General features: G+C 42.6%; 1 protein-coding gene, 1 long non-coding RNA gene and 1 other non-coding gene across 4 annotated transcripts; 1 reads left to right on the top strand and 2 right to left on the bottom strand.

Moving 5' to 3' along the window:
* Nucleotides 1–106,757: 106,757 nt before the first annotated feature.
* On the bottom strand, nt 106,758–205,898 carry CD82 (CD82 molecule). 2 transcript variants are annotated; one of them, XM_061610828.1, is made up of 9 exons: nt 204,416–204,784; nt 153,145–153,225; nt 139,415–139,487; nt 136,160–136,284; nt 134,994–135,068; nt 122,885–122,992; nt 113,454–113,642; nt 111,769–111,852; nt 106,758–109,963 (listed from the first exon to the last, which is right to left on the bottom strand). In XM_061610828.1, exons 2-9 carry the CDS (start codon nt 153,205–153,207, stop codon nt 109,886–109,888), a joined length of 795 nt encoding a protein of 264 aa, XP_061466812.1. In that variant the 5' UTR covers nt 153,208–153,225; nt 204,416–204,784; the 3' UTR covers nt 106,758–109,885. The 2 variants fall into 2 exon arrangements, with proteins under 2 accessions (XP_061466812.1, XP_061466811.1); XM_061610827.1 differs by lacking the exon at nt 204,416–204,784 and adding an exon at nt 205,776–205,898 and having other exon boundaries at nt 106,759–109,963.
* Nucleotides 203,566–203,634, bottom strand: TRNAT-UGU (transfer RNA threonine (anticodon UGU)). The gene has a single exon. It is a non-coding gene; the product is annotated as a tRNA-Thr (tRNA).
* A 214-nt stretch (nt 205,899–206,112) lies between the features above and the next one.
* On the top strand, nt 206,113–231,419 carry LOC133377231 (uncharacterized). Its single transcript, XR_009760655.1, has 3 exons — nt 206,113–206,387; nt 223,876–223,945; nt 229,476–231,419. It is a non-coding gene; the product is annotated as an uncharacterized LOC133377231 (long non-coding RNA).
* The last annotated feature ends 56,939 nt before the right edge of the window (nt 231,420–288,358 follow it).

Here is a 288,358-nt window from a genome sequence, read left to right as displayed (position 1 = left end):
TGCTGTACAGCACATTCTTTTAATGTGCTGGCCTGTGCAGCCATAGCTGGCTTATGCTGTAGAAAAAGAAGCACTATTCAGGGTTGGATTAACCATCATGCTAAGCACTCTGCAACACAGGACATGCCTAGGCCCCTGCTTTGTTTTAATTGTCTGGAATGTTTGCAGGTGAAACAAAATAAAACAATGTGCCTAGTATGACTGCTGGTGTGAGTTTCCTTTACAATCCACTGCAGCTCAGAATATTGTAGCTGTTCTGTCTATATGACAGGGAAGTGTGTGAGAGAGCTTGCACACATGCGTGCACAAAATTCACATTTGATTAACTGCAGCTCCTCAACAATTCATAGAGGAATTTGAAAATCTACCCATTCAGAGTAATGGTAGGGATAATTGCCTCACTCTGCAGCTTACCAGATGGGAAGGGAACAAACAGATCCAGTAGCATTTCAAGGGAAATGAAAATGGTGGGCATGGCTAAAACTTTGTGGCACAAAGTACAGTCACCTGACCTCTTAAAAAAAAGAACAAAAAGGGGTATTATGGTGATTGGCATGGTATTCCCATTCTGAGTAAGGGCAGCAGATCCATTTGCCTCTGGTGGTGGTTTGGAACCAAGCAGATTGTGTCTCCTGGATGTAGCTTCCAAAATCTGCCCTTAACAGTGTCATTGTTGTCATGCAGGCAAATCTGATTGACTGCATGATCATGTGACATCAAGACCTTGCCAATATAATTCCTGAATGGCTGTGATAACCCTGATTATTGTTGTTGTTGTTATTGGCATCAAAGTTGCCGATGAAGGAAAGAAGCAGTTGACAGACAAATAGTCAAGAGCGCACAAATGAGATCATCAGTCCGCACCTGGGGGTTTACCCTTTCCCTTTTGATCCCAGTTTTTCTTATTAGAACTTTAACTGGGAGACTTTAAAGATCTAAATTAGAAAGAAAGGTCAAGGGTACCTAATTTTAGAGAGAAAGAAAAAAGTTGTTTTCTGGCAATGTCCACTGTTTTCACTTTCTGTTACTATTGATATAGCACAGTGGGTCAGGTTCTCCAACGTAGATAGATCTATTGAAGTATATGACACAGCAGCAGCTAGGCCATATTGCATGGTTCTCCAAGGTTCACAGGGTCTAGTGGTTAACAGTTTTGTTTGGCTCTGATCTTCCAGAGATTGATTGAATAGAATTCCTTGGAGGGGGGGTCTTGTAAAGCATTTTGACAGCAATGGTTCTATCCCTCATAGTGTTCTTGCTGAATGCATCCCAATCAACTTTCACCAAGTAACATTTTCTTACTCAGAATGCATGCACTGTAGAGATTTCTTTGAGTATCCTATCATTCCCAAAGTAGCAGAAGTGAAGAGTTACTAGCCTGGGATCAAAAAGGCCATAAAATACTGAAGTGCCTTTTTTCACATTTTCCTGTATTTTGGGAGAGGAAAATGCAGAAGAGGGAAGACGGAAAGTGCCTTTGATGATGGGTTGTGCTGATAACAGACCATCTGGGCTCACTTTGAGGACAGGTGGTAAGGGAGAGCAATGTTGACCTCGCTCAAGGCTCTTTGATCTCTCAGCCTATCCAACAATGATAGATTAGCTAAGGGACCAAAGTGTAGAGGCCAGAGGTCACCAATTAACCTAAAAATATTGAAGTGATATTTGGCAAATGGTTGGGATGTTACACAGTACAACTAAATTATGTTGTTATGTATACCAATTTGGACAATTATATTTCTATATACTCTCTGGAAAAGGTTATATTTCTTTAATTCTACTGTAAAAAGACAGTCTTTCTGGTAGTAGATGACTTCATGCCATTCCTTTTTGAACTTTTTAGGGAAGCAGCAGGACAGCAAAAGATGGTTGTAGCTATTTCAGACATAGGATCACCTTATGATTTAAGGTCTAGTTTCCATCTTAGATCTCTTAACTCAGTAACACAATTATTGGACCAGCTCCATTGTCTGGTAAAAATGAGGGGGGGGGCAAATTCAGTAAAGTTGTGAGATTACAACATTGTCCTAATTAACTAGCAATATTACCTTATATTAATATAATTAAGAGTGTGTGCACATGAACTTTACTATAGGTCTAAGCAGTGGTTGATCTAGTCACAAAGGAATCAAAGTATCACATCTCTAGTACCTGTGTGGTAAATATACGTTTTGTGATAAAGCTGCTCACTATAGCTGTAGTGACCAAGAATTTGAGACCAAATAATTTTTATTAAACGTAGGTGGTGTTACACTGCATGACAGAATCTTTGGACCGAACTACACACAACATTAAATGCATGCATGCATTTAACAAGCCTGATTTTTGTTCTTGAAATAGTAGCCAGATTGTCTTGGGGAGAACATCAGGACTGGAACTGGGATGTGTGTGGAAGGTGGCTTCAACCCCTTCTTTAAAAACCCTTCCTTTTCTTTTTTCTTTTTAAAATCCTCCAGTTCATATTAAAAAAGCCCCACCAGCTGCTAATGGCACCAATGGAATCCTCCCTCACAGCAGCTCAAAGAAGCTTCAGGGGGTTATCTCCATCAAAGCAGAGGCATGGGGCGGAAATGATTAAGCCCTCTTTTCCAGCACACTGTGCTTCCATTCCCCCTTCCTGTTATGTTGTTTAAAGAACAAACATTAGACATGTTAAAGACTTATGCACATTTAACATCACATCTAGGGCTTATCCACATGGGAACATTTCTTCATAGCAAATACACTGCTTTTACCATCATAATAGATTTGCAAGGTCCACACTTGCCCAATGGTAGCTTCAAAACCATTGTTTTCCATTCACACAAGTAGGCGTGGGAAGGATTAGTGTTGCTGTTTCCTTGTGGCCCCGCCCTTTAATTTTACATTTTCACTCCTTCCAGTTGCTGAGTTACTGGGCATGCTCAAATATTTTTGACCTGCACAGTATTAACTGTCTCCACTGCCCCTTGCTTTTTCTGAGTTAATTTTTCACCAATGGAAAAACAAATATATAAATATTTTAAAGAAAATATCAGTATATCAATATTTTAAGAAAATATAAATATCAATATTGATATTTTTCAAACTATCAATATAGATACTGATATTTTGAGAAAATATAAATATTAGTATTGATATTTGAGAAAATATAAATATTGGTATTATTTGAGAAAATATAAATATTGATACAGATATTTTCTTTAAGATATTGATATTAATATCAATATTTATGAGGCAACATTTTTTAAAAATCCACTTAAATGTTTTAGAGGAAAATATTGGAAACCAGGCGTGGAGAGATGTTACTTCAAAATTCTCTGCGTAAAGATTGAGAATGTGAGAAAGAATGATAAAATCCAATGGCAATTCCCGTTGCTAGTTACAAGGAGTGAAGGAAGTTTACTCAGTGAGAAAGAGAGGAGAGGAAAGAAGGGAGGGCTGCAGCAAAGTGTGAAGGGGGAGGACAGAGCAGTCAGAAGTTGTTAGATAAACCACCAGAAACAAAATGGAATTCATGAGAGAGTAAAGGGCTTATCCACACGGCAATTTACTGTGTGTCTGATGCTACTTGCATCCCCTTGTAATTCGCATGATTCACATGATGTTGCAGGTAAGCAGAAGCTATCATGCAGTTTTCCCTTTTAAATCCATATTAACCCAATCTGCTGATAATGCAAAAAGGTAAGAAAAAAACATCTCAGCTGTGCTGCACTCCACCTTGTAGGTGCTTTGCTTTGATATTTTTTTAGCAGGCAGGTGAATCCTCACTTTCAGCAGTTTCCATTTCTCTGCCCACTAACTGTCCCGTGAGTTCCCTTCCTCCCTTGAAGATATGTACCCTCTCTTATGCCATTGCCTGCTCCCTCTCTCTTCTCAGGTCCCTTCCTCAGACTCAGGAGCTGCTCAGTGATGAAGGCACACACACTGTCCCCACTGTTCTGTAAAGTGCCCCTGTGAAGGAGCGCCACCACCACCACTGCCAAAGGGTGCCTTCCAAGTGGAGTGCCCAAGTCCTTGCTGTGGACTTGTGGATTAAGGAACAGCAACTCGTGTCTCCAACCTTTCTGACCCAATCCCACCCTTGTGAGAGACTCCCCATTGGAACAGAAATAGTTTCCATCAGAGTTTCTCTCCTCTCGCCCCCACCCCCTTTTTAGACTTTTCTCTCCCCTTGTTCAACTGAAGAGGCTGCCGCCTACTTGTGTGAATGGAAACCAGTGGATTAGAATCTACCACTGAGCAAGAAGTGTGGACCTTGAAAATCTATTACGATGGTAAAAGCAGCATCTTTAGTACGAAGTTAGGCGCATGTGTGGATAAGCCCTCACCACTTAGAAAGTCTGCATTTTGACATCAGACAACACAGTGTTTTCAGACAGTTTCAGAAATCTCATTCCTCAAATGCTGTAATGTTCAGAGCTCTGTATAGGTGATGAAAATTGTTCATTCTGGCACTGGAGCAAGAAACGTGGTATTCTACAAGCCCACATAATACATTTGGAGAACATGCTTCAGTATTAAGTACACATTTAGTAATAAACATACATACTGAATAGATTAAACTAGAGAGGATTACAGGACACTTGTCCTACTATCATGCTACAGTTTCTTTAAAAAGTTGCTAGTGCTGATTTTCTTGTTTCCCCCAACCCCACAGCACCAAAAGTTATAAATCTATTTGGAATCCCATAATAATTTGTCTGGGTCATGTAATCACAGGCAAAGAAACTAAATAGCAAACTATGAATTTCTGATCAGGTAGGCAGAACTAATTGGTTCCTCTTGTGGGACCATATTCTAACTCTGCTTTAGAAGCATATCCCATTCCCTTATGTACAGTGTTAAGTGCTGACATAAGCAAGTCTGCCAAATGCAGCCAGAACTGGGGATGGGAGAATTTCTACCTAATCAACACTTCCCAAAACAATACACAGACCAAAACCCAGCTATCCTGTGAAAATTGCACTTTGACTGTTGTGATGCAGTTCTCCAACCAAAATATATGTACAAAAAGGCATATATTAGGGGGAAATGTGCATAAAAATACATATACTAGGGAATGAGAGAAAACTGCATACAAAAACTATATCAGAGGAATTTGTTGACAAAGTTTTGTGAGTTTTTTTAAAATACAAACTGATACGGAAATGTGGCAAATCGAATTTAAGACTGAAAAAAATGAGAAACAAAAACAGTTAGCTTTGTCCATCCCTGGTAGATTTTTGCCCCCTTTCTAGAAGTGTGCTTAGCACAGGAAACACTCTTAGTCCATGGGAATTTTCATGTGTTTAAAATAGTCACTGAACATTTTCTAAAATTAGGGTGGATAACAACTAGCACTAGATGAGCAATATCTTACAATCCTTCAATACTGAAAAACTAGTTTATAAAAAGCAATAGAAGGAACTGAACTGATTAATTATACAGAACTTGGAAGACTACTTTTAAAAAGTAATAAATTACAGTTACAGTTACATGGCCCCAAAAAGTAGTAATTACCGTTACAATTACAATTGCTCTGAAAGCAACTGATTACTTTTCCTCCAAAGTAATCACTCCAATTACATTTCAGTTACTTTTTTAAAAAATGCCTACAAGGTGCTGGCCTTGGCTGCTGCACATCTAAGTAGCCTAAAACAACATTAAAAATAAACAGGTAGTAGAATAATTATTTTTATTCATAAGATAGCCATGGTGGTCTCTCCGCTGGTAAGGGTGGTGGGGAGGGAGGCTGAGGCCACTACTCACATCTTTGCATGCCAAACCAAGTGCAACCCCCCCACTCAGACAGACAGCATAATCTCTCTCACTTAACCATCTCCCAGACCCTGCCTGCCACCAACTAAGGGACACTCATTCAAGCAAACATTTTCATTCATGCAAAAAGGTTAAAATACTGCAAATGCAGCACAGTAGGCAGAGGGTGGTGGAGGCCGCTTTGTGTGCCAAGTGCAAACACAGAATTCTCTCTCTCTCTCTCTCTCTCTCTCACACACACACACACACACACACACACATACACACACACACACACACGCGCGCGCGCGTCATCTTTCACCGCCACAGTTCTTTATCTCCATTCGGCTGCTGCCTCCTTCTCCTCCTTTATCCATGTTCTTGACCTCTGGATCTTTTTTCCCTCCACTCCATTCTTCACCACCACTATCCATTTTTTTAAATAATTGTTTTCTCCGCTCCACCCCATCTCACTCTCTGCCTCCTCCCTCGTCACCTCCTACCCATCCACAGAGCATGAGGAAAGAGTGACAGAAGCCCAGTTTGAGGCACATGATTTTCATCCACAAATCAGAGGAGCAGAAGACTTCCCCTGCTCCCCCTCCCCAAGTAATGCCCAAAAGTAATTCTGGAAACATTACAATTACTCCACAAAAGTAGTAAAATTACTCCTAGTTCTATTACAATCAAAATGTAAAGGAATTACCCACTCATTCCTCAAAAAAATGAATTACAAGTAATTCGTTACTTGTAATTAGTTACTTCCAAGCTCTGTAATTATACCTATAGGGCATGCACTTTGTTTTTTTGGGGGGGGTGTCCAGGTGTACTGAAGGCAAGGACTAGAAGAGCTGTGGGATGAAAGAAATATTTGGTTTGAATTGTGGTTCATAAAACTGACTGTCTTTCCTGTTGCAAGGGAAGGGCAGAGATTTTTCTCAACCTGGACCTCTGGATTCTTAAATGAGGGGAAAGACAGATAAGTGGTTGCTATGGTGACTAGGCCTTGGTCAGGCTGTTCCACAAGGGACCATAGTGAAGAAGGTACAGAGTTGGATCCTTTTAGTGGTGCTAGGTCCAGAGCACACCCTTATAAGACTCTAGGAGTACGTCAGTTGCTCCAAGTCAAAGGAAAGCTGTTTCTGGAAGTAAAGATGAACTTTCTGCCCTGTGACCTGTCATTTACCACTAGAGGAAACAAATTTTAGTTGTGAGAAAGGAAGACTTAAAGAAACCAATATGCAAACTTTACCAGCAGTTTTACATGAGCAGGGTTTTTTTCTGATGTCTTTTTGTGCTGTACCGTCTCTAGAACATGCAGAGAAGAAAACTTGGCTTTACAATTCCATTTTTGCTGCTTGTTTTCCATATAAGTTTTGTACAGCTTTGTCACTTCTCCCTTATCCGAACTACTTTTTCCCTGAGCTTTGGCCTATGGACAGCTTTGAAGAGATTTAATTTTTATAGATTATTTTGTTCCTGGGAGAGGCTCAGACTTCACCAATTTATTTTATTTTTTTAATCCTTTAATTTCTACCTGGATACCAGATTGATATATACTCAGAGCTTGGAAAAGTTACTTTTTTGAACTACAACTCCCATCAGCCCAATCCAGTGGCCATGCTGGCTGGGGCTGATGGGAGTTGTAGTTTAAAAATACTGTATCTAAGACCACAGAATGGATATCTAGGATTTCTAGAATGTTTCCTAGAATTCCACTCGGGATTGATAGCTATATTCTTCTCTTAAACTAAAAAGCCATGCTTGGAATGTAGTAAGCTGGGAATGTAGTTAGCTTCAACTAGAGGGCTGGTGGAATTTTTAGGTTTTGTTTTGGAGGAGGGGCAGTGTAGGGTTCAGCAATAGGTAAGTTGTAGTTAATTTGAATCTTGCATATTATAATCCTTGCATGTAATAGCCACTTTAACTGATGTTTTAATACACTTTATTTTTCCATGTAATCATATCCATCCCCAGCATCCAATTTAAACACACTTTTGATTTTCCTTTGATATTATTTATATCTTTAATAAACTGAAATTCATTCACTGCTCTTTTGCTATATAAATTTTCCAAACTGATTTCAGCCTCTGGTTACCATCCTTCTTGCCTACTGGATCAAATCAAGGACAACACTTGCATTGCCCACTTGCATTGCATAATCCTATATACAACAACCTTATATATCAGTAATGGGGAACCTGCAGGCCATAGCCCTCCAAATGTTATTGGACTCTCCCATCAGCTCCAGACAGCATGGACAATGAGCAGGGTTGATGGGAGCTGTATTCCAACAACATCTGGAGAGCCACAGTTTCCCCAACCCTCCTATTTATTATTATGGGAAAGTGAATTTGACTAAACTGTCAGGGTTCCTTCCAGTTCTGTGACTGTCAATGCAAAAGAGACTGCTAGAGAGGGTCAACAAGGGTGGAAAAGCTTAGCCTGGCAGACCACCAATGTTAGGGGAATTATAAGCTGATGGCTGTTAATGGTTCTCCTTCTCAGTTGCCAGCAAAGATCTGAATGGGATGCCTCTTTTTCCTCTCTCCACCAAGCTAGGTGTGTATAAGCAGAAAGCAAAAGGACAGCCTGGGAGTTTTGGAGATAGGCACATTATTAAACATCTCGGCTTCCACCCTTATCAATAAAATGAACTGCCTTCAAGTTGATTCCAACTTATGGTGACCCTAAGAATAGGGTTTTCATGAGGCTGAGAGGCAGTGACTGGCCCAAGGTCACCCAGTTAACTTCATGGCTATGTGGGTATTCGAACTCTGGTCTTCCAGGTTGTAGTACAAAACCTTAACCACTATACCACAACATAGGTGGAATTCAAACTAGGCCTTGCAGGCCAAGGTAAGTCAGAATGCACAGGATGATGATTCTCATGTGTTATGTTAGATCAAGAGAAATTTTTAAAAAGATTTTAAAAATAGGTGAAAGGTTCTCCTCAAATTATAGCCATGGGGTGTTCTGATGTTCAATTTGTATGTCCAGAAGTTTTATCTTTCTTCCAGTGTCTTAGGATTCTTTCTTTTGTTCTTTTCGAAAATATTTTCAAGTTTGAAAAGTTTTGCTCAAATCTCAGTTAAAATGGTTTAAAACAAATTGTTCAAGCCTTCTGATGACTGCTAACTTGTGGTTTCTGAAATGTGAACAGAAGCCTGCAGTAGTTTTCCCAGCTACCGCATGTGGCATCCAAGACATTTGCAATCTATGACATATATTGCTTTGCTGAACTTCCAGGGGAGATCCTGTTTAAAGCAGTGGTTCTCAAATTCTGAGGTATGTCCTCTTGGACACCTGAAGGTGGTGTGTGAAGTTCCACGAAGAAATAGGATTTTGAGACAGACGGTGGAGCCACCTTCTCCCACTAAGACCTAGGTGGGTTGAATGCCCCCTGGCAAGAGATCCTCACCAATTCAGATTAGAATTGAAGGGATAGCTATATCCTCACAACACCATAATCCTAAATTGTTGTTGTTTTAACTGACTTTTAAAGATATCACTTATACTCAAGTCAGCAGGACTTCCTTTCCCAAATCTTAAATTACATCAGACATGACCATGAAAGAAAATGCTAATCTAATTTGTATCCTTTCATACTATAAAATGTAAATTTGATTTGAGAATAAGGAAACACAGAAAGAGCTGCTGCTTTGTACAAAGCTTTCTTTGTGTGGTTTTAGGACAAAGGTGGGGAACCTATGGTCCTCCTGTGCTCTGGATCCCATCAGCCCCAAACAACATGACCAGGGCTGGTGCCAGGCATGACTGGGCCCTTGGGCATCAGCCTGCCCTTAGCATACAGCTCCTGCCTGTTCCATCTACTTCTCTCCTGTGTTCTGCTGCTGCGTGCACTGCATGCACAGGGCTGCCATCAACCAAGATGATGGCGGAAGCTTCTCTAAGGGGCTGATGCCCCCACCGCCATCTTGATTGGTGGCATGCATGTGCAGTATGCTACATGTGTGCACATGCCTGCCATCAACCAAGATGGAGGTAGGGGCATCGGCCCCTTAAAGAAGCCTCTGCCACCAACTTGATCAATGGCAGCCCTGCATGCACAGTGCGTGCAGCAGCAGAACAAAGGAGAGAGGTAGGTGGAGCGAGTGAATGGACGGATGGCCTGGAAGCTCCCTCCCTGTGATCCACGGCAGGGACTCTGCTGCAGATCGCAGAAAGGGTGGGAGAGTAGCCCTCCCCAACGAGGGGCCCTTCAGGGACCCCTCCGGGCTGCAGAGGCCCTCGGCCAGAGCTCGACCTGGCTGCCCTTTGGCGCCAGCCCTGGACATGACCAATGATCATGAGTTATAGTAACATGTGGAGGGCCACAGGCTCCCTAACACTGTTGTAGGAAGAGGTTAGAGATGTCCTTTTTCTCTTCTAATGTCACTGGTGAAAAAGGAATCCAATCCACAATCTTAAAATACTGCAGCAGGAGGAAGCTGCATGAACTGTGACTAAACTCTGGAGGAAATAATAGAACATTAAAAAGAGTTTGTTGAGAACTAAAAAATAAGCAGTTTTGAGTTGTTTGGACCAATTCAGGTTCAAAGTTAGTTTTTAAGTTCCATTAATGGCCACTTATTTTTTGCACAAATTTTATAATATAATCCAATTAAAGTAAACAATTATACTCTTACAAGCATCTATGGAGTACTAGGGCAGAGTTGAGCACTGTCTGGGAAGGAAGGTTCAAGTGAAAGCTAGCACCTAGGGTTTGAATGTCTCCTGATGGAATACAGCTGAGTCTCCAACCTTCACTCCATGTACAACCTGCCTGAACCCAGACTTGCACTTTTATGCTGAAAAAGCATAAAGCCTTAATAATAACTGTGTATCTTCCTTAGTCAACACTGAAACTCTGAGCAGATCCATGGTACTTTATAAAATGTTCAGTTGCAGCTGATTCTGCTCCCACTGGGAGTGTCACTGCAGTCAGCATCTTGCTGAGCTATAATGGAGTCATAAAATTAACACAATTTCAATTAGTCATGTACGTTATAACATGCTCAAATGGGTGAGAGCAGGCAATACCAGTTACAGTTATTGGAGTCTTGCCTCTGTTCTGTAATTGTGGAAACTTCAATTTCTTGGGGGATTCAGCACTACTCAAGCTTGAACAGCTTTTGGAAGAACACAGATGACTGGGGAGAGAAAAATTGGGTGGATGGAGGAAAGAGAGTAGACCTGGACAGAGGAGATGAAGAGAGAAGGTAAATATGTGAGTCCCTGCCTAGGGTATGCAAGTACCAGCTAGGGGCTGGCTCTGATGACACTTTAGGACGGGGGTGAAGAAACTTTTTCAGGCTCAGGGCCACATTCCCTTCTGGCCAATCTTCCAAGGGCCACATGCCAGCAGTGTGTGGGACCAGAGGCAAAAGTGGGCAGACCAGTGAATGTAATTGTCACCTTTGTATAGTAGGCTAGTTTCTACATACACACATATACACCTTGATCCTCCATCTAGACAATCCAGAGGCATTATCAAAGTTCAAGGACACATTCCAGCCAGACAAAAACATTCAGGGTGAGAAGCAGGGCCAGTGAGATGTGTGGCCTGGGGAGAGTTCTGAGGGCCAGACAGAGAGACCTGGGGGACAACATTCAGCCCCCAAGCCTGAGGTTCCCTACCCCTGCTTTAGAGTATAGGATGTCCCCAGATGGATAATAGGCAGTCATCTTTCTGCAGGTTCAATTCTTCTGTCTTGGGACAACCAACAAGTGTGTGTAACTCTGTGCCTAGATTAGATTTCAAATACCAAATTGAACTTAAAAGCCAGTATCCCATTGTATACATTACCCCATAAAACCCATCATGCAGCAGCATTACTGCTGCTGGGTTAAAATGAATTATGGTTGAAATAAAATTGATTTCGGTTTATTTGCCCCTAACCTGACCCCCATCCCAGGAAGCTTTGCAGGAAAATTTTTGGTCCAGAATGTAAACTGAATTCAGCTTTTCATATGCTCGTTGAGCTTTAACAGATAGGTGTCAAAGGATGGAAGCCTTTGTTCCCCACATGAATGTGTTTTGCATTTGTTTATACTCTGTCTCTGTTTTAGTGTTCTCTTCCTGGTTGTTTCAGCTCTCTGGCTCCAGCCTTTATCTCAAGGCTGTACACAGTCTGCAAATTCTGATTTACAAAGGGGCAGCATGCCCCGGGCAATTTCGCTCATCTCCCCCTGCTCTCTCCCCCTCTTGTCATGAACTTTATGCCACCGTGTAAATTCTTTATGTTTTATGGAGTTCATCCCCCTGGCCTGTAGTCCCTCCTCGAGGGTACATATTCTGAACCCCTTTCAATAAACAGGGTTCCCATTTCTGGAAGGCACCTTGCTGGACAGGCTGGGTCCCCTTTGTCAAAGGTTCTTGTTGTTGTTATTTCCTGGGTCTCTGGCAGTGGGTTCATGTGACTCAGCTCCGCACTCTTCCCGGGGTGAACGTGAGGTGAGTAAGGCTTAAAGGACAGCTCAGAATTTTAGTTTTGACCTAACAATTTGGGGGCTCATCCAGGATCTCCTGTGCACCCCTCTTGCTGGCAGCACCCTCTCTCTGATTCAGGCAACAGGCGCCACGAGAGATTTCTCTCAGTTGCTCTGGACGGAGACTTGTGCTGCCAGCCTGCAGGATAAGCAGAAGACGAGGAACCCCTGCCAGACGCCATGGGACAAAAAGGGAAGAAAAGGATGATTGAGTTATGCGTGGAACAGTGGACACGCTTCACTGCAGTGTTGGCCCCGGTGCAGAGGTGGCCAAGAGGTGGTTCCTTTGAAGCTGCCGCTTTGAGAGGAGTAAGGGGGCAGATTGAGGTTAACCACCCAGAATAAATGGATTTCTGGTTCCTGTGGCAGGCAGGAGCACAGAAATGGAAAGGAATAAGAATAATGGCTGTCAGATCTTTGACCAGTGAGGACTCCTCTCCTAGTTATTTCACCGATGATTCAGTGGGAAGGCGCGTCCAGAGTCGCAGCCTAATACCTTCCGCCCCACCTTTGCCTCCCAACCCCGGAGCCAAAATTGCTCAGGCGAGGGCAGAAGGGACTCCCCGACCTCTGAGGAGGAATGAGAAGATGGAGAAATGGAGGGGGGCTCAGGGGGAGTGGTCATGCGCTTGCAAGAAAAAGAGAAAATTAGAAAGAAAAAAGAGAAAGAGGAAATGGAGAAAAAAATGGCAGCAAGTTATGAATTCCCACTGATTTTGCACAACTAGCCTTATGTGGACAACGCAGGAACCCTGCACCACACGATGGTGGTTGAGCACAAGACGTGGCTGGAATGGGATCTTAAGGAATGGAGTCAGTTGTCAGGCTCCTTTGGGGGACAACCGAGGAAAGCATTGGATTTGTTGAATAGATTGTTCGTAAGTCATAATCCCACTTACAATGATGTGAACCACTTACTGAATGGAGTGTTGACGGGAGAGGAACGAAGTAGATTGTGGGCACTGGAAGCGGCTTGGGCAGCCGAAGGCAGATTGAGAATAGCTGCAGGTGGATAGGGAGAGGCTTTGGGGGCATCTTCAACAAATGTCACAGAAGCCTCCTAACCAGGGCAAATTTCTGGCTATAAAACGAAAAGCCAATTAGTCCCCGAGGCAGTTTTGGACTTGCCTGCTTGAAGAGGCCCATAGTTTTACTAATTTGGACCCTGAGAGGGCAACAGACCACCCCTCCTTAATTTCTTCTTTTGTTCATCAGTCTCAGCCAGCAATTCGAGACTATTTCCTAAATTATAGACCTGGTTGAGGCGGGGAGTCTGTGGCAGTTGTTCTGGATGTGGCTGATTTTACTTGGGAGAAGGAAAAGGAACGTTGCAAGAAAAGAGATAAAAGGAGGATTTTCAGATGTTGGCTATGGCTTTCAGAGGTGGCCAGATGGGCCGTGGGCTTCGTGGGCAGAGGAGGGGACAAGGAAGAGGTTTTCATGAAGGGGGGCAGCCCGGGAGGGGGCAGGCACACCAGTCATGGGGGGGTGAAAGGGCTTGTTTCAGATGTGGGGATTTGTCACATTTCAAAAGGGACTGCCCATGGAATGCAGGGGGCTACCATCAAAATGAGTCTTTTGGCTATAATAATGATGGATGTTCAGATTTCTCAGGTGCGCCCGCAAATTTTCCTCCACCACCTCCTCCTGCGCAGCAACAGCAGACTCCTGCCACATGGGCACAGCTGGGCGCCCGCCTGCACAACGCACCCCAATGACTGAGCCCCGGGGACGAAGGCCTGCTGAACACAGGACTTGCAAGTCTAATGTCTTTAGCCAGCACCTTTCTCTCTCTCTCTCTCTTCCCCCAAAGTGGAACCGAGTCTCTCTCTTACTATTCAGGGAACCAGATTTTCTTTTCTCATAGACACAGGAGCTGTAGAATGTGATCTATTGATGTGGCTTAGAGCCCCTCAGAAAGTTTACTCCAGTGAGGAACTCTCATTGTTGGCTCTTTACTGGCATGAATCAAGTTGAACTTGAGCAGTATTAAAAGACCTTGCCCTCCTCCCACCCTCACTGGTTTCCTGCTAATTCTCCCTGTCATTCAGCTTGATACAGTTTTCTCCCTTTATGGCTATCTGTCAAGATTCCCCTCTTAGGCATTCTACGCTCATCCAAATGGAGCATAGTCTTGAATCATACTCAGACTAAGAACTGCAGTGCTGCCATGCTCTATCAGTGCACTTGACAAGTGCTTTTGAATACAGTTGTGGTTTGTACAGTTTACGATATGACAATGCAACTGAGAAAACTAGAGTCATGTTGATCACGTTTGGGAAGGTATACAAATAATATTTTCTACCCAGATATTTCTTTGTGCATGCACGCACCTACACCCTGCCCTGTATCTTCCTCCTACATTGGCTTGCATCATGGGTGCCAACAGGACTTCCTGGGCTCAGTATACTGCATGTAGATTGGGCGCCCTATATTCCTACCCCACCACCTCCCAGCAATCTGTTGGCAAGAACTGTTGCTTAGATACATATATTACCAATATGAACAGTTATTTTGAATCCCAACAGACAAGATATGCTCAAAGTACGTACAGTTTCACAACATTGGTGATGGAACCACCTCTCAGGTCAACCTACCTCATAGGGTTGTTGCAAAGATAAAAAGGGAGAGAGGACCCAGGAAGAAAAATGAAGTGCAAATATATAGTGTTATATTCACAAGCCATGCAGTGAGGGGGAGAAGCACGCACAAAGGCAGCCCCCCATTGCTTTAACTGCAACATTCCATAGTTGTGATATTTTACACCAAATTACAAAAAAGCTTGCAAACACACACATACTCTAGGCATGTGCAGCTTGACTGAACCAACTCTCAGCCTAACCTATATTCATAGGGTTGTTGCAAAGATAAAAGGGGGAGGGAAGATCCAGGAAGAAAATAATGTTTTGTTTTAATATGTTTAAAGCCTTTTGTTTTTAAGATGTTTTAGAGTGCTTTACTATTTTTGTTCATCGCCCTGGGCTCCTTCTAGGAAGAAGGGCGGAATATAAATTTAATAAATAAATAAATAAAATAAGAAAAGTGATGTGCAAATATATCATGTCATATTCAAAAAACATACAGTGAGGGGTGGGGGAAACATGCACAAAGTCCTATTGAATTCAGTGGAGTTTAATCCCATGTATGTGGGATTTGCATTGCAGCTTTATTCCTAGAAAAGTTTATATAGGATTAAAGTCCCATGTTGGGAAGGTTTTCAAAACAGGCTATGAATTAGACAAATAAACTGACCTGTTGAGCAGCCAGGAAAATTTAAATTAAATTTGTATGACTCCTTACATTTAGAAAACTATAAAACATTGTAATGGCATCATAAGCTGCATGTGCACATTTTAATTTCTGTTCAAAAATTATTAGAAAATAAAAATATAACTAGATAGATAAAATGTACAATATGCTATTTTTTTGCAAATAATTTTTTTAAACCCTGCATGTACACTTTCATTATCATCATCACTGAAATTGTTTACTGTGCATGCCTACCAACATCCTGCTGTGCTGTGTGTGCTTCTTTGATCTTCCATTCCGAACCCCATGCTGGATATGCACAGAGACAGAAAAGCAAGCACATGTGCTGCTGCTGAAACCAATAAGCTTACTCAACTCACATGATGTGCACACACACACACTATTAACCAATATACAGAGACAAGCAGGAAAAGACAGCTCTTTTCAAGATTTGGGCTGCATTCACACCATAGCTTATTCCCAGTAGAAATGGATCCTTTCTATCATCTGTCGGCAGCCCTGGCTTGCATGCCTAATAGATTTGTGTAAATTTCAAATGCATCTACCAGATACGAATACCAGAGCTTTTCACTGGAAACACCTTCTCCTGGATTTATCCAAAGACGGGAATTTGACCCATGAGAGTCTCTGAAATGAGTTATGTAAAAACAAAGTCAGAATTACAGAAGTAATCCAGTTTTGATGAGGCATATTATTACTGCAATTACCATTTTATTTTCTAATTGTTACAGGCTATGCTTACAATAATAATATTAGGTACTATGTTGCAGAAAACGTTTGGAACATTCCTATATATTTATATATTATTTTAATTTATTATGTGCCCTTCACCCTGAGGTCCCAGTTTAGTTTACAACAGTTTTAAATATATCCTTAAAAACAATTAAAAACAACTTAAAATCACAGTATCACAAAAAATAGGATAGGTCTTAAAAATCAGGTGTCAGAGGCTAGGGTAAAAAAGTATGTCTTCAGCATTTGTTGAAAAATGTAGAGTGAATTTGCCAGACACACCTCTGTGGGGAATGAGTTCCACAAGTTAGGGGCTGCCACAGAGAATGCCCTCTCTTGAGTCACATATGCACACATGTGCTTCTGAGGGCAGAGGAACTACCAAGATGGCCCCTTCTATTGATCTCAGCACCCAAGAGGGTCTGTGGGGAAGGAGGTGGTCTTTCAGATATTTGGGGCCTAAGTCATTTAGGGCTTTAAACACTAGCGTGAGCATCTTTAATTGAACCAAGAAACAAACTAGCAACCAATGCAGCTGTTTTAAAACAGCGGTTATATGAATTCTAAAGGGAACCCCAGCTAGTAATCTGGTTGCTGCATGTGGACCAGTTGAAGTTTCCAAGTTGTCTTCAAGGGCAGCCTTGGAACCTGTAACCGAGTCTGAGGTCGCCATAGCAACCCCTAGTGTGCCTGGAGTGAATGAAACTTTGTTACGAATGTTTTCTACTGCAGAAACACAACAGTTCAGGGATGATTTGGGAAAGGATAGCAGTTTGAATCCAATAAAGGAACAAGCCCTTACACAAAGAATCCCATTTACAGAGACCCTGAAGGATCAAACTGTGTGGGAGAATGGTACTGTATAGACTGTGGTTACCTAAAGAGAGAGAGAACTGCTGTGAACCAGTTAAACAATTGATTGTGCCTAGCAAATTCAGACCCAGATTGCTAGACATGGCACATGATATTCCTTGTTCAAGGCATCTTGGAATAAAAAAGACAAAAAAAAGGCTGACTGCTCATTATTACTGGCTAAACATTTCCAAAGATGTCAAACAGTACTGTTCCTCTTGTATGATATGCCAAAAAGTGGGGAAAAGTGGGGTAAAAACAAAAGCTCCATTGAAGCCCCTTCCTATTATAGGACAACCATTTTATAGAGTGGGAATAGACTTGGTGGGTCCTTTTTCTAAACCCACAAGGCATGGCAGGAAATATATATTAGTGGTGGTGGATTTTGCAATGAGGTACCCAGATGCTCAGGCCCTGAGGTCAGTGGTGTTGGATGTTGTATCTGGCGCAAGCAGATGCCCAGGATGCAGAACAGTATAGTGACAGGCTAGATGCCAGTTGAAGCAATGAGCCAGACAAGTAATAAGTTTTAAGAGTCACTTTACTGACAATAGAATATATCACAAGCTCTCTCTCTGTACAAACTCCTCGACCCCCACACTCACAAGTGTCTGCTGGCCCTCTATATAGATAAGGCCAGCTGCCCGAGCCTAGGTTGCATAGCAACATGTCCTTGAAGATGGCTCGAGCTCTGCCAACTTTCGCTTCTAATCCACGTAGCTCACTTGTGGAAATTTAACCTCTGCTTCCTCGGTTTAATAGCCAACAATCCCCCACCTTAAATTTCCACATTCTGCCAGTTACATTTCTTTTCCATTTACATGTGTTACATTTCATATTTACATTTGCATCATCTGGTTTTACAGCCATTACATTTCATTAGAATCTTAGCATCATTTTTATTACATACATTTATTACAGCAATTATTTATTACTCTTCATGATTTCCATCATGCCACTTTTTCCAGTTACTGAAGTCTATATGTTTAATGGAATTTATTTTAAATCTAACAGGTGGAATACCTTTGGTTGTTCTCTCTGATCTGCGTGGTTGTATTTCTGCCTTAGTGTCTGTGTCTGTGTCAGGCGATTCCTCTGTTTCTCTCTCAGAGCTAGAACTTGATTCACTACTGCTGCCTGTTTCTTCTTGTTTTATTGGTACTGTGTCTGCCTGTTCTTGTTCATTACTAACTTCACTGTTTCCCAACTCCACATATGTTTTCTCTTCCCAATCCTGCTCTATTGCTTGCACGCTTCTGCTTAACACCACAGACCTTTGTTTTGGCATCCAAATTCTGTAATACGTGTTTTCAAATCCCAGCATGTACCCTTTGTCTGCTCTCCTTTGCAGCTTCCCTGTCCTTTTATTTTTGGGAACATGTACCCAGCATTCTGCTCCAAACCTAATCAAATGTTTTAATCTGGGTTTTCTGTCATACAATTTCTGATAAGGAGACATTCCAGTGGCCTTATGGAATATTCTGTTTTGAATGTAAGCTGAATACAGAACACACTCCCCCCAGAAACCTTGTGTTAAAGAGGAGTCACACAGCATTGATCTTATTGAGTCCTGAAGCAACCTGTTCCAGCGTTCAGCTAACCTGTTCTGATGAGGACTATAAGGGGCTGTTAACTCCTGTTTTATCCCTCTTTTATCCAAGTATTCAGTAAAAGAGTGTCCTGAGAACTCTCCTCCTTGATCTGATCTTATTCTCTGTATTTTGACACCAAACTGCACTTCAATTTTTGTAACAAATCTTTTCAGTTTCTCTGCAGCTTCACTTTTAGCTTTTAGTAAATAAACAGTGCAGAATTTTGAAAAATCATCAACTATTGTCAGGAAATATCTTGCACCCCCCTGAGTAGGTTGAAATGGCCCCACTAAATCCACGTGTATTAACTGATAAGGTGCATCAGTACTAGGCATGGCTTCTTTGTTCTTTGCAGCCACAACTGCCTTAGTTTGTTTACACACATGGCAGTCTACATATTTACCACAGTTTCTCAATGTAATATCATTACTGTTCTCAGTTGTTTTCACCACATTTTCATATCCTATATTGCCTAGTTTTCTGTGCCATAAATGTACACAATCATTATGGGGTTTCTCATTAGCACACATGAGTACATGATTTGTTTGTTTCAAGTATAAGAAGAACGATGAGTTCCTCACTATTCCTTTCATGAATATTTTTCCTCCTCTCATTACATGCACTGAACCCCTTTTGAACATTACTGTGAACCCCATTTCATTGAGTTTCGACACAGCCATAATGTTACATTCGATATCAGGAACAAACAGCACATCTGTCATAATGGTATTGAAACCTGCTAATTTCACTGTACCCCTACTTTTGATCAGTTTCTTAGTCCCATCAGCCATTATTACATGATCCTCTACGTCACAAAATGTATGAAACATGGATTTATCTTTGATTACACTATTTGTTGCCCCACTGTCAATTGCCCATAAATCTTTACAGTTATTTCCCTGCTCATTGTTAATACATTGCTTATTCTTACTAGCATAGATCACCTGTACACATGGTTTTCTTCCTCTTTCTCTTCTTCTTGCTTCACAATTCCTTTGAAGATGTTGCTTGGAACCACAAAAATAACATGCCTTTTGTCCATACAGTCTCTCTTGTGCAGCTTTGTTGTTCAGCTTTCCTAAGTTGTGTTTAGACTCAGTCCTTTCTTGCTTTGCCATTTCTTGCCTTCTTTGAAATTCTTGTAAAAGTTTGCCTTCTATATAATCCATATTGAGATTTGCATCGTCCATTGCTTCCAAAGAGCTCACCAGACTATCATAACTTGAATCTAGTGAAGCTAATGTGATATACACTTTTTTGCGTTTGAGAATGTTCAATTTCACGTTCTGACAACTCAGTAAACAGTCTGTTTATTTCCAACAAATGCTCTGACATGGTTGTATCTCCAGATAAGCGCATCTGATACAATCTTCTGGCAAGATATATTTTAGAACTGGCAGTCTTTTTCACATGAATATTTCTTAAAGTTTCCCAGGTTTCCTTTGCCGTTACTGCATCACGCACGTGCAGTAATTGAGAATCATCAATAGCAAGAACAATTAACGCCTTTGCCCTCTCATCCAGCCTTCTCCAATCTGCTGGAATAGGCACCCCGGCGGGTGGGTCTTCTGCGATAGCTTTCCACAGGTCTTCTTTCACTAGAAAAGCCTGCATTCTCTGTTTCCAAGTGCCATAATTTTTCCCTGTCAGCCTTCCCAAGGGAATCCCGGCCGATAACGTAATAGACATACTTTCACTTTTCACAGTTCACCACCTTTGTAATTAGAGCTTCTCACCTCTGTCCTTCGGTTAGTTTTTTTTTCTTTCCCACGGCTCTCTCACAGCTTTCAGCTCAGCTTTCGGTTTCTCCGTCTCTCTGCTGTTTTACTCGCTGGTCTGCTGTTCTGGCTTTTCTCTGCCGCTTTTCTGCAATCCTCCGCTCCAGGTAATCCTCAGCACCAGGTAATCATCAGCACCAGGTAACCATCAGCTCCAGGTAACCATCCTCTGCTACCACTTGTTGGATGTTGTATCTGGTGCAAGCAGATGCCCAGGATGCAGAACAGTATAGTGACAGGCTAGATGCCAGTTGAAGCAATGAGCCAGACAAGTAATAAGTTTTAAGAGTCACTTTACTGACAATAGAATATATCACAAGCTCTCTCTCTGTACAAACTCCTCGACCCCCACACTCACAAGTGTCTGCTGGCCCTCTATATAGATAAGGCCAGCTGCCCGAGCCTAGGTTGCATAGCAACGTGTCCTTGAAGATGGCTCGAGCTCTGCCAACTTTCGCTTCTAATCCACGTAGCTCACTTGTGGAAATTTAACCTCTGCTTCGTCGGTTTAATAGCCAACAAGTGGAAGCCCCTGTAGTGGCAGAGGCATTGCTGAAAATTTTTATGAGGCTGGGTTTTCCACATGAGGTTTTGACTGATCAAGGCAGTGTATTTATGGGAGAAGTGATGCAATGTATGTGTAAGTGTTGTGGATTGAAGCATTTGAAAACCACCACATACCATCCAGCAACTAATGGGTTAACTGAAAGGTTTAATGGGGTGCTTAAAGGAATGATAAAAAGTTATGTTCAAGATCACCCACAGGATTGGGATGAACGTTTGGGGTGTTTCTTATTTGCCTACCGAGAAGTACCTCAAGAATCAACAGGGTTCTTGCCCTTTGAGTTAATGTTTGCGAAGAAAGTGAGGGGACCTTTGGAGTTATTAAGAAATTTGTGGGAAGGGTCCCTGGAGGAGTATAAAACATCAGTAGTTGATTATATACTAGACTTTCACAACAAGCTGGAATCTATGATGGAAGCAGTACAAAAGAATTTGAGTCAAGCTCAGCAGAAACAAAGTTACTGGTATGACAGAACAGCAAGAGAGCGTGTGTATGAAGTGGGAGATATGGTTATGGCATTCATCCCCAGAAAACATGATAAATTACAAGCCAGTTGGGAGGGACCATACATTATTAGAGAAAAACTTGACACATTGACATATGTAATAACAGCAGACAAATTAAAAAAACATAAGGTAGTACATGTGCATATGTTAAAACCTTATCACACCAGGGATGCAAAGGTTTTGCAAGTTACCTTGTTCCCTGAAGGAAGTGGTCCTGATTTACCAGACTTAGTACAAGAAAGCAAGGCAGAAGGTGGGTTAGATCAGTTGGAATGGTCAGAGGAGGTAGATGGAAAAGTCCAGGAAGAAATTATGAGTGTTTTGCACAAATATAAGAAACTTTTCAACAATAGACCTGGTAGAACCAGTGTAGCAAAACATATTATTGACACTGGAAATCATTCCCCAATTAGATCTACCCCTTATAGAGTGAATGGAAGAGTGTTAAATGAAATCAGAAAGGAAGTAAGAGATATGCTAGAGCTGGGTGTGATTCGGGAATCAATTAGTCCCTGGTCCTCTAGTATAGTGCTGGTACCAAAGAAAGATGGGACAATCAGATTTTGTATTGATTATAGAGCTATAAATAAAATCACAGTTCCAGATGCGTACCCTATGCCTAGGGTAGACACCATGTTAGAACTGTTTGGGGCAGCAACAATCATCTCCACAATAGATCTATGCAAAGGGTTTTGGCACATGGAGTTGGAAGAGCAATCCAGGGCTAAAACTGCTTTTAACACACCTGATGGGTTGTATGAATTTACAACATTACCTATGGGGCTTAGGAACTCACCAAGTTCCTTTCAAAGATTAATTAATACTATTTTAAGAGGCATGTCAGATTTTGCTGTGGCATACATAGACGACATAGCTATATTCAGCAAGTCGGTACCTGAACATGTTCAACATTTAACAGCGGTGTTGGAGGCACTTAAAAAGGCTGGTTTAATCATCAAAGTAAAAAAATGCCAGTTTGGGTTACACAAAGTTACTTACCTAGGGCATAAGGAGGGGAGTGGAAAGATCACCCCCTTATGGGATAAAGTAGAGGCTATCCAATCTTGGCCTGTTCCCATAAACAAGAAACAAGTGAGAGCATTTCTAGGTATGGCTGGATTTTATAGAAAGTTTATAAAGGGCTTTGGAGAAATAGCAACCCCACTGCATGAGTTAACGCAGAAAAAGTGTGCTGAGTGCATGAGATGGGATGAAAGGTGTCAAAAAGCTTTTGACCAACTGAAGCAAGCATTGTGCCAGAGTCCTGTGTTGATAGCTCCGGACTTTGAGCAGCCTTTTATTGTGGCAACAGATGTGTCTGATTTGGCTCTTGGAGTTGTGCTGATGCAAGAGAGGGAAGGCATCAAGCATCCCATTGCATATCTGAGTCGAAAACTGTCAGCAAGAGAACGGAACTACTCATTGGTTCAGAAAGAGTGTTTGGCAGTCATGTGGGGCCTGGGAAAGCTGTGTCCCTATGTGTGGGGAAGGAAGTGCATGGTCATCATGGATCATCGCGCGCTGCTGTGACTGGACACTATGAAAAACAGCAACACCATGCTGCAAAGGTGGTCCTGGGCACTGCAGGAATATCACGTAGACTTTGTTTTCATCAAGGGAAAGGACAACATGCTGGCGGACGGACGTTCAAGGCAGATTGCTGATACTGCAATCAAGTGATCAAGATGTGAGACTAAAAGGACACTCTACCCCTGAATGACGGACACTTGTATATAACACGTCGTATTATTCCTGGGTACAGGAGTAATACTTTGCTTTTATTTAAAGGGGGGGGAAATGTGATGTCCCTGTATTTTAATATCTGTAAATATGGTAAGTGTGGGTTTATTAAGTGATATATGGTAAGTGACTGAGTAAGAGGCGGGAGTACATGGGCTAGAATGCTGGAGAATGTTGAATTTTGATTGGCTGAGTGTTTGAATGGCTGAAGGTATAAATGAGAGGATGACTGTTGAGTCGGGGGGAGTTTTTGAGGAGGTCGGTTGATTGATGAGAGGGATTTTGGAGGAGTTGGTTGGCAGAGTTCTGAGGGAGGCTTGGATTGTATTTGGCTGATATTTAGGCTATATATATGAACAGAAACATAAAGAGTGACACTACAGTAGGGTCCCGCTTTACGGCACTTTGCTTTACAGTGATTCGCTAATGCGGCGGCTTTCAATTAGGGAAAGTCCCCACATTAAGGCGCTTGTTCCTTTTTTATGGTGGGTTTTTTCCGTCGCGCGTCATTTTGACATCATTTTTGCGTGACGCGTCCCATTATTGTAAATGGTTTCACTTTATGGCGATTTCCGCTTTATGGCAGGGGTCCGGAACAGAACCCGCCATATGAGCAGGGCCCTACTGTATATGAAACCATATGCTTGTTAAACATACCTTACATAATCTTGTTATTTCCTGGTGTTTATAAATAAATATTCTATTGGTTTACCAAAAGCCTGATCCTTGGCTGGGGCTTTCACAGACCAGAAGGGTGGGCAGGGTATTTACCAAGGTGGAGAAACAGTATCAAATGGTGGCAGCAGTGAAGAGATAGTGTATCATCAAGTATCCAGGGCAACCCAGGGCTGTATGCTTTATTGGCACAAAGATACAGGGGGGTTGTGGCCTGCAAGTGCATCCAGACACAAAGTAACAATAAGCCAGAAGGGAGACTAAGGCAAAGTTTCTAGCAGTATTGTTTACAGGGAGTGACTGGTGGTGCTGCCTAGCAGTGGGATCTTGTGAGATCTGTGCTAGGGTGAGCTAAAGAAAAAGAAAAACTATGTTTCTCCCTGCTGGTAGCCACGGGTGGGAGCCTGACAGGTGGTGCCAGGGGGAGGAACATTACACAGCCCACAAAGAGCGCATTGCAATAATCCAGTCTGGAAGTTACCAGAGCATGGAGTATAGTGGCCAGTGCATTTTTGTCCAAAAAGGGCCACAGCTGGCAAACCAGATGGAGCTGGAAAAAAGCACTCTTAGCCACTGAGGCCATCTGAGCTGCCAATGACAATGTTGGAAAATTAGTCTTTCCCAATATGATTTTGAACATCATCCTGTCACAGCTATTTCCACTAAAGGTGTGCCTTACATTATCTCTCCCTGCCCCCCCCCACTTGTCATCCCCTGTGAAAGTGGGATGGAGGGATATTCAGTGACTTTTGAGAGGCATGCAGAAACAATGGGGAGGAATACCTCTAAAGAAGAGATGGCCAAGGGGTTTTCTTTTCTGAAACAACGCCTTGCCACTGCTTCAGGTGGTGGCTTGGTTGCTCTTAGCAGCCTAGTCATGTTCCTAGGACAGAATGCCACTGGATTTTTTTCTTTTTCTTTTCTTTTCTTTCTTCTTCTTTTTTTGCATATGACAATCAAAATGTAAATGTACTGCCTTCAAGTCAATTCTGACTTATGGCAACCCTATGAATACGGTTTTCATGAGGCTGAGAGGCAGTGAGTGGCCCAAGGTCACCCAGAGAGTTTCATGGCTGTGTTGGGATTCAAACCGTGTTCTCCCAAGTCATAGTCCAACACCTTAACCACTAAGCCACACTGGCTCTCATATGACAATCAGCCAGAGTTAAATAAGCTATGACTTACTAGAAATGAGCAAGAGTGCTGTTTTATGCTGCCCAAATTGTGCCTGCCCCCTTCTTCCTTTGCTATGCTGAGAGGAAAAAAACAGAGTGTTAGCTTAGCATTACATGTGAACCAGTGCTCGTGATTTGTTTCTCTCAAACAAACCATAAGAACAAACCAGAAATAAACTGCAGGCTGATCTGGGCTTATTCTTGTGCTTTGTTTGGATAGAAACAAGCCATAAACTTTGGCTTGCAGAGAAAGCTAAGCCAGGGTGCTGTTTTTTTCCCTCCTGGCACGGCAGAGGGAAGAGGAGGAGAAGGTGTGATTTGAGCAGAATGCACCAGAGCACTTGCTTATTCCACGTAAGCCATACTTTGTTTAACTTTGGCTTACTACTACGTGTGAACCAGGCCACTGAGAACAATGCTGTGACATTTTGTACGCATAGAAACATCCATGGACAGGGTAATATTCCTGCCATTGCTTGATATTCAAAAGAGAATGTCCCTTTTTAGAGTGGTATTGACAAGAGCTCTCTCCATGTTCATTAAATACATTAAATCTGAATGAGAATGCAATCCATTTTTATACATCTCCAAATCCATATAGTCAATGCAGCCAATATGATAGCAGAGAGTCTAAGACAGAAAACTGTTTTTTATAAACAGAAAGCATGAAGAACTCTCTCTAATTATTGCGCCCACTGATCTCATATTAGAGAGTGACCCCAACAAGTAGAGAAGATATAGTAGCTTCTTGAATAGTGCGGCCACCAGATCAATAATGGTGAGATTAGCAAAGGGCACCATTTCCCCCCACTAGTACTAAGAATGCTGTTCATAAGAACATAAGGTGACCCCTGCTGAATTTGGCCAATGGCCCATCTAGTCCATCATCCTGTTCTCATGGTGGCCAACCAGATGCCCATGGGGAGTCCTCAAGCAGAACCTGAATGCAATAGCACTCTCCCCACCTGGGATTCCCAGCAACTGGTATTCAGAGGCATACTGCTTCTGACAGTGAAGGTAAAACAAGAACATTATAACTAGTAACCACTGATAGCCTTATCTTCCATAAATTTGCCTAATCCTCTTTTAAAGCTATCCAGGTTGGTGGCCATCACTCTTGCGGGAGTGAATTCCATAGTTTAACTACGCACTGTATGAAGTACTTTATTTTGTCTCACCTGACCCTTCTAACATTCAGCTTCATTGGATAGCACTGGATTCTAATGTTATGAGAGAGGAAGAAAACCTTCACTTTTTCTCCACCATCTTAAACACTTCTATTAAATCCCCCTTACTTAGCTTTTTTTTCTAAACTAAAAAGCCCCAAATGTTGTAACCTTTTCTCACAGGGAAGTTATTCCAACCCCTTCACAATTTTAGTTGCTTTTTTGTGAACCTTCAGTAACTAGCAACTTGTTTCTTAATGGTTGTTAATATGATGAACAAAGAGAAGGGAATTGTTTTACATTAATATGGTTAATAGAATTTCCAATGGGGGAAACTGATTAATGCGAGAAAATAAAAAATGTTCAGAGCTCAGGGCCCAGTCCTGGAAAATTCTGGCTCTTGATGCATCAGTCTTTACATTTGGTTAAAATGTAGAACATCACATTTCACAAATACCCATAATAATAAAATTATCTGAATGGAGAAAGAGTGGCTCAATTCAGACAAGTATCCCAGAAGCATGGAGCTGCCACAGGACTTGCAGCTTAGCACCATTTATGTGGAGACACTAGCTGTAGGTAGGACTAAGAAATTAAGGTTGATATAGTTATGAGAATACTCAGTGTAAATTTAATAAAACACATAAAAAATACAATAAAAAGGAATATAAAAGGTATAACATACAAAAGTCAAACAATGACAAACATGATACTATGATTTTCAAAAGTAGGTGACTAAAACAGTATACATCATGAAGGATGTATCTGACATGTACAAATTTTGTTCAAATGGTCCATTTCTTTTATAGAGAAAAGAGAAATATATTTTTTGTTAAAAAAGTCCAGCCAGACGCGTTTCAACAGTTGTCTTTTTCAATGGCCTGAAATTAAACAAATACATAATACAATATATTTTTATGTCTTTTTTATAAAAATATAAAATGTTTTTTTGAAAGATGGAAATATAATATAAAATATACATACTACTGATACGACTTTCAACAGAAATTGAATATAATGCAATAACCAAAGGAATTGCTAATATGACTTCAACAAAAATTGAATATAACAATATCCAAAGAAATCTGTAAAATATATACACATATCAAGAATAAACAGATGCAAGAATACAGAAATATCAAACAATAAAGATACATAAGAAGAAAAATATTTTTTAACAAAAAACTCACATGACATTCACTTCTTTAAACACTGTAGCTTGATACTAGTCTTCATGAAAAAGTTAACTGAGCCAATGCTCTTTTAGTACAAAATTAGGGCCCAAAAGCTGTGAGGCTTTTGTAAATTAGTGAACTTCAAAACATCTGTGTTATGTATTCTTAAAGGCATATAACACTGAGTGATACTACAAACTAAACTAATTGAAAAGAACCAAGAAAAGTGCTGGATATGTTGCACTCAACAAATATATTGCTACTTAGCAACTAAGTCAGAGGAATATATTGCTTTTTAACATAAAAAATATATATAAAATTTTTATAAAATGGGTAGCCAACTAATTTCTTCATTAAGACCATGGGGACTTAAGGTTTTTAAGGTGTGGATCCAAAATAACTCCCTCTTTAACAAAAAATTATTCAGAATTTTGCCTCTTCCTTTACCTTTTTCTATTATCCAAAATTTTAATTCTGATTCAGTATGGCCCTGGTCAATGAAATGATTGATTAAAGGGGCACTGCGTCTCATATTTCTGATACAGCTTTTATGTTCACATATCCTAATCCTGATTTTCCTAGTGGTCATACCAACATAGAAAAGGTTACATGGACATGTGATACCATAAATGACTCCTTGAGTATTGCAGTTAAAGAATTCTTTAACATAGAATGTTCTATTTTTAAGCATATTAGAAAAATGTGTATTCTTGTTGTTATTATTACATACACTACAGTGGCCACAAGGAAAATTGCCTACTGGTGGATGTTGTTCAGTAAAGCAAGTTATGAGACTCACAGACAGGGTTTTTAGTAGAGAGAAGGAAACCTGAAACAAAAGAGTTAAGCAGAGCAGAACAGAGTGCCAGGTTTGTCAAGGTCAGCATAACTCTACAAGAGAGGAGGTAGTGATCTTAGGTATCATCTGAGTATTGGAATGAACCAGAATATCCTTTAAATTTGGTGCACGTTTGAAAACAAATCTGGATTTTTTCTTACATTTAGGTATGTTATCCAAGAGGTACCAATGTTTTAAGATGATGTTCTGTATCTTCCCATTAAAGCCATCATAGGTTAATGGTATAAGTAATCTGTTATCCTTTTTCTCTATATTTTCTTTATTATGTCTATAGTTGATTTTGGTTGGTAATAACTCTTTTCTGTCCCGGATTTTTGCTCTATATTTGGCCTTTTTCAGTAGCTTTTTAGGATAACCCCTCTTTTGTAGTTGCTGTATGAGAGAATTGGCCTGATCATCAAAATCCTTTAAATTTATTCCCTCATTATTCCCTCATGATCAGAATTCGAAGGAACTGTACTAATTTAAAGGATTTTGATGATCAGGCCAATATTTCTAATATGCTTAAAAATAGAACATTCTATGTTAAAGAATTCTTTAACTGCAATACTCAAGGAGTCATTTATGGTATCACATGTCCATGTAACCTTTTCTATGTTGGTATGACCACTAGGAAAATCAGGATTAGGATATGTGAACATAAAAGCTGTATCAGAAATATGAGACACAGTGCCCCTTTAGTCAATCATTTCATTGACCAGGGCCATACTGAATCAGAATTAAAATTTTGGATAATAGAAAAAGGTAAAGGAAGAGGCAAAATTCTGAATAATTTTTTGTTAAAGAGGGAGTTATTTTGGATCCACATCTTAAAAACCTTAAGTCCCCATGGTCTTAATGAAGAAATTAGTTGGCTACCCATTTTATAAAAATTTTATATATATTTTTTATGTTAAAAAGCAATATATTCCTCTGACTTAGTTGCTAAGTAGCAATATATTTGTTGAGTGCAACATATCCAGCACTTTTCTTGGTTCTTTTCAATTAGTTTAGTTTGTAGTATCACTCAGTGTTATATGCCTTTAAGAATACATAACACAGATGTTTTGAAGTTCACTAATTTACAAAAGCCTCACAGCTTTTGGGCCCTAATTTTGTACTAAAAGAGCATTGGCTCAATTAACCTTTTCATGAAGACTAGTATCAAGCTACAGTGTTTAAAGAAGTGAATGTCATGTGAGTTTTTTGTTAAAAAATATTTTTCTTCTTATGTATCTTTATTGTTTGATAATTCTGTATTCTTGCATCTGTTTATTCTTGATATGTGTATATATTTTACAGATTTCTTTGGATATTGTTATATTCAATTTTTGTTGAAGTCATATTAGCAATTCCTTTGGTTATTGCATTATATTCAATTTCTGTTGAAAGTCGTATCAGTAGTATGTATATTTTATATTATATTTCCATCTTTCAAAAAAACATTTTATATTTTTATAAAAAAGACATAAAAATATATTGTATTATGTATTTGTTTAATTTCAGGCCATTGAAAAAGACAACTGTTGAAACGCGTCTGGCTGGACTTTTTTAACAAAAAATATATTTCTCTTTTCTCTATAAAAGAAATGGACCATTTGAACAAAATTTGTACATGTCAGATACATTCTTCATGATGTATACTGTTTTAGTCACCTACTTTTGAAAATCATAGTATCATGTTTGTCATTGTTTGACTTTTGTATGTTATACCTTTTATATTCCTTTTTATTGTATTTTTATATGTTTTATTAAATTTACACTGAGTATTCTCATAACTATATCAACCTTAATTTCTTAGTCCTACCTCCAGTATCGGTTAAGATTCCATTAGACTTGTCTTGATCCCAGAGACACTAGCTGTGTCATGTCTCGGCTTGACTGAGATTTGAATAAACGTTTTGCCCACGCATGTAGGGCATGAACAATCAAACCAGGAAGCCTCTAATTAACTGTTTTCTCATATCACCCTAACTAGGAAAATATGGTTATCAACTTCAGAACAAGCCAAGACATTAAACCAAACTGAATCTGTGGTTTAATATCCTGGTTATCCCAAGCTGGTAACCATAGAGTTGTATTCAATATAGTTCCACAGAGAACATTCCATTGTGGAAAGATTTTGCCTTGGGCAACAGAACATTCTCCCCCTAATCTCCCCTCCCTGTACCCCTTAAATTTTCCTTAACCCTCTGGAGCAAATTTGAGATGGTGTAGGGCATGCAGGAGGAGGAGAGAGACTTCCACTTGTGCAGTTATTCAGTTGACTACCACCCGTAGTTTCCCATTTTTGATAAACTGGGGTAACTGTGGTTAAACTTCCTGCTTTGATTGCTCATGGTGGGAAGGGAGGAGCAAATGGGCTGTGTGTGTAGGAAGGTTAATTCATATCTCAGCTTATTAAGATATGATTATTCATAGCAGGTCACTGTTTGTAAGAAGCTGCTGGCTTCACATAGGGCCTGTTCTCATAGTTGCTGTGATTTGCACAATTACAGACCTCAGAAAAGGGCCACAATTGCACAAACACACACTTGAATAAACCACAGTAGTCACAGAGGTAGCCCTCATGCGGTGGTACTAGTTATCACAAATGGTGTCTCTGTACAAAGACGCTGATGGGCCATGAAACGGTGGCAGTCCTGAACAATTGTGAGATGCTTATGTACAAAACACCATCTCCTGAACCAAGACAGAGAGCAGAGGCAAAGCTGTATCGCTGTCGGGCTCTGCAAGCAACATCTAGGAATAGGAAGAGAGTATGCATGTGCCTGATGTAAAATTCCTCTAGCTCCAAACCTCTCTGTATCTAACCTCAAACATTTTGTAGGCTATTAATTTAACTCCCACCCTCAGGTCTCACCCAATTAACCTCAAGGCCCAAGGAGGGCTGAGGTTGTCACCTCATTTCCGAAGCAGCTTGTGGAGAAAAACAGCTGGATATATCCAGCTGGTCTTAAAAATGAAGGAAAAGGCCAATTAAAAGGAAAATTTTTGTTTAAAAAATGACAGAGAGAAAAAAGAAAAGTAAACAAGGGATGAGACAGTGAGAGGTTAACAGAGAAAGGAAAAGAATCTTTTGGAGGAAGTGTCTTTAAATAAATGTTTGCTTTGTGGGAGTTAGAGTAAGCAAACTTGGTGAGGGAGAGGCTGTCCATCAGGAAAGGAGGTGGGGGAAGGTACTTGGGAAGTTAATCAAGGAAAGATAGTAGGGCCTGTGCAGACTGTGATCACATATGGGACATAGCAAAGCTTGTGACAGGCTGCCCATTAAAGTGGCAAAAATATGTATCAGATCAGCAGCCAAGAGTGGCTGTCTTGTTGGTCTGGAAAGCTATGAATAAGCTGCATGCAGAACAAGTGCAGCATCTACCACAGAAGAGGTTTAGAACTTGTGACCTGCTTGGTGGTATTGTTAAAGCCAGGGGTGGGGATATGAAGCCATTTCTGTCCACTTGGCCCTCTCACCGAGTGCAGCCACTAGCTCCCTCTTCTCTGTCTTGGATATCTCTGTGGACTTTTTATACACCAGCCAAGACACATTTAGGAAAATATATTTCACAGTTAACATGAATGTAGGGGCAATGGGGGTAATGCATTTGCAAGGAAAGATTGGTAGATATGACTTTGCACATATGCATGGCACACCAGCAGTTCTCCCCTTCAAAAGCACTTCTGGCCATTTCCCCTCACAGCCAGGCTTCTTCCAGCCTTGGGGTCTAGATGGGAGAAGAGAATCAGTGAGGGGGAAAAGAGTTAAAGCATCCCTTTCTGCCTGCTGGTTCCCTCTTGCAAATGTGCCCCTGCACTCGTATTACAAAGGAAACATGGGGTTGGAACCCCCAGTGTTTATTAAGGTGCACTTCCATCTTGTAACACTCAAATTTCAGTTCACGAAGCTAAAATGGCCTTGGAGCCTCTTGGGCCGGTTGTATGCATGTACAAACATTGTTAATGTGAAATAAAAACCCACATGTTTCAAAGGGAAAATTATCCAATATAGGTTTCACATTTAAAATACATATGTGGCCCTAGCACAGTGAGTGTTCTGACTGAGCATCAGTATTGCACTCCCGAAGCCACACAAGTGTGGGCCAGATGATATTACCTCAATGTGCTGCAGATTCATATGAACCACATCAGATATCCTGGTCCTAAACCATTTAGGGCTTTTAAGAATCAATACCTTGACTTTGGGCTGGAAGCAAATTAGGATTTAGTGTAACTGATGTAATTTCTGCATGTAATTAGGGATGGTGGAATCTGTCAATTTAATTTTAGCTCAGTTTATCATTTTTCCAATCTTCAGGTTGCAACATTTTCATATCAGTTTGTGATTACTGAAGAAAAAAAGCTTTATGAAAATTTGTTAGCATTTAATGCATGTTTTTCCTAACATACACATTTTTGTAAGCAATTTTCCCCAGTATATTTATTTTTGCAAGCAATTGCCCCCATGTTATGCATTTTTGTATGTTATTTTCACTATGTGCATAACAATGCACATTTCCCTGTACTATGCATTTTTAAAACAGTTCTGTTGTTGAGAACTTCCTCACAAATTTTGGTGAAGTACAGATTTCAAAGGATAGCTGCATTTTGGTTTGCATATGTTTCAGGAAGTGCAAGGTAGATTTGCATTAAAAAGCAAACTGAACCTAATTTCTCCCTATCCCTAGATACAGGCTGCGGACACACTTGCGGTTATATTAGCTTCATTGCTTCTCCACCTCTGTTTTTTGAATCCAGGTACACACACCATTTGTCATACTCCACTCATTTTTACTCCAAAATCTGGGATTTGTGAGATTGGATGCATTTTCCCTTCTAACCAGCTTCACACTGACTTGAATACTGTTTGATCTATCAACCCATTGTGACTCCACAGTGTGTCCAATGGAAACACTTTGTAGTGAGCTGTCCTAAAATCTGAAAAATCAGCAGTGGTGCTGGGTGTATTCCATCAAACAATACAGATGTGTGTACAGCCTGGTGCAGATTTGCTTCAAACCTCACTCAGACAAAAGGTCTCGCTGTTCTTAAAGCAACTAGCGTGCATGTAGCCATGATATAACTGTCATAAGTGTTGCATTTTGTACCAGTTGCAGTTTTGGGACACTTTTGAAGGATAGGCTTCTACTGAATGCATTACAGTAGTCTAATCTGGATGTAATCAGAACAAGGAAGTAACCAGGAAAGGCTATAGCTGAGACAAATTGCTCCTAGCCACAGCTGCCACGTGCCTATCCAGGAACAAAGCTAGTTTAGGAGCACTCTCCGAGCACTACACACCTGCTCTGCTAAGGGGAGTGCAACCTCATCCAGAGTAGATTGCACGCTTGTTCCTAGGTCAGCAAACCAACAAACCTTGTCGGGATAAAACTTCCATTTATTAATCCACATCCAGTGTTCTACTGATCTCAGACATTGATTCAGAATTTACACAGCTTTCCTGGAATCAGCAGAAAAGAGAAACAGAACAAACTAAAACTTCAGACAACCTATCCTAGCAGTTTCATGCAGATGTGAAAAAACACGGGGATAAATTGGACCCTTATAGAATTTCATAAGCCAAAGGCCATGGGGCCCAACAGCAGTTCCTCAATACCACCTTCCCTCTAGGTACCACTGGACACACTGTAAAATGGTGCCTTCAATACCTTCCCCTTTCAGGCAGCTCAGAAACATGTCATGGTCAATGGCACTGAAAGCCACGGAGAGATGCATTCCTGTCTAGTTGCTGGTATTTATTTATTTAATTTATTTATTGGGTTTATATCCTGCCCTTGCTCCCGGTAGGAGCCCAGGGCAGCATGGTACAGATCATGCACTGAGGAGACCAAAGCTGTTTATGTTTCCAAATCCAGGTCACAAAACAGACTAACAACAAATGATTATAGGTATGGTATATCTGGTTCTACACAAGCAGGACATGACTCTTTGCTTATTAATCTTTTTGTTGGCTTTACTCTCTCCATTTTAGCTACATATGACAGGAGTACGGAACAGATGGCCCTCCAGATATTTTTGGACAACAACTTCCATTATCCCTTGGAATTGCTTTTTATGATGTTTTAAAGGGGTTTTTTAATTAAAGCTGTTTTTTGGATGTTTTGTTTTAATATGTTTTTAAAGATGGTTTGTTTCAATATATTTTAAAGTCTTGTTTTAAATTGCTTTTAGTGTTTTTATTTGCCGTCCTGGGCTCCTTCTGGGAGGAAGGGCAGGATATACATTTAATAAGGGCCGAGTTGGGAGTTGGAGACCAACAACTTCCGGAGGGCCACAGGTTCTGCACCCCAATGTATGGGATAGTCGTGTGTGGAGCAAACAGTCTGTATCCACCACACGTCAGAACTAGAAGGCATAATAAAATAAAATATCCAAAAACTCAAAAAGCAGGGGTGGAAGCAGACAGTGAGAAAACTTGATTCTCATCTCTGAAGGCCTGGGTTCAAGTTTTGCATCACAGCAAAATAAATAATGACTCATTGTTTGTGCACGACCCTGGATTACCCTTTACAACAAGAAAATAACTTCAGTTGGAATAATTTTACCATAAGGGTTAGCATTGCAAACCCTGCTTATTTTCTCCCCGCAGTTGTGTACACTGTAACTGTTTTAGGATAAACTAAAGTCCTCCTTGAGCATTACAGATTGTGGAAAGTAAACATGGGAAGTGGAGGGCACAGGAAGGACAAGTGTGCCAGGCCTGCCCCCCTCCCCCACCATTTTTGTGCCTTCCAACTCTGACAGAAGGTGGCTGTATGAAGCAGGGAGTCTTTTGCATCCGATGTTCTCATGCATATTAGAACCCTGCTTTTCCAGAGTTCTAAAATGCATGGGGAGTCTCATAAGACTTTTCTCTATTCAGTTTCTCCATGTGATGCTTAATTGTCTCCACTTTTATGATGTCACCTCTTACTCACCTTTTCTCTAAAGTAAAAAGCCCCAAATGTTGTAATCTTTCCTCATAGAGTTGTTCCATCCTCTTGATCATTTTGATTCCCCTTGATCATTTTGAGCATTTTTGTGTCCATTGGGTCTCCATTGATAAAAAAAACCCTCCCTGCTCTCAGACAGTCACCTTCCATGAGTTGGAAGGCGATGAAAATGCTGTGCTTGTCCCTACTGCTCCCCTCACATGTTTACTTTCCACAATTTGCAGCTCCTAAAGAGGACAAGTACATCCCTTTACATTTCTCTTCAAAAGTGAATGGCAGCCATTCACATATAATGGAGGAAGTAAATGGAGAGCAAAAACTCCTTCCACTGCTGCGATTGGATGGTCTGGTTTACTTAGACATAGATCCCGCAGGAAGGTGCATCCCTCTGAACAATCATTCATATCTACAATATAACAGTCCTTCTCTCCACATACATGTTGCCTGCCAGAAAAAATGGATATTAACTTGGTATGCATTTTTGCTGAGTTTAACTTCATTTAGAAGAAGAAGCATTGACAGAAAACTGTCAGGTGATACCCAGGTGAAGGTTCCATTTAGTATTGAAAAGAGGAGCCATCTTTCAATGTGCTTAGACATTTTCTTTCCTGACAGCTGCTGATTTGAAGGGGAAAAAAGAACCCAGCACTCTCAGCAAGTATTTACCTCCAATGTAGGTAAAATATTCTGGAATGACCGAACTGAAAATCCCAGTTATAACAAAGTGGAAATGATCCCTTTGGGTAAGACAGGCCAGCCGTGTCATTATCAGGCCTGGGCTGAACCCTCAGAAATACCATTATACCATCAGTTGAGCAATTACAAGGGCTCTAACTCCACATGCCATAATCACACTAGGCCTTGGTCTGCCTAGGAGTCTGAGTTGTAACCATGACAAACTGCTTTGCGAACAAATGCCTGCCAACTTGCAACAATGGGAAATAGCTATTCGTGCATCATTTTACATTTTCAGTTCTTACCTTCTATGAGCAAAGGGTTCATAGAACGATGACAGTAAGCAAACGACTTCTGTGAAGCCTGGCTGTGTGCTCCACAATTTTATGTATGTATGTATGTATGCATTCATGTAATATTATGTTCTTCACAATATGTTTGGTAGGTATACTTTTTATTTTTAATGTGGCACAAAATGGCCAAAACAGTGAACCTTTCAAATTATTTATTTATTTATTGAATTTGTATACTGCCCCATAGCCGAAGCTCTCTGGTGGTTTACAACAATTGTCAGTATACTAATTTATTAGAAAGAGTTTGAAGATGTGGCAAACTAAACAGACACAGTTGGGAACCTACCTCCAGAATTAAGCAAATTTGGTGCGCACTGGCAACAAGCAAAGACTATTGCACCTATTTAAAAGTCCTTTCCCCTTGTTGTTTGCCGACCTTCTAAATGTACCTCTTTAAATACTAGGTAAGTAAGTTCATTTTTCTGCTTTCTGCCCAAGGGTAAAAAGGGAACTGCATGCCCCCAAATGACTAGCACCTTTTGTTGTTGCAACAGAACAGAACCCCATAAAGTAACATTGTGAAATTTCTTGAGATACAGCATGATGTTGTCAGACTCTCTTAGATGCAGCTTAGTCATCTATCTCACTGTCAGCTGCTTGACTATTTAATTCTGTGTGCACCTGTTTTCTCTTAGCAAATGTTGGCCCGCTTGCCAACATAGTCAAGGGAAACGTGGTGCTGCATTTAGATCTGGATTCAAAGAATCACTGGGTGGCCTTCAGCAAGTCATATATATTATTAATATTGTTAATCAAATTTAAAATTCTAGAGCATTTCTAGAGTGTGACATGGTTGTCAATCCTTACTTTTCTCAGTTTTATAACAACTCTGCTAGGCAGGTCATTGTTATTTTTATTAAAAAAATGAAATTATACTGTATATTAAAACGCAAGAAGATTCATTAATAGGCAAAAAAACCCTTATGGTTTAAGAACATACCTATAGTCAACAGATATTTCTATCAAACCTTAAAAAGCAGGGAAATTGGGCAGCTGTAGGGGATCAGGAGACCTGACCTCCTCTCTGAGATATTGTACTGCCCTACAAATTTGTAAAAATGCAAACACAATTTGAGTTGGTCTTACACAGTCCAACTTCCTGTGTAATTTGGATGAATTTGGTAACACGTGCCTCTGAACAAAGAGGGGGAGAGGGAAGGGAGAGGAGGGGCAGGAGGGAGGGGATAGAACAGAGGAGAAGGAGGGCAGAGTTGATCATTTATATGCTTATTGAGTTCAATGGGATTTACTCCTGTGCAGTCATGCTTAGAATAGGTGAAACTGACCTGGGGGGGAGCAGGAAGGGGACAGGAGGGGGAAGGGGTAGAAGGCAGAGGGAAGAGGGAAGGTGGGGTAGGAAGGAAGGTGTAGCGGAGGAAGGTGGAGGGGAGGGGATTGGATGGGCAGGCACTGAGAACGGGGAAAGCCCCTTTCCATTTCAAAAGGAAAACATTGTGAACAATACTGTTATTTTTCAGGGTTTCCCCTACCTTTTTATCCTACAGCAGGCACATGGGAGTCTTCCACCCAAATTTAAAACAAAGCTGTCCCTGGCCACATCCACACCAGAAATGATGTATTCCACTTTAAACAATTATGGCTTCCCACAAAGAATCCTGGGAAGGGTAGTTTGTGAAGGGTGGTGAAAGTTGTTAGGAGATGCCCTATTCTCCTCACAGAGCTACAATTCCCAGAATTCTCTGGGAAGAGAAGCTGAGTGTTAAAGCACTCTGGCCATTGGAGCTCTCTCAGGGGAACAGGAATCTCCTAACAATTCTCAGTTCCCTTCACAAATTACACTTCCAGGATTCTTTGGGGAAGCCATGACTGTTTAAAATGGAATTAATGCGTGGCATGAGTGTGGCCCCCTGATTAGCCAAGCCAAACGCCTATATCTGGGTTTTAGAACACTGACAGTTGGTTCTTACTGAGCATGCCAGTGCTATCATAGACTTCATTAATTTTCTTAAATTAATTAAAAATCAGCCATGCATTTTTAAAATATTTAAACTGCAGAATATGATCAGAGTATAGGGCAAGTTCACTAATAGGATTACATGTACTCTGTGAACATGGCTGATTTTTAATTACACCAGTGTGGTGTAGCGGTCAGAGTGCTGGACTAGGACCCGAGAGATCAGGGTTCAAATCCCCACTCTGCCAGGAAGCTTGCTGGGTGACCTTGGGCCAGTCACAGCCTTTCAGCCTAACCTACCTCACCAGATTGTTGTGAGGATAAAATGGAGAGGGGGGGAGAACCATATGCGCCACCTTGAGCTCCTTGGAGGAAAGGTGGGATATAAATGTAATACATAAATAAATAAATAATAATTAATCTCAACAAATTATGAGACCACTGTCAGAAAAAGTCCAACGGGGTTGGATTATTTTACCCTTGTTTTAGACTTTGAACTCTGGATTATTTCTGAGTGTTTTGTGTATTGCCATGAAAACCGAGAGGGTTGTTAAAGAAGCGTTTCTGAGTTCAGGACTATAGGATTTATAATATTTTGTTTTGGAATATGCTTATGAGAAGCAGCAGAATGCCATGGGGGGTATTTTCAATTTAACATGGCAGAATGTGAAAAATCCATGCTGGCTATACAGCCACTCATGTGGCTGTATAATATCATTGTAATAAATAGGGTATTGCATCCAGTGCTGCCACTGAGCAAGCAGAAGATACTTCCATTCTCCTAATGGGGCTTCCTCTTCCTCTCCTCTCCCCTGCAGCTCCCTGTTCCCCCTCAAAATCTGCCCCAGAGGGTTGGGGACTCCCTGGATGAATTTTGGGGGCACAGAGTAGGAATGGCCAATTGGTTTTCTCTCAGTTTCTCATTTTTCAAGTCTTAAACTCAGTTCTCCACATTTCAACATCAGTCCTCATAAAAATTCATCAGCATTTAGTGTGAATTTCTCCTCCTATAAAGTTTTTGTGTTGCTTCCAATGTGATGCTAAGTCAGGGTTCCATCAGCAACAAAGACATACATAATAAAGTAAGTTCTGAACTTATGAAAATTACTAAAAACTTAAAACCCATCAAATACAAAAAACAATAACTGAGATGTCACATATAAAGGGCCAAAGCCCTGGGTGAACAGGAATTAATTTGCCTGACGCCTAAAGATGGATAAAGTTGGTAGCAGGCTTGTTTCCCTGGGGAGAGCATTCCACAGCTAGGGGCCACCACTGAAAAGTTCCATTTTTGTGTTGCTACCCTCTGAGCCTTCCATGGAGAGGGCACATGAAAAAGGGTCTCTGATGACGAACACAGGGTCTGGGTCAGTTCACACAGAGAGGCAGTCCTTGAGGTACTGGGGTCCTGAGCTGCATATCTGTTCTTTCAGAGGGAGTTTAACCGCATCCAGAGTGGGCAACAACCCGTCCATCTGGTCTAGGCAGCCACCCACTAACAATACTTCAGTCTTGTCTGGAGTAAGGTTCAGTATGGAGTAAGGCTCTAATCAAGTCCATTACCGAGGCAAGACACCGATTTAGCGCGTCCACTGCCACACGTGCAGATGTAAAGGAGATATAAAGCTGTGTGTCATCAGCATATTGCTGACAACATATTGAAAAACTCTGGTTTCATGTAGGTATTAAATAGTATGGGGGTAGAATCAAACCCTGTGGAACCCCACATTGAAGGTTCCACTGGGCTGAACAGCATTCCCCAAGCACCACCCTTTGTAAAGGGCCATCCAAGTACAACTCAGACAGCTGGTTGTTGGTATTGAAACCAGCTGAGAGATCAAGGAGAATTAACAGGGGCACACTCCCCCTATCCTTCTCCCGACATAGGTCTTCCACCAAGGCAGTTTCCATGCCAAACTGGGCCTAAACTCTGATTGAAATAGTTCCAGAAAACTGGTTTCATCCAAGAGAACCTGGATCTGCTCCACAACCACGTGCTCAGGGTGTAATCTGAAGTTTCAGAGTTTGAACTTCCTCCCTCAGGTTTGCAAGGAAAGGAGTAACTCTGAGGGAAGCCAGGAGGCAAGCTATTTTCCACAGGGCCCATCCCGAGTCTTTTCTCCATTCTAATGTTAAACCAATGCATGTTCTTCCTGCACATTCCTCCTGTCTCTCTCTCTCTCTGCCTCTCTTTAAATGGGGGGATGCACTTGAGAGGAAGACACAAACATATATATATAGGAAACACCCAGGAAAGAGGAAAATAATCCATGAAATACAAGAAATAATACATGAAATCAGTTTTAAAAGCCTCCAGATCTCCTGAGTCCAAAAGGTTACAGATGCTGTGCCTTTGAGCCACGTCCTCCAAATCTCAGGGTCTGAGACTCAGAAGCCGTGGAATCCTTAGGTACAGCAGATGCTATTCTTTGTGCAGTTGTGCCAATCTGCCACTGGGTCTGACCTACCTGTGCCACTTCATTATGCTGGGAATGTGGGTAGCAAACATGTTGCACAGAAATGCTGCTGAAATGTACTCATCTAATAATAAAAGAGAGACTTTTATAAACTTTGCATTTCTCTGAAAGATTCCCCAATACAGACAGGAAGAGAGGAGGAAATCATAGTAAAGACAAGCTCAGGGAGTGCCTTTTTTGGCAGAGACCAGCTCTGAAATAAACAACTCTCTTTTAATGCATCAGCAGTTAAGGAAAATATAAGCCCTATGAGCCAGGACCACAGCAGTAACCTAATTGTCCCTCCAGGGCAATAGTTTCCCCTTGTATATTTTGTGCCCTCTGAAGAGGGCCCTTATCTCCCCAACTCCCCATCTCATCTACAAACATTGCTTTCCTTCCGCCCCAGCTGGTGTGCAGGTTCCCTCCTGCCATGCAATATGGCAGCATTGTGGTGGCTGATGTTTTGGAATTGTTCTGTTTGGTTTGGCATGAAGGAGGCTGCTGCCATGCAAGCAGGGGGAGGGGAAAGGAGCTGTTGATTCACGGCAGCTGTTTAAACAATCCACTCCTCTCCTCCTCTCCTTTCCTTCCGAAAGACCAAGTCAGCCATTCAAGGCTGGACCTCCACTTGCGTTCTTTGCATCTGAGTTCAGCATCATCAGCTATAGTGCACTGTTCTGCAGTCTCTTTCCAACCAATATACTTTTATCGCAAACCATCTGTTACGAGCAGTGCAGAGTTCAGGAACAGCAGAGGCCCTTTTTGTCCTTCAACACCAATGCGATGGACCCCCCAAGCGAGTTTAGGCCTTGAACCTTTTCAAAGGTGCCTTTCAATTGGGTGATCAAATGAAACATGCTATCTAACAAATATGGATACAAACCAACAGAAGTTTTATAACAGCCAGGGCTGAAACAGACAGTGAAGCTCATAAAATCCCTGTCTCCTAACAGAAAAGGCTACACAGTCCTCCTGATGCTCTCGCTTGACAATTCAGAGGTGCTAAAATCCATTGTCATTGTCAAGTTTTTTGTTTACTGGTATGTTCCAAGGTAGAATGTTTCAAACTCCATTTCCCCCCCCCCTCCCCTTGGTCCCTTGTGGAGTTTTAATATTTGTATTATGGAATTTCTAACTATAGTTTGCTGCTGGAGGTTGCTGCAGTTAAGAACCAAATCACTGGATATACCTGGAGTGCTACTAAACGCAAATGCTATAGGCAGAGGTGCATTTCAAGTAACTACTACACCATATCTGATTCCGTCCATTGTTCTATGTAATTAACAGAAACCCATTTGGTTTCTTGCAGTCACACTGGCATGATATACTTGTCCAAAAACATACTATATATCAGCATCTCATGAACAAATACCCTGCTATTGTGATAAACCACAAGAGATCAAACTAAAACCACAGGAATGGTTCATGGACCAAAACAGATTCCATAACCATTCTGCTGCATCTGCAATTACAGGTGAGGAGGAAAATATGCCACCCTTTAGATGGCTTAGCCAAGGATATAAGCTATTAAGACTTATTCCATTGAGATCTTAAAACAGGAAAGACAGTGCCCAGAGGGGATGCATTAGTTGGGACTCCAGGGATTGATCACATTATGCAAAGGACATCACTAATTTTGTTGCCTTTCTTTAAGTGATACTTTGGCAGAGTCTGGCCTTTCTATCCTGGGAGAAAAAGAAGGGAAAAAGTGCCATCAAAATGAGGAAGAGGCCTCACTGTCTCCACTATCAATAATGGAAGGAAGGTTTGATTGCCAAGGGATCACTTCAGAACTTGCAAACTCTGACCCTGAGCCAAATCCCCTGGCAAGAGATAGAGAATTTATGGCTCAAATAATGCAGACAAAACATATATATTTGAATGGTCAAGCTACTTAGAAGCTTGCTTACTTCATTGTGTTCTGAAGAAGTTTCCTCTTTGGGACTGAGCATGGGAAAATCAGTTCTGCTCATTTGCAGCAGAGGTAGGCTGTACAATTGACTGGCTCCTGTTTTGTGAAAAACCCATCCCTCCCCCAAATCTTGGAACAACTCTTGTAAAACTGCTTTTAAATCAATTTGTTGTTTTAATCTAAGGTGGTGAAAAACTGTTCAAATGAGTCAACATTCAAACAGTGTTTAAAACATTTGCTAAAAAGTTGGACACCCTACCTGAAACACTGGGGAAGTGTGTGAGAGATGCAAGTCACATAGCTTCAATTATTTATTTATTGTTTATTACATTTATATCCCATCTTTCCTCCATGGATCTCAAGGTGACATACATAATTCCCCTCTCCATTTTATTATCACAACAACCCTGTGTGGTAGGTTAGGCTAAGAGACTGTGCCTGGCTCAAGGTCATTCAGTGAACTTAATGGCTGAATGGAAATTTTAACCCTGGTCTCCCAAGTCCTAGTCTAACACTCTAACTCTAACTCACTTATCGAACCACTTCAGCTATAAAAAGCTGAAGTGGACTATACATTGTTTGACAAGCTTAGGTGTTCAGAAGAGAAATCCAAAACCAAATAATAAATAAGGAATGTTAAATCACTCACTGTCTCATGTGCTCTTTAGAACAGAGCAAAGCAGCAAGTTAGGAGCATTATTTCAGAAATGGTGGCAAAAGATTAAGTAACCAGAGCCCATAGGCTGTTTGTTAGGACCAAACAACACGTGATGTTAGTCATGTAGCTTCACCCTTAACAACAGGGTGGCTGTTCCAAATAAAAAGGTACAGATGGTGGTCAAAGAACAATTGGTAGTAGAGGAAAAAGAGGGTTTTGCTGTAAAACCATAAATATCATACACCAAAAATAATGAACGTTGTTGTATTTTCTTTTCTTTTATTTCTTTCTTCATAAAAAAACTTTTTCTTCATAAAACTGCCCTTCTTTTTATGAAGAAAAGGTTTTTTTATGAAGAAAGAAATAAAAGAAAAGAAAATACAACAACGTTCATTATTTTTGGTGTATGATATTTATGGTTTTACAGCAAAACCCTCTTTTGGCTATTCCTTTTTTTTTTTTCAATAATTTTTATTCAGATTTTCATAAAACATACAAGACAAAATCATAAAACATTCAAAGACAAAAAACAAAATCAAAAATAGTTAAACAAAAAGAAAAAAAGAAAAAAAAAACAAAAATAAAAAATAAAGAGTAAAATATTGACTTCCCATTTGTCAAAGATCAAATCAGTTATAAGTCTATAATATATAACAATCCTGTCTCTTAAGTCATATTATAAAATCACTTTCCTCCAGTAGTTATCTTACTTAATCATCAAATCTCATAAACATTACTTTATTCTTTCCACAAAAAGTCAAAGAGAGGTTTCAATTCTTTAAGAAATATATCTATCAATTTTTTTTTCCAGATAAGCATATCGATTAATCCATCTCATTACTAATTATGATAATCTTATTGTCATAACCATAGTCAAAATAAACATTTCAATTAATCCATCACATCAGAATCTGTTAGGTTCAATAATTTCAGTAGCCATTGTTCTATTATCTCTATTAGTTCCATTTTCCATCTTCCATCTTCAGTAGTCTTGTTAAGTCCAGTAATTTCAATATCCAATCTTCCATTATCAGTATTCCATAATAATCTTGCTGTCAAAGCCATAGTCATATAGTAAGAGTCTGATGGGGATTACCTCTATCCCAAATATTTTCTTGCCATCCATTCTGAATAGGTTGCTGAAATACTGCTGTAAAATCATATCTCTGTTCTTTTTTTCAAAATACACTGGGTCATCTCTTAAAAGTTTTTCCATTGTCACATGGCTGCAGATAATTCCATAGATTTTCTCTATATTGGGCTCCATCACATCATTCCAGTCCAGAAGATTATCCATGCCATTGATAACTTTATCTCTAGAATCTTCATTCATTTCTTCAGAGATAACATTGAGTTCCAAACAATAGATTTTATTTCTAAAGTCCATAGACTCCAAATCTTGTTCCTGTTCCACATTGGTTCCAATCTCCGGGATCTCCTCTCTCACAGGGACCCCTATTCCAGTCTCCAGGGTCGCCTCTCTCACAGGGACCCCTGTTCCAATCTCCGGGGTCTCCTCTCTCACAGGGACCCCTTCCAGGGTCACCTCTCTCACAGGGACCCTTATATCTTTAATCTCCTGCTTCATTTTACTCAATTCAATTTTCATTATCTCAATCTCATCCATTATTTTCTGAAACATAGTTATTTCCAGATTTTCAGCCACTTTCTTAATTGCCATTTTAAAAGAAAAATATAGGAAAACCACTTCTTATTTCAGCAACAATTGGGTTAATACTCCAAACTTGGTGACATCACAGTATAAACAGAGCAGACAGCCTTATCTCTCCAATAGTTAAGTAAACAAAATGCAGTTCCCAGGATCGAAACAATTAATGGCAATCGTCAAGAAACAGATTCGTCAAAATAAAATAGACCAAAAAGAGAGTAGTCTCAAAACAGTATAATATTTTTCAAAATAAAAATCTGGAATAGAAATCCCTCTTCTGTGTATATCTTTAGAATGCAAATCCAGGACAGCTTTTTGCAACAAAAACAGAGATAAGCTATTAATTAGTGCGTAGCAGAGAGAAGTTATGGCTCCCCAGTGAGATGTCAAAAACTGATCAATCTGGCAAATCTCTTTTAAACAGCAACAATTTAAGTCAAGTAAAAGAAAAATATAGAAAGAAGGGTGCTTGCCTGTTAGTGCGTTCTCTCTTAGAAGATAAGGTGAACGTTCGCTTTATCAGATAGAGCTTGCTGTTAAAAATCCGTCCCACTTTCGTCGGCTGGACCTCGTCCCATAAATTAATGAGATCTGGTCGTCCCAACAAAAATAGGCTTTGAGGTTAATCTCTTCGTTTCTCCCTACCCGGGAGAAGTTTAATCAGTCAAAAAAAAAAGAAAAAACTGACTGATATATCTGAATAAGCTTCTTTTGAGGCAGGAGCCCGTCTCAAAAGCAGGCACAGGCTAAGTCACCCTTCCCGGAAGTCCTCTTTTGGCTATTCCAAATAGCCAGCGTGGAGAACTGATCCTGACCGGGGTCTTAGCTTGATGGATAGGGCGCTTTAATTCTTTACCTCACATAATGGATCAACCCCCCCCCCCGAAGCAGCAATTTACTTTGGTCAAAAATATCTCATTGTAAGAATAAACATGTAACTAGCAACATATGACAGGTTTCTATAAGTTATTTTGAGCCACTTTTGTGAAAAAGTATAATACTAATACTATTAGTGCTGCTGCTGCTGCTGCTGCTGCAGTACAAGTGTTCTTTTCCCCCACTGCAAGTCCATGGATTAGGGCAGGGGTCACCAACACAGAGTCTGTGGGTGCACATGCTCCCATAGAGATTTACTATCTACCCCTTTTATCCATAAAACACAGATATCAGTGATTCTTGAAGACAACTTTGCTAATCACAACTAGACATATTCTCAGCCTAAATTCTTTCTACCTATTTTTTTTGCTCCTCCTCCTTCCCAGCTCCTCCCCCAACTATCGGGACCTGCTCAGAACAAACTTCTTAACCACAAACTTATGGTTAACAGTATACAAAGGGCTTTTCCTGGCACCCGCAGGGTCCCTTCCCCCGTGTTTCCCCTCCAAATGAATTTAGGCTTGGAAGAAGCATTCTGTTGTAGGCAATAGAATAGGTGGCGGTGTATGGTTAGTTGTTGTTGTTGTTGTTGGTAGTGGTGTTGGTGTTGGTGGTGTGTGTGTGTGGGTGTGTGTGTGTGTGTGTGTGTGAGAGAGAGAGAGAGAGAGAGAGAGAGAGAGAGAGATGCCCTTGGCACTGCATCTCTGGAATACACTCTGTTAAAGGAAACTTTTAGCCCTTGGTAGTCCAAAGTACCTGTCTGGGAATGCTATTTGCTAAAGTAAAGTATAATGCCTTAAGATTGTGCAAAGTCCTAATGATTTAAGGAATTTTACTCAAGATGTTTGCTAAATATCTGTCTCCTGTTTGCCTTGTAAAGCTGGTAATGCATAACCACAAGATGTGTACAAGAAATAGAAACAGCATGATCAGCAAGGCAAAGGGTCAGATACTGCTTATATTTGTTTGTTTGTTTAAAAACTTAAGGCATGGTCAGCAGACTGTGACTCACTGTTTAAATTTGCATTTGCAAAAGTAAGGATTAAACCGTTGAACCCTTGGGGAAAGATTAATTAGACTACTGATTAAGCAGAGCATAACAAACATGGGTGTAAAATTAACCAGCTTGTTTTGTAGAGGGTACAAAAATCCCTGGTTTTGGGGGCTCGGGGTTCTCTCATGCCTCACCCCTTGTGTCAAGTGTATGGCTTGCCTTTATTGCAATAAATCATAGTGCCTTGGACTTGATATACCCATGTCAAGTGGTTATTGTCTCCGCCTGGAAGGATCATAAGTCATTCTTATGACACACTCCCTAGTGAGGAATTCCTGGCACCTTCATTGACATCTTTTCGGCACCAGGTAAAACTTTTTCCCCAGGCATTTGATAGATGTGCTGCCAAAGCTTTCTGTGGCTGAATAGGGGTAGTTGTTTTATTATTTTGTTCTATGATATGATATATTTACTTTTGTTGTTAATGATGTTGTGTGTTGCTTGGAGACCTTTTGGATAGCAAGTGACTAATACATATAAATAAATAAATAATAGACAGTTTCTCCAGCTTGCAAATGTGCCCACAGGGCAGGCCCAAAAAGATTGATGACTCCTGGATCAGACCGTTGGATCCCTGTCTCTCAACTTCCTGTGCACACACTTGCATCACACTGCCTGTGTTACAATATACCTATCTCATCTTTCCTACTTGGATAAATTGTAATGCTGAAAACAGCCTGATGATCACTGGATTACAAACAGTATGCTGTAGGAATCAGGGTATAAAGCACCATTCCTCCCCTGAAAAAACAAAGTGGCAAAAAACAACAGAGCAATTTAACACAAAACATGTTGGTCCTAGCCTATTAGGCTACAGCTTAATACATGCAAAAGCTAGACACTTACTAGCTTACAACGCTTCTTAGAACACAGTGGGACTAATTTTGAATAAACCTTCATAAGATCATGCTAGAAATGTGCTGAATCAATCCACTAAAGCACACTTAACTCCTTTGGATGTGTTCTAAGACATTTTTATAGTCTCCAGTATCATTTGGGTCCCCAAAGACTCTAGTAAAGTGGAAAATAGAAATGACAAGTGGTTACTTTTCCAAAGCTGCAGGAATAAAATTTTTTTGGGGGGGGGAATTGCTTGATAATGTAAAGACTCGAATCGGATCCAGATTCCTAAACAGTTGGTAGTTCCATCTCTCAAAGTATGCAGAGCCCCTGTGCGCCTCACACATCTGGCCTTCTTCTCTTCCTTATGCTGCAGAATTCCCCTTATGCAAAGCAACATTTGGCATCCTTCAGATCAATAAACAAAGCTAAAAAGCAGGATAACTATGAATGCAAAATGCTAACACAGATCCAAATAAGGTCCACTTCTTTACTAAATAGAAAAATAAAACAGTTGCATATGTAAAACATAATTTATAGAACCAATTCTATAAATAGCTGAGGTATTTTCAGTCAGTTTTCTTTGCCTAATGTCCTGGTCACCAAATGAAAATTTGTTTGAGCTTTCTGGAGAACCTACTGAAGTTGTGGGACTGCAATTTATAATGGATGATTGCATTCCTTTGTTTGTTAATATCCAATTGCAGCCTGTGTTACAATGTTGTTGATTCTGATATTTATTTATTTATTTATTTATTTATTTAGTTTAATTTATATACCGCCCTAACCCCGAAGGCTCTCTGGGCGGTGTACAAAAAGATAAAAACAAGCACAATATATAAATACAATAAATACAATAAATAATAAATAAAAAACAAAAAACAAACAAACAATAACGAACCAAACAACATCCAAAATACGGAAATGCTGTTTAAAATACACTTTAAAATGCCTGGGAGCATAAAAAGGTTTTCACCTGGTGCCGAAAAGATAGTAGCGTCGGCCCCAGGCGCACCTCATCAGGGAGACTGTTCCACAGTTCGGGGGGCACTACTGAAAAGGCCCTGGTTCTAGTCATCACCCTCCGAGCCTCTAGATGGGATGGTACTCGGAGGAGGGCCTTAGATTTTGAGCTTAGTGTACGGGTAGGTTCATATTGGGAGAGGCGTTCCACCAGGTATTGCGGTCCCATGCCATGTAGGGCTTTATAGGTCAAAACCAGCACTTTGAATCTAGCCCGGAAACAAATAGGAAGCCAGTGCAGACGGGCCAGAACAGGTGTTATATGAGCGGACCTTCTGGTCTGCGTCAACAATCTGGCCGCTGCATTCTGGACTAGCTGTAGTTTCCAAACAGTCTTCAAGGGCAGCCCCACGTAGAGCGCGTTGCAGTAGTCCAATCTAGAAGTTACCAGAGCATGAACAACTGAAGCGAGGTCATCACTGTCCAGATAGGGACGTAGCTGGGCTACCAATCGAAGATGGTAAAAAGCATTCCGTGCCACCGAGGCCACCTGGGCCTCAAGGGACAGGGAAGGATCGAAAAGAACTCCCAAGCTACAAACCTGTTCCTTCAAGGGGAGTGTAACCCCATCAAGAACAGGATGAACATCCACCATCTGAGCAGAGAAGGCACTCACCAACAGCGTCTCAGTCTTGTCTGGATTGAGCTTCAGTCTGTTAGCTCCCATCCAGTCCATTATCGTGGCCAGGCAGCGGTTTAGCACGTTAACAGCCTCACCTGAAGAGGATGAAAAGGAGAAATAGAGCTGCGTGTCATCAGCGTACTGATGGCAACACACCCCAAAACTCCTGATGACCGCACCCAGCGGCTTCATGTAGATGTTGAAAAGCATGGGGGACAGTACCGATCCCTGCGGGACTCCACAATGGAGAGTCCAGGGCATCGAGCAGTGTTCCCCAAGCACTACCTTCTGGTGGCGACCCACCAAGTAGGAGCGGAGCCACTGCCAAGCAGTACCCCCAACTCCCAACTCCGTGAGTCTTCCCAGAAGGATACCATGGTCGATGGTATCAAAAGCAGCTGAGATATCAAGGAGAATCAACAGAGTCACACTCCCCCTGTCCCTCTCCCGACAAAGGTCATCGTACAGGGCGACCAAGGCTGTTTCGGTGCCAAAACCGGGCCTGAAACCGGATTGAAATGGATCAAGATAATCAGTGTCATCCAAGAGCCCCTGGAGCTGGCCGGCAACCACCCGTTCCAGTACCTTGCCTAGGAACGGAACATTCGCCACAGGTCTATAGATGTTCAGGTTATCTGGGTCCAAAGAGGATTTCTTCAGGAGTGGTCTCACTACCGCCTCTTTTAGGCAGTCAGGGACCACTCCCTCTCTCAAAGAGATATTTATTATCTCCTTGGCCCAGCCGGCGGTTCCGGTCCTGCCAGCTTTCACCAGCCAAGAGGGGCAAGGGTCCAGAACAGATGTGGTCGCCCGCACCAGTCCAAGGATCTTGTCAACATCCTCAAGCTGTACAGACTGAAACTCATCCAATAAATAAGGACAAGACCGCATTCTGGATGCTTCGTTGGAACTCACTGTCATAACATTGGAGTCTAAGTCCCGGCGAATGCATGCGATCTTATCCTGGAAGTGCCTCGCGAACTCATCACAGCGGGCTACAGATGAATCCATAATATCCCGAGGGCCAGAATGTAAAAGCCCTCGTACAATTTTAAAGAGCTCCGCCGGGCGGGAGAGAGATGCCTTAATTGTGGCAGCAAAATATCTCTTTTTTGCTGCCCTCACCGCTACTATATACCGCTTAGAAGAAGCACTTACCAAAGCATAATTGCATTCGTCAGGAGTTCGTTACATGGTATCCATCAGTAATGGAGACCCTTTGGCTTGCGGGTCTAATTGGGTCTACCAGGCCTCTCCTTTTGGTCTGTGAGGTTGTTTGGACTGAGCAAAAAGGGTGTTTGCAAGCACTACCAATCAGGTGATCAGGAACACCTGCAAAGCCCCACGCACAGCACTTTGCAACTGCTGACAATCAGTTGATCATTGGGGTTTGCCCACCACTGTGCATGGCACTTCACAAGCTCTGCATGAAGGTTTGCAAAGTGCTGTGCCTTTGCCCATATGGCCTGATTTCAAACCACATGGGAAAAAACAGGTCATGTGACATCCATCTGTCTAACTTGGCCAGCAAAGAGTGGGAGAGAGAAGGATCCGACACACTGGCAGGATCTAGTTCCCCACCCTTGTTATCCATCATATTGGGTGTCAGTACCTCCATTATACAATGTAAGAAATGAACAATTCAGGTGCAACAGGAGATGTAGGCCAAGCATTTTACATGCAGCAGCTCAGACTGAATCCAAACAATCTGTTCAAGTCATATCTAGGATGCAGAAAGACTTACCACATCCAGTGATTAGTACTTGGAGCATTATAAGATGTCTGTAAGTAGAAAATTGTAGAAAAATACAAGAATCTGTACCAAGGACAGCTGAATTCCATAATTAGAACACAACTTTAAAATTAACATAAAATCTGCCTGCTTTACATATTTGGTGCACAATTTGGGATTCTTTCCCAAAGAAGTTTGTTAAGATATGAAATCCAATTAGGTCAACCAATGGTAGCATTGTTCATGGTTCAAAGGCTTCAAGTTCTGATTACTGTAGTAAGAAGTCACATACTACGGCGACTTTGAACTGTGCAAAACCACTACATGTTGGTGCTCAATTATCTCCATAATGTGCTTGGGAGTTGATTCTTTGAGTATACAGTGTCTCTGTGTTATCTAAAAACAGTTCAAGAGAATTCAGTGGGATTGTGGTAGGTCAAAATATGGCTGATAGGCCACAGTGTGTGTGTGTGTGTGTGTGTGAAGGAGGGAAAGAAAGAATCAATTAAATATGCCACAGGAGGCACAAAGAAGGAAGAAACGGGAGGACTGATCAGGTCAGAAAGTAATGGCAAATGTGGCCTATGCAGAATTTACCAGTTTGGGTGGGGGCTTTTTACATCAAAGGGTGAGGTGTGCAATATAGCTGGTAGTTAGTATCTGTCACAACATAAATTAGATGGTATATTCTTGAGCCAATGTGCAGTTGCTCTCAACTGTATAGTACATTGGCTAATCCAGTGAGAGAACTATAGTAGAGAAGGTCATTAAAACATCTGTCTGAATTAGCCATTTATAGCTCTTATTTTCATAACCTTCATCTGATAAAAGAGTCTCACGGGGATGACATATTTGTAGAGTCATGGCTGGCAACTGTAGATGGAGCTGCTTGCTTCTTTCTGTCAGAGGAAACATATACATTCAGGTTTACAAGACAGACAAGAGTATATCAACATAGGCCAAAAGACCATTCTCCACCCCCGGAATCATTGCATCCCCTGTGAACCTCTGGTTTGGGAAACATTCTCTGGCTACCCTGGCTTCTTTCCCTAAATCCTGACATGGAGAGGGAAAGTGAATTGGAAGCAGAGGTCTTCTGCACAGGAAACAGACTAGCAGCTGCTGGATCTGGACTCTGGAAAATATAAACTTATATGACAGAACCAAGGTGCTATGTGGGATATCCTCCTGGCCAAAAAGAGGAGTCAGGGACCCTCAAAACTTGGCCATCACTGCAATTTTGTTGGATCCTTTTTGAGTGACAAAAAGATGACAGTTTCTCATACCCAACCAGTAGGGCAAGAATGGGCAATTTTTTCCAGCTTGAGAGCCACATTTGTTCTTCTGAGAGCTTCATTCTGATGGTGGGCAGGCCCAAAGGCAAAGGTGCATAGAGTGATGAATGAAACCCTTATCTTTGTATAGTAGGTTCCATTCCAGACATGCAAAAGTCAGACATTTCTGCACACACATGCACACACCTTTCCATCCTCCATCAAGGCAAGCAACAGGCTTTATCAGAATTTAAAAATACATCTTAGTTAGGCAAAGATACTCAAGGAGGGTGTAAAGCAGAACCAGTGACAGATTCTTCTTGGGAGAGGTTGTAGCTGGATAGAGAGACCTGGAGTGTTGCATTCAGACTCCAAGTCTAAGGGTCCGCTCCACTGCAGTAAGGGGGCATTTGTTATTTGGGATCAATGAATCTTACAATGAAACATGCCCACTTTTCACAACTGTGTGGAACGGGTTTTTGACTAGTTAAACTGAGAAACATACAGGAATGCACACATCTGGATGTGTAAATTGCCTTTAAAAACGCTGCCTATTTTTGATTAACAGTTTAAAAATCAGTAGTCAGTGTTTGTTAAACCTTCTGCTCTTGGAACTAGGAATGGGGGAGAAAATTGATTTTGTTCATGTTAACAAACATAACTGTTTATGTTAACAGAAACTACATAATTCACAGTTGTCAAACCAATACACTAAAACACATCCATCCTTTGAAATTTGTACGTTTCTGAATTTTGTGATGCAGTTCTCCAACCAACCAATGTGTACAAAAATGCCTATTACGGGAAAGCGTGCATAAAAATGTAATTATTAATGAAAATAAGATACAAAACTGCATCACATTAAGGAAAATTGCTTGCAGAAATATGTATATTGGTCAAAACTGCATGCAACAATGTGCTTCTTGGGAGAAATTTACACAGAATTTAAGATCAGAAAAATGGAAAACGGAGAGAAGCTGAAAATGACAGACTCATCCATTCCTACTTGCAGCACAAAGACACCTATTTATGTTTGCATTTGTTACACTACATGCCTTATACTGCTTCTAATACTGCACACAAAGAAGCTGCCAGAGTACATCACAATAACTATGAAATTTATAAAAGCAGGCGAGAGGAGATTAAGAGACAAAAAGAATGGCATCACTCATATTCCAAGTGCCTAGTAGATTTTCTTTTTTAAAATCTGTCTCCAAAGGTTAGAATTGACCAAGCCAGATTGCATGAGAGCATTCCACAGAGAACCTGCAACAGAACTGCTGTGCTGCTAGGCATGTCGTTATTGTCAGTGGCCTCTTACACATTATCGAGGATACAAATTTGCAAATGCTAGTATATGTTTCTGTGGGTGTATGCAAATTTAGAAATAATTACCATAATTTAAATAGAAATACATCTCTCACTATAGTGGGAAGAGTGTGACCCTTTTAAGTCTACTGGCCAGGTAGTTACTGCTGATGGGCAATTTCAAGACCTCTATTCTGCTTTCTTATATTCTTTGTCTTTAAACCAAACTTGGACCAGGAAGCCCTTCAAACAGAGGATGCATGGCTACCTTAATCAGTGGCATCTGAAAATATCTGGAGTAGCTCCTCATTAAAAATGCTTAGTCACACCTTGGAGTGCAACTGCTGGTTTTAGAACTTGATAGACAGCAAGTTCTGTGCCTCTGTCCCTTTCCAATCCAAAGGCATTTGGGAACTCCCTAGAAACCTAACAGGGGAGCAAGATCTGTGGGAATGTTAATGCTGTGAACCTTTCATGTTATGCTCAGTCTATGCATATGTATAAATCAACCTTACATCACAGCAGCTTCCAGTGACTTCTTACCACGTGGAGATGGAGGTGCATGTAACAATAGTAACAGTGGAGTAGTGGTGGTAAAAAATGAGGTGCCGGGACTCATATATTGATAAAAGGGCTATGGGTGCTAGCAAAATGTGGCTGCTATGTGCATCAAACAAAGAGGTGACTGTCACAAAAAAAGCCCGGAATGGCAATATCTAGGTGTGACTGGCATGGTGGGGCCACAGAGCTACCCTCCTGATGTTCGTGTTGCTGCTATCTACCAAGACAAAGATGGGGCAGGTCAGGGCTGTGTGTATATAGCAGAGGAGCCAACCTGGCACTTCTGCTGGTGCGCCCACATAGTCCCAACTTTGCTGCTGCCCTGTCCCAGTAAGTGGCAACCACAGTGGTGTAGGGAAGGCAGATCCACAGCAGTGCACCACTGCACTTTCCTCCTCCTGGTAATGTCAAAAGATTAATGTCCAAAAGCTGTGCTCAGTGGGGCCTATAAGCCACCATGCTGGTACACACAGTCACATTGATTTTAATTTGTCCAGATAACTGTTATTTTAGGGAGGATCAATAGCTCAATGGGAAACCATATATTTTGCATGCAGAAGGTCACCAGTCCCCTGAAATCCCTGGCATTTTATGGATTTCAGTGAGGAAAACTGTGGAAAAACACATGTCTTAGACCTGAGAGCACTGCTGTTGCTTAGAGCAGCAGATAGTAATGGGCTGGACAGATCAATAATTTGATTCAGTATATTATGTTCAGGTACTCTAAAGAGGCCAGGGTTCCATGAAGGAGACTTTCAAATGATGCCACTGTCACATAGAGCAGGGTCATATGGAAATGATTTTCAGTGAATCCTCTGATATATGAAGAGCCCCCAAGTCCTGTGTTCACAGAAACCAGAATGTACAGTACTTCATATTTTCCTTACCACAGTCTCTGGATTCTGTAAAATGGGCAGAGTATTGCACAGGAGACATGAACAACAGTTGTCACAAATTGCCTTGTATAAACAATCCCCCGCCCCTTGAATAAGCACAGATCAGGGGAAGTCTGTAAAGCAAGCATGCTTCTTTATTCATATTTAAATGTTATCAACCTTCAAGCTTTTTCTGCATCTTTTATTTTCTGGACTGTTCGTGATGGAGAAAGTCCTTTTGGGATACATTTTGATACCTCAGAAGTTTATAAATTAATACTGATGCTGAGATCTCAATGACTGCAAGCTGATGAGGAAATGCCCAGTGTGCCTCCAGTCTCACGCATACGTCCCCTTCAAACACAGCACAAATCCTCCTGATAAATTCTCCATTAAGTAGTTACAGTTAGACACAGCTGTTCACTTTTAGCAGACAGTTGCTCCATTCTTGTCCCATGAGAATTTAGTAGTTACCACACCCCTTGGAAAGGCAGCTTGAAAGCTGCCTTCCCCATTGGTTTGTCCTAAAACTGCAAATGACACTCAGTCATTTCTCAGCCCTTGCAAAAGGAGTGCAATGTGTGGAATCAGATAGTTGTATAGTAAGTGTAGTTATAGTTAATGTCGGTAGTTAGTGCTAGCAATAACAGAGCTATATAAGATGTGCCAAACCAAGTGAAGTGTTCTTTGTTATTCAGCTGTCTCAGAGTGTATGTCTGCTGCTTCTTGCACAGCACCCACAACAGAAAATAACAAGGAGTAAAGGAAAGCTCCACCACTGAAAGTGTCCTTTTGAAAGAAAAGGGGAGAGAGGAAACTTTTCCTGTGGTGCGGGAATCCGAAATTGCCCATCAGTGAAGACACTCTCTGGCCTAAGTCTGATCCAACTGCAAGCATGTTGTCTTTTAGCTATGGATGGGCAAGAAATTCAGTTCAGTTTGCATTTCAAGCCGAATCCATCAAATTTGCACTTTCTGAAACAATATGAGAACCGAAACACAGCCATGCTTTGAAATTTGCATTTATTCAAATTTTGTGATGCAGTTTGCCAACCAACCAGTGTTTACAAAAATACATATATTAGGGGAAAGTGTACATAAAAATGAATATATGAGTAAAAATAACATGCAAAAATGCATTATCTGATGATAAATGGCTCACAAAAATGTGTTCATTAGTCAAAACTGCTTGCAAAAACACATTACAGTAGGGCCCCGCTTATACGGCGGGTTCTGTTCTGGACCCCCGCCGTAAAGCGGAAAACGCCGTAAAGCGGAACCCCATTGACTTTAATGGGGCACGTCGCACAAAAATGCCGCAAAATGCCACAAAAGCGGCTTTAAAATTGAAAACAAAAGCCGCCGCATTAGCGGAATGCTGGGAAGCAGAGCGCCGGGAAGCAGGGCCCTACTGTAATTCACACTAAAATGCTGGAGAATTTTCCTATACAAATTGCTGCAGAAATGTGGAGAACTGAATTCAAGATAGGAAAAATGAGAAAGGGAAAGAACCAAAATTGATAGATCTTTCCATCCCTACTTTTAGGCTGAAGCTAAACCCCGATAAGACCGAGGTGTTGCTCGTGGGAGATAAGAGAAGGTTGGGAGATATAGACCTGGTGTTCAATGGGGTAAGATTACCCCTGAAGGACCAGGTCCGCAGCCTTGGGGTCGTTCTTGACTCCCAGCTGTCCATGGAGGCTCAGGTTTCGGCAGTGAGCCGGGAAGCTTGGTATCAACTCCATCTGATATGGAGGCTGCAACCCTACCTTTCTGCCCATCTTCTCCCACGGGTGATACATGTCCTGGTCTCCTCTCGCTTAGACTACTGTAATGCGCTCTACGTGGGGTTGCCCTTGAAAACGGTCCGGAAATTACAGCTGATACAGAATGCGGCGGCATGCTTGATTAAGAACAGCCGTCGCCGTGATCATATCACTCCGCTGTTAGTAGATCTACACTGGTGACCAGTTGTTTACCGGGCCCAATTCAAGGTGCTGGTGTTGACCTTTAAAGCCCTATATGATTTCGGCCCAGCTTATCTGAAGGAGCGCCTCCAGCATCACCAATTATGCCGCCTGACAAGATCAGCCACACAAGACCTTCTCTCGGTCCCGCCAGCTAAAACAGCTAGGCTGGTGCAGACCAGAGAGAGGGCATTTTCGATTGTGGCCCCCACCCTCTGGAATTCCCTTCCTTTCGACCTTCGCCATGCCCCCTCCCTGATAGGTTTCTGCCGAGCCTTGAAGACCTGGCTGTTCAGGCAGGCCTACAATATCTCTGGGGTGGGTTAGTTTTTAACGCTGTTGCTTAAATGTATGAGGGGTGATTAGTTTAATTATTGAGTGTGGTTGTATTGGTTTTATATTGTATTTTTATTTTATTGTATTAATGTACGTCGCCTAGAGTGGCCGTTAACTCGGCCAGATAGGCGACTCACAAATAAAATTTTATTATTATTATTATTATTATTATTAGCGTATTACATTTCAGCTATTACACTTGAGGGCATTCTCTACACTACCCTGGAGAGCCAGTAGGCATGTTATTTTTATCTCTTCCTGATTCCCCCTCCCCTTTCTTTTTCTGTTAATGTCTTCGGCTCTTTATGTTTTACCAGTAAAATGCATTTCTTGGTTAAATGCAATAGGCTGGAGAAACACTTCAAGTTCAATTATTTTTCATGTGTTTTGATGTTCATATAATATGATTTATCTGAAAACCTACCCTTCCATTTGTATACACGCCCAAACTATTTGTCAAGGCTAGCAACGCCCTTGGGAAGAGAAACAGTCTATAGAGGTCTGCTGACAGCACAATACATTTCTCGTAAAACATAGACAAAGAATATGTAGCTCAGAGATAGGGAACCTGTGGCTCTCCTGATGTTGCTGGGCTTCAAACCCCCAGACATCTGGAGATCACAGGTTCTTCATCCTCATATGGATTAATCTGTTGATTTGGGTTTCTCTCAGATTCTTTTTTTGGGGGGACCTTAAATTCAACTCTCCACATTTCCACATCAGTTTGCATTCTTTTATAAGTTCTCACAACATTTTTGTGCACATTATTTGGTTGGCAAACTGCACCACAAAATTCAGAGAAGTGTGAAGTTCTAATTCATTTTGCTAATATCAGAGCAAACCCAAAACTCCTAATGCTGAATGAAATAGACTATTTTCTACTCCTTTTTCAAAAAAGACACTCATCTTACAAAATAGCGTATCAGTCAAGACTCAAACCATGGCGGCAGACTTTACACAAGGCTGCTGCTGCTGTGTTTCCAAGTTCTCAATGCTCAAATAGATTGCCTGTTCAGAGATTGTTGCAGGAAAGAACCGCTGGTTGCTATTGTCCATTTCACATATCTCTGATGTTCTCCTTTCTTACTAGCAGTACTCAACAGCTCAGTGAGCTTTACTATGCTAGAGGCAAAGGGTCAATGTGAAGATGGCCATACATGTAGTTTGATGAAAAATCCATTGCCCCAATTCATAGCATTGAGCATCCTGAACTGTGATGCTCAACTGTGATTCAGTTGTTTCATGTTGCAGTCCCCCTTTGAAGTTCCCTTTGTTCTAGTATGTCTACCTTAAGGTCATTTACAGAGTATCCTGAGGGGCTGAAATGTCCCCCCCCCAGTTTCTTGCTATTACCATTTCTGATGTCAAGTTTGTGACTGTTAATTTTGTGAGATTGGCCTCTTTGTCTGATGTAGAATGCAAATGGGCATTATTGGCAGATGACGGCATATATCACATTGGAAGATGAACAAATAAAGGTATTGTGGATGACATTATTAGATACTGTGATAGAGTTGCCAAAGTAGACATGGGAACAGAATTGATATTCATAGATCAACTCTATAGGCATATGTAGGCATTCACCTGGGCTAAAACTGTGATCAGGGGGCAGGGGGAGGAACACACATGTAGGACCCACCACCAATATCCATGTGTATGTGGCCCCTCAGCTCAGTCCCTGATCTTTCCATATGAAGTGGTGAAGATCTGCATGAGGCCCTTTCCTTGTGTTCACTTGAATGTCAGTAGAACAGTCACCTGACTAGGAAGCCTGCTTTATATATTTCATGCCTATTTGTACCCCTTTTGCTAGTTACATGCCTGAGCATTGTCAGTAACCAGAATATTGTAACACACGTAATAGCCCATGTTACAGAAGTTTGGATGTAAGGATGGAGGAGAAATTCAATTCAGTTTGCCTATGACTACTACTACTACTACTATTACTGCTGCTACTACTACTGCCTGCCCTTCACCAGCAGGTCCCAGGGTGGGTTACAACAATCTAAAATTAAGCATTAAAAAGATTTTTTTTAAATTACATTCACAAGAATAAGGTAGGTCCTGAAAACATAAATCTCAAGTGCCAAAGGCCAGGATAAAGAGGTGTGTCTTAAGCATTTGCCGAAAACTGTACAGCGAATGTACAGAGAATGTACAGAGAATGTCCTTTCCCACCCACCCCCAAGCTTCTAAGGGTAGTGGGACTACCAAGAAGGCCCTCTCTGCTGACCTTAACATCCAAGAGGGTCTGTAGGGAAGGACGTGGTCTCTCAGATATTTGGGGCCTGAGTCATTTAGGGCTTTATACACAAGCATAAGCACCTTACACTGGGCCTGAAAACAATGGGCAACCAATGCAACTGTTTTAGAACAGGAGTTGTATGAGTTCTAAAAGCAACCCCAGCCAGTAATCCAACCACTGCATTTTGGACCATTTGAAGTTTTTGAATCGTCTTTAAAGCTTCCCATAGAGCGCATTGCAGTCATCCAATCTGGAAATTTTCTAAGCATGGGGTACTGTAGCCAAGTTGCCTCTGTCCAAAAGGGGCTGCAGCTTGCAAACCAGCCAGAGCTGGTAATAGGCACTCCTAGCCACCAAGGCCACCTGGGCTTCAAGTGACAATGTTGGATCCAGGAGTGCCCCTAAGCTATGAACCTGCTCCTTCCAGGGGAATGCAACTCAATCCAGAACAGGCTATCTTCCCATCTCCTGCATTTGAATCAACTTCAGAACTTCCCATAGAGTGCATTGTAATAATGCAAACTGGAAGTTACCAGAGCATGGCCAAGTCATCTCTGTACGAAAGGGGTCAAAGCTGGCGAACCAGCCAGAGCTGGAAAAAGGCACTCCTAGCCAGTGAGGCCACTTGAGCCTCCAGTGACAGTGTTGGATCTAGCAGTACCTCCAAGCTACAGACCTGCTCCTTCAAGGGGAGTGCAACCACATCCAGAACAGGCCATCTCCCCGCCTTCCGGACATGAGAACTCTGGACAGTTAACACCTCTGCCCTTTCAGGATTCAGTTTCAATTTATTGGTCCATATCCAGACCATCACTGCTTCTAAGCACTGGTCTGCCACCTCAACCGCCTCTCCTAATTCAGATGGAACACAGAGACACTGATGACACTTCACACTGATGACACTTCACTCCAAAACTCCTGATGGCAGCTCCATGCTCCTTCATATAGATGCTAAATAGCATGGGGCACAGAATGGAACCTTCTGTGGGACACCACAGGAAAGTTCTTGTGGTGTCAAACAGTAGCCTTCCATAACCAGTGAAGCACAAAGCCCCCAACCCCTACTACTCGGGCTGCTCCAGGAGGATATCATGGTAAATGGTATTAAAAGCTGCCAAGAAATCTAGAAGAACAAGCAGGATTGCACTCTCCCATCTCTCTCCCAACAAATGTCATCAAGCAGGGTGACCAAGGTAGTTTCAGTGCTATGACCGGGCCTAAAGCTAGATTGAAATGGATCCAGATATTCAGTCTCCTCCAAGCATATCTGAAGCTGGAATACCACATTTAAAGGTGAACCTATATAATCTGCCCCTTCCAAAACAATACACAAATAAAAACACAGCCATCCTTCAAAATAGGCACTTCTCTAAATTTTGTAGTGCAGCTCTCTGGCCAAGTAAGGTGCATAAAATGTATATACTGTGTTAAAATGTTCATAAACATGCATATATATCAGTGAAAATAACATACAAAAATGCATTCTATTAGGGGAAATGGCTTTGCAAAAATGTGTGCATTGGGGAAACATACACAAATGTGTATATTCAGAGAAATTTGCACTAAAATGCTGATGAATTTTCATGAGTACTTTTTAAAAGAAAAAAATTGCAAACTGATATGGAAATGTGGAAAACTGAACTTTAGACTGGAAAAATGAGAAACAGAGTGAGACCAAAATGGACAGATTTTTCCATCTCCCCCCTTTTTAAATTAGGGTTGGGGAGCGAGTCAAGATATTATTAAAAACAAAAATAGGCTGAAAAAGTAGGAGGAAACTTTATGCTTCCTCTTGTTAATGTCTCCATCTCCTGAGGGAAGCTTGGCGTCTGTTCACACTTTATGAAATGGGAGAATGTCCTTCTGACTTTTCAATTCAGGTGCAGAACTCACTGAGAACTCACCCATGACCTTTGAACCAAGATCTTTAAGAGGATGCATTTGGCTCAGCATCAGTTTTAACCGGCAAGGATACATGATCCTTAGTTTCCATTATCACACAGACACTTTGTTTAAATGCATTCATCTGGACCTCTCTCAGTCAGTAGCAAAGCCTTCACTTGTGGTTTTGCACATTGGCTTTAAGGAACTCTTGTCAACAAGACCATTTCTCCTAACCACAAGTCTGTGGTTTTTTGTTTGCTGATAGCAATTCTTACAAACAGCAGATCATCTAGGGCAGAGAGACAGCCCCAAATGGACGCTCAACTAGAAATGTTATCCCAAGTGCAACTAAGTTTACATTATGCTTCAGCAGAATGGAAACCTGATGTCAGCAGAGGCTGGGCCAAGGGCTTATTTTGTTGAGTTAACGCAACCCAGCATTACCTTTGGTGAAAGACAAACCTCAGTGTACAAGGAATGCCCTCCAGTTTCCCAGTATCTGCCTCACTGGAAGAGCTTTGCTTGCTTAGACACTTTTAGTAATTCAAACCAGGGTAAATAAAATGTATTATAAAATAAAATCTGGTTATTTTGATTTAAAACAGTTAGGATTTAATTTTTTGAAAAAATTAAAAATTAAAAATGCTATGGGTGGTGTCCAATGAAACAGTTCCGCTAGTGCAAGGTCTTTTAGCTGCACAATGGAACTTCTCCACCCCTCCTCTCCCTGTGCAACCCTTAGATCTATTCTGGGGTTTCCCTCAACCCTCTGGAATGGATTTATGGTGCACACAGGGAGATGAGAGAGTGGGGAAGTTCCACTGCACAACCGAAAGACCTTGCACTAGCAGAACAATTTCATCTGCCTATCAAAAAAATGGAAATCATGGAAAATTTATACTGTGCAACAAAGTGATGCAAAGCCATTTTGTTGCAGGTCCCACTTCTTATGGACTAACATTAAGGACAGTATTTTCATTTGCCTAGAATAAATTATTTGCCCAGTAATTCCAGTTCAAAGAACAGTGGTACAGCATGTCAATCACCCAAATAAATCTTTGGCCTTTCATTCAAGAGCAGTGACCTCAGGGTTTTCTGGCAGAAATTTTAAATAGTTTTTTCAAGAAATGAAGGCTGATAAAATAGCAACAACCAGAAAGGTAGTAATGAAGGTGTGTGTGCTGAAGTGTAAATAAATAGGTGGCATAGAATCATAGAATAGTAGAGTTGGAAGGGGCCTACAAGGCCATCGAGTCCAATAGTCATGCATGGTGTATGTGTCATCACAGCACCTATTAAACACGTCTGTTTAAAAAGAAGGAAGAGTACCACTAAAGCAATTGCATTACCTTTCTGTTCATCCCACATATTCCAGTCAAAATTCCTGCCTTTCTAGAAAATTGGGTGGGGGGGAGATGGAAGAAGTGGGGGGGGAGACAGGAGGACAACAATTTGATGACAGTATTCTGTAGGTACCCTGTAAAAAGTGGGTGAACACAAACAGGGCAAAGCCACAACAAATGGGGCAGCTGCCACCGAGTACTTCTTCACACCTCACTTTATTGGCCACATCTGCTGAATTAAAGGCAAGAGCAATTATCTAGATTGTCACTTTGGCATCCATACAGGCATGAAATGTAAGCGCTGAAAGTAAGTCATCAACTGAACCACAAGATTCTATTACGTTTGTTCCCACTAAAGGGAGAAGGAAATCAGTTTGAAATCAGCTGCTCTGACTGATCAGTGGATTAGGCTGCTAATGACAATGGGGGCTGAAAGATGTTTCTATGTGGTCTTTTGTTTCCTCTGCCTCCTTAGTAACATATGCCAAGACCAGCACGTTTTTTTCCATCCTCCTCTCCTCCTTGTTCGCTACGTGTTGCTCAGAGGATATATTGTCTAAAGGCTAATTGTCAGCTTCTCCTCTTTCCTTCCAATTCCCAAAGTTCAAAGACTGGGAAATGATTTACTAATTAGCCACTTCCGCCTTCTGCTTTTTTTTATACACCTCAGATAAACACGCATACAAAAAATGACACCCTAGAGCAGGGATAGGGAATCTGTGGCCCTCCAGATGTTGTTGGACTGACTCCCTTCCGCCCCAGCCAGCATGGTCAATGGTCATGGATGATGGTAGCTGTAGCCTAAAGTCAGGAGACCCACAGATTCCCTACCCCTGTCCTACAGCAAGTAGATGGCAGTGCTTCTACAGTTTTAAGAGGACAGGAAGAGATAGACAGAGAGTAGGTGGTTCAGATACCAGGTGACCTCTATTTGAAGACACTACCCTTTTTTATATATATAAAGGGAATTACCTTATGCTAGACTATAATTTCTCCACAAAATTTATCATCAATGGTGGTCCTATTTTTAGAGGATTTTTTAAAAAAGAAATGTGCCATGGGAAAGGAAAGTCAAATCATAGTACTTAATTCCACAGGCCACCTTTTTTTCAGGAGTTGCAGGGCTGCTGTACCTTTAATAGCAGCATGGCAGGCAACAAATTAGCTGACAAAGCTTTTCTAGAATGCAAATGAAATGCCTGAGGCTGAGGAAGCTGTATCTGCTAGATTGCTTCCCAATATGTAGTGGCAAATTTAGAAGTGCAGGGACCCTTCATGACAGTCACATCATGCTCCCTCCTACCCCACACAGCTACATCCCCTTCTAAGATTATGCAACCTTCTAAGATTATTTGATTTATTGAATTTGTATCCTGCCCTTCCTCCCAAAGGAGCCCAGGATGGCAATAAAATAAATTTGAATTTCATAATAAATAATAATAAATTTTATTTTTCAGCCGCCTATCTGTCCGGGTTAGGGACACTCTAGGCGACGAACAACAAGAATAAAAACAATACATATAGATCAACATAATCAAATTTTAAGCTAAAAAACCATTCATTAATTCAGAACATAAATTAATCTGTCCCAATCTTGTAGGCCTGCCTGAACAGCCAGGTCTTCAAGGCTCGGCGATAGCTGGACAGGGAGGGAGCATGTCTGAGATCGAAAGGGAGAGAGTTCCAGAGGGTGGGGGCCACAACAGAGAATGCCCTCTCTCTGGTCCGTACCAGCCTAGCTGTTCTCACCGGTGGGACCGAGAGAAGGTCTTGCGAGGCTGATCTCATCAGGCGGCACAATCGGTGATTCTGGAGGCGTTCCTTCAGATATACTGGGCCGAAACCATATAGGGTTTTAAAGGTCAACACCAACACCTTGAATTGGGCCCGGTAGACAACTGGTAGCCAGTGAAGATCTAATAACACTGGGGTGATATGATCCCAGCGACGGCTATGCGTAATCAAGCGTGCCGCCACGTTCTGTACCAGCTGTAATTTCCGGACCGTTTTCAAGGGTAACCCCACGTAGAGCGCATTCCAGTAGTCTAAGCGAGAGGAGACCAGGGCATGTATCACCTGAGGGAGCAGGTGAACAGGCAGATAGGGATGCAGTCTCCGTATCAGATGTAATTGATACCAAGCTGCCCGGCTCACTGCTGTAATCTGAGCCTCCATGGACAGCTGAGAGTCAAGTATGACCCCAAGACTGCGGACCTGGTCCTTCAGGGGTAAACTTACCCCATCAAGCATCAGGTCAGTAATTCCTAACTTCCTTTTATCTCCCACAAGTAATACCTCAGTCTTGTCGGGGTTCAGCTTCAGCCTATTCTCTCCCATCCATCCACTTATGGATTCTAGGCACTTGGACATGGTATTCACAGCCAACTCTGGTGAGAACTTAAAGGAGAGATAGAGCTGAGTGTCATCTGCGTACTGATGGCACTGCAACCCAAAACTCCTGATGATTGGTCCCAGCGGTTTCACATAGATGTTGAATAGCATGGGAGAGAGGATAGAACCCTGTGGCACTCCACAATGAAGAGGCCAAGGGTCTGAAACCTCATCTCCCAATGCCACCCGTTGCTGCTATCCGAGAGATAGGAACGGAACCACTGCAAGACAGTGCCTCCTATTCCTAATCCCTCTAGGCGGTTTAAAAGGATACCGTGGTCAACGGTATCGAAAGCCACTGAGAGGTCCAGGAGGACAAGGAAGGTGTATTCACCCCTATCCAATGCCCTCCGCATATCATCTACCAGAGCGACCAAGGCTGTTTCCATACCATGACCAGTCCTAAAACCCGATTAGTATGGATCTAAATAATCCGTTTCCTCCAAGTGTGTCTGTAATTGCGCAGCCACCACCCTCTCAATCACCTTGCCCAAGAATGGTAAATTAGAGACTGGGCGAAAGTTGTTTAACTCTTGGGGATCCAAGGACGGTTTTTTAAAGATGGGCTTTATTACCGCTTCCTTGAGGGCTGATGGCATTGCATCCTCTTGCAAGGATGCATTCACCACCACCTTGATCCCTTCGCCCAGTCTCTCTTTACAGCTCATGATGAGCCATGATGGGCAAGGATCAACCAGACAGGTGGTCGGCTTCACAGTACAGAGCACCTTGTCCACTTCCTCAGAGAGAAGAGGCTGAAACCGATCCCAACAGACCGGAATGCAACTGGCCGACTCTGGCCCACTTCCTGTCTCCACGGCAAGCGGGAGCGTGCTCTTCAGACGTTCAATTTTATCGGCAAAGTGTTTAGCAAAAGTATCACAGGAGATTTTAGAATGTTCCATGGGTTCCTGAGCAACTGGACCGACCAGGCTTCGGACCACTTGGAACAATCTCCTGGGACAACACTCTGCCGACACAATAGAGGCAGCAAAGAAATTTTTCTTTGCTGCCTTTGTTGCCACCTGGTAGGCAGCTATTGCTGCTCTAACCCGTGTCCGATCGTCTTCAGTGCAAGATTTCTGCCACCGGCGCTCAAGTCGTCTCACCTCCTGTCTCAGACCCCGCAGCCGTGGTGTATACCAAGGTGCTGTCTGAGTTCTGTTCAGGGGGAGAGGACGTTTCGGAGCCACCCGGTCCACCGCCCTGGCGATCTCCTTATTCCACTCCATCACCAGGGATTTGACCGGGCGACCTTCAGTCAGCTCCATATCCCCCAGCACATTCAGGAATCCTTTGGGCTCCATCAGGCGTCTGGGGCAGACCATTCTAAAAGGTCCTTGTCCCCTGCGGAGGGCGTGCGGCATCAAGAGATCTATATTCACTAGATAGTGATCTGACCATGACACGGGGTTAGAAGAATTCAACCCCATTTTCAGAGCACTATCCTCCCCTCCCGAGACAAACACAAGGTCAAGAGCATGACCGGCTACATGGGTAGGCCCTATATTACTAAGGTGCAGATCCCAGGAAGTCATGGTTTCCATGAAATCCCGAGGGGCTCCTGTGAGGACAGCCTCGGCATGTACGTTGAAATCCCCCATCACCACAAGATTGGGGGAGAGCAATCACACAGCCAAGACTACCTCGAGCACCTCAGTCAGGGATTCTGCTGCGCAGCGGGGTGGGCGGTACACAAGCAGAATCCCTAAACTGCCCTTTGGGCCCAACCTCCAGTACATGCAATCAACAAACTTGGTCTCGTGGAGAGGGGGTCTGGCGAAACACAAAGATTCCTGGTAGATAACTGCCACTCCCCCTCCCCGCCTCCCAATCCTCGGCTGCTGTGCATATCGGAAACCGGCTGGACACATGGCCTCAAGTATAGGAGCTGAGGCCTCATCCAGCCATGTCTCTGTAATACACACCAGGTCTGCGTCCTCATCCAGGATCATATCCTGGATGAGTGATGTTTTCTGTACCATAGACCTGGCGTTACACAACAGCAATCGAAGATTGGATGGAGTTCTGCTTCCCCCAGTTATCTTCTGGTGGTAAACAGGCCCGGAACAAGGGATGGATATTAAGCATCTATCCCTAGTTCCCCGATGCCGGCTTGGCCTGCTACCCACGCCCAGAGCTTGGAAAAGTTACTTTTTGGAACTACAACTTCTATCAGCCCAATCCAGTGGCCATGCTGGCTGGGGCTGATGGGAGTTGTAGTTTAAAAAAGTAACTTTTCCAAGCTGTGCCCACGCCCCTACAGAATCTGCCGCCTAGCCTTTCAATATTGTGGCCCCCCACCCCCCACACACACTAACCCCCTCTGATCAGTCAATAAAAATAAGCTTTCAGTCTCTGTGATTGATAAGTGAGTTGTTTGGAGAATCCCGAGAGTCCCTGGGGTCCCAAAGAGCTTCTGTTTCCCCCTCCCCTGCACTTAGCTAGTGCCTTCTGTTTCCTTGTAATCTTCATTTTAGATCAGGTACTCCTTACAAGTTATTTTCTGCACATTCCACTACGCAGTAAGTGTGGGTGGATGTTAAAAAAAAAATCCCATGGTATACATGTCTACTCATAGAAGCCAGTCTCTTTAACTATAGTGGGACTTACTCCCAAGTAAGTGGGTAGAGGATTATAGCCTAAGATTTCTTGTGAGAAAGGGGCAGACCTGCAGTCCATCAGTTCATGGTGAAAGGACCCTTGTATACACCAACCTGGGAGTAAGCACCCTTGAATACAGTTGGGACTTATGCTTGCATCTAAACACACAATAATCATGCCGGATTGAAAGAGTTAATGGACAAGACAGATTTTACAATAGAGAAAAAGTTGAAATATTTAGGTATTATTATGACAAATAAAAATTCAAAGTTGTTTCATAATAATTATGAAAAACTATGGACAGAGATTAAGAAAGATCTGCTAAAATGGGATAAACTACAATTGTCATTAATGGGTAGAATATCTGTGATAAAAATGAATGTATTACTGAGAATGATGTTTCTGTTTCAAACAATACCTGTAATATCCTCTGACTTACCTTTTAAACAATGGCAAAAAGATATCTCTAAATTTGTATGGCAAGGAAAAAAACCAAGAGTTAAATTTAAATTACTACAAGACGGCAAAGAAAGAGGAGGACTGGGATTACCAAATCTGAGACTTTATTTTGCTGCCTGTTGTTTAGTCTGGATAAAGGAATGGATTTTATTGAGGAATAAAAGACTATTGGATTTGGAGGGCCATAACCTGAAGTGGGGATGGCATGGATATCTATGGTATGACAAAGTAAAAGTAAATGTAGACTTTAATAATCACTTTATAAGACGTCCTCTGTTGAAAATATGGAATAGATATAAACCAAGGTTCTATTCGAAAATACCATTATGTGTCTCAAGTCAAGAAGCTTTTTACAGAAGAGAAATGGCTGGAAAAGAGAAATGGTTAACTTATCAAGAACTATTAGAAAATGTACATGGAAAATATATAATGAAAGAGAGAGAACAACTGATAAAGGAAGGATATAGTTCTCAATGGTTTGCCTATTTACAATTGTTAGAAAGATATAAAATGGATAAGAAAATGTATGGGTTTGAAATAAGTAAATCTGATTTTGAAATAGGTTTGTGTACAAATGATGAAAATATAATTGCGAAAATGTATAAACTCTTGCTGAAAATGGATATGGAAGAAGAACAAGTAAAAGAGTGTATGGTAAAGTGGGCAAATAATTTTGGTTATAACATACAAATGGATCAATGGGAAAATATGTGGAAAAAAGGCTTGAGATTTACATTATGCTATAATCTTAAAGAAAATTTCTACAAAATGATGTATCGTTGGTACATGACTCCAGAAAAGTTGTCAAAAATGTATAGTAATGTTTCTAATGTTTGTTGGAAATGTAAACAACAAGAAGGATCATTTTATCATATGTGGTGGTTGTGTAAAAAGGCAAAATCATTTTGGGCACAGATAGGTAGGATGATGCAAAAAATTCTAAAGATAAATATTCAGTCAAATCCAGAATTTTTTTTATTGGGTTTTATGGATAAACAAATAGAAAAGAAATATGGAAGAATAATATTATATATGATTACAACAGCAAGATTATTATATGCACAAAAGTGGAAAATGGAATCAACACCAACAACGGAAGAATGGCTATTGAAATTAATGGATTTAGTAGAGATGGATAAATTGACACATGCTTACTTAGAGAAAAATCGACAGACACATTTCTTAAGGAATGGAAGCCTCTCTTAGACTTTTTGTTGAAAGATCAAAATAAAACGATGATATTGGGATTTGACGGTTAACTAAGATAACCTATGGAGAAAAGTGATCCTGTATGTATATATTAAGGGACAGGTTTGATATATATTATATACTTATCGCTGATCTGCGACATATCGGAAGTCAAATTTTTTTTCTTTTGTTGTATTGTTATGTTTTTGTTGTTTGACTTTGTTTTGTTTGTCTTTTGAAAAATTTGAATAATAAAAAAAAATTATATAAAAAAAAATAATCATGCCGGATTGGTTGAAGCCTGGAGGTGTGCCAAGGGGGGTATGGGGTGGAGAAAAAAACATGTCCCTTCCTTTATAAAGATACATCATTTTGGTTAAATGAAGCAAAATTTGATGCCTATGATACAAGCGCTAGGTCCCCCTTTCCCGCCATTTTACACCTCTTTCTATATCTTCACAACAAGCCTGTGAGGTAGGTTGGGCCCAAGGGCACCAAATGAGTTTCATGACTGATTTCAAATCCGTTTTGCTCAAAAATGAACAAGAAAAAATGCCATAGTTATTATGAAGCATTAATAAATAACCACAACAAGTTAATCAGTGCTTGATTTGTTAACTATTTAAATCTTGAATTTATCCCAGCATGCGCATCTGAACAGAATTACTAAAAAATCTTAAATCACTTTCAACCCTCTCCATCTGAAATACAGTGCCTGATTGTGCAGTGAATGTAGCATTACCAGCCTAAGATCAGCAGGTGAAAGACCTCCTGTGCCATATCTCCACCTCCCCAACAGAAACATCCAGACTCACACCCAGCGATATGGATCTGCACACACGCACAAACACTTCCCTCTCCCCCAACTTTTTCTCACTTTTGCTTTCTAACTCCTGGCTTTGGGCTGGAACAAAATCACACATTCTCCCCCTTTTTTGCTTTTTTTTTAATGAGAGAGAGTTCACTCAGTCTCTCCCTGCTCCAAAAGAGTAAGGTGCAAATCCAAGAAGGTTTCTAGTTACTGCTTTAGAGTGGAGCTCCCCCCCCCCACAAAATCAGCCTCATGGGATGTCACTTGCATTGTCAGAGTTTTCTAATGATCTTCCTACAATTGTTATTGAGATACACACTTACCTAGTAGTAAGCTCCACTGAGTGCAGTGGGACTTACGTCTAGGTAAGCATACATAGAAATGGGCTTGTGGTTTTTCTCATTACAGTGTTGCAAGAACACCTGCACTTGGCTGACTTTCTCTTCTCCTAAAGATACAGGATCAGTCTCAGGCCATGAACCTGGCAACCCTAGCTGTAAGCTGCAATTCAAGGCACATTTACTTAGGAGTAAGTCCCCATTGAACAAAAGGTCTCTCTTTCTCTCTCTGCTTGAACACCCCCTCCTTCAGAAAACTCCTCCCTGGGGCAAAGGAAAGGAAGCACTCGGTGACAGACAACAGCATCTTCAGCATGCAGGGCCCTATATGCTGCTCCACACGTCAGTTCACAACTATTTTTAAAAAATGAGCCCCATCAGTCCCCCAAACCTTGATGCCGGCTGCCGGCCTGAGCCTGCAGTGATCATAAGACAGTAAGTAACCGGGCTTGGCTGTCTACCCTCCTTTCTGTAAACATCCTTGTGACTCCCATAACAAACTGTGGGAGACAATTGGTGTATAAGGGCGATCCATGCTGACTGCTTATTGGCGGTAGTGACTGCTCATCTTGCTGGATTCAAGGCCCGTCTCTCTCAAGGCAACCAGGAAAGAATGTAGCCTTTAAACGCGCATGTTTGGTGCTTGGGAATTGCACAACTTGATTGGGAGTGGAGACAGAGGGTGCCAGGAGGGAGCCACCTGCAAAAAAAATAATGGGATTGCATCCTGAAGTGTCCCACTCCAAATACATGCCTGTTGCTACCTGCCTATTATGTTAGTATAATGGCAAAGGGATACTGGAAGAAAGGGGGAAAGTGTATTGCCCACTAAGCTCTCAGAGGTAATATTACCTCATTTATCTACAGCAGGGATGAGACTGGTGGCCCTTGACTTCATAATATGCAGGTGGGAAGGGTCCAGAAGGAAAGGATAGGGGAAAGGGAAACAACCTGAAATGGATGGTGCAGTGGAACATAGAAAGCAGCCTTATAATGAGTCAGACTATTGGTCCATCTAGCTCAGTATTATTTACACTTACTGGGAGTGACTCTCCAGGATTTCAGGCAAGATCTTCTCCCAGTCCTACTTGGAGATGGTGGGGATTGAATCTGGGATCTTCTGCATGCAAAGCAGATGCTCTGCCATTGAGCTGTGTCCTATCCCCAGTGGGGGGAGCCACCTGCAATCCATCAGTTTGGACCTCTGGCAACAGCAACATGTGCCTGCTCTGGAAGCCCCCTGGGCAGGGAGGAAAAGAAGAGGTAGAAAAGGATGTCAGAAAGAGAGAGGAAAGGTTGCAGAAAGAAAGAGAGAATGGGGGTGATCCCACCCAATTTTGGCTCTGGCTCCCAACAGATTACCCTCACGGTAATCTGTGCCCCTTGAAAGAAAAAAAAACATTCCCCACCTCTGATCTATAATATAGATTCTATACTCAGGGTTCTAATTACTTACCAAAGTGTTCCTGAGAGTTTAAGAACATAAGAAGAGCCTGCTGGATCAGGCCAATGGTCCATCTAGTCCAGCATCCTGTCCTCACAGTGGCCAGCCAGGTGCCTGGGGGAAACCTGTAAGCAGGACCAGAGCACAATAGCATTCTCCCCTCCTGTGGTTTCCAGCAACTGGTGTTCAGAAGCATACTGCCTCTGACTGTGGAGGTAGAGCATAGCCATTGTGGCTATTAGCCATTGATACCTTATCCTCCATGAATTTGGCTAATCCTCTTTTAAAGCCCTCCAAGCTGGTGGCCATCACTGCCTCTTGTGGGAGCGAATCCCAGAGTTTAACTATGCCCAGTGTGAAGAAGTACTTCCTTTTGTCTGTCCTGAATTGTCCAACATTTAGCTTCATTGGGTGTTCATGAGTTCTAGTGTTATAAGAGAGAGAGAAAAACCTTTTTTAGGTGAGGCGACCAGAACTATACACGCTGTTCCAAATGGGGCTGCCCCGTAGATTTATATAATGGAATTATATTGGCAGTTTTATTTTCAATACCTTTCCTAATGATCCCTAGCATGGAATTTGCCTTTTTCACAGCTGCTGCACAATGGGTCGATATCTTCATCAAGCTATTCACTTTGACCGCAAAGTCTCATTCTTGGTGTAATCACTGCCAGTTCTGACCCCATGAGCATATATGCGAAATTAAGATTATTTGCAGTTGTTTACATTGAAATGCATTTGCCATTTTATTGCATATTCACTCAGTTTAGAGAGATCCTTTTGGAGCTCTTCTCAATCCCTTTTTGTTTTAACAGTCCTGAACAATTTAGCACCATCAGCAAACTTGGCCACCTCATTGCTGACCCTTAATTCTAGATCATTTCTGAACAAGTTAAAAAGCACATGTCCCAATACCAATCCTTGGGGGTCTACTTTCTAAAGCTTTCTACTGGGAGGACTGTCCATTTTTTCCTGCTCTCTGTTTTCTGATTACTTAACCAGTTACTCATCCACAAGAGACCTCTCCTCCTATTCTGTGATTGGTAAGCTTACTCACAAGTCTTTAAGTGAGGTAACTTGTCAAAAGCTTTTTGAAAGTCTAAGTACACTATGTCAACCGGATCACTGGTTGAAGTGTTTTGATTTAGTGATCTCCTCTATTAAGATTTTAACCTCATAAATTATGGACTATCCAGCCATTTTAGTCAGGCAGAACAAGCAGGATATCAAGAGGCTTTATGGCACCAAATATAATCTAGGTATCTGTCTGCATTGGTTTTTTTAATTATCAGATATAGAATTGGGAAACATGTTACTAATGCATTAATAGCTATTAAAAACCATTATAATCTTACATAGCAATTTCAGTTGGTAGAGGAAGGATGAGAAAAACAGAGAGAAACACATATCCAAAAAAGCATTTTTGAAACTACAAAGGAAAGTGTGATGAAAATGTTGGTCTTTTTCACAGTTTGAATTTTGTAAAAGGATACATCGTTAATTTTAAAATGACATAAGAGATTTCTGGCTTATATCTGACGAAGTTGTCACATTCGCACAAGAACTTTCCCTCCTTCTCTCCCCCCCCCCAAACGCCTACCAAATCTGTTCTGGGGTTTTCTCCAGCTCTCTGAAGAAGATTTGGGGGGGGGCACAGGGAAGGGAAATTGTATTGTGCAAGCAGAGTTCCTTGTGTGTATGGGAGAACTTGGTTGGATCCAAACCTCTGCTGGTTCAGAAGTGCAGGGAGAGCATGCAGTCTGCAATAGAGGAAACTGCACATCGAAGACACAGCTCAGAAAGTATGAATATTCTGCAATAATTTGAGAAAGTAACAGCCCCATGTCCAGTCCTCAAATGTTGGCAAGAGAAGAAAGTTGTCCATCTTTTACCTTCCTTCTTTAGGTGTATTCCAAGCTCTCTTGACTTTGTTTCTCTTTCCATGGTGAAAGACATTTCCTTCTCAAGTCATCTTTGGTTGCTCACTTGGTGGATTTAGTCCAGGCACTTGGTAGATTTGGCTTCTGCTTCTCACACCAGTGGACATCAAATGGTTGCTCTCCCTGCTAACATATTTGAATACTGATTCAAAGCCCCACCTGCCCTCCAGTTATCAGCTAAAGAAACAATCAAATTATGCAGGAACTACAACATTTTATTTATTTAAAATATATCTATCTCGTCCTTCCACACTACAGTAGGGCACTCAGGGTGGCTCACAATAAAATCATACACAATAAAAACACAAAAACCACTAAAATAGATATAAATACATAAAATACAGTTGAGAAATATAGGAGAGTGATATTAAAAGGGATTAAAGATGTAAAACTAAAAAGTGGGGGAAATAAAATAAGTTTCAGGCTCTACCTTCAGCAGCATTATTTGGCTGCTTCTTCAGCTGATAAATTGGAAAATAAGCAGAGATTATTAAATCAGAGGGGGATCCAACATTAGTTATAGTCAGAGCAAAGCCACTGAAATTAATGGACTTAAGTCCAAGCCTTTGCTGAGACACTCTCTCCCAAGTATAAGTCCCAGAGTTTTTTAGTTCCTGCTGGCATTTCCTGTACACAGGTAGGAGGAGTCAACAGGATGTGGCAGCCTGCTGACTGGCAGCAGGAAGATGGTACAAGTGCCATAATAATCAGGCACATCTCAGTACTGTTGGTAGGATTTACAAGCCTCAGAATGTATGTGAGTGAGTAGCAATACAATCCTATACACATCAACTCAGAAGTAAGCTCTGTTGAATTCAATAGGACATACTCCCAGTTAAGTATGTACTGAATCGCAGCCTGAGTCCAATCAGTCCTTCCTTTTTTAAAACAGACAAAACCTTCTGGGGAGGGGTGCAGAAGGGAGGGTGAGCAAATGATGGAAGCTTGTACTGGGCTCAGAGAAATGATACTTCCATCAGGCACTGTAGCTATGTAGGAGTGCTCAATGCAAAGTCATTCTTCACCTGTGACAGAGGATACGATATCAAAACATGTAGGTGAAGAAACCATCATTGCTAATTTCTTTCCCAGGACAAGCTACGAAAGAGGCCCCATTCAAGTGTGGTGTTGTGACTTGGGATGGGGGACAATTTTGTTGAAGTCACACTTTGCACCGGACTTCCCATAGTTTACATGCTCACTATCTTCGTGGATCAATCTTGTTTGCAGCAAGCTTCTGCAGCTTTTCCCAACGCCAGATGAAAAAACGCATTAAGCATAACAACATTGTTATCACTTACAACTTTGACCTAAAATGCTGAAATGTCTATTCCTTTTAACTTCTGTGTTACTGAGGTGATGATGGCAGCCATTAACATTCACTGTTTTATTCTTAACCTTATTCTTGCTTCTTTTCTTTCAACTCACAGCACAGCAGTCATTTATACAGTCAGTGTCTGTCAGATACATCTGTTTAAATGATGCTTCGTTAACACAAGCTCTCTTGTCTCTGTCTCTCTAAAAAGACAGTGTGAATGAATGATTGTCATAATTGAGTGAGATGCTCTAATCAATGAAATGGCTCACTGATTAGGTTCTCAGTTCTGTTCTTTTGTTCACTTCCACTACCTCAGGCAGGCTAAAAACCAGTCAAGCTAGCCATCCCAGCAGAACACTATGCAAACAAATGAACAAATGATCCAGAGGCATGGGAGGGGACAGGGGAGAGAAGGAAGTTTTTTTAAAAAATAGTGATCCTTGCTGTGGTGGATCAAGCAACCCACATTTCAAATTTGTTTTCTTCATTTTGGGGGTGTGTGCTTTCTTACTTTTGACTAGCATTTGTAGAAGAGGGGGAACCTACAATTAAATATATCATTGCAAGAGGGAAGTGCCATTTTGGCTATGTAAGCAGCAGGATTTGGAGTTTGCTGTTGGTAGATATGATAGCATGGTGTAGGCTGCCCTGAGAGAAGATGCAATATAAATGACATTAGAGAGTGGGCTAAATAGATGGACAAGAAGTTGAAAGCAGTTGTTCAGTTTTCAACTTTCAAAATCACATCACATAGCTGAAAACAAATTCAACTGCACAGGCTGTGTTTAATTCCACGGGGGGAGGGGTTTTAGTTGACTGCCCTCAGATAGACAGTTAACCTAAGGCAAGAGACCTACTTGATGGTCATTTACCTCCCTTGTGTACATTTGAATCCAAAAACAAACAGACTATTGGTAGAAAGAACGAAAGTATCTGTTGCAAAGTAGTGAAATTAGGCACTTGAGCATCTGAGTGAGCTTTGTGTGTTTGAATCCTTGCTAAAGATTACACCTTCCCTGGAATTAGTCAGACTGAGACTTTAAGCTTCAAAATAAGAAACAACTATTCTGGAAGTATACTTGATAGGAAAGAGTTCTACATAAAGAATGTTAACAATAATGCTATTTTTTAGGGGAGCATTGAAATGGTAAAAGCAGAAGATAAGAGAAAATAAACAAACACAAACTGTAGCTACCTGCCAGTTTGGCGAAATCATATCTGAACCAGCACCAACAAGCAAACTACATACCTAGCTGAGACCTGTGGAGACTGGTCCACTAGGGCTACTGGACACAGCCTCCCCAATGAAAATGTTGAGCAATTTTAACCCCTCCTCATCTCAAAGCTACACACTTTTCCCTGTTCCACACACACATTTTATAATTTATTGAATTTATACAGGCATTTCTGTCAATCTCCTGTTCTCTGCTCAGTTTGCTTCCTGTTCTCTGGCCAATCAGCTCTCTGCATCACTCAGCCAGTCCTAATCCAAAAGTGTAGCTATGGCTAAGGGGTCCTTCCCTGGATTGCCTGCTTGTCAGTTCTACTAGGAAAACTTTGCACCTACTCCATCTGTTGGTAAGAGGCTTATCCAGTACAGCCAAGATAGCACATTAGGGAGGAGTCAGGCCTCAATCAGCCTTCTTCAAGAACAGTCTTATATAGAAGCCTTCTCCTGGTTCTGAGCATGCTCAGAGCTGTTTCCCTAAAAACGAGATCTCTTCATAGGTAACTAGAGAAACAACAGGAAGTGTTTTCCTGGGGGTTTTTTTGTGTGACCTTGCCAAAGAGAGTGAGCAAGCAAGCAATGAGTCTCTTTGTATAATAAATACCACTTTTACTTAATCATTTTGCATTTATTTTTGTGTATTGGGAGGAGAAATAGTTGAGGGCTTGTGTATGTGTTGCAACAAACTCTGTGTTAACCATTTCCCTGCATTCAGTCATTAAAAACTGGGTGGAGCAGGTCAGGTTAATCTGAGCCATTTGCAATTCCAGAGTTTTTCCATAAATGATGTGTGGATCTGCTTTCAACAAACACCTTTCTTAGCTTAAATTCAGAATATCTTGAATACAGAGGAACATGCATAGTACTATCACTGCAGAAGACTGAAGGGAGATATGATAGCACTCTTCAAGTACTTGAAAGGTTGTCACACAGAGGAGGGCCAGGATCTCTTCTTGATCATCCCAGAGTGCAGAACATGGAATAATGGGCTCAGGTTATAACTGTTAGAGTGGTACGACAGTGGAACCAACTACCTAGAGAGGTGGCGAGATCTCCAACACTGGAGGCACTAAAGAGGCAGCTGGACAGCAACCTGTCAGGTATGCTTTAAGATGGATTCTTGCATTGAGCGGGATGTTGGACTTGATGGCCTTATACGCCTCTTGCAACTCTACTATTCTAGGATTTCTAGCTTGCTTTTTGGTGAGTTTTGTCAATATTTGCTAAAATGAAAAGTTTGGGCTCTGTCTGGATATGACTCCACATCATTTCCCAAACCTGGCAGATATTCTCCCTGATTCAGACATAACGGAGGCTGATTATGATTAGTCTGGTGTGATATACTCTGCACATGAGCAGAGATTATTCACGTTTATAGGACTGAGTCATACATTGCAAATATGTTCTGATGTGTTCTGATCTGCTCTGGCCCATTGTCTATTGGTTAGAATACTTTGTTCTTTTAATTAAGTGGAAAAAATGGATCATGAAAAGTTAAATTGATTTTTGGGGGGGAAGAAACTGCGTGCATCTGGAAGCAAGTGTTCCTCAGGTTTTTTTTTAAAAATTGAATGTGTTTAGTTTTTTGGCAATGGATGTGTAGGTTTAGTCAATACATGAATTCAAAAACTTATGTCATGTGGTATGGCTTGATTTCTAAATAAGAGTTGTGTAGTCAATCTTGTCCAAAAATCATTGGCCCTCTTATATGGAAGGTCTTCCATTGTCCATAGATGAGCAGAGATTTGATATACTTTTACTGAGGAGACATGCACTCTGCACATGCCATTACACACTTTCCTAAATAAGTGCTGTAAAAATCCTAATGTGATGAAAACAACAAGGTTAAAAACTGCAGCCCTACCCAGTAAAAATATTACTACATACCACTGGTTGTGACCAAGTCAGTTCTCTACACAAGCTCTGGGCATGTCCTTTCTTCAAACTGTACAGCTAGCTCTATAGACACATAAAGTAAAAAGGGAATCTATGAAATACAGAAGGGTAAAGGCCTAGTGTGTAGCATCCATCTCCCTAAAGAGATCCCCTTCCTCAACAGATATTTCTCACAATTAACTACTGCAACACAACTATTTATGGTCTTTTTTAATGGGAGCATCTGGTGTTCTTTGGCTCCCCCACTCACAGCTGCATGTTTCCCCTGAGCCCCATTAGGTCCCATCTTCATTCCCAGAGTCTTAGCTGTCACCATCCCACTCTCACCTTCCTCTCACAACTAGAAACTTCTCCAAAGATTTCACACTACACTATGAGAATCAGCTGATGAAAAAAAGAAACAACCTTCTTAGGTCATTGCTCTCAGAGCATGCATGCATCAAACTAATACATTCAGCTCTCAACAAAGGTCAACAAAGGTAAAACAAAGTTTTAAATTGTTTTTAAAAAGATGTATTTTAAATTGTATTTGTTTTTAGTTACTGCAAACCGCCCAGAGAGCTTCAGCTATGGGGCGGTATACAAGTATAATGAATGAATGAATGAATGAATGAATGAATGAACAAACAAACAAACAAACAAATAAATAAATAAATAAATAAATAAAACTGAGAAAGCACAGGATGGCATCCAACAACATAGTTCTGGCTCCTGCACTATACATTCAAAGCAGTATCATACTACTTTATACAAACATGGCTTCCCCCAAAGCATCCTGGGAACTGTAGTTTTGTTAAAGGTGCTAAGAGCTGTTAGAAGACCCCTATTCCCCTTACAGAGCTACACATCCCAGAGTTCCTTGGGAAGAGGGATTGACTGTTAAACCACTCTGGGAATTGTAGAGCTGTGATGCAATTAGGAGTCTTCTAACAACTCTCAATGCAGATGGAGCCTTTTTAGCTCAGGATTTCCTTTTGTGCAACAGAACTTTCCTTTCCTCTCCTGTCCCCTCCCCATGCACCCCCACACCTTCCCCAAATCTTCTCTGGAGGGTGCACAGGGAGAACAGATTTAGGGGGTGCACAGGCAGAGGAGAGGGAGGGGAAGTTGCATTATGCAGTCAGAAGTCCTTGCCCTATCAGAACTACTTATCGGATATACTGTCCATAATTATGCCAGCTATATTTTCTGGCAGCACTCCCACACCTGTAATAGTCATGTAGAAATCCAACTGGTAAAGCTTTCTTTAAAGTTTGGGATGAAAAACATATCATGGAGAGGCATACCTCTGGAGCAGATCTGGGGAAGGCTTGGGGGAGAAGAGGGAGAGAAAGTCCCATTGTGCTAGCGGGAGTCCTTGCTCTGGCTTCCACTAGTGTAATGAGTTAGTTGAATATGGCCCTTAATCCTTTGGGGAAAAATTGTACAAACATTTAAGGATTTTAACATCCCATTGCTGCATCATTATTGCTATATCTCTCCCTCTCCAACATTTTCAAAGGAAATAGGCGCCAGTTTAGATGCTCTGCTTGAACACAGAATGCCAACATGAGTGGGAGCTGTGGGCCCAGCCCTCACATCCTTGTGCGCTCCTTCCTTGCCTAATCTGCTCCTGACCTCCCTGTACTGAGTGGAAAGGCCTGAAGGTGACTTCTAAGCATGTGTGACTGAACACACTTAGAAGCCTCACATTTGGGAAACCTGATAAAGCAGGGTCCCCAGTTTTGGGAAGCTTCTAAACACATTAGGCCAAACAGGCTTAGAAGCCACCTTCAGACTTTTCTGCTCAAGACAAGAAGGTTGGGGGGGGGAGCAGAATGGGACACTGGGGGCAGAGCTGCATTCAAATGCATCAAATGTTGGCCAGGGGGCACCTTGCAGTCCCTCTCACTCTCCCCAGCTGCCTCTACCCCCACTATGGTTTTCTGGTTTTCAAGAAGAGAACCTATCGCACATACCACAAGGCAGGAGCGGCCGTTGGGGAGGGGCAGTGATGCTAACCTGGCCTTCTGACACCAGCAACACTGTGGCTTACCAGGAGGGAGAGGGCAAGGCGGCAGGAAGGTCAGTGCTGCTCAGATCCACCAGCAGGAACACTATATCGGCTCCACCGTTCTGTCCGCATAGCACTGACTTCCCTTCCTGGTAAGTCACAGCAATGATGGTCCCACTGTCCCTCCCCGCGGGCTGCTCCTGCCACAAGGCTTGTTTAGTCAGAAAGCAGCCGCTGGAGTAGAGGGGTGTTTGATTGTTCTAGCCAAACTACGGGCACTTTTAAGCGCTAGGCTATGCAAACGCTCATTACAAAGCAAGCAGCCATTTAGTTATTAACATCCCACATCAATAGAGTATGTGATTATGCTATGTACGTAGGGCATAATGTCAAGCTACTGGAGGGGTGTGTGTATCATCTTTGTTCTTCACAGCACCTGATGTCTGTGACCAATTTCCTAGGGCTTAAGCAACTTCAAATAACTATTTCTTGTAAAGCAGCTCCCTGTAAATTATACTGGCTTACACTTCAAGAATTCACAATATTTCTCCCTCCTATGCTAGAAGGGTGCTTAATCTGATCTTTTGTGGCCTAGCATGGTTCAAATAAGAAATATCAGAAAGTGTCTGTTATAAGCAATTACAGGTAGAGTTTGTAGAGTTTCCAAACTCTGAAGCAGAGTTCAATGTCATATGCATCAAAGCTGTTCTCGTTGCAAGAGGTTTCAAACTGCATAGTTATCCTTGCAGTTCTTGATTTCCAAGTGTCATAGGACAAAGCACGAGCTTTTCTGGAAGAATGAAGCAGACACATTTCAGTACTTTAGAAAACATAATGGTTTCCAATAACCAGCTCAGTTATTGTAGGCAACTGAGGCAATAAACATATCAGTCTGGTATAATTACAGACATTTTAGCTGTTTCCTTGAGTTAGGGTTGCAACGTGTGTTTCCTAGCAGGGATTGTGTGTCTTTAAAAGCCAAGCATGCAGAAATTTGAGAGGTGATGTTTCTCTACTATTAGCATCTCTATTGTGAAAAAGGGGTCATAACTGAATAGTTGTGGCTCGGTAGCATCTGTTTTGGTTGCAAAAAGGCCCAGGTTCAATGTCTGGCATCTCCAAGTGGGGCTTGGAAAGACTCATGTCTGAAACCCTGGATAGCCGCTATCTGTCACTGGCACAGTTTGCATGTCATGGTCAACCATTCTAGCACAGAATTCCACTCAGTTCAGATTTGGTGCTAGAATTCCACTCAATTCAGATTTGGTACCGAATGTTCAGTTAGTTTGCTTATTCTGTATTGTTGTGGATCAGATTTGTATGTAGCGATTTGCTGTAGCTATTTTTGAAATGGATTTTTTTTAAAAAATCTGCCTCTAAAATATTGATATTAAGAATGATAATTTTGCCAATATTTCCTTGGAAAATATTAATATTGCCTTTAAAATATCAATATTAATAACATATTTTGGAAGTAAAAAAATGGATCAGTAAAAGCAGCGAACAGCGGACAAAGAATAAGCACAAATTGATACCGGCCTGTTAGATCAATGGAATGCTTTCGAACTGGCACCAGCCAATGGATTCCATCCCTAGCCAAGAGCAAACCTTGACTACAGATTGTGGTTTATCTGAGTGAAGCAAATCATTATCCCTAGTTTGGACATAATGCTAAACCAGGGATTATTGCTTGTTTCTTCCGCATGCTAGCCAAGAGGAGGAAAGCAGCCCAGACTGATGCATTCACAGCTAGCCTTTTGGGGCCTGTGGACTATTTTGCAAACTGGAGAAACCATTGTGAGCACCATGCACATATTTATTTATTTATTTATTATTTGATTTATATCCCACTTTCCCTCCCAGCGGGAGCCCAGGGCATCAATCTATCACTGCACACAGCTACCACTCATACACACATGCATGGAAACCATACACACACACACCACCAATAATTAGGCTTGGAAAAACTCTATCAGAGCCAAGTGAAGGCTTTTTTCAAGCCGAACTGCTGCAGGAAAGAGACTATTGGGGGTGAGGAGGTCCCAGTTAAAGAGAGAGACAGGTTAACCCTTCCATCCCCAGTTGCAACTATCAAAACTGCCCCTTCCTCTTGGCTGCAACAGAAGGCTTCTTTTAAGCCCGTTTCAGGTGGAGGAGGGCAGGGTTCACTCTTTCTGTACTAGCTCTGCTCCTGCACCTTTCACTGCAGCCTGAGACAGTGACATTAAGCAAGGCAGGGAAGAAATAGTGATGGCAAAATGCTGTTTTACTTTTCTGTATGTCAGGTTACTGTTAAAGGTGGAGGAACAGGGCTAGGAAAAAGGTGGCAACCAGGCTTGGTGTCCATATAGGAAGAGAGGTCCTCTCACCGTCACTGTGAGAGGTTTAGATGGGTTGGTTCCTTCTGTTGCCTTCCACCACAGCTGTGTTGCCGCTTTAAGAGACACAAAACCCTACTCACCTGCTTCTCTGTTGGGAACGTCATAAACCAGCTCGCTTGCCAAGTTCTAACAAGGGCTTCACTTCATGCGGCTAGCGTGCAGTCACAATTCCCACTACACACCTGGGAAAGGAGAACTTTTGACATGTAACATTAGGCCTGTTGTAAAGAGACCTCAATAGGGGAGAAAAAGGCAGGAGAGAGAAAAAAGAAACATATTGGGAGGATAATCAGCCCACCATTTAGGTTGAATGAGAACTGAACCCTAAACAGCACATGGAAAAAGATGTTGTGAGAGGAAAGCTGTACAGAGTCTGTGGAGAACAATCAAATGTAGCCCCAGGGAAGGAAACAACTCAAAAGCCAATCAAGGAGGGAGCAAAGACAGCCAAGTGTGAACTACCATCATCTGCCAGACTCAGTCAGAATAGCACGCATCAGCAGCAACGCTCAAGATCAGAAGGTAGCAGCCTGACACTTGCAATTAGCACGACTTCCATGGCAGGCAAGCTAGCTGGGCAGCTACTAAAGAACTTTGCCTGTCCTGAATTCAGGGTTGCCCAGTCTTTTCCCTAGTGGGGCTTCTCTGCTTTTAACACCTATGTGGCAGACAGAAATTCGACATGTAAAGCTTTTCCATGGCAAAGACATGAGATGATAGGATAAACTTTGCTTCTTGAAGTTTGGCCTACCGGACAGTGGTGACAGGAACTCTGTGAGAAAAATGGTGGCCACAATGAAGTGTGCTCAAGTTGTGCAGGAACACAGTGATGCGAAATTCCCATTCATATCAATGTGGATTGCGCACTGGACCAAACATAAGTTAGCAGATGCTTTCGGGCCAATTCTGGTAGGCCAGTGGGGCTTAGACCAAACTGAATGCTATTAACATGCATTGTTTTGTAAACAGCAGCCATGGGAGACAGGGCAACATTGGGGCAGGAGCAGGGTTAACCCTTTTTTCCTATACTAGAGCCCTGATGAAAATCCCCTTCCTCCCCTTGAAGTTGCATTGCCAAGCAGCTTCTTTCTGTTATGGAAATATGTATATGCAGAGATCCTTAGCAGTCTGAACTGTGTGTGTGCCAGTGTGTATATTTACCTAAGTAGCAGGCTTTTACCCTGCATTCAGATCACTGAAATTTAAAAATGTAAATGTACTGCCTTCAAGTCGATTCTGACTTATGGTGACCCTATGAACAGGGTTTTCATGAGGCTGAGAGGCAGTGACTGGCCCAAGGTCACCCAGTGAGCTTCATGGCTATGTGGGGATTCGAACCCTGGTCTTCCAGGTCGTAGTCCAACACCTTAAGACTTAGTAAAATAAGAAAAGCTACTTTATTTACAGAAATACATAGTAGATAGGAACATAGTTACCTAGTTCTAAGTAACTAACTAAGTTGGAGGCGCAATGCCCAGACTTGGGTATTGCCCTCCTGGCTCAGGAGAGAGAGCAAAGACAAAAATGTCTCCTCTCTCCTCGGACAGTCAAAGAAGAAAACAAAGGAAGGAGGGGCACCTCAGCTTCCCTGAGCATATCAGTTTACAACAGAAGGAAGTTAGGTAGAGAACAGCGCAGGTAAAGGTAGGCAAGTCTAGCCAGCTGGAGGACCCGAACTCTATCTTTCTTCTGGAATACAAACAAAAAGAACCCAAACAGGAGTTGCTCTTGCCCCACTGCCAACACTTTCCTCATGCAAATAGCAGCTTGGGCAGGAGGGGAGGTCGTCAGGACCAAGGCAGGGGTAGAAGGATTAATTTCTTCCTCCTCCCCATTCATCCCTGCCCCAATGCTCTTGCCCTGCCCCATTACTGCCAGTTACATTTAAGACAATATGAAAGTTAATTACATTCATGCAATTAGAGTCACATCAAGTCAAGTCTTTGATCAAGTGTGTTTGGGATTGCTGCCTTCAACCAGCAAAGGCCTCCCGTTTGTCACAGAGGTTGGTCCTTTAATTAGTTATTTCCTGAACAAATTCCTCCTAGGAAATAGTTCAGGAAATGACCTTTTCTTAAAAAAAAAAAAATCTGGTAGACTGCAGGAGGAGCTTTTTCAAACCACTCCAAAATGGGGAGCACTTTACTGAAAGTGGTGCTTTAATGACTTGCTTACTGTACTCTCATGGGCACTGGCATTTCTGAAATTAGTCCTTATTTCTTTTTTTTAAATAGCAGGTGTACATTCCCACAAAGCAAATTTAAAATATGTTTATACACTCACAATTTAGCAGACATATGAAATGTATTTATTTAAAAGCAAAAATCTAGCTATGGTGGAAGACAATGGACTACGTAGTGGATCTTGAAAAGGGCAATAGAAGAAGGAAATGTAGGGTAAGAAATGCAGCAAGGCAGGGCATCCCCAACTGCGTCCTCAGCTGTTCCACAAACCACTTCCCTGCCAGTTTCATCAAAAGCTTATGAACACTGTGTAGTGAATACTGGGTGGGACTGCTGCAATTGTATTCAAAGTCCAACAACTCACACAATCCGGGTCTAAAACCCCTGCAGTCGAACTGTCTAGCAGCAGTGCGGTCTGGATTCTCCAGGTTTCAACAGTCTCACTCACCATGCTGGCAGAGGTCTCACTCACCATTCCGCCTAGGAATTGTGTGGTGATCCCTGCATCCTCTCCAGCTCCAGAATTGGAAGGAAAGACCAGGGGTGTTAGGCAGCTGCATAGCCAAGGCACCTGGAGAGCTTTGGCCATACAGGGCCAAATCCGCTGCCCTTTCCTACTCCAGAGCAGAAACAAACAAATATTTTAAAATGATATGTTTGTGGAGAAATCTGAAGAGGAAGGAAATGGCTTCAAAAGCCTAAAAGAGGACCATTCCAGACATTGGGAGAAACATGACAATGACTAGGGAAGACAGTATGAAAACTATGGATAATGGTATTGAACAGGAACCTTCACTAACTGTGCACCCACATTAGAATTCTATAGCTGCCAACACAGAGTATGTATGTATGTATGTATTTATACATACCATATCTACAGAAAAGACTCTTTTATAGATAAATAAAAAACAAGGCAAACCCTAATCTCAGGGCAGGCTCACAAACTAAAAGACATAACACAAAAGGAATGGGTAGGAAGGAAGGAAGATGGGGGGGAAAGCAAACTCAAGCACCAGTTCTTAAAAGTTACTGTGTTCTTATAAGGACCAGCTGGGATGGAAATAGTTCTGCCAGCAGAGGAGACTAGTGGCTCTAATATCAATGGAGCAGTGAATCTGCTCCTGGTTTTAGTGTGAACTTTTAAAGAGCTGTCCAAGGCACTTTGGACAGCTCCTTGAAAAATCAAACCAAAACCTGGAGCAGATTCACTGCCCCCTGACAGGAGCCACCAGTCTGGCAAAGGAAGTGTCCAAAGGATCTGGTCTCTCAGCATTGCTGATGGAGTGGAATTGAGGGGAAATGAACTGCATTATCAACCAGAAAAACAAATAATCTGCTGATGCTCAGTATCACTGAAGGTCACAGGACAGCTTTATAGAGTTACTGACCTATGATACTTCCTGTCTTTGCAAGCCACCCTTGTTTCAGCTGGATGTAGCATTAGCAAGCAGTGTGTTAACTTCCTGAATCCACCAAGACTGATCCACCCAGCAGACAAATGTAGGAACTAGTTAGCACTTTCCAACAGCTTTGATACAAATTAAGTTTAAGACGGACAGAAATTAGGATCCCAGATCCTGGTTTAGGAAGACATGGGCAACTATGTTCCTTCCTTGCCTTCTCTCCCACTAATAGGGTGGCCATGGCCAGTTCTAAAGGGCGGCCAGGTTGGGCACTGGCCCAAGGGCCCCTAGAGCTACAGAGGGCCCTCTGCTCTCCTTCTGCAATCCGTGGAAGCAGGACAGGAGCCACGGAACGCGGGACAAGAGCTTCTGAACCGCCCGCCATCCCCCCGCTTCACTTTACCTTTTTCTCCGGTTGCCATCTTGATTGATGGCAAACCTGTGCGCGCAGTGCATGCAGCCGCAAAAAAAGCGGAAAGGTAGGTGAAGCGGGGGGATGGGACTGGACGGGATGGTGGGCTGCTCAGAAGCTCCTGTCCTGTGATCCCTCCCATGGCTGTTTCTGCGGATCGCGGAAGGGGAGCGGAGGGACCCAGGGCATGCTGGTGCCCAAGGGCTCCATCATGCCTGGAGCCGGCACTGAGGGTGGCCACCCTTTTTATGAGCCTGTTGTCCTGTGCTTTTAATATCACAAATTAAGTGGATGAAGTTTTTCCTTTGAGTTGAGTTGCTTAATTTTTGTAAAAGGCATAGGAGCAAGGAGCTGGGTTGTTGTAGTTATGCACCTGTCAAGGACATCTCAGCAGGAGACCCACCATCAATTAGGGATGGGACAGAAATTCAGCTGGTTACTGCTTCCCTATGACCAGTTCTATGACCACGGTCCAGTTCTAGGTCAAGGTCACACACTGGCAATTTTGAAAGAAAAATCCTGTACTCAGGGACTGTCGGAAGGCAGAGCTGGGGTCCCAATCCCGGGGAGCTGGATCCCGGAGAGTTGGGAGAAGAGTATTCGGATGGATGGCAGAGGGAAGGGGGAGGAACTTCCCCCCTTTGGAGCGAAGACGAAACAGAGGAACTGCCAGTGATAAGGTCGCTTAGCAACGGGGAGCCTGAGCCCTCCCTGGACATTCTCACGCCTCCCCCTCTTTCAGGCTCAGAGCAAGAGGGGAAAGAGGGAGGGCTGCTCATAGCCGAAAAGCGGGGAGGCAGTTTACCATCAGCCCCTCCCCCATCCTGGAATCAGAAACTTCAGAAGAGGAGGGGGTGATGCTTCCCCCCTCACCGCGCACACGCAGACAGCTGAACAGACAGGAGAGAAGGGGGGGAAGGCGGGCAGTACCTGAGGGGCAGTTAAGGAGGAGCGAAAGATTGCACGCCCGTTTGGCCCCTTCTTAAAGAACAGGCAGGAAGAAGTCCCTTGCTCTGTCAACTTTCTCCCAATGCCGCAGGACCTGTATCCCTGTATTGCTTCATGAGAAAACGCAGTCTTTGTTTGGACATTACCCTAATAAAACACGAATTAACTACAGCCGTTGGTCTGGTTCCTGAGTCACATCCTGGGCCTGACAGCTTGACAGAGCCACCTAAATCACCCTCAACGCTCTCTTCACTTGACTGGGACAAGATGTCAAAGGAAGCAGCGGGGGGGACGAACCCCACTTCTGAGACGGAAGAAGTGGAACTCTTGAGGACTAAGGTAGCTGATTTGCAGATGGATGTTCAAGCCCTGCTAGCAGCAGTCAAGGCGCTGAAGACGGATAATCAAACCTTGAAGGCCACGATAGACCAGATGCGAACAGCCCCTCCAGCTGCCGTAGTAAAGGTTCCCATTGGATTGCCCCCAAAATACGTGGGACAAAGTGATCAGTTGGCAACCTTCGTGGCTCAATGTGAGTTATATCTGGATGTCAGGCACACGGAATTTCCAGACGATGGGGCTAAAGTAGCTTTCGTGATTAGCCTCCTGGAGGGAGAAGCTGCAAAATGGGTGACTCCGTATCTCGTGAGAAAGGATACTGTCTTAGGAAGGTACAGAGGATTTATACAGGAGATGACCGAGATGTTTCAAGACCCGCAAAGGGCTGAAACAGTAGCGCGGCAACTAGGCGCTCTGAAGCAAGCTAAAGGGACTGTTTCCGAGTACACTAACGCTTTTAAAATTCTGTCCCAGGAAACTGGTTACAATGACGCCGCCCTGATGTTTATGTACTGGAGTGGATTAAATGCTGAAATCCTGGATGAGTTGGCCAGGACCTCCCCCCCCCCGCTGACCTACCAGGGCTCATCCGGCTATGCCTACAGATAGATCACCGGATGGAAGGAAGGCGCCTGGAAAGGAAGCAGGAGGTCCCGAGATACTCAGCCCCAGCATCCCGCAACAAGACCCTTCCCACTGCAGGGATGGCAGGTAATGCAACTGAGGGACAGGGAGGGGCTAGGCCAAGACTGTCGGAAGAAGAAAAGGAAAGATGACGCCGGGAACGTTTATGCTTTTATTGTTCAAAGCCGGGCCATGTGGCCAGAGACTGTGGACTGAAAGGGGGGAAAGCCGAGCCGTCGGGAAACTAGAACACCCAGTCCACGTGCAGGCCGGTGGACTGGGGGCAGCGTTGTATAAAGGCCCCCCAACGATCCAACCTCCCTCAAAGGGGGTGTTGGTCTTGCCTATTCGGATTACAACTTCCAGAGGAGTGGTGTTTAATTCCACTGCCTTAATTGACAGTGGAGCCTCCACAAATTTTATTGATGCAAAGTTAGTCAAGCGTCATGGAATTTCCCGGTGGAAACTGGACGCTCCCCTAGCTGTGGAGACTATCGATGGGAGACCCCTGAAGTCAGGAGGGGTGACACAAGCCACGGAGGAAGTGAAACTTCAAATCCCTGGGCACGAAGAGTTCATTTCGCTATACGTGTCAGATCTCTGGAACTTTGAGGTGATTCTGGGAATGCCCTGGCTAGCAAAGCATGAACCCAAAATAAGTTGGAAGGAGGCGGTGGTGTGGTTCACCTCACAGTATTGCCAGGAGAACTGTCAACCTGAAGGAATCAAGAACACCCTAGCGGGGGCAGTGCAAGAGGTCGAGCAAGTGACCCTGCCGCCAAAGTATGAAGAATTCAAAGATGTGTTTGATGAAAAAGAGGCAGAGACTTTACCCCCCCCACCGCCCTTACGACTGTGCGATTGACCTAGTGCCAGGAGCCAGCATCTCATCAGGGAGAATCTACTCTCTCACAGAGAATGAGAGGAGGCCCTGAAGGAATTCCTGGATAAAAACCTGAGGCGAGGATTCATACGCCCCTCACAATCCCCTGCTGGAGCGCCACTATTGTTTGTGAAAAAGAAGGGGGGGAACTCAGACCCTGTAATGACTATCGCGCATTGAACCAGATCACCATCCCCAACAGCTACCCGCTGCCCCTGATCTCAGAGTTGCTGGACCGACTGCGCTCTGCAAAAATCTTCACGAAGCTGGATTTGAGAGGAGCGTACAATCTGATCAGAATGAAGGAGGGAGATGAATGGAAAACAGGATTCTAGACCGCTTACGGACAGTATGAATACCTGGTCATGCCGTTCGGGCTTTGTGGAAGTCCAGGAATTTTTCAAAAATTCATGAACGACGTGTTTAGAGACTTGTTGGACACGTATGTAATCTGTTACTTAGATGATATCCTGGTGTTCTCAAAGAACCAGGAAGACCACGACCAGCATGTGAAGACGGTGTTGAAGAGACTGAGAGAAAATCACCTGTATGCTAAATTAGAGAAATGTGGATTTGACCTCAAGTCTTTGGACTTCCTTGGATATCAAATCTCAGCGGAAGGCGTGGAGATGGACCCAGGGAAAGTAAGCTGCATATTGGACTGGGGCCAACCTGTCACCAAAAAGGATGTACAACGGTTTTTGGGGTTTGCCAATTATTACAGAAAGTTCATTCCAGGGTTTTCCAAATTAACAGCTCCTCTGACTGACTGTTTAAGGGGGAAGAAGAAGTTTCAATGGACAGAGAACGACACCGAGGCCTTTGAGGAGCTGAAGAGAAGGTTTGCTACTGAGCCCATTCTGCGCTTTGTTGATCCGAACTGCCCTTTCGTAGTGGAAGCAGATGCTTCAGATTTTGCCATCGGGGGGGTCCTGCTACAATTAGACCAAGAAGGGAAGGAGCTGCACCCCTGTGCGTACTTCTCTCGGAAGTTAAAGCCTGCAGAGAAGAACTACACAGTTTGGGAGAAGGAGCTGCTGGCCATCAAGGACTCTTTTGAAAACTGGAGACAATACCTAGAGGGGACCTCTCATCGAATTGAAGTGCGCTCCGACCACAAGAATCTTGAAAGCCTCCAAACAGCCAGAAAGCTGAACCAGAGACAGATAAGATGGTCCCAGTTCTTCACTAGGTTTAACTTCCAGATTACTTACCATGCCCAAGCCAAAAACCAGAGAGCGGATGCCTTATCCAGACAGCCACAATACAAAGAAAGTGAATCTGAGGACCAGCCTCAGTACGTAATCCCACCAGAGAAATTAACGTTGGGAGTATGCCAGCCTTCATGGGAAGAGGAACTCAAAAAGGCACAACAAGAAGATGCAGACATGCTAAAATATCAGCAGGAGACGGGACAAGGTCAAGACTCAGAAGTAACCTTTCACTGGAGAAATGGACTGTTATGGTTCAAAACCGCCAGATATGTGCCAGAAGGGGAATTAAGGCTCAGAATCCTACACCAGTGTCATGATTCCATCACAGCGGGACACTTTGGGATTTACAAGACCATTCAGAACGTGGCCAAGGACTTCTGGTGGCCTAAAATGCGTCGGGATATTGAGAGTTATGTAAAGTCCTGCTCTGTCTGTCTGCGGACAAAAACACAAACAGGGACACCAGCAGGACTGTTACAACCGTTGCCTGTCCCACACGAACCCTGGAAGGACCTCTCCATGGATTTTATAACTGATCTACCCAAGTCCCAAGGAATGACAGCCATCTTAGTAGTGGTGGATCTACTTACCAAAATGGCACACTTTCTTCCTTGTGCAGGGGCCTTAGAGGCTAAAGAAACGGCCAAGTTATTCATAAAAGAAGTCTACCGGCTGCATGGATTGCCAAACAGCGTAGTCTCAGACCGAGGAACTCAGTTCACAGCCAAATTTTGGAGAGCAATGTGGAAACAGTTGCAGACGGAATTAAAACTCTCCTCCGCCCATCACCCCCAGACAGATGGGCAGACGGAACGCTTGAACGCCGTTTTGGAAAGATATTTACGAAGTTATGTGTCCTATCAACAGACTGACTGGGTATCATATTTGCATTTTGCAGAGTTCGCCTACAACAATTCTCTGCACTCCAGCACTCAACAAACCCCGTTCTTCGCTAATTATGGATTCCATCCTAAAGTCTTTCCAAGCAGCTCAGAAGGAATGCTGGTACCGGCAGCTGAGAACTTCCTTAAGGAATTGCAAGCGGCGCAACAGACACTGAAACAGCAGTTAAACGAAGCTAAAACGGAGTACAAGCGAGTTGCTGACCTGCACAGGAAGGAGCCCCCCCCTTCAACCGGGAGACCAGGTATGGCTGTCCACCCGCTTCCTCCAGATGCTGGGCAAATGTAGAAAATTACAAGACAAGAGGGTGGGTCCTTTCGAAATAGAAACTCAAATCAATCCCATGGCGTACCGACTGAAGCTGCCTGACACGTTTAAAATACATCCTGTGTTCCATCGATCCCTCTTAACGAAAGCCGCCCCTCCCAGTGAGTTACGGCCGGAGGAACCTCCCGGAGCTCCACTCCTGGTAAATGAGCAGCTTGAGTTTGAAGTTGAGGAGATCTTAGATTCCAGGATCAGACGCCACAAGCTGCAGTACTTGATTCACTGGAAAGGCTATGGGGTGGCTGACAGATCATGGGAAGATGCAGCTGATGTGCATGCTCCAGAATTGGTAAAACTTTTCCATCAACATTTTCCCCACCGTCCCAAGCCAGACAAGGGGAGGGGGGCACAGCCTGGGAGGGGGGATGGTGTCGGAAGGCAGAGCTGGGGTCCCAATCCCGGGGAGCTGGATCCCGGAGAGTTGGGAGAAGAGTATTCGGATGGATGGCAGAGGGAAGGGGGAGGAACTTCCCCCCTTTGGAGCGAAGACGAAACAGAGGAACTGCCAGTGATAAGGTCGCTTAGCAACAGGGAGCCTGAGCCCTCCCTGGACATTCTCACGCCTCCCCCTCTTTCAGGCTCAGAGCAAGAGGGGAAAGAGGGAGGGCTGCTCACAGCCGAAAAGCGGGGAGGCAGTTTACCATCAGCCCCTCCCCTATCCCCCATCCTGGAATCGGAAACTTCAGAAGAGGAGGGGGTGATGCTTCCCCCCTCACCGCGCACACGCAGACAGCTGAAAAGACAGGAGAGAAGGGGGGGAAGGCGGGCAGTACCTGAGGGGCAGTTAAGGAGGAGCGAAAGATTGCACGCCCGTTTGGCCCCTTCTTAAAGAACAGGCGGGAAGAAGTCCCTTGCTCTGTCAACTTTCTCCCAATGCCGCAGGACCTGTATCCCTGTATTGCTTCATGAGAAAACGCAGTCTTTGTTTGGACATTACCCTAATAAAACACGAATTAACTACAGCCGTTGGTCTGGTTCCTGAGTCACATCCTGGGCCTGACAGGGACCAGCTAGTTGCTAAACATCAAATGACATTTGGCCCTAAAGGCAGCACTTTGCTCTCATCTGACCTAATTTCTCAGGGTTTTGGTTGTATCGTTACATGGCATATAGATCCTGATAAGAGGACATTGCATCACACAATCATGTGATTAGTGCAAACCTATTAGCACCTGAATTCAGTTTAAGCATTTCCAATTGTTGCAGCTGTGAGTATTGCTGCTGCAGGACCTGGGAGTGTACGCCAGATTTCTTCTTTTTTGCCTTTAAGAAAAATAAATGTATTTCCAAAGGAACACTTTATGGTGTTAAATAGCTGTACTTCAGTCCTTGTCTGAAACCTGCCCATGCACACATTATGTTTTGCTCATCATCTTCATAAGAGCTAAGGACACTCTAGTGAGTAGAGTCTTTGTGTGAAGAGAGTGGGGACATCTACTGACAAAAGCTAAGCAGTACAATGGGCAAACAGGAAGGGCAGATGGTGAGAAGGAAAGAGCAAGGGCCGGAGGGCGCCAAGTAAGGCAGCCGATGACTGAAGGCCACCCTTCTTTGCTGTGGTCTTCAGCATGTCTCCCTTTCCTGTTTTGTCTGTTCTCAGGGCTTTGTTCAGCTGCTGTTTCCTTCCCCAGGATGCATGTGGGTTCGAAAGGAGTCGCTCCAGGATATAACCTCACCATTTTACAGTTGTTGTTGCCAGAAGCCTGTGTGCTTGTTCATATCTTTCTCTTTTCTTTTTAGTCTCTCTCGAATTTGGTTGCCTAACAGGGACAGCTCCTGGTGGGGGTAGGAGGTGCTCCCCCCAAATATTCCCACTATCATATTTGCTCTCCCAGCTTTCAGTCATGGTATGTTTGTACTTCATAATTTCCAGAGGCTTAGCTCTGTTGCACCAAAGCCAACACATTTTGGTGTCAGAGAAGGGCAGCAAACTGGTTGTGGCTGCAGTGTTATAGATGTGTGTGTGCATGTGCGTGTGTGGAAGCAACTGTCTGCTGCTCCACTACAGGCAGCAAAATGTCTTGGGCCAACCCTGATTATTGCTGTTTCTTGCCATCCCTTTGCTCCTCCAGTTTTTCCAGAGTTGCTGTTTCTTGCCTAAAGAACCTTTCGAGGAGGAGTGGGGCACCTGTGGCCCTCCAAATGTTGTTGAATTCCAACTCACAGCAGTCTCAGCATGGCCAACAGTCGGGGATGATCAGAGTTGTAGTCCAGCAACATCTGGAGGACCACAGTCTTCTTGGTCCTGTGCTAGAGGCATGACAGTCTGACTTCAAATTCTCTGCTGCCAGCTGTATCAAATAAATGGTTCCGTTGAGGCTCTCTGTTTACTCGGCTGTGTCTGAACAGTAGTTTGCCCTGAGATTCCTAAGCTTTGGTAGAGCCAACAGTCGCTATGGAAACCTTCCCTCTGGCCAAAGACGTTCTGCAGCACTTCTTGGGGGGGGGTTCTTGAAAGAACCTGTACATACAATACAGTTCTCTTCAATAGAGCTGCAGTCTCTTGCTGAAGACAGAGACGGTGCTCGAGGGCTCTCTTCGCAAATGCACCAACCTCATCCAAGGCTGGCAAAGCAGGTACTTCATACTGTGAGAAGAGGAAAACGAAAGGTCTCTCGTCTCTAAGTTACAAAATGAAGAACGGCGTTTTTGGGAGTCCCGAAGAACAGGTCTTGAAAAAGACAAAGAAGAGCCAATTTGTGTCCTTTCAAATTGAGACTGTCTTACCTCCGGAGCAGAGCATATCTAGTATAAAAAACCTGGCTGAATGCGGTTCTCTTATTGTGACACATTTAAATGTTTTTTCTTTTAATAATGTTATTTCTTATTTAATTTTGAGAATTGCATTATTGTATTGATGTATTATGATGTGTTGTTATATTCGTGTTTTTGTAAGCCGCCTTGAGGGCCTTTTGGCCATAAGGCAGGGTATAAATAAACAAATAATAAATAAATCCATATCTCAAATAATTGTTTCCAGCACCTGACAGAGACTGACAAAAGAGATACCATAGCTATTTTCTCAGTTATGACCATTGGTGTACTAATGCCAGAGCTTAGCTTGAAAGTATGCTTATCTAATTTTTCAGTTTAAACTATCTTCCTTGAGAATTCAAATCTATGTACTTTGCTAGCACTTCCCAAACTTGGAGACTGCAGTGGGGAAGACTCATAGCTGTTTGTGGTATCAGAACACATAAGTAAGACACTCTTTGACTGTTGAAAAATGCATGCTTCCATATTTCAAAAAACATTTTAGCAGGAAAAAAAGGCACTAGAGTCCATGGTGCTATACAACCCCCTTCACTTAATGAGAAGCAAACATACCCATTGTATTCTATATAAAATATTAGAGTCTACACTGATAGAAAAGTCTGGCAGTGACAGTATTATTTCAGCACAACAATGGCTCAACCCTTGTCAAATCTCAATCTATGAATCAGCGACCTCCAATAGCATCTGTCATGAACCACCCTGTTCAGACCTTGTAAGTTCAGGTCTGTGGCTTCCTTTATGGAATCAATCCATCTCTTGTATGGCCTTCCTCTTTTTCTACTCCCTACTGTTTTTCCCAGCATTATTGTCTTTTCTAGTGAATTCTGTCTTCTCATGATGTGTCCAAAGTACGATAACCTCAGTTTCATCATTTTAGCTTTTAATGATAGTCCTGGTTTAATTTGTTCTAACACCCAACTATTTGTCTTTTTTGCAGTCCATGGTATCTGCAAAGCTCTCCTCCAGCACCACATTTCAGTTGAGTTGGTTTTTCTCTCGTCCACTTTTTTCCACTGTCCAACTTTCTAAGCTGTTCAAATTAACTTATCTCTCATTTCTGTCAGGTCTTACAACTATGTAACCTGAAGTTATGTTCAAAGGTGAGCTCATTGGCAGAGGTCTAGTCAACTATTTCCTGATTATTAGTTGCCTCCACAGCTCAGCATTAGGAAGTACAAGACAGTGCTGTTCACCCATACAACCACATCCGTACCTTTGCTACAACTTCCAAAGTGGTAACCGTGTTAAAGCCAGCACAGCAGAAAAAAAGAGAAAGGTTGAAGGGGTGCTAGTCCACAAAAGCTTATACTACAATAAATCCATGACTCTTCAACGTGCCGGAAGACTGGTTAGCTTTTCTCATCTGACAGCAAAGGGCACATGCACAGCATCCACACGAAGCTGGCAGCATCAAAATGCCAGCCTCTAAGCCCCCCATTTTAAAGTAGATTTATGCTTTCTGGGGGTAATCAAGTACCCCAGTATCACCAAAGATCCATTTGCAGATTAAGTGCCTCTGATACAGGCTGAGAAACTTAAGAGCACTAGGTTCAGATTCTGACTTGTTATGCAGTCATGTTTATGGGGTGATGTTTATCTTTATTGGGGAGGAGATGTGGCTCAGTGGAAGAGCATTTGCCTTGCACGCAGAAGGTCCCAGACACAGTTCCTGGCCTTTCCAGGTAAGGCTGGGAGAATACCCAGCCTGAAACCCTGGAGAGCCACTGCCAGTCATTTTAGACAATGCTGAGCTAGATGGGCCAATGGTCTGACTTGGTATAAGACAGCTTCCTGTGTCCCTATGGTCAAAGGACTTGCTTTTTCAACTGTAAAATAAAGCCAAGTATTTTCATTGCTTACTCAGAATAATTGTACAGCTTGGCAGAAGGGGCATGCAACATAAGAGAACCTTGCTGTTCAGTGAGATATGAATAAGAAGGATGTTCAAAGAACTTACTGTATATTTTCTCTCTCTTCCCCCCCCCAGCTAATGAGTGGAATTGCCCCTCTTTCCCATATTTCTGCTTTCAGTGTGAGCTGAAAGTCAGAGGAAGGTAGAGTAGCCAGCCCAGAGCCCACTGGGTGTGGGCAGCTACAAAAAAATCCCATTCTTCAGCCTGTATGTGAAATGTTAAGGAAAAGGCTTATAGCAAAGAACTGTACTTGGACATTTCCCCATACAGACAAATAATGATAACTGGCCATTATTTGACAGTGTCCGAACTGGAAAAATTTACTAATTCTGAGCCTGGGAAACACATTTTTATGTGCTCGTGTCGCATTGGAGCTCGAACTGTGTTGGGAGGATTTGGTACATACTCCTGTTCCTCAAGCGATACTCATTATGCAAAGTTCTCTGAAGCGAGTGAATTCCTACAGCTCTGTTTCTGACTGTTAACTTTACAGAGTCATCCTGATTCTTGGGGACAAGAAATGGAACCAAGATGCATTCCAGAGCTCCTCCAGATGACTTATTTATTGAGCGTTAATTGTGATTTGCTTACACAGAGGTTAGCTTGTATCCAGTCTTTACTGAGAAATTGTTCCGATTTGTTTGTGGGGTGGTTATACGACAATGAACATTCATCCTGGTTTGCTTGTGGGGTGTTCATATGTCTTCTGATTAGTTATTTGTTCCAGGCTTTTCAATGCATTTCCATATCATTTTCCTAACTACAAAAATTATGTTTCTTTTTGAAAGTGGATGTGTTGTGATAGGGTGACAGATGCTTTAATCCACATTAATTGCACAAACTTAAATTTCCTGGGATGCACTTGAATCCCTTCCACAAAACATAGACAATCTGTAGGCAACCTAAGTGAGCTCTAATGTTTTGTTGTTGTTTCTAATGACCCTGCTCTAAATTTCTTCCTCCCAAGGTTGCCTTTCATTTTAAAGACATGCTTGTGTGTGTGTCAGAAGATGGCATAACCAGAGAGGGGGGGGGAGAGAGAGAGAGAAAGAGAGAGAGGAAGAGAAAATAGTTTTAAAGTCAACTCAAAACACAGAAAACATTAAACACTTCAGCAGGGCTGCATTGCCTTTTACAGCTACAGGAATTCAACAGATAACTGTTTTCAGCATCATACGATGGAGCAGCTTTGTTTGGCACACTATTGGGGGGGTTAATTTCTTGATATGCGAGGGTTGGTCCCTTTCCCCCACCCACCAGGGCACTGAGATTAGCAGCATAAATCAAGCAGTCTTCCTGGTACATGTAGCAAGAGAGATGGCAAGTTGTGTAACATTGCCTTTCATGCAGCATCTAAAGCCGGGGTGGTGGTGGGAAACCTGTTGCCCTTCTGATGTTGTTGGACTCCAATTCCCATCAGTCCCAGTCAGTGTGGCTGTGATCAAATGGGAGTTGTAGTTCCACAACATCTTGGAGGGCCACAGGCTCCTCATCCTTCACTTTTACTAGGAAGCCTTATTCTATCTGACTTTCTCCAAAGAGAAGATTTAAATATTCAGCACCTAGGGATGGAAGAAAAATTAATTGTTAGCATTTAAAGGCCAGCCTACCTAATTCACTCTTTCCACAATAATGCATGAACCAAAACACAGCCATCCTTAGAAATTCACACTTCTCCAAATTTTGCTGTGCAATTCTCCAGCCAAGTACTGTAATGTGTACTAAACTACATATACTGGGGTGAACAGTGCACACGAAAGCATCTATGGGTGTAAATAACATATATAACACACATAATCTGAAAAACATTGCTTTGCAAAAATGGGTTGTGTTCAGCTAAGTCTTTCTCAGAGATCCATTGACATTAATAAGTCATGTTTAACTTCAATGGGTCTGCTTTGAGTAGGACTTGCACTGAATACCATCCAATGTGTATATTAAGCAAAATTGCATATAAGTATGTATATATTTTAGGAGAAATTCACACTAAAATGTTGATGAATTTTCATGAGGACTTAAAAAAATGTAAACTGATGTGGAAATGTGAAGAACTGAACTTTTAAGACTGGAAAAAAGAGAAATGGAAAGAAACCAAAATTGACAGATTCAGCACATATCTGTCTGACCACATTCACACCAGACATTTATCCCACTATCATTTCACTCCAAACAGGCATGGCTTCCCCCAAAGGTTTCTGGGACATGTAGTTTGCGAAGGGTGCTGAGAGTTGTTAGGAGACCCCTGCTCCTATCACAGTTCTGCAATTCTCAGAGCTCCCTGGGAAGAGGAATTGATGATTGTGCCCCTCCTCCCTGCACCAAGGCAGAGGTTCTTTAATAAAAGCTGCCTGGCGGCTTCCAATTTAACAGCCACGGACAGAGCTGTAATGATATATCCTATGGCCTCATGTTGTTTGAGTTGGAGCCAGGGAGCAGTTGGCTGTTCAAGGAGCAAGGATGCTTTTAGTTCATGCTGAGCCATTAAGGAAGTTCATAAACCTTTGAGTAAGAGCATGTGATGACATGAGGAACTCAAGGGCAATGGAAGCTGGCCGGCATTTCAGAGGCAGATTAGATTGCCCCTTGATGAGCCGGAGGGAAACACCTCCCCTCCCACACAACCCAAATAAGTTTCTGAAAGCTCTCTGGAAAGGAACAAGGAACAGCACAGTGTAATCCAAAAACTGAGCAACCAGGACAGGAAAGACAGTGTCAACAGCTGGGCCTCTTTCCTATCAAAGCAACTTCCTGAGGGGTTTTTTGGAACGCTTCCTCCTTCTGAGGCTTATCAGTGTTTGAGACCATTAAGCTGGACAAAAGGGACTGACCGCCCAAACATTTAATTGGCAAACCGCTGTTATAATTGAGAATGGATACTAAAATGCCACAATACAATTAGTAGAATGGCACACACACACACACACACAAAATCCCAAACACAATTAAGTTTATCAGGTCTCCCATCTGGTCATGTGAAGTTTGGGCAGGAAATATCGATTCATTGCCATCATCACATGCTTAGAATTCTTCATTTTCAGCCATATTGCCCTGACATGTAATGGTAAATCAAGTCATATCTTAGCATGGACAAGCAAATGTGCAGGGTCCAGGAGAGGAGATTGTGCCTGCGTTGCTCTGCCCTGTTCTTTTTTGCTGCTGCACTTCACTGAGACAAGCCAAGGTTTGCCTTAAAATGTCATCCAAACCTGGACTTGGGGCTTAGCTCGCCCAGACAAGCTATGAGCTATTAACAAATGGTAATTACAGCTCATGGCTTGTCTGGAGAGAGCTAAACCACCAAACTCATGTGAGAATGACACATTAAGTCAAACCATGGCTTCACTCAGTGAAGAGCAACAGCACTGGGGAGAAGCAAAATGGCCACGGTCTCCTCTCTGGGAGCCCACACACTTGCTCATTCATGCTATGCCATAGTTTGACTCTGCATAGCATATGAGCTGAGCCGATATCCCAACAATGTGGAAACATAAGCCTCTTTTCTTCACTCAGATGGCTTTGTACCACTAGAGTAATAATAATTTTTTAAACGTTTATTGAGAAAACCAGAAGATCCCTGGGCTAAAGGTTCACCTAATCCAGCATCCATTTTCCAGTGGTGGCAAGCCAGATGCCTTCAGACCCTCCTCGAGTTTATAATAATAAATTACAGTATTCCACCTTTCTTCCAAGGAGTTCAAGGCAGCATACAAGATAATCTCTTCATCCCTTTTATTCTCACAACAATCCTGTGAGGTAGGTTAGGCTGAGAGTCTGTGGCTGGCTCAAGGTCATTTAGCATGCTTTTTGCTGTGCAAAAGCATACTACCTCTAAACATGGAGCCTCTATTTAGCTGTTGTGGCTGTTAATACCCTTCTGGGTTATCACTGACACAGCTGCTTAGAGTATCTGGCAATGGCACAAGCCTGCATGAGATGCAGGTAAGATTCAATAGTTGGTTGGAGCACATTAAGAAGCCATTCCCAAAGGCTGGAGTGTCTTCTTTTCTTAGCTGCCAGTCAAAAGCCAAGTCTATAGGGTTCTCTGCTCTCCTGCTCCACATTCATCAAGGATAAGGCTATCAATGGCTACTAGCCATAATGGCTATATTCTACTTCTACTGATGGAGGCAACGTACCAATGAATACCAATTGCTGGGAACTGCAGATGGAGCGAGTACTGTTGTACTGGATCCCCCTGGGCATCTGGTTGGCCACTGTGAGAACAGAATGCTGGACTAGGTGGGCCTTTAGCCTGATCCAGCAGGGCCCTGCTTATGTTCCTAACTGAAGTCATTTTGAGGAGGAATGGCCTAAACCAGCCTTTCCCAACTAGTGGGCCACCAGATGTTGTTGGACCACAACTCCCATCAGCCTCAGCCAGCATTGCCAATGGTCAGGAAAGATGGGAATTGTGGTCCAACAACATCTGGTGGCCCACTAGTTGGGAAACACTGGCCTAAACCCACACTATTAAACCAAACAGTTCTAATCACTTCTAAGGCTGTAGGGTGAGAGTGTGCGCATATATGTGTACTTAGTACACCACACTCTCAGAAGATGGCCAGTAGGCATTCTGAAGGAGCGTTCAGGGGAAGGTTCATAGCTCAATGGGAGACAATTTGCTTTGCACACAAAAGGTTGCTGGTTCAAATCTCCAAGTAGGGCTGGGCAAGATGCCTGTCTGAAAACCTGGAGAGTCCCTCCCATTGAGCATGTATAGGAAGACTAAGGAGTTAGAAAGACTGGCAGACTGACTTAGGATAAGGCAACTTTCTAGGCTGTTCCCACATTCCCCTGGGAGTTGCATAGCCCACGCCATGTTAAAAGCACCCATGTACATTTTGAGACGCAAGCAAGCACACATCATCCTTTCAAGCCCAGGAAGTTCAGCCACAACTGCCAAACTACCATATGGGGACTTCGGCTTGCAACCTTAGCACTAACTTAGAAGTGGTTGGCCAGACCTTGTTTGGGATAGGCTGTGGCTTCTGCATAAGATAGTCTTGCTTTTTATATAGATCTCATTGAAATGATTGCAGGCACAAAGCAAGGCAACTTTAGCCCATTAATATCCATAGAGAGATGATCCCACCCAAGTTGAAACTCATCACCCCAGTTTAGCTGCTCTGGAGACGCTATATTACAGTTCAAGGTCACGGCCAATATAGTCACACAGAGACAGCAGAGCCAAAGCTATTAACATTTTTAAATGATCATACCAAGAAACCCAGGAAAAAGTCATTCCAAAAACACCCTGAATTTTATAGAGTGCACAACACAGCCTCCCTCCTCCTCCTGACTCTGGAGACATAATGGGATATTATGTCATCTGTAGACACTGTGACCAAAGCTGAACCCACTCAATCATCTGGATGCATTTATTCTACACGATTAGGCACACAGGCTTGCTCTGAAATAAATCAGGAATTTGAAATCACAATGCATTTCATAATGACTCAGGCCATTAAAGAACAATTTATCATGCCGATTTAGAAATGTGAGGGAATGTATCTGTACCAGGGAATGAAAAAGTTACTTGCTCAATCTTCACACCAGACCTAAAACACCATGCTGGATTCATGCATGTTTTATGCATGGAAAGTTTGCCAAATGCACTTCAGACTGCCACAGCTCAGAGATAGGGAACTGTCAAGTTAAGTCATGGTTTATGGGTCTTCAGAGAGGATCAGGGCTACTTGCTTGATAATACACATATACAAACGCTACCAGGCTAAGTTCAAGGTTCTAGCTTTGATGTACAAAGCCCTATACAGCTTGGGACGAGGATACCTGAAAGATACTCTTATCCCTTATATGCCTAGTTGATCACTGCGCTCTGCAGGTGAGGGCCTCCTGCAGATACCATCTGATCAGGAGGTCTGTTCTGCACAACATAGGAAACAGACATTTAGTGTGGTGGCACTACCCTTTGGAATTCCCTCCCCTTAAATATTAGGTGCCATCTCTGTTATCTTTTTGGTGCCTACTGAAGACCTTCCTTTTTCAACAAGCCTTTTAAGTAGAGCCCTTATCCCAGTCTGCGTCTGTGTTGGAATTGGTTTTTAATATGTTTGTAAGCCTCCTTTTTTAAAAAATAGATGTTTCAATATGTTTTTAATGGTTGTTTTATTTTAAAGTCTGTTTCTATGATGTGTTAAAAGTATTTCTAGTGCTTCTGTTTGCTGCCCTGGGCTCCTACTGGGAGAAAGGGGTGGAGGTGGAGGTGGAGGTGGAGGTGGAGGTGGAGGTGGAGGTGGAGGTGGAGGTGGAGGTGGAGGTGGAGGTGGAGGTGGAGGTGGAGGTGGAGGTGGAGGTGGAGGTGGAGGTGGAGGTGGAGGTGGAGGTGGAGGTGGAGGTGGAGGTGGAGGTGGAGGTGGAGGTGGAGGTGGAGGTGGAGGTGGAGGTGGAGGTGGAGGTGGAGGTGGAGGTGGAGGTGGAGGTGGAGGTGGAGGTGGAGGTGGAGGTGGAGGTGGAGGTGGAGGTGGAGGTGGAGGTGGAGGTGGAGGTGGAGGTGGAGGTGGAGATGGAGATGGAGATGGAGATGGAGATGGAGATGGAGATGGAGATGGAGATGGAGATGGAGATGGAGATGGAGATGGAGATGGAGATGGAGATGGAGATGGAGATGGAGATGGAGATGGAGATGGAGATGGAGATGGAGATGGAGATGGAGATGGAGATGGAGATGGAGATGGAGATGGAGATGGAGATGGAGATGGAGATGGAGATGGAGATGGAGATGGAGATGGAGATGGAGATGGAGATGGAGATGGAGATGGAGATGGAGATGGAGATGGAGATGGAGATGGAGATGATGATGATGATGATGATGATGATGATGATGATGATGGAGATGATGGAGGAGATGGAGGAGATGGAGATGATGATGATGGAGGAGATGATGATGATGGAGGAGAGGATGGAGGAGAGGATGGAGGAGAGGATGGAGGAGATGATGATGGAGATGGAGATGATGATGGAGATGGAGATGATGATGGAGATGGAGATGATGATGGAGATGATGATGGAGATGGAGATGATGATGGAGATGATGATGGAGATGGAGATGATGATGGAGATGGAGATGATGATGGAGATGGAGATGATGGAGATGATGGAGATGATGGAGATGATGGAGATGATGGAGATGATGGAGATGGAGATGGAGATGGAGATGATGGAGATGATGATGATGATGGAGATGATGATGGAGATGATGATGGAGATGGAGAAGAAGAAGAAGAAGAAGTAGTAGTAGTAGTAGTAGTAGTAGTAGTAGTAGTAGTAGTAGTAGTAGTAGTAGTAGTAGTAGTAGTAGTACCACTTGAGTCTGAAGTGATTAGAGTTGTGAAGGCTGGAAAAAAACTGGAAAAACTCAGGAAAAACCATTCCCCTTTTCCCAATTTCCCCCCATTTTTCAGGAAAAAAACAAAAAAAGGCTTGGGGGGGGGAATCCAGGTTTTCCAGATTTTTTTGTGTGTTTTTTCCTGGGCCGTGACATCTCTAGAAATAATGGCATGGAGTTGCTCCATGTGCTGCTTCCAGCTGCTTGACAGGAAAGGTTGTAGGTTACTGCAATTGCAAGCAGTTTTGTGAACTGGCAAAATTAGTTGTGAAACAGCATGATACTGAATTTGCTGTTATGTGCCTTCAAGTCAATTACGACTTATGGCGACCCTATGAATCAACAACCTCCAATAGCATCTGTTATAAACCTCCCTGTTCAGATCTTGTAAGTTCAGGTCTGTGGCTTCCTTTATGGAATCAATCCATCTCTTGTTTGGTCTTCCTCTTTTTCTACTCCCTTTTCTTTTCCCAGCATTATTGTCTTTTCTAGTGAATCATGTCTTCTCAGTATGACAACCTCAGTTTCATCATTTTAGCTTCTAGTGACAGTTCTGGTTGAATTTGTTCTAACACCCAATTATTTGTCTTTTTCACAGTCCATGGTATCTGCAAAGCTCTCCTCCAACACCACATTTCAAATGAGTTGGTTTTTCTCTTATCCACTTTTTTAGAGAAGGCCATATTGAGAGCACTGGTAGTTGAGATTGCGTATTAGTGCTTCCAAAATATTAAAAGTCATGGTGATAAACAGTCACTGAGCTCTCCTGCAGAAGTGTGATAACCTTAAGACTGTATGGGCTAAAGAGCAATCTTTACAAACCATAGAACATCTACTTTCTGCTGATGTGGTAAAATTGGAGGATCAGGTGTGAGCAACAAGTATCACACAGTGCAACAAGATGAACAAGATACATTTGGGAACATGCACTCATAAGCCATGCAGCATGTTTCCCCAATCCCTGTGCACAGCATTTGCTGCTATCAAAAAGACGTGCCAGAGCAGATTATTTTACCTATAGCAGCCATAAACCTCATGATTTCTTCTTAAGATCACCTAGCTATAAATATAGCACTGCTTCAAATTTGCATTTATGAATCTTCCACATCAGTGCCCATTAATGCACTGATTTTGCTTTGCTTTTGCTTTGCTTTTTCAGTTGGATGCAGATTATGGTGGTTGCACATGACACTTAATATAGCACTCTATTGTTGGACAGAGAATATCCCCATGGTCAAAATCCCTTTGTAATGCCTACGCAGAAGTGCCATTAAGCAAAGGTCCTTGGCAACTTTAGAGCTTTCCTTCTTGTAGTTTTTGCCCCTATAATTGCTTCTTTTTCAGCACAGTCTGTGCATTGATGACGGCTTGCCCTTTAGTTCGAGTTTCCCCTCAATTTTTTTAAAATTGCAAAATACCACTTTCACAATAAAAAAGAGAAGTTAATGAGTGGAAAATGTTATAATTAAAGCCCTCCCTGGAATAGGAACTGGCTGATTAAGGGCCACTTCTTCAGGTCTCCCTGTGCTAAACAAAAGTACTACAGAATCAGAAATGGCAAAGAGGAAGCTTCTCATTAAATACACAGTAGCCATGAAAAGTCTGCATAGTGCTTTGCCATGTCACCTACACTGGACAGGTTGGTGCTGCAACTGCAGTTCAAGTGGGGAGAAACTCACCAGAAATAAGGTCTGGTAGGAGGGAGCGGGGAGGTGTGAAAGAACATGAGGGCAACTCAGAATTATATGGAGAATTATCTGGATTCTTCAAAATGTGAGAGACCAATGAATGTGGAAGAATTACTAGTGTGAAAGCAGTCTTTCTTTGTTGACATGTCCTTAAGAAGGAGTCTACACTAAAATGTGAATAAGACAGTTCTCCAATGCTTTAACAAACAAAAAACAGGAGCAATTCTCCTGCAGGAGAAAAAAGGTTAGAATGGAGGAGCAGGGAATGAGGTTGTACTTCACCTTTTTCTCTTTTACAAACCAGTCCCAACTATTTCCCCATCCTGCTTGGGGAGCCCAAGCATTTTTTTAAAAAAAGAAGGGCACTGGAACACTTACAGTATGCTTGTAACCCCTTAATCAGCCGTATCTGTTATAACATGTATCCATGAGCATTATCTGATAATGCAACACAACTTTCAAACAAGACCATCCAATCACATGCAAAACTGTGTTTACTTGAGAAGAATTCAACTTTGTTGTCATGTACCTTTATGCATCATTAAAATCTTGCACATTTCCATATAGTTATGGAGTTTCAAAGTTTGTTCTTTTTGTCTCTAAACTGACACTGTTCAGATAATTTATTAGCTCTGGTGTCTAGGACCCTCAAGAATGATGATAGTACTACAACAGAAGCTGTACAAAAGGAGGCAGGAAATATCCTATTTCTAGACTCTTAACTCTTGGGAGGAGTTATTCATAACAAAGCTGGGAGAGCTATTTTATAACTGCAGTAGTTAAGAGTTCAATGGGGAATATGTATAAATAATAAATAATAATAATAAATTTAATTTTTGTGTCGCCTATCTGGCCGAAACCACTCTAGGCGACGTACAACATTAAATTCAACAATACATAATAATACAATACATAATAAAATACAATGCAGTCAACAATAACCATTTTAAAAAGCGGCAGTACAGGGCCATCAATAGACAATTTTAAAACAATATAAAGAAATTAGCCCACCCCGGGGACCCCAAAGGCCTGTCCAAAGAGCCATGTTTTTAAGGCTCGGCGAAATGTATCTAGGGAAGGGGCATGGCGAAGATCGAACGGGAGGGAGTTCCAGAGAGTGGGGGCTGCCACTGAGAATGCCCTCTCTCTAGTCCCCACCAACCTAGCTGTTTTCGTTGGTGGGACGGAGAGAAGGCCCTGTGTGGCTGATCTGGTTGGGCGGCTTAGTTGGTGGTACTGGAGGTGCTCCTTCAGGTAAACTGGGCCGAGACCGTATAGGGATTTAAGGTTAAGACCAACACCTTGAATTGAGCCCGGAAAACAACTGGAAGCCAGTTGCACCAGCAATTCATAGAAAAGTGTGGGGAATGTGCGTAGACTGACAATCTAAACTAAGAACTGTGTACGTTGTCCAGTCAAAATGTATAGTTTCCAAGTGAACGAATTCCACTCCAAGAACAAGATGATTGAGCAGGGCTGCTGTCCTATAGCTATCTTATAGACTACAGTCACTACACTGTTGCCAGGATTTTCATATAGCATCAGCACCCCCTAGTGGACAAGAAATAGTATTATTAGAAGATACTAGAGACAGCTGGTTAGGAGTTTCATAGTAGTAAGGTGACCAGACTTTTGTTACCAAGGTTTTTGGTAACAAGTATTCTCTCTGTTATCAAATACAATTCTAGATAAATAGTCTAAGCCACGTGCTATCTGAATAATTAGTGTACTGCATTGCTATCATGTCATTGCCCCAAATGTACTTTATATGCAAAATATTTACACACACTCCAGTTCTGTCTGTGAAATGAAAACCAGCCACCTCAAGCAAGACTAGATTCTACATTACCACCCTAAAAATACTGAAGGCTACTTCAACGGTATGTGATACATAGACAGACACTGAAAATACAAGCATTTAGTTTTTTTAAGCAAATATTTTTATTACTGAAATACCCATCCATTATTTGTTTTAAATCTGTACATGCATTTCTTCCAGCTGGAAGGTTTCTAAAAACAAAAGGGAGAAATCCAGAAGGGGCTCAGCTTTTCTTCTGCTCAGAGCTAAATCCAAGAGAAGAACAATAACATAAACAACATCAATCAAAGTGGCTTATCAATCGAAGCACAAGAGGTGAATATAAAACTGAAGCCTTACAATCAGTTCAAAAAAGGAAACACAAGACTGGTGGAAACAAGAGCAAACTTTAAACAATCACACCCAGAAAAATCCCTTTTCCAAACTTTGTTTGCCAGAACTTTTAAATGGACCAATCCTGCATGAATTATCCAATGCTTTTGCTGCACTTGACTCTAGCCCGAGAAACAAAGGAAAATTGTTAGAATAGTCTTTTCTTGCATTTATCACCACCGGTAGTCACTTAAAAACTAGTCACATTTGTGTCCTGGGGTGGATGGAGTTACAAGATGCTCTTCCCAGGTTTGGAAGTTGAATTAACTATCTCAAGCCTATTAAAATTCTCTACTCAGGGCAATGGTTTAAATCTTCTTGTAGACTCTCAATGATCCATGAGTCTTCCTGTCCTGTACTGGGACACAGCAATAGTGCACAGACTGGCTGACCTGTACATTCAAGGAGATAAAGGACTCTCAGCATACGGAAGAACCTAGACATTCTTTGTCCAAAATTTGAGAGTTTCCATCAAGTGCCATCTTAGTGCTAAAACTGAAGCTCTCCATAAAACAGTCAGTGCCATGAGGCTCAGGAGCAATCACTAATCTGAATGTGATCACTACTTGCCCCCTTTTTTTCCTACGGGGCTGATGTACTACTAGACTTTCACTGTCCCCAAAGTGAGGGATTCCCTTCATGGGACTGCATTGCCTTCCATGCTCTCACTCCTGGAACAGAACCTAGTATGGCTATTGGGTACAAAAAACACCTCTCAGTGAAACACCGATACAGAGGCCATCAGAGTGACTTCCTGCTACATGCATCTCTGGATTCAGACAGCACCAAAATAGATATTTAGATGAACAGGAAGGAGTCGCTGCTCTCAGTAACAAATGTAAGCTAACGGCCAGAAGAAGTGCTCTCCACCACCACTGGTATGAAAAGCCATCAATTCTAGGTATGCTTTTACCATAATGTACTGTTACAGAAGATTCATTCGGGGTGGGTGGAGAATATATAGCCCCACTCATCACCTCTATTAAAGTTGGCAACCAAAGAACATATTCCAGGAAGCCTGCACAGACTCTCCCATGCTATAAGTGCAGTCTCTAAAGTGCCTCCAAGCTAACAGGATCCAGGAAGGAAGATGAGTGTGGCAGGGAAGAGAGATTTTAAAAAAATCAAATCACCCAAGCCAACACCTCTGTCCAGAGGGTAACTGCTAACTGGTGAAATCACAAACTGGTGCCTGGGCTAATCCTCCATCCAACTGAAATCACTGGAGATTGTGAATGGAACAGGAATTATCTGGTGGGGGGTGAGGGGAGAGAAATATAGCAAAATTATGCAACAAATTCTAGAGACACAATTTGGTAGATTTGAGGAAGCAAAGTTAAGAAAGGTAGAGGTGTCAATTAGAGAAAGGATGCTCCTTTCTATCGCATCTCTGTGTTTAGAAGAGACCCCAAACCACCACCAACAGTCAAAGCCCCAAAAGGTTCTTCCCAGCAGAAAATAATAGAAGGCATATGTACACATAGCAATGGTAGTAGAAAGGGGCAAAAAAATAGAAAAGAAAAGAAAAGAAAGAAAGAAAGAAAGAAAGAAAGAAAGAAAGAAAGAAAGAAAGAAAGAAAGAAAGAAAGAAAGAAAGAAAGAAAGAAAGAAAGAAAGAAAGGTAAGTATTGTAAGTGTAGTCACAATGGGCCAGAAGTGGATAAAAATAAGGAAGAAGCTATCTAGTGCAGAGCTGGCAATAAAGGTGCAGGGCATCACACGGGTAGAGGAAGACGTAAAAATGGGCAGCTTCATAGAAGAACAGTCAAGAGATAAGGAGGGGCTGCCCAAGCCCCTGATCCCTCAAAGAATTCATCGCTGCAGTGCAGCCTAATTGATCCATAGCGATGCTGGATGTCACAGGAGGAATGGTAAGTGATGAAGACAGTCTGGCTATGAGGAAGGAAATGGTCCATTTGCTCTGGGACAGCTCCTGAGGCCAGCAGTCTCAGTATTTGGGCACTTTGGTGTAGTCCTCAGTGTGTATGTTCTTGCAGAGGCAAATGGAGAGCACCATTCCCAGGAGCTACGAGAGAGAGAGAAGAGGAAGCATGGTTAAAAAAAAAAAAAAGACACATTATTGCAAGTATATCTTAGGGGTGGGAGACCCCCTCTGCTAATTTCTATTTCCCCCCATGAATCGTTTGACTTAATCCTTATGATGAAGGGCCATGGTCTGAGTTGGTGCATTTGCACCTTATTCCCTTAGCCTATCAGTCCTCTCTCCATTTCTTCTATTATCAAAACTAGACTACAAGCTTCTCTGGGAAGGAATCCACCTTTTGCTTGTGCTGCTTTGAAAAACGCTATGGCTACTGATGGCACTATATAGTTTATTTTGTTATTTATTTATACCTAACTTTTCTAAATAAGGTACTAAAAACAGCTAAACTCCACCTAAGATGACATAAAATGGTTATCACATTCAAAACGTCATACAACACAATATAGCAGCATCAGAATTCAGACAATAAAATAAATCAGAAACCAAAAGGCTGCTAAAGTGAAGGAAATCTTGAGAGCACTGGAAAGCAGACAAAGATGGAACCTGGAAAAGAGTGTTTCTTAATCCAGGTGCTGCTTTAGGTGTCTTCACTGTTCAGATTAATGTTTAGCCTTCCCCAACCTGGTGCCATCCAGATGTTTTGGATTACAACTCTGATAAACCCCAGCTGATCAGGGATGAAGGGAATTGTAGTCCAAAACATTTGGGTTCGGGAAGGCTAAACACTTATCTAAACAGTGAAGAGACACAGAGCATGTCTGCTACATTTTGTTACAGCTCCCACTGGTTGTTTCACAGTAACAGCATCAAGTGCTCCTGTTCAAGATGCTCCTGCAGGGCTTCTGTTCCAGCCAACAAGCCTTTTCCAAGATACTGTATTTCTATTCTATTTCCTCCCCCCACTCTCTGTTTTTTTTTTCCCTTCCCAACTCTAACCATGCTTAGTCCTCACTGGGCTGCTTTTCTGGAGAGGCATCCTCCCTTAGGATTTCCCCCCCAGAATACTTTTTTTTAAAAAAACTTCTGTAAGGTTTGGGGTTCCTACTAGTTTGTTATATATGGATGGCGCTATTTTGCTTGCATGAAGATAGATATTGGGATGGCTATAAGCATAAAGAATATGAAATATTTCAACATCAAAGCTGCCCAGGAAAAGAGGAGATAGATACTTCCAGGTCCAACATTTGTCATTGGCTCCTAGTGCAGCTTTGGGCAGACAATCATCTTAATTTGCTCACCTGTAACTTCCTCCCCTTCGTTATTCATTTTAAAATCACTTTTATTGTGAAGCTGAATATTGCAATGCAGTGAAATTGGGCAGGAAAGCCTCTTGGTGTTGTGACTAGCATGGCTGTTTTTTTGTGTGTGTTTTTTTTAAGTGACAGATTCCATTAATTAGTCAGGGCTAGATTTTTACAACTAATTGCGGTGCTGGTTGTTTTGGCAAGCCCCAACATATAACAGGAAATAAAAATCGGGAAAACAATTCATGCTTGTTATCAAGTGTTACCCAAAACACTTGGTGGAAGTTAACTACCCAACAATTCAGAAATTGGGAAAAGGTTGTCAGCATAAAAGAGTTTTGATCCCAGATGACAGTCCAGACTCAGACCATGCTTACATAGGTGACTGTTCAGGGATGGCGGTGCCTCCACCCCTCATAAGCCCCCACAAATTTATACCACTATACGTGTGGAGCAATTATGGGGCCAGAAGGGTAATGTTGGTGTGGGGTGCTCACACACCACATTGCCCATGCCTGTAAGTACAAGACTGAGTGGCCCAAGATGCTTTCTATAAAACAAAGCGTGGGGGAAGAACCTTACCTCAATGACAGCAACCCCAGCGCAGACTCCAAGAATGATGCCAAGATTCTCCTGTAACCAATTCTGCACACCTTCCTTACACCCCTGGCGGTGGGGTGGGGGAAGATAAAAATACATAGTAAGCGTTATGGTTGTGGATGTGAATATCCAAAATGATGGAAACGTGAATGAAGTAAGCTGCCTTATACCATCGTACATTTAGCTCTGCATTATCTACTCTGACTGGTGGCAGCTCTTCAGCTTCTCAGCAAAGATGTCCTTTCCCCATCATCTCACTGCTATCTAGTCCTTTTCCCCTAGAGATGCCAGGATAGAATCTGGGACCTTCTGAAATGCCAAGTATGGTGCTACTTACCAAGCTATGAGGCCTATACAAATCAAGACTACCACTATTTATTCTATACTAGAATCTAAATTCTATATCAATAAAAAGTTACTTTAACACTTGCATCTCGAATCAGACCAAAAGGTCCATCTAGCATTCTGTTTCCAAGAGCAGATACCACTCAAAAGCTCACAAGACGACCATGAAAGCAATTATCATTCCTGCATTATCCGGTCCCAGCATCTAGTACTCAAGACCTATAATCCTCAACATGAGTCATATTCAAGTCATTCCCAGTTGAAATTAATGGATAACTTACTTATGTCCATTGATTTCAATGGGTCTGCTACAAGTATGAGTAACGTTGGCTGTCACCCACTTAATGTCTTGTTCAAAGTGTAATTTTGAACATTTATGTACTTCAATAAGATTTCCCAAATTGAACACTGAGCTGTTTTACAGAACTCAAAGATAAAACAAAGCTGAGAAACTATAAAAAGGGGGCATGTAGCTTTGCACCAACAAACATGCACACCTGCGTTCTGAATATATGCAAGTGGACTTATTTCGCACAACTGCTTAAAGCCTGACCCCTTATTTTCAATCTGGTATTTGAATTTTTGGAGAGGAGAGGTATGTTGGCAGGAGGGAAAGTACAGATAAGAACCAGGCATCAGATTGTGCTCTTAGGAGAAGGACTGAAAAACCAGGAGTTAGGAGTAGTGCCATGCAAGACACACAAATCTCCCCCTGCTTCAAATATCTGTCTTCAATCATGACAAGTAAGTTGATTTTTTAAAAGAGGGAGATATTCTCTTGATTCTGTTCCAGATATTGTGTTAAATTAGGTCCATACAGAAAGTGAATATCCTAGTAGAAAAAGCAACATAGCTGGTGCCTTGTTGCCATTTTCCAGCCCCACATCTCTTTTTCAGGCCAGGAAACCTCTATTACAGGGACCGCTAATCTTTTTTTGCCCAAGACCCACATTCACCCTTGGCCAGGGGTTGGCGTGGCCAAATGTGGGTGTGGCCCATCCATACTCTCACACGAACACACACAGAGACGCACACCTGTCCTTCCTCAGCTGAGTTGCATAAATCAGTTGGAGAGGAGGGACTATTGTACCCATTCCACTTAAATGATCCATCGGATGACAGGAGAGGGGGCGATGTGCATCTGCATCTTCATTTCCCCATTCCAGTGCTATATTTTTTACTCTCTTTTTGGTGCTGCCGCCCAATTGGCAGGGTGTTGGGAGGCTATAGAAATGTGCTTGGGGAGGGCGCAGATCCTGAACTGGGGGATAGCTCTAATATGAATTCCTGCAATGGGATTCCATTAAATTAAACACGCTCACCTGATTTGTAACTGGCCAGTCATCAACTGTTGTGGTGTTGGAAGCAGTGCCCAAAAAGCAGAAGCCCACTTCTTGCATGGAGTCAGCCGAGTCACTGCTGCAAGAGCAAGGGTAGGCTGTCTGGTTTCTGTCCTGGAGGAATGTGTTGTTTTTCCAACTTTCTGGTCCAGTCCAGCCACAGCAAGACAGCTACAATTGAAGAAAGATATCACCCTACATATTCCTTTTCAACAATATCACAATTTCATTTTGCTTGAGGAGGTTACATCTACATTTGTCTCATCTGCTTCACACTGGCCTATTTATTTATTATAGGTATTTATATATCTCCCTGTAAGCAACAGTGCTGTAAAACAATGCTCCAAATATATAAAATAGGCCTAGTTTCACTCCAGTGGTAAACTTCTGTCTGAGTTGTACTCTCCACTGCAAAAAAAAAAAAAATCTCTGCATTAAAAAAAAATAAATTCAAATGTTTTTATACCACTCAGTCTTGAAGCTGTGTAAAATTAAAACAAATGTTAAAATCATCATATAGCAGATAACTGCATACAGCTCACCAACCTTAGCTAGATGTTAGCTTTCTGTCTGACAAAGTCAGAGTATTGGAAGAGCACTTTATAAATTGACAAAAGGATAATAGTTTTACATGTCCTTCCTCCAACATCACCACACGCTCCCTTTCCCAGGTCACAGAGAAGGTGAACTATTAAAGTTGTTTCATTTGAGGGACTACATCAGGGCAGCCCTAAGTTCAAGGACTCCATCTAAAAATACACACTGATGACTGCAGTTTGTTAAGATTTCCATGGCTTTCTACTTCTCTACTTCTTAAGACTCCGCCCCACATCAGCATAACCAGAAAGCACTACAGAGCACCTGAAGTGCTGTCAACATATATAATATTTAATATTTCAGTATCCTGGTTCAACAAGTATTGGAAATGGCTCTTCTCACAAGAGTAACTGCCCCTCTTTAGGGGCTTAGGCTGCACTCCTGACAATACCTACTCAGAAAAAAGTCCTACTGAGTGGGGTTAAGACTGCAGCCTTACCCCATTTTTCCTGCTATGCTTGTTATAACCTGAGGTCACCAGCTGCAAGTGGGTCATGTCCATTCTGGTTGGAACTTGTATTTATTTGTGCTCTGCATAGATTAAATACAACAACAGAGCAAGGTCATAGTAACTCTTCTGTGCTCTGTATTTTTCCATGTTACACATACATGGCATGCACACACATACACACATACATATTCACACAAACCTCTCCTTAAGAGACCATGTCATACATCTGACAACATTGGCTCTTGCCCGTGGAAGCTTACGTCACAACATATCTGCGAGCTGTGGGACTTGTTTTTACATACGGAAGGCACTCGCCATACATATGGGTGCTATGAATAGGAAGCTGTATGGCCACCCCATGAGCAGGAAATAGATTCTTGGCAGCAACTACACCACTGTAGTGAAGCAGCAATTAGAGCAAGACTACTGCATGCTAAACAAGAGGTTGTATTGACTACTGTCTTCAAAAGGCCCCACATGTACGCAAAACATATTGGGCATTAATAAATGGAACCATGTCACTTTGACCAATTGTTCACTCATTACTGCAGTGACCAAGACAGCTCTCCATATCATGTTAGCATATTGTTTGCTATTTTTCAAATTCAGTGTTTGTTTTTTTAAGTAAAAAGTGAGGTGCCTGTACTCATATCTTGCTAAAAGTGCTGCACAAATGGCTGCCAAGGAGAGTAAAAAAAAAAAAAAGTGCTGGTACTCTGTACAGTGAGTACTGTCACACACACACAAAAAAACCTGGTTAAATTTTTATCTTGCCTTTCCATGTAAAATACCCAAGATGGCTAACAATAACTGTAGAAAATATTCAAACAGTTTAAGAAATCCACTATAAAAACTCAAAGAATAATAGCAGATTTTAAAAAGTTAAATAGTAACTGCCAATTAAAAATAATTAAAATACAGAGCAACACTGCATGACTGTGTGTGTATATATATGTGTATGTGTGTGCGCGCACCGTACATCACACACATGCACCCGCCTCCTGTATGTATATGTCATCATTGGATCCAGAGGCAACTTTCTGTAAGCAGAAGGCCTTTTACTGATTCAGCAAAAGATCTTTGTGTGAGAGCAGAACTGAAATCCATTTGCTCAAGACGTTGCATACTCTTGCACAAGGATATAAGAAGAGCCCTGCTTGGGCAGAATGAAGGCCTACCTAGTCCAGCATCCTGCATCTCACATGGCCAGCCTGATGCCCATGGGAAGCCCATAAGGAAGACACAAGCATAACAGCCCACAATGTCTTCTACTAGCTCTCGTGGAACAGTTCATAGAGCAGTACTATGGCAGAATTTATTCAGCTTTCACATCTCTGGATCCAACCCAGTGTTCCCAATTTTCAGAGTTCTAGTGGTTTATTTATTTTATTTTATTTTATTTCTATACCGCCCCATAGCCGAAGCTCTCTGGTCGGTTTACAGTACTTAAAAACACTAAAAACTCATATACAAATTTAAAACACATCTTTTAAAAACAATTTAAAACACAAATTAAACATTTGAAACAATTTAAAAACACATGCTAAAATGCCTGGGAGAAGAGGAAAGTCTTGACCTGGTGCCGAAAAGATAACTGTTGGCGCCAGGTGCACCTCGTCAAAAACATCAATCCATAATTTGGGGGCCACCACTGAGAAGGCCCTCTCCCTTGTTGCCACCCTCTGAGCTTCCCTCGGAGTAGGCACCCAGAGGAGGGCCTTAAATGTTGAGCGTAGTGTATGGGTGGGTTCGTATCGGGAGAGGCGTTCCATCAGGTATTGTGGTCCCAAGCCATGTAAGGCTTTATAGGTTAAAACCAGCACCTTGAATCGAGCTCGGAAACATACAGGCAGCCAATGCAAGCGGGCCAGAACTGGTTTTATATGTTTGGACCGTCTGGTCCCTGTTACCAATCTGGCAGCTGTATTTTGCACAAGCTGCAGTTTCCGAACCGTCTTCAAAGGCAGCCCCATGTAGAGTGCATTGCAGTAATCTAACTTGGAGGTTACCAGAGCATGGACAACTGAAGCCACGTTATCCCTGTCCAGATAGGGGCACAGCTAGGCCACCAACCGAAGTTGGTAGAAGGCACTCCGTGCCACCGAGGCTACCTGAGCCTCAAGTGACAGAGATGGTTCTAGGAGAACCCCCAAGCTATGGACCTGCTCCTTCAGGGGGAGTGCAACCCCATCCAGGACAGGTTGGACATTCACCATCCAGTCAGAAGAACCACCCACTAGCAGCATCTCAGTCTTGTCTGGATTGAGCCTCAGTTTATTAGCCCTCATCCAGTCCATTGTCGCAGCCAGGCACCGGTTCAGCACATTGACAGCCTCACCTGAAGAAGATGAAAAGGAGAAGTAGAGCTGCGTGTCATCATCGTACTGATGGCAATGCACTCCAAAGCTCTGGATTACCGAACCCAACGGTTTCATGTAGATGTTGAACAGCATGGGGGACAGAACTGACCCCTGCGGAACCCCATACTGGAGAGTCCAGAGTGCCGAGCAATGTTCCCCCAAGCACCACCTTCTGGAGGCGACCTGCCAAGTAGGAGTGGAACCACCACAATGCAGTACCTCTCACTCCCAACTCAGCTAGTCTCCCCAGAAGGATACCATGGTCAATGGTATCGAAAGCCGCTGAGAGATCAAGGAGAATCAACAGAGCCACACTCCTCCTGTCTCTCTCCCGACAAAGGTCATCATAAAAGGTGACCAAGGCTGTTTCCGTGCCAAAACCAGGCCTGAACCCCGACTGAAATGGATCCAGATAATTGGTCTCATCCAAGAGTGTCTGGAGCTGGCCCGCAACCACTCGTTCAAGGACCTTGCCCAGGAATGGAACATTTGCCACAGGCCTATAGTTATTAAGATTTCTGGGTCCGAGGAGGGTCTCTTCAGGAGTGGTCTCACTACTGCCTCTTTCAGGCAGCCAGGGACCACCCCCTCTCACAGAGGAGCATTAATCACTTCCCTGGCCCAGCCGGCTGTTCCATCCCTGCTAGCTTTTATTAGCCAAGAAGGGCAACGATCCAGCACAGAAGTGGTTGCACGAACCTGTCCAAGCTCCTTGTCAACGTCCTTAAGCTGTACCAACTAAAACTCATACAAGAAATTGGGACAAGGCTGTGCTCTGGATACCTTGCTTGATTCACCTGCTATAATACTGGAGTCTAAGTCCTGGCGGATGCTAAATATTTTATCCTGGAAGTGCCTAGCAAATTCATTACAGCAGGCCTCAGATGGTTCTACCATGTCCCTGGGGCCAGAGTGTAATAGCCCCCGGACAATTCTGAAGAGCTCTGCTGGGTGGCAGATTGATGATTTGATAGTGGCAGCAAAATATTATTTTTTTGCTGCCCTCACTGCTCCTAAATACAGCTTACCATAGGCACTTACCAGTGTGTAATTGCATCCACCAGGAGTTCACCTTCATCTGCACTCAAGCCGTCTCCTATATTGTTTCATCGCTCTCAGCTCTGGGGTATACAATGGAGCCGTATGAGCTCTACACAGGAGAGGGTGCTCAGGAGCAATCATGTCAACCGCCCGGCTCATTTTTGTATTCCACAGTTCAACCAGTTGCAAAACCCAAATCTAGAGTATGCCCTGCTACATGTGTTGGGCCAATGGCATATTGGGACAGTCCCACGGTTGTCATGGAGACCATGAAATCCTGAGCCGCCCCGGATAAGGTGGCCTCGGCATGGATGTTGACATGGTTTAAACGCAAGACAGAATTTCAGCTCCATTCTTAGATGCCAGCTCAAACCAGTAACCTAGCTCAGTAACCAAGTCAGTCACCAGAAGATGGAGCAATTCACCTACTGTCTCCTCACCGCAAATGGATGAAAGAGCCTAGCTATGGAGAAGAATGGAGAAGATAAAAAAAACCTGTTGTATGTGGGATAGAAGGGAAATACTAGCAGCCATACCTTAGTTTGGCCTTCTCCAACCTGGTGCCCTCCAGATATTTTGGACAACAACTCCCATCACCCCCTAGCCAGAATGGTAAGCAGCAGTAACGCAGCCAAAGCTCTGCTCATGGCTGGAGTTCGATTCCAACGGAAGGAGGAAGTCGAATCTCCAGTAAAAGGGGTCGAGGTCCACTCAGCCTTCCATCCATCCGTGGTCGGTAAAATGAGTACCCGGCCTATGCTGGGGGGTAAAGAAAGGCCAGGGAAGGAACTGGCAATCCCACCCCATATATACGGTCTGCCTAGTAAATGTCGCAAGACGTCATCCTAAGAGTTGGAAACGACTCGCACTATAAGTGCAGGGACACCTTTACCTTTTTAACGAACAACCTATCAATGGTGGAAATTAGGTTGGGAAGGGCAGTGGTGCCAGGGAAAGAAAGCCAACCCCCCCCACACACACACAGCAAGCTGCTGCAGTACTGCCATTTTTCTGCTGCCTTCAGCTGTCGAGTCATTACTATTGACTTGCTGCTGCTCTGGCTTCAGGGTCTCCTGCGCAGGCCGGCCGGCCAGTAGGCCTGGTGCGGTGGCTCCACTTCTACTGACACAGTGGACCAGGCAGAAGCATGTGCAAAAGCAGCAGCAGCACTTCATGTTTGTTCCCTGTCTGAGGTCTGCCTCTGTAAGGCAGCTATGCATTGTGACAAAATGTAGCCAATCATAGTGGACTGAGGCAGCATGGCTGGTGAAGTTGTAAAAAAGACAGCTTGTTAGACATGGATCTGTGCGGCACCCCTCCCTGGACATGCCACCTGTTCCTGTCCTTTGCCTCCTCTATAACATTCATTTTTTTCTGAATGGTAGCTAGATGAGCTGCTGCTTCTGCTTGCCACTACCCCCCCAATGCTCCTCTTTTGTGGGTGAAAGTATGTACCCCCAGGCTGTGGGGCCCTGGACTTCTGCCCAAAGGACTGCTGCTAATAATCCCAGAACTTGCCAAGGTCCCGTTAATTTGCTCAGACTTCTTTCCTAGTATGCACAAACCATGGTTTGCTTCCAATTCTGGTTTGAATGCAGAATATGGTTTAGGCACACTAATACGGATGGAACAAGCTTTTGTGCGTGGGAAAGTTGAAAGCATAAGATGTGAACCTATCCCTCCCTCGAAAACAAGAATAGGGCAAAAGTCTCTTTGAGCTTTGCCAAAAGTGAACAGGATTTTGTAACTCTCTGCTATTTGCAGATCATGAAGCTGGAGTACAATCCTAGCTGCAAGTGATGGGAATACTGTTTGGGATGAGTTGAGACTTACCCCCACACACAGTCTACCGCCCCCGGTATTTGATTGGAGCCCTTGATGCAGCCAGATTTATTGTAGGAGCACATCGTTACATTGCTGATGCAACCCATGGCTTGCCCAAATAAGGAAACAAATCCTAATATGCTAGGGAAAAAGAAAGCCTATGGAGCAAAGCCATGGTTTGTTGGCTATGTCTGAGGTGTGACTTAAATCTTCAGAGCCAGATATGGCATATCTGTATGTTTAGTTGCAGATTTTTTTTTTTTAAGTGTAGGGGCAATATAGCAAAAATACTTGCAATGTTAGTAGTTATGACTGTTCGTATCAGAGAGAGTTTACTACTTAAAGTTTTTATATGCTGCCTTTTGTTTGCAAGGGAAATTGGGAAATGGCCCCAGCTCAATGGCAGAGTTGCCTATGTGAGAGCAGAATGAACTCCTACTTGCACTCTTGGACTTCATTTGCCTCCCCTCCCCCTGCAGCCCCTTCCAAAAAAAAACTGCTCCGGGAAGAGAGAAAGATCAAGTCCATTGTGATAGCAGAACTCTGCTTGCGCCAGCTACAGCTCAGTGATAAAGCACAGGCTTTGGCATTCAAAAGGTTCCAAATTTCATTCCTGGAATCTCGAGATAGGAGTGGGAGAAACTCCTGTCTGGAAGTGTTGCTGCCAGTCCTGAGCTAGACAGACCAATTTTCTGATTCTGTATAAGGCTGTTTCTAGTGACTCTGTGCTGAAATCCCAAGACAGTGTATATTAAAAGGACATTAAAAGTTGGAGTGTAATACCATCCACTCACCCTAACCTCAAATGGTACTAGGAATATGGGCTGATGGATTCCTTTCAGCAGTCTAAGAGGGTCTTCCCCAGCGTATAGTTTGCTGACTTGGCATGAGACCTTTTCTGTAAAAGCTGGTGGCTATCAGAGCCATTAAAGAACTGAAAACAGACTTGAGAGGCAACTACTCCTGAGATCCTGGCTGTTATTTGCCATTTGAGCCGGAGTTCAAACCCCCACACTGGCAGATGCCTTTTTTTTATAGCACCCTTACAAACATAGGGAGCTGCCTTAGACAGTGACAGACCATTGGCCCACTTAGCTCAGTATCGTCCACACTGACTGGCAGCAACTCTCCAGGATTTCAGGCAGGACTCTCTTCTACCCTACCTAGAGATGCTGGTGATTTAACCTGGGACCTTCTGCATGCAAAGCAGCTGCTCTACACCAAACCATAGCCCTTCACAATCCTTGCTGAGAAGGTCCACTGGGAGGAACAGCAGGCCCAGAGGGGAGCAACCATTGCAGAAGAGCAAGCTGCTTCCTGCTCAGAAGTTAGAATGCAAACTTAACCCAGGAGAACTACAAACAGAACTTGTACACCCATTTTCAACCACACACCTAGATCTAACAACAGGCAGCCACAAGTGTAAGCAGGCTTTGCACCCGTTTTTTCATATTCTTGTTTCTTTCTTAGAGTGTGCATCTTCCACTGAACAACTGTGGAAGCATTTCACCAGAACACACAAATAGGAGTGAACATAGTAGGGTTAGCAGAAAGGAGGAGTCCTCTATGTGAACCTACCCCTTCATTCCAATAGAACAGTTACATAAAGCATTAAGAACTTTAGCCTACTGACCTGAATGCCAAAATGGCCCAAGCCAGGCTGGCACAACTTGTGAACTACTAAGTCTGCCAAATGCAGCTCACCAACCATGTATGCCAGCCCAAACACATCCTATTTTTTACCATTTCCTGCCAGCCATGGATTGCAATCTGCCAGGGACTGCAAACACTCAGAGGGGTACCAAACATCTGGCAGATTACAATACAGGGCTGGCAAGCCAATTTCAGCTTGGCAAGTCCCAAGCTGTGGAGACCTGATCTATGCCAAGAGCTTGCCAAGAAACACACACTCACGAAGCCACACACCAGATGAAAGCTGGGGTCTATGCCTTCTTGTCCCCAAATCAAGACGTTAACAATTTGATTTGTATAATATTTCTAAAAACTAAAAGTTGCAAGATTCCTGAAAGTGATAACACTGATTTTATTGCTCAGAACGAGTGTTTTGACACTTAAAGGATCTGCTTTAAAACAACACACACACTTGCAACTGCACCTCCAATATATCTCAGCAACACAAAGAAAGAGCTGGTTCATGTGTGTGCCACTTAATTTATTACTCATCAGTGACCTGCGAACTACACGCAATAGCCAGCAGCCCTCAAGCTGAAGGCAGAGCTCAGAGGGGCTTTTGCAGAGACCTCATTCATAAGAGCTGGCACCTCCATTGCAGAGATTGCTGGTATAATTTGCAAACCCATAGTGACCCAAAGGGGGCCACCATGTGTATGCAAACCATGGCAGCCACAAGTACAATAGTCACAGGTTCAGGAAATCACAGGCTTGTGCAAAGGGTGACTCCTAGCTGCAAGCTCAGTGGCAGACATATGGTCCTAAGCTGTCAGGGCTTGGTTTGCTCATCTTGTGAGACAACTCGTGGTTAAAATAAGCCATGGCTTAGTGTTACGTGCAAACACAGCTCTTTCTCTTTTCCTCTCCATACCCACATTAGGTAACTTATGTATGAAGTGGCTCTTGCTTGTGCCTTTCCATAGTTCACAGAAGTAAAAAAGGGAAGCAAAAATAGTGCAATAAGGCTACCATTGAAGTTACATTAAATATTTTAATTGGGCTATAAGGTTATATCTACCATTCGTGTTTAATAGTTGTGATTTTATTCTTTTTCTTTTACAGTTTCATATTTTTATGTACTGTAAGTCACCTTGCAAGTGAATTTATTCTGAAATGTGGCCTGAAAATACTCGGAGAAATAAAAAGAATTGGCATAACCAGTGCCTACTTTACCAATAGCTCAATGTTGTGTTTGTTTCAACTACATTATGGGAAGGAGTGCTCTGTGGGGAAAGTCAGAACACCATCTCAAAGAGCCCCCCATAACTTATCTCTGTTTGCAACCAACCTGCAAACAGCATTGTTTATTTAGGAATTAATTTATATCCAGATCCCTAATGGTTTGACAACACTGACTTTGCAAAGACAACCAATATGGCTCCCCTCACAGCACTGTACACTGACTTTGCTTGCCCCCTTGCCTGATCAAGTCTTGCATGGCAACTCACCTGTGACTGGACATAGTCCCATGCAGTCTCAAGGGTCTTATTCTTATCATCATGAGGGTTGTAATTCTGGATGAGGTCACCAATAATCCTAGACATTTCAGTTTTGAGCTGGTGAACAAAAATAAAAAATGTTAAGTATTGATCTCTCATTGATCGTCTAACAGATTTCATAGATTAGTTACCATAATAGGTTCAGCTACAGGTCATAACAGAATTATTAAAAACTGCTGTGTACACACACACACACATTACACACACATTACACACACACAAATCCAGAGCTTCATAAGAAGCAGGGATGTACATTTTTTGGGTGGATGAGCTGGTTAAGGTGGTTGTTATTATTACTCCTCCTCCTTCACACCAGTAGGGTCACAATAATATAAGATACATTATCAAAAACAGTTTAAAACAAATTAAAAAATAATTTGCCAATCCCCAGCCTCTCACCTCTTCTCTCCAGACAAGTCACCCCACATAGGCTTTCCTGAGGTAAGGGAAGGTGTGCAGCAAGCAGGTGTGCAAGCATCCTCCCTCTCCCCCAGCCATGCACGCACAGCACATTTCCTGAGGTAAAGGTCTGTCGAGAGAATAGTCAGGTGTCTGCTGCTACTTAAAAGCATCCTGAGAATCTCTAGGAAACAGGGCTGAACTCTCCTCTTTGTTGGACTGCCAATCCCCTCCTCCCTAACCCTCACTGGGCCATGCTGGCTGAGGCTGATGGGAGCAACAGTCCAACACTTTGCTCAGACCAAGCAATGTTGTTTTCGAGGTAGCTCCATACAGCAAAGATGCTCTGAAGGAGGCTACATCTGCTCATAAATTCCTACTGGCCATGCAGTCAGGTGGAAGGCAATCATACAATCATTCCCTCCTTCTGCTGCAGCTGACATCTCACTCACTCCCATACACACATACACCCAGCATTGGGGAACGAGGGACGAGAAGCAAAGCAACTTGGCCTGGTTCCTGAAGTTAATGCGATTGATCTTGGCTGTTATTTGTCCTAAGCCATAGAAGGCAGCGAGCTTGTGGGGTTTTGTTCTTCCCCCCTTTGTGATGTCAACAAAGGAAGCTGCTTTTACATGCTATAGACTCAAACCCGGAAAACTAAAAAGGTGCCAGTTTCAAGAAAGTGTGGGGAAGCATCACTCATTACTGACAAACAATGCAGGATATGATGCACTGGGCCCTCGCCTGTGTGTGGACTAGAATTAATTAGTGGTAGGGCTCACCAGAAGGTAGCCCCAGAATCTGCTTTTATTGTTATGTGTGACTTAGATTAGCATCTGAGTTTGTGCAAAGTGCCTTTCTCTTGCCATGTAACTACAGCCTAACTCCCCACCCCCCACTTCAAAAACACATCCCTGAAAGCCTTTCCTGGTTGAATAGGTGACATGACTTCCAAAATGCCTTGAGGCTCTAATGAAATACTGCCATAGAGGAATTCAATGCCTTCCCCAAATACGACACACGCACACGAAGCACATCTCTTATGCACTAGTTGCTACTGTGTGTAGTAGATTATAATATATGTAGCTTTTAAAAAAAACAAAACCCATTTGTCTTTTTAAAAATAGCCTGAATAATATTAAATCTGAGTATAAGCATATTAAACCTACAGTTTTCTGTTAAAGAAACAAATCAACTTCCTCCTATCAAAACACAATTAAGTTACACCTGACCATTGTTTGATCCTCTGAGCTATCTGGATGACATATTCAAAACAAACAAACAAACCATGGTTTGGTGCATTACATTACTGAGCTTTATGCCCCCAGGCTCCCACTTCCCTCCACTCACATATTAGTTATTTCCCAAAAACATCATATAGCCTCCGGGCAATGTTTTAGTTTTGCTTCCAGTAAAACTGGGACAAGATGTCACAGCTGTTGGTGAAACCAGAAAGGGATAGCAATTGAGAGCAAGCCCTTCCTCAAATACAGAGTTCCTACAGATGCCAACAGCTGGAGGTTTGGAAGAAGAACATAAGAAGAGCCTGCTGTATCAGGCCAATGGCCCATCTAGTCCAGCATTCTGTTCTCACAGTGGCCAACCAGATGCCTGGGGGAAGCCCGCAAGCAGGACCTAAGCACAAGAGCACTGTCCCCTGCTGTGGTTTCCAGCAACTGGCATTTGGAAGCGTATCGCCTCCACCTATGGAGGCAGAGCATAGCCATCATGGCTAGTAGCCGTTGATAGCCTTTTCCTCCATGAATTTGCCTAATCCTCTTTTAAAGCCATCCAAAGTGGTGGCCATCCCTGCCTCTTGTGGGAGCAAAGAAGTTAGCCAGCTTTCCTTTTGCCAGTTCATGTTACTGAATAATGGGAGAGGAGTCCTGCAGGATGAGCCCAGTATGTACCAAGTCAGGAAAACACAAGCTCCCCTCCCAAGCTATGTATGGTACAGGCATCTGGGTTACTGTCTGGCAGCCCCAATTATGAGAATAGACAGGAACAATGAAATGTTTCACAACTTCCCCTTGATGAGAGTTTGCACACCATGGAAAAGCAAGAGAAGTCAAAAGTTTCCATACTACCTCATTGGCTACAAGACAAATCCCAGAAATGGAGTCTTTTCCACCCCCAGTTTCTGCCTGCTGTGATTCCAATAATTCAGCAGCCATTGCTGCTCTTTGCATTTTTAAAAGCCTGCCCATTAAGTGCAAATATGCATTTTAATAACATGCCTGGTTTGGCCCAAATACAATTTGCAGAAGTTAACCTGCCAGTTGAGTCTTACTTCAACATGGGCAATGGGACAACATCTTCCAACACACCTGAGGGCAGTGAGCTAGCATAAGAGGTGCAGGGCATCATTCAACACCTTACCAGCACTCCTTGTCTCCAGCATCTGCCTGCTGAGATGGCTGCCTCTGCTTGCCTAACGCAAGGGTAGCCAACATGGTGCCCTCCAGATGTTGTTGTACTCCAACTCCCATTAGCCTTGACCATTGGGCATGCTTGCTGGGGCTGATGGGAGCCAAAGTCCAGGAACATCTGGAGGACACTATGTTAGCTACTTCTGGCCTAATAGTAGAGCTTGTCATGGGCAAAGGACTGAACAACCTAGATTATTTTCTCTCATGGTGTGTCCAAAATTTGGGGGGGGGACCAAAAGACCCCTCAGAAGGCAGCCAGATAAATGTGCAAAAAAGAATGTTCACAGCACCTTCAAACTGTATTCCCCAGGATATGGCTGTACCACATGCATTTCCACATGGATGATTTCAGCTAATGGGTATACTTCGTACATACTGAACTTTAGCTAGTGAGGTGTAGTGACAGAAATGTTGGGCTTTCATTTGGGAAAGGGAGGAAAGAGGGGGGACTTGGGTTCAAATACCAGCTTAACCACACAGGTAACTAGGTCCGATAATCCCTGTAGGTGGTTTTAAGCTCTTTGGAGAGGGCTGGATACAGAGGCGATATGGAACTTAAGGTTTATAGGAACCCAGTATGGAACCCTAGAATTTATTAGGTCTATCTGCTAATTCAACACAATTTGAAGATATGACATTTCAAAGACATTATGGATGCATGTGTAAAAGACTAATACCAGATGATTAAATTGATAAAGAGAGAAAGTTATGTTAGAAATTAAGAACTTTAGGAAGCAGGCAGCGAGAACATAAGAAAAGCCCGACTGGATCAGGCCAAAGGCCCATCTTGGCCAACATTCTGATTTCACACAGTGGCCAACCAGGTGCCTATGGGAAGCCTGGAAGCAGGACCTGGGTGCCGCATGAATTCCTAACAGGAGCAGTTTCCCCTGGAAAGAGACCTAGGTCACTTCCAGATGACCCACTTATTGAGCCTGATCTGTTTGCAGGGAAGTTGCAAGTCATCACATCAAGCAACTATTATCCCCACTTTCCCGTGTATTTCCCCACCATTTCTCTTACTGTGAAAGGTCCGATTTGGAGGATGGGAGGAAGAGGGTTTGTTGTAAAAAGAGCTCGAAATCCACTTTAAATTGCAAAGCCAGAATTTGCCAGCATGCAATTGAATCCCACCCACAGAAGAGTCTGTAAGTAGCCCTAGAAGGTTTATGAAAGCTAGTATTTAACCAAGAGAAAGTTCTTTTTTCCATATACTAAACACTCAGCTACGCAGCCCTGTGACTCAGACCAATGGATGAGAGAGGGGGCAGAGGGTGACTCGCCTATTTTCCCTCGCAGCAGCCAGATTCTAGCTGGAAGTGGGCTGGCCTTCATCTAAAGACATGAGGGGAGAAGAAATTGGCGTGCCAGACTCTTCCTGCCAGATGAGCTTGCTGAAGTTTCCAAAGATGCCTCCCCACGATATGAAGGAGAAGAAAAAAGAGGCACCCTGAGCGACCTCTGTTGCTAGCAACATCTCCACATATAGTCCTCCATCGTCATCATGTGGAGGAAAATATGACAAGCCAAACCCAAAACTTCTACAAAAACAAAGAGAAAAATATCTCTAAAAACCAGAGTTTGGAGGAACAAAAACATCTCACTCAAAGATTGATAGCAGCAAAAGAGTTATTTACACTGGGGCTTCATGGAATAACATGCCTGAAAAAGAAAGGAGGAGGCTTAGCAATCTTTACATTATACCTAGTCAGGAGTTCTTGCCATTAGCATCAAGGCAAAGATCTCTTGCAGATTTTTTACAAGATTTATAGGTAGCTTAGCACAACAGCCTAAGCTGAAGTGAAAGGCAGGCAGAGAACACCTAAACACCAAAGTTCAGTGGTTGAACTTGTTAGGCAGTTTTAACTGGCTATTTTACAACATAAAAACAGTCTGTTAAAATGAGAGAACAAGTTCAACCACTACATAAAAAGGTCAGAGAAAACACCTTTAACAAAAAGTAAAAAAAAGAGAGCTTCTCTCCACTTCGTCTTCAGCATAACTGCAGGAAGGGGGTCTGGCACATCAATCTGACAATTACATAAAGCCGAGACCACCCTATTCAGACCCACAATTCACAAATGAAATGCCCCAGTTCTCACTCCAAGTATCACTGCTTGAGCCCCCTCTCACCCTCTAACTGAAAACTCCATTCCTTGGGCTACATGCTAAATTCATATACCCGGTATTGGCCTATTCTGCACTAGATCAGAAGTCAAAAGGATGCTGGTTCTTTTTGTAAAAGATATACTAGAAAGACACCACTGTCCTAAACACAGCTGAAAAGACAGCTCTGGAGCTACTGATGTAAAGTGGCAGCTTATGTACTGTCCACATGCCATAACAAATGAAATGAAATTAAAAATACCATGCCTGGGCATTAAAGACAAGGCTGCTTTCACACATGGGGCTAACAGCACTAGTTTAACGGATTAAAACGGTAGCGCTTCTGTCCCAAATTCTAAAATCCCGTTCACACTGCAGTACCTCTTGCGATAAGGAACAGTACTTTTTCAGCAGATATAGCGGCATTTCGCGCAACTGCCTTTCACACAGCTTGTTTTCGTCCCTCTCCCATGCACACTGTTCCCCACTGTGTAGGAGGTGTAAGACCTCATCCCGTTACCATGCAAGCCCTCTCCCTTTAGGATCTGACTTTTTAAATTGTTTTAGTTGTATCAAGACAGGTGTGTGTGTGAAATGCTGCTGCTATCTGTGCCGATGCCGGAATACCGGTACAATGTTCATCAGGCAAAAAAACCCCTGCATGACTAAAGGGCAGGAACGCACTGCATGCTGGGATGCCTGTCACATGAGCTGTAGCAGCTAGTGAAAAACTCCTGTGATCTTCCGGGTTCCCAGCCTTGCTAAAGGATCATTTCTGGTATCATTTATTGCGGAAATTAGCACTATACTTGCACTACGTTCCACCAGAATTCCGGAGCTACCCGGTATGTCGTGTGAAAGCTCAAATATAATGTGCAAATTACTAGATAAGAAATCGTCAGAATAACGGAATAAAGTGCAGTGTGAAAGCACCCAAAATGCATTCTACTTTCCATTCAGGAATTTAATTTCTGGAGACCATCAGTAGTATTTGACACAAAAATAACATCAAAACAAAGACTGGGATGTACTAGGCGCGTGGGCCAACAAACAGGGACAGTCCTTATAATAAACTAATAATAATAAACTTTAATTTATAGGCCGCCTATCTGGCCAATGGCCACTCTAGGCGGCGTACAATAAAGCACGATAAAATACATGGTAAAATATGATACAATAAAAACAATATAACCAGTACAGCACAATGCAAAATTACAATATTTAGTAGAGTTGTCAGTAATACAATTCTGAAGCTAGTTCACCTTAGAAGTCTCAAGTTCATAAAGGCCTGATGGAAAAGCCAAGTCTTCAGGCCTCGGCGAAATATATATAAGGAAGGGGCATGTCGAAGATCTATTGGGAGGGAGTTCCAAATCATGGGGGCCGCCACAGAGAAGGCCCTCTCCCGAGTCCTCACCAACCCAATCACTTTAGTTGACGGGACTGAGAGGAGGCCCTGAGTGGCAGATCTTGTAGGGCGGCACAATTTATGACGTTGGAGGCGCTCCATCAGGTATACTGGGCCGAATCCGTACAGGGATTTATAGGTTAATACCAACACCTTGAATTGAGCCCGGAAAATAACTGGAAGCCAGTGTAGATTGTACAGCACTGGGGTAATATGATCATAACGGCGGGTGTTCGTAAGTAGACGAGCCGCCGTATTTTGTACCAGCTGTAATTTCCGGACTGTTTTCAAGGGCAACCCCACGCAGAGCGCATTGCAGTAGTCTAAATGAGAGGTGACCAGAGCGTGTACTACGAGTGGGAGCTGGTGGACAGGAAGGTAGGGTTGCAGTCTTCGTATGAGACGCAATTGACCCCAAGCTGCCCGGCACACCGATGAAACCTGAGCCTCCATGGACAGCTTGGAATCAAGGATCACCCCGAGGCTGCGGACCTGGTCCTTCAGGGGCAATTTTACCCCATTAAATACCAGGTCGATGTTTCCCACCACCCCCTTGTCTCCCACGAGCAGTACCTCAGTTTTATCAGGATTCAGCTTTAGCCTGTTTCTTCCCATCCATCCACTCACGGATTCCAGACACTTGGACATGGTCTCCACAGCCGACTCTGGTGAGGACTTCAATGAGAGGTAGAGCTGAGTGTCATCCGCATATTGGTGGCACTGCAGCCCAAACCTCCTGATGATAGCTCCCAGCGGTTTTACATAGATGTTAAATAGCATGGGAGAAAGGATAGAGCCCTGTGGCACACCGCAATTGAGGGGCCAAGGGTCTGAAACCTCATCTCCCAATGCCACCTGCTGGTGCCTATCGGAGAGAAAGGAACGGAACCAGTTTAATACTGTGACTCCTATTCCTAATCCCTCCAGACGATCCAGCAAGATACCGTGGTCGACGGTATCAAAAGCCGCTGAGAGATCTAGGAGGGCAAGAAAGGTGGATTCTCCCCTATCTAATGCCCTCCTCATATCATCCACCAGAGCGACCAAGGCTGTTTCAGTTCCATGTCCAGTTCTGAAACCCGATTTATGCACTTATATGCACATAAGAGAATGCACTTAAGAAGGGAAGGGGTTAGAAAACCTTATTCATCGGATTCTCGCCTATTGCTCTTTTGCTTTTAACTAGACATGGGCCCTCCAGATATTGCTAGATTATAAAGTCCATCAGCTCTGACCATTGGCTATGCTGGCTGGGGCCAATGGAATTGGAATCCAACAACAGCTAGAGGGTCACAGCTTCCCCACCCCTGAACTAAACCATGCCTGCCTTGTTAAGTGCACATAAGATTGTTGTTTTATTTACATTGGCTTTCACCCAAATTCTGAAAAACATGCAACCACTTCTGGAGTAGGGGCCACTAATCACCAAGTCTGTGTGACATGATATATATGCTTATCTCATTTTTTGATCAGGTAACCTCCCTGGTAGACTGTGGGAATGTTGTGGACATAATATATCTCTACTTAGCAAACCTTTTGGCAAAGTGTCCCATGATATTCTGATTAGCAAGATGGCTAAATGTGGGCTGGATGGTACAACTATCAGGTGGATCCACAGTTGGCAACAGAATCATATGCAAAGAGTGCTTATCAATGGTTCCTTCTCAAACTGGGGGGAGGTAACGTGCGGGGTACTGCAAGGCTCAGTCCTGGGCCCAGTGCTTGTCAACATTTTTATTAATGACTTGGATGAGGAGGTGCAGGGAAATCAGATTTGCAGATGATACAAAATTGGGAGGGATAGCTAATACCCTGGAAGACAGAAACAAAATTCAAAGGGATCTTGATAGGCTGGAGCATTGGGCTGAAAACAACAGAATGAAATTTAACAGGGATAAGTACAAAGTTCTACACCTAGGAAAAAGAAACCAAATACAGTTATAAGATGGGGAATACTTGGCTCAGCAATACTACATGCGAAAAGGATCTTGGAATTGTAGTTGAGTATGAGCCAACAGTATGATGTGGCTGCAAAATAGGCAAATGCTATTTTAGGCTGCATTAACAGAAGTATAGTTTCCAAATCGTGTGACATATTAGTTCTCCTCTATTCAGCACTGGTTAGGCCTCATCTTAAGTACTGTGTCCAGTTCTTGAAATCTCACTTTAAGGATGTAGACAAACTGGAATGGGTTCAGAGGAGGGCAACCAGGATGATTAGGGAACTGGAAACAAAGCCCTATGAGGAGAGACTGAAAGAACTGGGCATGTTTAGCCTTAAGAAGAGAAGACTTAAGGGTGATATGATAGCACTCTTCTGTTGGAGAAATTTTAAATATACAAACAATAAGCAAAATATATTATTATATAAAGCTATAAAGGTTTATAACATTTTAATAGTTTAGTTTAACATTTAATAAGTTTAGTAACTAGCCAGAATCCTTTTTTTCTCTTTAGAGCTGTCTTTTTCTCACTGTGCTGGTTTGTTTAGAACTACTTGTACTCAAAACAATTGATAATACTATGCTGAACATCTCGGTATCTCTAAGACTAGAAAGAATGGCAGTCACTAAAATGCTTTGCTCATTAGCTGGAGTGCTTAGCTCACTGTGTGAAGTACTGAACATTGCCAAATTCACTAAGAACATGATGCAGAAAGTACAGTGTCTATGTAATTCCTGTGCAAATGCCTGTGTAATACTGTAATGTCTATGTCATTCTGATGTGTTAAATCCTGATTGGTAGATGCTAGAGTCTTTGTCCTGAAATGTATAAAAACCCCAGGCGACCAGTGCCAAGGGGGGCAATTCTCCACTCACTAAGGGAGAGACTGACCGAGCGTACACTTGTCATCCAACAAAGGCCTACCTTTTTGCTGCAAGCCTGTTTCTTCAATTTTACTCAAGGACCCCCAGTCCAACGAACTACAAAATTCCACATCACTTCAAGTACATGAAAGGTTGTCACACAAAGGAGGGCCACGATCTCTTCTCGATCGTCCCAGAGTGTAGGACACAGAATAATGGGCTCAAGTTGCAGAAAGCCAGATTTCAGCTGAACTTCAGGAAAAACTTCCTAACTGTTAGTGCAGTACAACAATGGAATCAATTACCTAGGGAGGTAGTGGGCTCTCCAACATTGGAGGCATTCAAGAGGCAGCTGGACAGCCACCTGTTGGAAATGCTTTAATTTGGATTCCTGCATTAAGCAGGGGATTGGACTCGATGGCCTTATAGGCCCCTTCCAACTCTGCGATTCCATTATCAGCAGGGAATAAGTGTTTAGAATTTCTTTTAAAATATCCTGTTCCCCCCTCCTAAAAAAATCAGATTAGGGGTTGCTCTCTGAGCATTTAGCTTATAATCAAGACTCTTGGGAGTTAAGAAAAAGTGTTTATCCAAAAGCAACCTAACATAAATCACCCTACATTCCTGCAATACTGAGTAAACATCAACTCCAGGAAATGGAGTTTTAGACCCTTCGGAGGCCCTCTGTGAATTGTTCGCAAGGCACTTTCAGGGTAAGTTACTTGCTTCCGTAGCAATCTTGATGCCCCATCCACATCTACTATAGTCCACAGTGAGGTGTCCAGTGCAACGTCTGCTGCAACTTATTGGGAATGGTTTCAGTTGATGCAGCCTGATGACATGGACAAGGTGCTTGTGATGATGCAGCCAGCAACATGTCCTCTCGACCCTTGCCCTTCTTGGCTTATTAAAGCTTGCTGAGGGCATTTGACAGAGTGGATCCAGGGTGTGGTCAATACATTGTTGCAAGAGGGAGTGGTTCCAGATGCCCTGAAAGAGGTGGTGATCTGACCGCTCCTGAAAAAGCCCACCCAGGGATCCATTGGTTTGTGACAACTACCCTTTGGAATTCCCTCTCCTTAAATATTAGACAGGCACCACCTCTGTTATCTTTTCAGTGCCTACTGAAGACCTTCCTCTTTCAACAAGCCTTTTAAGTAGAGACTTTATCCAAGTCTGCATCTACGCTGGAATTGCTTTTTAATATTTATTTAAAGCTTTTTTTAAAAGATGTCTTGTTGTAATATTTTAAAGTCTGTTTTATGATGTTTTAAGAGTGCTTTTAGTGTTTTTGTTAGCCTTTTTTGTTGTTCCCTGGGCTCCTACTGGGTGGAAAAAAGTTAAAGGTGTCTCCGCACTTATAGTGCGAGTCATTTCCGACTCTTAGGATGACGTCTTGCGACGTGTACTAGGCAGACCCTATACATGGGGTGGAATTGCCAGTTCCTTCCCCAGCCTTTCTTTACCCCCCAGCATGTGCCGGGTACTCATTTTACCAACCACGGATGGATGGAAGGCTGAGTGGACTTCGACCCCTTTTACCGGAGATTCAACTTCCTCCTTCCGTTGGAATCGAACTCCGGCCGTGAGCAGAGCTTCGGCTGTGTTACCGCCGCTTACCACTCTGCGCCACGGAGGGTCCTGCACCACAGAGGGTTCCACCCACTGGGTGGAAGGGTGGGATATAACAAACATACAGACAAACAAACAAGCCATACTATGGGTTGTATCCAATGCTGACTTGCACACTGGGACTTCACCTTCCCTCCCTCTCCACCCCCAAATCTGCTCTGGGAGAGAGAAAAGTGAAGTCCATTGTGTTAGTGTGCTACTCATGCAACATTTGATTCTGCCTTCTGCATTTAATTGGGATTTATCATCTGCCTTTGTTTTGTTTATATTTAATCTTTGTTATTTTGTGTTTAATTATTGGATGCCACTTTGGTATTTGTTTTTAAATGAGAGGTGATATATAAACAAATTTTAAATAAAATTGTTATTTGTTCCTGTTTTAAAACTAAAAGCTTCTGATTTTTCTGATTCTTTCTCCCCCACTTTTTGCTTTTTACTACCACCTCATGTACTCAAGAAATTCAAAACTTTCAAAACGAAATATCTTCTATCACAAATAAGTTTGGGTTAGCTTGTGGCCAATATTTTGTTCGTAGTTTTGACATTTCTGTAACTGCATGTTAATGTTATCAGCTGACATTGCTGTGTAAACAATTTCTACCAACTAAGTATGTAAACACATACTGGAGTCAGAGCATTCATTTTTCTACTTTTATTAAACCGTGTGGGATAGCAGTGTAAATCCCCAACCTAGAGGCTCCAAGAAAGATCTCACAAAGCAGAATTACTGCTCCAGCTGTTAAAGAAAAGAAAAAAAGACAGAATGCTGCAATTTCTTTGCTCCATTTCTTCCTATGTGATGAATGTTTTGGTATGATAGCAAGACAAAGGAGGAAGGGGAAGGGTTAAAAGGCATATAGAACTTGGAACACTTATTAGAAGCAAACTCAAGCCAATAAGGAGTTGATTCTTTTTTTTGCAGGGCCCCCTGCCCTGCCCTGCACTATTGATTATGCACTCTTATAGTTATACTACTGAATAGCAACACTGCAAGCAAGGGAAATAATGAACTGAATTCACATAATGAAAAATCTGCTTTACCTTGACTTCATAACATTGTATGTGCAGGAAAGGTAGAACACACAGCTGGAGATTTTTTTAAAAAGAAATGTGACCTCACAGTGGCATTTCCACAGGGACTGCATAAATAAAGTTTGATTTAAGAATTTTCCCAGAGAGGAATGGCGATCTGAGTTACTCATCAGAACTAAGAGCACATGTGAAAGTTACAAATGGCATTTCAATGAAAGACAACAGGTGGGCGAGTCACTTACTAAATTCTGCTGGAAGTAGATGAGCAGGCCAGCAGTTATCTGGGCTATGAGGATCAACAACAGGCAGGTGAAGTACTGAAACAAAGAAATAAAAAAAGGCATCACTTGATATTTTGTACAGCCATTGCTATGGACAGCTACCTCAGGAAAAGATCTTCAGGGGAGTGTGTATAGAACAGAATCAGGCACAAGAAGCTAGTTTGCATATACCATTATTGCCAACGTATCACAGTTAATTTATCAAATATATTTTCCCATTTTTGGCTACTATTCAAGTGCAATGAGCTCATATGTTGGCTTCTGCCAGGTGCTCCAACAGGAAGCTGGCACAAACATACATAGATTGGAAGCAATGCAAGAGTTTATCCTGACCTGCCTGGTATTAATTGTGGCACACCTCAAAAGCTTCCCCAGATACACAGGAGTATCTTTTTTCACTATGCAAAAGGAGGAAAAAATGCAGCTGTGAGGCTGAGAACAGTATACCAAAGACAACTGATACTGGGACAACTACTGTGACTCACCCCATCCCAGCAAGGGTTCCCTACAGAAGACTCAGAAAGGTTTCACCTAACTCTGCGATTTCATAATACATATGGGAGAATCAAAAATATGTTGTTTAATTTTCCTCACTTTTGATAAAACAACAAGAACAAAAAACTCTCCCAGGATGGCAAACAAAAACATAAACCTGGGGCATTTGTTTCATTCTTACTTACTTAGATTAATTCTCAGCTACTGGTTTATTTTTAAAACTACCACCACCCTATCTGATAAAGCAGCAACAACAATTTCAAATGAAGGAGCTAGCTAATGCTACTCCATGTTTAAAAAGGATTTTGCACAGGAATCAAAGAAAAATAATAGGCGTCAGGCAGGCATCCCTTGGGAAAGCATTCCACTATCAGGCCAGCACAGCTGACGAGGCCCCTTCTCTACAGTTGCCACCTGTTAAAGTTTGTAGGCCCTTTTCTGGATGGCCCAGTTTTCTGAGAAGCCAAGAATGTATCAATATATGTCTTGCCAGAGATCCTATGTGCTTCTCCATCAGCTGTAGTAGAGAGAGATTCCTATATGTCTTGGTCTGCAGTCCAATTGCAGCCCTCAGGCAGTACCAGTAAGAAGGAGAAAGTGACTTAAGACAGCATTTATCTGTTATCACTCACCAGCCCCAAGAGACAGCGAATCTCATTGACTGCTCCAATGCAGCCTAGGAACCCCATCAACATTGTGACGGTCCCAACTCCAATGAGAATGTATGCCCCAACCTTCAGTGAGTACAATGAGGACTCTGTAGGAACCAGGAGAGAAATACATAAAAAGTTAAGAAGGGTTATTCTAGCCTTGGTCAGGTTCAAGAGCTACATGATCCTTAGAGAGAGGTGGGGGAAACAGTTAATAGTTCTGGGCCCAGGTAATCAAAGCCCTGCGCTAAGGACAGCTGAATTCTCATACATGTCCAGGTTCTGGGAGAAGTAGAGCATTTTTGCAGTCATTCACCTTATTAAGTAAAATAGGAGTTGAGCCTGCAGCTGTTTTGGTTACAAAAGATAGACCCAGTGATAAAGCAGGAATGTATTCCTGCCAGGGATGGGGTGGAGAGATAGGATGCTAGATATTCAGAAAAAAACTGATTAACAATGCACGCCCCAAGAAACTGTTTTTGCATGGGAAAACAGAGACTAGCTGCTTGGTTTAGCCCTGCCTGGTGCTTTTGCCAAGGGTTCCACAGAGCCACCAGGCAAGATGAGTCACTGCTAGGCAACAGCATCCAAAGGTCCAGGGGATGTGGCTGCTTCTTAAGTTCTCTTGCTCACCAGCTCCATGGAGCTGCTGGGTAAGTGAAGAGTGTGCAAGACAGAGATCCACAAAGTGGGCAGGCAGAAGGAGGTGTTGGTGGTGGAGAAAGAGTTTCCCAATAGAAAATGATGACTAAACCAGCAAAGGGAAGACAAAGCAAGTTTATCTGGTCTCCTATCCTCCAGAGTCCAGTTTGCTACCTCAACAGGATCTTTTAAGGGGCATAGAAAATTGCAGAAGAGTAGAATTAGATTTTCGAGGATGCACATCTTAAATATGCGGCCACCAAATCCATTTATTCTTCCCCTCAGGAAATAGCTTTAAAAGGATGCAAAAGAGATTGCTTTGATGCAAAAAATGGTGGTGGTTTCAAGAACGCCCTATGGCATGGTGTGGGAGAGAGTCTGCATGTTGCATCCTACTGTGGGACCAAAGGACACAGCCACGTGCAGACACACAGTGAAGCACTTACTGCCTGCAGTTGCAAAAGAGGGGCAGCAACCTTCCACAGCCCCTCTACCCAAACTCAACATTTTCCAGCCCAAGCAGTGGAGCTGCAATAGCCATCTCCAGAACAAGCTCCATGGAGTCAGGAAGCCTGGGAGAGGGACCAACAGCAAGGATTACATTGTCGGATGTTTGTTTGTTTAAGGGCTCTACGTGTTCCTCTTATACAAGACATTGAAGACCTGCTCCCAACAACCGTAAATCTACTTGGAAATATTTTCAAGTTTCAGTAGGCATTGTCCACACATAGTTCCAAGCATATCTTCACAGCCGTAAGGCAGACTCACTGACCTAGTTCACACATGAACACTAAAGTATAGCTTACTATTACATGTCTGAGCCTTGATGGCAGCAGCTTCAATTTCAGAATTTTACCTAGCACTCCCTAGAGTCAGTGTGAAAACATGTTGCAATGGCAGTTGATTTGTTTGACAGACCCAACACTGCCACCTTCCCAACTTTATAGGCCAGGGTAGCCAACATGGTGTACCATAAAGACGGTCAAATGAGAGGGCGGGTTGGCTTGGAAATGCTAGAATGGTGTGTGTGAGCATTCAACCCGGGTAACCTGGAAGCTCAGGGAAGGTGCTCCTCACAAGCCTCCATGGAGTAGCTGCCCACGCAAGTAGATGGTGACCCAAAGGCATTGTTATGAGCCTTTTAAACAAGCCCAAGAGTGAGATGACCCTGGAGGAGCTGCAGAAACGGGAGGAGAAAGAGTTCAACATGGGAGCCCTTTCTGTCCTCACGCGGTCTGTCAAAAATGATACGCAGGTGCTCATCAACTGTCACAACAACAAAGAAGCTCCTTGGACATGTCAGGGTCTTTGACAGGCACTGCCAACATGGTGTTGGAAAATGTTGTTGGGACTCCAACTCCCATCAGCCCTAGTCAGCACAGACAATGGGCAGAGATGCTGGGAGCTGTAGTTCAAAGGTATCTGGAGGGGACCACGGTGGCAACTCTAGTACAGGCCTGGACAAAGCCTTGGACAAAAGAGTCTATAGTAGAAAGGCAGGGCCTGGCCTCAGCCTGTAGTCTGCATCATGTCTTGGATGTTGGAGGAAAGCTCCACAGACTTTGTTGGCACAAAGCTTACAGTTTATATTTCCTCTTGCGCCATCTTTTTTTCCAGTTTCTGGGAAAAAAGCCAGATAAGCACAAGAGAAAAAGGGAGGAAGGCCTCTCTGGCAGCACATTGGAATGCCCTGCTGTGTAAAGTTCCTTCCCAGACTCTGTTAAGGTTACCAAAGCCAAAAGGGGGGGACAAAAGAATTGAGAAAAGGGAGAGAAAAGGCTTCATGTGAAATCTCAAAGAAGGAAGCAGAAAAAAATACTGCATGCATGCAGTTAAGATTACAGCGGGTGAGGGGAAAGAGAACAGGGCTAAAAAAAAAAGGGCACACACTGAAGGCTCCAAGCCATTGGCAGCAAAAGCAGCCAGCAGGATCCGAGCTCTGTGGGCAAAAGCAGCAGGGACAACTCTTTTGAGCTGCCAGGCTCATGTAGTTATGAGTTTTGGTTATGAGACCACAGGGCAAAAACCAGGTCACAAGTCAAGTCTTCAACTGCTTCTGCAATCTAAAAATGGTTGCAAGCATATATTTTTTTAAAAAGGGAGGCAATAGCTTAGTTTAAAAGAAATCTTTTAGCACTTCCCTTTCTTGCAACTTCTCCCTTATTGGAAACACTGCAGCAATGACCCATATAATGAACAGTTAAAAATACAAGCATGGACAGGGAAATAACATGCATTGCGGAATATATATTTTTAAGCAAATGCTTTAGCTTTACAGTTTCCTTTTACTAAATTTGTCCCTCAGACTTTTCTTGAACTGAATCAAAGTTGCTATGCAGTGGAGAACTTTAAGGCAAATGTTCTCAATCTGACCTGATGTAGCTTTCCAAGAAAAAAAGCTGATTAGCTATAGAAGGAACTTCTAAATCTCGCAGGAAGCTAGATCTACTTTGGACAAAGATCTGAAGGTGGGTTGCTGTTCAGATAGGCTTCCCTTTGCAATTTAGTAAGTAGAATAGAGAGTTCTCTCTTTACAGGGAATGCTCTACAGATAAGATTCAGAAACAAATACAGAAATAAGAAAAGTTGTCTTACGTAGAACTGAGATGAAGCTATTTTTGTCAACCAGGATCCATATTCCGAAGCCCAGGATCACAGCACCCAAGATCTGGAAAACAAGTTTTGGTGATTGAAAAATTAGTGTACAAAATGTGTATTTTGTATGTCACTTTTACACTAGAAGAGTCTTCAGAAACACTTTACACAATAACACAAACATTCTCTAGTATAAAACTCTGTTTCTAAGATAAGATCATTCCTTATTCCAAGAGGCATCTAAGATGAAAGCCATCCTGTTTGTCCCCAGCACTTGGTTAACAAGTTTTACCTACTCCTATGTTAAGACGTTATTCCCTCCTATATATTCTTGAAATGTTATCTATGTCATCACCTAGTTTCCCTGACAATTAGTGTCCAGAAGTTGAACCTGCTAGATACAATCAACAGCCTACAGACAGTAGCTCAGAAGCCTTGCGCTATATGAAGACGTGGATCAAACTAGAGCAGGGGTGGGACATCTGTGGCCCTTCAGATGTTGCTGGACTACAACTCTCATTGTCCATCACCATAGTCCATTCTGGCTGGGGCTTATGGGAGTTGGAGTCCAACATCTGGATAACCAGGGTCCCCAACACTGAACTAGAATTCTTGTAAGTTCTTCATTCCTAAATAGTCTTAAGGTCTTGCAAGCACACAGTTAGGTTAGCTCATAGCGTATAAGCTAGGAAGGAGTTGTCAAGAACAGAACACAATCTACTTAAAACATAACACCAAGCATTTTAGTTTGCTTGGGGCATACAGTTAATTCAGAATAAAATGCAAATATCAGTATTATATAGTCCAGCATGGGTCAAGCAAAATGGGGGATGGGGGATGGAAAGAGCTTACGTGAGCATTCTCCCAACATTGAATTTAGCAGGACTTAAATATGCAGGGATCAAGCTGTCACCTATCAACTTTTGAAAATCTAATAAAAGGGCAAAAAATCTAAAAGGGAAGGCTACAAGTATAGCATTTATTAAGTGGAAAAAAGGATGACTCAAAACCTAGAAACCTGGACGCAGTTCCCACTGAAGTGGTACACCTGCACAAGTTTTATTACTTCAAACTGACTGTGGGGTCTGGCAAGACTGAATGCTTTCCATTAAAAAAAACCTAACTAAAATCACTCCACATGAAAAACTAAATGTCAGGGAGAACCTACACCACTTGCGGAGGAGCAATCAGTCAAGCAAGGCTCCACATGGGGTGTGAAGAAGGCAGCCCTGGCCTGACATGCCAATGACAAAAGAGCTGGAAGGCAGCTTTGTACATAAGCTTGCCATACAACTCAGCCCACAGGTTAAGGATGAAGATGATCCCCATAATAATTTCTGTTGCTAACATGCCACCAAAAAACCAGTTAGCCTGATTATAGCAAAGAGCACAATAGGACTAGTGTCTTGCCTTAAACAGAAATAATACAAGGAAACAGCTGAATGAGGGCTTGTATCAGACTCTTTATGCATGATCACACTTTAGAAAAAAAAACAGGAAGCCAATTCTGCTCTGTAGCCTCCTGTGATCAACACGCAGGGTAAAAATTTGCCTACAAAACAGAATCAAGTGAAGCCACAAGACATGCAACGTTCATATGGCAGCAAAACCTGTGGCACAGAGCCATTACTTGGCAAGTGAAGTGCAAACACATTGCAGTCCAACAGCGTTCCATCAGTGCCAGATGACAGCCCTCATCATCCGGAGATAGCACAGATCAGAATAGGACAGTTATTGTAGAGCCAAAATCCAGATTTGGTCCAACTAATCATAAAGCCTACCTGGGGCAAGGAGAATAGGTCTAGACAAATATCAATAAAGACCTCTGTCATAGCTGAGCTCAAATAGCTGGGGGAGGCAAGTCCCTGCCCTAAGCACAACAGGATTAGGGAACCTCAGGCCCAGGAGCCAAATCTATCAAGTCTATTTGGTCCTCAGGACACTCTCCAGGATATGCCCCTGCCAGCCACTCCCATTATTTCCAGACCACACCCCTTATCAGCCCTGCTTTGTACCTTCCTTGAGTGTTTTTGCCTGACTGGAATATATCCTTGAATTCTTATATTATCTCTTGCTTGCCTGCATGGAGGATAGAGGTGTGTGTGAGAGAGTGGGTGTAGAAGCTAGCCAACAGCACAAAGGCAACATGTAGATTCGTTGTTCCACCCACTTTTGCCTCTGGCCCCCAGGAGGTTGCCCAGAAGGGAATGTGGCTCTCAATTGTGTTCCCATCCCTGTTCCACAACTAGAATTTCCAAATTATTTTATTACAAGATGAAACTGCCACATACAGGACTTTGGTGCTCTGGTTCTCTTATTCCAAGTCAGCAGTAGACTAAAAAAAAAAATCAGCTGGGAATTTGTATGCATAGCAAACATTGTATGGCTAATCAACAGCAGAACTTTAATCAAGGACTGTCCGCTCCAATCCTGATAAACTGTTCCTGGAATCCAGGGTGGTGACACCAAAAGCAAGCAAAGGCTCTAGCACTCACCAGGATACTGCAGTATTCCATGGGAGATCCAAGATAATCAGTTACTCGGAAGTTGAGGACCACTTAAGCTTTCGCCATCCCTCTTGTTCCAAAGAGAGGGATGCCGATATTCCCAGGACTGTCAAATTTCAATGGAGGGATGCTCAAGTCCAATCATTCACCAGAAAATCCAAGTACAATACAAGTGTGAGCTTGCTACAGCTGACATTTGAGCAGTGACCCTGGAGCATCAGCTAAATTGGCTGTTGCTGACAAAAGCCAGAACTCCTGCTGAGTTGCATACCTGGATGGCTATTCGTTGCCAAGCAAGAGAGTCAACTTCTTTTGCACCATGTCGTCCTATTAGAACAACCACATTTGGCAGGAGTGTGAGAGCTGCAACAAGATGTAACAGTGTGGAGTGCTCTTGTTTAGTTTCCAGACACTCCATTCCATTTCCCCTCCCTGCCAGCGTTCCTTTCCCCCCCCTTCTCCTCCAACTATCAACCAGAATTTTGTGCCAGCTGGGCATGTTCAGTCCTTATTGAGCTGTTTTTAGGATTTCCCGTGCTTTAGGATTTTTTAATACACACACATATATACAAACACACACACACCCCTCTGCAACCTTCGCAGTTTCCTCAGGCAAGTTTATGCCACCCTGTTTTGCATGAATGTTGCCATATTAGCTACAAAAGGACTGCCACTTGGGAACTGAGTTTGCTATTAGTAGGTGATTTAAAGCTTTAAAAAAAATGTTTTAAATGATGTTTTCTTTTAATATGTTTTTAAAGATGTTGTGTTTTAACATATTTTAAAGTCTGTTTTTATGATGTTTTAGAGTGTTTTTAGTCTTTTGTTTGCTGCCCTGGGCTCCTACTGGAAGGAAGGGTGGGATATAAATCTAATAAACAAACAAATACATACATAAAATAACAGCAAAGGCCTAGATTTTGATTGGAGTTGGGAAGAAAGTGTCACCCCTAGCAGGGCTGGCAAGATTTCTTTGTAATCTCTCCAGAGGACTTTGTTGATAGGCAGTATAGAAATGTCATAGACATTCTAAACAGAAATCCAGCATAGGAACAAGCAGCAGCAAGTCAGTCCATGCCCTTGCCCTCTTCCAAAAGGCGGGGCAGTTTGTGCAGTTGCACACCTACATTCAGACACCCCAATAAATTTGAGATTGTGTACTAAAAAAACCAGCTACCAGCTTCTACGGAAAGAAAATGGGCAAAGGGTCTTAACAGTGAATGAATAAAAGTGGGGCAAATTCAGTACTGGGAGGTGGAGTGCGACAATTGCTCCAACTTTGCCATTGTCCAGAACAATTACAGGAAGTGGTGTAAATTAAATATAAGCTTGTGTGTGAAAGCTCAAAATAATAAGAGTACAGCCTTAGGGGAGGGGAGAATTCACATGTTCTTGGCGTAGAATATACCATCTCAGTATTTGACAAAACTGCAGAAGCCCTGAACAGCTCTGATGTTCAAGGACAGCAGCATGCTTCTTCAGAAAAAAAATCCATCTTCAGTAAATAGTATTTTCTTGTTTGGCAAGCAGTCAACACAAAATCCATTGTCAACTATCAGCAAAGTAGTTTTAAGTAGACATTTTACACCTTCTAGCCTACAGTGATGGACTCCAATTAAGTGCTACCAAGCACCAAACTTAGGAGATTTTTTTTGAAAAGTTTGCAGTTGTCAGCATCTCTTAAAGACAGGTGCAAGGACCCTTCAGGACTTGGGCCTGAAGCAGAACAAGCTAATCTTTCATCATTAGGGTTCCTGAACACTTAGCAGTTCTGTAAGAAAGTAGAAAACCTTCTGGCAAATCCTCCAGAGTCTATTACTGGTGCCTGAGCTCAATCCCAGAAAATGTGAAATATTATTTATTTATTTATTAAACTTAATTAAATATGCTTTGGAGCATGTGCAGAACTCTTTATACTTATAATTGAGACTTCCATAGCAAGCTTGAAAATAAATTGCTATTATAGTAACCTTGTTACAATAAACAAAAATAAAACCATGTAATAGTACATAGCATGCAAACCTATTTGTTGGCTAGAGACCAGCCATTCAAAACCTCCTCCAGAACATTGGTGTTTTGAGAATAGTCTGATATACAGAATGTTTATTATACCAGATTATGTGAAACAGATTTTATTCTGTCATGACCTCATGTCAGTCATGAAGGGATCATTAAAATTGTCAGAAGAAAAGCAGACTTTTGTCCTGCTGGCTCAGTACTGATGCTGCAAAATCAGAAGAACAGAAAGCTAGACAACTTGAGAAGTGACAGGCCGATTCAAAGAACAGTCAAGATTGTTTACCTGCCTCCAAGGGACCTGTGGGAAAGATGAGATTTCCGTGAAACTGAGGCTGGAGCTCAACAGTGATAACATGGCACAATCAAATGGGCTTTCCCGTCTTTAGTCACAGCAGTGAGAAGCCTGAGGATTAGCATTATCTGGGCATAATTAATTTAGCTCTCATTGCCAATTGAGACATTGTGACAGCAGTCTTGTTTTCTTTTTAAGATATATCTGAATCTCAGCAGGAACACCTGTTCCATAGTCTTAGAGCTGGCTAATGCATTAAGGCTACCAGGTAGCTGCTGTTTACATAGTGAGAAGTTTGGAGCAGCTCACCGCACAATGCAATTTCACAGAGCTTGGAAGTAACTAGTTACAAGTAACAAATTACTTGTAATTTATTACTTTTTTGAGTAACGAGTGGGTAACTTCATTACATTTTGCTAGTAATAGAACAAGTAGTAACTTCATTACTTTTGAGGAGTAATTGCAATGTTTCCAGCATTACTTTTGTGCATTATACTTTGGGGGGGGAGCAGGGGGAGTCTTCTGCTCCTCTGATTTGTGAATAAAAATCATGCACTTCAAATTGAGCTTCTGGGCAGCACTGTTCTTCCTTCATGCTCTATGGGTGCTTAAGGAGGCTACGAGGGAGGAGGTGGAGAGCGAGACGGCGTGGAGAAAACAATTGTTTAAAAATTGACAGGAGTGGAAAGGGAAAAGAGCTGGAGGCAATATATATACGTATTCAAAAAAATTCTGTGTTGGGGTATCATTGCTGGGGGTGGGGTGAGGGGATGTGAGATTCTGTTATGCCATTCTGTTAATCTTACAGATAAAAACAATTATTCTACTACCCTCTGTGTGTTTGTGTGTGCTTATTTTTAATGTTGTTTTAGGCTGCTTAAATGTGCAGCAGCCAAGGCCAGCACCTTGCAGGCAATTTTTTTTAAAAGTAACTAAAATGTAATTGTAGCAATTAAAAGTAAAGGAATCAGTTACTTTCAGAGCAATTGTAACAGTAATTACTACTTCTTGGAGCCATGTAACTGTAACTGTAATGTATTACTTTTTAAAAGTAATTTTCCAAGCTCTGCAATTTCATTTCATAACAACACTTAAGTTCAAAAGGGAGCGCTTGTGCCAGCACTCATAAAAACTGAATTGCACTAATAGCTTAGAAAGGGACCCTGTGAGCATCCTATTATAAAAATCACAAAGTATACCATAGAAAATAGGTTATGTGGCCTGTCATTTATGCATGGGATTGTGCTCCAGGTTCCCAAAGAGTCTGATGCCATAGAACTGCAGAAAAAGCAGGTTTTCCCCCTGGGACAAGCAGTAGTGTCACTGTGGAAGCAAGCTGGGGCAGGGGGAGTCTTAAAGAACAGCTGCTTCCTGTCACCTGTGGCCTAGCCAAACGAAGACCAGCAAAGCCCCTCAGAAAGGCCTAGTGGAAAATAATTCCTACCCCCCTGGCCTCCCTCTCTCTGCCATTTGCTTCCCTGTTCAGCCAGCCATCTCCCTCAAGAGAGACTTTCCACTTCTTTCTGTGCAAAATGTGGGAAAATACTTTGCTGCTCAGATCTGGATTTATTCAGCCTAGCAGCTTGGATCCTCCCCCTATCAGCTCAGAGCCATCCCATCCGGGCTCCAAGAACATACTTGGCTTCACTAGCTAGAGAGGGGGAAGGGGAGGGGTACATCGAAACACTGCAATCAGAGGAAGACTGAAAAATATCCACTTTGCTGAAGTGCTGTGGCAACGAGGAGACAAGCAGGGTTACTGTAGGGCAAAGCTTTTCCACAGGCCATTGTAGATGCATAGATTCTCTTCCCCCCTGCTCTGATTAAATTCCCCTTAGTGCCTCTCACCCTTTGTCTTCTCTGAAAAAGTTGCTATAGAGACAGTTAACCTGTCCTGTTGACAGAGCCAGATCAATTCACCTGAAACCTCAAATCAAGGCTAATTCACACTTTATGCAGCATGTTTGTCACACATAGGCATATATAAAAAACATTGTAAAACATGGCACAGTGATGCATAAATGTATATATCTGTATGAATACATCTATCATCATGTGAAGTGTGAATCATCTGCTCTTCCTAAAGTAGGAAATAGGGAATGCACAATTACTCCTCCCAACCACCCTCTTCAACTACATTCAGGGCTTACTATGCAATTCAGAAGGTACATGATCATTGGCAACCTTTGTGTCCTACTTTTTCTCCCCAATAAGACACTTGGCATCAATCATGGTGCACACCATTTTCACACCATCTGCTAGTAGATGCCAATGAAGCACAGCAGGAATGGGGAAATGCAATGTTGCATTTAGTATCACAGAGATTGTTTAACTGAGCATTACTAGGGACACAGTGTGGTGCAGTGGTTAAGGTGTTGGACTATGACCTGGGAGACCAGGATTCAAATCCCCACACAGCCATGAAGTTCACTGGGTGACCTTGGGCCAGTCACTGCCTCTCAGCCTCAGAGGAAGGCAATGGTAAATCCCCTCTGAATACCGCTTACCATGAAAACCCTATTCATAGTGTTGTCATAAGTTGGGATCGACTTGAAGGCAGTCCATACTGTATACTACTGGGGACACAAGGCAGTGGCCTGGATCCCCCTTAAACCTGTGGTGTGATCTCCCAAATAGCTCCAAATGCCTTAATATTCACACTGGAATGTCCTCCATCACTGGGAGTCAGCCACCAACATTACTGCTCAAACACCGGTTGCACGTACTCCAGCAATGCTAGAATCCAAGTGCCCAAGAGTGCAGATAAGGTTACCTAGTCTAATAAAATAATTTTCTTATATGCCAGCCAATTCAAATTATTGAATTAGAACTCAGAGAAAGGAGTAAATACATATGACCAGCCTTAGATTTTCCAAGCAGGACAGATGCTCAGACAATACACTATATAAGTTATAGGACCTAAAAGAAGCGTATTATTATATTGCACAACATTTTCAAATAGTGACCACTGAAGAAAACCTGATAGAGGTCAAAACGCGTATGGTCTTTTGCTAGGTTGTCCTCAGTTTTGTTTTTGTTATTAGAATTTTTGGTGAAGCTGGTATATACACACACAAACAATTGTGGATGTTATGTAAACCTTTCATCTTTACACACTATGAGATATGTTACATTATGAAGACATTTCTTTATGTTTTAAGTATCTTTTATAGTTATAACTATTAAACAATACATACGTGTGTGCGTCTGTGTGTATGGGTATATATATATATATATATATATATAAAATACCCGAGTTAGCACATTATTTTGCCCCATTCTTTTATTTTCAGTTTTTGTAGAGGTTGGGTTTGGATTCTTAGGTTATACATTTGCTTTAACACCAATGGGTCAGTAACTGCAAATACTTTCCAAGCCAACACATGTTGCCTCCAATAGTAAAAAACAAACGGAATACTCTGTTGTAGAGCCAATGTAAAGCAATAATGCTATGGAATAATAGGTAGCAAATTGTACCATATGGTTCTAGCTGTGCTGTCCATCTTTCCATCCATAATTTTGAAGATTAAATCAGATTGGTATTCAGTGAGTTCTGAATCTTTACCTGGGAGTTTAAAGACCTACCCCTACCCCACTGTAGCACTGGATCTTTAAGAGTCTTCTTCTCAATGCTAAAAACCATCCATGACCTTTGGTCCCTAGCAGATTTGATTGGAATGCTGATTGCTTGGATATGGAAACAAAGCATACAGAACCAGGGGGGACCTAGTGAAGAAAGCAAATTGAAAACCAGTTCCAGATGTGTCATCTGGGCAAGCTTTCCTGCTTGCAATTTCTACATGGCACATGGTGAAAGAGTGGCAGAGGGAGAGGAACTCATAGTCATAACTTTAGAAACCAAGAATCTCATTTTACTCAGTGATGATTTACAGGAGTTTAAAAAAGAAAAAATAGAGCTTATAAAAAGGGCGTTGCAGTTTGTATCACTGACCATTGCTTTGCAGGTTAGAAAATGGTGACGAAAAGCAGACAGGCAAGTGACATTCAAATGCCAGGAGGAAATATGCACACGTTCCACATGCATTTGGCACTCAACATCTTGTTGTATCCCTTCCCATGAATCTTTTCACTGCTGCTTCCTTGTTAAGATCTGAAGCCACCCTAAACAGGTACAAGCATCAAGGAAATATACAGCTTAATCTTCAGAAGAAACACAAGGTGATGGTTTCTTTCAAAATTGATCGGGGGGGGGGCTGCCTAACAATACATGGTAACTACTAGAGCTCTTGCAAGCGTCTCATGGCAAGATTTTTGTCTGGTATAGCCTACTTTTATTCTGAACCCTAGAGGAAAGAAAATAAGGAATGAAGATGACCTCATGAATGAGACAAAGGGGTATGTTCCACAGGACTTCTCTCCACAGTGTGGTTCAAAAAATGTGTCTAACTGCCAGGGCTACCTAAGTGCTTTGCTGAATTGGATAAGGCCAAAACTTGTTACGCTACCCACAACCCCTTTACTCCAAACCAGATAAGGCAGCACCAAACAAAAGGTCTTTAGGAGAAGCCCATGTGGAAACTTACAGCCCACACCCTATTGTCTTCTTCTTTTCAAACAAGTCTGGACTAGATGCCTTAAACAAGAGTAACTGTGATACTCTGAAGCAGATCAATTTAGAGGAAGGTTGGGGATTCCAATTATCTTCTGTTTATAGCTGCACCAGCTTAAAAGACTTGGCAGATGCAACAGCATCTAGAACTAGACCAGTTTCCTTAAGATAAGTTTAATTCTGTTACCAAAGAGTAACACCAAGGTGTTAAACATTGCAGGTAGAAGTTTGAGAATAAGAAGTCCATGTATACAAAGGGATGAGTGTTTTGAGTTTATAACCTCAGTTCCTTTCTATACAACATTTCCTCAAAGGTGAGAGGTTTCCAAATAGTAGTGTCACAGGTCAATCACAAATAGAAAGCATTCAAGAAGAAACTTATCACAGTTCACTGTCAGTCTGGAATTAACTCCAAATTGAGAGATTATACCCCTTGAATATATTTGCCCAGCACTAAATGAATTCTCCCAATTAAAACAAATCACTTTTGGAGTACTTTGAATAATCTTTAAAATATTGTTACAAGATGAAGTGTGCATGGAACACAAGAGAAACTACAGGAGATGTGCTATCTTCAACACTATGGGCTTTCAAACACAAGATTTGGCAAATTAGGAGGAGATGTGGATCATGTCAATTCATTATTGGAAGTTACAGACATAATTCTTCAAGTCTTCCAAGTAGTAGCTCCTGAAATTGACAGCCTGCTGAATCATCAGGATCCAGTATAGCCAATACCGGCCATTCTTATTTCTACAGTTCTTACAAATGCCAGATTCTTCATATATAAAAAAAACCCAGGCGTAAATTATAAACAAGACACCAGAGAAAATAGAAGAATGGAACAGTAACGTGGGAGATGTCCATATCAATTAGGAAAAAGATTCTGCAAAGTAAGTTCGATAAATGGAACACAGTGCGGCCCACTGATAAACTAAAGATAGATAAGGTTTGGCTAAATGAGAAGAGTATCAGTTATTTATTTATTTATATCCCACCCATTGAAAGGAGGATCTTGTCAGAGTTGATTTCCTTGACCTTGGCTATAAACATCCTTCAAAAGTTATTTAATACAATATAGACAATTTTCAGTCAATTCATTTATAAAAGAAAACCCCAAAATATAGAGCAAACAGCACAATAACAGATCAGCAGATGCAGTGGTCTCAAATATGATATTGCCATGCACGTGTATTAACTGCATTATGGTCTCGATGGATGACAGGTTATGAAGCTAGGGAAAGAGCTCGCTGTCAAACAATTATACATTAGCACATCATTGAGAAAATGGCTGTTAATGGGGGGGAGATTAAAAGGATAGTTTATAAATCTGAAGGGAAAAGGTGTTATACTGAAGTGGGGAGGAGGGATAGAGACATTAGCCCCAAATATATTCTACCATTTCATCTGTGATATATAAGGAAAAGGTTTTACAGTGGCTATAACTGTTAGCAATTTTTCTGACTAGATATTAGATAGTGATTTGTTTAATGCATACGACTTAACGTTGAATACCGTAAGAATTTAAAGACAATCCTACTCCCACCCCTGTTAATCTACAAGATCAGGAATATGGTTTATAAGAGTACAAGGGAAGGAAACCAGTAAGGTTGGAAAATATATTGATCAAGCTACAATTGAGTCAAGATCCATTTCTAAGATATGTGCAGAGTCCTGTGTTGAAAGAGAGAAAATGCTAACAATTACCTAGCAATTGGACTATTATTTTGCAAAAAAAAAAAAAAAGCTGGCAGTGACACTGTACCAAACATCCTTCTATTTCTTTGAACATGGCCATTAAAGAGAATTTCTATAAAGTTATGTATTCATAGTATTACACAGCTAAGGGGATTAAAAGAATATGGTTTAAATGAAAAGTTGGCAGCATGGCACCCATACTGTGTCAGTGATATAAATTAATCCATGGGTTTAATGCATGGTTGGTAGTCATGTAGTGAGATTAAGTTTGTGGATGATTGCAGTTTAAAGAGAATAGTCCAAATGTCCAGCCAAAACCCCTTGATGAACCAGCTTAGTGTTTCTACACTTGCTTTATCACAAAACAAACAGAAAAGTAAAAGTTTGCTAGTTTGTCAAGGGGATTTTATCTAGCTTTATCTAGTTTACGGCCATGATTATGTTCAACAGTATTAAGATTCAAGTTAATGTAATGGGCAAAATTGATTTTAAACACAGGAAAATTAGGTGGGCCCTAATTTAAAATCAACTAAATCTAAAAAGATTATAAATATACTCATAATTTTACTTTAGAAACCCATCTGACACTAGAGATACTCTTAGCAGAATGGAAGGGGAAGTAATTAATATGCTTAAAGTGATAACTGTAACAGGGCTCAACTGACCATGCAAAAGGTTAGGATACAATGACTGCAAGAACACTACTTCTTCAGCTAGAAGGAGACCTGCTGCTTATCTTGGCACCGATTTGTTGAATCCTTCAACAGAGACACTGACCCACAGAAAAATCCATTCAACGACGCACCGATTACAGCCACACATATTGTGGCTGGGGGTACCCATCAAACTGCAATTATTGCAGAGAACAGCCAAGGCCTCGGTTAAAAACTGGCTAGCCAGTCTCTGGGTTCAGCTTGTCTCAAACAGGGAGCACACAACACCCCAAAGCACTTAATGGAATCACACCACAGAATTAGAGAACCAGTGTGGTGTAGTGGTCAGAGTGCTGGGATAGGACCTGAGACACCAGGATTCAAATCTCCACTCTGCCATGAAGCTTTCTGGGTGACCTTGGGCCAGTCACAGTTTCTCAGCCTAACCTACCTCACAGGGTTGTTGTGAGGATAAAATGGAGAGGGAGGAGAACCATATGCATCACCTTGAACTCTTTGGAGGAAAGGTGGGATATAAATGAAATAAATAAATATCGGCCTCTCTCTTTTTTTTTTAGCATTTGCTGCTACTACACACACATATAGATCAAGGCAGCCTTTTATTACATCCAAGGAGGATTGCACAATGAAATAAGAAGTTTCAATGAGAACACAGGATTCAAACTGATTATAATAAAGCCAAGAACCTTTGCAGGAGGGACATAAATGTTTGGTCAGTGACAGGAATCTTGCTTGCGGGTACCTACTTAGCTAGTCCAATTTGAGGTATGTCAATAGTCTGCAAACTCTATTCAGCACAAAAATGTGTGTACATGGTTATTTGGGTTGAGAACTGCTTGAGAAAATGGCACTGCTTTGATAATGCATTCTCTTTGACCAACAAGTAGCACACATTTTAAAAGTTGTCATCATAATACAAAAGTGAACCGATATTTATAGACCATCTGAGTAGGCTTGTATGTTGGCTTGCTGAAAGACTTGGGTTAAGTAAGCAGATGTCCTATACAGAAATGCCTTGATGGGGAAAAAAAAAGCACCAACTCATGCCCATGTCCAAATTCTCTCTCCCCCCTGCCCCCCCAGCTTCATAATCTTCAGCATCCCCAGTTCTCCCATTGACTAATACCCATTATAGGTTTTTCCTTCATTTATTCATAAAGCATTACACATATTCAATCAGTGGCTGCCTTCTACTATCTATTGCTCTGGTAACCTGCAGGTTGGATTACCGCAATGCCCTTGAAGAGGATTCAGACACTGCAGCTTGTACATAATGCACTGGTACTGCTGCTCAGAACCCTATAATATCAGTTCTGAAGAGTTTTCACTTGCTGTCCATAGACTACCAAGCCCAATTCGAGGTTTTAGTGCTCAGGTAAACAGCCCTGAAGACCCAGGTTAGCAGAAGGAGCACCTATTGGCATCATCCTGCTTGCACATTAAGATCTGCTTTTCATTATCAAATCAGTCCTGAAGTGCGTTAGCTCAGGATAGGGGCTTCTTCTTCCTCCAGCTGTGGAATGGTCTCCCCCTCACCCTTCCCTGAGGAGCACCTGGCTCTGACACTGTTCAGCTTTCAACTGAAAACCAGTTTTTCTCCAGGCCTTTGGTGGGAATCAGGTCTGAGATACCGAGATACCTGCTATTGTTATAGCAATCAGATTGAGTGATTCAATTACATGATGATTTTATTGTTTTGTGTGAATTTTATGTTTTTGTAACTGATTGGGGCTGGCTAATGTCAACTGCAATGAAGGGCAGTATATAAATCTTATTAATAACCAAAATTAGCCTATGGCAATGGAGGTTGGGATGTCTCTGAAGAGAGGGAGAACAGTCTCTATAAAAACAGTGCTTGTTATACCGACATTCCTATGTTACACATCAGTCCTGCTATCAGGCTATAGTTGCTCCAACCCACACTCAACTTAAAAAAACAGATTACTCAGATTCTAAATCCAAATACTTACAAAGAAGAGGAGGTTGAAGAGGAAAAGGAAGTACTTTGTGACTTTCAGGCAGCCAGATCCCATCTTCACTTTCTACAGAACCTGGGTGGAAAACAGACAGCCATATGAGTGTAACGGTCACCACTCCTGAGGTCAGGAACTCTGAAGAGAGCTTTTATCCAGAATCTTTCCTCCCACACTATCCCCTCAGAAAGTAAAACACTTCAACAGATTATTTCTCTTAAGAGACCATTTTCTTACTGGAAAATATATTCACTAATAGGCAAAAAAACCTTGCAGTTTAAGAACATACCTATAGCCCACAGATATTTCTATCAAACTTTAAAAAGCAGGGAAATTGGGCAGCTATAGTGAATGCACCAGGGGAGCAGGAGACCTGACCTCCTCTCTGAGATATTGTACTGCCCTACAAATTTGTCAAAATGCAAACACAATTTGGGTTGGTCTTTCACAGTCCAATCCACTTTCTGTGTAGCTTGGAAGAATTTGGTAACGTGTGCCTCTGAGCATATGGTGAATGGTGGCAATACCTGCAATCAGCCCAAATAATAGAAAAAAGACATGTGCTGTGTTTTAGCAGGGAGGAAGCAACATTATTAAGACAGTTGATATAGTTCAGATGGTCACTTTAAATATGTCTGATTTACTTTGCCATTTTAGTGAGGTTTCCTATAGGAAATCATTTTCTTTTGTTTCTTTTTCTGTGAATATATGAAGTATAGCAACACTTTGCAAAATTTACACTAAAAAGATTCCAAACATAATTGTAGAATAATGGCACTGACTTCTGCAGAATAGTCTCCAGTGGACCTCAGGAGTGTCTCAATTTGCAAAAGATAAAACGGTGGGAGGTGAAATATATTCTAGCAAAATTCTAGGTGTGCTCTATGTTTTTAATTGACCATGCCCACCTTGCCTTAAATGAAGTGGTTTAAACATAGCAAGCTGAAAACATGCACTTCCAGGATAAAATCTTTAGCATCCGCCAGGACTTAGACTCCAGTGTTATAGCAGGTGAATCAAGTGAGGTATCTGTGGAAAGGGTGACCATCCATCCAGGTATAAGGCAAGCTTGCTTGCAGAAAAGCAGTAACTGGATGCCCCTATGTTAGACACATCTGGAAGCACCCAATATAGGGTCTTCGAGATCCAGATGATATGGTACTTCACAGAGCATACATCCTACTGCTTACATGAGCCCAAAGAAAAAAATAGCAGCAATATCTAGAAAACTAAATTTGATAAATCACAAGCCACCAGCCTATGAAACAGCAACATATATATCTCACCTCAGTGTATGATTCTGGTGTATAAAACTTCTGAATGACAAGATCACTCAAGATTATTTTGCAGAGCTACCCATAATGAGCAGAGGGAAACTGAGAGTTCTGAAGAAATCAGATATAGAGGACAGTCTACTTTAACACCTGAATTCCAATCAAACAAACTAAGTGCACATATTTTTTAAAAGACACAAGAAATATTTAAGCACTGGGTGTGCAATCCAAAAAGAAGGATTATGTGTGCTGCAAAGACAAGAATGGCTTGGGAATGTTACGCTTTGGACAGAAGTCCAGGAAGAGAATACTACTATGTATTATTCTGGCCTACCAGGCTTTACCATCACCAATATGCTTTGGAACACTTGAGTGTGCAGAATGAGACAGCTTTTTAAGAGATGGCAGCATTAATGGCCTGGGAATGTACAAAAGTATCCAATGTCAATATTTTTGGGTGGAGGTAAAAGGGACACAAAAACTGAGAAATTGTGTACATAACTCACCTAGTCTCCTATTTGAAACTTTCACTTTCTTCAATGAGTTGTTGCCTCCTTCAGCACAGGAAGTAAGGTGACATTTCCCATAAAATCTATTGTTGAGCAACTAGCATTTGACAACATCCTTAATGGTCTAATCTGACAATGCTACAGGAAATATGCACAACACAGACTTAAGAGCAGCCAACTCTTTTAAAACACACAGATCTGCTCAGAGCTTCCTTGTGCTGGACTGCATTCAGCAAAGGGCAACAGAAAAAAGCACGTTATTCTGCTCCAATCTAAACCCTACTTTTAAGCTTATTCGGATATTTAGGTCAGGACTGAGATCAGGAAGGAACTGGAGCATAATTCTAATTGGATAGCTCTCTTGCCAACCAGCAACAATTTTCCAAAATATATCAGCTTTCTTGAGTGAGCAAAGAGAAGCAACTTCAGTTAGAAAGGACGTTAGAGAAAGGAAGTAAGAGAGCCTCACACAAGTCTGCCAAAAGTCCCCTTTTACTCAGCAGGGTATTAAGAAGTTCACCTCAGCACCTGGGAACAAAGGAAGCCACTTTATACCTGCTCAAACTATTTGCGCATCTAACCCATTATCATTTACTCTTGATGGGTGGTAGATATCCAGGGTCTCATCCCCATCACCTCTTACCCAAATCTGTTTAAGTAGGTGCCCTCTAGATGCCAGAGGATCAAGTCTGGAATGTAAGAACAGGAACTACCACTGAGCAACAGTCACTCCTGCTTGAAATGCAGGGCAAGATAGTGCCTTATCTGTACCAGGCAACCATTCTTAAAAAGCTAGGGAAATACCTGCGCTGTGGGGCAGGAATGGATGGCAGGACGCTTTGTGAGCAGCATTCAACTGAATAACTGTGCAAGCACAATGGGACTTTCCCCCCCTCCTTCCCCCATGTCATCCTCAAATTTGCTTTGGAGGGTTGGGGAAAACCCCAGAACAAATTTAGGTGGTGTGCTGGGGAAGGAGAGGGGGAGAATGTTCCATCACACAAAGCAAAATCCTTGCACTGACACAGAATGTTTGCCTTAGTGCCACAATGAATGCAACCCTGAATTCATAAGCCACAAAGTTACTCCCACATATACCCATATCATTACAGGGTACGCCATGACAGCAAGAGCACCCAAGAGCCAACCCTTGCTCACACATTTGCCTAAACTATTCTATTCACATAATCATCAATGACACAGCCATGATTGTGCAACCATGTTACAAGAGCTATAGTTACACGCATGGTAGATATATGAATGTCACCTGGCATCAGCCATTCCACAGGAAAAGATGGGAAGCAGGACCATTCCACTGGCTCCATTGAGAGACCAGAGGAAAGGCAGAGGGGGGAAGGAGGGCAGGTTTGATCATTTGCATGCTTATTGAGTTCACTGGGATTTATTCCTGTGCAATCATGCTTAGGATAGGTGGAACTGACCATGGAGGAGGAGAAGAAGGGAGGGAGGGCTGGAGTGGCAAGGGAGGAGGAAGGTGGAGGAGAGGAGAGGGGAAGGGAAGGAGAGAGGGTGAAGGATAGGAGAGAGGAGAGGAGAAAGGCAGGTCTGATCATTTGCATGCTTATTGAGTTCAATAGGATTTATGCCTGTGCAATCATGCTTTGAACAGGTAAAAGTGACCATGGAAGAGGAGAAGGGGGGACAGGAGAGGGAGGGAGGGGATAGGAGGGAGGAGGAGGGGAGGACAGGTTTGATCATTTGCATGCTTTTTGAGTTCAATGGGATTTACTCCTGCACAATCATTCTTAGGATAGGTGAATCTGACTTAGGGGAGGAGGGAGAAAGGAAGGAAGGGGGAGGGGATGAGATTGGGTGGTCTGGCACTGGGCAGAGGGAAAGCCCCTTCCCTTTCCAAAAGGAAAACACTGTGAATAGTATCATTGTTTTTCAGGGTTTCCCCCACCTTTTTATTCTACAGCAAACACATGTAATCTCCCATCAAATTTAAATCAAGGCTGTCACTGGCCACATCCATGCCAGACCTTTATTTCACTTTAGACAGTCCTGGCTTCCCCCAAATAATCCTGGGAAGCGTAGTTTGTGAAGGGTGCTGAGAGGTGCTAGGAGATGCCCTATTCTCTTCCAGTGGACAGAGTGGTTCAACAGCGAGCCCTTCTTCTGGGGATTGTAGCTCTGTGACAGGAATAGGGTGTCTCCTAACAAGTCTCAGTACCCTTCACAAACTACACTTCCCAGCATTCTTTGGGGGAAGCCAGGACTGTCTAAAGTAAAATCAATGTGTGGCATGGGTGTGGCCACCTGATTAGCCAAGCCAAACAGCTGTGAGTCTGGCTTTTAGAACACTGACAGTTGGTTCTTACTGAGCATGCTTGATGTTATAATAGACTCCAATACTAAATTTCTTAAATTAAACAAATGCATTGCTGATTTTTAACTTTTAAACTGCAGAAGATGAAGATCAGAGTATGGGGCAAGATCAGTAACAGGGTTACAGGTACTCTGTGAACATAGCTGATTTTTAATTAATTTCAACAAATTATGAGACCACTGACAGAAAAAAGTCCAAAAGGGGTCTGGATTCCCCCCTCTTATTTTACACTTTGAATTCTCAATTCTCTCTGACCGTTGTGTGTATCGCCATGAAAACCAAGAGGGTAGTTAAGCAAGCGTTTCTGAGTTCAGGACTATAATTTTTTAAGGTTTTGTTTTGAAATGTGCTTTTGGGAAGCAGCAGAATGGCATGGGGGTATTTACAATTTAACATTGCGGAATGTGAAAATCCATGCAAGCTATAGTATACAGCCACTCTCATAGCTTTATAATTTCAAAAAAGCTCAGCAGGTTGGCTGGGGTCCACATACTGCAGCTGAAATGCATTTATTTATTTAATTATTATTGCATTTATATCCCACCTTTACTCCAAGTTGCTCAATATGGTACACATGGTGTCCCCCCCTTCCATTTTATCCTTACACCAACCCTGTGAGATAGATCAGGCTGAGAGACTGTGTCTGGTCCAAGGTCACCCAGTGGGCCTCATCCAAGAAGATAAATAAAAGGGAAAGGAAGCACAACTTGGGTAACTTGTTTTTCCCAGTAAAACAAAAAATCTGTTGCAGTTATCTACTTAGTGCTACCAAGGGAGTGCTATTTATTATACAGCCACAAGAGTGGCTGTATACTATAGTCAGGAGGGATTTTTCGCATTCTACCATGTTAAATGAAAATACCCCCCACACCCCTTTCTGGTGCTTTGTATAGTCCCAATTCAAAGCAAAAACTTACAAGTCTTATACTGTTGGATTCAGAATCGCTTGCTCTACAACTCTGGAAGTTTTCTTGGTGATACACAGACCCCCACGGAGAATTCACAGGTTAAAGTGAAAAACGGGAGGAAAAAACTAGAAGCTGTTTGGACTTTTTTCTTGAGAAATTCTCATAATCTGTTGAAATTCATTAAAAATCAGAGATGACTGTAAGGTATCCCTAATCAAATCCCTGAGCTTGCCCCAAACACAGTACTTCATCTGTAGTAGGTTTAAATTTAAAAAACGGCATAGTTTATTTTTAATTAATAGATAAAAAAATGCATTACCGTGGATGATAACGTACCGCATGCGCAGTAAATCCCATTGAGTTCAGTGGGGCTTACTCCCAGGTAAGTGGAGTGGAGCATGTGTGTGCTAGCAATGACCTTCAGGGAAGGAAGGAGAAAAATCGTCTACTCAGAAGTAAATCCCATTGAGTTCAGTCGGGCTTACTCCCAGGTAAGTGGAGCAGAGCTTCTGTATGCTTGCAATGATTTTGAAGGGAAGGAGAAAAAAGTCTACTCAGAAGTAAATCACACTGAGTTCAGTGGGGCTTTCTCCCAGGTAAGTGGAGTGCCTAAAAATGTGAGAGACTTGTCAGCAAACTAGAGCTAGGAGTGAACTGTTTAAATTGTTGACTCTTTTTTTAAAAAAAAGTTTGTTTTACAAATTTAAATGGAGTTAAAGCCTCTTGTGGGCTCAGTCAAGTGAAAACTGCTATTTTGAGAGAGGGGCAGAAGAGAGAGAAGGGGGAAAGATTCTGAGGGCTCGCACTGTAATTCTAAAAATGTCTACTCAGAAGTAAATTTCACTTACTCAATGGGGCTTGTTGTTATGTGCCTTCAAGTCACTGACCTCCAACAGCATCTGTCATGAACCATCCTGTTCAGATCTTGTAAATTCAGGTCTGTGCCTTCCTTTATGGAATCAATCCATCTCTTTTTTGGCCTTCCTCTTTTTGTACACTCCCTTCTGTTTTTCCCAGCATTATTGTCTTTTCTAGTGAATCGTGTCTTCTCATTATATGTCCAAAGTATGATAACCTTAGTTTCATCATTTTAGCTTCTAGTGACAGTTCTGGTTTAATTTGTTCTAACACCCAATTAATTTTTACAAAATTAAGTTTGATTACATTCACAGTACAATCCTAACCCCAAACCAAGTCTAAAGTAAATCTGATTCAGTTCGGTGGGACTTAGTCCCAGGTAAGAAGCATTAGGATTCCAGCCCCTTAAAAGAAACAGTTGGGGGGGGCAGAGAAAAGGAGGAGAGTTTGCCTATGTGTCTGTTCATGTTGTTGTGTTGGACTGCCTTCAAGCTGATCCCGACTTATGGCGACCCCATGAATAGGGTTTTCATGGTAAGCAGTATTCAGAGGGGGTTTACCATTGCCTTCCTCTGAGACTGAGAGGCAGTTACTGGCCCAAGGTCACCCAGTGAGCTTCATGTCTGTGTGGGGATTCGAACCCTGGTCTCCCAGGGTCAGAAGTGAGTCCCACTGAGCTCAGTGGAACTTACTCCCAGGTAAGTAGGGTTGGGATAGGATTGCAGTATCATTTTGAGGGGAATGTAGGAAGAGGTGAAAGAACAACAGAGAGGTAATGAAGAGAGGAAAGGCTTGCGGGGGGGGGGCTAAGACTGAAGCAGAACTTGTGTGGCCCCTGTGGGCTGAGACAAGTGAAAATTGCTATCTTGAGAGAAGGTGGGAGAATGTACCAGTAATCTAGTAAAGGGGATGGGGAGAAAGATTTAGGAATCTGAAGTTACAGTGCAGTCCTAACCATGTTTAATCAGAAGTAAGTTCCGCTGAGTTTATTGCAGCTTACTCCTGAAGTGAAATTGAACATAGAATTACAGCCTTTAACGTCTAAATTCAGTCCTTTCCTTTAAATACTAGGTGATTTATCAATAAATATTATAAAATTTATATCTGTTAAATGTTCAGTGTGTCATCATGTGACTCTTATTGTTGCTTGTTAAATACCTGCTCTTCAGGATAGTGCCACAAATAGATTCCAAAAAGTCTGCTTTAAACTTGCTCCAAACCCTCTGTGGCATGTAATGAATGTATTTATTTATTTATTTATTTATTTTCATTTCATTTATAGACCGCCCATAGCTAGTAGCTCTCTGGGCGGTGTACAAAACAGATTAAAATACAATATTACAATAAAATCAATAACAAATATCAACACAATTTAAAATGAAAAGCATTAGACATAAAACATTAACATTAAAATTAAAATTAAAATGCCTGGGAGCATAGCCAGGTCTTAACCTGGCGCCTAAATGAAAGTACCGTAGGCGCCAGGCATATCTCTTCAGGTAAGCTGTTCCACAATTCGGGGGCCACTACAGAAAAGGCCTAGATCTAGTAACAATCCTCCGGGCGTCCTGATGAGATGGTACCCGGAGGAGGGCCTTAGATACTGAACGAAGTGAATGGGTAGGTTCATAGCGGGAGAGGCGTTCCACAAGGTATTGTGGTCCCACACCGTGTAAGGCTTTATAGGTCAAAACCAGCACCTTGAATCTGGCTCGGAAACAAATAGGTAGCCAGTGCAAACGGGCCAGGACAGGTGTTATATCCGCGGACCGATTGGTCCTCATCAATAGCCTAGCTGCCGCATTTTGCACTAGCTGAAGTTTCTGAACTGTCTTCAAGGGCAGCCCTACGTAGAGTGCATTACAGTAATCCAATCTAGAAGTTACCAGAGCGTGAACAACAGAAGCGAGATCGTCACTGTCCAGATAGGGGCATAGTTGGGCTACTAAACGAAGATGGTAAAACGCATTCCGTGCCACCGAGGCCACTTGAGCCTCAAGCGACAAGGAAGGGTCAAAAAGGACCCCCAAACTACGAACCTGTTCCTTCAAGGGGAGTGTAACCCCATCTAGAACAGGATGAACATCCACCATCTGGGCAGGGAAAGAGCTCACCAACAGTGTCTCAGTCTTGTCTGGATTGAGTTTCAGTTTATTAGCTCTCATCCAGTCCATTATCGCGGTCAGGCAACGGTTCAGCACATCAACAGCCTCACCTGAAGAAGGTGAAAAGGAGAAATAGAGCTGCGTGTCATCAGCGTACTGATGGCAACGCACTCCAAAACTCCTGATGACGGCACCCAGAGGCTGCATGTAGATGTTAAAAAGCATGGGGGACAAAACCGACCCCTGAGGGACTCCACAATGGAGAGTCCAGGGTGTCGAGCAATGTTCCCCAAGCACTACCTTCTGGGGACGATCCGCCAAGTAGGAGCAGAACCACTGCCAAGCAGTGCCCCCAACTCCCAACTCCGCGAGCCTCCCCAGAAGGATACCATGGTCGATGGTATCAAACGCTGCTGAGAGATCAAGGAGAATCAACAGAGTCACACTCCCCCTGTCCCTCTCCCGACAAAGGTTATCATACAGGGCGACCAAGGCTGTTTCAGTGCCAAATCCGGACCTAAAACCAGATTGAAACGGATCCAGATAATCGGTTTCATCCAAGAGCGCCTGGAGCTGGCCAGCGACCACCCGCTCTACAACCTTGCCCAAAAAAGGGACATTTGCCACCGGTCTATAGTTGTTCAGAACATCTGGGTCCAAAGAAGGTTTCTTTAACAGAGGTCTCACTACTGCCTCCTTGAGACTACCAGGGACTACTCCCTCTCTCAAGGAGGCATTTATCACCTCTTTGGCCCGGCCAGTGGTTTCAGACCTGCCAGCCTTCACCAGCCAAGATGGGCAGGGGTCCAGAGCAGACGTGGTCGCCCGCACCATTCCAAGCACCTTGTCCACTTCCTCGAGCTGCACCAACTGAAATTCATCCAATAATAAAGGACAAGGCTGCGTTCTGGACACCTCAATGGATTCATCTGTCATAACATCAGAGTCTAAGTCCCGACGGATGCATGCGATCTTGTCCTGGAAGTGCTCCGCAAATTCATTGCAGCGGGCTTCCGATGTTTCTTTAGTATCATGAGAGCCAGAGTGTAACAGCCCTCGTACTACCCTAAACAGCTCCACTGGGCGGCAAAGAGATGATCTAATAGTGGCAGCAAAATAAGACTTTTTCGACGCCTAACCGCTTTTATGTACAACTTAGTGGAAGCTCTTACCAAAGCATGACTACATCCGTCAGGAGTTTGCCTCCACCTGCACTCTAGCCTTCTTCTCTCTTGCTTCATCACTCTCAGCTCCGGGGTATACCACGGTGCTGTATGAGTTCTGCACCGAAGGGGGCACGCAGGAGCGATCATGTCAATGGCCCGGGTCATCTCCGTGTTCCACAGGTCAACCAGGGCCTCGACAGGAGCGCCAGTGCTATCAGCCGGAAAAACTCCCAGAGCCGTCTGGAAAGCAACAGGATCCATAAGCCTCCGGGAGCGGACCAACTTAATAGGTCCCCCACCTCTGCAGAGGGAAAGGGCTGTCGTGAGTCTAAAACTCAGCAAGCGGTGATCTGTCCATGACAACGGAGTAGATGAAAGATACCCCACCCTCAGATCACCATCTCCATGACCAGTGGCGAAGATCAAATCAAGAGTATGTCCTGATACATGCATCGGGCCAGTAACAATTTGAGACAGCCCCATGGTTGTCATGGAGGTCATGAAGTCCTGAGCCGCCCCGAACAAGACAGTCTCGGCATGGATGTTGAAATCCCCCAGTACTACAAGTCTGGGGGACCTCAACAATACCTCCGAGACTATCTCCGTCAGCTCAGCTAGGGAAGCCGTTGGGCAGCAAGGTGGGTGGTACACCAACAGTATTCCCAGTCTGTCTCCTTGGCCCAGCACAAGATGAAGACACTCCAGACCATTCGCCATCTGGACAGGGTGCTTGGTGAGAGAGAAAGAACTCCTATAGACCACAGCAACCCCACCTCCCCGGCCCTCAGATCTACCACAGTGCTGCACCGAATACCCAGGTGGGCAAAGCTGGGAAAGAGCGACTCCTCCCTGCTCACTCACCCAGGTCTCGGTAATGCACGCAAGATCGGCGCCCTTCTCCACAATCAAATCGTGGATAAGGGGGGGTTTATTAACGGCCGATCTGGCATTTAAAAGCAGCACCTGGAGATCCGAGAGCTGGCTGACAGTACAACCAACAGTCCTGTGGATATGAGGAGAACCGGAACAGGGCACAGACACAACTTGTCTGGGACGAGTTCCCCTTACCTGGCACGTTCTCCTCCCAACACCGTACCTCCCATTACCCGTCACTACGTTAATTGGGGCCCCCGAAAGTCCACTTGCTAAGCCCAAAGTATGTCCTCCCAGGCACATCTTAAAATAAGTCTAAACACAACAAAACACTTAAAAACAGACACAACACAAAAATACACACACACATCCAATCAATCTCATTCACACAACAACCAACCAACAAACAACAACAGCTAAATACAATCAAACAACAGCAATAACAACCGACATTAAAACCCTCCTCCATAGCAAGCCATGTCTACAGAAGATGTAGTCAACAGTACTGGAAAGTATCCTGTGCCGCGTTCTCCTCCCGCCGCCGCCGCCGCCGCCGCCGCCGCCGCCAGCCAGGCCATGACGACAACCTGGCCTCCTCCTGCGGTGCTCTCACCACCGCCCGGCCACGATGTCTCCAACAGAACCCCACACTCAGCCGCTCTGTGCGGCGTTCTCCCGTCGCCGCCACTCCGCGCCGGGCCACCCTGGGCCGCGCCCAAAGCCTAACCAGCCTCGTCAGTGCTCTCACCACCGATGAGTTGCTACGCGGCTCCTGGGCGTTCACTCGGGCATCTACGTTGTTCGAGCCTGGTCTCTTTCCGCCACCCGTGTCGCTCCACGCGGTGTCCTCCACGTCGTGAGCCTGGTCCCCTTCCACGATGCTCTCACCATCACAGGGTCCAGGCTCGCCGCGACGCCCCAAACTCCGCATGCAACACGCCGAGTTCAGCCGCCTCGCCAGTGCTCTCACCACTGGCGGCAGGCCGGTGCTCACCACGGCCTGCAGTGAGCAACCAGCAGCACAAAGAACCCGACGGCGGTGGAAGAGCAACGGGCCCGGCCACCACGATGATAGTCCAGTGGCGACACGGCCCGCAACGGTGGGGATGGCGACGGGGGCAGCGACGGCGGCGGCAACACAAGCCGCCGTGATGATGTCCCGGCGGCAACACCACCCGCAGCGGCAGAGGTGGCGGCCACGACGCCCGCACACAAACGGGCCCGCAACAATGGCGGCAGCAACAACACCCGCCACAACGACGACGCCCCGGGTGACACAACCCACAGCGGCAGACGAACGGCAAGCGGCGGTGGCGGTGGCAACAGCAAATTGCACAAGCTGCAATGAAAAGCAACGGCCCAGCGATATCCCCTGAGGAGCAGCTCCACCACCACAACGATGGCGCAAAACAAAGCTCACAACGACAGCAGCGGGCGACGGCAACAGCCAGCCCATAATGACAGGCAGACAGGCAGGCAGATGGCAATGATGATATCGATGGCATTAAAGTATTTTAAAAAGATGAAACGCGGAGATGTCTGCATCCTTCTTGAAGTGCGGAGACCAGAACTGGATGCAGTATTCAAGATGAGGCCTAACCAGTGCTGAACAGAGGGGAACTAATACTTTACGCAATTTGGAAACTATACTTCTGTTAATGCAGCCTAAAATTGCATTTGCGTTTTTTGCAGCCACATCACACTATTGGCTCATATTCAGCTTGTGATCAATGACAATTCCAAGATCCTTCTTGCAAGTATCCCCCATCTTATAACTGTATATTTGATTTCTTTTTCCCAAGTGTAGAACTTTGCATTTATCCTGGTTGAATTTCATTCTGTTGTTTTCAGCCCAATGCTCCAGCCTATCAAGGTCCCTTTGAATTTTGTTTCTCTTCCATGGTATTCACAAGGTTTTCCCAAGGTTTTCCGTTTGGAAGGGAAAGGGGCTTCCCCTCTGCCCAGTGCCCACCCACCCAATATCCTCCCCTACCCCTCCCTACCCCTCCCCTGGGTCAATGTTGGACTATGACCTGGGAGACCGGGGTTCGAATCCCCACACAGCCAAGAAGCTGACTGGGTGACCTTGGGCCAGTCACTGCCTCTCAGCATCAGAGGAAGGCAATGGTAAACCCCCTCTGAATACCATTTACCATGAAAACCCTATTCCAAGGGTCACCATAAGTCTGGTCGACTTGAAGGCAGTCCATTTCCATGTTCAAATATGATTGCATAGAAATAAATCCCACTGAACTCAAGAAGTATGCAGATGATCAAACCCAACCTCCCTTCTCCTCCCTCCTATCCTCTCCCTCTTGCCCCTTTGCCCCTCCCTCCCCATTCCCATTCCCTCTCCATCCCCTCCCCCCTCCCCTTCCTCCTCCCCATGGTCAATTTTACCTATCTTAAGCATGATTGCATGGAAGTAAATACCATTGAACTCTATAAGCATGCAAATGATCAAACCTGCCCTCCTCTCCCCCTTCCTTTGCCTCCCTCCAATATACTCCTTCCCTCCCTTTTTCCCCATGGTCAGTTTTTCCTATCCTAACCATGATAGCATAGGAGTAAACCTCATTGAACTCAATAAGCATGCAGACCTGCTTTTCCTCTCCTTCCCCTCTCCTCCTTCTTCCTCCTCCCCTGCCCTCCTCCTTCTTCCCCTCCTCCTTCTTCCTCCTCCCTTGCCCACTCTAGCCCTCCCTCCCTCCCCCCCGGTCAGTTTTACCTATCCTAAGCATGATTGCACGGGAGTAAATCGCACTGAATTCAATAAACATGAAAATGATCAAACCTGTCCTTCTCCACCCCTCCCCCTCCTTCCTGCTCCCATCCCCCTCCTCCCCTCTGTGTTTCCTCCCCTCCCTCCCCCTTCCCTCCCCATCCTCTGTGGTCAGTTTCACCTATCCTAAGCATGATTTCAGGGGAGCAAATCCCATTGAACTCAATAAGCATGCAAATGATCAATCCATTCTCAGCAAACTTGCACAGGACAGGATCCCATTTCTTACCTCCCGGATTAAAAAGCAGGGAAATTCACTAATAGGCAAAAGGCCTTGCGGTTTAAGAACGTACCTATAGCCCACAGATATTTCTATCAAACTTTAAAAAGCAGGGAAATTGGGTAGCTATAGTGAATGCACCAGGGGAGCAGGAGACCTGACCTCCTCTCTGAGATATTGGACTGCCCTACAAATTGGTCAAAATGCAAACACCATTTGGGTTGGTCTTTCACAGTCCAATCCACTTGCTGTGTAGCTTGCAAGAATTTGGTAACATGTGCCTCTGAGCATATGGTGAGTGGTGGCAACACCTGCCATCTCCAAAGATAGAGAATTATATTTTTCTATGTTTGTTGGTGTTCTTCTTACATTGCTTCTTTCCTGTGTTACTAATGTTTCTACAGAGAAACTAGCAGAAGAACTGTAAAAAGATACTGTGGGAAAGAGAAAGATGTGAGGAAATTTGCTGCTTCTCTTCTCACTTGAAAAAGGGTGATACATGATTTTCAAAAGCATCTCCTGACTAGTCAATTCTGGGGAAACCCATTAAACAAAGCCACAATATGCTCAAATCAGCATTCCCATCTTCTGTTTCTAGCATTGATTCGCAACCCCCACACCTGTCAACACACAATTTTTGTCCAAAAAGCCACGTTTTGGGCTTCATATATACACCTTTTACAAGCACCGCCACACATGGTATATCACTAGTGTTAAGTTCGCTTTCATGAGCATACCAAGTAACATGATGGAGGCAAATGCCTAAAATAGTCAACATTTCCTTGACATCTAGCAATAAACTCTTTAAGAAAAAATGTTCACAAAGGTATCTCATTACCACCTGTAATATTCCTAATGCACATTGTAAAGAACAATCAATCTACCACTTTTGTGGTGGCGATGGTGGGAAGCATAGAGCACAGTCATTGGGGATATGTGGAAATAGTTGGTCTTCCTTCACTACTTATGGCATATATGTGATGAACTAGGTAAAAGTGCAGTGTTACAAGACACTAGAAGTAGGAAATACTGAGTAGAGAGGCATTATGTTGATCCCATAGGAGTACCACCATTCATTATGAGACCCTCTTTGTAAATAAATTATTTTCTGTGAGAGACTGAGTTGAAATTTCTGTTGAGAGAGAAACATTACTTTCACAGATGTAATAGGATGTGGTCAACTGTGGATGAGATTTAACCTAACATTAGTGCCACAGATTTGAGTTGATGTTGCTGTGCAAGAGGTAGTACACAAGCTTAACTATGACTAATATTAACAAAACAATAACCACAATAACAGCAGCAGTTGCACTAAGGTAGCATAATATCTTTTGCAAGCACAAAACACTCAAGTACCTGTGTTCATGCTTATGTACGAAATCAGGAGTTCTCAAACTTTTGACCCTCAGGGCCCACTTGAGACAGCTGAAAATCACTGAGACCCAGTCACAAAATGGTGCCACAAAGGCAGAACCAGTCACAAAATGGTGGCAGATGGAGACAGGGGTTGGCATAGTCAACTGATAATTACTCGCATTGCTTTTACTGATAGCAAAATATAGACATTTGCTCTGGAGGTATTGTGACTGAGCCTCCCCATTTTACATAGAATTTACTGATCCATAGGCTCTAACTGGAGAAGCGTTATTCTTTTATATTTTTCCATTCCCAGCCCCACCTGTATTGTTACTCATCTCCTGTGCTTTATTCTCCCATTCTCCTTTTGTACTCAGTTTGTACCTACTCGCCCCCACCCCCAAACTGCCAGTTTCTTTCAATTCTTCTCCCTAGTCCTTTTTCTCCTAAAGTAATTAACCTATTACCTAATGTTTATCACCCTGTACTTTTCTTCAACAACTGCCCCCTTTCTCCTCAGAAGAGGAAGACCTTCCTTCCTCTCCCTTTAGACTTCTGCTTCTTAAGTTCATTAGTAATAATGAATAGATGCCAATTACAAATATAATATTATTAGGTGAGCGTGGCAATTTCAAAGTTTTTAGCTTTGCTTATTATATACAAGTCAAATAAACATGCTGTTTCAGATCACTCTAGGATGTTAGAAAATTTTCCTATGCAAATTACCCTATGCAATCATTTCCATAGGAATATTTTCCAGAAAACACACATTGCTTAGAGCACCACGTTGGCTACCCCTAGATGAATATCTATTTTGTTGGCAGCAAAGACTCAATCATGAGGCTGATTGATGTACTTCTAAAGGGAGAGGGTTCTACAAATGGGAAGAGCCGTACCCACTGGTGAGACCAGATTGCAAGGCCCAGAGTGGAAGGTATAGGAAGAGGTGATCTTTCAATTATTGGGCCCTAAGTTCTCAGCAGCACCACCACCACCACGAAACATAAGATCAATGAAGACAAAAGATAGCTTGAAAATCCAGCAAAAATACCGCAACAGGAAGGAATAGCTCAAAGAACAAAAATGCAGTAAAGCTTCAATTATAAAAAAGGCTGGGAGAATAAAAAGGTCTTTGAAAATGGAAATGGATTGTCTTCAAGTCATTCCCGACTTATGGTTACCCTGTGAATAGGGTTTTCATGGTAAGTGGTATTCAGAGGGGGTTTACCATTGCCTCCCTCTGAGGTTAGTCCTCCCCAGCTGGCGAAGGCCTGCTCAGCTTGCCACAGCTGCACAAGCCAGCGCCTTCCTTGTCTGCAACTGCCAGCTGGGGGACAACTGGGCTCCTTGGGACTATGCAGCTGGCCCACGGCTGCACAGGTGACAGGGCTCGTAACCCCTGAGCCACTACTGTGGGGGTGATCTTTAGCTGGCCCTTTACACCCAGGAGACACGAGCAGGGATTTGAACTCACAGACTCTGGACTCCCAGCCAGGCTCTCCTCCCCACTGTGCTATACCAGCTGTCTAAAAAGGTCTTTATCTGGCACAAAAAGTACTCAATGTAAATACCAAGAGAAACTCTGCGGAAATTGCATTCCATCATTATCAAGAAGGCCATCTCCACAGTAACTACCCACCTCACCTCAGTAGATGGAGAAACCTGGAGAAGGGTTTCTAATTAATACAATCTTAAAAGTCTGGTCAGGGATATATGAAAGGAGGCTATCCTTCAAGTACGCCACCCCAAGTCATTTAGGTCTTTAAAGATTGTAAATTGGCCTCAAAACCATTTATATGGAACACCTGAAGTTACTGCTGCCTTTAGCATTGATACTATTGATATCTCTCTTTACTTTGGGCCTTTTGACACCTGAGAGATGTATATTTTAGGACCCAGACTATTCTTCCAGTTGTACATTGTTTTAACTGATTTCAATGTTTTATATTAATGTAACTTGCCCTGAGACCTTACAGAGACTTTATCCAATAAATAATACAATCATATAATCTACTTCTGTGCAATACAGTATGCATACTTAGAGTATATCAAGCATGGGCTGCAACATTTGAAGGACAGAATACACTTACATGAGTAGGATCTAGTCTTCACAGCTTGTCACCACCAAATTAGAGGTAACCCAGCTATGCCTACTAAACAGGACTGGCCTATTCCGACAGGATACAAAGTTATTTCAGAAACCCAACACAAAATTATGACAATGACAAATACAACATGTGATGCTATCCTGAGGTTCAGGTCTAACCACTTTCCTGCATTCCTGTTGACATTCCTCTACAGCTTGGGTGGCTCAAAGTGTTTTGACCTAAAGGTAGCTGTAATTTCCATACATGCCCACCATGACTCAGAGCTTCTTCACCTTGTAGTAATGCTCTGCCTGCCCTGGGTCAGACAGTGATAAAATGAGTTAGAACAGCTCATAGCTTTATATTGGGCTGTTGCTGAGATCTAGTACCAGAAACAGTATCCTTCATGACCAGACTAGTGGCCTCCTTCCTTTGCCAAAACAGAGAGCAATGACCTCAAATTCTATCAGAAACACTGTCCAATCTGCCCCTGTTGGACCCACATTAGTTTACTTTAAGCCAGTAGCATTACTCAGGAAGAAACTGACTACTACAACACTATTTCTCAGCTCTCCACCACCTGTCTCCTGCCGCATGCATGCACTGAAGGGCAGCCTTAGTCTGATCCTGTTTTTACACAGAAGCAGGATCTGTTTCATTCGATTCAATGGAACTTGCTCTCATGTGACCATGAAGACAACAACAGCCTTTCTTCTTCACCATCAATGTTTCATGCTTTATCAAGCAGCAAGAGGAAGAAAAACTGGGCAGCACCCTGTCTGCTCTACTGCTCCATAATTGTTGTTCTCTGCTTTGTCAATCTGTTATTTGTTGGGCTGCAGCTACTCTCAAAAGGCGACTAATGTCCCCATGCATAGTTACAAGAGACTGGTCAGATGGGAAGGAGAAGGGAAGAGCCCCAACAGTTACTTCTTGCTTTCTGTACTAGAAAATGGCACAAGACTAGGGAGGGTCCCAGTATTATGCACAGCCACCTGGGGATGAAGCCAGTAGAATTTATCTGCCAAGTAAACCTGTGTAGAACCAAGCTTGAACAGTCTCCCCCAGGTGCTGCTCATTCACTGCTCTTACCCTCTCAGGCCGATGTATCCACCACGGTGTGTCACCACGGCACCACCATAAGATATGACCCAGAGGCTCTGAGGACAGAAATGTTCAAAAGTGGTGGACAATTCCAGTTCCCTTGAAAACTCTGTGTCACATCCACCACCCTAGCAGTATGATAGCCATGCTAGCGGCCTACCTTGTCCAGCATTCTGTTCTCACAGTGGCCAACATGCCCACAAGAAACCTACAAGCAGAATAAGTGCACAATAGCATTCTTTTGTTCATGATCCCCCAGCAACAAGTGTTCAAAAGGTACATGTAGAAAAAACGTAAAATGCAGTCAGTCAATCTAGTTTCTTTTTACAGTCAAACAATTGAAATGTCAATAGGTTAAATTAGGTTTCACAGACTAAGAAAGTACCCAAATCAAATCAGGCAGTAATTTATTTAAAAAAATTAAAAAGCTTATAAAACTGTAGTTAGAAGGTACCATTTTAGAAGAGACATCCCCTTCTCTCACACGCATTGGAGGGAATGCTTCAAAGAAAAAGGTGGTCAATCTGCACCACTTGGCCTAATTTCATGCGGGTAGCAAGGAAGGCACAAATAGGGAGGTGGAAAGGAATGGCAGAAAGAAAGAAAGCAGGTGGCCTTACCCACCTTTGGCTCAGGTCCTAGCAGATTATCAATGAGCGAATGCGGCCCTTGAAAGAAGGAAAAAAGGTTGCCCACCGTGGCACAGAGTGGTAAGCGGCGATAATGCAGCTGAAGCTCTGCTCACGGCTGGAGTTCGATTCCAACGGAAGGAGGAAGTCGAATCTCCGGTAAAAGGGGTCGAGGTCCACTCAGCCTTCCATCCACCCGTGGTCGGTAAAATGAGTCATATGGTGGGGTGTAAAGAAAGGCCGGGGACGGAACTGGCAATCCCACCCCATATATACGGTCTGCCTAGTAAACGTCGCAAGACGTCACCCTAAGAGTCGGAAAGAACTTGCACTACAAGTGCGGGGACACCTTTACCTTTTTACCCTGATCTCAGATGCCATCTGCAATACGTGCATACTTCATCTAAGTACAGATGGTTTTCCCTCATGCAAATTTAGCCGATAATCCAGCTCGTATAATAAAGTCAATAATGGCTACAATTCCATCCAGACTTTACTTGGAAGCAAGTCCCATTGTATTCATAACAGCTTACTCTTATTAAACATACACTGTACTGTAAGTTGATCCCACACTAGGGAGCCCTTCTGATTCGAGTAAGTGAAAGATAAAGAGCAAGCAGCATGGAAGAAGATGAAGGGTATCTATAAGCAGCGGCTAATGGAGCTGCATTACATTAAATGCCTTAACACTACTACTTTACCTCCAAGCTGTACAACATGAGGCCATTTTCAAAAACGATGGAAGAGAGAGCACTAGAGCACTGTTTTATAATCATGCTACACCATCCTATTACCTGCAGCGAGCTAATGAACAGTGGCAGAATTAATGACCCTTTTGTTTACTAACAGCCATCAGTGCATTCCCTAGAGGCAGTCATCTGCGAAGACTCCAGCCACCAATCAGGTGAAGTTTGTCACCCGTACCCAGCTAAGTGTGTCGGGTCAAAATTAAAATATCTAAGGGCAATAGATTTATGCAGTGCTCCAGCATATCACCATTTTTTAAATTAAAAGTGTGCCCTGCCAGAGTTATTTCATCACCTACCAACACAAGAGCACAACAAAACATCAGCTGTGAAATCAGCTGCGAAGTAAAATCATATCGTGCCCAATACTGAAGCACCTCCTGGCAATTTTGAAGTTGGAGAGTTTTCTAGCCAAAAGAAGTCCATCCTCTCTAGGACAGTTAAACCAGCTTTGATACCACGCAGTATCTGGTGGCAACGGTCTTCAATTCTAAAAATCAGGATCTTCTGCCAGCACAAATGATACCTGGAAGAAAAATTAAAAACCACCACAGGCAGTTAATTCTATGCTTTACTGAGACTGAAGCTGCTGCAGTGCGGCTTATTTTTGCTATTGATGCGGTAGCCCAACACAAAACTTATTTTATCTCACTGCATAATTTGAGCCCCTTATAGGGATTATTCACCCAGAGTACCTCCATCCATAAAATTAATTTGGGGATAGTTTTGACACTGCTCTGCCATGTCAATCGTGTGCAGCAATATACCTCTGGCTTACACTTGTTCTTGAGGGGCTGCTTTCACATTGCACTTTATTCCATTATTCTGATGATTTCTTAACTGGTAATTTGCGCATTATATTTGACCTTTCACACGATGTACAAGCTAGTTCTGGAATTCTAGTGGAATACAGTGCAAGTTTAGTGTTAATTTCCACAATAAATAATACCATAAATAATCCATTTCCAAGGCTGGGAACCCAGAAGATTGCAGAAGCTTTGCACTACCTGCAGCCGCAGCTGCTCACATGACAGGCATCCCAGCATGCAGAGTGTTCTCACCATTTAGGCATGCACTGTTTTTTGCCCGATGAAAAAGGTACTCAGGCATAGACATGGGTAGCAGCATTCCCTTCCTTCTTTTCCCACACACACCTGTGTCGACACTAACTCAAGCAGTGAATTATGAAGGAACTACAGCGTGCACATGTTTTAACAGGTGAGGGACAAAAACAAGACATTGTTTGTTGCAGCTGTGTGAAAGACAGTTGCGCTAAATGCTGGTATATCGGCTGAAAAAGCTACTGTTCCTTAACACAACAGGTACTGCAGTGTGAAAGGAATTTTAGAAATCGGGACAGAAGCTCTACCTTTTTAATCCATTAAACTAACGCAATCAGCCCCATGTGGGAAAGCAGCCATCATCAAAATCAAGGCATAAGCCTTTGTGATGTTGGCAACTCTGCGTCCCGAAAGATTGTGCCATAATAAATGTGTTAGTCTTCAAGGTGCAAAACAAAAAGTTCTTCATAAAGCCCCGGGGATGCATAAACCTAAAGTGATTTAACTATGTGAACTGTCTGTAATACAATATTCTAACAGACTAACTTCACTACCTAGTAAAAGCCTTTGTGAAATTTATCAAGTATTTACAAGTTGCCACTAGCCAGAGTGTAACAGAGTCCACTTTGCAACCTTTTAGTATACTAGCAAAGCTAGACCTGAGATGTGTTGAAGCAATCGCATAACTTGTTGGGCATGCAGCAATTTTGCTTGTTTTTCACATGGAATTAAGAACAAAAAGTCATGTCAAGATAACACCCTTCCAAGAACAGAGATGGAAGCACCTCTAGAGAAAATTCACCAATTAGTTCAGTGAGATTAGGGATTAAAGATGGGCAACTACTTTTTAACTTCTCAAATTGTCACTCCCAAACAGGCATTAAAGAGCAGATTTTTAGTGCAAGAAGCACATTTCTGAAAAGATCCAATGTAATGGTATAGATTCAAAGAGTTGTTCCTATCACATCTGATTTTGCATTGCAGTTCAGGCATCTCAAATGTTGCCTTAATAGGATGTTATGAAGATGTTTGTTCTCCTGTTCAGACTGGAAGGCAAATAGGGTAAATACCATGCAGCCTATACATTTCAGCAGTTGTTTCAAAGAGTCTCAAAGGAGAAAGGCCACCATAAATTTATATGGGCCTCAATTTGCAATCACAACATCATCATGGTGGAATTGGTTCCAATATAGAATGCAGAAACAAACTGGTGTGTTGCCTGGAGCAAAGTGTCACATTGTATGAATTTCCATCTCCAGTTGCATTTCAAGCCTAATCCAGAATGCAGCATGAAAATACTCTAGGTGTTAGCTATTCTAACCCTGCACAGAACAAAGCAGCTTCAGATAGCCATGTATTTCCAGCCACAAGGAAATAAATTGACTGTAACAGACTCCCACCATACAGCATTTCCAACACAACAGAATACAGCTCAGTTCTTGTCTAGTTCCCCTCTATTCAGCACTGGTTAGGCCTCATCTTGAATACTGCGTCCAGTTCTGGTCTCCGCACTTCAAGAAGGATGCAGACAAACTGGAACAGGTTCAGAGCAGGGCAACAAAGATTATCAGGGGACTGGCAACAAAGCCCTATGAGGAGAGACTGAAAAAACTGGTCATGTTTAGCCTGGAGAAGAGAAGACTGCGGGGAGATATGATAGCACTCTTCAAGTACATGAAAGGTTGTCACATAGAGGAGGGCCTGGATCTCTTCTCGACTGTCCCAGAGTGCAGGACCCAGAATAATGGGCTCAAGTTGCAGGAAGCCAGATTTCGACTGAACATCAGGAAAAACTTCCTAACTGTTAGAGCCATACGACAATGGAACCAATTACCTAGAGAGGTAGTGGGCTCTCCGACACTGGAGGCATTCAAGAGGCAACTGGACAGCCATCTGTCGGAAATGCTTTGATTTGGATTCCTGCATTGAGCAGGGGGCTGGACTAGATGGGCTTATAGGCCCCTTCCAACTCTATAATTCTATGATTCTAGACTAAGTATCCAATAGAAAAGGGTTTTAGCTTTAGATTTATTTACAAAAGGGTTACTCTAGTAAAGCAAATAACTTTCATGTTAGAACCCACTGCACAACAGTGATTTTATTCCCTTCTTCCTTCAAGAGCTCAGAATGGCACTTTAGCCACCATATTATTAACTTCATTGTTAGTTGCTTTAAACAAAAAGATGTTTCAAAGGGACTTAACAAAGTAGGATGCAAACAGATAAAAAATTAAAAGCCAAATTAAAAAACATAAAATACAGAATTCCTAAAATGCTCATCCAACAATACAATAAGGACAAGTTCTATCCCACTCCCTTAAAAGATAAGCAGCACGGCAGATTAAGTTGAACACCAGATGAATGGGTAAATAAAATGAGAGAAGACCAAGGGATCTCACTTTCTCTGAAGCTACCTAGTGAGTTTCAAGGGTGAGTGAGGATTTGAATCTGGGCTTCTACACATTAAAAACAAACATGCGTTCCAGCCAGTGTACCAAGGACAGCACAGAATTCAGAATCTTAGATTTGCCACGGTATTCAGCAGGCATCTCACAACACACAGAGATTGGATATGGTATGTTATCTGCCATCTGTTACGGAATACCAGGGAAGGTCAGTCTCCAATGGGGAGAAGGAAGCTACAGTCACGCAGAGACAAATGTCTTCTTGCTCAAGACAGTCCTGTTCCTTATGAAGTTACGTACAAGCACTGCAAAAATGTAAGCTGGAGATATCTTGTTCCTGCCTAGGACTGAAATCCACCCACACTCAGAAAAACTGTTCTTCCCTACCATCACATGTTAGAGACTCTCCTGGTTACTCATGTGCAGAGCAACTAAAGAAAGAGAGACACCCTGAAGCCATTAGTCTTGAACAACAGACACCACATCCTTTTTCCATAGAAAAGGACTAGCCAAATAGCATTGATCCTAAGACAACTCAATCTGGTCCCCAGAGTCCCTACCAAATTTTAAATGAAGGCACCTTAAAAGTGTTGCTTTGTTTCATTTAGAATCAAAGCAGTGATTCTCCATGTGCACACTGTGTGTTCTTGTATGGCTACTTCATGCTCATTCTCATGGTCATCATTATGACAGGGCAAGACAGACTGCTGATGACAGCCAATTTTCCTAGAAGCAGATTTACAAGCCAAGCACAAGAGAGTCATATAGGGCCATAAGAAAGGGGATCCTACATTTCTTTACATCACCGTTATTTAAAAAAAACAGGGCAACAAACAAAGGACAGAACACTAAAAACATCTTAAATCATCTCAAAATTTAAGATGCTTTAAATCTTTTAAAATATATTTAAAATGTCTTAAAATGCCATTCCAAAGCAGACACAGACTGGGATATGGTCTCTACTTAAAAGCCCTGTTGAAAGACGAAGGTGTTCAGTAGGCACCAAAAAGATAACAGAGATGCCGCCTATCTAATATTTAAGGGGAGGGAATTCCATAATGTTGGTGCCACAACATTAAAGGTCCACGTCCTATGTTACTGATAAGATGGTATCTGCAGGAGGCCCTTACCTGTAGAGATCAACTGCATATATAAAGGATAAGACAGTCTCAGGTATCCTGGCCCCAGCTGTATAGGGCTTTATACACCAGCACCTTGAACTTGGCCCGACAGCGAATTGAACACCTACAGGCCACAGCGTAACACACATAGATATCTATGCTACATTGTCTAGGAGATGTAATGTATATCTAATATATTGTAGATGTTTATTATTGTTAGTAGCTTTTGAGGGGATTTCATGGGAAGAGAAATAAATAATATATAAAAGCCTAATCAGAGAGGCATTTTCTAGATTTGTTTCCTCTTCAATCATCATTTAAAACTAAAAAAGGGACATCTGTCATTGCTAAATGTACACAGCATACTTCAGTTCAGTGTCAGTTCAGTTCAAGGCATCAGCGTGTCTCAACATGACACAAATCTTACTGTAAAGTTTAAAGCTCCATATTAAATGCCAACCCTGTTAGTTGCTTAAGGCGGTTAAAGTATTTGCACACACACTGATGTCCTAGCACTGAAATAGCCAAGCCACAACACAAACCTCTAAGAGGCGTTGCTGAAGAAGACACAGACTTCTTAAGTCCAGCAAAGGACAGAGGTGCAGGAGAATATGTGGAAATTATAGATGTCCATAAACTCCTATTAAAAAAAATCCTGGGACTTCAGTTTTGATATAATTTAACATCTAGACTTTGAGAGGGAACAAGATCCATGCAAGACCGTTAGAACAAAACATCTGCTTGAGGCTTAGAAGCAGTCAGAGTACTGGACTTCTGGAAATAACAAAATGTGTTACCTCCATTACTTGTTATTACTGTCCAACTACCCTCTGTTGCTCTCCATAGTAACCAGGTGTCCAGCTTCTCACTGCGACACCTGAAGTAATCCAGCTTCTGACATCAGTTCTTGGGATTCCACAAATTTGCAGGAATTACATGTAGTTATTTTGAGTACATAATATGTCAATTGCAAGTTATACCAAATCTAGCTATATGGCAAGTTTCAGCTCTTTGGACAAAAAAAGGGGGGGCATTACAAGTAAAACTGTCTTCTTTAAGTCTTCTTTAAGAGTTTCAAGACAAAGACTTTATAGGTTCACTGTGCCTGGGACTAGGGGCAGAACTGTGCACATTACCAGGTAGGCAGTAGATCCTAATAGAATTAACTAAAGAAACATGAGAACATTAGTCATTTACAGGCCTGCCAAGCCTCACACAGAGTCCTGCCACTTACAATTTGCATCAGTCCACCCCCCCTCCCATTCTCCACATTGTGATCAAACTGCCATGAGAAAGCTAATTCATCACTTTGACCAGAAGAGTCCGTGCAGAAGAAGTTCTGGCTAAACTGCTACAACCCAAGTTGGGGGCAGGGGAGAACATACAAATGGGATAGGTTCTACAGGAATTTGGCAGCTGAAGAAGAAAAGCGAACTGGATATGTTTCAGGAGGTGTTTTTCTTTTGTGGGGGTGGAGAGAAGAAGAGATTCTAAGGCCTCCAGACTTTCACATGTGGCATTCTGTTTCAGCAGATAGTATGGAAATGGGTTAACCAGAAACAAAGGCAGACTGGGTGGCCTCTTTCAGTTACTGAGTTGTTGTTATGTTCCAACCTCACATCATGGAGACCATGTATGTGAGCTTGTAACATCATGGAGAACACCAAAAGCCTGAATAGAACTGAGTCCACTTGACTCCAGGTAGAAGTTGGCCTATGTAAGAAACTTGAAAATACTAGCCATTATTCAAAGGTTCTCTCAAAACTTCTACAGTCACTGCTCTGTCGCTCTAAATTGGCCTCTGGCTCAGTAAGTGAGAAAGAGAGCGGCATGGGATTCTAGGATTCTCAATTCCTTTTACAGTTCACCTCATAATAAGCAAAAATGGATATACAGTGAAGGATCAGACCCTCTGTTGGGGAAACGAGAGCCTAATTGCACTAAAAATCCAGAGATCAGAATTTGCTTTCTTCTGTCGCATATCTAGTAGCATGGAGATGCCTTCAGAATTATCCCTTATTTGGAACTCCAAATTATGAAGTCTTGTGATTGAAGAGAAGGGAAGAATTGCCATCTGGCAGATGGCAAAGGGAAAGCTTGGAATATCTGGAGAGTTCCTGCAGAAACAGGAAAGTAGCGTTTTCACCCTCTAGCTCAAGACACAGAAGATGAAAGAGACACACCAGAGATACTGCCATAGGAAAAGTGTAGTGGTTAGCAACACAAAAAGAATAAAACTGAGTCTGAGACTGGAGCAGTGAGCACAAGAAAGCACTGAACATGTGCTCTAGGGAGGGCAGCAGGACAGAGAGAAGTATCTTTAATGCAAGCTTGGACTATACAGTATGGTCAGACTGAGTAAATAATGCACCCTCTAGGAAACACACACATAGTTTATTCCAAATCTGATTGACCACTACTATTCTGTAAACACCAAATCTTTACCACATAAATTATAACCTCTATGAATATAAAAGGATGACCAATGTGCATAGTAAAAATCACAGCTAAGTGACCCCTCCCCCACTACTAAACAGGAAGAAGTCCTGCTTAGTCTTGCTCAAGTCTTGCTGAACAGCAAGAAATTCAAGGATATGTGGCCTGCTTATTACCTGCTTTGCAGGTACTGCATCACAATTACTTAAGAACATTAAAAAGGTTCCTACTGGATCTGGCCAAAGGCCCATCTGGTCCGGCATCCTTTTCTCAGTGGCCAACCAAATGTCTATGAGAAGCCTACTAGTAGGACCTCAGTGCCACAGCATTATCCTCACTTGCAATTCCCAGCTACTATTATTCAGAGGCATGCTATATCAGACAGTGGAGACAGAATAAAGCCATCATGGCTAGTAGGCATTGATAGCCCAATCCTTCGTGAATGTGTGTAATTGTCTTAAAAGCCATCTAAGTTGGTGGACTCACTACATTTTGTGGGGGCAAATTCCATAGTTTAACAATTTGCTATGTGAAGAAATACTGTCTTTTGTCTGTCCTGAATCTTCCAATATTCATCTTTGTTGGATGACCCTGAGTTCTAGTATTACAAGAGAAAGAAAAACTTTTCCCTACCTACTTTTTTCCACACCATGCATTATCTTTTATACCTCTATCATGCCCTCATTACTAATGGTTTTTCTACGCTAAGAAGCCCCAATTGTTGTAAGCTTTCCACATAGCGAAGTTACTCCATTCCCTTGATCATTTCGGTTGCCCTCATCTGAACTTTTCAGCTCTGTAACAGACTTTCTGAGGTGAGGCAACAAGAACTGTACACAGTATTCCCAGGGTGACCTCAATATAATTTGCATAATGATCCAAGGGACTGAGCAAGATTGATGTTATGTCCAAATGATTTGTTGGGGTTTCTTCCCACAAGGATTGCCTAAAAATCTGCAATTGTGTTTATTATACTTTAGAAACCTCTGTGTCTTTAGAGTTTCTTGCAATCAGCACCACGTGATTTCCCAATTCTGTAGAACCAAGAACATCCACAGGAATAACGGAGCCCATAATTTGGCCCAATGTTTTCCCCAAATTTACACACCATTTGCCAGGGACTTCAGAATTTGCTATGCATAAATCATTATCATGAAATTACTATCAGTCATGGAAGTTTTAGTGTGCATGGTAACTAAACAAGGTTGATATAAAGACTGGAATCTAATTCTGCCCTTACACTCATAGAAGGGCTTTTGATCTAGTGCAGGCATCAACTAATAGGAGATGAAGGGGATGCAGTTTTTGCCAATTCCTCCTCCTCACAGTAACCCCTGAATCAGCTCCAGCAAGTTGGGGAAATCAGCAAAAATCCCCTCTCCTTCACTTTTATTAGCAGGCACCTCTGGTTGATCAAAAGCCTGCCTGTGAGTGCAAGGGCACCAGCTGGATTACACCTGGAGAATTTCTGTAGAAAGGACTGGGAAGAGGTAGCTACTGCAAAGATATGCCATAGCAGGGTTGGTGAACCACAGAGGTGGGTAATGAATGTGGCCCTCCAGCCCTATGTGTCTGGTCCTTTCTTCCCATGCCATATTCCTCTCTCCCTAGGCATACCCCTCACAGGCACTGCTTCACACCCTCGTGTGCTTTTGCCTGGCTGGAATGAATCCATGAACTTTGATAATGCCTCTTACTTGCTTGTATGGAAAAATGTTTATGTAGAAACCTCAAACTTTTGCATAGCGGGAATGTAGTTTACTGTACAAAGTTAAAGAGTTTTTGCCTCTAGACCTGCCCACCACTGGCATGCAGACTGCAGAAGATTCCCCATGAGGGAATATGCCCCCTGGCTGATAAAGGATCCCCACCCCTTATTTATAGGATTAGCCTATCCAGTAGATTAAAGGCACCATAATTACTCAGAGTAGTTATGGCTGATGGAACCTCTCTACTAAAATCGAATCCCACTGAACACAAGAAACGTTCACTGTTTCTGCCACTATACTTCTGCTCACATGAGTTGAAGACCATCCCATTTACAACCAGCATGGAATGTGTGAAGAAACAATGACAAAGTTGGCAAGTTATAGTCAGACATGATCTCCTAGGCAGGCAGCATAATAAATAGATGTGGACGTTCCAGAGAAATGTACCAAATTTTTCCTGCATGCTACCCATTGCCATCGCTTTCCATTTTTGCTGGGAACCACTTACTCCAGATACATCATGACAACCATCTTGAAAACTCATGTGAAAACCTTTATCTACCAATAACTCGGCTTCTAAGCCACTTAGGATCACAGTATTGGTGTCTAAATATACATTTTCCAGGTCAAGGAATACAACTGTACCATTTAGAAAAGCAGGAGACGATTATCTGGTCAAAAATAAAAAAGCAGATCAATTATTATGAGAACTCATCCTTAAATGTCTTCCACTGACTTCTTATCTTTGTCATTGCTCTGTATAATTTCATGTATTTGTAGATCAATAATGGCATAACAAATTGGTAGTGTATAATAATTTCTTTTTTTCCCCTAGTTGAACAGCAAGATGGATTGGAACATGTGCCTTATCTGTCAGGAAGTAATTACAGAGCTCCAATGCACACTCAATGCACAAGGACAATGCACAAGCGGGGACAAGTAGTTTAATTTGCTGCTTTTCTAAATGGTATAGTTGTATTCCTTGACCTGGAAAATGTATATTTAGACACCAAGATTGTGATCCTAAGTGGCTTAGAAGCAGAATTATTGATAGACATAGGTTTTTACATGAATTTTCAAGATGGCCACCATGATGCATCTGGATTAAGTGGTTCCCATAAAAATGGAAAGCTTCGGCAATGGGTGAAAATGGAAATGGACTGACTTCACGTCAATTCCGGCTTATGGCGACCCTATGAATAGGGTTTTCATGGTAAGTGGTATTCAGAGGGGGTTTACCATTGCTGTAGGAAAAAAATGGCACTTTTGTCCGGAACATCCACATCCATCTCAAACCAGGTCTTAAACTGCCTGACTATCCTGAGTGAGTTGACTTCTACTCCAAAACAAGTCCTGCTTTGAAGTGATCAAGTACAGACTCAGTTTAATTACATTTTAGATAGTACAACCTTATTAACGTTAATTCTGAAGAGGAATAGGAACTGCCCACAGACAACATGCTGCTGCTACAGTGGCCACTGATGCCGGGGTAAGGGTGTGGGGAGAGAACTACATGTTTAGCCTCCATAGCACTACCCTAAAAGACAGGGCAGGTCTATGAAAGCTGTACCTGTGGCTCAGTCTTCCATCTAGCCTTAAGAGCCAGTATGGCAAAGTGGTTAGAGTGTTGGACAATGACCTGGGAGACCAGGGTAAATCCCTACCTGGCTATGAAGCTCACTGTGTGACCTTGGGCCATGCACTGTCCTCAGCCAAACCCAGTGCTCTTCAACTTTGGGTCCCCAGATGTTGTTGGACTACACCTCCCATGATCCATTGACCAGTTGCTAAACTGGCTGGGGATTATCTGAGTTGTAGGTCCAAGAACATCTGGGGACCTAAAGTTGAAGAAGAACAGTGGTCTAACCTACCTCACAGGATTGTTGTAAGGATAAAATGTGGAGAGGGAGAAATGTGAGCTCCTTGGAGGAAAGATGGGATATAAATGCAATAAATAACAATAGCTCCTTAGAGTTCAGAAGTTGAATGGTGTCTTTTCATACACATTTTAAATAGTTTTAAATAACAGCAGCTTTGTAATGTAGATATAAAATGCAGCCCAGATATCCTCTTTCAGGAACCTCTTTTTTAAAGAAAGAACCCTGCGCTGTTGATTCTTCAGTCCAGAGTAATGCTGCGCACTCTGGGCACAAACCAAGCTCTTCAGTCTATTTCTTATGTGTGCACACACAGAGACATTTGCCCCTGGGAAGGCTTTTGTTCTTCCATTTCACCTTCTTTACAACTGGAAGGGAGACCGAAATATCTTCATAGCCTCCACAGTGCTACCCTTCAAGCAGCACTATGCAGACAGTGAATTCAAGTTCTGCCCCTTTGCTGACATCAGGCCAGGACTAGCCTCCATGATGAGCAAATCTTTCTTCTGACACACTAACATGGAAGCAGCAGCAAAGGGGATAGAGGGGGGGGGTCAGGTGAGACGGTGGGCTTGGCAAGAAAAATAGGGAGCCGTTGATCATCTCCAAGGAATTGTTGCCAAGCTAGTCATCAACAATTCGATGGAAAGGTCACACAAAATACAAGTGTTTTGCTTTTAAAAACCTAAGGAATTTTGAGACAAAAGCAGGAAAAGATTGCGGAAGAAAGTTGGGGAGATTGCCAAGGAGCTCAGTTAATTCTTTGCAAAAGGGTTCACAGCATGGAGAAACACCAATACCCAAAACAATTTTATTTAGGGACAGCATCAGAAGGACCAAGTTAAAGTTCTAGTGTTAGCTGAAGTTTTAGTTCTAACAGAAAATCCAAATCAACACTAACAGTTCAGAATAGTTTTTCTCGTCAGAACACTAGAACTCAAATCATTCCGGAACTAGCATGAAACCTAGTGGTAGTAGGTTCCGGGTAAGAAAATAAAAGCACTTCACACAAAGCCCTTGGTATGGAATTTGCTGCCATAAGATCTGGCAACAGTAAACGGTTAAGATGGAAACTTTACAAATTCAGGGATCAATGAAAGACCTATTAGCCACGAGAAACTAAATGAACCTCAAGATTCAGAGACTGTGTACCTTTGAATACTACACAGTAGGAGTGGGGGAAAGAACGGGAAATGAATGTTGCCTTGATACTCTGCTTGTGAGCTTCCCAGAAACATCGGGAAGTCCACCACTGAAAACAAGAGAGCTAGGATGGGTGAGCAGCCTCAGCCCTTGGCCTTATTTCATGCAGATGGCAGACAGAAGAAACAAGGGTGTGGCAAAAAGAGGTTCCATGCCCATTTTTTATCTGGTTTGACCCACTGCTACTTTCAGCTTCTCCCACTACCAGCATGTGGCCTCTGAGAAACAAGATTGACTCCCACTTGCTTAGATGGACCCTTGGTTTGATCCAAGGGGCTCTTATATTAAGCTGTCTAGTTGTGAGGTTTCCTCACAGCCTTATATAAAGGCTAAGCATATTAAGTGATGAAAGTAATTCAGTTTATTTTGTGATAACACAGACTTATGAACAGGCAGAAAGCAGCCGGAGCCAAACTCCTGGACACCACCTGTGACACTTGTATTGCCTGATATTTCTTAGCTTTGGGTGCAATCTAAAAGGTAACAATTCCTCCACAAGGCTCAAGTGATGGCTGCTCAACTTTAATGCCTGGGTACTGCATTTCACCCTTGCCAGTGTTTGCTGTAGGACACAAACCTTAATGGCTTACCCAGAGGATTAGCTCCTGCCATTTAACATACTAGAAAGGGGCTGCTTTCTTGGAAACACTCCAATTAAAAAGGCTAGTTAACTGCCTTATGTGTTAGCATACGGGTCTACAAAACAGATCACAACAGTGGAACCACAGAAAACATAACAGGCTTGTCGTTGTTTTAACTTTTAAACACTTTGTTAGCTAACATGTAGTAAGATTTTAAACAAGGGAACAAGACAGGGAGGTAAAAAATCAAACAAAAAGAAAAAGGGTGAGTAAAGCCAGAAAGGAGGTTAAAAATGAGTCTTCCCATGTAAACAGATTATATTTATATCTCTGAGCGTTGAAACCTGATCTCATGTATGACCGCAACATGAACAACTTTTTATCTTCAAAACTAGAATGCACACACTGTCTGCAGTAACACTAGACTACTAAAATCTACCCATAGTCTAGATTTTACCTTCCCTTACTCCCAATTGCTGCATAGTGCCATTTTAAAAGTTAAAGAGGGAGGGAGAGAAAGACATACAAACCTCAAATATTTGAGAGTTAAAGTTCTTCTGTTTCTATTTATATTTCATCTTCTTTCTCCCTAGTTTTCTGTGAAAAGTAACTTCTCCCACAAGGAATTACTGTTTTGGCAAAGTGGAATGCTGGAGCTATTTGGGGTTTTTTTGGGGGGGGGTTGCTTCATTCACAAACTTAACAGCCACCTCATCACCAGGCCGCATCCTGCACTATTATGAATGTGGAAGCTCCTGTTGCAATCCCACACGAGAGAGGCTGGCTTTCAGAAGGCTATATCTGCCTGGCAGGGTCTCAGCATTTCCTTGCCCTGGTCCTTTGTTCTGAACCCACTCTGTGAATGTCATGGCCTCACATCACAATTGTCTTCACCAACTCCAATTATTCTCCGCTTCTCAGATTCCCATAGATGAAGTTTCCATTCAAGGCTTATTTCTCAGGGTCTTAATGGCAATAGAAGTGGGAGGTGCTGCAAAACACCACATGTTGCATATTAAGTGAGGAGTCCTTTTGCAGTGTGTGCCACCAAGTTCTATGCCAGCACTGCTTCCAGGAACTGCACTAGAAATGACAAGAGAAAAATGCAACCCATAATACTGGCCAAGATAAATTGTTCTTACAAAACTTGCCCATCTAGCACTAACCATTTATTTATTCAACGCCCAAAGAAAAGGGGAAGGCTTTCTAGTAGGATTTAAATGTGATAGCTTGCATTAACAGAGGGAAATTCTCCATAGTGAGAGTGTAGCCATTTGCAAAGCTGCTGCCTATCCCTCTTCCATATTCTAGGATATTAGCCAGAAGGGCAGGGGATCGGTTGCTTGAAGAGCACAAAAATGCATCCTAAAGGCTCAAACTGGAAAATGTAATGCAAATATAATCCCTTCCCCCTTTTTAATGAAAGCTGTTATAATTGTCTGAAAGGGAAGAGGAGTTACTTTGCAAGGATTAAGTTGTACTTCTGGACATAATGAAATCCTCTTTACTTATTCCATTTCTAGAATGGTGCCTCAATATCTCTGTACAGTAGGGAAAGGAAAAAGCCCCTTGGCTGAGCCAAGTGAAAAAGGCAGCCAGGGAGTTATTTACAAAGAGCTCATCCATCTGAAAGGCTTTATGGAAGAATTTCACAATTCCACTTAAGGTACTTTTGACCCTCTGTCTTGCTATTGGTGTGCATATGGAAGAAAGAGAGAAAAATTCAATTTAAATGCAATGTATTAGGTTTTTTAAATCCATGTGATGGTCATGCCAGAAGGGGAATTTACAACCTCATTTCAGCCTTTCTGCATTTGCAACATCTGCAAAGAAAACCCAAAAGCATTTTTAGTTCTCTACTTGTTTTTACTCTCCGTCTCCCTGTACAGAAGTGTATTTTTTGGGAGGGGAAGAGGAGGCACACGGTCAGTTTCACCAATAATGGGAAAACTAAGGTGTCCCTTTATTTTTTGAAAGAGTATGTAAATCCATCTGTGTTGGTGTGCACAGAAAACAGTGAAAAGTGGCAGAGCTTTGCACTGACCTTCTCAATTTCATTGGAGAACAGAGAAGGGATGATGAAGAAACTATAGCAGAGCGAGTTAGGATACCTGTGGAATTGCATTCTGATCTAATTAGAAGATTCTAATCTAAGCTAGTATGGTCCAGCATCTGGGATGGGTGTGTGTGAGAGAGATATGAGAAATAGGACTCTGCTACAATTCTGCCCAATTCAGATTTGGTACCAAATTTTTCATTAATTCACTTATTCTCTGCCATTGCAGACTGGATTTTTATGTAGCGATTTTCCACGGCTCTTCAAAAACAGGGGTTTAAGAACAATAATTTCCTTTCAAAATATCCACATTTTCTTTCAATATTTTTTTGTGAAAAAGCAGCAGCTAGTGGGCAAAGAATGAATTTTAACAGATACCAGCCTGTTAAGTCAACAGAATGCTTTCAAACCGGCACCAGCCAATAGATCCCATCCCTAATGAGGGAAAATGTGTTCTCCTGCACTACAGCTCAAGGGAGTAGTGACATTTAAAGCAAGAGAAGCATAACTTGTGGCCATGTAGTAACTGAAGTGCAAAGCACAAGGGAGGGGGAGATTCCTGCATAATTAAGTGATTTTAAAATTCATGTGCTATTTCAAACTTTCCAGTTTCAATTCTGAGCAAGGCAGCTGATCATAAACACAATTGAGTGGACAATGTTTCATGTGGTTAGATATTGATGTTAAAATCTGCTCAAAGCATGTTGTTAGCGGTTAATCAGGGCCAATGCCACACTCTGAAAATAAGAGCTGGCTTCTTAAATCCAGCTAAGAAGCTTCTGGCAAGGCATAAAGCTTATGAGTGTCATGCTAAAATGTCCTCCCATCTTGATCAGAACAGACAGCCACTCATAGACAAATTTAGATTTAGTGCAACAGAGGTTAGAAAGGAAAATATATTTTCACTGGAGAACAGGATACATTAACATCACCAAGTTGCTAAGAAGATGTTCACTGAACAAGTACAATGACAAGCTGATGGCTGAGTTCATCACTTTACCCACACCTAGAGCATTTCATACCAGATATGCAATTAGTAAGTTGAAGGGATCATGCACTGCTAGAAGTAGATGTATAACTACAGGTGCTCAAGTCCATTTATGGTTATATGAACAAGCAAGAAAGCCTTCAAGAATATCTATCTGTATCTCTGATAAAGGTCTCTAGACTCCAAACAAATCCATCTAGGAAGCAGGACTTCAGAAGTCACATATAGAAGGTAGTTCTAACTTTTGCTACAGAATATATTATTGCGATAATGTAGGCTGAAGCATTTTCATTTTTATTCATTAGTTAAATATGCATCCCGCCTTCTTATCAAGTTACATTTTTAACTGATGGATACTTACTCCTTGAACATCATTAATGTTCTTTCATCTTCCCAATAGCTGGCTTTGCTGTGTTTAGGCTCACCCTCCCCATGTACTGCATAGCTAATTGTTACAGCCAGTGGATAGTGTGACAGAGGACTGATGGGGTGGCAGGAATAGGGTCACCTAGGGTAGTATGGCCAAGAAGGAAGATTAGGAGGGCATTTGTTATAGGCAACTCATGTATAATCCTATTTATCTACTAATTGCATTTGCTGCTTTTTTACCATCCTAGGCACTTTACAATTTAAGCTCAAACAAAAAAAAATGCAAATACACACAAACAGGAGCTACTCTCTTCAGGGGCAAACTGCACAAGCTTCCTGGTCTGGGTCTTTCCCTTAGGTTACAAAAAGGAATGAGTGCTTATTACTGCAGTTACAGTTCAAACAAGAGTTTTTAATTGTTCAACGATAGAGGGTGGAAAAACACAGCTAGAATAGCTTTAAACAGAATTCAGCCGTATAGTAATGCCCACTCACACACTTTCTATTATGGTAAATGGCTAGTGGAAACAGTACCACAGTGGGAGTTTCGGCTCTTTATTAGATGGGTGACTAATCAGATGTTGCAGGCTGACTCCTGTCAACTCTCACCGCAGACTATGCTGACAGAGGCTGAGGGGAGTTTGAGGCTTCACCCCTGCTCTACTATACACTGCTGAACCCAGCACTTTTAAGTTAGCATGCTCACTCACATAAAGGGCTATCGACGGAGACAGGGATCAGGAGTGGCAATTTGGGCAGACTCATATTAGTTTTGTCAGGAGACCAGACTGAAGCCTGCGGGAGGCAGCAAGGAGTCCCAGCTAGCTGAATATGACCATTTACGAGAATTCCAAATATTGAATGCAATGCAGATGAAGGTTAACTTGAACTACAGTAGTACAGGAGTATTGTGCAACACATTTGTTGCTCAGGCAGCATGCTGTAATACCAATGAAACAGTATTTACAGCTACATCAAGTTTTCACCCATGAGATTTTTCAGAGCAAGAAGGGGGCACAAAATACACTACCTCCATGTAGCTGTGTGTGTTTTAAAAGACAATTGACAATTACTGTATTCCCCTTCACTGCTATCCTGTCTTTTTGGCTTTCAGAATAGATTATCACAGTACTATATACCCAATCAGTACTATATATCTAATCAGCCTTTGCTATAGGATAGCACCAGTGGCAAACAAAGCTCTCAAATTGCCCTTACAATGAATGTGGGGAGCAGTGGGGAGAACACCTTGGCATTCAGACCAATGTTCCCTGACTTTGCCATGCAAGGGGAGGGGGGAGAGAAGCACCAAAACCAGACAGGAAATATGTTGCACTGGTCCACTGCAAAGGCATTCTCCCTCTTCCCATCCAGCAAAGACTTTACACCCCTTTATGCTCTCCTCCTCCCCCCAAAAAAATTCCCAAAAGCAGAGGGACACATTTTAAGGAGTTCAAACAGGCTTATAAAAAAAATCTCCCAGCCAAGCCTCCCTCCGCTTATTTCTAGTATTATATGTGAAATACAAGGTAGTAAACAACCAAGCTGGATAATCTGGATGTTATTCTCATGAAGGCAAGGATAAAGACATTAGGCAGCAGGTTGAAAGAAAAGTGTGTAACGTTTTCAGACTACTGTAGTCCACCAGCAGAACTCTTCCTGCTGCCCACCATGAAGAGATGTGCCTTGAACCTAACAGCCGGACTGGAGAATGTTGCAGGCAGGCACCACTGCCAACTCTGTTCAGCAACAGCTGGAGGGTCACAAGTGAGCCACCCCTGCTTTAGGAAGCCTTCTATACACAGCAGGCCGTTTCCAATTGCTACATTTAGTCCAGCCGCTATCTTTCATAGTTATCTGTTTTATACCACCAGACAGACCATGGGTCTATTTCATTGACAGGTATCAGCTTTCCAGAGTGTCCAGGAGGAATACGCCCCAGCAACATCTGAAGATGTCAAGGATTGAACTTGGGACCATTTGCATGGGGGAAGGGAGAGAAGCATGCTCAACCACCAACCTGTGGGCTTTGCCTAATGAAGCTCCTTTCAGTCTCAAGATGCTCTGAAGTTGCAGTGCTATGCACATTTATCTGGGAGTGTACCCCACTGAAATAAGCACACACAGGATTGGGCTACATTAAACCTAAAAACCCTCAGCACCCCTAATTTAGACCATGAGCTATTAACAGGCAAAACACACTTGAGCTTTGTGGTCCACCTAAGTAATCACAAACTTCAGAGATAGCCAAATACGAAGATGTATAAAGTATTCATCAAGATACCCACAGAGCCAGTTTTTAGTAAAAGGAAGGGATTCCAATGACACGTGATCAGCTGTATGTAGCTCATGCCCTCTCTAGAGCCTGAGGGGGAGGGGAGAACCTAAGGACCAGGGAAGCCAAATGAGACTCTCCAGCCCTCTGTTTGGGCCTTGAGACTCTCCTCAGGCCATGTCTCCTCCTCAGCCACAAGCCCTCTCCCCAGGCCACACCCTCACCAGCCTTACTTGGCAAGCTCCTTGAGTGTTTTCGCCTGGTTGAAATATGTCCTTGAAATCCAACAATGCATTATACAGTAGGGCCCCGCTTTACGGCGTTCCGTTTTCCGGCGTTCCACTGATGCGGCAGCTTTCAATTAGGGGAAATTCCCCGTTTTAAAGCTGATTTTGCGCTTTTGCTGCATTTTCACACAACGCAACCCATTATAGTCAATGGGTTCCACTTTACGGCGATTTCTGCTTTACGGCGGGGGCCTGGTCCCTAACCCGCCGTATAAGCGGGGCCCTACTGTACTTGCTTGGAAGGAGGGCAGAGAGTGGTGTGTGTGTAAGACTAGCTTACTGTGCAAAGGTAAAATTTGCATTTGTTGCTCCACCCACATGGCCCACAGAAGGTTGCCCAGATGGGAATGTGGCCCTTGGTCTGACAAAGGTTCCCCATCCTTGATCTAAGATGCTAATTATCATAGTCTACACTGGAAATTCACAGGTAAGCTCATAAAAAATGAAACAGCACATTCAAAATGAAGTAATTCCCCTTCTACAACCTGGATGAGCAAGAAGCATGCTTCCATCAAGTCTATCCTGCTCAATGAACCAAAGGATTCTTCAGTTACAAATCTGCACCCTTAGTTAGCCAAGATACAGTTTCTTTGGCCATCCAGTCTCAGACCCTCCACACACATTCAGTACAGCATTCAGTACAGTATTTTAGAGGGGGGGGTCAGTGTATTTATTTATAATATTTTTATACTGCTTAATATATATATATTCCCTAAGCAGGTATTGCCCTTAGAGCACTGGAGAGAGGCTTAACAAACCACATCTTATGGGTCAATTATTATCATCATCATCATCATCTTTATTTATACCCTGCCCTTTTTCCAAACTGGAACTCAAGGCGGCTTCCAGATAAAAGTAAGTACATATCATTAAGAAAATATAAAACATATAAACATATAAAAATCAGCATTAAAACAGAATTAAACTATTAAGATGTTAAAACCAATCAGACATACACTTAAAATACTGCAACCCAGTTTAAGAGCATACAAGTAAAACAATAACATACAGCACCCTCTTCAATCACTACCCTTAAATCCTTCAGTTCCAAAGGCCTGCCGGAAGAAAAAAGTCTTTAGCTGTCGGTAGAAGGACTACACAGAGGAGGCCATTCTTGCCTCCCTAGGGAGGGAGTTCCAGAGCCTAGGGGCAGCCACCGAAAAGGCCCTGTCTCGTGTAAATCTTCTGTACACCACCATATTATTTTGGGTACTGCCATTGATTCGCAGAAGTAAAGCCAATAATTTGCATCAAGAATCTACCTCTCATCTCAGTGTAAACAGTGGACTATCTCCAACTTGTTCAAGTCTTTCGGAACCACCACTAACTCAGACCTGAAAAGGCAAAGCCATCAGATTAAGAACTGCTTTTGCAAGATGTTGGCTATTCATTTTAGCTGCTGCAGCTCATGGAGCAGTCACTGTTGCCTAGTTCTCCAAAGTGCCTCTTTCTCTTCTGGAAAAGTTGCTGTGAATTCTAAACTGGTGAGTAGTTTATGCCAGGGCTGTGGAGCCGGTACACCAAACCTTCGACTCTGACTCCTCTATTTTTCTACTGTCCGACTCCGACTCCACCCAAAATTGCTTCCAACTCCACAGCCCTGGAAAGGGCTGTAAATGTCTTTTCAAATTGGAAGCTCTCATAGGAGCATTTTTATCGCTGCCTGAATATGCGCTGATCTTGGCATCACAGTATTTGTCTTCATCTGGGTCCTGTGTCATACACTGACACACAAAATGTTTTCCATCTTGAGTTTACGGTGAAATGCTCAACTACAGCTGACTTCATGGGAAGCTTCTTTGACATTTTGAATTTATATTTTAAAAAAATTGTCAATCAAAATTTATTTTGAAGTTGGAGTCGGTACATTTCTACCAACTCCGACTCCACCCAAAATTGCTTCTGACTCCACAGCCCTGGTTTATGCAACTCATTCCCTCACAATCCTGTGCAAATTAGGTCACTTAAAGTAAGAATGCTTATGGAATCTACCTATGCTGGATCCACCAGATTCCAAGATTTTGCTTTACCAGATATGTTTGCCAAACTCAAGAGTGTCAGAATCCACAGAATCTAGAGGTGTACTTCTGGGATTCTGCAATATATTTTTTAAAAGTTGTCTTAAATTTTTGTTTCAAGATTAAGAAGTTGCTTAATTAAAATGTTGCATTATAGAATGGGGAATGGCTGGAAGAAATAAAAACCTATTCCCACAGGAGTGCAAACAATGGGGGAATTTTGGTTTAAGTTATTATTGTGAAGAGACATGTACATGATCTATAACCAACATTCCAAACTCCACAACCCCTACCAGCATTCAAACTGAGTGGGAGTGGAAACCTGAAGGATACTAAATGTCAAAACAGAGTGGAACCAAGGGAATCAGTTCATTCCTACATAAAAAGAATTACAGTTTTAAACAACCATTAAGTCCATCAGGAGGGTTGCCGCCTGTCCATTTTTTGCTGGGACAATATACCTGTCCCTCAATGAATGCATTCCTTTTTTTAAAAAAAAAAAGCCATTTAACCTAGGTTTTATGGGGCTCTGGGTTCTTCCAACCCTATACTTGGCCCAGAGAGCACAAGCATTGCTCCATCCCACAGCCGACAGCTCTGTAAAAATGCCTTAATCTCAAAAGCACTCATCACATCATGGAAATAATGGAAGTGATACAAGCATCTTGCAGAAGCTTCTGTATTCAAAATTTGCTTCTGGAAGAAGAGGTGAAGTCCACAATAGCTACAAGTGAACTTGCATGTTAAATATGGGTGTTCTGAAAAGCATGCAACATATGTTTTTACAATTAATCCAGTTCTATACCAAACTTTACAAGGTTGTACAATACATAGTGCTGATATATGGAGTACTGTGTCCTCCACAAAATAATTTTTGACACCGGGCAACTTCCCTGATGACAAGCCAGTTATAAGGCAGCCAACAAAAAAGTGTTTAGATTTGAAATAAAAGTTCCATGAAACAGTGATGTTTTTGGGGGGAGAAGGAAGAAATGGCACCACTATCTAGAGGCACGATTCAGACTTTCTTCTAGAGCCATCTATGAGTAGAGAAGAAGCTAGAAGTGATATACATATACACAGAACATGATACCAAAATGGCCTCCCAGAAATTTTCTATTCCATTTGCAGGGAGCAAAATTGGGGAGGAAGAGGAGCATTCTCCAAATATTCTCTGGAGGGAGAATTTTCCAACAGATTTGGAATGGTAGAAAAATTCTCAGAAATTCTTCTGATCAATTTTGGCTCATAAAATACTGAATGATCCATTTTGGCTCCAGTTAAATATCGAATGGAACAATGGGTGGAATCCAGTGTAGCACTAACTGACTTGTTCTGTTACTGCATATGGGGGGGTGAGGCACCCAGGGAGCAAAAGAGGCAGGAAGAGGTGGGAAGCTCCATTGCGCAAGTGAAAATCCTCATACGGATGGGAGTTGGATACTGCCCTATGTTAGTTCATACTTGTGGATGAAGGAAGCAGTGGGAGAAGATGATTCGAAGGTGTAGGGGGCTTTTCACTAAATATTCTCTAGGGGTGCCAAAATCATCCAGTAGTTTGAAAGAAGCCCAGAAGAAAATCCAGAAATAGAAAATTCTTTTTGATAAATTTTGGCTATTTTTAAATAGCTCAGAAGAGTCGCTCCCTCCCCGTTTCTGCCCCACTGCTTGTGCTTAGATAGCTTAAGAACATAAGAACATAAGAAGAGCCTGCTGGATCAGGCCAGTGGCCCATCTAGTCCAGCATCCTGTTCTCACAGTGGCCAACCAGGTGCCTGGGGGAAGCCCGCAAGCAGGACCTGAGTGCAAGAACACTCTCCCCTCCTGAGGCTTCCGGCAACTGGTTTTCAGAAGCATGCTGCCTCTGACTAGGGTAGCAGAGCACAGCCATCATGGCTAGTAGCCATTGATAGCCCTGTCCTCCATGAATTTGTCTAATCTTCTTTTAAAGCCGTCCAAGCTGGTGGCCATTACTGCATCTTGTGGGAGCAAATTCCATAGTTTAACTATGCGCTGAGTAAAGAAGTACTTCCTTTTGTCTGTCCTGAATCTTCCAACATTCAGCTTCTTTGAATGTCCACGAGTTCTAGTATTATGAGAGAGGGAGAAGAACTTTTCTCTATCCACTTTCTCAATGCCATGCATAATTTTATACACTTCTATCATGTGTCCTCTGACCCGCCTTTTCTCTAAACTAAAAAGCCCCAAATGCTGCAACCTTTCCTTGTAAGGGAGTCGCTCCATCCCCTTGATCATTCTGGTTGCCCTCTTCTGAACCTTTTCCAACTCTATAATATCCTTTTTGAGATGAGGCGACCAGAACTGTACACAGTATTCCAAATGCGGCCGCACCATAGATTTATACAACGGCATGATGATATCGGCTGTTTTATTTTCAATACCTTTCCTAATTATCGCTAGCATGGAATTTGCCTTTTTCACAGCTGCCGCACACTGGGTCAACATTTTCATCGTGCTGTCCACTACAACCCCGAGGTCTCTCTCCTGGTCGGTCACCGCCAGTTCAGACCCCATGAGCGTATATGTGAAATTCAGATTTTTTGCTCCAATATGCATAATTTTACACTTGTTTATATTGAATTGCATTTGCCATTTTTCTGCCCATTCACTCAGTTTGGAGAGGTCTTTTTGGAGCTCTTCGCAATCCCTTTTTGTTTTAACAACCCTGAACAATTTAGTGTCATCAGCAAACTTGGCCACTTCACTGCTCACTCCTAATTCTAGGTCATTAATGAACAAGTTGAAAAGTACAGGTCCCAATACCGATCCTTGAGGGACTCCACTTTCTACAGCCCTCCATTGGGAGAACTGTCCGTTTAGTCCTACTCTCTGCTTTCTGCTTCTTAACCAATTTCTTATCCACAAGAGGACCTCTCCTCTTATTCCATGACTGCTAAGCTTCCTCAGAAGCCTTTGATGAGGTACCTTGTCAAACGCTTTTTGAAAATCTAAGTACACTATGTCCACTGGATCACCTCTATCTATATGCTTGTTGACACTCTCAAAGAATTCTAATAGGTTACTGAGACAGGACTTTCCCTTGCAGAAGCCATGCTGGCTCTGCTTCAGCAAGGCTTGTTCTTCTATGTGCTTAGTTAATCTAGCTTTAATAATACTTTCTACCAGTTTTCCAGGGACAGAAGTTAAGCTAACTGGCCTGTAATTGCCGGGATCCCCTCTGGATCCCTTTTTGAAGATTGGCGTTACATTTGCCACTTTCCAGTCCTCAGGCACGGAGGAGGACCCAAGGGACAAGTTACATATTTTAGTTAGCAGATCAGCAATTTCACCTTTGAGTTCTTTGAGAACTCTCGGGTGGATGCCATCCGGGCCCGGTGATTTGTCAGTTTTTATATTGTCCATTAAGCTTAGAACTTCCTCTCTCGTTACCACTATTTGTCTCAGTTCCTCAGAATCCCTTCCTGCAAATGTTAGTTCAGGTTCAGGGATCTGCCCTATATCTTCCACTGTGAAGACAGATGCAAAGAATTCATTTAGCTTCTCTGCAATCTCCTTATCGTTCTTTAGGACACCTTTGACTCCCTTATCATCCAAGGGTCCAATTGTCTCCCTAGATGGTCTCCTGCTTTTAATGTATTTATAGAATTTTTTGTTGTTGGTTTTTATGTTCTTAGCAATGTGCTCCTCAAATTCTTTTTTAGCATCCCTTATTGTCTTCTTGCATTTCTTTTGCCAGAGTTTGTGTTCTTTTTTATTTTCTTCATTTGGACAAGACTTCCATTTTTTGAAGGAAGACTTTTTGCCTCTAAGAGCTTCCTTGACTTTGCTCGTTAACCATGCTGGCATCTTCTTGGCCCTGGCGGTACCTTTCCTGATCTGCAGTATGCACTCCAGTTGATCTTCTAATATAGTGTTTTTAAACAACTTCCAAGCATTTTCGAGTGATGTGACCCTCTGGACTTTGTTTTTCAGCTTTCTTTTTACCAATCCCCTCATTTTTGTGAAGTTTCCGCTTTTGAAGTCAAATGTGACCGTGTTGGATTTTCTTGGCAATTGGCCAGTTACATGTATGTTTAATTTAATAGCACTGTGGTCACTGCTCCCAATCGGTTCAACAACACTTACATCTCGCACCAGGTCCCGGTCCCCACTGAGGATTAAGTCCAGGGTTGCCGTCCCTCTGGTCGGTTCCATGACCAACTGGTCTAGGGAATAGTCATTTAGAATATCTAGAAACTTTGCTTCTTTGTCATGACTGGAACACATATGCAGCCAGTCTATGTCCGGGTAGTTGAAGTCACCCATTACTACCACATTTCCTAGTTTGGATGCTTCCTCAATTTCATATCTCATCTCCAGGTCTCCCTGAGCATTTTGATCAGGGGGACGATAGATCGTTCCCAGTATTAAGTCCCTCCTGGGGCATGGTATCACCACCCACAACGATTCTGTGGAGGAGTCTGCCTCTTTTGGGGTTTCGAGCTTGCTGGATTCAATGCCTTCTTTCACGTACAGAGCGACTCCGCCACCAATACGTCCTTCCCTGTCCTTCCATTATAGTTTATATCCAGGGATAACCATATCCCACTGGTTTTCTCCATTCCACCAGGTCTCCGTTATGCTCACTATATCAATGCTCTCCTCTAAGACCAAGCACTCCAGTTCTCCCATCTTGGTTCCCTCTGCTAATGGTCTACACACTTCAGTCTAAGCAGATGGAGGTTTCCTGCATGAGCCAATCCTTTTCCAGCATCCTGCCACCCCCCATCTTCAGCACGCCATCCCTTTTTTTGGCAGAGACAAGTGCAGAATCTGAAGTTTAAGAATTATGTGTAGGAAAGCCTGAAGCAAAACAAAGGAAGAGTGGCAACCTTCTTATATTAAGGTATTTGAATTGTCTCCCAGTGTTGCCCAACTCAGTCTCTGTTAAAATCAGCCTTAGCAATATAGCTCGCTATAGTTCCTCACTCTTGCTTCTTTTAACTTTCATTTGGAAAATATTTAAAACCTAGCCAAAGATCTGGAAGTTATTAGATAATTAGCAGCGGCTAAAATGGCTCTGTACTGTTCCCCTGCAGGGAAAGAGGGAAGTTTTGCATAGCAAACTGTCTCTCACACATGCATTTTTTAATTATTGCCATATGGAGCTCCCCTTCCTGCATGCTCCAAGGGCTAAAGCTTTCAATAACAGGGTTTTAACACTATTTTGCCCACAGACCCAACTATCATAATGACAATTATGGCTAAAGAAAACAACCCATAATACAGATTATGCACAGGTGTTTTTTTAGCATCTGGGTACAAATCCTTCACCTACTAATGTAGCCACCATCTCTTGTTATCTCTTTCATTCCTCATATTAAGCCTTGTTCAGTATATGCTTCGGACTTTGTTATTACAATACAGAACTTTGAAGCAATAAAAGTTCCTTAACCAAGCTGTTTTTGACAGAGGCTCTAAACACTCATATTTTCATCTAAGTTCTATAGCCACAAAACTCCAAGTACTGAGTAGGAAATGGGCAGACTTCTGAATTCTCTTCAACTTCCCATGAGGGATTAAGGTTAGGGCTAGGAGAAGTAGAAGGATCTGAGAGTACAGACCAGGATATCGTACTCCTGCATAAACTGACAGTATGTATAGGGCAGCCTTCCCCAACATGGTATCGAAAACATCTGAAGGACACAACTTCCAGCATCCCCGACCAGTGGCCATGCTGGCTGGCACTGATGGGAGTTGGAATTCAAAACATCTGGGGGGCACCAGGTTGACTGGCTGGTTTAGGACCCTCTAATGCAAGTTCTTGTAATGAAGTGTGGGATCAGGATACTGTACTTGCAGAATTCAATATTGTTCCCCGTTCCCCTGTATTATAACATGCTCCATTCTTATGGCCCTAGAACTCAACCACAAGAAGCCAACCACAAGAACGCTACGCTGTTTTATAAGGAGTTGACAAGATCAAACATAGAAGCATTTAATACATGCAAGTAGTCGAAGGCTTCCCAAGTTAAAAACAGGTCAGGTAGCAAGTGATGAGAAATGCACCAGCCTGAAACCCTGGAGAACTGCTGCAAGCCAAGGGCTTAGTTCAGTAGTAGAGGATATGCTTTGCATGCAGAAGGACCCAGGATTAACCCTCAGCATCTCCAGCTAGGGCTGGGAATGTCCCCTTTCTGAAGTCCTGGAGAGCCATTGGTCGTCAATATAAACAGTACTGAGCTAAATGCACCAATGATCTGACTCTGTGTAAGGCAGCCTCTTATATTCCCTGGGGGCTAGCCTGTGGCCCACCAGATGTTGCTGAACTACAATTCCCTTCATGGCTATTGGCCATGCTTACAGAGGCTGAGGGAAGACGTAGTTCAGCAACATCCACAAGGTCACAGATTTGCCATTCCCGGAATTGACCTCTGAATGCATTTCCTGAGAATCATCCCCGGAATTGACCTCTGAATGCATCTCCTGGGAATCATCCCTGGAATTGACCTCTGAATGCATCTCCTGGGAATCATCCCCGGAATTGACCATTTTATCAGGTACTTATAGCTTTAGTATGGGATGAGGCCCAAGGGATTAAGTGAAAGCTCCTTTCACATCTACACAACCACCACCCTGCTGCTAAAATTGAAGTGTGTCCCCCCCACTTCAAATGAGCGCTCTTTATTTAAGTCAGAAAAGCATACACAGGAAATGTTTATAGGTTTTATTAGGTATGGCCTTGGCTGGCCCTCAGAGGGCTCAGCACACAATAGTCAGGGGAACAGCCAAAGTCAGCTTGAGCTCTGACCCTAAAAGGGCTGAGATGATCTCTTGTTTCATTCCCAGGAAATGTTTCTATGTAGTGGAAGCTAGATATGCCATCCTTGAAACACAGAAATGGGAGAGGCAAAGAACACACAGTTTGAGGAAACGTTTAGCTAGACTTCTATTTAGCTAATGCAGTGTAGGTCAACCTTCCCCAACCTAATGCTCTCCAGATGCTTACGACTTCTATTCCAATCAGCATGGCCAATGGACAGGTTTAGTACATCATCAAGGATATCAATCTGGGGATGGCAGGCATAGGCAGTTCTTTTCATTGACGAGGTCCTACAGCACAAATAATGTGTATGTTTGTCCTAGCAGGTAGAAGACGAGACAACTGCATTTCAAGTAATACTACTGCATGACAATGAACATTAAGTCTCTCAATCACCATTCTTCAGTTTCTTTTTCCAAGGTCTCAGTTATAATGCTTCCTATTATTTACATAGGTGCAACATGGAAACAGTCGGCCTTTATGCTTCAAGTATCACCATTTGAGCTAGGAAAGTCCAAAGGAAAGTCCCTCCATTGCTTGAAGCCCAGATAAAGTTTTCTGCATTAGATTTCTGAACATTTTTTTCCATATGCTGTGGCATGGGCAAATGGTCTAAAACCTTCGAGTCTAGAGTTTCTCAACTCAAGAGCATCCACTTGTAGCCATGTGAAGGAAAGGCGCAGCACAGTTGGAAGAAGGAAGAAATCGTAGTTCACCCTTCCCATTCCATTTCCCATGTTACTGTGGCATGCTTTATCCACAGCGCCCTTCACACATTAAACATAAGTGTGGGACTGCTGGATCAGACCAAAGGACCATCTAGTCCCTGTTCTCACAGTGGCCAACGAGACACCCAGGGGAAGCCTATAAGCAGTACATGAACACAACAACACTTTCCCAACTTGTGCTCCTCAGCAACTGGTATTCAGAGGCACACTGCCACCAATACTACAGGTAGTACACAGACATCATGGCTGGTAGCCATCAATAGCCTTATGCTAAGCTTCCTCAGGAATCTTTGATATGGGATTATCAAAAGCTTTTTGAAAGTCTAAATACACAATGTCTACTCACCACCTGTATCCATATGCATACTGACACTGTCAAAGAACTGTAAAAGGTTAGTGAGACATAACTTACCTTTGGAACAGCCATGCTGGTTCTGCTTCAGCAAGACTTGTTCTTCTATATGCTTGATAATTCTCTTTAATAATGCTTTCTATTTTCCCAGAACAGATGTTAAGCTAACTGGCCTGTAACTTCCTGGATACCCCCCATATCTTTTTTAAAATTCTATATCAGCATTGTTAGAAACTGAGTAGGACTAGCTTTCACCCTGTGAATTAGCCCTAAAAATGTTACAAGGATGGTTATACCCATAGATAAATGAATATCAATGAATGAAATCAATTTAGGTCCTGGGTTCTCATGCCTGTGCCTATAGTCTCCTGTGCACCAAATCCCTTAGTGCTGGGACAGCAGGATACTAAACACATTGCACCTGACATATCCCTTATACTCTGTATGCCACTTCATGTGCCCTGGTGCAAACCACTGTTCTATCTAACCCAGCATATCTAGTTCAGCTTTAGTGCTTGCAACTTAATGGTGGCAATTCAGAAAATAATACAAACCATCATCATCTTACTACTGCTACAACAATACAGGTTTCACAGACTGATCACCATGTTAGCATACCGAGTCATTGAATATGGTACTTTAGAGCAAAAGAAGGGGAGAAAACCAAGAACTCCAACACGCTGATTGGGGGAAGAGGAGAAGAGTGGAAAGGAAAGAAGTTAAAGACAAGATAGTAAGGCCCAAGAATCACTAGAGGATGCATAGGAAGGAATAGATACCACAGACAGCAAGACTTTTCTACTCTTGAACTAGAACACCAATTGCCTAAGAGAAAGGAAAAGCCTGTCGCCAGGTACGAGCTAATCGATCTATAAGAAGGATGGCAGGTATTCAATTGGGACAAAGAAGCTATGCAAAGTCCCAATACCTTTTGCAGTTAGGACATATGCCAAGTTTACCAATGATTTGCTTACACAATTTCTTATATAGGCAATTTAACTCAGCATTGTTCAGAAGTCCACCATTGTTCAGAAGTCCACCATTGTTCAGAAGTCCACCATTGTTCAGAAGTCCACCATTGTTCAGAAGTCCACCATTGTTCCTCAGATCACCTCCATACCTGAGAACTGGAAAGTGGCCCGTGTACTGCCAATGTTTAAAAAGGGATCTAGGGGGGATCCCAGAAATTACAGACAGTTAGCTTAATGTCTGTCCTTGGAAAACTGGTAAAGAGAAGTAACCAAGCATATCAAGATCTGGCCTTGCTGAAGCAGAGCCAGCATAGCTTCTGGAAGGGTAAGTAAGTGTCTTACTAACCAATTAGAGTTCTTTGAGAGTGTCAGCAAGCATATTGATAGAGGTGATCCTAGTGTAATTGGGCTACAGTGGAGTTTAGAATACTGCAGAGTGTGGATTCCACTTCTCCATTAGGATTCATATATTCCGCTGTAACAGAGTGAACCAATTTAAGTTCTATGTGCATTCAGATGGACATTTCCAGTTTATTATGGCAACTAATAACCATCAGGTACACTATATTCAGTGTAGGTGTCTGGAGCTGCTTGATAAGATTACAATGGATATTATAACTTTTACCCTAAACATAAATGGAAAGCTGCAAACTGCAGTGCTGGGAGCACTGCATGCTTTCACAATAGCAGGGCATCCCATAGGATCCAGGAAATCCTTGAGTAAAGAAGGAGTACTTGCTCATGTCATAGCCTTCTTCCTGATGAGACTCCTCAATGCTGTCAAAAACCAGGAGACCATATAGGCCATCTGAAAAAGCAGGGTCACCAGGGAGACTATTGCCTTTGGTCTGTAAGCCTTATGTGCTCTTTTACAGCAGGTTTTTGCCTTGCATGGTGTCCATGGAGTAGGCACAATATCAGGAAGTTCCTTGACTTTCAGTTACATTCCTCAGAAGCATCCAGCACTAGCCAGTGGCCAAGTCCGTCCATAAAACAGCAGAGCCAACCATTAGCTCTTGAAGTTTCCACTTCAGCTCTATGCTTCCGTGGCAAGCTGGAGTTCTCAGCCAAGAAGCATCCAAGAGCAGCATGCGAGAGGCAGATAGAAGGCTCTTCAAGCCAACACTAAATTGATAAGATACAATTCAATCCCAGACACCATAGTATTTTATTTATTTATTAAATTTATATCCCGGCCTTCCTCCCAGTAGGAGCCCAGGGCGGCAAGTTAGTATATCAAGTTAATAGCATATGGAGATTTCAATGCAGCCACAAATTAAAGGCCTGGTTAACCAGTGAAAGATTAACTGGAAGGAACAAACAAAGCCTGGTACGTACAAGGGCCAAGCAACTAAAGAAGAAAACACATAAATCCACATATTAAGAGGGAGTATGCAACCTAGCAAGGAAGTAAGATGTTTAGTGGAATATGTTGTAGGCTTCAGGGGACCCAAACTTACAAAGAGCCAGACTCAATCAGGCCAAAAGCTTAAGTCCAGCAGTCTATTCTCACAGTGGCCAGATGCCTATGGGAAGTTCAAAGATCATATGGAGAACTTTCCTTCATTCAAGCCATATCTGAGGTCTCTCCTCACATTCTTGCACCATCTGGATAGTTGTGTACCTCAAACAAAGCAGGAAGGGATCACAGAGATGTCAGCTTCAAAGAATTCAGTTTAGGAAGGCAAAACCTGAGAACTTTGCTTGTGTAAGCTACCACCCTATATTATCAGCTAACACTCAAAGGCACCAGTCTGCTAGTCAGAAAATTAATTTTCCATTCCCATATTCGAAGCTGAAGAAGAAAACCCCTATTGTCAAGCATCCCAGAGCATTTCCTCAAGCATGTCAACACCATTACATCCCACTTCCAATGCAATGGCACACATGATACAGGTCCTCAAGGAACTAGAAGGGCAATGGTTGTAAATGATACTAAGTAGTTCAGGCTGACAGCTGAAAAGAACAGTATTTCTACCTCCCAACACATCAGGCTATACATTTGCTTTGGCCAGATCAATCCATGGCGCTGTCACTTTGGCATCCTTTACCACACAGGCCATGACAACAGAGCACAAAGTAAGAAGTTGCGCACTGGCAGAAAATGGGCTCAGAACATAGGAAGCTGGCCAATACAGAGTCAGGCCATTGGTGCATCTAGCTCAGTAATGTCTACACTGACTGGCAGTGGCTCTCCAGGATTTCAGGCAAGGTTCTCTCCCAACCCTACAAAGAGATGCCAGGGATTGAACCTGGAACCTTCTGCATACAAAGCAGATGCTCTTCCACTGAGCTACTCCCATTCCCTTCTGCAAGAAAACATCAGCATTTCAGATTAAAACATTTTATCAGAGCTCTCTCCTTCTCCAACTTCTGATAAAATGCTCACACAACAGAGCTTGCTTGCCCATAATACAGCTCCATGCTAGAGACTTGGCAAAGCATTGGAATCCAACAGCTGCAATCAACACAAGAAAGCCTTCTGGACAGTTTAGCTCTGTTCGCAATACACATTTTCCATCATGACCCTAACAATCCCAAGCTTCTTTTCTGTGAGCAATGCATGCACATGCACACCCACCCCTGAACACAAATGCTACACAAAAGCAAGCTAAGCACAACTGCCACAGAAGCTCACTCTCAATGATTTGATTACCAAGATATGGTTTTACAGATAAAACCAATCCAAACACTGTGGCAGCCCACATGAGCAGTTGTGCCTGTCTTGGAGGCAAACCTTTTAGATGGTCCCCTTTAACTAAACTACTACATACTGGCAGGCTTTCCAAAAGGGGTGATCTGGCTTCTAACTGCTTCCAAGACAAGCTAGAGAAAAGATTGACAAACTAGGCCCTGTCTCAAAGAATCCCTTGTCGGAATTCTATTGAGTTGCATAGCAGAGCGGAGAGTTTTGAGCGAGCTTATGTGTCCCTAGCTACCCTTTTTAACCCCATGCAGCCTCAACCCACCAAATTGGAGTTGAACCTCATACATTCCAACATCCCTAATGTGACTATTTTGGGGGTTATTTCCCTTGGAAACAAAAAGTTTCCATGAACCCAGCTGTCACTCTGGTCATACCTTATGAGCAGAGTTCTCCCTCCATGCCCAGTGCTAGTTCCTCCACTCTGCAGTCTGAGGACACCACCACTTCATGCTGCCACACAGCTGCGTCATTGCCTCTCCCAGCTCACACATGCATCTCTTCAAGGCCAGGCTGATGTCTTTTCATTCATCTTTGGAGAAGAGGAGTAAGCCCACGCTTTGGCATTCAAACACAGCAAGTCTGGCCATAGACTGTACTTCTGCCTTCTGGCTAAAAGACGACATCGTTTTGGTATGTCTTGCGGCAAGAGGTGCTTTCTAACAACAGCTGGAGACACCACATTCTCCAAAACCAAGATTAAGAGGCAGCTTCAGGCGAAACGAGATTCTGAATTAAGAAGAGGACTGCAGAATTAAAAAAAAAAAGTCCTGCTTCACGTAGGAGAACTCTGGACTTTGCTTCTGCACAGAAAGCCACTTTCATTCCACTCCCATTATCACACAATAGCAGCAGTCTTTACCTGGAAAGTCCCTTTCACTTACAGGGCAAACATTTCCCAGTACTGCCTCTCTATGTGGGGAAATTTTCATGTTGAACCTCTAACAGCTATTAAAAGAAGCAGGAACCTGTCACAGAATAACCCACGACAACACAAAGCTGCCCCCTATTACTTCCTTCCTAGAAGAAACCTACCACAGTCCCATTTACTCACTGCCAATACAAAATTTTAAAAACAAAGGAAAATTAATCCCTAGGATTAATTAACCACTAAACAGAGGAAAGAAAGGTAGAAGAGACAAAAAGTGAGAGAGAGGGGATGGGAGTGAAAGTCGAGGGCTCCTGTTTTAGTATTGATTATCAATCTAGCTCTCCCAATTGAGGACGTGGCCCCTCTGCCCCCCCTCCCGCTGCATCAATAGCGTCAACATTACCCTCAGGTGCCCACAGAAAGTGGGAAACCCCTTCATAATAACTCGACTAGGGAAGGAATACCGTCATGTGAGAACCCCAGAGAGGTGATCAGCCAGGCCACCCAGCAGCATCTCCCGAAACCCCAAATGGGTCTATCGTGTCACACACACACACCAGTATTTCTATAGGACGGGGAGGGAAGAGAGAGAGAGAGGGAAGAGAGAGAGAGGGAAGAGAAGGGAGACCAACAAACCCGAGAAAAGAAAAAAGGCGAGAAGATTTTTCTCCAGCTAATAAAGATCTGGAAAAGGAAAAAAACGTTTCTTCGATCTAAAGCGGAGATAAAAAGAACCCACGACCCTCCCCAACCTCGTTCCTTAACCTGGCTTGATAAATACGTACCCCCCGCCTCCCCAGTCAAAATTCACAGACTCCCGCAATCCCGTCGGGAAAAAAACCCAGAAGAAACGGAATCTTGGTTACCTGCAACGGACGCTGCGCCTTGCCTAGCCTTCGTGCCGCGGAAAATGCAACTCGATGTGGCTTCGGCCAGGTTTGGCTTCGCTTCTCATGCCCAGCTGCTTCCAGCCCTCCTCATCAGGAGGAGTCAGCAGCAGCAGCAACGGCCAACCCCCTGGGGCAGCCCAGAGCCGCCTCGCACGCTTAACCCTTTGCTTGCCCGAGGGAAATAAGCAGCGCCGCCCTTCCTGCGAGCAGAACAAGCCCACAGGCTGAGAAGCGAAAGCAAGGCGAGCCGAAGGTCCTTGCACTTTATGGTTCCACGTCTCCTTTAAACGGTGCCGATCGGGAGTTCGCAGACAAATCAGACACCTCCCCTCTTCATAAACTAGGCCCTTGCGCTATTTTATCATTAGTAGCGCTTTAGGGCACGGGTAGGGAGGAAGCGATCCGGACAGTATACCGGCGCTGAGCGGAGCCAAATCCCACAGTGGGTGAGGCCACAATCGAATGTGGGTAGGACTAAAGCATAATCACACGGTTTTCTCTCACATATGCACACGCCGCATTCGTGCTTCATCGGCTTTAGAGGAAGAAGAGACCAGCTCACTGCAATCGTGGAGGAAGTATAGTGGTGTAGGTAATGGGGAAGGATCAATTGATGAGGGGGGGGCGACCTAGGATAGTGAGGGTGGATTCAGGAGCCTGGTGGGTTGGATTAGGGCTTCTTCACACAGTACCTTTTAGGTGTGCACAGTAAATTGTGATTTATCGTCTCCTGTGTTTATTCCCCCAGAAGCAAATGTGTGTTCAGAGTAAAGCGTGCCAAGGAATCGCCTTGCAATAAAATTGCATGCAGTTCAGCGTGCTGAATTCCACTGATGTCCTCCTACTGTATGTGGAATGGTGCCGTTAAGCATGCACCTTTGTAACGTGATTTTTAGACAACTGGCGATTACTAAACAAGGCCAGGAAGAAAGAGAGGGTCTAGGCACCTTGAACTGCAGAATATTGTTATGATCATGGGGGTTGGGATGGATGATTCCCGTGGGTCACCTTTCCAGCCTCTGATTTGGAATCCTGTTCCTTGGAATGAGGAACTCTCTGCTGATCAAATGAGTCTTTTGTTAGCCAAATAGATTGGTCAGGTAAGATAATGGGCCGATCAGTTACCTAGCAGCGGTGAATGGGCCAGGAAGAGCCCTTTTGTCATTTAAACTGTACAGGAGAGCCTCCACACACACACACACTCCTGGGAGCTAGCAGAAGTGTGCTTGCAGTTTTAGTGCGTCTAGAGAATTGCTGGGAACTGGGAGGCAGGGCAGAGAGAGACTGGCTCTCTGCATCATGGTTATAGGATGCCTCCTGCAACCTAGATGGAAAAGCTGGATATTGCACTGCTGCATTGAACCCTTCCATCCTTGAGTCAGGTTGGAATGTGTGTAAATAAACAAACCATATTTCATAAAGACACCGCAGTCTCCACTGACCTTCTTCCCAAAGGAAACCAAACCTTGGATGGGTGCAGGGACCCCTGAAATCTCACCGCTCGGAGATTGGGGGAGGCATGCAATATTATTATTATTATGCTGCCCTTTCTCCCCGAAGGAGCTCAGGGTGGCATCACATGGGGTACAGCCCTACAGGTGAACTTTCACACCTGTTCAACAGGGGAAGGTTGAGAGAGGGGCCAGCAGGTAGGCTCCCCCTCCCCTTTCAGTCTTTAGTATTGCAGGGGTGCTCCAGGTGTTAATTAACAGACATACAGCCATGCAGAAAGAACCCATATATCTCAATGGTCATTCTCTTTCATTCATTTTAGTATGTCCCTCTGGTGTATGCAGGTTTGTTTTGCATCTGCGATGTTCATATGTGCATATCCACTCTACATAATCAGGAAGCCTGTGTATGTAGGTGAATAAAAGAGTGTTTCAATTATTGTTTGAAGTCAGCCCATGCTGACATGCAAGAGACATCAGCCCAGGCCAAGGTAGTCTTGTGCAAGCCAACATCACACGCTAAATTCAGTCCATGTTAGTTTTGCATATACCACCACAGAAATGCAAAGCATGTATCAAAAAAACTTATTTGGGCTGAACTGAGAATTTGGCATCAGCAAATGTGCAACAGCAGGGTGGAATCTGGGCTTCAGTGGGCTGTGAGAAAAAAAGGACACCTTATCACCTTATATTTAAAGGCAAGACCACTCACAGAAAAATCACCTGCACGCTCCAAAGAAATTAACCCAACATTTCCCTTCCCAAGACTTACAAAATGGCTGGGACAAATACTTTGGCCCAGCACTGCTCCATAGAAATCAATGACCTAATTTGCAAACAAGAAAATGTGCAGGTTCCCAAAGAAAGATAGGAGCTGCTGCATTCCTCCCCTTGTCCTGCTGCTGCTGTGCAGCCCGGGACTAAGCTCATGATTTGTTTCACTCCAAACAGACAACAAGCTGTAAATCAAGGTTTGTTCTTGGTTTAATGCCCATGGTTTTTCTGGACCAAGACAAACCTCGAAGTGGGTTCAGACGTAATGCTAAGCCAAACCATGGCTTAGCCACACCATTGTTCACGCTAAGCCATTCTTGTGTGAACTGGGCCAATATGTCAATTCTGTGGCCAAAAGCTATAAGGCTGCATGGAGTAGTGCTGTTCTGCATATGCAGCAGGGCTCCCCTCATATAATGGAACTCCCTGTTCATTTTCTTTCCCCTGTAGTTCCCTGTGCACCCTAAAAATCTTCTCTAAAGGGTTGGGGGACCTTGTGGAGGCACACAGGGTGAGCAGAACTCTGTTCTGGTAACATTAGATACAACCCATAATCTTACAGTCTACGTCTGTGCTGAAATTAAGAACATAAGAACATAAGAAGAGCCTGCTGGATCAGGCCAGTGGCCCATCTAGTCCAGCATCCTGTTCTCACAGTGGCCAACCAGGTGCCTGGGGGAAGCCCGCAAGCAGGACCCGAGTGCAAGAACACTTTCCCCTCTTGAGGCTTCCGGCAACTGGTTTTCAGAAGCATGCTGCCTCTGACTAGGGTGGCAGAGCACAGCCATCGCGGCTAGTAGCCATTGATAGCCCTGTCCTCCATGAATTTGTCTAATCTTCTTTTAAAGCCATCCAAGCTGGTGGCCATTACTGCATCTTGTGGGAGCAAATTCCATAGTTTAACTATGTGCTGAGTAAAGAAGTACTTCCTTTTGTCTGTCCTGAATCTTCCAACATTCAGCTTCTTTGAATGTCCACGAGTTCTAGTATTATGAGAGAGGGAGAAGAACTTTTCTCTATCCACTTTCTCAATGCCATGCATAATTTTATACACTTCTATCATGTCTCCTCTGACCCGCCTTTTCTCTAAACTAAAAAGCCCCAAATGCTGCAACCTTTCCTTGTAAGGGAGTCGCTCCATCCTCTTGATCATTCTGGTTGCCCTCTTCTGAACCTTTTCCAACTCTATAATATCTTTTTTGAGATGAGGCGACCAGAACTGTACACAGTATTCCAAATGCGGCCACACCATAGATTTATACAATGGCATTATGATATCGGCTGTTTTATTTTCAATACCTTTCCTAATTATCGCTAGCATGGAATTTGCCTTTTTCACAGCTGCTGCACACTGGGTCGACATTTTCATCGTGCTGTCTGCTACAACCCCGAGGTCTCTCTCCTGGTCGGTCACCGCCAGTTCAGACCCCATGAGCGTATTTGTGAAATTCAGATTTTTTGCTCCAATATGCATAATTTTACACTTGTTTATATTGAATTGCATTTGCCATTTTTCTGCCCATTCACTCAGTTTGGAGAGGTCTTTTTGGAGCTCTTCGCAATCCCTTTTTGTTTTAACAACCCTGAACAATTTAGTGTCATCAGCAAACTTGGCCACTTCACTGCTCACTCCTAATTCTAGGTCATTAATGAACAAGTTGAAAAGTACAGGTCCCAATACCGATCCTTGAGGGACTCCACTTTCTACAGCCCTCCATTGGGAGAACTGTCCGTTTATTCCTACTCTCTGCTTTCTGCTTCTTAACCAATTTCTTATCCACAAGAGGACCTCTCCTCTTATTCCATGACTGCTAAGCTTCCTCAGAAGCCTTTGGTGAGGTACCTTGTCAAACGCTTTTTGAAAGTCTAAGTACACTATGTCCACTGGATCACCTCTATCTATATGCTTGTTGACACTGCTTTTTAAGATGTTTTTTAAGCTTTTTTAAAAACATGTTTTTAAATGTTTTGTTTTAATATGTTTTAAAATATGTTTTATTTTAATATATTTTAAAATTTATTTTTATGATATTTTACAGTGTTTTTAGTGTTTTTGTTTGCCACCCTGGGATCCTTCTGGGAGGAAGGGTGGGATATAAATAAAACAAAATAAATAAATAAATACTCCCAAAAGTTGGCTTTGCAGTGTCTATGGAAGTATTCTTTGTTTCTTCCAGAGTAGGCAGTTTGTGTGTTTCACTTCTAAAGCTCGATGTGCAAAGTATATTACTTGGATTTTAGGTGATTTGGAATAGATGTGTTTGAATTGAATGTTTGTCAGTTTGTTCAGGATCAAAACCTACGCCTAAAAGTTGCTGCAGGCCTGGCCATGGCAAACTGTTTCCTTGGCCATAGTGTATGTTAAGAATAACCATCATAAATGAGTGTTTATTATCATGTTTAAATGCTGGCTCTGTAACATTACTTAATTACTATCTTCTCATACTATTGTTATGTCTGTATTTGTTATGTCTGTTCCAAAGGGCTAGGTGTTTTTTCCCCCCTATTTTATCTTGTGACTCTTTGTCCCTCGTCTTCTCACAAGAGTTAGGGATATAAATCATATACCCCAGAACTGTTTCTGGGCAGATCCACACCATCGATTTAAAGTATATCCAACACAAATTTAAAGCCCATGACTTTCCCCAAAGAATCATGGGATTTGTAGTTTAAGGATGCTGGGAAGTTGTAGCTCTGTGGGGGGGCCCCACAGTTTTCAGGATTCTATGGGGGAAGTCATGTGCTTTAAATGTGCGTTGCCTGTGACCCTACAGATACTTATGATGAGGTAAGTTCCATTGAAATCAATCGCAATTATTATGAGTAAAACTGCATAGGATCTTATTGTAATGCTGTAATGTTGACTTGGGAAGTCAGAGAGCTATCCAAGTGCTCGGAAGCTGGCAGAGGGAGAGCAGGGGAGGAGGAGCTGGTGGAAAGCTCTATGGCATTCATTTCATGTTTGGAAGCTGCTGCCAGCCTGGCTACATGCTGACTTGGTCACCGGCTCTGGGGCCAGAAATCATGAGCTGATGCTCACCAATAACCCTACCAGGGAGTAAGAGCTAGAAAATGCAAGTTCAGTCATTCCAAGGACGCACACACACAGGAGCATGCAGCCAGACTAGCGAGGGAAATGCAGGCTGCCTGCAGAGTGTCCATTGCCCTGACAGCACAAGCAGCTGTCCCTGGGGAAACACAGGGGACAGCCCCAGGCAGCCAGTCTGTGCCCCTACAAATAGCCACAAACCTCACCCATGCACACACACACATGCACCTTGGTGTTGCGCAGATGGTGCAGCAGCAGCAGCCACCTGGTAGCACAGCGGCCCCCATAAGCCACCACCCCAACACCTGCTCTGCCAATTGCACGTGCAGACGCACAGGTAGTGCATCACAGCCCGACCAGGTAAACAAACATGTGGAGGACACCAACACACACAGTCCCACACTGCAGGCACAGCACCCACCCCCTAAGCACCCCCACCACACATGCAGCCACCACTCATCCCAAAGAGAACACACCACACACGGGCAGATGAAGAAAGGATGTTTACTGAAAGCCAACACAACGCTACAGCCCTGGCACTGAAAGAAGCTGGGGAGGGAAAACCACACCGTGCCCGCCCCAAGACACCATGGCACATTCTCACCGGGGCCTCAGGCTGAGGGCCCCCATGGATGGGCACCATGTGCAACCACCGCCTCCCCTTCCCCCACACTCTCCTTAACAGCAGCAGGGCACCTGCATCCACCCCACTCCCTTCCCACTCGCAGTCACCCTCTGCAAACCTGCACCCTGCAACCACAGACACAGCCATCTCCCTCACTCTGCGCAGCCTCCAGCAAGGCATGGAGGAGGGGGGGTCATTGCAGACACCTCTGCCGCTGCCACCGCTAAGTTGTTATGTGTCTGCTGTGTCCTGTGGTGTAGAGCTTCGGCTCCAACTGGCCCCAAGCAGCCACCACACCTCCATCCACTGATCCTTGCACACCCTGCATGGACGCCAACATTGAGGCGGTGGCAGCATCCTGCCACAGCCGCCCAGCCTCCACTTGAGCCCACAGTTTCAGGAAGCTGTGGGACAGGAGGGAGGGAAGGAGGGAGAGGACAGTGAGGAGTCTGCTAATGTGTCTTATGGCCTGCCACCTTGCATGCCCCCCCTCCTCATGCATACCAGCCAGGGAATCTCTCCTTGTGCTGCAGACGGCCTCAGCTGGTAGGATTGAGCTGAGGAGCTCCTCATCTGGGGCAAGAACCTGAGCCATGGCCTCTTGGATGAACAAACCACCCTGCATGAGCTTCCTGGCATGGCAGTGGATGTTGGAGACAGTGTCGATCCAGCGCTTGCAACAGGATTCCAATGTGTGAGCTGCCTTGCCCAGAGCAGTGATCTTGGCTACCATGGAGACAAACCAGTTGCATCACCGCTCCTCTGCTGCACCCCTGCCCTGGGTGCAGAGGACCGTGGCCACATCAGCCACCACTAGCTGATAGAAGAGGGATTTCTCCTTAGCCTGCCAGTTGGGCTCATGCCGCCAGCGCTCCTCTGAAGGGGTGCTGTGCCTGGACAGCCCTTCCCCAGCATCAGCCATAGTGGAGTAAGGTCAGTGTGGCTGCCAGCCCAGCAACGGACACCCACAATAGAGTGACTGCTACTAGCAGCCCAGTCACCTCTTCCCCCCCCCAAGGGCACACAGATTCTGCTTTTCTTGCCTCAATCCCATGCCTTCCTCATGCAGGGCCCTAGAGAGGATCCCCTCAGGAGACACACACTCCACCCTCACAGTAATGTCTGCACTGACATCCAAGGACAAATTGTGGAGGGTTGGGGGGGGTTCTCTGCGAGCTGGCACACAGTTGCCTGGGGATGCATGTACCCCCTGGCAGGGCCAGTAGGTGGCAGCCACAACAGGAGGCGGGACAGCGCTTCTCTCCTGAGTGTGGGGATGTGCACTGCCCTTCACCCGAGTTAACCCATCCCCTTCTTCACAGTGCCAGTTGCGAGGGCTGCCCCCTTCTCCCCACACCTCTACCTGCTGCCTCAGCCTCCTCAAGTGCATCTATTCAACTTCTGCCTGCCCATCCTCCTGGCCTTCGTGTTGGATCAGCAGGTATGGCCCAGGGCATGGAGGCATGGCTAGGGGGCAACATGGGAAATGAAGGGGCACCAGGCAAGCTGTGATACTGAGGCCTACCTGAAAGTGGCCCAAGGTCCAGCGGTAGGTCTGGACCCACTGTTTGAGAAACATTGGCTCAGAGAGATGCAAGTCCCCCTAAGGATCTTTCCCACTGTGTCTTTATATCCATGAGTTACTGCCTGTATCCAGAAAGCCTGGGGCCTTTCTGGCCAATGTGTATTGGGTAAAGAAGTTACATTTGTAGTCAGGGAAGCCCACCCTCAAACGCACATATTGGCAGGGGATGATGTGTCACGGACTGAAGAAATCTTTTAAATTTCCTACATAGACTCATACCTGCAGTTTGAAATGGTACAATTCAGAAATGGCATTTATATCCTCACTTGCACTTTTGAGAATTTACACTTGTAAACATGCATGCTTGGCATTGGTGTGGTATCAATGAAACTGCTTACTATGCACAGACCTGTGGGATCTGCCCTTTGCTGGGGCTTGTAGATAAATATTTGCAGAAAATATTTTAAGTCTTCAAATATATTTCATATTTGATTTTCACCACACAATTTGCATTAAATATACAGAGACAACTGAATATGCAGTAAACATTTGGGTGTAAACTGGTACATTAATACCACAGAAATGTAAAAAGCCTTAGGGCATGTACTTTGGAGATGGTTTTAGCTCTCCCTTTTTTGGGAGTGGGGGACACATATCTTGATGTTCTAATTACTATAGCTACAGCTGTAGCCACTCACAAACATCTGTTTACTAACATAAACCTGCTAAATGTGTTTACTCCTGTACTAAGTATATGTACACCCACCCCGGGTCCACATAGTGAAGGCAAGCTATAAATGTGTATATATAAATAGTACTTCCTCATAAGGTTTAAATCTTAGAACACATTTTTTTTATTTATTTGATTTGATTTATATCCAGCCCTTTCTCCCAATAGGAGCCCAGGGCGGCAACATACATATGAAGGACTCCTGCACTTTTGGTTTGGTACCCAAGTTGCCAACTCACCAGTTAAAAATGGCCTATCTTGCTCTTGTGCCTCTAATAGCAGCCTGATATGCAGAAATTAGCAGATTAAGTTTGTAACACCATTGGGATTGCCATTATTGCCTACTAATGTCTGCATATCAAACTGCTCTTGAAGGCATACCTACAGAGGCTGGGTTGAAAAGATGGCCACCCTACTTTTGCATGTATCACATCTTCTGGGTCAGTGTATGGGAGCCTGTGAGGAACCCCGTATCCTGATGTAGACCAAGAACTCCCCCTTGAGTGTATGGTGATTTTGCACCCTTGTGATGAATTCTGAACAGATAAATATCCAAATATGCTTATATTCATCTTCATTTGATATTCTCAGTTTCAATCCCTTTTTTACAATAATACATCTGGTGAAAATGGAACATTCCTTTTATAATGAAAGTGTACAAACATAAATGAGGTGGAAGGACCTCTAAGTAATATACCTATTGGCCATTTAGAGCTATTACATCAGAGATTTATTTATTATTTATTTATTTATTGTATTTGTATACCGCCCCATAGCTGAAGTTCTCTGGGTGGTTTACAGTAACTAAAAACATTAAAAACAAATATACAAATTTAAGACACATCTTTTAACAACAATTTAAAACACAATATAAAAAGTTTAAAACAATTTAAAAACACATGCTAAAATGCCTGGGAGAAGAGGAAAGTCTTGACCTGGCGCCGAAAAAATAACAGTGATGGCGCCAGGCACACCTCGTCATACAAATCATTCCATAATTTGGGGGCCACCACTGAGAAAGCCCTCTCCCTTGTTGCCACCCTCCGAGCTTTCCTCGGAGTAGGCACCCGGACGAGGGTCATAAGAACATAAGAACATAAGAAGAGCCTGCTGGATCAGGCCAGTGGCCCATCTAGTCCAGCATCCTGTTCTCACAGTGGCCAACCAGGTGCCTGGGGGAAGCCCGCAAGCAGGACCCGAGTGCAAGAACACTCTCCCCTCCTGAGGCTTCCGGCAACTGGTTTTCAGAAGCATGCTGCCTCTGACTAGGGTGGCAGAGCACAGCCATCATGGCTAGTAGCCATTGATAGCCCTGTCCTCCATGAATTTGTCTAATCTTCTTTTAAAGCCGTCCAAGCTGGTGGCCATTACTGCATCTTGTGGGAGCAAATTCCATAGTTTAACTATGCGCTGAGTAAAGAAGTACTTCCTTTTGTCTGTCCTGAATCTTCCAACATTCAGCTTCTTTGAATGTCCACGAGTTCTAGTATTATGAGAGAGGGAGAAGAACTTTTCTCTATCCACTTTCTCAATGCCATGCATAATTTTATACACTTCTATCATGTCTCCTCTGACCCGCCTTTTCTCTAAACTAAAAAGCCCCAAATGCTGCAACCTTTCCTCGTAAGGGAGTCGCTCCATCCCCTTGATCATTCTGGTTGCCCTCTTCTGAACCTTTTCCAACTCTATAATATCCTTTTTGAGATGAGGCGACCAGAACTGTACACAGTATTCCAAATGCGGCCGCACCATAGATTTATACAATGGCATTATGATATCGGCTGTTTTATTTTCAATACCTTTCCTAATTATCCCTAGCATGGAATTTGCCTTTTTCACAGCTGCCGCACACTGGGTTGACATTTTCATCGTGCTGTCCACTACAACCCCGAGGTCTCTCTCCTGGTCGGTCACCGCCAGTTCAGACCCCATGAGCGTATATGTGAAATTCAGATTTTTTGCTCCAATATGCATAATTTTACACTTGTTTATATTGAATTGCATTTGCCATTTTTCTGCCCATTCACTCAGTTTGGAGAGGTCTTTTTGGAGCTCTTCGCAATCCCTTTTTGTTTTAACAACCCTGAACAATTTAGTGTCATCAGCAAACTTGGCCACTTCACTGCTCACTTCTAATTCTAGGTCATTAATGAACAAGTTGAAAAGTACAGGTCCCAATACCGATCCTTGAGGGACTCCACTTTCTACAGCCCTCCATTGGGAGAACTGTCCGTTTAGTCCTACTCTCTGCTTTCTGCTTCTTAACCAATTTCTTATCCACAAGAGGACCTCTCCTCTTATTCCATGACTGCTAAGCTTCCTCAGAAGCCTTTGGTGAGGTACCTTGTCAAATGCTTTTTGAAAGTCTAAGTACACTATGTCCACTGGATCACCTCTATCTATATGCTTGTTGACACTCTCAAAGAATTCTAATAGGTTACTGAGACAGGACTTTCCCTTGCAGAAGCCATGCTGGCTCTGCTTCAGCAAGGCTTGTTCTTCTATGTGCTTAGTTAATCTAGTTTTAATAATACTTTCTACCAGTTTTCCAGGGACAGAAGTTAAGCTAACTGGCCTGTAATTGCCCGGATCCCCTCTGGATCCCTTTTTGAAGATTGGCATTACATTTGCCACTTTCCAGTCCTCAGGCACGGAGGAGGACCCAAGGGACAAGTTACATATTTTAGTTAGCAGATCAGCAATTTCACCTTTGAGTTCTTTTTTTTTTTTTTTCAATAATTTTTATTCAGATTTTCATAAAACATACAAGACGAAATCATAAAACATTCAAAGACAAAAAACAAAATCAAAAATAGTTAAACAAAAAAATAAAAAAAAATAAAAAATAAAATAAAAAATAAAGAGTAAAATATTGACTTCCCATTTGTCAAAGATCAAATCAGTTATAAGTCTATAATATATAACAATCCTGTCTCTTAAGTCATATTATAAAATCACTTTCCTCCAGTAGTTATCTTACTTAATCATCAAATCTCATAAACATTACTTTATTCTTTCCACAAAAAGTCAAAGAGAGGTTTCAATTCTTTAAGAAATATATCTATCAATTTTTTTTCCAGATAAGCATATCGATTAATCCATCTCATTACTAATTATGATAATCTTATTGTCATAACCATAGTCAAAATAAACATTTCAATTAATCCATCACATCAGAATCTGTTAGGTTCAGTAATTTCAGTAGCCATTGTTCTATTATCCCTATTAGTTCCATTTTCCATCTTCCATCTTCAGTAGTCTTGTTAAGTCCAGTAATTTCAGTATCCAATCTTCCATTATCAGTATTCCATAATAATCTTGCTGTCAAAGCCATAGTCATATAGTAAGAGTCTGATGGGAATTACCTCTATCCCAAATATTTTCTTGCCATCCATTCTGAATAGGTTGCTGAAATACTGCTGTAAAATCATATCTCTGTTCTTTTTTTCAAAATACACTGGGTCATCTCTTGAAAGTTTTTCCATTGTCACATGGCTGCAGTTAATTCCATAGATTTTCTCTATATTGGGCTCCATCACATCATTCCAGTCCAGAAGATTATCCATGCCATTGATAACTTTATCTCTAGAATCTTCATTAATTTCTTCAGAGATAACATTGAGTTCCAAACAATAGATTTTATTTCTAAAGTCCATAGACTCCAAATCTTGTTCCTGTTCCACGTTTGTTCCAATCTCCGGGATCTCCTCTCTCACAGGGACCCCTGTTCCAGTCTCCAGGGTCTCCTCTCTCACAGGGACCCCTGTTCCAGTCTCCAGGGTCTCCTCTCTCACAAGGACCCCTATGTCTTTAATCTCCTGTGTCTCCAAACAATAGATTTTGTTTCTAAAGTCCATAGACTCCAAATCTTTTTCCTGTTCCACGTTTGTTCCAATCTCCGGGGTCTCCTCTCTCACAGGGACCCCTTCCAGGGTCACCTCTCTCACAGGGACCCCTATATCTTTAATCTCCTGCTTCATTTTACTCAATTCAATTTTCAGCTCCTTACAACCCTGTCGCAGGTTTTGTTTCGTTATCTCAATCTCATCCATTATTTTCTGAAACATAGTTATTTCCAGCTTCTCAGCCACTTTCTTAATTGCCATTTTAAAAGAAAAATATAGGAAAACCACTTCTTATTTCAGCAACAATTGGGTTAATACTCCAAACTTGGTGACATCACAGTATAAACAGAGCAGACAGCCTTATCTCTCCATGCTTAAGTAAACAAAATGCAGTTCCCAGGATCGAAACAATTAATGGCGGTCGTCAGGAAACAGATTCGTCAAAATAAAATAGACCAAAAAGAGAGTAGTCTCAGACAATATAATATTCTTCAAAATAAAAATCTGGAATAGAAATCCCTCTTCTGTGTATATCTTTAGAATGCAAATCCAGGACAGCTTTTTGCAACAAAAACAGAGATAAGCTATTAATTAGTGAGTAGCAGAGAGAAGTTATGGCTCCCCAGTGAGATGTCAAAAACCGATCAATCTGGCAAATCTCTTTTAAACAGCAACAATTTAAGTCAAGTAAAAGAAAAATATAGAAAGAAGGGTGCTTGCCTGTTAGTGCGTTCTCTCTTAGAAGATAAGATGAACGTTCGCTTTATCAGATAGAGCTTGTTGTTGAAAATCCGTCCCACCTTCGTCGGCTGGACCTCGTCCCATAAATTAATGAGATCTGGTCGTCCCAACAAAAATAGGCTTTGAGGTTAATCTCTTCGTTTCTCCCTACCCGGGAGAAGTTTAATCAGTCAAAAAAAAAAAAAATCTGACTGATATATCTGAATAAGCTTCTTTTGAGGCAGGAGCCCGTCTCAAAAGCAGGCACAGGCTAAGTCACCCTTCCCGGAAGTCCACCTTTGAGTTCTTTGAGAACTCTCGGGTGGATGCCATCCGGGCCCGGTGATTTGTCAGTTTTTATATTGTCCATTAAGCTTAGAACTTCCTCTCTCGTTACCACTATTTGTCTCAGTTCCTCAGAATCCCTTCCTGCAAATGTTAGTTCAGGTTCAGGGATCTGCCCTATATCTTCCACTGTGAAGACAGATGCAAAGAATTCATTTAGCTTCTCTGCAATCTCCTTATCGTTCTTTAGGACACCTTTGACTCCCTTATCATCCAAGGGTCCAATTGTCTCCCTAGATGGTCTCCTGCTTTGAATGTATTTATAGAATTTTTTGTTGTTGGTTTTTATGTTCTTAGCAATGTGCTCCTCAAATTCTTTTTTAGCATCCCTTATTGTCTTCTTGCATTTCTTTTGCCAGAGTTTGTGTTCTTTTTTATTTTCTTCATTTGGACAAGACTTCCATTTTTTGAAGGAAGACTTTTTGCCTCTAAGAGCTTCCTTGACTTTGCTCGTTAACCATGCTGGCATCTTCTTGGCCCTGGCGGTACCTTTTCTGGTCTGCGGTATGCACTCCAGTTGAGCTTCTAATATAGTGTTTTTAAACAACTTCCAAGCATTTTCGAGTGATGTGACCCTCTGGACTTTGTTTTTCAGCTTTCTTTTTACCAATCCCCTCATTTTTGTGAAGTTTCCTCTTTTGAAGTCAAATGTGACCGTGTTGGATTTTCTTGGCAATTGGCCAGTTACATGTATGTTTAATTTAATAGCACTGTGGTCAACCTGCTCCCAATCGGTTCAACAACACTTACATCTTGCACCAGGTCCCGGTCCCCACTGAGGATTAAGTCCAGGGTTGCCGTCCCTCTGGTCGGTTCCATGACCAACTGGTCTAGGGAATAGTCATTTAGAATATCTAGAAACTTTGCTTCTTAGATGTTGAGTGTAGTGTACGGGTGGGTTCGTATCGGGAGAGGCGTTCCATCAGGTATTGTGGTCCCAAGCCGTGTAAGGCTTTATAGGTTAAAACCAGCACCTTGAATCAAGCTCGGAAACATACAGGCAGCCAATGCAAGTGGGCCAGAATTGGTTTTATATGTTCGGACCGTCTGGTCCCTGTTACCAATCTGGCAGCTGCATTTTGCACAAGCTGCAGTATCCGAACTGTCTTCAAATGCAGCCCCACGTAGAGTGCATTGCAGTAATCTAACTTGGAGGTTACCAGAGCATGGACAACTGAAGCAAGGTTATCCCTGTCCAGATAGGGGCGCAGCTGGGCCACCAACCGAAGTTGGTAGAAGGCACTCCGTGCCACCGAGGCTACCTGAGCCTCAAGTGACAGAGATGGTTCTAGAAGAACCCCCAAGCTACAAACCTGCTCCTTCAGGGGGAGTGCAACCCCATCCAGGACAGGTTGGACATCCACCATCTGGTCAGAAGAACCACCCACTAGCAGCATCTCAGTCTTGTCTGGATTGCCTCAGTTTATTAGCCCTCATCCAGTCCATTGTCGCAGCCAGGCACTGGTTCAGCACATTGACAGCCTCACCTGAAGAAGATGAAAAGAAGAAATAGAGCTGTGTGTCATCAGCATACTGATGGCAACGCACTCCAAAGCTCTGGATGACCGAACCCAATGGTTTCATGTAGATGTTGAACAGCATGGGGGACAGAACTGACCCCTGCGGAACCCCATACTGGAGAGTCCAGGGTGCCAAGCAATGTTCCCCAAGCACCACCTTCTGGAGGCGACCTGCCAAGTAGGAGCAGAACCACCGCAATGCAGTACCTCCCACTCCCAACTCAGCCAGTCTTCCCAGAAGGATACCATGGTCAATGGTATCAAAAGCCACTGAGAGATCAAGGAGAATCAACAGAGTCACACTCCCCGTCTCTCTCCCGACAAAGGTCATCATACTGGGTGACCAAGGCTGTTTCCATGCCAAAACCAGGCCTGAACCCCGACTGAAATGGATCCAGATGATCAGTCTCATCCAAGAGTGTCTGGAGCTGGCCCACAACCACTCGTTCAAGGACTTTGCCCAGAGATGAAGCTTTTCTTGTCATTGGTCCAAGAACCAATCCATTTCCATAAAGAGACTGACTTTTTTACTAGTCTCAGATTCCTATGAATATGTGACACTTCCTTGAAATCATCCAACCAGGTGACAAAAGTTTTGATTTCTTTTTTAATTTATATATATACTGCCTTTTCACATTCCTGAACTCAAGGTGGTATATAACCGACAGAAATAACAAAACACACAACAAAGTCACATTGCCATCCTAAAACAATTCAAAATATTAACTGCAGATAAATATAAATACTATAACTAAAAACAAAGGTGCTCCTACTCTCACTCTTGCTCTCTCTCAGAACCTCTCTTCTCCATGGAACTCTGCACATGATCTGAAATCCAGTTGTCTGCTCAACGAGGTAAAATGTAATTAGCTGACTATTTTTTTTTCTTTGAAAGTCTGTGTTGTGGTGGTTTTCCTTTTTCCTTCCTTTTCCCCAACTAAAATTCTATATGCTTTGATATTTGGATTCATTGGTTTTAAAAGGCTTTTCTCTTCTCTCTCTCTCTCTCTCTCTCTCATCTTCTCCACATGCCAGAATGCATAGTTGTTAAGCTACCCTTTCTGTTCAGATACTGAGAGTATCTGGATTAAAATAAATGGGGCAAGGAATAAAATGAACATGGTGATTGAAGTTATTATCAAGGAGAAGATGAGGATGAAACTTTTGAAAAGCAAATTGCCAGTGTTCCGAGGAGGCATGATGTAGTAGTAATGGGGGACCAATTACCTCAGTATCTGCTGGGAGGCAAATTCTGCCAAACAGAGCCACTCCAAGAAATTCTTGACTTGTCCTGGAGATAAATTTATCCTACAGAAAGTGGAGGAAGGAACCAGAGGATCAGCTATTCTTGACTCAATAGAGATGACTTAGTGGATAAAGTGGAGGTTACAGGAACTCTGGGGGAAAGTGATCATGTTACACGTGAGTTCTTAATTTTAAAGGAAGCAAAAGTTGAGAGTAGCCATATGCATACACTGGACTTCAAGAAAGCAGTTTTTAATAAACTCAGAACAATGATAAGTAAGGCCCTATGATAAGTGACCTTAATGAGAAAAGCTGTCCAAGGTGGGTGGGGGTTTCTAAAAAAGGAAATTCTAAAGGCACAATTGCAAACAATCCCAACAAGGAAAAAAGGTGGAAGCCAGCAGAAGAAGCCAGTGTGGCTTCAAAAAAGCTTAGAGATTACCTGAAAACAAAAAGGACACATACGGGAAGTAGAAAGAAGGTCAGGCCACAAAGGAAGAGTGTAGACAGCACAGAATTGCTGAAATGGCATCAGGATGGCTAAAGCTGAGAATGAGCTGAGGTTAGTGAGGGATGCTAAAAGCAACAAAAAAGCTTTCTTCAGGTACATCCATAGTAAAAGACAGAGAAAAGAAATGATAGTACAGCTACTCAATGAGGATGGCAAAATTATAACAGATGACAAAGAGAAGGCAGAAGTGCTCAGTTCCTACTTTGGCTCTGCCTTCTCCCAGAAGAGGGTCTATGACCCTCCTGGCAAACATGAAGTACAAGTGGAAGGGGCAGGATTGCAGCTTGATATTGATGGACAAATGGCCAAGAAATACTTAATCACTTTGAACGAGCTCAAATATCCAGAACCCAATGAACTGCATCCTAGAAGGAGCTGGCTGAAGAACTTTAACAGGGATAAGTGCAAAGTTCTACACCTAGGAAAAAGAAACCAAATGCACAGTTATAAGATGGGGGATACCTGGCTTAGCAATACTACCCGTGGGAAGGAATTTGGAACTGTTATTGATCACAAGCTGAATATGAACCAACAGTGTGATGTAGCTGCAAAAAGCAAATGGTATTTTAAGCTGCAATAACAGAAGTATAGTTTCCAAATCGCATGAAGTACTGGTTCCCCTCTATTCAGCACTGCTTAGCCCTCATCTTGAATGCTGCATCCGGCTCTGGACACCACACTTTAAGAAGGATGCAGACAAACTGGAACAGGTTCAGAGGAGGGCAACAAGGATGATCAGGGGACTGGAAACAAAGTCCTATGAGGAGAGATGGAAAGAACTGGGCATGTTTAACTTTGAGAAGACAGAGGAAATATGATAGCATTCTTCAAGTACTTTAAAGGATGTCACACAGAGGAAGGCCAGGATCTCTTCTCGATCATCCCAGAGTGCAGGACACAAAATGATGAGCTCAAGTTGCAGGAAGCAAGATTTTGACTGAACATCAGGAAAAACTTCCTAACTGTTAGAGCGGTACAACAATGGAACCAGATACCTAGGGAGGTGGTGGGCTTTCCAATACTAGAGGAATTCAAGAGGCAATTGGACAGCCACCTATCAAGTTTGCTTTAAGTTAGATTCCTGCACTGAGCAAGGGATTGGACTCGTGATGGCTGTATAGGCCCCTTCCAACTCTAGTATTCTATGATTCTAAGGATATTTAACAAAGTTCTATACGATATGATGTCTTATAGGCTTTAGGAAAGTAAATCTAAAGCACCCTTTCCCCCTAATTATTCCTAGAGCTGCGCTTAAGGAAAGTGTCCTTGTCAGTACGGCTTAGAACCTCTACCCTCCCATGAGTCAGACATCCCAGAGACTTTGATTGGCGGTTCAGCCTAACTGGTACCTGCTCATCACAATTATTGGTTTTGGGTGTTTGTTTGTTTTTGCAAATTTGCAGTTCACTAATAGGAGATCTCCCCTCCTGATCAGGCACAGAAATCTGTAGAAATCTGTGCAGGCATGCCCTTAAACCAGGATATGTTGAAGTCTGTGCTAGGACCTGCTAGGGCAAGAGAAAGGTGCCCTCAGTTTTGTGTGCGGCTACCCTGTATAGTGACTTGTTAGAATGACATCTGTGCCATCTTCCTGATAGTATTCTCAGGTCCTAATTGGCTCCACCCACCTAGGCTGATCATCAGCTGGGACCTTGCCTAGCAAGAAGGTCTTCCTAGCTCTGATATGTTTCTGCTTTTGACCTTTGGTCCTCACTCCTCGGCTTCTCTTCCCTCAGCTCCTCAGCTCCTGGATCCCCTTTGACAGTTGCCTATAATCAGCCTTGGGAGCAGGGAGGACAGAAGCTGGTAAGAGAAGCAAAGATGGATATTAATTCAATTACTGTCTTGGCCTTCAGAAACCATAGAAAGCATAATTTGTTATTAATGCAGTGTAATTGCCCTCTCATATTATGTGACACATTACTAGCTGTAACAATATATTGTAATTTATATCTAGGGACGGGAGAAATTTGGTGGTTTCACGCTTCTTGGAGCAATACATAAATTGAAATACAGCTTTATTTCAAAAGTTGCACTTCTCTGAATTTTGCAGTGCAGTTCTCCAACCTATCAATGTGCGTGAAAGTGTATATATTAGAGGAACGTGTGGAAAACAATGCACATATTCATGAAATAACAGAAAAAGGCATTCATTTGGGAAGATTACTTGCAAAAATATGTATGTTAGGCAAAATTACATACAAAATGTATGTATTAGGAGATGTGCACTAAAATACTGATAATTTTCATGAGGACTATATTTAAGCAAACTAATGCAAAAATGTGTCAAAGTGACCTTAAGAATGGGAAAATGAGAGAAACCAAAATTGACAGATTTGTCTACCTGTATTTACAGTGCAACAGATTTATTTGCAAGCAACCAATTCCAGCTACTGGATGGATTTCTCTAACTGAATCTGTTGATGCAAATTGAGGAGGAAGGCTGTATGCATCCCTAATAGTATAGGCTTCTGGATATTATGCTTGAGTGAGAAGAGTATGCAAGTGTGCAGAAAATGATTCAGTGTGGCAAGGAGCTTGCTGAGGTGAAGTGGATATAATTTGGTGTGAGTAAAGAACTAAATATTCATCAGAGAATCTGCTGGGCAGAACTGCCAAGTTATCCCTTCTTTTTACAAACTTTATGATACATTCTTGCACTCTTGCACCTGGAACAATGAAGTTGTATTTCAATAAATTAAAGACTCATAGATGCAGAGAAAATGTTTTTAAGAAGATAAATGGAACATAAATGCATATTCATTATGTTTTCAAGGTTCATAATATGAAACCAATCCCATGGGTATTAGAGACTTGATTTGTAGCTTTTGCAAGTCTACAGCTTAGATAAATTGTGTACATGGCACCAGCTCTCCCACAAAATGATCCAAAGCGAGTCTAGGTAATAAACACTGACATCTAATACAGTAGGGCCCCGCTTTACAGCGCTTCGCTTTACAGCGCTTCATTAATGCAGTGGCTTTCAGTTAGGGAAAGTCCCCGCATTAAGGCGCTTGTTCCATTTTTATGGGGGGGGTTCCGTCGCATGCCATTTTGACGTCATTTTCGCACGACGCGTCCCATTATCGTCAATGGGTTTCACTTTACAGCGATTTCCGCTTTACAGCGGGGGTCCAGAACGGAATCCGCTGTATGAGCGGGGCCCTACTGTACTCACAGATTGCAAATGAAGAGCTTAAATGTAACTCCTTATAATACAGTAGGATAATATATAATACAGTGGTATGCTACAATTCTTCTGTGATGCAGATTTGCAGAGCTCTGTAGCCCTATTCAGGCATTCTTAAATTGTATCTGTGAAGGATTAATACAGCCACATGTACTTGCACCATCCTTGTCCCTCCATCTCCAACCTTCCTGTGTTGAACAGGAAGATCTGAAAGGGAACTGCAAGTGCTTCAGCTGAAGGTAATTACAATCTTTCCTGCAGTTGCAAACCCTGTGCTATCAAGTTTCCGATTGCACTGAGAATTGCAACCACATTCAACCAAACATGCTTGCAATCCCCCTTCAGACCTTCCTGCTCACCATGGAAAAGTAGGGGGTGAAGGGGAACAGTATGTGCAGCCCTCTGCCCCTCCACAGATAGTTAAGAATGCCTGAATAGAGCTATTGAATGAAATGAAACTACTTCTCTGATAGCACAAGGCTACTTGCACTAGTGGACAGGTGAGTTTTAATGTTGCACAACAGGAATCCAATGCAAGTGTACACTGGCAGAAACTCATTGCTCAACAGATTGCACAACCTATTGTGCAACAAAGCTATCAGCAACCTACTATGCATTATCTTGTGCAACAATGTTTCACTGGTGCAAAATATTTTGTCTGTAGAACAATTATATCGATAAGTGACTTTAACTTAGTGCTACATTGGAATCAGCCCTAAACATTTAAATATGGAGAAGATTAAGTAAGTATATTAATTAAAAAATGAAGTAACTGGTTGGAATTAAGCTTTGCTGAGAAAGGACTAGAAGTCTCATCCACCCTGCTGGAATTCATGGCAAGAAGTCCCCTGGATTTCAAAGGCTTTTGGATTGCATTCCTGTTCAGTAATTTAGTTTAACAGCATTCTACACAGATGAAAATAAGCAAATGCTGCTTGATTTGTTTAATGCTCGGATTGGGTGTTTATGATCCTCCATCAGATCCAGCCAGCATAGCCAAAAATCAGGATGATGAGAGTTGTAGTCCAGCAAAATCTGGAGGGCCACAGGTTCCCCATCCTTAATTTAATGAATGCTAATTGGAATACTGCCTGATAGAACTCTGTTAAGGGTCATTAGTGTCACTATCTGAATTATGCTGGATTATGGATGTTTGGGACTAGAATGTGTGGATTTTACTTTCCACAACTGCGGAAAATCATGTTTGTGATGGGAGCCTCCTCGTTTTCTAGTGTTCCAAAGATGCCATGCTTTGCAAATATTTTTGTTTTGTTTGTTTTGCTGACATTGGGAGATATAAGAGTTCTGGGTATCTGGTTTGTAAACCAGGAGTTTGAATTTTTTTAAAAAAAATCTTTAGCTATTTAGTGCCATACCAGACAGGTAATGCCATAAATTGTACTTTCTGAGGACTTGGACTATGCTCCTGACATGCTCTACAACTGCTGTAAATCAGTCTGTATGTTGGATCATTATTTTCATTGCACACATTGTAGATTTGTATAGTAGAATTTGCAAGCCTATGGTTGCTATGAAAAGAGGAATCCACCTGTACTGAATTGTTTGTGTGTGATGTAACCTTTCCTATCACATTACTGTAATGATGGGGAAATTGCACATAATTAAATGTTCCCTCCTATCCATTTCTTAAAGACACAAAAGCCCTTTTAGAATCTTGATTGCAAGTCAATGCAAACTGGTGTGCATTTTGTGTTTTGCATTGTTGGAATTTTGGCCTGCCTTATCACTAGATATCAAAAAATGTGCTGCAATGAGATAATGTCTCAAAATACCCCAAGATCGCTGCAGTTCTGGGCTTCAGTTGTTTTCTTTGGCTTAGCCAACCATCACTAAGTATTTTATGTATTGGTTGCATTACAAAAGCCGTCAAGGTTTCCGCCTTCAGACTATATAAGTATGAAATCCACATTTTATTTCATCTGACTCCTTGAAAGTCTTGGTCAGTGATAACAAAAAAGGAGAGGAGAAATAAATGAGAACTTGGGGGGTCAAGTTAAAGGTGGAAAATGGACAATATGGTTCCAGACTACAAAAGAGTATCATGGTTATTTGAACAAAAGGAAAACTGAACTAAAGGAGGAGTCTGTGAATTCTGAGTACAGATGTTTAGCTTCCCTTTAGAGTTGATCAGAGTTGTAAAGACACACTTGGGGTTGTTCTGGCTTCAGTGTATCTCCAGCTCTGTTTTCTGAAGTTGGAGATACGCAATGCTAGTTAAACTCTGCCCCTTTTTACTCCAGAACCTGGGGAAATGCAGCTCCAGTGGTTTCTCCATGAAATCAGCTTCAGACAGAAATCAAAACTGATTGGTAGATCAACTCGTTGCTACACCATGGTGTGTCCAATGAACACTTTGCTGTGGGTTGAGCAGAGACAGTGATTGGCCTAACCCTTTGCTGTAGGCAGTCCTAAAGGGTCTGAGATCAGCAGCAGGGAAAGGAGATTGTCAACTCCTGTCGCAGAGTGGCGAAATTTGGAATGGAGAGACAGAGTGAGCCTTTATGTGTTTGAACCTTTGCTAAAGATTACACCTTCCCTGCAAATTAGTCAGACAGAGACTTTAAGCTTTAAAATAAGAAATAACTACTTTATTCTGGAAGGACATACTTGATAGGAAAGAGTTCTACATCTAGCTAACTAGCTAAGTTGGAGATGCAAACACTAAGCCTAGTGTTTGCCCTCATGCTTGGAGGAGAGAGAGAGACAAAGAGAATATGTGTGCTCTCCCTCTCAAGAGGAAGAAGAAGAAAGGAAGGAGGAAGGAGATGTGGTCAACATCCTCTGCATATCAGTCTAGCAGGAAGGGAGAGACAGCAGGAGATCAAAGGATAGGTATTAGCTTAGCAATCAGGAGGTCTCCTCTCTAGCTACCCTTTGTAACCCCATGCAGCCTCAACCCACAAGTTGGGGTTCAACCGCATATTCCAACAACTCCAGCCATGGGCAAACATGTTTTAAACTGATGCCAGAGAAAAGAGTCTGGCTGCTTTTGAAATAGCTAGTGTGTCTGTAGACTAACTGCAGAAAGAGAGAAAATAATTGGTAGAGCAAAGACAAGGCTATGGTCTTAAATGAGTAGAAGGAACTGGAATAGTGTAGAGCAGGAGTGTTCTGTATGGAAGGATGGGATCAAGTGATGGTAAGAAGGAAAACAGGACAAGGGAGTAGAGAAATGGCAGTAGATAATGTAGGTTGTTGAAATGGTCTGGAAGCAATGGAAATGTATTTATATCTTTTATTAAGAGCATGTATAACCCACCCTTCATCTCAGTCGAACCGGAGGGATACAAGATAAGGCTGTGTGTGCTTGAGCTGCATTTTTTGAAAGGTCAATTATTTGTGGTGGTAGCCCTTATTGTGGAATCATCTACCCTCTGAGCTTAGCCAAACATTTACTGTAATGATGCCCTGGAACCTATTAAAGTTTCGTTTATGTTCATTTTGCTGGTGCCTAATTCCAGTAGGTTATGTTATTTATTTTATCTTAACTCTGCCACAGTTTATCAGCTGTAGTCTCTCTCTCTGTCTCTCTGTCTCTCTCTCTCTCTCGGTATGGTGATTTTAGTATTGATGCTGTTTACACTGTTATACACCACCTTGATACTAATGTAGTAAACGGCATTAAATATTTTAGTAAATTAATAATAAAATACAGATTCCATTAAATTATTTTATCTGGTTGAACAGAGAGGGGATGGAAAGTAAGGGTTTAGTGAGACCATATAGATGGATGGAGAAGGGAAATTAAAAGACAGAGGTTAGAGAATAAGCAGCTTTTGGTGACAAGGGCTAAATTAGATGAGATATAGAAAATGATTGGCTCTCCCAACATTTATTTTTTCCTTAAAAGCAGGTACTAGGATGGAGTTAATTTGGGTGTTGAATGGTTTCTTTATGTCATTTCCATGTTTAAAATCATCCCTCTGAAGCTGCTTTTAGCACCAATACCAAAAAAGAAAGGCGTCCATGTTGTACCTTCCATTTTTTTCATACTGAGGCTATTAGCAGCTTCAGTGGCAAAGGTAATTTCTATGGGGAAGTTTGTGAGTTTATCAAGGTTAACCACCCTAATTCCCATGGCCCTGAATATATTTGGACTCCTCTTTATCTGCTTTTAATCTTTAGCAAAGAAGCCAGGAGATTAATGAGGGATCTTCCACTTCTCATCTAGTTTGGACCTTGATCAAGACAAAGACCAAAGTAATAAATTCTGTGAAGATGGGGATGAAAGGAAGATGTAGGAGAAAACTACATGAACATGAAGAATTAGAAGAACCATCAATGTGAATATTGAATACATATGTCACCAAATCTGGAATACTTGGATTTCAAGGAGTCACTCATCATGGAGACTGATGGGATCTTCTTTCCTTCTATCAGTGATAAACCTAGAACAGCATAGCATGAGCGTAATGTTTCAAGGGTCTTCTACTAAGCCCTGGGCCTAGAGATCACTGATGTTCCCTAACATTGCTACCACCTACTGATTTACAGAGAGCATTAGGACTCTCCTTTTATTATACTCTGTAAATTAAAGCCACATTGGGCATTGAGACAGGTTAGCCTAGAATTCCCAAATCAGAAAACATTCATGAATTTAAATTGATACATATACTTATTAATGAATAACAGCTAAAACAAGAAATCATTTACCTGTTTATTTTCTATTCTTTATCATATAATGTTTTTTTAATATCCCCCATCTTTTACTAGTCAATCTCTCTCCCCTTTGTACTCCCTTACTCATCTCAACTCTCTTAACCTCACTCTAACTTGGTCAAACTGCCTAACTCCTTAACTGTATTTCTCAAGTGACTCTGTTCTCCTGTCACTGTTACTAACTCATACTCAACCAACCATTCTATCATGTTCCCCTGCTGTCAATCACTTTTCAATTCATTCTGCTGTTACACTGGAATTCAGGGTTATTTATAGAGAAAACCCTTTCAAGATAATGGGCTGGATCCTAAGATAAGATAAGGAAGGTCATGCAAGGGAAGTTTCCTGCTCCCTCCTTTCCCTTGCAGCTACTTGAGCAATGTGAAATGCTACAGGGGGGAAAGAAAGGATGGAAAATGTCCTTTCTTATTTCCTTAAGTTAACTTATCTTAAAATCCAAAACCCTATGGAGCTGAGCCCAGTAATAAGTCTGAATCTGTGAATCTGTTCCAATTGGTTTATTAGCTTCGTAGATAACAACCTACTTTGTTGAAGGCAAGAAATGGAAAGAAAAAGCAAGGCACTGTTGTGTCTTTCAAGTCAGTAAATATATGGATCAAATCTACACCTTGCTGCATGCTTAACTGCACATCTAGGGGGTACATTAACGGAGATTTGGTTAGGAGAAACGATTAATTATCATTTGTCCAAATAGCCACATAACTGGCTATTGCAGTTTTCTCTCTCCCCCTCTACATGCACATGCACACTATTAGAAGAATGCTTCTGTATCCTAGGTATCTCTAGCACCACAAACCAAATTGTCCAGCACAAAGCCTGAGGCTTCCCTATCTGTTCTAATCAATGGCTGTGTTGTTTTTCATGGTGTAGGCAGCTCAAAATGAAATATATGCAGCAGCGGGATAAAAACTAGCAAATAAAATAAATAGCCGTAATCTACCAAAATTCCACTGGGTGTCACTCTTTAGTCTCAGATTTTATTTTAAATTGATGGATTGCCTGTGAAAACAGCTGGCTGGATAAATAGTAAATAATTTTGTTACTGCATTAAGACAGTCCCTAAATTGTACAGTAATTCATACTCCTCTGAGTCTAATCTGTTATGGGATATTCTGAGCAAGATCAGCTGAAAAATCTAGCCCCAAACCATCACAAATAGTAGGATTGTTGTAGTAGTGGCTGCAATTGTTGTTACTAGCCCATCAATGTACATAGAACTTCATGGAGTGAAGTAAAAACAACAGTCTCTGCTCCAAAGAACTTGCAATCTATAATTTGATAAAGGGGGACACAACTGAGGAAAGGGAGGGGAAGGGAGATGAGGGCTGAGGATTTGAGTCAAAGGGCTCGCAGAAGAGGTGGGTGTTAGGATGCAATATGAAGGAAGAGGGGTGGTACTGGTGGAGGCTGGTGGCTCTGATGTCAGTGGGGCAGTCAACCCGGACAGCTCTTGGGCAGCTCCCTGAAAGTTCAGACGAAGACCTGGAGCGGATCCACTGTCCCACTGACATCAGAGCCACCAGCCTCCACTGGGAGGAGGGCATTCCAGGCATAAGGGGCAACAGTGGAAAACAGGTGGAATTGTTTGAAAGAGTAATACAATTGTGTGGATAGAAGAAGTGGCAAAGTGAAAGTCCAAGACAGGAATACAGTAGGTAGGGGCATATATTTGTTTTGGAACAGTTGGAAAATTTAACCAGATAGGCCTATTCATTTTCATTTCTATTTGTCCCAAAACACATTTGGAGGGAAATGTATGAGAGTTTTTTTTCTGTTTAGAATGAGATTAAACAGGCACCCTCCTTGCTGAACTTCAGGCTCATGAGTAAGACTTTGTTGTTCCACCAGACATTTTAAAGTAGTGTTTGGTTTTAGGATACATTTGTATTATTTTATTCTATTTTCTGTATGGTTTGTTTTTTATGTATACCACTAATGATTAAGTTGTATATAAATGTCCTAAATAAATGAATAATTTGGAATGAGGGATTAACCTTTTCCAGTGGCATCAGAAAATGTCTTTGGCAGCTGTTCTGGGAGAGCATCCTTTTGTTTGATATAGAAGGCTCTGAACATTGCATGCTGGAGGAAAATGGCAGCCACCAGTAACATTTTTTTGTTACAGCTGCCACCCCTTTTATTTCCCCTACAATGCCCCAATGGCTGGGCCATTGTAGCAAAAACAAAATGATGAAGAGGACCACACACACACACCACAAGCAAAATCAAAGACAGAAGTGGCTACCAACATAAAACAAAATGGCAACAAATAAAAGATGAAGCAAGTGGAACTTTAACAAATGAAACCCACAAGCCACCCCCCCACCCCCCGAATCTTACATAATCTTAATAGAGAGTTTTGAAAGGAAAGAGAAGGAGTTTGTGCTGAATACACAGAGAAGGGCAAGCCAGAGTTGAGACTGAGAGCAGGCCATTACATGGTCTTGATTACATGAGTTGGGTGGATGGTTTTTGTGATTGAGCTCTAGATAGATGTGCGAGCAATAAATAGGGTGTGACAACTGAAGACTGGGGGTGACTGGAGTATAAACTCTAGCTTTTGCTGAGTGGATTGAGAGAAAGGGCTAAATTTTTGTGGTGTTGTGCAAGAAGTAGAAACGAGAGTTGGAGACAGAATAGGGGGAGCGAAGGAGAGGGATGATTCTGATACAAGTATGGCTGCAGTGCCATTGTCAAAGATATGGAAAATACTTGAGGAAAGAAGAGCTTGGAAGCAAGTCGAGAGCCTATCTATAATATTTCTATTGTGCCTTTTAGGGCAGTCTCTCTGTGATGAAGTGGAGGACCTCACCGGTTCTTTGCCCTTTAAGTAGGCCTGGATCCACTCCACCAAGCACCAATGGCGCCTGAGGAAACCATATTTGGACATTGCCTGGAAGTGCCACAACTGCTAGAAGGAACAGGGTGGAGCACTCACACTCATCTTCCTGATGGAAGGGGAGATGCACAGCTGCAGTGCCTGAGCGAGAATGAAGGGTGGGAAAATCTGGAGGATATAATAAGTATTAGAGTGGGGAAGAGGGGCAGTGAAGGTACAGAGAACAGGCTGGAAATACCTACACCTCTAATTAAGGTTCCTCCATGCTACAAAGGGAAGCTTGCTATATTCTAGGTTCACCCAGAAGGTAAAATGAGTCATCTATAACTGCGCTGAGCTCCTTGGGGTCAAGCAGAATATATGACAAATGAACCAATTTTTGAAAAATCCTGCCACTAAGTTCATTTTCCTTTGAGAGATTCCACAGAGATTTGTTGAAATATGGATTTCAGGAATGGGGCTTTATTTTTCAGTCTAAAGACAGGTCTCTTATTCATAGTATAGCCTTTTGGGACCGTTTTCACACATTCCATACAGGTACAAGAAATGTGTGTAGGCGTGGCATCATGGTGGAATGCTCCACCTTCAACTTATGTATGCCCCTTTAACGATCCAAAAAGGTTATGTCTCAGAAACTATTGTAGGCATATAAAAACCTCAGTCAAGGATTCCACTCCCCGTCCATTATTGTTAATTTGACCTGAGAGCACATGCAATTTTTTATAGCATTGCCAACCAAACAGCAGAAAACAAAGCAAAACAGCCTGATAGTGCAATCCTGTATCAACCTATGCAGAAGTAAGCCCCATTGGGTTCAACTGGACATACTCCTAAGTAGGAATGGAATGATATATCAATTTTAGTTCTCTCAATTTTTTCCAATCTTAAATCCAGTTCTCCACATTTCTGCAGCAATTTGTTTTTTTTAAAAAAAAACTCATGAAAATTGTCCAGCATTTTAATATGACTTTCTCCTAGAAACATTTTTGTATGCAATTTTGACTAATGTAGACATTTTTGCAAGCAGTTTCTCCTAGAGTAATACATTTCTGTATGTTATTTTCACAAGTATATCTATATTATTATTATTATTGTCATTATCATCTCTTTCCCCTAATATATGCCTTTTTGTAAACATTGCTTGGTTGGAGAACTGCGTTGCAAAATGCAGAGAAGTGCAAATTTCGAAGGATGGCTTTAAATGCAAACTGAACCAAATTTCTCCCCCATCCCTACTCCCAAGTGAGTACGAATTGAATTTCATCTTCTGTGTGTTTGTGTGCTTTGTTTTTTGCTGTTGGGACAATGCCAGCAAAATGAGAGGCAAAGGTGTTTTACCCCCAACTTCAGCCTGTGAACAGCTGTCAGATTTTGTTCTAGGCCCCACTCTTGGATATGCCAGAATTACCTGGGCTCCACCTAGCACCTACTCAAACCTCCTGGGCTTATTCCACTAGATTTGCCCTTGGACCCAGAGTTGGCTCCACTCTCTGACCCAAACAATTCTGCCTCCATATCCCAACCAAGTTCCAGTTTTTTTAAAAAAAAAAACAATAATCTAGAGTTAGCAGATCTAGTTCTGTAAAATGCTTAGCATGTTGTGGGCACTAAATATAATGGTAATTCATGCAAATGAATTGATATTAAATGAAGGGATTGTTTTTGTCATTTTTTCATCACTAGCGTACAAACAATGGGGGCTGCCTTCTTTTATCCAGCAATAAGCACATGCCTAATGTTAGAGGTTTGTAGACAGACAGGAAGGCCTGATGCTGTTAGAGAAGCTACTGAAAGAAGGAACCTGTGTTATTGAATGGCAATGTGCAAAATTTCAAATTCAGCTGCTCAGTTTCAAACCAACACAGCTGTAAACCTATATTTATTTATTTATTACATTTATATACTGCCCCATAGCCAAAGCTCTCTGGGCGGTTTACAGCAATTAGCAATTATAAAAGAGGTTCCAGTTTCAAGTCAGATTCTAGCCATAGGAAAATGATAATAGACTTGGCAATTTGAAATTGGTCAGATACTAAGCAGCTTTCTTAGTCCCCATTTCCCTTGGAGTCAATTAATCCATTCAAGTGAAGAAAATTGTCAGGTTGACTGACAGATCTTTGGAGCAAATATGGCAGAACAAACTATGAGGCAGAGATGAGCCAGTAACTTAATGGCTCTGTTATCCAAAATGCAATCAAAGCCCTGTATAAAATTGCATATGCAGCCATATGATGACAATATAATGTTTTGTAAATAGCATGCAAATAGTTTGTTTATCCAAAGGGTAAAGATGCTTGCAAGATTTATTATTTATTTTATTTATTAATTAAATTTGTATCCCACCTTTCCTCCCAGTAGGAGCTCATGGCAGCAATATACAGCAAGACTGCAATATAAAGTGTGTGAACCATTTTAAATTATATTATATATTCTCAAGTCGTTTACAATCAGGATTTATTTTCTAAAAAGAGAACTGCCAGGGCTCAAGCCAGCCTAGAAATCTCTGATTTGGAAACCCAATACACTAATTCTACATGTGAACTATGCTTACTCAGTGATATAGGAAATGCTTTGCACATGCTCAGCAAGGTCCTTCAACCTTAGAGAATCATGAGGCAAACTGAAGTCCAAGACCACTGGCCAACTCAGAGTTTAGAGAGTGAGTCATTTGAAATCAATGGGCTTAAGCTGCCCATTTGCTACCGGGCCAAGTTCAAGGTTCTAGTTTTGGCGTACAAAGCCCTATACAACTTGGGACCAGGATACCTGAAAGACCGTCTTACCCCTTATATACCCAGCCGATCACTGCGCTCTGCAGGTGAGGGCCTCCTGCAGATACCATCTTATCAGGAGGTCCGTTCTGCACAATATAGGAAACGGACCTTTAGTGTGGCAGCACCTACCCTGTGGAATTCCCTCCCTTTGAATATTAGGCAGGCGCCATCTCTGCTATCTTTCTGGTGCCTTTTGAAGACTTTCCTCTTTCAACAAGCCTTTTGAGACCTATCCCAGTCTGCATCTGTGTCAGAATTGTTTAATATGTTTTTTAATAATGTTTTTAACCCTTTTTTAAAGTTTTTTTTTAAGAAATGTTTTTAATGCTGTTTTGTTAATGTATTTTAAGATCTGTTTCTATGATGTTTTAAAGTGTTTTAGTGCTTTGTTTGCCGCCCTGGGCTCCTCCTGGGAGGAAGGGCGGGATACAAATTAAATAAACAAATAAATAAATAAAAAAGCACACTTAACTTTGAATTGCACTATGCTTACGAACCACTGCTACCTTGTTTAATGATGATGTGATTGCTTACAGCATGAAACAAATTCTGTTATAAACCAACTTGTTTTATTTAAATAAAAGTTTTACTGAGCTCTCTCAGTAAGTGGCCTGTCTCCTCAGGCCAGTGAGTGTTGACTTTTAACTAGTTAGTATTACTTCCCAAGAAGCACAGCCCACTTTGCTTATACCTAGCAGTTCTTCTGTATTATTACACCAGGGGATTTACCCACTAAACCTGACGGCTAGTCTGTAATGGCATAGTTGACTTATGCTATTGGAGGTTCGTTTTTCCCATGATGGCTGTGTTCTACCTCCACTGTCAGTATGCCTGTATACCAGTTGCTGGGAATCACTAATGGGAAGAGTGCTGTTGCACTCATGTCCTGCTTAGGGCTTCCCATAGGCATCTAACTGACCACTGTGAGAACAAGATGCTGAACAAATGGGCCTTTGGCCTGCCTGGTGCCCTCCATGCTGGGGCTGATGGAAGTTGTAGTCCAGAACATCAGGGAACACCAGGTTGGTGAAGTTGCTCCCAGGTATCCTGTTTGGTTACTTCATCAATGCAAGTCCCAGTTGTTTACAAAACACCTGAGGTGGATTACACCTGGGTGCTATAGAAATGAATAAGGATTTCCTGAAATGGCTTTCTTGTCAGCTGTCCTCCCTTTGCAGAATCTCTTCACTTTATCCAGCCTGCATTGTTTGTCATCTCTGTTTCCCTTCCTTTGCCCTAGTTCTGCTCATGGACCACCCTAAACAATTCTCTCTCCCCTCCTTGGTGTTTACACACTTCAAATATGACAGCAATTATAAACTGCTGTTAACTTTTCCTCATCTCACTGAGGCTGCTAAGAAAGGATCTTTAGATGTGGTAAGACAATTTGCAGCCATCCCATCCCCCTAGAATCCTTTTTGCCACCAGCAGAGACTCCTTGGAGAGGAACAGCATGAAAAGACGTATTACATGCAACACAGTATCTGGAAATAGTCTGCTGAACTGGATGTGAACACTCCCATCTTATACAGCCTCAAGAGTGTCTGTATACTATAGCCAGCATGGATTTTTTGCAATCTGCCATTCTGCTGCTTCCCAGAAACTCATTTCAAAACAAAATCTTACAAAACTTATAGAATTCTGAACCTGAATTCAGAAATGCTTGCTTAACAACCATCTAGGTTTTCATGGCAATACACAAAACACTCAGAGAGAATAGTCAGTTTAAAGTCCAAAACTAGAGTTAAAAAAATCCAGGCCCCTGTTGGACTTTTCTGTCAGTGGTCTCATAATTTGTTGAAATTAATTAAAAATCAGCCATTTCACAAAGTACCTGTAATCCTATTACTGACGTTGCCCCTTACTCTGACTTTCATCTTCTGTAGTTTAAAAGTTAAAAAAATAACTCAATAAGCATGCAAATACTCAAACCTGCCCTCCCTGTCCTCCTCTCTCACCCCTTCTTTCCCTCTCTTTCCCCCTCCTCATCCCTCTCCCTTTCTCCTCCTCCCCCTCTCCCTCTCTTCTCCCCTCCCTTCCTCCTCCCTTCCTCTTCCCCCTCTCACCTTCCTTCCTTCCTTCCTTCCTTCCTTCCTTCCTGTTATCATCTGCCCCCATGGTCAGTTTCGTCTTTCCCAAGCATGATTGTATGGGAATAAATCCCAACAAACTCAATAAGCATGAAATGATCAAACCTCCCTCCTGCACCTCTCCTCTCCCTCCCATTTCTCCTTCCCCCTCCCCTCCTCCCCTCCCCACTCTAGTCTTTCCTCCCTCCTGCTCAGTTTCACCTTTCCTAAGCATGATTATAAGTGAGTAAATCTCACTGAACTCAGAAAGCATGCAAATGATCAAACTTGCATAGGATCCCATTTCTTACCTCCCGGATTAAAAAGCAGAGAAATTCACTAATAGGCAAAAACCTTGTGGTTTAAGAACATACCTATAGCCAACAGATATTTCTATCAAACTTAAAAAGCAAGGAAATTGGGCAGCTATAGTGAATGCACCAGGAGAGCAGGAGACCTGATCTCTTCTCTGAGATATTGTACTGCCCTACACATTTGTAAAAACGCAGACACAATTTGATTGGTCTTTCACAGTTCAGTGCACTTCCTGGGTAGTTTGGAAGAATTTGGTAACATGTGCCCTTTTTTTCCCACCCAAAACTGCTAGGCATGATGTTCAGAAACTGCAGAATTAAATTATCATTTTCATGTGTTTATATAGCAGTCGAGAGCCAGTGTGGTGTAGTGGTTAGGGTGTTGGACTTCAACACAGGAGACCAGGGTTCAAATCCCCACACAGCCCTGAAGCTCACTGGGTGACCTTGGGCCAGTCACTGCCTCTCAGCCTCAGAGAAAGGCAATAGTAAACCACCTCTGAATACCATTTACCATGAAAACCCTATTCATAAGGTCACCATAAGTCAGAATCGACTTGAAGGCAGTCCATAAAAAAAAAAATATAGCAATCACTCAAAAAGCCTTGAGATTTTCGAGTGATTGATATGCATTTGAAAATGCCAATTTTTGCCACCACGCCCCCTTACCTTGGGAAAGGGGTCCATTAACATAGCAGAGGTCCCACACAGTCTCTCCTTAGGAGCAATTGACACATGGAATAGCTTTTCCTGCTGGAGGTCATGAGACTTGACTACAACAAATCCCATTGTTCTCTGGCAGGAATTGATGCCACTTGTATGCCACCTCGGGTTCTATAATGGCAGGAAGGTGGGCATAAATAAATGAAAATATTGACAACCCACAAACCCTGGCACGAAAAGATGCTCATCATATCAGTTGGTGCTGAGAAAAGACCCTGTAGGGCCTTGTTGAGGGAATCTTTGTTGCCTGTTGTCCTCTCACCCTTTCTCATTCTCAAGGTAAAACTTTTTTGCCTTTGGGTAAGAGAAGAAGGAATGGTGGGGAGAGGAGAACCTTCACTGAAAAATGTTATCATAGCTAGGGCAGTGCCCTGGGATGGGACAGAAAATCAAATCAGTTTGCATTTAAAGTGCACTTTCCAAAACAATACGTGAACTGAAACACAACCATCCTTTGAAATTCACACATCTCAGAATTTTTGCAATGCAGTTCTCCACCCAAGTAACGTGTACGAAAATGTATATACTGGAGTAAAATGTCCATACAAAATGCATTATACTGGGGGGAATTGCTTTGCAAAAATATGTATTAGGCAAAACTGCTTTGCAAAATAATGTATTATTAGAAATTTGCACTAAAATGCTGATGAATTTTCATGAGAACGTTTTTTGTTGTATTAAAAATTGCAAACTGATGTGGAAATATGGAGAGCTGAACTTAAGACTGGAAAAATGAGGAACAGAGAAAGTGAAATGGTCAGATTCATCCTTCCCTAGCACAGCCTGTAGTCATTTGTGCCCCAGTACATATCAGTCGTCTCTGAAAGGCAAGATCCACTTGAATTTAAAGGGCAGATGGGCCTTTAAATATAGGTTTTTAAGGTAAACAAACAAAAGGCCAATACTTCATAACTTGTTTATATGTTTGCAAAGGAACACAAAACGTTGTATTATTTCTCTTGGCTTTAGACAAAGAGTGGCACCTCCCCTTGTAACGTGAAAGATGCCCAGGTTGTGCCTGAAGAAAGTGATCACTCAGAGCTATTCAACTCATAGAGCCTGCTCTCCATCTGTGAGTCTTTAGGCGATTGTCACACTTTCTGCTGCCTTCATCCATCTCCTTAATTCCTTGGTTACAGACAAAACAGTTTCTTAAAAAGGCTCAGTTCCCACAGTGGGAAAGAAACTGGGACGACGCCTGCAAAGCGCCACTCTGGTTAAAGAGCAGCTGACGCCTTGTGGAAAAGTTTGACATGCAAGGCTCCCTCCCTTCCTGAGTCAGTTGTGCTGATGTACTTCATGTGTTTTGATTGTTCTTCCTCATCCATTATTTCTATAGGCATGGTTGCACAGAAGACCGTCTTTAACCCTTCAAGAAGAGCCAATGTGGTATAATAGTTAGAGTGTTGAACTCAGAGAGAGTTCAGATCCCCCCTCAGCCATGAAGCTCACTGAGTGACCTTGGGCCAGTCACTGTCTCTCAGCCCAAACCTACCTCATAGAGTTGTGAGGGTAACATTGGAAGGGGAAGAACCATGTACATTATCTGGAGCTCCTTTGAGGAAAGGTAAGATGGAAACATAATAAATAAATACATCAAGACATTTATCTGAAGGTAGAAAGATCCACACCTAGCTCACATCCTCTGCAGTCTACATGTGCAGGGCATTTTCCTCAATTACTGATTCCTTTCCTACCCCTGAGCAATTTGACACATTATATGGTAACAAGCCCAAGTTTGGCAGAGCGTAATCTCAACAGTGGCTACCCTTGCACCTGGTGCTGAAGCTGCAGCAGAAACCAGCAGCTAAGGTGCTGAGTGAGGCACCTAGGTATGCACATATTTCACCTATGCTGAAATAACTGCACTGGTTCTCTCTGAGCTATTGGGCCATGTTCAGGATCTTGCTGCTGACATATAAAGACTGAAACAACTTGGGACCAGGATACTTGGAGGACAGCCTTCCCCAGTTCAGAGCTTGGAAAAGTTACTTTTTTGAACTACAACTCCCATCAGTCCCAGCCAGCATGGCCATTGGATTGGGCTGATGGGAGTTGTAGTTCAAAAAAGTAACTTTTCCAAGCTCTGCCCAGTATAGACCCAGTTGATCCCTACATTTTTCAGACGGGGGCCTGCTGACAATCCTTCATTTGGTGGACTGTCACTTTATGTTATCACAGAAGCAGTCTTTCTCTGGGATACCCTCTCTTGAGAAATTTGGGAGGTATAAACTGCTATAGGTTTCAAGAGGCAACTGAAAATGTATTTGTTTAGATAAGCTTTCTCTGTTTCTTGAGAGGGAATTTTTAGATCATACTACTCAGTTTCTGCTTTATATTTTATTGGTAATTTACTGTGTTATTTTGAAATTTTAATGTATTTAACTGCTTAGAGAATACTTATAATAAGTGACATATAAGCTATATAAATAAAAGGAATAAATAAAATAAGCAAGGGCCTGAAGCCAATCCTGTCTCTTTTACGGAAATAGCTGCATGGTGCATGCGTTTGTTGTATTTACATTTATTTATTTAAAAGACTAAAAACATTCTAAATATCTTAAAAACAGACTTTAAAATATATTTAAACAAAATGTCTTAAAATATATTAAAACAAAATATCTTTAAAACAACCTCTTTAAAAAGCTTTAAAACACCTTAAAAAGCAATTCCAACACAGACGCAGATTGGGATAAGGTCTGAACTTAAAAGGCTTGTTGAAAGAGGAAGGTCTTCAGTAGGCACCGAAAAGATAACAGCGATGGTGCCTGTCTAATATTTAAGGGGAGGGAATTCCACAAGGTAGGTGCTGCCACACTAATGGTCTGTTTCCTATGTTGTGCAGAATGGACCTCCTGATAAGAGGCGCTCTCCTGCAGAGCGCAGTGATCACCTGGGTATATAAGGAGTAAGACGATCTTTCAGGTATCCTGGTCCCAAGTTGTATAAGGCTTTGTTCACCAAAACCAGAAACTTGAACTTGGCCCAGGAGCTAATGTTACATTTTTTTCAGTGTACACTACAAAATGCTAGATGTACACCTAAAAAAACATAACATGACATGCTCCGGTGCCCATTCTCAGTGCAGGGTGTAGTGAGGTGTGAGATAGTACCAGCATGGTCTTTGCAGTTTGCATGACCCAGAGGAGTAATACACTAAAGAAAAAGGTTTCTATATTTTGCAAGGATATACTCTGCTAGTTTTCTCTGCTTCCAGCCCAACAGACTGGTGCCAAAATGAGAAAGGGGATAGGCTTGCTTCCATCCCACACTCTTTTTAGCATTAAAAGTTAGTGCGCACATGTGCATGTACACACACACATGCTTTATACCCAAACAAGCATGCATATATTTAACAAAGATATGCATGTATGGTTTAGCTGTTCTTACATTTTTAAAACTTACATATTAAACCAGCCATTAATGACAGATCAAAGCAGATAAACTGTAATCTGTGCTAAACTCCCAGCTCAGTTCTGGCTATATTCTGGCAAAATGTCACAGCCTTTAAAAAAGAAAAGATTAGTTATTTTATTATTCACAAATAAAACTAAAACAATAAAATTCTCACTCAGAAACAGCTAGGGAATGTCTTAGAAAATTTTAAAAGGTCTTCAGTTGATGAGAGGTTGTTATAAAATGCTGGGGCATGACCAAGAACTCTCTGCTCTGTGCCTTTGCAGAAGAATCGCCTTAGGACAGCAGCTAGAGCATTGGACTTAGATTGGGGAAGCCTGTGTTCAACAATGAAGGGCGCTGGCTGATTGTGGGCTGGTAGTTGTCTCTCAGCCTAACCTACAGAGTTGTTTTGTGGACAAAATGGGGAAGGGAAGGCCTTTGGAGAACAAATAACTGGAAGTCTTCCACAAAGCTTAACCGTTGATACATACCAGTACAAGAAACATACAAAGGGGCAGAAAATTGGATTTTGTGGAATCTCCTTACTTTTAATTCTTTTAAAATTAAAATAACTGAATAACAAATTATCAGAGATTATTTTGGTGTAGTAGGCTATTCTTAGGACAAAGGACTGAATACTTTTGGCTGTTTTTATTGATCACCTTTTTGGTGATCTTTCCAATTCTATGTCTACAAGACAAAACACAATAATGCACCCTTATTCTCTGCAATGTTAAGGAACCCATCTACAGAGAGAGGTGGAAGACATTTTAATGTGAACCTATCCAGTTTGGACTTCCTGAAACAAATTGCATAAAATGCATATAAAATGTGTGTAATAGCAAAAATGCACACTAAATGCTGACAAAATTTCATGAGGATCACACACTGAAGCAGAAATCTGGAGAACTTATCTTAAAATTGGAAAAATGAGAAACTGTCAGAAAGGAAGTGGATAAATTCATCGATCCCTAGTCATGCACTCTGATGGACCAGTTAGGACTAATAAAGATGAAGGTTCAGCTTTGCAAGCTTCTGCAAGATATGCAATGTGGTTCTAAGTGAGGATTCTGCAATCCGCTATTCTGAAGGTTCCAAATGTTACCAACATAGTCCCCATGACCCTTACAGTAATAATTTTATATTTTTCTAGTATACTCAACTCTACCAAAACTATTCAGTCCTTTGTCTTAAGTATATCCTATGCCAAAGATCTCTGAGAGTTTCCCAATTAGTCCTTTAAAAAAAAGTGTAAGAAAGGATATTGACAATTGACAAAATTAAAAGAGTTAACCAAGTTTTAAGGCAGAGTGGTGACCCTGTGCAGATTATTGGAGAAGCAGATGTAATATTAATTGTATGAGTATGCATCCTTCTTGCCTAATTTATGAAAGACCCTTGATTGCAATATGTTGCAATATGTCAATATGCCAATATGTCAATAATGTTATTAGTGGCCCTTGTTATAAATAAAAAGGTTGTAAGCTGGAGATTTGCTCGACTATGAAATACACAGATTTATACTGAATTGTTGAAAACATGTTATTCAAATTAATTTAAATTGATATTGTTAACATGAAACTTAATAAAACCATTATTTACCAACAAAAAAAGCAAGGAGATTTAACATTGTGCATATTAATGTCTGTACATATCCATACAGAGCAATGGAACACAACATACATTCAACCTGCCATTTTGCACCAGCATCCCTCAGTGATGATGTACATCTATTTATGTTTTTTTACAAATGAACTGTTACCATTACTGCAAATTCATTTGCATCCTTCCACATATCCTTTGATATTGCTCTGCATCTTTAGAGCTATGCCAATATGCCACTTGTACATACTGATATGTATGACCATTGCACATGACAGGATCATTGTGCAATGATTGGCAGAAAGATTATCTAACCAAAGCATTAGAACCATAGAATTATAAAGTTGGAAAGGATCTTGGAGACCATCTAGTCCAACAAGATCTCTAATAAGGGATGCAACTACAGTATCCCTTACAGTTGTCCAGCCTCTATTTAAATGCCTCCAGTGAAAGAGAGCTTGCCCACCTCCCATCCCAAGGCGATCTGTTCCATTGTCTAATAGCTCTCACTGTTACAACCTTTAGCCAAAAACTGCTTCCCTGCCATTTCTACTCGCTGGTTCTAGTCCTGCCCTCTGGCGCAACAGAGAACACGTTTGTTCCACCTTCTGGGTGACAGCCCTTCAGATATTTGAAGAACGCTATCATGTCCCTCGTTAACAGTCTCTTCTCCAAGCTAAACATACCCAGCTCTTTCCTCTGTTCCTCACAAAATTTGAATTTCAGAATGTTCACCATCTTGGTCACCCAACTGAAAGTAAAGAGGAAGTAACATGTTTATGGTCAATTTACAGGGATTTTTAAAAAGCCTCCATTCATTTTAGTAAAATTTGTTCAATTGGTGGTGGAGTAAGACCAAAAGCCCTTTAAAAAATGTTTCCATTGTTATAATTTGTTGGAGTCTCTCCTTTGGTCTCAGTAAATAAAGCCTTTATTTTAAATTCATAGGCCACAGCTATTCCTGCCAAGGCTTCTGAAAGGCCACCCAGATCAAATTTTCTGTTAATTTCAGCTGGCTGAAATTTTATTTTAACCTTTGCAAAAACAGCTGACAATTAATAGTTTTCAGTAGGGTTAACAGAAGAGAACAAAAGAATTATTTTCCTAAATTGGAGTAGAAATACATGTGCTTAGCATCCACACATCTCCTAACAATAAATCACTGATATCGTTCATACGAGGACACCCTCATTCATCCATTTCCCTCCTTTTGGTCAGCTTAAAATTTTGTTTCAATTAATTGGATTCTTTTGCCAACCCAAAGGAATTGTCAAAAATATGGAGCTGTCTTTTTCCCACCCCTGTGAAATGTCACTTGTTGACAAATACTGCAGTTACTGCCAGAAAAATGGTCGGATTGGGATTTTGTTTAGCAAGTCATGACTGTAATATTCTTTTTGAAGCAGCTAAAGCGACTCTGACCAGAAAGAAAGAAAACGTCTGTCTGTGGAGTGATGCCTGTGTCACTCCACTATTATGGAGTGCATCCTTCTGCTCACCAAACACACATTCAAAAATGCCACTAGCAAAATTCCCACCAGCAGAAAGCCCCAAAATGGGGTGTTCCAGAAGTGGAGAGCAGCTGGGCCTCACTGCCATCACATGACTGTATTCAGCCTGAACCAGGTAGCTCCAGGCTGGTGCAGAGATCTGCCTACCCCATACTATTACCTTCTGTCCTGGCCAGCATGCTCAGCAGAGTTGCGGATGTGGTGGCAGTCCTACTACTATGTTAAGCCCTGCCAGGCCATAGTTAAAGTTGCACTGTAAGCTGAGTAACAAGAAAGCTGGGCCAGCCCTACCATTAGACAGAGTGAGACGGACACCTCAGGATGCCAATTTGGGGTGTCATGAAAGGGCAGCACATAGTTATTTCATTTACTGATGTTGTATTTTTATTGCCAGGGAGGCATTTGTGGGATTTTCTGCCTCAGGAGCCAAAACAACTTGACTGACCTTGGATACTATGCATCCACTATGCAGAAATGGGATGGTTAGGCCAGACTCAATTAGCTCCACCTAAAAAGAAATGGGATGGCATTCTACCCCATCCTGCTTTGAGCACTGCATATATCACACACAGTTTTTCCTCAGATTCTTTTGTCTCCTCTGATAAAAGAAATTTGCACATGGAAGGAAATTTTGCACTTTGCATGCTGAGTTTTTTCTTACAGAAGGGAGTTGAAAATCAAGTATATCCCCCTTCATGTTTTTATTTGCCTTGCTTTGTAAGAGTAGATGGTACATTTATCATGGTTAATTTACATAGTCCTTTTTATCCAAGTCAATTTATTTATTGAAACATCTATAGCGTACATGTAAGAGGGCCTTTCCTGGTGACACAGACAGATGTTGTAATCTTAAGACTGCCTAGTTAGCATATGTATGTAGCTGAATTACAAAAACTATGATGCATTGCAACTATGAGAAAACCGAGCATGACTGAGAACGAAATCAACTCTTTATGCCAGTGTACTGCAACACATCTGATGGAAGCAATGCCAGTTTTATTAAATATGTCTACAATTCTTTACCAGAACCCCAAGTTTTTCCAAATGCTATTTCAGGTTTGTCCAGTCAACCCTACTTTCAGAGAAAATGAAGCATGTAAAATGCAACAGTGGGTTTGCATGCATTCTGTCTGATTAACAAAAACACAAGTGGCCACACTCTCCAGTCTGTGAACCATTTCACCTGAGAGTCTTTTGATAGTGGGTATCCAGTGGCCAACCCTTATCACAAATGCTCAAATTACAGGGGACCGCATACCCATTACCTTTTGGGGTACATCCCTTAGCTACTGTTTTTAGAAGGCAACATAAGGGTCATGATTTGACAAAAAAAATCCATAAACAATGTAGGAAACTAAGGGGTGGGGCTTGTAGATTTCATTTAGAAACCCACCCATTTGCCTCCATCATTTGAGCATTGCAGATGTGCAGGGCCGGTTCTAAAGGGTGGCCAGGTTGGGCACTGGCCCGAGGGCCCCGGAGCTACAGGAGCCCCTGAGGGGCCCTCCACTCCCCTTCCGTGATCCGTGCCCCCCCACGCCCCCCACTTACCTGTCAGCTGGCTTATTAGCATTGCCCTTAATGAAGATGGTGGCAGCAGCTTTCCTAAGGTACTGAAGCTGCTGCCGCCATCTTAGTTGATGGCAGAGATGTGCGCGCATAGCATGCACATGTGCCATCAACAAAGATGGCGGCGGAGGCTTCATTCCCCTTAGGGAAACCACGGCCGCCATCTTCATTAAGGGCAATGGTAAAGACTAGACAGGTAAGGGGGCCGTGGGGGTGCACACATGCGCGTGCACATGCGTGCATGCACACACACACACACTGACTGGGGGGCCAGGGCAAGCTGATGCCCAAGGGCCCCCGCATACCTGGAGCCAGCCCTGCAGATGTGTACCTTGGGAGGTAGGCAGACTGAAGACCAATAATCTGATATTGCAGAAAGAGGACCTGGGTATAAGAGTATAAGCAACAAATCACCCACATTGAGGGAAGCCAGAAGTTCTGGGAGTCTTTATATCAACCAATGTTGATTGCTCCTCTAGCATCACATGATTTCCCAGGATGGGAGGATTTTGAGCTCCTTTCTGAGTGTTCCAACTGGAACTGCTTATAATAGTTCTTTTCTCTAATGAGCAGCTCCAATGTGCAGGAAGCTAGTGTCTAATCTGCAGTGCCCCCAATTTATCGAACTTCACAACACCTGAGTGTTCATTCTTTTGTTCAGAAACCTGCTAACACATGCTACACAGTGTGAACAGGCACTGCTAGGGTGCACCCAACCCACCGAGATTATATTTAGGGTTGCACAAGTCTTATCTCTGATGTCACACTGCTTGAGAACATCAATACGGGTAGATAATGTGGTGCTCTCTAGATGTTCTTGGACTCCAGCTCCCATCAGACCCAGCCAACATGACCAATAGTCAGGCATGACGGGAACAGTCAAGCAATATCTGGAAGATGAAAGGTTAGCCACCCTTGCTATTAGTAACTAAATTGGCAAGTAAGCTGTCAAAAATCATATCTGAAACAGTGCTAATTAGACAAAAGATAAGAAAATATTTTGGAAACAAGGCACAGAGAATTAAGACAAAGCTCTCAGAAATCCTCCTTGGCATTCTGAAATTTTTTGACACCCCTAGAACAAAGGTTTGTCTTCCCTTAAGTAGGAACTAGATCTTTTACTACATGGCCAAGTTTTCCTCGCAAGTACATGAAAGTGGACGCTGTCAAACTGGGCAGTATAAATGGATGAGAGGAAAAGCTAGAGGAAGGCAGGGAAGGAACAGGTAGGAGTCATGGAAGGCAGAGCTAGACAAAGGCACTGTGTAGAATGAGCAAGTGGTTCTGAGGTACAGCAAAGGCGATTTAGACTGGAGCTATTGACCAGATGGGAAGCTAGAACCAAAAAGAAGCTAGTTATGGGCATGTATTCCATGGCAAAGTGGAAGGAGCCATTACTGACAACCATCAGCTGACAGGGCAATGTAAAGCAGTACTTCTCAGCTACTGGCCATCTTACCACATGACATGCAGTGAAGTGTGACCAGTCGAAAGGCACTAGTATGAAGCCTATATTTGATGGCATAGCATTTGAATAGCATGTATTTTAACTTGCCTATTATAGAATCATAGAATAGTAGAGTTGGAAGGGGCCTATAAGGCCATCGAGTCCAACCCCCTGCTCAATGCAGGAATCCAAATCAAAGCATTCCTGACTGATGGCTGTCCAACTGCCCCCTGAATGCCTCCAGTGTCAGGGAGCCCACTACCTCTCTAGGTAATTGGTTCCATTGTCATATGGCTCTAACAGTTAGGAAGTTTTTCCTGATGATCAGTCAAAATCTGGCTTCCTCCAACTTGAGCCCACTATTCCGTGTCCTGCACTCTGGGATGATTGAGAAGAGATCCCAGCCCTCCTCTATGTGACAACCTTTCATGTACTTGAAGAGTGCTATCATATCTTTCCTCAGTCTTCTCTTCTTCAGGCTAAACATGCCCAGTTCTTTCAGTCTCTCCTCATAGGGCTTGGTTTCCAGCCCCCTGATCATCCTTGTATGTATCCTTCTTGAAGAGCAGAGACCAGAACTGAACGCAGTATTCAAGGTGAGGCCTAACCAGTGCTGAATAGAGGGGAACTCATACTTCACACAATTTGGAAACTATAGTTCTGTTAATGCAGCCTGATATAGCATTTGCCTTTTTTGCAGCCACATCACACTGTTGGCTCATATTCAGCTTGTGATCAATGACAATTCCAAGATCCTTCTCACATGTCGTATTGCTGAGCCAAGTATCCCCCATCTCATAACTGTGCATTTGGTTTCTTTTTCCTAAGTGTAGAACTTTGCATTTATCCCTGTTGAATTTCATTCTGTTGTTTTCAGCCCAGTGCTCCAGCCTATCAAGGTCCCTTTGAATTTTGTTTCTGTCTTCCACTGTATTAGCTATGCCCCCCAATTTTGTATCATCAGCAAATTTTATAAGCATGCTCTGTACCTCCTCATCCAAGTCATTAATAAAAATGTTGAAGAGCACTGGGCCAGGACCAAGCCCTGTGGTACCTCACTCATTACTTCCGCCTAGTTTGAGAAGGAACCATTGAGAAGCACTCTTTGAGTATCGGTTTTTATGGGTTTTAATTTGGTTTTAAACTTGTATACTTGTTTTTAATGTTTTTACTTGTAAAGTGCCCAGAGAGCTTCGGCTATGAGGCAGTATATAAATGCAATAAATAAATAAATAACCAAACAAAAAGTATTCTGGAACTGGGTCTCAAACATCCAAGACATATTGATGTTGGGAGTGCTTCTTTTAAAAAAGATTTGTTATTAATAAATGGAGTTCCAAATCAGACTGAAGCTTCTGAAGAAACAAAAGCAACTAAAACAAAAAGGCAGGACAGCCACGCTGTGTGCTCAATGGCTTCAGCCCAGATAGGATGAGTTTGCTGTAATTGCTGAAGAAGTGACAGCAAAACAGTAGGGACAGGGAGTGTTGTCTGTCTACTTACTTCATGTGCAACTATGTGACTGGAAATGGGAAGGAGGGGCAGTTTCCAACAGGCCGGGGCAGCAGAAGTGCTTCAAGCTGTCTATGCAGCATGCCAAATGAGCCTAGTGCTGCTCCCAACAAGGGATTTATGGCTTGGCTATGCTCTGTACTGAACTGTTAAATATGCAGATTATGGTACAAACTGAGTAGAGATGGGGCTTAGAGCCAGCACTTCGAGGGCAACACGCTGGAGGTCTTCCTGACTTATTATGTGTGTGGTAAACTGACTGCTGGAGATTCAGCTGCCATCAATGTGGGTGTCATGTGTGCTGTTGTAGTGCATGCAACATCAGGTAAGCATTAACTCCAGGGCCCCTAACATGGAAGCATTCTGAAGCACAGGGATGCTTCTTCTGTGTGGTAAAAGGGCTCTGCCTTTTTTAATTTGCTTTGGTGACCGATGGAAGCAGGGAAGCCCTACACATCTATGATTATATTATTATTATATAATGCAGAGAGAGAGAGAGAGAGTCCATAAGGGCTAATGGGGCACTGCCCCACCAATGTCCTCAGCCGGCCCCCACCTGCCTGACTCCTTGCTTACATCTAGTCCAGGGGGAGCCACTGGATGTAGGCTTCCATCTGAAGTGTTGCCCTTGCAGATGTAAGCATAGAGGAAGATGGGGACAAAACTATAATTAGATGGCTCTGCCTATCATTGGCTCCATCTCCATCTACTGTTGGTCTCCTCACCTTCCACCCCTCCAATCTCAGTGAGCATCAGCCACCACTGCTAGTCTGATTCTCACAGAATCTACACATTTCAGTTACTTCCCTTGCCTAGCCATATAGCAGTACTGTTTCACTGTCTAAATGTTGCCAGATTTCAGTAGTACTCTACGTGCTGGTGGACCTGTCTCTCCTGCTGGCTCATTAGTGCAATTAATCACCTGAATCACAGCCATAATGTTGTGAGTTTTGTTGGAGTGGGGGGAGGGATGGACAGATCTGTCAGTTTCAGTTCTCTCAGTTTCTCATTTTTCCAATCTTAAATTCAGTTCTCCAGGTTTCTGCGGCAGTTTGAGGGGTTTTAAAAAAAAATTCATGAAAATTCTTCAGCATTTTAGGGAGAATTTCTCCTAATAAACACATTTTTGTATGCAATTTTGACTAATGTACACATTCTTGCACGCCATTTCTCCTAGTATAATGCATTTTGCATGTTATTTTCACTTGTATATTCATTTTTATGCATACTTTCCCCTAAAATATGCATTTTTGTAAACATTGTTGGGTCGGCAAACTGCATCGCAAAATTTGGATAAGTGTGAATTTTGAAGGATGGTTGTATTTCTCATATTGTTTCGGAAAGTGCAAATTTGAAAGATTCAGCTTTAAATGTGAACTTAATCAAATTTAACCCCCATCCCTAATGGAAGGAGGTTGGGTCACATCTTCTGCAGATCATACAGTGCAATGGCCCCAACTCCTTTGGTGATTTGTACCAATTAACATAGGATGGCTCTGATCATTCCCAATATCTTCACATATGTATTCCCAAAATGTCTGCCATGTTTAGAAGTAGGGATGGTCAAATCTCATCTTCTCATTTTTCCAGTCCTAAATTCATTTGTCCACATTTCCACATTAGTTGTGAATATTTTTTCAGAAAAGTCCCCATGAAAACTCATCAGCATTTTAGTACAAATATCTCTTAATATACTCATTTTTATGCAATCTTGCTTATATACACATTTTTTCAAAGCAATTTCCCCTAAACTAATGCCTTTTTGCATGTTTTTTCACTAATATATGCATTTTTTTACACATTACTTAGTTGGAGAACTGCATTGCAAAATTCAGAGAAGTGCAAATTTTGAAGGGTGGCTGCATTTTGATTCACATACACTATAGTTTTGAAAAGTGTGAATTAAATTTCTCCCCCATCCTTATTTGGAAGGCCACTTTTTGTAATTCAAAACAAATAACATTTAATTTGGAACTTCATTTAGTATCAGTTGTTACTAATGTCTGTTCTTTTAAATGTGCTCCGTGTCGAAAACACAAACACAAATGTATTAGCTTTGACATGTAGGACACAATGTAAAGACCAAGCTTTTGCAATCCCTTATGTTCTAGACTTTCTGAAAGTCTTCCGACAGTTCAAGGTTTTATTCTTATTTTAAGGCCAACTATAACCAGTGCTTTTGGGGGGGGTTTAAAAATGAGGTGCTGGTGCTCATATCCTGATAAAAGTTCCAAGGATGCCAGCACAAAAATGGCAGCGTGGGCAGCAAAAAAGGTGACAGTACTCCATACTGATGTAAGTAGCATGACAAAAAATACATTGCCTATAACTATTCCATACAGCAGGGATAGCCACAGTGGTGCCCTCCAGATGTTATTGGATTCCCATCAGCCCAGCCAGCATGGTCAATAATCAGGAATGATGGGAGTTGCAGTCCTACAGCATCTGGAAGACACCCATTGACTATCACTATCACAGAGTAATGTTATTTCTCTCTAAATGTTAGCCATTGTTATATTACATTTAGAAATTAAAGTGATATAGTGGGCATATATTTAAGTTCCTTGGCATGCAGACAAAATTGTACTTATGTCCTGTCAAACTTGAGAGTTCCATATTTTACAGTTAGCTAAATCAAATGCCCTTCATTGACCTCTTTCCTTAATCCCGTTTTTCACCTGAATGGTAGAATATCATGGAATGCTCTCCTAAAGCCAGCCTTTCAAGTTTTTCTCAAAATATTTGGATTTGTTTGGCAGCAGGCAACAACGTTCTCAGATGCAGTTCTGAGGATGGAATCTGGCCATCTAAGTTGAGCCTTTAATCTGAAGGAACTGTCAAGGAATATATTGACCATTAGGTGCACAAATAACAGGATGAAGCTGGATTTGACAAGTGGGTCAAGAACCAAAAGAATTGCTGAAGCAGTTAATTCTCAGGATGTGAGGCCAACCTGAATCAAGATGTTTGCACGGGATGTTCAAGTCAGAGACTCAAGCTGGAGGCAAAACGGAACTTTTCAGAGTAGAACCAAGACAACCTGAAGAATGTCAACCTTCACATTATGTGGTCTCAACAGACAGGAATGTTCTATAATTATTGGGCTTCTGGATAGACTGATTGTCCTGGTAGCAGCTTCCACCATGACTGGCTTAACAATGTAGCACGACAACAGAAAAGACACCAAAGGAGATACAGTTAAGATGGGGATGTTGGTTGTGCAAGTGCAACATTCCTTTTCACTGCTCTATCTGTACTGATCTTATGGGTTGTTATAGCAGGGATCATCATGGGATTCATCACAGTTCCTGTAATAGCAACTTGCAAACACTTCTCCATTTTTATGGCCATCATGGGCATCTGGTGGAGCAGGGAGGCGTTCTGGTGTTTTGTGAGGGAGAGCTAACATTTTGATGAGTTTGAATTCGTTATGCCATAAAGTTTATAGGGTTGTGTTGCTTTCTGCATGTGTGTTCTTCTGGAGTTAAATGTGATTCTCTCAGAGCTTGGAAAAGTTACTTTTTTGAACTACAACTCCCATCAGCCTCAGCCAGCATGGCCACTGGATTGGACTGATGGGAGTTGTGGTTCAAAAAAGTAACTTTTCCAAGCTCTTTCTCTGTCATGTTATTTGAATTCCTGTTTGCAACTGTACAGCATGTGCAGAAAGACATGCCGTCCAAATTTGGAATGAAGAAGCACATTATATGTGAGAATTGCCTGTTACATGATTTCAGGGGTTGGTTGTGTCTCATTAAGTAACTAGCTAAAGGCCTGTCAAGGTTGATGGGGAGGAGGTGAGGTAAAAGAAGAGGAGAGTTGCAGCCCTTTCATCAATCCCACTTCTGGGAATTTTAGTTTCTCTGAGTTTCTCATTTTTCCAATCTTACATTCACTTCTCCACATTTCTGCAGCAATTTGAAATGATTTTTTAAAACTTCCAGGTTATAGTCCAACACCTTAACTGCTACGCCACACTGGCTCTCTTTTTAATGAAATAGCAGTATACAAATATATTTATAAATAAAATAAATAAATAAAACAGATCGTTATCAAGAATTTAAAGCTGGTAATCTTCTAAAGGCAGGATGCTGAGACATCCAGGGTCATTCTTGTGTCCGAAATAAAATCTAAGTGTTGTATCTAACTAAGGCCTTGTCAGCACTATATATTTAAAGCAGCATTATACCACTTTATTTATAATAATAATAATAATAATAATAATAATTTAATTTTTGTGTCGCCTATCTGGCCAAGGCCACTCTAGGCGACGTACACAATTAAATTCCAGTAAAATACAATTTAAAATACGATTTAAAATACATAGCAATACAATACAGTCGACAATAAAGGATTAAATTACAGCATAAAACAGTATGTAAACAACGGGCATTCAGTAATAGTGATAAAAGCTTAGCCCACCCCGGAGGTCCCGAAGGCCTGTCCAAAGAGCCAGGTTTTTAATGCTCGGCGGAATGCATCCAGGGAAGGGGCATGTCGAAGATCGAACAGGAGGGAGTTCCAGAGAGTGGGGGCCGCCACTGAAAATGCCCTCTCCCTAGTTCCCACCAACCTAGCTGTTTTCGTTGGTGGTACTGAGAGAAGGCCCTGCGTGGCTGATCTAGTCAGGCGGCTAAGTTGGTGGTACTGGAGGTGCTCCTTCAGGTAAACTGGGCCGAGACCGTATAGGGCTTTAAAGGTTAATACCAACACCTTGAATTGGGCCCGGAAAGCAACTGGAAGCCAGTGTAGATGAACTAACACCGGCGTAATGTGATCACGGCGGCGGCTATTTGTAAGTAAACGGGCCGCCGCATTTTGTACCAGCTGTAGTTTCTGGGTCGTTTTCAAGGGTAGCCCCACGTAGAGCACATTGCAGCCATGTAGATTTGATTTATATAATAATAATAATAATAATAAATTTAATTTCTGTGTCGCCTATCTGGCCAATGGCCAGTCTAGGTGACGTACAACAGTTAAAACATAATATGATAAAATACAATACAATGATACAATATAAAAACAATATAAGAACAATACAGCAGCAGACAATAATATTAAAACAGGGTAGGAGGCATTCCAATCTTAGTAATTAACCCTCCCCGGAAATCCCGAAGGCCTGTTGAAAGAGCCAGGTCTTTAAGGCTGTATGAAATGTATTTAGGGAAGAGGCATGCTGGAGATCTTGTGGGAGGAAGTTCAGAGGGTGGGGGCCGCCACTGAGAATGCCCTCTCTCTAGTACCCGCCAATCTAGCTGTTTTTGTCGGCGGGATTGAGAGAAGGCCCTGTGTGGCTGATCTTGTCGGGCGGCATAATTGGTGGCGTTGAAGGCGCTCCGTAAGATAAACTGGGCCGAGACCGCCCTTTCTCCCAGTAGGAGCCCAGGGCGGCAAACAAAAGCACTAAAAACACTTTAAAACATCATAAAAACAGATTTTAAAATATATTAAAACAAAACATCTTTAAAACATTTTTTTAAAAGCTTTAAAAATGTATTTAAAAAGAAAGAAAAGGTTTCAAAAACAGTAAAAAGCAATTCCAACACAGACGCAGACTGGGATAAAGTCTCAACTTAAAGGGCTTGTTGAAAGACAAAGGTCTTCAGTAGGTGCTGAAAAGATAACAGAGATGGCACCTGTATAACATTTAAGAGGAGGGAATTCCACAGGGTAGGCTCCACTACACTAAAGGTCCATTTTCTGTGTTGTGTGGAACAGACCTCCTGATAAGATGGTATCTGCAGCAGGCCCTCACCTGCAGAGCGCAGGGATCGGCTGGGTATATAAGGGGTAAGACGGTCTTTCAGGTATCCTGGTCCCAAGCTGTATAGGGCTTTGTACACCAAAACTAGTACTTTGAACTTAGCCCGGTAGCTAATAGGTAGCCAGGGCAATTCTTTCAGCAGCGGGGTGACATGTTGGCAATATCCTGCCCCAGTGAGGAGTCTCAACACCGCATTTTGCACCAACTGGAGCTTCCGGACCAACTTCAAGGGTAGTCCCACATAGAGTGCATTACAGTAATCCAGCCTGGAAGTTACCAGTGCATGGACAACAGTGGTCAGGCTATCCCAGTCCAGAAACAGCCGCAGCTATCTTACCAGCCAAAGTTACCTAGGCCTCTAGTGACAAAGATGAATCAAGGAGCACCCTCAGACTACCAACCTGCTCTTTCAGAGAGAGTACGACCCCATCCAAAGCAGGCAACTGACCAATTATTTGAACTCAGGAACCACCAACCCACAACATGTCCATCTTGCTAGGATTCAGACTCAGTTTGTTGGCCCTCATTCAGACCACCACTGAGTCCAGGCAGCTGTCCAGGGCTTGCACAACCTCTCCCAATTCACATGATACAGAGAAATAGAGCTGGGTGTCATCAGTGTACTTCTTATACCTTCCCCCAAATCTCCTGATGACCGCTACCAAGGGCTTCATATAGATATTAAACAGCATTGTGGACAAGGTGGTGCCCTGTGGCACCTCACAGCACAACTGCCAGGGGGCCAAAAAACAATCACCCAATGCTATTCTCTGAAAATGACCCTGGAGTACTGAACCAGGATCAGAACTGCTGTAAAACAGTGCCTCCAATACCCATTTCACCAAGTTGGCCCAGAAGGATAACATGGTCAATGGTATCAAAAGCCACTGAGAGATAAAGTAAGAATAAAAAGGCCACACTCCCCCTGTCCTTCTCCCGATAAAGGTCATCCATCAGAGTGACCAAGGCTGATTCAGTCCCATAACCAGGCCTGAACCCAGACTGTAATGGGTCAAGATAATCTGTTTCATACAAGAGAACTTGCAATTCCTGTGCCACAACCCTCTCAATCACCTTCCCTAAGAAGTATTTGCGACCGGTCAGTAGTTATCACAAACCAATGGGTCCAGGGTGGGCTTTTTCAAGAGCGGTCAGATCACTGTCTCTTTCAGGCCAACTGGAACCACTCCCTCCTGCAACACTGTGTTGACCACACCCTGGATCCACTCGGTCAAACCCCCTCAGCAAGCTTTAATAAGCCAAGAAGGGCAAGGGTTTGAGAGGGCACGTTGCTGGCTGCATCATCACAAGTACCTTGTCCACATCATCAGGCCACATCAACTAAAACCGATCCTAAGAAGTTGCAGCAGACATTGCACTGGAGAACTCACTGGGGACCACAGTAGATGTAGATGAGGCAACAAGACCGCTACGGCGGCAAGCAACTTTACCTTCAAAGTGCCTTGCAAACAATTCACAGTGGGCCTCTGAAGGGCTAAAACTCCATCTCCTGGAGATGATGTCAACAGATCTGACAATACGGAAAAGTTCCACTGGATGACTGTTTGAGGATGCGATAGTGGCAGAGAAGTGAGCCTTCTTCACTGCCCTCACTGCCACACAGTAGGCATGGTTATGATGTTTTAAGGGTACCCAATCAGCCTCACAGCATGTCTTTTGCCACTTGCGTTCTAGCCATCATCCAGCCTGTTTCATTTTCCTTAGCTTACTGGTGTACTAAGGTGCAAACTGGGCTCCACAGTGCTGGAGAGGGCACTCAGGGGCAATCATATCAATAGCCCAACACGCCTCACTGTTCTACAGTGTGATAAGCACTTCAACAGGGTCACCTGCTTTATCTACTGGGAACTGCCCCAGGGCATTCAGAAATCCTGTGGATCCATTAGTCTCTGGAGATGGACCATCTTAATCTGTCCACCATCCCTACAGGGGAGGATTGGAGCCATAAATCTAAACTTCAACAGGAAGTGGTCTGAGCTTGACAATGGGGTGACATCTACCCCCCTATCTCCAGACCACCCCTTCCTCCATCTGGAGCAAAAACCAAGACGAGGGTGTGCCCTGCCCTATGCTTCGGGCTGGTTACAATTTGAGACAGCCCCATAGTTGTCATGGAGGCCATGAAGTCCTGAGCCAGAACACTAGAGGCAGCCTCAGCATGGTCATTGAAATCACCCAAGACTATCGTTCTGAGTTCCTCCAATACTACAACTGAGATGGCCTCCACCAGCTCAGTCAGAGAAGCTGCCAGACAGCAGTACACCACCAGCAATCCTAGTTTACTGTCTCTTTGGCCCAACACCAGGCACAGGCCCTCACAGCCAGCTGCAGGACAGAGTGGTTTCCTGGTGACCGAGATGGCAGCATCTCCTCCCCCTTGTCCCTGCAGCCTGTGCTGGTGTTGCAGCGAGTGTCCAGATGGGCAAAGCTGGGTCAGATCAATTCCTCCCAACTCACCCACCCAGGTCTCGGTAATGCACACCAAATTGGCACCTTCATCCATGATCAAATCATGGATGAGTGTGGTCTTACTGTGTACCGATCACTTTAAACAGTCATAGCTTCTCCAAAAGAATCTTGGGATCTGTAGCTTGTTAAGGGTTCTGAGAGATGTTAGGAGACCCCTATTCCGCTCGCAGAGCTACAGTTCTCAGAACAGTTTAACAATCAATCACACTTTCCAGGGAACTCTGGAAATTGTAGCTCCGTGAGGGGAATAAGGGTCTCCACACAACTCTCAGCACCCTTAAATTTAAGTAGACCCATTGAAATTAATGGATCTAAGTTAGTAACGTTTATCAACTTCAGTTGGTCTATTCTGAGTAGGACTAACTTTTGATGCAACCCTAAGTTACACCACCAACATAACATGTGCTCAAAATGTCAGTTTAATGCTCCATAAAATTAAAAGGTTCACCAATCCCTAAACTAAAAAAAAATGACTACAAGGGAGAAAAAGATTGAAGGTGAACAACTCAGAATTTGTACAAAGTCAGCTACTGTTTGCAACCTTTGGAATGATTACCTTTAGGACAATGTCTAACCACATGCCTTGTTCTCTTTTACGTTGCATGAATGAAGATACTGATTATAAAATTATTGTTGGTAGTAGTGAGGATTATATCCAGTTGTATAAATTGATCTCTTTAACTGAGTGAATTTAAATATTCACTTTCGAATGTGAATATTTGTGTCTCAGCATTTCTTACTTTATAAAGAAAAAGGCAAGTTCCAAAAAGCAAAACCTGAGACTACAAGGGCAGTGCAGGTAGAAAACATTTAAGTTGTTGGTGTTGCATTTTGACTTTTAGTGTGATCATTGAATATTTTCAATTGAATCTCATTTGCAACTTAATATCATTTGTGAACTGACTCGTATTTGCAACTTAATATCATTTGTGAACAAAAAACATGTTATTTTCAACTACACACTAGGCGGGTGCAGCGGGGAATGACACTTACCTGGCCTCTCATTACTGGCGACACTATGGCTTACCAGGGGTGAAGGGGGAGGGGTCAGCAAAGTTGGAGTGCTACAATCACACCAGTAGGCAAGCCACATTGGTTCCGCCAGTGCATTTGCATCATGCTGACCTTGCCACTGTCTCACCACTGCATTTTCCCTGCCCTTTCCAGTAAGCTGGAATGACACTGGTGATGGAGGACAGGTGAGCACCACCATCCAGTCCCACTGACCACTAATGGGTGGATGTGAAACAAAACTCTTCCAAAAGATCATGGGAGGGAAAATAAATTTCTCTGAAATTTTCAGAAGGGGGTTGCCACTTACCTTGGTTAATCTTATGAGGTGGCTAATGCTTTTCTAGACTCCCCCCAAATTTATTTACATATAAATTTGTTTTTTTAAAAGCCCTATGCCACTCACAAGGCTCCTCCACAGCCTTCCACTGACCATACTTTCTGGAATGCCTGGGGGCTGATGTTACATCACACTGTGTTGCTCCCAAGGCATTCTGGGAAGCAAAGCCAGTGGGAAGCATTGCAATGCTCTCTCTGCAGCTTCCTGCTTGGCTGCCTTCCTGAGAAGGTCCTGTAAAGTAAGTGGCAACCCTTTTCTGAACATTTTCAGAGACATTTCATCCCCACACCAAAAAATCAGCAGAAAATCAGGAGAGGGAATAATATTTTTTGGGAAACAGCAGTGGGGCAGTTCCGTCCAGTCATAGAACCAACAGGAGTTTGTGCTTTATTGCCTTATTATCCATATTACTACAGCTTCACTAACATATTATTGACATGATAGGTTATGTTCTTGACTAAAGTGCTGCAATGGAATGGCTGGGAGACCCACTGCAAAGTGATGGCACCAGTTCTCTTCCTGCATCTTGTTCCTAAGAGGGATCTTTCCAACCTGGAGCCTCCCTGAACTAAACATGGTCACTAGCCAGTATTGCTGCAGAATGTCAAAGTGACAGAGCATTCAAAAGTAGGATTCAAATACAAACAAACAAATAAATAAGCAAGTCAATCCTCACCCCACCCCCAAGTATTCTGGAAAATCAAGTTACTGGGAACTGACCCAGGCTGGGACTCCTGGGAAGAACTACAGAGAAGGAGATCTTCTAAAGCTATAATTTTTAAGATTGTATCACTCAGAGAATAATTGTAACCAGCAAAACAATGTTCACATCTCACATTAATATAAAGTAATGACTGCATGCCTGTAGCCAACTAACCACAGAACTGGGAAGAGATTGTCAGGCCAGCTGTTCCACTATAATAAGGAGTGTATTGGAAATGCAACAGCTTTTCTTCACTATTCCCAGAACTTCTCTTGAAAGATATGCTCTTGAGCCTTCCTACATCAACTTAAAAAAGAAAAGTTTGATCTTGCTGAGGGCATATTAAAATCTGAGTGTTGACAATGGTGGAATAGTGGTAGGTGGATGATGTTTTACCCTAGAAATTATACCCCAGGCTAAATGGAGAAAATTATTTTATTTTCTTATATTTATATCCCACCTTTCTTCCATCATGGAAACCAAAGCTCTATACATGTGGCTCCCAAGGGGTCTCCCACCCAAGCTCTGACCTGATTCAAACCAACTGAGCTTAAACAAGACAGCAGCCATATCTTGATACCAGCTTTTGATACCATTGACCATGGTATCTTTCTGGGCCGACTTGGTGAGCTGGGTATTGGAGGAACTGTTTTACAGTGGTTCCCATCCTATCTCCAAGGTCGCTCTCAGAGAATAGCATTGGATGACTGTCTTTCGGCCCCCTGGCTGTTGTGCTGTGGGGGCCGCAGGGTACCATCTTGTCCCCCATGCTGTTTAACATCTATATGAAGCCCTTGGGAGCAGTCATCAGGAGATTTGGGGTGAGATGTCAATAGTATGATGACAACACCCAGATCTATTTCTCTGTAACATCTGAATCAGGAGAGGCCGTGCAAGCCCTGGACCGGTGCTTGGACTCGGTGGTGGGCTGGATGAGGGCCAATAAACTGAGTCTGAATCCTAGCAAGACGGAGGCGCTGTGGGTTGGTGGTTCCCGAGTTTGGATAATTGGTCAGTTGCCTGCTTTGGATGGGGTTGTACTCCCTCTGAAAGAGCAGGTCCGTAGTCTGGGGGTGCTCCTGGATCCATCTTTGTTGCTAGAGGCCCAGGTGACCTATGTGGCTAGGAGTGCCTTTTACCAGCTTCGGCTCATAAGACAGCTGCGGCCATTTCTGGACCGGGATAGCCTGACCACTGTTGTCCACACACTGGTAACCTCTAGGCTGGATTACTGTAATGCGCTTTATGTGGGGCTGCTGTGATGTTCCTATATTAATGTATATATGGTAAGTGTTGGTTGTTTAGAAGATACATGGTAAGTGGAGTGAAAGAGGAGGGGGAGTGAATGGGCAGTAGAATGCTAGATGATTGGCTGAGTGTTTAAAATGGCTGAACGTATAAAAGGAAGAGTGAGAGTGGAATCTGGGGGGAGAAGAGAAAGAGTGGGTTGTTTGGTGGGTTTGAGAGAGTGGTTTGCCAGGAGAGCGTGGAGAAGGAGGGGGGTGGAGTTCGGATTAGTATTGAGTAAAACCATATGCTTATGTGCCTTAAGAAGAAATCTTGTTAATCTTGTTAGCTTTGTTATCTTTAATAAATACTTAATTTGGTTTACCAAAGGCCTGATCCTTGGCTGGGGTTTCACAGACCAGAAGGGAGGGTAAGGTAATGACCAAGGCTGAAGGGAAACTGTAACAAATGGTGGCAGCGGTGAAGAGAATAACAATACCAGTATTCAGAGTCTCTGGGAATACTAGTATTAGGACGTGACTGGTAGTTGCCTAGCAGGGGGATCTGTTGAGATCTGTGCTAGAGCGGGGAGAGAAACAATAAAAAAGGACAGTCCGGACTGGTGGAGTCCCTGGTGGTGCCTAGTGACAGGCAGTAGCCACGTGCAGGTAGGAACCTGACAGGGAGAGCCAGGGAAGGACATCACAGGTGGTGGCAGTAGTGGTGGGATACGAACAACAGAGAATCCAGATACGAATACTAGAGAATCCAGAACAGTGGTGTGGCAAACAGAAATAACAAAACAAGATTTCTTGTGAGAGTGACTGGCAAAGAGTGTGTGGCAAAGAGTGAGTGAACTCAAACACCATGGCTGAATACATAAAAATGAAAAGAGAGGAGCTGGTGGAGAAGTGCATAACATTCAATTTACCTCACGAGGGTAAAGGGGTAGATGAATTGAGGGTAGCACTTATAGGATTTGCAACTGCCCAGCAAAAACAACCTGTCAGAGAAGAGACCCCAGAAGGATATTTAAGCAATCCCGCTTATATAGAGTACTTGAGAGAGAAGTTAAGATGGGAGGCTGAGGAAAAAGACAAGCAGAGGGAGTTGGAAGCTGAGAAATTGAGGATGGAAGGTGCAGAGAAGGAAAAACAGAGGGAGTTGGAAATTGAGAGAATGAGATTGGGGTTTGAGGAGAGGGAGAAGCAACGAGCAGTGGATGCCGAATTACAAGTAGAAAAGTTAAAATTTGAAAGAGAGAAGTTTCATTCTGAGGAAACAGGAAAGGACAGAGATGGAGCAAAAATAAAAATTACTCCAAAGGACTTTGCTGTCTATGAGCCTGGTCAAGATCCTCAAATTTACCTCAGCACCTTTGAAAAAGCAGCTCAGTTGTGGGGGCTACCTGAAGATAAATACATGCAGTACTTATCAAACCTGAGCAAAGGGAAATTGGCTGAGGTATACCAATATTTCCCCTCAGACAGGCCCGTCACCTATGCTGAATTCAAAGAAGCAGTGTTTAAAAGATTCAGACTGGGGCCTGATCATTTTAGAAAGCTTTTCAGAAATTGCCAGATACAGACAGGGAGGTCTTTCGTGGAGCTGGGGGCAAAACTGATGGACATATTTGGGAAATGGCTGACAAGTGCAAAAGCTCAGTCTGTGGAGGAGGTGAAAAATCTCATGATATTGGATCAATTATACCATCAGTTACCACCAGAAATAAGGCTCCTGGTCAAAGACCGTTCCCCTACATCGGTGCAGGAGGCCGCAGAGATGGTGGATCACTTCGCCTCCAACAGAACTGGCTGGGTGGGGAAAACATCAAGAGATTTTTAACCCAGACCATATAATGCTGGCAGAAGGGATGTGGTACCACAGCGAGTGAGTCCTCCAGTAAAATCTGAAGGGCACAGGACACCCCAGAGTGGATCTGTGTACCCTAAAAGTAAGGAGAAATTATGCTACAAATGTGGTAGACTGGGGCACCTACATTTTCAATGTGAGGTTGCCAACCCCATTAGTAATCCTGCTCAGACAAGGGCAGTGAAAACAGAGCCCAAGGCTTTAGAAACAGCGAAAAAGGTTCAGTTCTGCCAGATAAACTGGACAGAAGTAACAGACCTTGATTCAAGTCTGAGAGAGGAAGTGAGTGTACAAGGGGCAAATTATTGGGCATTGCTTGATACTGGTGCCGCTCAGACATTACTGAGGCCAGATTTAATAAAATCTGAGGTAATATTACCTCAGGAAACTGTGACTATCCAAGGAGTGAGGGGTCAACCAGAAAGTTTGCCTGTGGCCCTGGTGGAAATGACTTGGAGAAGCCGAGAGGGCCGATATAAAGTAGGCATTAATGCCCAGCAACAAGAACCAGTAATACTGGGAAGAGATGTAATGGGAGCCCAAGGAAAAATATATGTAGTGACCAGACAGCAAATTGGCAGAGAAAAAGAAGCCATATTAAGGGGGGCTGAAACAAACAGGGTGGAATCTGTTAACCAGCCTCAGGTCACCATAGCAACCACTAGCAGGCCTGCTGAAGGAGACAAACTGTATCAAGTGGTCTCTGATAAGAAAGAAGCAGAGCAATTCAGGGAAGAGCTGCATAAAGATATAAGTTTGAAGCAGATAAAGGAACAAGCCCTGACCCAACAGATTCCTTTCACTGACAAACTGAGGAATCAAGTTGTGTGTGAAAATGGGATTTTATATAGACTGTGGATGCCTGCTGAGAGAAAGGATGAATGTGAACCAGTGAAGCAATTGATAGTACCTAGCAAATACAGAACCAGATTGCTAGAGGTAGCCCACGATGTCCCATGTGCAGGACATATGGGAATAAAAAGACCAAGAGGAGATTGGCGGCACACTATTATTGGCCAAACATCTCCAAAGATGTAAAACAACATTGTCTATCTTGTGGAATATGCCAAAAGGTGGGAAAAAGTGGAGTAAAGACTAAGGCACCCTTAAAGTCCCTTCCTATAATTGGACAACCCTTTTATAGAGTGGGAATAGATTTGGTGGGCCATTTTTCCAAACCCACAAGGCATGGCAAGAAATATCTAGTGGTGGTGGTGGATTTTGCCACCAGGTACCCAGACACAGAAGCACTAAGATCTGTAGAAGCCCCTGTAGTGGCAGAGGCTTTATTAAAAATCTTTACGAGGCTGGGTTTCCCTCATGAAGTGCTGACGGATCAAGGCAGTGTATTCATGGGAGAAGTGATGCAATGTATGTGGAAATGTTGTGGTCTAAAACATCTAAAGACCACTACTTACCATCCCGCCACTAATGGGTTAACAGAGAGATTCAATGGCGTTTTGAAGGGCATGATCAGAAGCTATGTTCAAGATCACCCACAAGACTGGGATGAACGTTTGGGATGCTTCTTATTTGCATACAGAGAAGTCCCTCAAGAGTCAACAGGCTTCTCACCCTTTGAACTCATGTTCACTAGAAAAGTGAGGGGACCTTTGGAACTATTAAAAAATTCATGGGAAGGAACCCTGGGAGAGTACAAAACATCTGTAGTAGATTTTGTATTGGAATTCCGCAATAAATTAACATCAATGATGGAGGTGGTGAAAAAGAATTTGAGTCAAGCACAGGAGAAGCAACGTTACTGGTATGACAGAACAGCCAGAGAACGTGTGTATGATGTGGGAGATATGGTTATGGCGTTCATACCCAGGAAACATGACAAATTACAGGCTAACTGGGAAGGACCATATACCATCAGAGAAAGGCTTGATACAGTGACGTATGTAATCACCACAGACCAATTAAACAAAAGCAAAGTGGTTCATGTAAATATGTTGAAGCCTTACCATACCAGGGATGTACAGGTGTTGCAAGTTACCTTATTCCCTGAGGGAAGTGGGCCTGAACTTCCAGATTTGGTACAGGAAAGCAAAGACAAAGGAGGGGTAGATCAAGTGGAATGGTCAGAGGAGGTGAAGGAGGAAGTAAAAGAAGAGATTCTGAGAGTTTTGAAAACCTATAGGAATCTCTTTAGCAACAAACCTGGCCGAACCAGTATAGTTATACATTCCATTGATACTGGAGATCATGCCCCAATCAGATCCGTTCCGTACCGTGTGAATGGGAAAGTTTTGAATGAGATCAAAAAGGTGGAAGATATGCTGGAATTAGGAGTGATCAGGGAATCCATCAGTCCCTGGGCCTCAAGTATTGTCCTGGTTCCGAAAAAAGATGGAACGACAAGGTTTTACATTGATTATCGGCTAATCAATAAAATTACTGTCCCAGATGTGTATCCTATGCCTAGGGTAGACACAATGTTAGAGTTATTGGGGGCAGCAACCATTATCTCTACACTAGATCTCTGTAAAGGATTTTGGCAAATGGAACTAGACGAGCAATCCAGAGCCAAAACTGCCTTCAGTACACCAGATGGGTTATATGAGTTTGTGACTTTACCCATGGGACTAAGGAACTCACCAAGTTCATTTCAGAGGCTAATCAATACTGTGTTGCGAGGCATGTCAGATTTTGCAGTGGCCTATATCGATGACGTGGCCATTTTTAGCAAGTCGGTGCCTGAGCATGTTCCACACCTGACAACAGTATTGGAGGCCTTAAGAAAAGCAGGCCTCACAATAAAAGCTAAGAAATGCCAGTTTGGACTAAAGGAAGTAATCTATTTAGGACATAAGGTGGGGAGTGGGAAAATCACCCCCTTATGGAGCAAGGTGGAGGCAATACAAGCGTGGCCAATTCCCTTAACCAAAAAACAAGTAAGGGCATTTCTGGGTGTGCCTGGACTTTATAGGAAGTTTGTGAGAAATTTTGGGGAAATAGCAACCCCCTTGCATGAATTAACAAAGAAGAAGTGTTCTGAGCGTGTGGTATGGACAGATGAATGTCAGAAGGCTTTTGATCTACTGAAGCAAGCCTTGTGCCAAGGACCCATATTAATAGCACCAGACTATGAGAAACCATTCATCGTGGCTACAGATGCGTCGGACCTGGCGCTGGGAGTCGTCTTGCTACAGGAGAGAGAAGGCACCAGACATCCAGTGGCGTACCTGAGTTGCAAGCTGATGCCGAGGGAGAAAAACTATTCGTCGGTCCAGAAGGAGTGCCTAGCGGTCGTGTGGGGACTGAACAAGTTGCGCCCATACGTGTGGGGATGAAGATTCACAGTGACTACGGATCATCGGGCCTTGTTATGGTTGCAGATTATGAAAAACCATAACACTATGCTGCAGAGGTGGTCCTGGGCCCTACAGGACTATCAAATGGACTTCCAGTTCATAAAAGGCAAGGACAATGTACTGGCCGATGGACTTTCCAGGCAAGTGGCTGGGACTGCAGTGACGTGACCAGACGGAGAGACAAAGAAAGACATTTTCCCCATAGAGACTTGTTTATATTGTTAACGCGACGTATAAATCCTGGAACAGGAATAATACTCTGCCGTTGTTTAAGGGGGGGGAATGTGATGTTCCTATATTAATGTATATATGGTAAGTGTTGGTTGTTTAGAAGATACATGGTAAGTGGAGTGAAAGAGGAGGGGGAGTGAATGGGCAGTAGAATGCTAGATGATTGGCTGAGTGTTTAAAATGGCTGAACGTATAAAAGGAAGAGTGAGAGTGGAATCTGGAGGGAGAAGAGAAAAAGTGGGTTGTTTGGTGGGTTTGAGAGAGTGGTTTGCCAGGAGAGCGTGGAGAAGGAGGGGGGTGGAGTTCGGATTAGTATTGAGTAAAACCATATGCTTATGTGCCTTAAGAAGAAATCTTGTTAATCTTGTTAGCTTTGTTATCTTTAATAAATACTTAATTTGGTTTACTAAAGGCCTGATCCTTGGCTGGGGTTTCACAGACCAGAAGGGAGGGTAAGGTAATGACCAAGGCTGAAGGGAAACTGGGAATACTAGTATTAGGACGTGACTGGTAGTTGCCTAGCAGGGGGATCTGTTGAGATCTGTGCTAGAGCGGGGAGAGAAACAATAAAAAAGGACAGTCCGGACTGGTGGAGTCCCTGGTGGTGCCTAGTGACAGGCAGTAGCCACGCGCAGGTAGGAACCTGACAGGGAGAGCCAGGGAAGGACGTCACAGCTGCCCTTGAGGTTGGTCCGGAAGCTGCAGCTAGTGCAAAATGCAGCAACTAGACTGCTCACTGGGGCAGGGTATTGCCAACATGTCACTCCGCTGCTGAAAGAACTGCACTGGCTGCCCATTTGCTACCGGGCCAAGTTCAAGGTTCTAGTTTTGGTGTACAAAGCCCTATACAGCTCGGGACCAGGATACCTGATAGACCGTCTTACCCCTTATGTACCCAGTTGATCACTGTGGTCTGCAGGTGAGGGCCTCCTGCAGATACCATCTTATCAGGAGGTCTGTTCTGCACAATATAGGAAATGGACCTTTAGTGTGGCAGCACCTACCCTGTGGAATTCCCTCCCCTTAAATATTAGGCAGGCACCATCTCTGCTATCTTTTCAGCGCCTTTTGAAAACTTTCCTCTTCCAACAAGCCTTTTAAGTTGAGACCTATCCCAGTCTGCGTCTGTGTTAGAATTGCTTTTAATATGTCTTTAATATCTTTAACCCTTTTTAAAGATGTTTTTAAAGATTATTTTTAAATGTTTTTAACGTTGTTTGTTTTAATGTATTTTAAGATCTTTTTATGATGTTTTAAAGTGTTTTTAGTGTTTCTGTTTGCCACCCTGGCCTCCTGCTGGGAGGAGGGGTGGGGTATAAATGAAATAATAAATAAATAAATATCTCCTTCAGACCATGGCTCAGGGAGACAACATACACTTAAAGACCCAACCTTTGCCACCTGGAACTGTTACACAAGATCTGACAAACAAGGTTTATGCCATGGCATGTTATACACATTTTGCGCCATCTATTCTGTGTCTTTTCCATGGTGCTCTCAACAAATTATTTCAATACTGTGTGGCTCTTTTTAGGTCACTTTGAACCCTCTAGCTCCCAAATATGGCAAACAGTGTGAAAGTTATAGCTCCAAGTTCAATTTTAGGGCTGTTCTTAGGGCTGCCTCCCCATATGTATATGCAGGAAATTTTGCACAGAACTTTTAACCGAAAGACTGGAAGCTTATTGCGTACCACAAAAAGTAAATAACACAATAATGGGCCTCATGGCCTACAAGCAGTTGTTGAAGATAATTACACCTTATATGGCGGTAAATATATTATAAATACTTAATAGAACAATATTTTATTTGTTTATTTTTAAATAATTTTACATCTGCTCTTCAAACAAAAAATACTCACCAAATGGCTTACAAATCACTAATAAAAGACAGTTCCCTGCCCTCAGGCTTATAATCCAAAAAAACATGACACACAAGGAAAATGGATTGGGAGAGAGGTGGAAATACACAAACTTGAGATCAAATTCTTAAGTACAAGTTGTTCTAATGACCAGCTGTGATAGAAAAAGTTCAAGGAGAGGAGGCTCCAAAAGTTGCTGGCCTTGTAGCTACAATTTACATTTGGAGAATGAACAAAAACTGAAAAACAGCAACTATAATAGATGCTAAACTGCAATTACACATAACACTGAAAAACACTTGAGAATGAAGGGGGGGGGGATTCCTAAACTTAGTCATGGAAATGAAGCATTTATTTAAACTCAAGTCAGTTCTTAAGTTGCTTCCTCAATACCAACTACAGATGTTTCTCCAAATATTCTAAAGTGAAATACATGTACTGTCGCCATTCCTTGTATGCACCATAGGCTGTATCCAGTGATGTCCCTTCATTGGCGGGAGTCTCTTTGATCCAATGGAAGCTCCAAGCAGTGGAAACGAGAGGGAAACTATTTTTGTAAATTTGCCCTTCCCCCTGCAGGGCCCTGACCACTTCCCATACTGTTCTGAAATATCTCCCAACTTCTGGAGTAGATTGGGGAAGAGTGTATTGGGAGTTGCAAGGCTGAGGCTGAATGTGCAAAATCTGCCTTCACCTCCACTGGATCAAACAGCCTTCTGTCAACAGAGAGACACCATTGGATACAATGCAGTACAAACAGCTCTAATTCTTCACATTTGTCACACAACCAACAAATTCCTAAGCACTGGGAGTAATGAGAATAAGGATTATGATTTTACAAAGCCTAGTCCTCTAAGGATACTATGAACAAACACACAAAAATGAAAGTTTTGCCTGCAGAGTCAGACCAAAGTTTCACCAGTCCAAGCATGATTAACATGATATTTGAGTTCAAAGTACAGTATGTTGTCTAATCGCCCTCAATACACACTGAGGACACCATGACATTTAGAGAGAGACTCATGATGGTTTCCCTAATGTTATTGTGCATACCTGAGTAACAACTCATTATTTTCTGGCAGACCTGAAATTAATCAGGTCAGCCACCAACAGAACTTTAAGAAGTCATGCTTTGGGAAGTCCGTATATGTGCTTACTAGTAGTGTTATACTAAAGCCATTGGAGAAAAGGGATGCAGATCTGCCATGTGGTGGAACATGTTGGCTATTCAGTCTCGTAAACAAGCCAAAGAGTGTCAAGCCACTAGAAAATAACAAGAAGTAGCTAAGGTCAGTGTTGACATCATAAAGGAGTCTTGTAAGCCTTTCAAGGGCTTGGGATAGATTTGGAGAGAGGGCATAATTCAGTGGTAGAACACGTTTTGCATATCCCAAGTTCAACCCCTGGCATCTCCAGGTAGGGCTAGGAAAGGCAGAAACACAAACAGCTGCTGCCAGTCTGTGTAAATCATGGATAGCCAACACCGTGCCATCCAGATGTTATTGCACAGAAACTCCCACCCAACATGGCCAGTGGCCAGGGGAAATGGCAGCTGTAATCCATCCACATATAGAGGGCACCGTGTTAGCTAGCCCTGGTGTGGACAATACTGAGCTAGGTGGACCAATGGTCTGACTCTTCCTATGTTCCAAGGCCCCTTTTCAAGGTTTAATCACTTGCAGCCATTCAAGGGGGAGAAACAAGGTCCACACCATGTACTAGCCTTTTATTTAACAAGGACTAGCCAAAAAGCAGTTAATGAATTAAGCCGCAACTAGTAGTGGTTGGCGGGGCAGGTAGGCAAAGTGGCATGGGCAGTTGCTCACCTGGTGTCCCATCACTGAGCATTGCTACTGATTACAAAGAGGTGGTAGGGGTAGGGATGCCAGATCTCCGGCAAATGGCCGGAGTCTCCGGCCCCGCCCTTGCCTTTCTCACCTTTGGCCAGAATTGCCTCCATGTTGTATAATCTCTGGTTTTCATCTGGAGTCTCTGGTTTGGGAGGGTCCTCCGGCTCTCTGGCTACCACCCCTTAATCTCCGGACTCTCAGCTTCAATTGAAAAAAAAAAGTAAGTTTCTAGGTGGTCTAGTTCCCAAGATATACACCAAAACGTCAACTGCCCCTCCCGCGTGACTTTTTTTTTACAGATCCTTGGTCTAGCTACAATTCCCATCAGCCCAATCCAGTGGCCATGCTGGCTGGGGCTGATGGGAGTTGTAGTTTAAAAAAGTAACTTTTCAAAGCTCTGGCTGTAACCCTGCCCTTTCAGGATTGTAGCCAATGAAGCCAGAGTTGTGACTTGTTGATCTAGGCATGCCTAGGCTCAACATCAGAAAATGGTGGCTTTAAGATTTTTGCAGTTTGCGTAAGTAATATGGCTTAACGTTTTTTTCCCTCTTCTGTCCAAGAGTCAGACCCTGGGCTATGAAATATGAAAGCATTTAATCCAATATCTGCTTTTCTGGGAGTAAAGCAATTTCTGGGAGTAAAGCATGTACCTGGAGTAAACCCCATTGAACTCCATTAGGACTTACTTTTGAGTAGACATGGTTAGGATTGTGCTGTAAATTAATGGGACTTGTGAGTAAACATAGCGCAGACTTGTGTTTGTGTTGTAAATCTTTCTCTCTCCCTCCAACCCTATTTTTAAAGAAATTAGGCAGGGTTTATCACAGTTTTTATTATGTAGGAAACTAATACTGATTTTTAGAAAAAATGAAGTTTATTTATTTATTTTTATTTATTTATTATTTGATTTATATCCTGCCCTTCCTCCCAGTAGGAGCCCAGGGCGGCAAACAAAAGCACTAAAAACACTTTAAAAATCATAAAAACAGACTTTAAAATATATTAAAACAAAACATCTTTAAAAACATTTTTAAAAGCTTTAGAAACTTTTTTTTTTAAAGAAAATGTTTAAAAACATATTAAAAAGCAATTCCAACACAGACGCAGACTGGGATAAGGTCTCAGCTTAAAAGACTTGTTAAAAGAACAAGTTCCTTATCACTTCAGGGTACAGTTTTCCCTGGTTGAGTAAGCCCCATTGAATACATTGGGACTTAGTTCTGAGTAAACAAACATAGGATTGCACTATAAATATCTTTTGTTGTTGTTATGTGCCTTCAAGTCGATTACGACTTATGGCGATCCTATGAATCAGTGACCTCCAAGAGCATCTGTCATGAACCACCCTGCTCAGATCTTGTAAGTTCAGGTCTGTGGCTTCCTTTATGGAATCAATCCATCTCTTGTTTGGTCTTCCTCTTTTTCTACTCCTTTCTGTTTTTCCCAGCATTATTGTCTTTTCTAGTGAATCATGTCTTCTCATTATGTGTCCAAAGTATGATAACCTTAGTTTCAACATTTTAGCTTAAAGTGATAGTTCTGGTTTAATTTGTTCTAACACCCAATTATTTGTCTTTTTTGCAGTCCATGGTATGTGCAAAGCTCTCCTCCAGCACCACATTTCAAATGAGTTGATTTTTCTCTTATCTGCTTTTTTCACTGTCCAACTTTCACATCCATACATAGAGATCGGGAATACCATGGTCTGAATGATCCTGACTTTAGTGTTCAGTGATACATCTTTGCATTTGAGGATCTTTTCTAGTTCTCTCACAGCTGCCCTACCCAGTCCTAGCCTTCTTCTGATTTCTTGACTATTGTCTCCATTTTGGTTAATGACTGTGCCGAGGTATTGATAATCCTTGACAAGTTCAATGTCCTCATTGTCATCTGTAAACTTACATAAATCTTCTGTTGTCATTACTTTAGTCTTCTTGACGTTCAGCTGTAGTCCTGCTTTTGTGCTTTCCTCTTTAACTTTCATCAGCATTCGTTTCAAATCATTACTGGTTTCTGCTAAGAGTATGGTATCGTCTGCATATCTTAAATTATTGATGTTTCTCCCTCCAATTTTCACACCTCCTTCATCTTGGTCCAATCCCGCTTTCCGTATATGTTCTGCATACGGATTAAACAAATAGGGTGATAAAATACACTCCTGTCTCTCACCCTTTCCGATGGGGAACCAATCGGTTTCTCCATATTCTGTCCTTACAGTAGCCTCTTGTCCAGAATATAGGTTGCGCATCAGGACAATCAGATGCTGTGGCACCCCCATTTCTTTTAAAGCATTCCATAGTTGTTCATGATCTACACAGTCAAAGGCTTTGCTGTAGTCAATAAAACAGGGTGATTTTATTCTGAAATTCCTTGCTCGTATGTTTGCAGTATGATCTCTGGTGCCTCTTCCCTTTCTAAATCCAGCTTGGACGTCTGGCATTTCTCGCTCCATATATGGTAAGAGCCTTTGTTGTAGAATCTTGAGCATTACTTTACTTGCATGGGTTATTAAGGCAATAGTTCGGTAATTACTGCATTCTCTGGGATCTCCTTTCTTTGGAAGTGGGATGTATATTGAACGCTTCCAGTCTGTGGGCCATTGTTTAGTTTTCCTTATTTCTTGACAAATTCTTGTCACAATTTGGACAGATTCAATCTCAGTAGCTTGTAGCAACTCTATTGGTATGCCGTCTATTCCTGGTGATTTGTTTCTTCCAAGAATTTTAAGAGCAGCTTTCACCTCACATTCTAAAATTTCTGGTTCTTCATCATATGGTTCCTCCATGAATGAATCTGTCATCCTGTCATCTCTTTTATAGAGTTCTTCAGTGTATTGCTTCCATCTTCCTTTTATTTCATCTCGGTCAGTCAGTGTGTTCCCCTGTTGATTATTCAACATCCCTACTCGTGGTTTAAATTTCCCTTTCATTTCTCTAAGCTTTTGGAATAGGGCTCTTGTTCTTCCCATTTTGTTGTCCTTTTCTATTTCTATACAATAACTATTGTAATAGTTTTCTTTGTCCCTACATATTAGTTGTTGTATAGTTGCATTTAGGGTTCTGACCGTGTTTCTATCTCCTTTTGCTTTTGCTTTCCTTCTCTCTTTAACCATTTTAATAGTTTCTTCAGTCATTCATTGAGGTCTTTCTTTTTAACAAGAGGTATTGTCTTTTCCCATTCTTCCCTGATCATGAGTCTGACTTCATTCCATAGTTCTTCTGGTTCTCTGTCAACTAAGTTTAAAGCCTCTAACCTGTTTCTTATTTCATCTTTATATGCTTCTGGGATGTTATTTAAATTGTATTTTGGCATTATGAGTGCTTTGTTCTTCTTCTTTAGCATTACTCTGATTTTCGATACGATCAGTTCATGATCTGTACCGCAGTCTGCTCCTGGTCTTGTTTTTGCAGAAAATATGGAACTCCTCCATCTTCTGTTTCCAATTATATAATCAATTTGATTCCTATATTGACCATCTGGTGATGTCCATGTGTACAGTCGTCTTTTTGGTTGCTCAAAATCTGTGTTGGCAAGAAACAAATCATTGGCTTCACAGAATTCAATAAGTCTTTCTCCTGCTTCATTTCTGTCTCCTAAGCCCCATTTCCCCACAATTCCTAGTTCTTCTCTGTTCCCTACTTTTGCATTCCAGTCCCCCATGATTATCATCATATCTTGTTTTGATGTGTGATCAATTTCCTCCTGTACTTCTGCGTAAAATCTCTCCAATTCCTCTTCTTCTGCATTTGATGTTGGAGCGTAGACCTGGATGATGGTTATGTTAATAGGTTTCCCATTTAATCTCATTGATATCACCTTATCACCTTATCACCTTATACGTAGGCTGCAACCCTACCTCCCTGTTCAACAGCTCCCGCTCGTGGTGCATGCCCTGGTCATCTGTCGATTGGACTACTGTAATGCGCTCTACGTGGGGTTACCCTTGAAAACGACCCGGAAATTACAGCTTATACAGAATGCGGCGGCGCGCTTACTTACCAACAGCCGCCGACGGGATCACATCACGCCAGTGTTGTTTGACCTACACTGGCTGCCGGTTGTTTTCCGGGCCCGATTCAATGTGTTGGTTTTAACCTTTAAAACCCTGTACGGTTTCGGCCCAGCTTACCTGAAAGAGCGCCTCCACCGCCACCAATTATGCTGCCCAACTAGATCAGCCACACAAGGCCTTCTCTCAATCCCTCCAACCAAAACAGCTAGGTTGGTGGGTACTAGGGAGAAGGCCTTTTCTGTGGTGGCCCCCACTCTCTGGAACTCCCTCCCATATGATCTTCGACATGCCCCTTCCCTAGATGTATTCCGCAAGGCCCTGAAGACGTGGCTATTCCAGCAAGCCTTTGAGGTCATTGGGTAAATCACCATGATTCTGTCATTTATCGTATGTTGTTATTATAATTGCTTTTATATGTATTGATGACTGTCCAGTATCTTACCTATTGTTATTAATGTGATTACATCTGTTATTGTTTTTTATCTCTTTTAATGTACGTCGCCTAGAGTGGCTAATTGCCAGATAGGCAACAAACAAATTAAATATTATTATTATTATTATTATCACTCGCTCAGACCTTGCGTTGTAGCTCCTAATTGCTTTTGCTACATCACTTCTCACTATTAAAGCAACCCCGTTTCTTCTTGATTTCTCATTTCCTGCATAAAATATTTTGTAGTTGCCTGATTGAAAATGTCCCATTCCAGTCCATTTTAATTCACTCACGCCACGTATTGTAATGTTGATACGCTCCATTTCTTGCTTGACAATTTCTAACTTTCCCTGGTTCATGCTTCTCACATTCCATGTTCCTACTGTGTGCGTCGTACAACTCAGGACTCTCCTTTCGCATCTGTGTGTATCAGCCTCTGGGCTTCCTTTTGGCTTTGACCCAGCTGCATCATTAGTCACAGCACTACTCGTACTTGTCCTTTGTTCTTCCCCAGTAGCTCGGTGAGTGCCTTCTGACCTGGGGGGTCTCATCTTCCAGCACTATCTCGTATTGCATTTTGGATACTCTGTTCATAGGGTTTTCGTGGTAAGAGGTATTCAGAGGTGGTTTACCATTGCCTTCCTCTGAGTTTGGATGCATCTTAGTCTAGTGTCTCAGCTTTGACCATTCCGCCATGGGTGCCCCTCCTAGGAGTCTAGCCTTTTGGTCTAGACTCCTGACAGCATTGCTCTCAGCTTCTTCAACACTCTCAAACCCCCTCACCACGTTAAGGTGTGCATCCTAAAGGGGGATAAATATCTTTACAGGTTGTATAAATAAGAACAGAGCTTGGAAGATTACTTTTAAAAAGTAATAAATTACAGTTACAATTACTTGGCCCAAAAAAGTAGTAATTACCGTTACAATTATAATCGCTCTGAAAGTAACTGATTACTTTACTTTTTCTCAAAAGTAATCACTACAATTACATTTCAGTTACTTTTTTAAAAAAACTCCTACAAGGTGCTGGCCTTGGCTGCTGCACATCTAAGAAGCCTAAAACAATATTAAAAATAAACACACACACACATGAGGTAGTAGAATAAAAAATTTTATCCATAAGATTAACATAATGGCATAACAGAATCTCACATCCCCCCAAGCAATGATGATACCCCAACTCTTGAAATCAAATTTTACACTTGAAATGCTTTTATAATATGTTTCTGTTATGTCTCAAAAGAACAAGATGCTCAAAGAGCATGTCAGACAAGGAATGTCTTTTTACAGTCATTACGTTGCCACCAGTACTGAACAGGCGTTCTACTGTGGCGCTTGAAGGCATGCCTGTGTTGTGCTGCAAAAAACACCTCAGCACACGTGGAAAGCCATGGAGTGATGACACTTCCCTGCTGGGAGACCTCAGGTACCTCACCAGTTCCTCCTCAGCAGTGTCCACTGCTGACTTCTTGCCCTGGGGCAGAAAGTTAAAGAAGTCATCTTCTAAGTCATCTCCTTCCTGGTCTTTATCTGAAGACTGATCACTGTCCTCATTAAGTACACCCATCTTTATTTCAGCTTTCAGCAAGGCTTCCATTGTGTATCTAAGAAAGAGAGAGGATATGTTAACACATATATGTTAGGAAACCATCATCTGCTCTTCATTTCCTGATGCTTGTCATGTCCCCTGGTTCAGGATCCAGCCTGAGCCTGTGGATGATGACATGGAAGGTAGGAAGGTGACCAAGTCACCACACTCATGGGGCAGCACAGCAGACCCTTAAGGATTACCTGCAGCAACCCAAGGTTGTGATGAGGAGCCCCAGGAAGAAAAGGCCCAGCCCCTGCCTACCACCTTAAGCCCTCTGATGCCTCCCTTGAGACAACATTTCCCTTGGAGTAATCCACCCAAAGGGCTTCCCTAATGTTCTTACTTGTTGGTATGGGTGGTGGCCTGACACGATTCCAGCCAATCTAGTTTGAAGAGAGGGTGTAGGCAGGCTGCCAGAAGAAGCCTCTTGTCCTCCCAGATAGCTGCAAACCGCTTTCTTAGGGCTTTGCGCACACCTCTCAGCAGCTGAAAACAGTATGTGTACCTCTCAGGTTTGTTTTCCAGTCCTTCTAACTTGCGGTCCAGATTGCAGAGTGTTGGTAGCGAATACCCCATGAACATGCCGTTCTCCCGTTGCAGGATATCTAGGGACTGGGCTAGTGGCTCCATAATCTCTGTGTATTCCTGTACCACTTCAATCTCAGCAGCTGTGATCCTGGACAAGGAGCAGCGGTCCATTATGGCATGCATTTTTAGTGGCACAGTTGACAGGAGCTCATGTAGTTGCTTCAACGCATCAAAGGTGGAATTCCACCTGGTCTTATTCGGTACCTTCAGATACACACCACATTGCGCATGGATATACTCAGCAATCTGTGCTGACTGGTTCTGCTTGGACCACAACTTGCTGCACTTTCCCATCAAGGAATGAAACTGTTTCTTGAAAGGACCAAGAAGACTACTTTTGGAGGAGTCAGAAAGCATGGCCTCTATGTCTTGTGTTGCCACAAGGTTGAGGGTGTGGCTAGCACATCTCTGGTGTGGTGGTAAAACAAAATCCTCTCCTGAATCTGCAGCTTCTTCCTCTGCCTCAGGTCCTGTGTCCAGGATCTCACAGATAGGCACAAACTCCATCTCAGCCTCCTCCTCCTCCTGGTTATCACCATCATCGTCACTGGTGCCTGCAGCTTCCACTGGTTCTTTGGCCATGAAAACTCTGAACGCTTTCACAAAGTTGGAGCCATTGTCTGTAGTAGTGCACATAACTTTGTTGTGGATCCTGTACTGCACATGTACATCATGCAGTGCTTTTGAAAGGACATCGTATGTATGGTGCCCCTTCAGACGCTTACAAGCCAAGGCCCCGACCTCACGTTTCAGGGTAGTTGGGTTGATCCAGTGGGCTGTTACCCCAAAGTAACTCTTCTTGCCATTGGTCCAACAATCTGCAGTGGTTGCTATATATGCCACAGCACCCATTCGGTTTGCAAGAGTTTCTCTCATGTGGCATGCTCTCTTCTCAATTCTGTCTCTCAGAGTCTTGGCACATATGATGGTGAGATCTTTGGGGAGTCCAATGCGAACCAGATTAATGAATGATGGTTTGTCCACAGTCTGAAGTGGTAATGTCTCCTCTACAATGAAATCAATGATTCTCCTGTCGAGATTGCTCTGGGTGACAGGCTCCCTGCCAGATCCCCACCTCTCAAGGGTTGTCTGCTGCTGCTTCAGCATTTTGGGAGGAGGGGTGTCATGCATTGGTTCAGGAAGGCCACGTCTCCTTGCCTTTATTGCTTCTTCAATTGCTCTCAGCTTCTCAGGGTGTGCCCTCTGAGGAAGAAGAACAAAGCATGAATCCAAGAAAAAATGGAAGAGGAACTTCACAATTTAAACATAAATAGACAATGGACACTCTTTGAGGACCAGCATGACAAAGGCTTACCTCAAAATGTTTCTTCACATTGGATGAGAAGGAAACAGCTGATCTCAGATTTGTGATCCTTGGAAGGCAGTAATTGCATCGTACAACAACATTTTCCCCACTCTGGCTCACAAATGTACAAGCTTTCTCAAAGCCAAACCATGGTACTTGCTGTTCTGCAGATGTGGCTGTGGGCAACTGGCACTGCTTCATGCCCTCCTCCTCCTCCTCGTGCACAGGGCCTCCTTTCTGAACCTCACTTTCTAGTTTTGCCTCCTCAGGATCAACAAGCTGTGACTCAAGTGGCCGCACTAACTGACTGCTGCTCTCAGCAGCAAAACCTGCAACAGGCGTCTCTGTAATAAACAAGAGATAATGCTCCTATATGGGTGAACTTCAGCTGTGATGTGCCCCCATCTCTTCCCCATGCTGCAAGATGCCCCAGTCAGAGTGGAAGTAAGCAGGTCGATAGCACTATTAAAAGAGATCCTATTTGCATCATTTTTGCTCACTAAATAACCCTGCCTGGGCCAGTTTAACCTACTATCTCACAGGGTTGTTGTGAGAACAAAATGAGACTAGGGTTCAAATCCCCACATAGCCATGAAGCTCACTGAGTGACCTTGGGCCAGTCACTGCCTCTCAGCCTCATGAAAACCCTATTCATAGGGTCACCATAAGTTGGAATCAACTTGAAGGTAGTACATATATTTTTTATTTTGAATATGATGATTATGATAATAAATATGCAGCATTTCAAATTAATTCTGTATGAGAAGCATTCCATGCCAAGCTTGGAAAACCAAGGATGAGGTATAAAATGTAGACAAAAATACTTTTGACAAAATGCCGTTTATCTTTTATATTTTATATATAAGAACCTGGGTAGGGAACATTTAATCTAGCCTACTTGCTTTCAGCAAGAAGGGTTAAGTGCCTTCAGGCCAGGGCAGTCACCAGAAGGCCACAGCAGAGACAAAGGAGCCTAGTGTTGTGGAGATGTTAGATGGGAGCTTTGGGGAGTAAAGATGGAGGCTCCTGAAGGCTGCAATTCTAAACACACTTACTAAGGGATTAAGCCCCATAGAACTCAACAGGACTGACTTCTAAGTAGATATAGTTTGGACTGTGCTGTTGGTAAACCTTGACTAGGGTTCTTCTGCAAAGACATCCATATCCAAGCAGGGTTGGCAACCCCCTGCCTGGAATACCCTGCCCTTATCTTTTAATGTGGCTGCTCCAAATGTTTTTACAGATTTGACCCTTTACTTCAGAAAGAGGTCTGAAAAATGAGTAACAGTAAGAAGTATCTTTTAAAATTGTTCTTTTCAATTCACTCTTGAATGAACATCATACCTAGGGCAGATCTACACCATTCATTTAAAGCACATTCAATACCCATTTGAAGCACATGAATCCCACCACAGAATCATGGGAACTGCAGTTTGTTAAGAGTGGTGAGAACTATAACTGTGAGGGGGAAATGACACTTCCCAGAATTCTTTAGGGGAAGTCATGTGCTTTAAATGCGAGTTGGATGTGCTTTACACATATTGTGTGAATCCGCTTAATAAATTTTGCCTGCATGTAAATTGTTTTAATTAATTTTTCAAAATGGAAATAAGCTATAAAGTGTAGCGGGTGACCATGGGCTACTCACCATTTCTCAGCCTATCTGCCCCTCAGGATGAAAACAATGGAGAACCATGACTACCCCAAGGCATACTTAAAATGTAAAGGAAGTATTGTACAACCATAGTATGCAATTGGATACTTATAGGGTCACAGCATGACAAAACTGGGTGGAAGTAATGAGTGGGGTACCACAGGGCCCAGTCCTGGGCCCAGTGCTCTTCAACATTTTTATTAACTACTTGGATGAGAAGGTACAGAGCATGCTTATCAAATTTGCATATGATACAAAATTGGGGGGCATAGCTAATACCATGGAAGACAGAAACAAAATTCAAAGGGACCTTGATAGGCTGGAGCATTGGGCTGAAAACAACAGAATGAAATTCAACAGGGATAAATGCAAAGTTCTACACTTAGGAAAAAGAAACCAAATGCACAGTTATAAGATGGGGGATACTTGGCTCAGCAGTACGACATGCAAGAAGGATCTTGGAATTGTTGTTGATCACAAGCTGAATATGAGCCAACAGTGTGATGTGGCTGCAAAAAAGGCAAATGCTATATCAGGCTGCATTAACAGAAGTATAGTTTCCAAATCATGTGAAGTATTAGTTCCCCTCTATTCAGCACTGGTTAGGCCTCATCTTGAGTGCTGTGTCCAGTTCTGGTCTCTGCACTTCAAGAAGTATGCAGACAAACTGGAACAGGTTCAAAAGAGGGCAACAAGGATGATCAGGGGACTGGAAACCAAGCCCTATGAGGAGAGACTGAAGGAACTGGGCATATTTAACCTGGAGAAGAGAAGACTGAGGGGAGATATGATAGCACTCTTCAAGTACTTGAAAGGTTGCCGCACAGAGGAGGGCCGGGATCTCTTCTCAATGATCCCAGAGTGCAGGACACAGAATAATGGGCTCAAGTTGCAAGAAGCCAGATTTCGACTGGACATCAGGAAAAGCTTCCTAACTGTTAGAGCCATACAACAATGGAACTAATTACTAGAGAGGTAGTGGGATCTCCAACACTGGAGGCATTCAAGAGGCAGCTGGACAGCCATCTGTCGGGAATGCTTTGATTTGGATTCCTGCATTGAGCAGGGGGTTGGACTTGATGGCCTTATAGGCCCCTTCCAACTCTACTATTCTATGATTCTATGAAAATATTTATATAAGCATGACTATCAAATATGTTTATTTATATAACCTGTAAAGATATTTATAGTGCAATCCTATGTTTGTTTACTCAGAAGCAAGTCCCAATGCATTCAATGGGGCTTACTCAACCAGGGAAAACTGCAGCCTCAAGTGATAAGGAACTTGTTCTTTTAACAAGTCCTTTAAGTGGAGACCTTATCCGGACTTCCGGGAAGGGTTGCTTTGCCTGTGCTGCCTCTGAGTCGAGCTCTCGTCTCAGAAGAAGCTTTTTTAGCTTTAAAATCAGTCAAAACATTCTTTTTGACTGGTAAAGATTTTCTCCCGGACAGGGAGAAACGTAGAGATTAACCACAAAGACTGTTTTTGTGGGGAGGACTGGATTTCATTTATTTATGAGAGAAGGTTCAAACTGCAATGCCGGACGGACTTTCATCAAGCTCTAGCTGATTACAGCGACACGTTTATCTTTTCTTCAAAGAAAAACGGACTCTAACAGGCAGATAAGCATCCTTCTTTCTATTTTCTTTTTTCACTTGGTTTAAATTGTTGCAGCAAAAAAGAGATTTGTCAATGAATCAGCTGTGAAGAACTTCTGGGTGAGTTATGGCTTTTCTCTTTCACTCACAAAATTAAGGAGGAAAGAAATAGAAAAAGCTTATATTTGTTTTTATTGCAAAAAGCTGTCCTGGAGGTGCATTCTAAAGATACCAACGGAAGAGGGATTTCTATTTCGAGGAGGGGAAAAAAAATATTTTTTTTTTAGTCTATTTCATTTTGACGAATCTGCTTGTTCATGACGCCACTAATTGTTTTGATGTTGGGAACTAAGTTTGTTTTGTATTCCTGAACACATAAAAGATAAGGCAGGCTGTATTGTCTACACTGATGTCAGCAAGCCTGTAATATTAACCCAATTGTGGCTGAAATAATTTTTGTTTCTGTGGTTTTAAGAATGACAACCAGGAAAGTGATTGAGACCATGGAAGAAATTATGTTTCAGAAAATAATGGGTGAGATTGAGATAACGAAACAAACCCTGAGACAGGGTAGACAGGAGATGAAAATTGAATTTAACAAAATGATGCAGGAGCTTAAAGAAATAGGGGATTCTGTGAGAGAGGTGTCTGATGACATTAGGGATGAGAAAAGAAAAATTAAAGGGAAGCTACAAGCCCTGGAGATTGGAACAAATGTGAAATTGGAAAAAGATTTGGAGTTTATGGATGTTAGAAATAAAGTTTACTGTTTGGAATTCAACGTTGTCTCTGAAGAAATTAATGAAGATTTTGGTGGTAAAGTTATCAATGTCTTGGATAATTTTCTGGACTGGAATGATGTGATGGAGCTTGACATAGAAAAAATCTATGGAGTCGGCTACAGATATGTGACAGTGGAGAAATTCTTAAGAGATGAGCCAGTGCATTTTGTAAAAAAGAAGAACAGAGATATGACTTTGCAGCAATATTTCAGCAACATATTCAGAATTCTTGACTGGAATGATGTGATGGGGCTTGACATAGAAAAAAATTATGGAATTAACTACAAATATGTGACAATGGAAAAACTTTTAAGAGATGAGCCAGTGCATTTTGTAAAAAAGAAGAGCAGAGATGTGACTTTACAACAATATTTCAGCAACATATTCAGAATTGATGGCAAGGACATATTTGTGATGGGGGAAATTCCCATCAGACTCTTGTTATATGACTATGGCTATGACAGCAAGATCATCATGGGATACTGATAATGGATGAATGGATACTGAAACCACTGGATTTAACAGGACTATTGAAGATGGAAGATGGAATTAATATTGATAATGGAAGAATGGTTATGGAAATTATTGGACCTAACAGATTTGACGAGATGGATTAATCAATATGTTTATTTGGACTATGGCTATGACAACAAGATTATTATGGGATACTGATAATGGAAGAATGGCTACTGAAATTACTGGACTTAACAGGATTATTGAAGATGGAAGATGGAATTAATACAGGTAATGGAAGAATGGCTATTGAAATTATTGGGCCTAACAGATTTGAATCAGATGGATTAAGCGACATGTTTATTTGGAGAAAAATTGAAAGATATATCTCTCAAGGAATTGATACCTCTCTTTGACTTTTTGTTGAAAGAATAAAGTAATGTTTATGAGATTTGATGATTAATTAAGATAACTACTGGAGGAAAGTGATTTTATAATATAATTTTAGAGACAGGATTGTTATATATTGTAGACCTATAACTGATCTGCGACAAATCGGAAGTCAACATTTTATTTTATTGTTTAATTGTTTTTGTTTTGTTTTTTGTCTTTGAAAATTTGAATAAAAATTAATGATAAAAAAAAAAGTTGAGACCTTATCCCAGTCTGCATCTGTGTTGAAATTGCTTTTTAATATGTTTTTAAACTTTTTCTTAAAAAAAATGTTTTTAAAGCTTTTAAAATGTTTTTAAAGATGTTTTGTTTTAATATATTTTAAAGTCTGTTTTTATGATTTTTAAAGTGTTTTTAGTGCTTTTGTTTGCTGCCCTGGGCTCCTACTGGGAGGAAGGGTGGGATATAAATCAAATAATAAAAATAAATAAATAAATAAATAAACTTCATTCATTTTTTTAAAAAATGAGTATTAGTTTCCTACATAATAAAATCATCACAGGCCCACCCTGTGACATCACTAGGGCCCGCCCCTCAAATCTCAGGTTTTGGGATGCTTCTGACCTGGCAACCCTAGGGAGGGGAGAAGCGAGCTAGCGGGGAGCATGGTGTGGTGCGGGCACAGCAGGGGAAGAAATCTGATCCTCCCACCACTGTGCCCACACTGAGCATCCCTGCTTCCTCACCCTTCGCCTCTCCCTCTCAGTAACCCACAGCAATGCTCAACATTGGGAAACCGGGTGAACAATTCTGCCTGCCCCGCCCTGCCGGCCATTACTGGCTGCAGCCTAGGTTAGCTTGATTCTGAGCTGACCTGGGGCTGTATTAATTCCTTTGGACTGTTTTGTCCCTTTTTAAGGGCCACCAGGGGGAGAGGTTAGGATCCATTCACATACTTAACATGGTAAACAGAAAATAAGAGCTAATGTGCTTCAATATAAATGGGCATTTTAAAGCTTTTGGATTTGTGGTAAAGGAGGACTTCGGCTCTGTTCCCAACCCTGTGCAGTAGGGGGTGAGGCCCATTTATCTTCTGCGTGTCTCTGAAAACTTGGCAATTGTCCCAACAGCCATCCTATGCTCCTGCTGCGAAATAAAGAATTCCTCCACATTCCCTGCAGGAACCTGTAATACCCATCCAGAGCAGCTATTCCCTGGGGAAGAAAGGGGAGTGGGATTGAGTGAGGCTTGCATTGATTAATATTAGGGGAGTGATAGATTATGACTTGATGACTCTAGAATCGTTTTTGTTGTTTCTTTCTTTGATGGCAGGACGGGGAAGGCAAGAAACAAAAGACCAAGAGATGGGGGAGAAGGGGGGAGAGAGAGGTGTGTTTTGAAATCTGCTTCCTTTTGGCCACGCTTGAACTTCCAAGCATCTGCATTTGACTGACATCCTTAGGAAACAGGGGGGAAACTCCATGCAGAGCCGGCTCTTTGCCCTGCTTGGAAAGGAAGAGGCATCTGGTTTTAAGGAGCCGAAAGAGATGCCTTTAATGTGCCTGTCACTCTGCACTACAGAGGTGCACTTGGGCTTGAGGGGTTGATTTTTAATGGAACGTTCCATTCTGGCGGGTTTCCGGGGGGGGGGTTGGTTTGCTCTTTTCAGGGATTAAGTTACCCGGGTATTTATATTAAAAAATGTGCTTTGGGTGACATGCACAAAAAGGAACAATAGAGAGCTCTGGTAACTAATATGAAAAGTCATATATATTCTTCGAAGGTGGCCTTACCAGTCCCAATCACCATCTCTTGACTGGGAGAAAAGGTGGTAAGTGTCAGGTACATGTTCACAATCTTCATTTATTGAGTCCAAACGGGCATATATATTCTTTGAGTTATGACTGAGAACATCTTGGCATGCCATACAGCTGTTTCTCCATGCTGCAACCCCGGGGAAGAGGCACATGTGTAGGACATATGACATTGCTATGTATAGCAGAGAAGCCTGCTGAAAATGGGAAATAATTGCTGTGATCAATGAAGCCCCAGCTGAAGCTGAATTAATCAGGAGAGAGGAAAGCCTTAGATCTAGAATGGAAGAGGATACAAGTCTTAGGGAAGAATTTACCCCCACAGAAGTTGTCACCTGATAGATTCATTGGAAGTGGTTCTCATTTCCCTACCACAGCCCAGGGAAGATTTACAGCACAAACATATACATGTTTACTCAGAAGTAAATCCCATCATCCCTGACTATTGGCCATGCTGGCTGAGACTGATGGGAGTTGAAGTGCAAAACATCTGAAGGGCACCAGGTTGGGGAAGGTAGGTTTGTGTTAGGTCAGGTTACTTTGTAAAGTGTCATGGAAACGGATGGCGCAGCATTTATTATCATTGTAATAAGGTTTGACCAATAATAAGGCAGAGATTATGCTGGCTGAGCTTTCTTCAGGAAAAGGTGGCTATGGGTATTGCTATTGTTATTGTTATATTGGCTTGTATACTGCTTATATACATATTTTGTTCATAGATATATTTATTTTATTTATTTAACAAAATTTATATAACACTTGATTGTAACAAAAAACCCTCTATGAAGTTTACAAAAAGCATTTACTTTATTGATAAATGCAACAGCACAGAGCACAGATCTAGAAATACTAGTAAACCTTTTGACAGCTGCCAAAATATATATTGCAAAGAATTAGAAAAAGAATATTATCAGAATGGTTTAATAAAATGTGGACTAGGAATGGAATGATCTGTCAATTTCAGTTCTCTCAGTTTCTCATTTTTTCTAATCTTAAATTCAGTTCTCCACATTTCTGCAGCAATTGCCAATATTTTAAAAAACAATCCTCATGAAAATTCTTCAGTATTTTAGTGTGATTTTCTCCTAATAAATACATTTTTGTATGCAGTTTTGACTAATGTACATATATTTGCAACAAATTTTTCTAATATTTATTTATTTATTTATTACATTTATATACCACCCCATAGCCGAAGCTCTCTGGTCGGTTTACAGCAATTAAAACAACAAAAACACATATACAAATTTTAAAACACAAAAAACAATTTAAAAACACATGCTAAAATGCCTGGGAGAAGAGGAAAGTCTTGAACTGGCACCGAAAAGATAACAGTGTTGGCACCAGGCACACCTCATCAGACACATCATTCCATAATTTGGGGGCCACCACTGAGAAGGCCCTCTCCCTTGTTGCCATCCTCCGAGCTTCCCTTGGAGTAGGTACCTGGAGGAGGGCCTTAGATGTTGAGTGTAGTGTACGGGTGGGTTCATGTTGGGAGAGGTGGTCCATCAGGTATTGTGGTCCTAAGCAGTATAATTTGTGATTTTGTTTGTGATTTTACTGCTTACAATTTTATTATGTACATGTCTGGTTTTATTTTTGTAAGCCGCCCTGAGTGCCCTATTATAGGGTAGAAGGGCGGGATAGAAATATTTTAAATAGATAAATAAATAAATAATGTTTTTTTGTATGTTATTTTCAGCAATATACTCATTTTGTGCACATTTTCCCTAATAAACTGTATGTGTTTTTGTAAACATTGCTTTTCTAGAGAAAATTCAGACAAGTGCAAATTCTGAAGGATGGCTGTGTTTCAGGTCTCATATTGTTTCGGAAAGTGTGGATTTGATAGGTTTGGCTTTAAATGTGAACTGAACTGAATTTTTCCCTCATCCCTAATCTGAACTATTGTGATAATAACTAAATTGGTATACAATGGAAGAGCTATTACTGGATAACCAAATAAGTTTATAGATGGTCTCTGTTTCTAGTGTTCTGGAATGATAAATACCAGGATAATATTCAACTGGCTGTAGCTTTCTTTTGTTCTTCTTACTGGTAGACTTGACCAAGACATTTCTTTGTTGAGAAAATTTGTAGTTTGGTAGATTCAGAGTGGATTTGTCTGTCAAAATAGCTTGCTTCATTTTGACACAAAGGACCAGACATTTTTCTTGCATTCAGACACTTACCCAGGGCCAAAACATTGTCTCTTCCAGACTGGGTGGACCGTTGTAATACACTCTTAGGAGAAAACATGGTGGAAACATGTTGTTGTTGTTGTTGTTATATCATTAAGTCATCTTACTTGCCATGATGTTTTATAATGCCTATGCTCCACTTTGTTTCCAGGCATATTTTGTTGGGGGTTTTGTGAGGGTTTACTTTCATCCCAATATTTCAGGTCACTGACACAGTATATGCACAAGGTTGCACTCAAGTAAAAATACTTGGTTCCTGCTTTCACTAATCTTTTCTAATCTAACAGAGTTCAAAGTCTGTTGGTTTTAAGAATGTGTTTCAAGGACCTTTAAAAAACACAATGAATTTGGCAGACTTGTTGATGAAGGTAGGTCAGGGTGTGTAAACTGTGTCTGGACATGACTGGGCCCACGAGCATCAGCCTGCCCAGGGCCTGCAGCGCCGTAAGGCCAAACACCCTGAAAGTGGGACATAGGAGGCTGAATTATACTGAATCTAGACTAGTGGTCCATCTAGCCTAGTGTTGTATACACTGACTGGCAGAGGCTCTCCAGAATTTCAGGTAGAGAGTCTCTCCCAGCCCTATCTGAATAGGCCAGGAATTGAATCTGGGAACTTTTGCACACAAAGAAAATGCTGTGCCACTGAACAACAGCCCTTCCCCATGAATTCCATGTTTTTGAGCACATGCTGAGTTCACATGGCTCATTGGCCAAACTTCTTGAGCTCTGTTGAACATACCTAACGCTCCCCTGCAGATCTGACTTACAGAAGAGAACTGGTAGTGGTTGGCAAACTAGCTGTCATTAAGGGAAGATTATACACCACTACTGATATTCTAATAGGAGAAAGCCAGGGTTTCAGGACACAATCTGAAAATTATTGAGCTAGGCCCATTTTATAAATAAGAGATGGTGACTTTGACCTGCCCAAGGCCATGTAACTGGAACATTGCTGATGCTGTTGCAGTCGTGGAGCTTTGATCTCCCATGTTCAAAGCTGTCATACTTCATTGGACCACATTGGCTCTTGAAGAAGTCCATCTTCTAGTAACAACCTGTTCTCCTGCTCAA

The sequence above is a fragment of the Rhineura floridana genome, chromosome 2 (assembly GCF_030035675.1).
Source record: "Rhineura floridana isolate rRhiFlo1 chromosome 2, rRhiFlo1.hap2, whole genome shotgun sequence".
Taxonomy (NCBI): domain Eukaryota; kingdom Metazoa; phylum Chordata; class Lepidosauria; order Squamata; family Rhineuridae; genus Rhineura; species Rhineura floridana.
The sequence above is the reverse complement of the archived record's forward strand: the minus strand, read 5'-3'. Positions and strand labels throughout refer to the sequence as shown.

Coding starts and splice junctions, on each gene's coding strand:
- CD82 (XM_061610827.1), bottom strand. CDS start 153,207: ATGGGATCTGGCTGCCTGAAAGTCACAAAGTACTTCCTTTTCCTCTTC. Junction 122,993..134,993: donor TCTACTTCCAGCAGAATTTA/GTAAGTGACTCG, acceptor TTTGTTCACCAG/CTCAAAACTGAAATGTCTAG. Junction 111,853..113,453: donor ACTGGCCAGTTACAAATCAG/GTGAGCGTGTTT, acceptor CCCCACCGCCAG/GGGTGTAAGGAAGGTGTGCA.